The sequence below is a fragment of the Helicoverpa armigera genome, chromosome 29 (genome assembly GCF_030705265.1).
Source record: "Helicoverpa armigera isolate CAAS_96S chromosome 29, ASM3070526v1, whole genome shotgun sequence".
NCBI classification, from domain to species: Eukaryota; Metazoa; Arthropoda; class Insecta; order Lepidoptera; family Noctuidae; genus Helicoverpa; species Helicoverpa armigera.
Window position 1 is genome coordinate 5,527,758 of NC_087148.1, and position 267,649 is coordinate 5,795,406.

Below are 267,649 nucleotides of genomic sequence, written 5' to 3' on the forward strand. Positions count from 1 at the left end.
TGAATATCAATACCTTGAATTATTTACGATATCTATTTTTGTAAGATAACAACATAAACAACAAAAGATTAGTAATAATGCACTCACGTCCCATTGACCCCAATTTTCGGCATAGCCGATAGACGTCTGCTGGATAAAGGCTGTTTTTGTTGATGGGAAATCATCAGGTAATCCCTCGCGCTGCAGCGTGAGGGAGTGTCGGAATATTACTGACTAAAACCCCACAAGTTCCTTCTTAAGTCCTTTATGCAATGCGCCGCGGTAACTCGCGCGAACAAACCCGCAGTCTCGGACTGGATAAAGTCCTCCCCCAAGGATCGTCACTTTGCTCGATCTTCAGCAACCTGCATCCACTGCTTTCTGGCGACCTTGGTCAGATCGTCCGTCCATCCAAATTTTTAGCATCAGCACCACTTTTGGAATTTTGCACAGGACTAATCACCTAAGTGCAAACGTATGTATCCCTTTACATACCATCATAGTTTTCAATGATGGCCTGAGGTTAAGGCTGGTTAAGACAGTATTATAGACGTGCCTATGCCTATATTGTGAAATTTCTAGAAGCTAAATGCCGTTGCAAATATTGGTAGGTTGAATATGATCTATTCAACAAATACTAGTAGTAGATAATGTCTACTTAAAACAAAGTAGCAATGTAACTACAATATTTCTCCCATCACACTATATTGTAAAAGACACTGAATGGACATTACTATGGAAAATTTGCTACATTATTGAATCAAGACCTTGCTCAACAATACTTTTGTTCAAGATAATCTCTTCTAGACTGAAGAAATAAACATTTAGTCTTGAATGAAAGAACAATGGTTAGAAAAGTAGTCATTTATACAGTGTTTGAAACAACTTTGACACCTCGCGATACCTAGTTTTACTTATCTAGATATAGATACGTATGGCGCCTGGACACTTACAGCCGTTCAAAATATTTCTCTATCTGTTGATACGCTTATTAAAAATAGAATTTTGACATCAGCCCCATACAAATTACATCAAATTTCTATCTCTTGTAAGCAAAACCAGTAATAGATCGAATATTGCGGAGAGATCATTAAATAATTTAATCAACTGGGGATACCATTAGTTAAAGGCATTTATTCAAAGTAGGCTGATAACCATCACTTCTTGAAGGTCAAGTTTACAAAAGCCAACTCTTAAAGCGCCCGCCCTTCACCCCTTCATGCGTTTGCCAACCAGTCTAACCAATGTGTATCGAGTTGCCCAAATCACTGCGTAGTCGCTCCACATACATTGTATCTGGTGAGACTGGAAGCCAATCCCAACATAGTTGGGAAAAGGCTAGGCAGATGAGATGATGATGACCGAAGTTACCACCATATAGGTAAGTCAAAATAAATAAACAATACATAGGTACCTAATCTCAGGTGTTTTCGTTTGATAGTTAATGGAACAACATTAATTTGGTCACACGCAATGTTTGTTCAATATCCGTTGCTAACAGTTACGCGTACATTCTAGAACTTTTAGGAACAAGGTTAAAAGAACTAACGATCTTGAACTTATGCCCTTTTTCACAAAAGGCAGGTGCCCGTTGTGGGTGCAGCGTGAGGGAGTTTCAGACTCTTACTTACTAGACCCCACCATGTTCATTCTTAAGCCCTTTATTTTACCAGGGCCGCGGTAAAACTTTCAAACAATTCCGCAGCCCCGTCAGGTTTTGGCCCTGGTGGGCTCCACAATGAGCAGGAACCTACTTCAGATTTATCTCAAGTTTGCGACTAAGTACAGAAAATGTAACAAAAAAAACAGCTAAGTAGCTAACCCAGTTTCCATACATACCTACCTATAAAGAGCAAGACAAAGAAATCTCTTTACACACAAACATTTTAACCTAAGTTATCGCTTAAAAAACTTACTAAAACCAGTTCCAAGACCACAATACAGGTAAAACGTAGCCATGCTTACTTCCATCAATAAAAAATGTAATGTTATTGTGTCCAATGTTGGCCTGGTGCCCAAAAAACTCGCTTCTGACGATCCCCTTATAAAGGACAAAAGATACGCATTTCTTGACTGGTGACATACTTACGTAGGTAGCTTGTTTTGATCGAAAAAAGTACGATAAAAGTAGGTCCCGGCTGTCTTTTGAACATCTTTGGTAGTCGTTACGGGTAATCAGAAGCCAGTAAGTCTGACAACCAGTCTTACCTAGGGGTATTGGTTTGTCCGGGTAACTGGATTGAGGAGGTCAGATAGGCAGTCGCTCCTTGTAAAAAAACTGGTAGGTAATTTGTTGTATCCGGTTAGACTGACAGCTTACCCTAGGTAATGTAGGTATTTGGGGAAAAGGCTAGGCTGATGATGGTTGCTGTTTCCTTCCAAAGTATTTGTAAACAAGTGTACCGCTCTGATTTTTGCCCGATATCGCACATAAACACACACTAGGCTTTGTGTGCAGGATAACGTAGTGAGAGAATTGTCAAAATCAATAGGTAGGAAGTTCATACATAAACTTGCATTTTTACCTTTTAGTGTCTGTATAGGTAATTTCCAGTAGCTTATCATTTGTTTAACCAGTCATTAAAATAAAACAACTCTCATTATTTTTGTTCCTTTGTGATCTTTAACTTACCGTGTCTTTTATCTTTTATGTTACCAAAATACAAATACGATAACAGAAAACAAACATACAGCTACCCATTACCGTTTCCGTTCATTTTTATGTGAAATATGACTCAAATGTGTAGTTGTTGTACGCAAAATGTAAATATTTTGATACCAAATGCAACTTACGGACCAAAACAATGCATAAGACACCTAGTATCTAAGTAAGTTTCATAACAAACACGACCGAACGTTTTACTAGAAGAATTTACCTTAAAAACTCCACTATACATCGACCTGCACTCTATAACTAAGTAACAATAAATATTTGATCAGCTGTATACGATAATCGCTTGAATTAAACACATTTTCGACGTCACACGGAACGAATAAAATGAGTGATTTCTACATTCGGGCGCCTTATCGTGACGATTCCACAGACACGTAACAAGGATAGCGATTCGGGTAACTTCGGTAAACATCGGCTGTTTTCGAGCCTTTCTCGGTCTCTTTCCCACTCGTGGACACGCCAATCACGTCAGACTATCGAATTTCCGTGCTCTTCATTTTATGTTGGCTCCGTCAGTACATATTTTTAGATTGTGAAGTGCAGACGTTCACGAATATAAGAAACTGCGGTGATTTTTAAAACGAAATTAAAGAATTAAACCTTTTTATATTGTATAGGAGGTGTTTACCGTGTTGTAATGGCGAAGGTAAATATTTAATTTGTATTTTGTGTCATGTTAATAAATTAGGTTTGATACGGTTACAAAAAATCTGTAATTCTGTTTTTTTTTTTGCATCAAACGTCGCACCACCGGTGACGTATTGTCTCGGATGATAACTCGTACCTTATTTCGTTATTAACTCATTTTTATATAACTAATAACTTACTTTAATCACATAACATTAATATAATTACAATTTATACGCTTTGGCTGTACGTAAACAATGCTATAATAAAAAAACCTATTGTTTTTAATCATGCACAGCAAATTGGCCGCGAATTCCAATGCGTATTGCACAAATGCATTGTTTTTATACCTTTTATTAACTGATAATGTGTTTCGGTTCGGAAAATACAAAAAAACAATGCAATTTTTTTTCACACCGCAGGTAACATTATTGTGCTGTCAAAATCAATAATATTTGAAAAAAAAAGTATGTCATAACTTTATTGCCAGATCGAACGCTTCCCGTTTTTAATGTTAATCAATTCATAAGAGAACTAAAGTGAATGGTAACTCAAATATTTGCTCGCTTGCGACGTATGTTAGCAAAACTTTCCTAAATATTCATGTCAGACATCACATTATTATTTATTATGTAGATTAAAATTTATCAAAAGCCCAACAGTAGTATTTGCTTATACATTTTAATATTAAATTGTTCTACGTATTTATGACCATTGAGATAAGGACTCAAACAAACAGACGGTTGTTTTATGATATCCCGTAAGTCAAATGAGTTCAATGTTAGGTATTGCTATAAAAGTTATTGTCCGTGAACAGTTACTAAGCATGAAGTGTTTATTCTGAGTCATGCTATCTTAGTTCCTTAGACAAGTTACAATACTTGTTTTGAGTCGTTGATGTTATCTACTTTGTATTTAAAGTGCTGTAATTATCTATTTAGGTATATATCAAGTAAAAAAGTATGTTTTAGCTATCAATACGCTTACATAACAAGATAAAATTTGTATTTTCGTGTTATGCGTTCTGAATTTTGACAACGTCTCGGGTATACGAAATTGTAACCTGGCAACTCCATCTGTCATATGCCTGACCGGTCGGGAATATTTTTTCCGCGAGAGCGATCGATTTTAAATCCATTATTAATGTCTAACAATCAAAAATCTATTAATGCAAGCTAGAAATAGCTACAGGAGATTCATAGATATGAATAAGAGCAGCTATTGGGTGAGTATTCATTAATTATTCTGTGAAATATCACATTCATCCTTATCGGTGTAAATAGGCGTAGTATCTTCGCGAAAAATTAGGAAAATAACCACTAATTAGCGTTAATTTACGCTTTTGTTACGTAAAAAGTGCTTCAAATGTGATTAAAGATCAATAAAAGTAAGATTTGTTGTTAATAACTGGGGTTTTTCTAGGTTATATGCTACATTCTTGTATTACGTTATATGACTTACTATATCTTGGAATTTATTGACGGTTTAACCGCTTTATCGTCACAGACGATTAGATGTGCACGTAAACATTCCATTTGTAGGTAAATCGCGTTGAGTTTTTATCTAAAATGCTGAATTTATTGCCTGAATATTGCAAGGAGTTTCAACAACAATTTATTGGGTGCTAGTCTATGTTACATGAAGTAAAGACTATAGATAATGTAGCATTCCTCTTTATAGATATCTAGAAAATATTTTATGGCGTTTAAGTCATTACTTTGGTGGCGGTTTGTGTTTTGGAAAGCACTGCGTAAACTGTAAGTCCCAGATGTCATTTGAATATCTTTGGCAGCCATTACGGGTAGCTAGAAGCTAGCCAGTCTGACAACCAGTCTTACCAAGGGATATTGGGTTTATGTAAATGGTTAAATAAATAAATAAAAAATACTTGGGAAAAGGCTGACTATAAACATTAGACATTTATAACAGGAAAGTTATGAAAAAATATGATTGTTTTTTCCTGTCCTCATTAATTATGTAATTTGTGACATGAATCACTGCGTGAAACTTTCTGAATACATTAAAAATTTATATTATTACTTCTAATTAAAAACTAGTAAATATTAATACCTTTTATAAAGCTAAAAAGTTGGTTTAACCCGCTAAGCTCCAGGATTACTGATCTGATTTGAAAAACTGTTTCATTGTAATAGGCCATTTATTTAGGAAGGTCATAGGCTAGATTTTATCCAGGACTACAAATTAGTTTCTACTTAACATAAAAAAACTTCTATCAGAACCTTATTTTATAATCAATTTTCCTTTCACAAGTTTAATTGCTTAATCAATCAATCATAATCAGTATTTTGCAAAGTCCATTATTAAGAAATTGAATTAATTGATAATACTCAAAATAGATATAGAAAAATTCCATGTTACCTTGATAGTAAATGTGTCAGATTTTAATCTCATTATGTTCTGATAAGTTTTTAAAACATAAACAAATATTTGTAAGTCTTTGTATGACAATATGAATTGCTGGGTATACCCAAATAATAAAACATGATATCGTCTGCCTAGCTTTTCCCAACTATGTTGGTGTCGGCTTCCAGTCTAACTGGATGCAGCTGAGTACCAGTGTGCCACAAGGAGCGACTGCCTATCTGACCTCCTCAACCCAGTTACCTGGGCTACCTGAAACCTTCTGCAAAGATTGGTTGTCATAGGTGCTCTGACTTACATGTAACAACTACCAAAGATCTTCAAATGACAGCCGGGATCCAGTAATTTAACATGCCTTCCAAAACATGACATGATTTTTGTAAATAAAACTAATAAATTACGTTGAAGGACAACCTCTACTCGTATTCGAGTGAATACTAGCCTTTGCTCAGGCTCTCGGCTATCCCTTATTTAATTTGGTTCAGTAGTTTTGGAGTACAAGCGAGACAGTGACTTACGCATTTAAAATATTACTAAAAATTTCAATTATTTTTTATTTAACCACAAAGCTACACCTGTCATGACCAGACAGTCGTAATCTCTCTACATACGACTTGATATAAAATTCTCTTATCTTCAGTAAAATCCTGGTACACATTGGTAAATAATCTATGCTTATGGTGTAATCCGATGAGATATGATTTTTTATCGCGAGATTAGTGTCAATGTGTGACGGAGTTTAAAATGGCCATGAAATTGCCCCCCAGTGGTTTGTTGAATCCGGTCAAGTGTGAGTCGGGCTCATGTGCTTAGAGTTCCGTAGTGCAAAAATTACAGCTAACTGCATAGGTACCGAACTACCTAAAACACATACATATGGCTCTTTTCAAATAATATGCTGTTCGATGTTTATTATTTATTGCAAAATCAAGTCGAATAGTTCCGTATCCCATACCTAACAGACTTATTAATATTTATTATATGAATTTAGAAGAAAAATTGTGCGCGTAAAAAATCCTTTATGATGCGATATATCCGTAAAAAATCAGCTCAGTGCCATAATGAATGTTTACTCATTCTCTATATTATTAAAGTTTATGCAATAATTCATAATTAATTACACAGATTAACTGGTCTTATCAGAACAAATAATAATACGTAATAATTATCTTGAAATTATAAACATCGAGGGTCAATCTTCGCCAAGTAACAGCCACACAGGTCTACCGATCATAAGGTTAAGCAACGCTTGGCTCGGTCAGTCCGTGGATAGGTGATCATTTCGACACGTTCAATTGGTGGGTCCCGGCTGTCATTTATACAGCTTTGGAAGTCAAAAGCCCGAAAGTCTGACGATCAGTTTTACCAAAGGCTAGCGGGATGCCAAGGTAACTGGGTTGAGGAGCTCCATGTGCTCAACATGCACTCAGCCCAAGCCGATCCCAACATAGTTGGGCAAAGGCTCGGAAGATGATATAGAAAGAAGAAGAAGAAGATGCTTGCACACAGAAATAAAGAAATAATAATAGAAGGGGAAAATATGCGTTGTATATGGTTTCGTCTACGTAACTACGGATCTCTAAAAAAATTGTTGCTGATTTCAACCTCATAAACGCCTGATTTTAAATGCATTTTAATGATGAATTATGATTTAAATCAGTGCAATAATGTGGCAATTAAAAACAATTGTGGGACAAACAGACAGACTGACTTTTAATTGATATTAATTTACTTGTTATTTTCTTGTCTTGATGCAAATAGAGAGTAATTAACAAAACTCGGGTTTTAATTAGGGCTGATTTTTCAATCATCAGTTAGCTTCTATCTGAGGAATAAATATGGCGGTTTGACATATTTTCTATATAAAAGCTGTCAAAACGTCAAACATATTCTTCAGATAAACGTTATCTGGCGATTGAGAAATCGGCTCTAAGACGTGTCGTCCTATTGTTGTTTCAAGGCTTTTTTTGAAAAGATACAAGATTTTTAGCCTTGCTTTTTGACGATGGGGAAAAAACGTGTGCAAAAATGTCTATAGAAATCCTTGCTTAATATGCTAATATTGCCTACAAAAAAATAACTCGGTCTTTAATGTTTATCTGGCTAAACACATGAATAGATTTTGTGATGAAATTGGTAGTGTGTTATGTGCAATGTAAGTAGTTCCTAACTTAGTAAAATTTAATCAAAGTTTAGCTGTACTGTGTATTCCGCGCACCTGGATAAAAACTAAAAGAATCTTTCAAATCGGATCAGTAGTTCCTGAGATTAGCGATTTTAAACAAACTTTTCAGCTTTATAATATACTAGCTTCCGCCCGCGGCTTCGCCCGCGTCGAGTTCGGTTATATCGCGTTTCCAAAAGAATTCTTCAAAAGTCCGGGATAAAAGCTATCCTATGTTCTTTCTCAAGGTCAACTCTATCTCTGTACCAAATTGTATTAAAATCACTGCAGTGGTTTAGACGTGAAAGCGTAACAGACATACAGAGTTACTTTCGCATTTATAATATTAGTAGGGATTTCTTATAAGGATGATAGCTAATTTTTCGCTAAGCTTTCGGATTACTAGGCCTTTGCCCTGTAGTAAAAATGATTAAGCTAGAATTACAATAATCTTTATACCCATTCAGTGTTTATCTTATCCAATAAAAATTATAGGCACAACGCAGACTTATCGTCAATATAATGCAAGGTTATTGTCAGATAGTAAAGGTTTATATAGATAAGATAGGATATGTCGAACAACTGTAATCTATCTGTTTCTATAGTATACAAGTAGCTTTATTTTGTTCAGTGTTACTACGCATCGAAAAATATAATGGCGTTCACGGCCGATTTTGGCCACGGTGGCTGTTCTCATTTTAAGGAGATCAGCCAGCTGCGCAGGACAAATTATAGAGCACGAGCATTTGCTTGGACACAGGTGCACTCACTATTCCTTCACTCTCATAGCGCGATGCGACGACAATCCGATACCACCGGAGAGAGATCAGGCGAAAAAAAAATGGTATTTATTTTTATGAAGGAAGTTCATACATAGACTACATAGCAATGAAATCAATTGTAAATATTTACCTTTCAAGAAGTGTATCGTCATTTGGCAAGCTGCCTAACCTAATGATTAATGGCGTAAATATATTTAATTGTCTTAATCATAAACAACTTTATATTTGTCCCTGTCTCTATTAATTAATCATCAAAATTTTACATTTGGCTCTATGATACTTCCCGGAAAATTATTACACTTGTGAACTATTCATTAAACTTCAAATATCAAGTAGCCTTTTCCCAACTATGTTGGGGTCGGCTTCCAGTCTAACCGGATGCCGCTGAGTACCAGTGTGCCACATGGAGCTTCTGCCTATCTGACCTTCTAAACCTAGTTACCCGGGCAACATGATTTCTCTTGGTAAGACTGATTGTCAGACTTCCTGGCTTCGGACTACCTGTAACGACTGCCAAAGATGTTCAAATGACTGGTTGGTTTTCAGGGGCCAAAATTTAACAAATCTTGACCTACACCATTTTACTAGATAAGTAGTAAAGTTGCTATCAGCTAATTTGCCTATTGAAGATAGGAAAAATAAACAATATTGATTTGTCTAGTATTATGTCTAGTTGTGTATCTATTTCTCCTAATCTCGTGAAATCTCTGATCATTTCTTTTAAACATACTTTAATACTAGATAATAAAGATAAATAGTAAGCACTTTTTAAGATATGATGAATTAGAATTACTAAAGAAGTACAAAAATCCGAATCGATAACCCCTTTTTTTTTGGGAAGTCGGTTAAAAAACCCTTAATACATATTATGTAAGAAAATTCGTCATAGGAAAAAAGATATTATCGATTTTACTCTAGTTTATAGTTATCGGCACGAATCTTGAGCTCTGACCTACATCTGCGCAGAAGTGATTTATTAGCAAAGAACCAATCCCGAGTGACGGCTATGACGCGATGCACTGCGGGCCAATCACCGCTTCAGCCCGCCCCCGCGCCTCACTTCATACCTCAAAAGGGACCCAATAAATTACTTCTGCGCAGGTGAAGGTCAGAGCTCAAGATTCGTGCTGATAACAATACCAACACCAAAATATTGTTACATCAAAATTCATCCAAAAGTGCAAAAAAATTATGTGTATCAGATTTGCTTAATCTAAATATAACCTTGATACTAAATAAACTACTTAGCATGATTATGAATGTTAATGTACGTGTAATAATATGTGCAAATATTCATATGAGATATGTCCTGTATCGTGAGTTTGAAAAGATAGGTACATATAACATTCAAAAAAACAGATCCGGCAAAATATATTCAACCGTAAGACAATTAAACTGTGAATTATTTAAGGCTCTATTTCTAATGACAAAATAGAAAAGAAAAACATTTCATTTAGTTAAAATTTGACAAAAGGTGGTTTTGTAAATTAATTTCTACGTAAAGGTAAACTGTTTATGCCGTTTTGTTCTTTTAAGGAACGGCTAGTCTAATTTCGGTGGGGCTTTCAACGGCTAATAGTTATGGATATTAAGAGTAATTAAGACTAAAGACTTAAGTGCCTACATATTTTAGCACTAGTCGTCTACCGCATCTATTTGCCTTTTCGCTCAACTCGAAAACTACTAAACAGCTATCCATGCAGTATACACCAATATATAGATGCATAAAGATTTAATTTTTTCACCAATCTATGTAGAGGTTTATTCGGAAAGTTTCAGCTACCTATGCCTTTAATCCTCGTGCCAAACTTCAAAAAATCCATCCATAGGATGTTTTTCAAGATTTCCTCTTCTCATCTTTTCAGAAACTACAAATGTGCGGCACTGAGGAGGAGATGCGAGAGGTGGCTGGCAGGATCTGCAGGAACTACCTGCACGGAGCCTGGAAGACGGTAGACCCTAAGGAGCTGGACTTTAAGAGGATCAGGTACATATGTCTTGTAGTTTATGCTGATTTAGCAGCTTTAAATATCTCCTTGATTGACTTTGCCGTGGATAAATACGACATTAGAGATTAGATTTAAAAAAAATCTCAATTGTTCTCTTTGCTCGTGCTTATGTAATCTATAACTAAATTACTGGGATTAGTAATTTGATAGAGGATAGAATACCTGAGGGTTGACTACGATTCCTACTAATATTACAAATGCAAAAGTAACTCTGTCTATCCGCCTTTCACATCAAAACTACTGAACTTATATTAAAATAAAAGGTAACCTACTCATATAGTGAAAAGCCTAAGAAAGAACATAATCTACTTTTTATCCAAATGCCGTAACTAGTTCCCTCGTCTACATAAAATCAATGAAATGTAAAAACTTGACAAGCACCAGGGGCGTATGTCAAAATTCCTATCTCTAGCAAGCAAAACAAAAGATAGATAGCTTATTGAAATGCGTTATTTCTAAAGGTTAGCTCCGATCCGCACGCTATCCAATTCACCTTAAGCTGTCTTTCTAATCATTTCTTTAACATTGTCGAGGTTAACTTGTCAGGTTACAGAAAATAAATCAATAGCTTTTAATGGCAGAATTATAAGAAAATCCTTTGTTATACATATTGTAACGTGAGGGTTGCCTGTAACTGGGTTGAAAAGGTCAGATAGGCAGTCGCTCCTTGTGGCACACTGGTACTCAGCTGCATTCAGTTAGACTGGAAGCCGACCCCAATATAGTTGGGTAAAGGCTCGGGAGATGAAGTCTAGTTTTATTTTCATGGTAATTTTACTGAATATATTAGCTATATTTCAAACTGGCCTTTTCTCGCGGCTTTATCATCTTCCTGTAAGGAAACTACTTCCCGTATGTGGGTAAAATATAGCATTTGTCACTCGGCATAGCAAAACTCGTTAAATATAACCCTGGTTTACGATAAAAATACTATAAAAGAAGTTGCTACTGCTCGTTTTCTTGGTTTAATCATTGACAATAAATTAAATTGGAAGGAGCACATTAATGTACTGTGCAAAAGAGTCAGTAGTTTATCATATGCCTTGTATAAACTAGCCCCAACTGCGTTGAGTCCATTCTTAGGTACGGTATTATTTTTTGGGCCAACTCAACTAACAAAGAAATGGCATTTAAGGCTCAAAAGCGATGCATCCGTGCTATGTTTAGAGCCCTGCCTCATTAGGACGCCAATGGCGACGTCGCCGGCTACGTATCCAAGCAGTTAGTATTGAAATGTATGGAACCTAACTCACTTGGCGACGGTTTGGCAACGTCGCCAAATTGGAAGCGTGGCCACAAGCTACAGTTCCCTACGTGGCTTCTGGCTACTCCGGCAGCTTGGCGACGTTACCATGGTTGCCACTATAGGTAATGTACACGGTAAAGCGCACCTCCCTCACTCAATCGCCAATGTGGTCGCCTGTCAGCCGTCATTTTATGACGCTCACTAGAAACGTAGTACCTATTGGATTTAAACACTTGACTGTGGAGACGCCATGGTCACACGATTTGGCGACCTGCGGATGCCAAAAGTAGCCAGACCTGCGCCGCTGGCGACGTCACCATGGCGTCTCAGTGAGGCAGACCTCTAAGCCAAATAATTTCAGAATTGGTGAAGCCGTTTACCGTCTTAAGTAAAAGACTTGTAAATCCTGTTCATTATATTAAAACGTTTAATATTTTTAAAACGATATTATCTTTCAGTTCACGACCTCCTTTTTCAATGTTGGTTTGTAATAAAAACTGGTTCGAACCGCCCCCTTTCCGGTTCGTAACCGGTTTTGCACATTGTTTATGATAAGGACTTTAATATACATGTCATTGATAAGAAATACCTATGATTATAATATATCTTATATGAGATATATCAGAAGTTATATAAAAATATTTATTAGAAATTAAAATGATTACCTGTAGATACAAAACAACAACATTTTGTAAAGTTAAAAAAAAGCCGTTTCTCATGAAAATGACCCTGTTTTTTACCTGACTGCAAGAGAGTGATGTATCTTTCATTTATGTACTTTGATACGTCCACTAGTATACATTTTTAAAGTTATATTAAGGTATATTAAGAAATCTTAACCTGCAAATCGGCGCACAAACATTGCCAAAAATAACTGACCCCAAAATCCCTTTTACCACTTTCTATATTTCTACTGAAAAAGAAACGCGTAACTATTGAAATTCTACCATACACATAAAGGTCCTGCTCCTTGTGGCACACTGGTTCTCAGCTGCATCCAGTTAGACTGGGAGCCGACCCCAACATAGTTGGGAAAGAGGGTCAAGAGATAATCTTCTTCCTCCTGCCCTGTTCCCAATTTTATTTGTAGTCGGCGCAATATGTCATCCTCTTCCATTTTTCCCTGTCACTCGTCATACTGACACTCACTCCCTTCCTATTCATGTCATCTTTCAGGCAATCCATCCATCTTTTCTTAGGTCTTCCTCTTCCTCTCCATTCATCTACATTCGTACTTAGCACACCAGTGGCGAGGCGTCCTAATAAGCCGATTCCCATCGGCTTCCCTTTCGAATTTCAGGAAAGAAGCATAGGTATAAGTTATAATATATTTATAGGTATAATTAATATAATCATTTAAACCACACAATTTAAATATGTAGGTATAACAAAACGCCTACCACCGTAAAAAAAATTGTCTATAAATTACTTGAAACATTTTGCTCCTACTAAACAAGCCGCGGCTTCCTCCTCCATACAAAACTACGCTTGCGTGACGTCATCCACGCCGCGCCGCGCGATGTTCGCAAAATAAGGGCGAGCGGTAAGCCGGCTCACGGAGCGGGTTCCACCAATCAAAACTCGCGAGTGAACGAGAAAGAACGCGTCAAGAGTAGAGTAGCTATATCTGTCTACGCGCGAGTGATAGCGCTTAGAGCTCTCAAATATGTAAACAAACAAATCAGACAAATTCACTCTCATTGTTCTTATTTTGTTTTAGATAATACCATTAACAATTTTTTCTTTGTATTACTTAATTGAATTTATTGGTGTGTGTATCATTTAGAAATAACATAGTTCGTGTGTGTACAATATTTTATGTTAGTTTAAGTGTTTTAGTTACATTACGTCAACATAGATGGCGTTGTGCATTTTTAAGCAAATCCTGAATCGCGGTGTTAAGATTCTCCGCGATTTAATGACCCTACTTGAGGATTTATAATTTTTTGTGTTCATAGTAGTTGGTGGCAGTATCATTACTCCCTACTAATCCTCGCGATCGCACTGTGACCTGGTACTCAGTACAATGTGTGTGCGTAGTGAAAATAGAGATACCTGATACCTACGTTGAATTGAGTTATTTTGATACGTAGACAGTTTGCATCAGGTTTCTTTTTAGTGTAGCTACCTACTTTTAAAACTTGACTAGGATAGCATTTATCGCATTAGACTGTTTTCCGACAGATTATTTACTTTAGGAAGGAACCTATTTTTCAAAGTTAAGTTTTGAGAATAAAAGCTCGGGCACGCCGCACGGGTGAATTACCTACCTATATTACGTCAATATTAAAATTACTAACGTCCTGACGGATTTATGAAACATATACCTACGATAAATATCAATGGCTAACAGGCCGTTGTAAATTAAATACGTAAAATGTATTGTTTCTAGTGCCAACTTTTCTCAGATTCTAGTAGTTAATATTAGGGCTTTCAAATACCGGATTTTTTCAATTCCGGTATCAATACCGGTATTAGAAATTTCAATACCGTGATCACGTGATCACGGTATTGTCGGTCATGCAAATATTGCAATACTCCAGATATTAAAAGTCGTCGCTCCTTTATGCGTCTTCGAAGTACTTTTGCAAGATTTTATCTTAAGTCATTAGCTTGACCATCTAACTTCGTCAACATAAATTTTAGCGCAATATCTGCTTTTAGTAAATTGGCATCCCGTTTACAAATTTCTAATACAGTTACTTTGACTACAGAAAGGCTGTTGTAAATATTTTTTAATATTGTCAAATGGAATTCGTCCAATTCGAAATCGGAGTTTAATTTTAAATCGATTAAAACTTTTAAAACACAATCCTTTAGTTTCAAAAAGCGTCCAATCATAACACCGACCCTATGACTAAAAATGAGATTGACTTCATCATGACGAACAAGAAGCACATACTCAGAGAAGTCTCCGTGATCAATAGGTTTAATACCGGTAGCGATCACCGACTTGTGCGAAGCTCTCTGAATATCAACTTCAAGCCCGAACGTTTCCGTCTGATGAAGGCCAGGCTCCGACCAACACTGCTCCAAACCATTTCAGGATCTGAAAAGTTCCAGTCAAATTTGGAGAACCGATTTGCCGCCCTGGAAACCACAACGTTAACAAGAACCACGAATATGTGGTTCGGATCCTCAGGGAGGAACGTTCGAGATTCTGTAACATGCAGAGTTATGGCAAGAAATCAAAGCTTTCGGAAGAAACATTGGGGCTTATGAAGAAACGACGTGAAAACCCGCCTGTCACTTCGTCAGCTAAGCGGGCTCTAAACCAAGAGATCAACAAGCACGTACGACGTGACCTCCGGTGCTCCAATACTCTTGAAATTGAAAGAGCAATTGAGCTGAATCGGGGTTCAAAAGTGTTCGTACAATCTCTTGGAAGAAGCCACTTGACGAAGCTGACCACAACAAGTGGAGAAGTCATTTCTTCGGTGCCGGGAGTGCTTTCGGAAGTGGAAAACTTCTATGACCGGTTATACGCATCGCATGCATCTCGACCTGATCCCGGAAATAAGGATTCTAGAGCCACATTAACACGCCATTTCACCGAAGACCTGCTAGAAGTCAGCAGTGGCGAAATCGAGATCGCTCTGAGACAGCTCAAAAATGGAAAAACCCCTAGCGAGGATGGCATTACAACAGAGCTATTAAAAGCCGGTGGTAAGCCCGTACTGGGGGAGCTCCAGAAGCTTTTTAACGCCGTCCTGTTTGAAGGGAGAACTCCAGAGGCGTGGAGTAGGAGTGTTGTCGTCCTGTTCTTCAAAAAGGAAGACAAAACCCAGCTGAAGAACTATCGACCCATTTCCCTCCTAAGCCACGTATATAGGCTGTACTCAAGAGTGATCACGAACCTACTTACGCGAAGACTCGACGAATTCCAACCACCGGAGCGGGCTGGGTTTCGGAGCGGATACGGCACCATAGACCACATCCACACAGTGCGACAGATTATACAGAAGACCGAAGAGTATAATCAGCCCCTGTGTCTAGCATTTGTGGACTATGAGAAGGCCTTCGACTCGGTTGAAATCTGGTCTATTCTGGAGTCTCTGCAGCGTTGCCAAGTCGATTGGCGACACATCCTAGTGATGAGATGTCTCTTTACTAAGTACTGACTAACAAAACAATAACGCCGTTTAGCTCGCTGGACCGACTAAACCGATCGTTTAAGAAAGGTGCGGGCGGGTATGCTGGAGATAAAAGTTGGCGCTTAATACACAAGTGTGAAGTGTGAGACTAATATTACGAGTACATACATCTTACGAGTATGTAGTTACTTATTTTATTTAATACAACTTCCTGGTACTTATTACAACAAACCACAATAATCAAAATTATAAAAAGATTGTAATACCGTAATCACGGTATTGGCTCGTCAATACCGGTATTGAAAAAAGACCAAAATATATCCGTGATCACGGTATTACGGGATCCCGTAATACCGGTATTGAAAGCCCTAGTTAATATACCTAACTAAAGATAATAAAGTTTTTTAGATATTAATAATCTGCCGAATCCAAAGTCAGTGCTAAAAGGTGGACTGAGAAATTACCTCCATTACCTCTCCCCCCCCATCCCTGAGTACTCCCCCCCCCAGTTTTTTTTTTGCTGCGGCTTCCCTATTTCATTAAACCACCCTTCGCCACTGTAGCACACACTTTGTTGCGTATCATCCCTCCTCATTACATGCCCATACCATGACAATCTTCTACTTCTAATATTTTCTGTAACTGGCGTTACTTTCGGGAGATAATGAACTACTGAAAATCTGTTCTTATCAGAATTTCTACAAATCAGTTTATTGACAATTCCTAAGCATTGTTTCTATTGATTATTTTTTACGAAACCTTGTTTTTATGACGTCTTAACCTTCGAAAAACCGTCTTGAACGTAATCCGTGATATCGCAGAAATGCGTTTTATTTCCATGAAGGTAATGTTATAAAACCACGCTTTGTTTACACTAATGTAATATAGAGGAAACATATTTGTTTTGTTTGTACCCGAAAGTAGGGCTGCCATTTCGAATTTCGCCAAACCCGGACAAATATTTTAAAAAACCCGGACATTTGGCGTAAATCGCATTTTTTCCCCGGACGAGTCCGATTTTTTTTGTTTAACAAAACAAGACCTAATTTTTAATATTACTACCATATTACTTAAATTCAATGAGGTCCTTCCTTACATGAAAAGTCAGGGCCGTCTCTAGCTCATGTAGTACCTAGTATTGAAAGATTGTGACTTAATGTATTTCGAAGGTCATAATTAAGAAAGCTCATATGGAAACTAGGAGTTACCTTCTTGATAGGTTAGACAAAAAAATGTTGAAAAATACAAACAACTGTAGATTGAAGTCGCCGCGAGCGCGAAAATTTTGGAGTTTTGGGACACTAAAGCACCTAAACTTGTATAATAAAAAAAACCGCAAAGTGAAGAAGCCGCAAGCGAAGCGAGCGCAAAATTTTTTGAATATTGGGATATTAAAGTAGCTAAACGTAAAAAAAGATGTGTTAAGAAAAGAAGCCGCGAGCGAAGCGAGCGCGAAAATTTTGGAGTTTTGGGACACTTCGACTTCTGCATTATTAGGCGCCCGGGTTATTCGCATACCCAGGCACCATAGGTTAAGATGGCCCTATGAAAAACTTTATTTATGTATCGGTAAGAAGTATATTAAACAAGCTTTGTGAGTCGCAAAAAAATGTAAATAAATACGAAAGACCTTGAATCGGCAGGACAAGTTTGTTTTTTTCTTTGGAGCGAGTCATAAGCGGTAGCGGGGTTGTCCGCCTTTTCCCAACTATGTTGGGGTCGGCTACCAGTCTAACTGGAAGCAGCTGAGTACCAGTATGCCACAAGGAGCGACTGCCTGCCTATCTAACCTCCTCAACCCAATATTTTGCTAAGACTGGTTGGCAGACTAACTGGCTTCTGACTGACTGTGTAGGTATTCTACCGGCAATCTAGGATATTTTTATTTAAAAAATTGGACCAAGTTCACAAAGATCTAAAAAAAATCTTACACTTATTTATGATGATTAGCGGTAGTTAGCAAGCAGTTCTAACACCTGGATAAAAAGTAGCCTATAGTCTCGATAAATGGGCTATCTAACATTGAAAGATTTTTTCAAATAAGTAGGTACAGTAGTGCCTGAAATTAGCGCATACAAACAAACTATTCAACTTAACAATAGGTATTAGTTTAGATATCCATATTTAGAATCAAAGGAACTTTCTAGAAAACAGCCAATCCATAAAAAAACGTCCTTGAAGCAAAAATACAACAGTTTATAACTTGGACCAATCAGACGCGAGTGTTGCAAAAACGTACCATTGTAGTAGAATTTTATAAGTAAGTTTAATTCTTTTGTAAACGAAATGAAATTACGTTTTTTAGTCGAAACCTTTCTTAGAAGAAACTGCGAGATTTTTAGTTTTTTTAGTCAAAAAACGTACGTTTTAGTTTTTGTACTAACTGGGGGCATTTTCTTGTGTAGTGGCTTTAATACACTTTACTTGTCTTTGTTATTAGAATTTTTTATTGAAACTTGGCTTGTAGTTTTATCTGTTGGATTGATTAGCAAGCTTTTATGTAGCCTATTCATTAAGTCCAGTGTCAATAAACTAGTCAGTCATTGGACAACTAGCTGAAATACCCTTTCAATCAAATAGACCCTTTAAGACTTTTTACTAAATTACACCAATCATAACATTGCAAAGTGTCAAAATATGGTAAAAAAATGTGTCAAAAAAACTGGTTTTCGAGCAATATAAAGATTCATAATGTATAATTACCAATATTCAGTATGAAATTGATGTTTTTATTTTATTTTTAAACGTAGTTCACTTTTAATTGTTATTTAAGGGTCCAAAAATTTATATTTTTACTTGGAAAAGAGTTTAATCAAAGATTATCAACAAATCATCCTCATCATCCTCCGAGCCCTTTTCCCAACTATGTTGGTGTCGGCTTCCAGTCTAACCGGATGCAACTGAGTACCAGTGTGCCACAAGGAGCGACTGCCCTATCTGACCTCCTCAACCCAGTTACCTGGGCAACCCAATACCCCTTAGAAAGATTATGAACAAATATACACAAAAAAACAGTCAGACAAATTAAAGGTTTTTTCCCTGTGTACAAGTACTAAAAGCACTTGAAACTCAACTAATACGTATTGACAATGAATTTAGTGGGACATAGGAAAATTACTGCCAGATAACGCACGCATTGTTTAACTGATAACGTATAGTAATGCGTATACTAAAGTTTTTTGAGCTGTCTGAGCCTTGACGAGGTGAAGATAAAAATGTTGTTAAGAAAAATGTTTAAGAAGTTTGGTTTTGAAGTGATTTGGTAGTAATTTTATAATGTCTTCATTATGTACAGCAATTGAAATTACAACAAGCACAAGTAAATATTTAGATGTTTATCATCACGTTTAAATTATGAAAAAAAAAATATTTTGGGAAATATAATTATGTAATAAGGAAAATTTTGTCCTAGATGTCCGCGGTTTTACCTACTTCTTAAAAATAGCCTATTCTGCGTTATTATATTGTACAGCGTTATTCTGTTGTATCATTCGTTATGTATTGGGAAAAAGGCTCGAAGGCTGGACGTTATTCTCTTATATAATTATAAGCTACATTTTTGCCTGAATGAAAGAGTAACAAAAATATATGCCCACGTAATTACATACATATTTTCGCATTTATAATAGGCATTTGAAGGATTTGTAGAATAGTAGGATTGCACTCATTTAGAAGCAATTAAATTACAGCCTTATTTATAAACGTGAATTAAATAATGAGTAATACTTAAGGGTTGTTTAAGAATATTCTTACTTATAAACGTTGCTTAAGCATGTCTTCACTAACATTTAATCACTACTTAAGGCTTTAAGTAGTGATTAGTTAAAACGTTGCTTAGAAGGTGATTAGAGATTTTTATAAGTAAGGGGGTTAATCTTTATCTTTTCAATAATTTAACCTTACCTACCTCTTTCACAGTGGAGGCCTATCAAACTTCCTCTACTACGTGGCTCTCCCCGACGACACCTCAAAATGGGGGACCTATCAGAAACGCGAGAGCTCCCCGGATGATACAGACCCCGATAGCCTGGAGAACAGGGCTGCCAGGAAGTCCAGCCAGGTGGTGAAGTGTAGCTCGTTCTCTTCACTTGAGGAACCTAGGAAGGTAAGGATATTATATGTAACTAGCTTCTTCCCGAGGGAACTACTTTCCGTCGTCGTCTTCGGAGCCTTTTCTTTCAACTATGTTGGGGTCGACTTCCAGTCTAACTGGATGCAGCTGACTACCAGTGTGCCACATGGAGCGACTGCCTATCTGACCTGCTCAATCTAAGACTGTTGTCAGACTATCTGGCTTCTGCTGACTACCTGTAACGACTGCTGAAGATGTTCACTGACAGCCGGGACCCACCAATTTAACGTGCCTTCCAAAATTCGTGGGAACTCGTCATAACAAGATGGTCACCCTTCCACGCACTGACAGCGCCAAGCGTTGCTTAACCTCTTGATCGATCGATCTGCGGTTTCTTATTTAATTTAAGAATCAGACCTGTTGCTGGGGAGTTTGTTGCGCCACTTCTTCTTCCCAGCAATAACACATAGGAAGTGGTGAAGGGTGGGCGTTTTGGGGGCTGTCTTTTGTAATTTTTTTACGAAAGCTGCTGTTTTGCAGCCAAGTTTAATTGAATGAATTTGAATTGACATAAAATGCTTCTTTTCTCAGGTGCTACTAAGAATCTACGGCCAAGTACACGGCGAGCGAGCAATGGACGCTATAGTGACAGAATCAGTAATATTTACCCTACTGTCGGAAAGGAGGCTCGGGCCGCGTCTACACGGCGTCTTCTCCGGGGGAAGAATTGAAGAATATATACCTGTAAGTATATTTTCAGTTATAGTATAGAAAGAGAAAAATAATAGACTATGTAAAGTCTATTTTTGAGAAAAAAAAATTGATCTATATTTTTTTTGGGTATTGTCTGCAAAAATACAGTGTGATTAAAAGTAGCATTTTTTGGTAATTTATTCGGTGTTTTGAATTGATAGTAAAGGTTGAAATTGTAACCGGTTTTGTACCGGTTTTTTGAGTGTTGACTTAAAAACGTAAATACGTATTTTTGGTATAGAAAGTTTAATAAATTGTTAAGTTTTTTTTTTGACAGCCAGAACTTGATGGTTATATTTAATACAATTCCTGTCAATTTTGGCTGTACTAATAAATAATTATTTAAAGATAAGATTTTGCAAAATCGAAAAATTTTTTTAACATAACATTTTTTGTAATGGTAATTTTTTTTCCTTGGTAAAATATTTTTTCTTTTCGGCAATTTTTTTGCCGGTAATCGCGTATTTCTGTTAGGACTTGTTAGTTGCAGCGCAGGTTTGTCGCGTACCCGGGGCGTAAAACCGGATGAACGGACCGGATGCCGGATCAAAAGGCGTGGTATGTAATTTCACATCTAGTGTTTAGGTGTTAAGGTTGAATTTTGTTTGTAGTTTTTTGCAGGTGTATTTTTTATAAGTGTGCAAAATATTGCAAGAAAAAAAAATATATGAAATGAAGACTTAAAAATGTATTTGGTTATCTCAAATCAAGGGTCTTATGGGTAGGACTTTAAAATGTCAAATTATTTATTTCACTCAGGCCCTTATAAGCAGTTACGAAAATTAAGAAAGTAAAAATAATATAACAATGAATTTAGTTGCTCATTCCAAAATTACACTGGTCAACAAATTATAATTTTTTTTTTGGTGCAAAGGTGAAATATACAATTTCTTGTAGGATATTAGATACGTAATCGAAGTCCAGAACATAAAGTTGCACTAGCACGCAGGGATTTAGAGATATACCCCTCCTAAAGTACCAAAAACGCGTTTTTTTATGAAATTTGATGTCATTTTTTGGGGACAGCAGAATTTTATAGGAATTTCTAACTAAAGCATCATATAGTACTACTTTCCCCGCATTAACCCCATTTTAATTTATATTTTTGCGAGTTTTATTTCCCGATATATACCATTTTATAACTAAAGTGGAGTTTTTTCATACTAACAGGCCAAATGAAATATAGGGAAGATCGAACTATCGTAGCTGTATACATATTTCATGAAAATTTAAACTCTTAACGTTGGAAATAAAAATGAATTTCAATCGGGAAGAGTGGTACTATATAATGCTATAGATAGAAACAAAAAAAACTATTTTGCTGTACTTCAAAAAAATCGTCAAATATCGTTAAAATCGCGTTTTTGGTACTTTAGGAGGGGTATATCTCTAAATCCCTACGTGCTAGTGCAACTCTATGTTCTGGACTTCGATTACGTATCTAATATCCTACAAGAAATTGTATATTTCACCTTTGCACCAAAAATGCTGTTGACCTGTGTTATCTTTCTATAGACAGAAATGGGCAAGAAACTTCATGTTTATTATTTTTAAAATAGTTTTGACAACTATACAATATATTTATGTACATTTATGTCATGTTGTAAAACCATTTTACTTATTTGTAGGAAATCAAATAGGACATTCAATTTATAAAACTGTAGCAATACGACTACTAATACCCCCAAAAAAATCACTCAGCACCTCTTAAAAATTCCTTCTGACCCCCCGAAAATCTAACCCCCCACTAAATCACCCCCCTATCTTCACAGGCCCGGCCCCTCCTAACGAAAGAACTGGCAGACCCCTCGCTGTCCATGAAGATTGCTGAGAAGATGGCAGCCATCCACTCCATGGAAGTACCTCTGAACAAGGAACCCAACTACCTATGGAAGACCATGTATAAATGGCTGAAGACGGTGAAGGAGGAACGGCTTGCTGGCACCATTCAGGGGAAGGTAAGAAATCATCATCTCTCGAGCCTTTTCGCAACTATGTTGGGGTCGGCTTCCAGTCTAACTGGATGTAGCTGAGTACCAGTGTGCTACAAGGAGCGACTGCCTGTCTGACCTCCTCAATCTAGTTACTCGGGCAACCCAATACCCTTTAGTTGGTTGTCAGACATTCTGGTGGAACTACCAGAGATGTTCAAATGACACAAGACAACTTCGTCACTAGCCAACTTAGCCACGTGCCATCTTATCCACAAGTTTAATTAGACAAGGGCCAACAAAGCCACGAGCCCACTCACGGCCAGTTTCTTCATCAAAAGTAAAAGACAAAGTAATGTCTAAAGTAAAAGTAACGGTCAAAATCATTTTTCCTATTAGTTTTGCTGTCATTTTAGCCTTGAAAAAAGGAATTTGACCGTTACTTTTACTTTAGACATTACTTTGTCTTTTACTTTTGATGAAGAAACTGGCCGTAAGTCACTAGCCAACTTAACCATGAGCCACACATTTACCCAACTAATACTCAAATCATATTCTTCTCCATTCCAGAACGAGGAAGAAGAGCGCATTATCAAGCAGCTGAAGAACACGGACTTGGAGAAGGAGTTGGAGTGGTTGAAGAAGTTCCTCGCGACCGTCGAGTCGCCTGTCGTGTTCTGTCATAATGATTTACAGGAAGGTGAGAAATATATTAAATATAAATTAGAATAGCGTTTATTTTCAGGATGGATGGTCCCGATAACAATATAACAGTCAGATAACAATATAAATGAAATTATTACATACAGAATAGTAAAAACAGAGTTATTTGTATATCTAAAGCTAGTCTTGAATTTCACTAAAATCTTAAAGTTTGACATATTTTACTGTCAGGCTTTTTCTCTCTCTTGTATCGGTTGTCCTTTATTGTTGTGATTGTAAAAGAAAAACAAAAAAAAAATACTAAAAAACTCGATTTTTTTTAGTGTATACCCCCAAAAATCTTCTCAATATGGCAGCACCAAACCCTCTAATATTAACAATATTTCCCACAGGCAACATCCTCCTAGCCGAAGACAGTCCCCCCCTGACCAGCGAGGAGGACGTGTCAGCTATCTACGTCAGGAGCTTCGAGTCTGACGACACCTCATCCAAGGTCAGATATCACATACAAGGTCACCTGTCATATACAAATTCACTTAGCAAATCCAAGGTCATATGTCAAATCCAAGGTCACCTGTCATATCCAAGGTCGGACAGTTAACAAGTTGCCGTTATTAAACCGCTTTTGTAAAAATAGTTCTAAATCCAAAACAGTCAGTTCGCCATCTTTGGGAGGCCGCCATATTGTATACCGAAACGTATTAAGTCGCTACCCTTAAATAAGTTTTAATTATTGCCAATTTTTTTAACGGTTAAATAGTGATGCTTTTATTAAAATAAGCATATTATGTACACTATATATACAAACTTACACTACTTTACTAACATTGATTAGGCAATTGGCAAATGTTTTCTTATAATCTCTATAAATATTTAAACGTTTCGCTTTAAATATTCGCTATTTGTAAAAAAAATACACCAATTGTAGACAAAACATGTATTGGTCTGATTTTATTTTACCACCTTATGTATCAAGAATACTTCTGTTTTTGTAAACATATACCCGTGTTTTAACCAAATAAATTATCTTTATCTTTCAGGTTAACAGCGCCAATAAGGATAACTTCGAAATCGCATACGAGGATGCTAATACCTCTGATACAGGTAAGTTTCAATTTTTGAAAATAGTTACTAGCTCCGCCCTCAACGCCTTTTTTGAAACCCGCCCATTTTTTGTAAAACTAAAAATCTTCGACATATTTATGTTTCATCTCCCGAGCCTTTTCCCAACTATGTTGGGGTCGGCTTCCAGTCTAACTGGATGCAGCTGAGTACCAGTGTGCCACAAGCAGCGACTGCCTATCTGACCTCCTCAACCCAGTTACCCATACAACCGAATACCCCTTGGTAAGACTGGTTGTCAGACTTACTGGCTTCTGACTACCCGTAGCGACTGCCAAGGATGTTCAATGACAGCCGGGACCTACAGTTTAACGTGCCATCCGAAACACAGTCATTGGTGTCTAAGATATAATTAGAAAGTACATACAAACTTAGAAAAGTTGCATTGGTACTTGCCTGACCTGGATTCGAACCCTCGGTTCTTTCTGGTTCTTTACCCACTAGGCCAAAACGACTTGATATATTTTAATTTAATAAATTTTAAATATTTTTTTTCACAGTTTTAAGCCACATATCCGACTGGGGTGAACCGAAACTAGTTTTAATAGATTTCGAGTATTGTGCTTACAATCATAGAGGATTCGATATCGCCAATCATTTTCAAGAATGGGCATTTGACTATACCAACCCGGAACATCCGTTTTATTATGAAAATCAAGATTTTACGCCCAGTTTGGAGCAGAAGGTGAGTTTTCTTTATATATTTTTTTAATTTGGTGGAAATACGATTCAAATTTAAAGGTTGATGGAGCAAAGTGATGATAAAATGATGATGCCTTTCTATTAGTTCCTTAATTATATTTACTTATACATAATATAATTTTATAACTATTTCTCTATACAAGTTCATATACTAGATATTAGCATTTCCCTGTGGTTCTATGTGCTTTTCGAGGGAACAACTTCCAGAACCTGGATAAACTATATCCTATACACTTGGGTAATAATCATATCAATTATCTAAAAAGCTATAAAGCTATAAGCAATAAGCAAAGCAATAAGCTATAAGCAATAAGCAAAGCAATAAGCTATAAGCTATAAAGCTTTTTAGATAATTTAGCAGATCGATGGAAATATGATGGTGAATTTGTTTTTTTTTTGTATGTTGGTTAATATTATGACAGCTTAGTGATTTTCGTTAATAATTAATTGACTACCTTGATAGATTAGAGTTTCTGAGCAAGTTTGTCGGCAGTTTTTCAGTTGTTAAATTTCATCGTTATCGTTTCAGCCTTTATGACCGATTTCTGAGCGAAAGATACTGAGCCACCGTTTTTTTTTTTGCTGGTAATTTTTTCCTGTCGGTAATTTTTTTTTATCACGGTAATTTCTTTTGTTTGCTACAGGAAATATTCATTCGCGAGTATCTGAAGCACTACCAGGCCGGCAGTCCGGACAAGTCGGAGGCCACGTTGGACGATGTGAACAAGCTGTTAGACGAGGTCGAGGCGTTCGCTTGTGCCTCGCATCTGTTCACGCAACACTTATACATACTCATCATCATCATCATCTCAGGCATAGCACGTCCACTGCTGAACATAGGCCTCCCCCTTAGATCTCCACAGATACCTGTTGGAGGCGACCTGCATCCAGCGTCTTCCGGACATACTCATACTAATATCTATTGTGTCTTTCAATCGCGAGATGTAGGATGGATAGGTTATGGAAATCGGTTGTTGTGTCGAGTGTTGTAATTAGGAAAAAATTTGGGTGAATTTGGAATTCATTTTTTTTGGAAGTCGGTTAATAATATGATAGATGTGACAGCGTTGTTTTTTCAGTGATATTCGTTGCACAATTCGATCTTTCTCAATGCAGCGTTTTTACCTTGATAGATTAGTTTCTGAGCGAGTTTTTCGGCAGTGTTTCGTTCATCTGGGTTTTTTTTTGTGGTAATTTTTCCGCCGGTAATTTTTTTTTCACGGTAATTTTTTTTGTTTGCTATAGGAAATATTTATCCGCGAATATCTGAAGCACTACCAGGCCGGCAGTCCGGACAAGTCGGAGGCCACGCTAGACGATGTGAACAAGCTGTTAGACGAGGTCGAGGCGTTCGCTTGTGCCTCGCATCTGTTCTGGGCGCTCTGGTCTATCGTTAATGCCTCGAAGAGTCAAATACCTTTTGGTTATTGGGTGAGTTTTAAATACGATCACATTAATTTTAAGTTTGTCTGTAGTGACTGGTAATTATTTAGTGATCGATACTTGTGATTTTACCCATGATTATAAACAACTTTCCTAAAGATTCTGTATTCCAAGTATAAAAGATTCCAATATGGACAGAGAGAGATATTCAAATATAGTCCATATTTGGCTTTAAGGCTGTTTATAATCATGGATAAAATCTCTTGTTCAAATACCGGTTCAAATCAAATATGGACTATATTTGAATATATCTATTCTTTATCCATACTTATGTTTTTTGCCGGAATCTTTTAAGTATTGGTTTTTTAGATATACTTTTACTGAGCAATACTGAGCAATAATATTCATCAAAATGGTTGAGATAATTACACATCAAAAAATTTTTGATTCAGGTCACACAAAAATATGTACATTGTTCATAGACTGTTATAGATAGTTTAACTCAGATTTGCGCGCGGCCCTATGTGTGCGTCGGCTTGTAAATATACAACTTTCATTCGTGTGACAGTGACGTCGTCCGAGCATGACGTGTTCTTATCGCTTTTTGTTATGGGTACAGTCGTTTACGAAAATGTCTAGTTCTTCACGGAGAAAATGTTTCAAAGGAGTCAGGTAGCGTTTCAAAAAATGAAACATTCAAAGCTTTTTATTATAACATTTTACAGTTTTTCATTATTTTCTCATACGTCTTTTCAAATTGACATTGACAGTGTCTAAGAAATAAATGACGTGAAATATCTAAGATGAATTTTATTAAATACTCCTTACATATTTTCTAGCTCGGGGTACGCGGACAATAAATAAAAGTGTGGACTAATGTAAACAAAATGTGTGGGGAATTTTAAAAAATTATATTACTTCGCATAATGTCGACCAAAATAAGACGGAAATAATGAAACTCATAAATGAACGTTTAAATCAAATTGATTAAGGGATGTGGGGTAATACTTGTCGACATGTACAAAAGAATAAAGAAGAATACTATAGACATTTGGACATGGAGTCAGAATTTATAATTCACCTTGGAAAGTAACGAATCAAAAAATTCATCATTTGATTTTTCAAGTAGCGATTCAGAATCGTTATAAAAAGATTAACACTAAATTACGTTATAACTATTTTTCTTAAACACCTGTATACAACCCCGAAATAACTGTATTTGTACCTGACTGTACCTCTTGTCACGCACACAAAGTCACTGTATATGTACAAGGATTACCCACACAAAAGGCCGCGCGCACGACTGAGTTGAACTTACTATAACGTCATAGGTGCCTTTCTAAAAGTTAGGGGTTTTTTTCCACCAATTCTTTTTACCAGTGAAAATGAGTGTGGAATCTTCTAAAAGCGCTGATTTTCAGCTTACTTTCAATAAATAACTTTTGATTTTTGTGTATCTATTTTCTTACTGTTCTATTTATAAAAAATTGCTTTTTCCCAGGAATACGCGCTATCAAGACTAGACAACTACCTAAGACTAAAACAGGAGGTTATCAAGAAGGATAAATACGGCCTCCCACAAAAAAGGAAAATTTGCGAAGTCGACATATGAGAGGGAACCCAAAAACTCGCGCTGTAGACCTCACACCGTGAGGTCTCACGACGAGAGATCAGACCTTTACGAGGTCCAATCGACCCCCTAAAGGTCCTAAGGTAAGACTCAGGATTAACGAGTTTTTTCTTCTAAGTGATGATGGACTTTCGAAGTCCGATGGACTTTGAATTTTTGGACCTCAAGAGGTCTTGTGTTGGAAGTCGGTTTTTCTATGGACTTTTTAAGAGACTGATCATGGATTTGTGTTTAAAAGATGGCGGTTTGTAAGGGTCTAGATTGGATTTTTAGAGGTCCGAAATTTGACTGTTTTTGTCTGTATAAATAATGGGATGAACTCTAGAGTTCCAAGCTGGACTTTTACAAGTTCAAGACCCAAGGAATTTTGGTGTAAATATGGTGAAAAAGTTAACAATTGGTTCCTTAAGATCCAGTATTCTTAACTCATATTAGATTTTACATTTAGATGTCAACTTTACTGTAAAAAACCTCAGTCCAAAAAAATGTTAAAACTACCCGCTTTTTGAAAATTTCCAAGTACCCAAATAACTTATTCCGTTAGTTCTAGACACTTGAGATCTGCATATCCTAGAGATAGAGTAGCTTTATCGAAAACGGTTTAGCAATTTCGGATAATCTCGAATTTTAAGTACAAAAATGTGTTTGCATGTTGTTTATCGACTCCGGAATTTGCGAAATTTGACTGAATTTGTAAGAATTGGCGCTTAATAGACAATATTTAAGATTTTTTAAGCTATTATAAATTATAAGTAATTATAACTTATAAATACACTAGCTGTACCGGGATGAAATATAGCCTATGTTACTCGGGAAGAGTGTAGCTTTCCAACAGTGAAAGAATTTTTCAAATCATTTCAGTAGTTTTGCAGCATTTAGGGTACCTCTTTCTTATAATAGTATAGATAAGCGTATGTTGTTACAATATAATTTGTATTAACAATAATTATGACAAAACTTTCAATCAGTATGTGACATTTAAACTACTAAACGCATAGACCGATTTCAATATAATTTTTACACAAAGATAGCAGCCATTTTCTGTCAATGTTGCCTATTTTACGCCTCTTCTTAAATGGATATGTTACTTAAATTTAAGGATCTCTAAAAATGAGTGCGTTCTTAATAAAAATTACCAAAAAATATGAAAAAAAAAATCACAAGAAAAAACCTCTCTTGTACGTAATATTAAGTCAATGTAAAATATATTACAAAATATTACTTAAAATTAATGTTTATTATTGTAAAATGTTTAAATTGTTTGAGATTCAAAATGCAACTTTAGGTTTATAAATATGAAATAAAAATTATTGCGTTATTTAATATGTCCCGACTTTTGTAATTTCGCTCTTAATGTACCAAAAATATTACTTTTTATTCTAACTACTTTAAACAAAAATTATTTTAGCCGTAATACATTGCAAATTGATTTCCTACATTTTTTAAAACATCATTTTTTTCGATCAAATTTATATGAAAGTAAGTAAAGCTGAAAATTTTTAAAAATGGCTGAATCAATATGGGTGATTTTTCTTAATAAGATACTAGCTTCTGCCCGCGGTTTCACCCGCATCCCGGATGGTAACAAAAACTATCCTATGTTTTTCTCCCGGGTCTAATTTTCAGCTTTAATTAAACGGTTCACCCATCCTTGCAGTACATAAGTTGTGTAACTAACACGACTTTCTTTATTATGATAAAAAAATCAAAACTCAAAGTAATATTTTTGGTATTTAAAATCGAAATTATAGTAGCTGTATCAAGCTCAAATTGTTAGTCAGCTCAACTTTGTACATAATTATAATAAGGCTATTTAGAGTCGGGAAGCAAACATATGTTATGAATACAAAACTTAATATAAAAGTTATATTATAACACAATAGTAAGTCTGACACCAGTCTAACCAAGGTGTCGGGTTGCCCGGGTAACTGGGTTGAGGAGGTCAGACAGGCAGTCGCTCCTTGTGGCACACTGGTACTCAGCTGCATCCGGTTAGACTGGAAGCCGACCCCAGCATAGTTTGGAAAAAGGCTCGTCATAACTCGTCACACATGGTGTCATAATGTAACTTTTTATACTAAATTAAATTTAAAATATTACAAGTAAAAAAAAGTGTAAATTGCCTAGTTCATAAGTGATGTGATTTTAGATTATAAGTAAGCATCTGCGATGCGGTTGGAACGAATGAATTTCTTGTAGAAAAAAAAAACAATAAAATTACATTCCTATCCATATATTTAGTGTGTATGAAATTATTGACATTTGTGTGTATTTTACCTGACTATTGAAATATCCTGAAAATTGTAAGTGTCCCCTGATATTGACCTATAGTATAGCAAAACGTTTTCCAAATATAAGATAATACTTGAATAGACTCTACTGAGAAATAATACCAAATTGACGAAAATATGCGAAATTAGTACTTGAACTAATTTGCCCAAAAAATATTAAGAATAACTGCATATTTATTGCAAAGTACGAACACAGAATTGACGACGAAAATTGCGCAACACTGCGCTAAGTTTGCGCAACTTAGCGCAAAATTTGCGCAACTTTGCGCAAAGTTTGCGCAACTAACAAAGGCACAGCATATCCTAATATTTGCTAAATTAGTGTAAAATTATTGTGCCTTTGAATTGTGAAGCTTATCTATTGAGATAAACAGTGTTTTACATAACACTGACTGATTAGAAATTTGCTAAAATGTGTACTTAAAAATTACTATTAATTTTGGTATATTTTGAGTGTAATCTTGTGATAAAAAAACACAATTTCTCAAAAAAATATTGAGGATTTTGTAAGTACGTCTAAATTTCTGCAAAAATGATGAATTTGTACTTATATAAAAGGCATATGACATTACTTAAAAAGCGGACTGAAATAATAATAATAAATGTATGACAAAAAAGCGAAAAAATATTTCGACAAAAATGCAAAAATAACTGTAAAAATGTTGTCAAGCAAATCAGATGTAATATTCATATCTGACCTGAATATTTGTACGTAAATAATACATAAACCTTTCCCGTCGTACCACAAGAACTTTTAAACGTCTGTTGAACACTTGTCTAGAAAAATGGCAGATTAAGACATTGAAATAAGGTCCGTTTTGAAGCCACACTTTTTTTAGACAAGTGTTCAACAGATGTTTAAGTTTTTGTAGTAAGGCTGTTCATGTTTTGTAATGAAGGACAAAAACGAGTGAATAATACATATTAATATGGACATTTAGAGTAATCTGCAGACTAAACGGTCGGCCGATGGTTGGCAAACATTTTTTTTTTACGAAAATCTTGATTCCAATCAAAGTTTTCAGTCGGTCTGATACCGGCTAAACACCTGATCTTTGTAATGTGCGTACTACCATTCATCTTCATACTGATTTATGAGCCCAAACAAACTATCGGCCGACTAAAAGTTTGTAGTATTACTTGGCGCGAAATAATATCCTGGATTTGACTATCTTATACAATCTTCAAATTATTATATTATCGAAATAAAGATAGGATTTTAATGTATAAAAAAAACTAGATATTTCCGGTTTCACCGACATCCCGTGGGAACTACTGCCCGTACCGGGATAAAATATAGCCTATGTTTCTTGGGAAGAGTGTAGCTTTCCAACAGTGGAAGAATTTTTCAAATCCGTTCAGTAGTTTCGGATCCTTTGGGTGAACTTTTTCCTCTAATTTAATCCTATGTTTATTTCGATAATATAATACTTAACAGTACGTAAAAAACTGAAATTGAAAAAATAAAAAAAAAATTAAAATTCTTTTGATTTTTTAATAAACAATTTCAGTTGAAAAAAATATGTAAAAATATGGCATGTGTACAAAAAAAATGGTTTATTTAATACTTTGGAAATACTGTAAATAGTCACTATCTTGTGATAAAAAATGATTTTATGTATATTTTTTTTATTTTATTTTTTATCTATACATATTTTTAAAGATTGTTTTTTTTTTGTAATAATAATTATGGATAATACAATAAAAATAAAAAACATTGTTTCGAATTTATGGGTTTTTATTTTTCTAAAACATTCTTAATTTATTTTTGAAGTACAACAATTTTATTTGGTGAAGATTTTTACAATTGCCTTGAACATATGAAATGTATTGATTACATTTTTAAAACATAATGCTCTATAATTTTTCCCATTATTTAATGAAAATAGATACCCACTGATCCTTTCTATCTTCATACAGACTAGATTACATTATTTAAATATAGTTAACATTTTAAGCAAGTTTATAATATACATTTAATATTTTAATAATTATCTTACAAACAGTAGGTACATAAGACATAACATTTATAATCCATTTCTATAGACTCTTAACTATACCCAATCTTGATACTTACGACTTTCTTCAAAAATACATATTAAACAAATAAACTTCTGCTTGAAAGGATAAATCAATTGATGGAGTAATTTGTTTTTCGTTTATTCCTTTTAAAACATATTGTTTACATTTTAAATATTCAATATAAAAATATAAAACAATAGAAAAAATATTATTATTGATTTTAGACGCTTTTTGAACTGAAATATTAAATAAAATATGTAGTAATATTGAGATTTTTTGTCCGGGTAACTGGGTTGAGTAGATCAGATAGGCAGTCGCTCCTTGTGGCACACTGGTACTCAGCTGCATCCAGTTAGACTGGAAGCCGACCACAACATAGTTGGGAAAAGGCTCAGGAGATGATCAAGATGGTTTACTATAGTGAAGTTCCTACTTAAATAGAGTAATACAAACAAACATATAATTAATAATAATTAAGTAAATGTATTAAATATGATACATAGTTAACAAACATTGACTTATAACTCTCATATATCGCTCCCAAACGCTTTTTAAGTCTGCTTCCCTGAAAAAAACATATAAAAAACGTAAGTAAATAAATAAGCCTTTAAATCTTCAGAATATATTATTTATCCCTGCAAAATTTCATCTCAATCGGTTAAGCCATTTTTACTGTGGCAGCACGAGACAGACAAAATGAAAGCAGCTACCTGCTGCATATGTAAGTGATATGAGACTCAGAATTATGGGAAAGTGGCTATATCGATTTGGATAAAATTTGGTAATCATAGTTTTGAAAAGGGACAAGTTTTTGGATGAAACTGTGGGAAATAGTGAGTATTTTAACACCAAATCGCACGGGAAACAGCTTCCCGCAGCTGTATAAAAAGTAAGTATAGCCTTGAATCCAACATTCAAGATTTTTTTTAATCGGATCATTTTGATATTTCCTAAAGCTTTCTTAATTTAAAACAAAGATTTTCGGTTCACTCGCAACTCAAAAGTTTTATTTCAAATAGGCCTATAAAAGCTCTTCCGAAACGTCAAGCTAGTTGTAATTTGTTGATAATAATTAATATTATTTATATAGATAAAAAGGTCTATATTTACCTCAACACATCCATCTGTAGAGCACACTGTTCGTAGGCGCATAAAAATTGCGCTAGATCCGTCTTTGGCCATGAGCCCAATCTTAGAGGCTCTACACATCTGAAAATATACAAAGAACAATCAATATATTTTATATTAAACTTTGTTGGAGTAGCCATTTGATATGACTGTTTGTTTGAAAATTGATTGATTTGATCAAAGCGCGAGCGAGAAAAATCGTTCATATGAAATAGAATGTGTAATAATCCTAATCCTAATTAATATTATAAATGTGAAAGTACTTCTGTCTGTCTGTCTGTCTGTCTGTCTTTTCTTCACGCCTAAACTACTGAACCGATTTGTGTGAAACTTGGTACGGACATAGTGGAACTTGAGAAAGGACATATGATAGTCTGTTTTTATTACAAAAAAAATATAAAAATAAAATTTATTCCGGACATATAGCGCCATCTATTGGTCAAACCAAAAATCTGCCGGAAGTCACTATTCCACGCGAACGAAGTCGCGGGCAAAACCTAGTAGGTTATAAAGTATTAAAAGTTAAGAGTAAAGGTGTTGTTTATTGCGAGTAAATTCCGAACAAGCGAAGAATTCCGTTTGAATCTCGAACAAATCGAGTGATTCTAGAGGAGAATCCTAAGCGAGTCGAGGGATTCAAAGTTACGAGATGCAAAAAACTTTAACAAACGCATAACTTTTCACTTGAGCAGCAAGAAAAACAATATTCTAGCCGTACGTCTTATTCTGTTTTTCCTCTAGTCTACCAATGAGCCAAAAATATGGCCATACCTAGTCTCACTTACGAGTAATAATCGATTTTGCTCACAGTTTTAAGCAGCAAAATCTACATATTTGAGCCAATCGTGAAAAACCTATTTAAATGTTTTGCTTACTATTTACATATATGACATGTTTAAGCAATTAAAGTGAAATAGTTACATATTTACCTTTCAAGTAGATCTATGAAGAGGGATCGTAACTCTCTCCCGCGATGCAGGTTACATGCCAAGCCGACCAGCGCTCGAGTGTATAGTCTGAAACATATTATTTATTTATTTAATAGTTCATGTACACAGATACACACACAGAATACAGAAAAGAAGAAAGATAGAACACATAGTACATAGACACAGCTTATTTCAAGATACATATTATGATACATACATTTATTTACTGAATAAAATATATTTTTAAATTTTGTGCAAAATTTTACAATATTTTAGTCTTTTTTTTTCTAGAATTTTTTATTACCTAAAATTGAGTTCCAATTCTTGATAGGACTTCTCCAATAATTTTGGTCTGAGACGCATGCAGATTAAACTGAAATAAAAAAATACAATTAAGTATGTAATTGCTTATAGATATTTTAGTGCACTCGAAGAAGACAACCAATATGGTTGAGAAAAGGCTAGGTAAATGATGATTAACACATAATCTTTAAAATATCGACTAGTAGAATCTTTACATAAATTTTCAGGCATTTCAAACTGATCACTCATTTGAAAAAAAGTAAAAAATTTCTAAGATCTCAGGTAATACGTAACTATGAAAATGCTTATATTTTTATATATATTTTTTTGTAATATTCAAAAATGTAAATAAAAGAACGTTAACGTAATAATAATTATGTAACCGCATACAGTATTTTTAAAGTTTTTTTTTTTATCTATAAATACTCAACTGTTTATGCTCCTTCTCCTTATCCAGCAAGATCCTGAGTTCTCTGAGCTCCAACAGGAACTCTCTATCCATCTCCGTATCATAGTACTCCGGGCCCGTGCAGCTATATGTCCAACTACCCATTATTGCCTGCAATATAGTGTAATCACTACATAGTATAAAACAAAGTCGCTTTTTCTGTCCCTACCTCCCTTTGTACGCTAAAATCTTCAAAACTACGCAACGGATTTTCATGCATTTTTTTTTTATCAGATAGAGTGTTTCAATAGTGGGGAAATACTGTTATCCCGTGCGAAGCAGCGGCGGGTCGCTAGTTACTAATAGTTACAGTTACAGCCTTTGTATCGTCCCACTGCTGGGCTGCGGCCTCCTCGCACACAGAGACGTATTGAGCATTCATCACCACGCTTGCTCAAATAAAAGATAAATGGTAAAAATAATATTTTTTAAATGTATTGTTTCATGTTTTTTAGGGTTCCGTACCCAAAGGGTAAAACGGGACCCTATTGTTTTCGCTCCTCTGTCCGTCCGTCTGTCATCAGGCTGTATGTCAGGAACCGTGATAGTTAGAGAGTTGAAATTTTCACAGATGTTTTCTGTTGCCGTTATAACAACAAATAGTACAAATAATCTGAAAACTAGAATATAATGAATATTTTTGGGGGCTCCCAAACAACAAACGTGTTTTTAAATAATGGTACGGAACCCTTCGTGCGCGAGTTCGACTCAACAATCAAACGAGTATTTATTAATTTACTAATAAAATCTCATGTGGTGATAAATATTAACATTTAAAATATGTAATAGATTTGCGCTTATAGCCTATAGCTATTTGCTTGCTTTGCTATTTTATATACGGTTTTATTCATTGTTAATACGACAGAATTCTAAAACTTAACTAATTGAAATAATACAAAAATATATATAATAAATAATTACCTGAGCACAATGATAGAAGTCATTGAAGGACAGATACTGTAACTTCCTCTTGGTTGTCTCAAACCGCATGCACGCTATAAACACTACTGCTCCATACTTTCTGTAACAACAACAAAATATATTATAGATAGTTCAACTCAGATTTGCGCGCGGCCCTATGTGTGCGTCGGCTTGTAAATATACAACTTTCATTCGTGTGACAGTGACGTCGTCCGAGCATGACGTGTTCTTATCACTTTTTGTTATGGGTACAGTCGTTTACGAAAATACTAGTTATTCATGGAGAAATTATTAAGGAGTCAGATAAAGCGTTTCAAAAAATAAAACAACATTCAAAGCTTTTTATTATTAAATATAGTTTTTCATTATTTTCTCATACGTCTTTTCAAATTGACATTGATAGTATCTAAGAATTAAATACTCCTTAAGTACATAGTTTCTAGCTCGGGGTACGCGGACAATAAATAAAAGTGTGGACTAAGAATGTAAAAAGAGGTACCATCTAGTATAATAATGTAAACAAAATGTGTGGGGAATTTTAAAAAATTATATTGCTTCGCATAATGTCGACCAACATAACAAAATAATGAAACTCATAAATGAACGTTTAAGTCAAATTGATGAAGGGATGTGGCGTAATGCTTGTCGACATGTAAAAAAGAAAAAAGAAGAATACTATAGACATTTTGACATGGAAACAGAATTTATAATTCACCTTGGAGAGTAGCAAATCCGAAATTTTATCATTTGATTTTTCAAACAGCGATTCATAATCATTAAAAATAAATAAACATTAAATTACGTAGTAACCGTTTTTCTTTAAACACCCGTATATAACCCCTAAATAACTGTATTGTCCCCGACTGTACCTCTTGTCACGCACACAAAGTCACTGTATATGTACAAGGGTTACCCACACATAAGGCCGCGCGCACGACTGAGATGAACTTACTGTAATTTAGAAGCTTGTATTAGTTATAATTACAAGTTTTGACTCAAGAACGGCTGAACGGATTCGGCTGAAAATTGGCGGGGAAGAAGCTTAGAACTGGGAGTCAAAAGACACTTTCTGTCCGAGTTCGGCTTACAGAAGTAGGTCTTTCGAAACGCGGGTGGAAATATGGTATATACGCCTTACTTTTGTACATGTATTTAGTTATAATTTATTTATTGTTAAAAAACTATGTTCACTTACCTGCACCTTCACATACATGAACGTTCAGTAACAAGAAAATATTTATAATAATGTTCAGCTACATGGACCAAGATACACTCTCCCGCATCCGACAAGATGCTTATTTTGTTTTAACGATGTAAAAATCATCAAATGAACCCCTCCCGCTGTGGGTTAGCAGCGGTGAGGGAGTGTCAGACTCTTACTGACTAAAAGCCGTCGTGTTCCGTCGTAGACCTTTTATAGGTAACTCGCGCGAACAATCCCGCAGCCACGGAGATACAAGATAGAATCATCGGCACGAATCTTGAGCGCTGACCTGCACAGAAGTGATTTATTAGCAAAGAACCAATCCCGAGTGACGGCTATGACGCGATGCACTGCGGGCCAATCACCGCTTTAGCCCCCGCGCCTCACTTCATACCACAAAAAGGACCCAATAAATTACTTCTGCGCAGGTGAAGGTCAGAGCTCAAGATTCGTGCCGATGATTAAACCTGCAGTGCACTCACTTGGCCAGCGGCTCTTGCAGCAGAAAGGTGGTGCGTATATTGGCGACGACGTTCCCGGGCATCTCCTCGACCGCCTTGAACACGCGCCGCACGTTGTCGAACTGCCGCCGGCAGCACCGCAGCGGGGCTCCTGAGCGTTCAGCTACCTGGACGGTGAGAAAAATACGTAGAAAATTTTTTAAAAAGTAAATAAAAAATGGGTTCAATAGGTAATAGGCTTAAAAACTCATAAGTCTGACTAATACTGTGATGTAAACCGCGTCAAACCGATTCAGTTATACGCGCGGTAGTGAAACGTACATGCTTACATGTCAAACTAAGAACCTTCTTTTTTCAAGTCTGTTAAAAATAGGAATTATTGGCGCATTTGAGTGCTAAGCTAATTTTTAGTTTTTTTGTATATGTATAGTAAATAATTGAATTAATACATACCTCATCTAAATCTTTCCTATGACGCGAAGACAATTTTCTTCCAAGTAGCTCTCTAATAACTGCATCATCTAAGTCATAATATCTGAAAAGATATACCAGAATCTTTGCTGAAATTCTTATCTACATATAAAGTTAAAAGTTGTTTGTAAGTTTGCTTGAATGCAAAAATTTTAAGTATTACTAGACCAATTTGGAAAATCTTTCAGTGTTACATATTCCATTTATCGAGGAGCGCCGCGTCCCGTAGGAATTACCTCGCACACTAGGATAAAAAGAAGCCTATGTCCTTTCTCCTTTATTCTAGTTGAATAAAGGCTATTTTTATTTTATTATGTCTTTTCTCACGCTGTCCACACTATCTGTGAACCACAATTTATTTACGAGAAAGCGCGAAAAACAGTCGTTTACTTTCGCATTTATATTCGATTTTTATTTTATTGTGCCCATGTGTTGCCGCTAATTTTGCATCGCGGAAAATGTCTTAGTCTTCGTCACATCGCCATTAAAAATGTGCAGCAAAAATGTGATTCTATGTAATTGAAGCCTTTGACTTACTTCTCAATGAGCATCTGTTTGGACGCCTCGTCGATTTGAAATATCATCTGCTCTGACAACTTCGACGGCACCGTGAGCAACCGCTCCAAGAGAGCAAATGTCCTGCACAATAAAAAGACATATGAACAATGTATACGGGCTATCAATTATAAATACTAGGTTACTTTTGATTAATTTATTGACCACAGTTGATAGATCCTTCTCCGTGTGAGAGGAGGCCTGAGCCCAGCACTGGGACGGTAAAAAGGCTGGAACAGTAACAACAGCAGTAACAGTTGGTAGGTGGTAGACAGAAGAAACCTCATAATACGCGCCGTTTTAAGGAGTACGACACACTAAGTCAAGATATTTTTTTTTTTTTCTCTTTCTCAGCTTTTACGAATTTTTCCTCACGCGGAGCGGCGATATCGACTATCATCGAGTGGCGGGCTATTCGATTAACCACATCTTTTTAGGTTACTTGTTTTTAACGACAACTTCATTCAAAAAGTCGTGGTGGCCTAGTGGGTAAAGGACCAACCTCAAGTACGAGGGCGCGGGTTCGATCCCAGGTCAGGCAAGTACCAATGCAACTTTTCTAAGTTTGTATGTACTTTCTAAGTATATCTTAGACACCATTAGCTGTGTTTCGGAGGGCACGTTAAACTGTAGGTCCCGGCTGTCATTGAACATCCTTGGCAGTCGTTACGGGTAGTCAGAAGCCAGTAAGTCTGACACCAGTCTAACCAAGGGGTATCGGGTTGCCCGGGTAACTGGGTTGAGGAGGTCAGATAGGCAGTCGCTTCTTGTAAAGCACTGGTACTCAGCTGAATCCGGTTAGACTGGAAGCCGACCCCAACATGATTGGGAAAAGGCTCGGAGGATGATGATGTTTTTAACGACAACTTCATAAAAGTGTATCTATAGTAAACATAGTAGGTATTCACCTGTAATGATCCAGCACATCGCTAGCAATAAGTTCGACTGTAGCTCCGTGCTGCTTGGCAAAGCCTCTCTGATGTAACGTGGAAACTGCCTCACTCGCTGAAAATACAACTCATTCATTACTTATTTAATAGTAAAACTTGTTCAGACTGAAGTAATATAATAAAGTTAAATAAATATGTAAAAATATATAAATAAAGATGATGGCCTAATAGTCAATTGTCAGCCACAATGGCTGTTCTCATATCAGGAAATCAGCCAGCTGCGCAAGAATATTATAGTGCACAAGCATTTGTGCAGACACAGGTACACTTTGACCAACTTCTAGACTCTCGACTGTTTATGCAAACACTTTAAGATGACAATATATTACAATAAGTATAGTAGCCATCAATATGGTAAGAAAGAATGTTACTTGTGAGATGACGGCAGATAGAAGAGTATGGAAGAAGAAAACATGCTGCGCCGTCCACAAATAAAATTGGGATAAGGGCAGGAGGATGATGATGATGAGTAGCCATCAATAGCTTTTATAATTATTTCTCTTAATAATGGAGTCCCCATTTATTTGTTGGTGTTCATCCTGATGGACACCCTGGTCCAAAATTTTTATTCGTATTTTTGATTGATTTTGAATTGAAAAGGATATAAATATGAAAAAATACATAATGCTAGTTAAATATGTACAGAATCTTAGCAATCATCTCAGTAAGTTTATTTCAATCTAAAGATATATTTTTCTATTATAATATTTTAATTGCTTTTCCAGAAATAGCTCATGTTATTATGAATGGCAGACACCATGTGTTGTATTGTGTATAAACTAAATCTTGGTATAATGCCAACATTATAATCAATTGTCTAGTGAATTAAGACTAGTGTTTTCTTGTGGCTTCACCTAAGTAAGTTTGAGGCAAGTGGGAATTCTAGGAATAAAAAGAGTCTGGTCAATTTATACTACAATCATAAAGAGGATTTAAAAAAAATATTATTAACTTTAACTTATTTGAAATATTCTTTCACTGCTGGGAAGCTACTGCAATCCCTGTGTAAAATAGTATTATTTGGGATTATATATTGGGATTTTATGGGAAGTAGTATTCAGAAGATGCAGTTTAGAAGACACCTAGTGTAGAATAGTCTATATGTTAGTGTCTTAGTGAGTTAAATCAAATCAACTCAAATCAGACAGTTTTGTATTTTATCTGAACTTATTTTAATACAAATTCAAATATATCTTTTGAAATAGAGACTAATTCATACTGTTCATTATTGGGAAATCAAACAATCTAAAGATGAATTTTTTTTTTGTTTATACAATATTCTGATTATAAATAATAGTGCAGGTATCTGTGACTCAGGATTTAGAACATGATAACATCTTCCGATGACAAAAAATAACCATGGAAGTGTATTCTTTATATTAATCCATAATAATATCGCGTAAAATATAGCGGCCTTCGATAGAACTTAGGTTCACACTATGTCAAAAAATACATACTTAATTCTGCCTCTGCGCGTCATGCAATAAGATAACTTGTAATAGAAGATAGGAATCATACACTTAATATCCTTCTTACATAAAACAGAGCCTAAATATAGCATTCCTATTAGATTTTATAACGATAAATTAATGATAACAACATTTGCATTATTATGGTGAATACTTACAAGAACAGCCCTCAATCCACAATTGATATATCTCCGGATCAATTAAAGTGTAATTACTGACAAATACATCCACTTCTGTGTACATTTTTGTTTATTTTTATTAATTTTTCGTAACCCAAAATACGATCAAATTCACCCAAAGATTCACGATTTTGACACTGTCAAACAAATTGACAGTTCCAGTTCATGTCGTTTCATTACTCGGTGGTTTTTGGGATGTAAAACTAAAATAAATTATTTAAGTTTTATTAAAAATATTAATTATTCAAGAAAAGCCTATTTTTATGTTCCAAAATGATATTATATTGAAATATATTTGTAGAGTAATGAATATCAATAAAAAAGTTGAACATTTAAAATGCGTTCTGAACATTGAACTAGCTTTGAAAATAACTCATCATTCTTCTATGCGAATTTCAATTAAAGCGTAGTTATTTTTCTATAAAATAGGTATATTAAACATAATTCAGGTGATAAATAACACAGTTTTCTAAAAATGATACTTAAAAAATATTTACACAATATTCAAACAAACTAATACAGTCGTAATCACAAAAGCAATACAAGAAATCCAGTTTCTGAACATCTATCAATATCAATAATGAGGTCTCTAGGGGGTTTGTGATTGATTTTCTTTCCTGCGAAATTCACTGAAAAAGTAATATTACAGCCATTGGAGTTCCTTGAAAAACCTAGTAATCTGCAGAATAAATGTGTAAGTATATAAATCTGTGAAGAGTATAACAGCTTTTCCCTAAAACAAGTGCGTTGAGAGCGTTTCCATTTTTGGATATAAAGCGTCAAGTTTTTTTGTAGATTTGCTAAAAATAGACGTCGCCCGCATTTAAATCACTGATAAACTAGTGTTTTACGAGGCAAAACCTTTTCATTTACTACTGATAACTCTCTATACTTACACCTATTATGTATATTGCATATAAAATCAGTTACTACGCCTACAATTCGTTTCCGCCGGCCAAACCCAGTTGTTTTCTTTTTTTTTTTTGCATCTTATGTCGTACCGATTAGCACACTAACATTTTATTAGACAGAGTTATCTTTAAAAGGAGTTAGGATAGGCTGCCCTTGAATTTTAATGTTGTTATAAATTATACACTTTTCAAATTAGACTTTCCTTGGGGTGTATAATTGTTATTTTGAGTTTGTATGTTTTTCTGGCAATAAGTAGTCCATATAAGATATATGTAACTTATATATGCGTCCATATATAATTTATATGATATAAGTAAACTCTGTGTTAAGTTGCAATTCTCTTTAGCTGTCTTGAGTCTGAGAGTGGCACCAAGTCTTATTGGTACCATCCAAGACTCCCTCTGATATACCTACTCACCTGATCCATCCTATCCTATCGTCTACCCAGCTTTGTCCCAGCTATGCATCATCATTTATGTCCCAATCCGTCCCTCTTTTCTTCAGTCTTCCTCTTCCTCTTCATCCTCCTACCATTCATACCTACTAAAAGATCATTCTTTAAATGGATATGAACTATAATCTAGTTTTTCGTTATGCCCATCTCAAGAATTTGTGATAGACTTATTATGATTTTCTTATATCACGACACAAAATTTTATTCAACTTCCTTCTAGTCCTCAATTTGCAAGTTTCTTTTTTGTGTTTTCGCTCACTTAGGTTTGCTTAGGAGAATTTATTCAATTTTCTATAATCTGCACAAAGATTCAGTACTGTTACCACTTACCTTAAATAATACTTTTTTACCAAAATACTCAACCATTCTCTTCTGTCATTCCAGTGCACGATGTCAGACCCAGAACCAGATCAGAATGAGCGAGAGATGCTGAGCATGTTCGCCAGCGTCTGGGTGAAGGTGGAGGTTAATGATGAAGGTCAGGAGAGCAGCAGTGAGCATCCACCTGGTGATGGAGATGGGGAGGTTCAGTAAGTATTTTTATGTTATACTAGGTTCTGACAGCGGTTTTAGCCATGTCCGGTTTCAACTTTTGCGCATACAGGGATAACATATAGCCTAATAGCCCTTCTCCCGCGTTTTCACTCGAGTCCCATGGGAAGTACTTCCCGCTCCCCAATAAAACATAATCTACGATACTAAGGAAAAGTGTATCTTTTCAACAACGAAATAATTTTTCAATTCAGTTCAATAGTTTAAGCCTTTAGGGCTGGTACGAACAAGCAAAAAATATTTTCCTAGTTATTATATAAGGTCCGTTTAATGCCTAAAAGGCTACGTTCCATTGCCCTTTGGCAAACCCTGAGCCTGGACTTCTGACACTCGGTGAGAGACCAAGTTTGCGCACCGTAGGTTAGGACGGGCAAGATACACATGTCGACTAACTTTCGCTTGAGTGAAAGGGGAAGGTCCCCTTTCATGTATTGTTTCATGGACCAGTAGCTTTTCCAGGCATTCTCGAGTCGGCGATCTATTTCCTTCTCTTGCCTGTTATCGAAAGAAACTAACTGGCCCAAGTAGATGTACTCGTCGACATAGTGTAGAGCTTGCCCATCTACCTCGACCCTACGTTTCGTGCTGTTGGTCATTGTGTGTGTCTTGCTCATGTTCATTTGAAGTCCAACCTCCAGGCTTGCCCTGCTCAGATCTTGGAGCATTTGTTGGAGCTCTGCTGATGTAGACGCAAAAAGAACGATGTCGTCAGCAAAACGCAAGTTGGTCAGTCTTTTGCTACCGATGACGATGCCTTTAGATGTCCACGGCACAGTGAGTTTTCTGACGAACGTAGCCTTAGAACGTAACGTCTGATGAACGTAGCCTTTTAGGCATTAAACGGACCGATCGCATACGGAATACCGTGATACGTTCTAGAACAGGAGTCGCTGATGTAGGCCAAAAGGCGGCGACATTAAAATGGAACTGGGCCGGACACGTCAGCCGAATGCATCCGGAGAGATGGGCCACTATTATCACCCAGTGGACACCTCAGGATGGACACCGCAGGCGGGGTAGGCCCCGGAAGAGATGGCGTGACGAACTAGACGCCTATCGTCCGGATTGGTGGACACGGTCGAAGGATCGGGAAGAGTGGAAGCGAGATGGGGAGGCCTTTGCCCAGCAGTGGGACACTACAGGCTAGATATAATAATATAATATTATATAAGGATGGACTTCCTGAGAGCTGTTTCATCCTTATTCAATGGCAATTACTTTTGATAGAAAGTAAATAACTCATTTTCGATAAGTCTGCTAGTTATACTACTCACTATAGATACTCACTGAAACATTCAAATCAGAGTAATAGGTCCTGTACTGTGTCTAGCAAAAAAACTCTTCAGCTTTACATACAATACATAGTAGTAATACTACTATAGATTGGCTTCCGCCCGCATCCGGGAAATCTATTCCCATAGGTCATAACCTAGATAAAAAGTAATCTATGGCGGTTCCCAATAGCGAAACTTGTCGATAGATAACGCGCTCTGCGACGGAAGTAGGTGCCTTCCCGCGTTTACCGTGTCGCCAGTTTGTAGTCTAATTGAGATTCTTATATAAGATACTAAAATTGCTTAAGGGTAATCTATCCTTATATTATAGACGGGAAAAAAATTGTATTTCTGATAGTTTTTTTGTTGTTAATGGATAAAATCAAAAACTACTGGACCAATTTAAAAAATTATTTCACCGTTGGAATGCTACATTCTCTCCAACTAATATAGGCTATAATTTATCCTGGTACGGGCAGTAGTTAAAACTGGGAAACCGCGGGAAATCGGCTTGTCGCCTATTAAGATTGTCACTAGAGTCTGTGAGTTTCATCTCAATCGCCGTTTTAGCGTACATTCAAACATACAATTTGTCTTTTTTATTACAATTTGTCTTTTTTATTACAATTTGTCTTTTTTACATTACAGAGAAGTCAAAAAGAAAAAAAAGAAGAAGAAATCAGAATCCCCTTCAAAGAAACCTATACTAAGCTGTGATCTCTGCGAATATAAAACTGTCTACAAAAACTGCATGGATTTCCACGTTATGGGGCATAATAAGCTAAAACCATATGCTTGTGAAATTTGTGACTACTGCACTAAGTACCCTACCTCATTGCAAAGACATATGACGATACAACACAATTTAAAAATCAAGGCGTCCGGAGGAAAATTAGAAGAGCATTTCTGCGATGATTGTACGTACAAAACATATTTCAAATGGAATCTCAAAGCACATAAGCGTAAACATAAAGAAGAAAAACAATACAAATGCGAACACTGTGAGTATGAGACAGCTTACAGACATAATTTCATGAAACATAGACGAGTACATAATAAGCAAGAAGTAATTTTCAAATGTGACAAATGTCCGTTCGTGACCAAATTTGAAGGACACATATCCAGGCATTTGGCTAAAATTCATAATGAGGTGTCCGAGAAAGCGAATAAGTGTGATGTTTGTGATTTTTCCACTAAAGTTAAATGGAGATTGAACGTACATAAACGGAGAAGTATGCAAACTAACAAATTGAAGTGTACGTACTGTGAATTTGAAACGATATACATGTGTGAGTCTAAAAAGCATAAATTGAAACATTATTCTGAAGTTCAGACTGACAGAAAAAGTGAAAGTAATTCTGAACAGAGTAAAAAAACTGAAAATAAGCCGGATGTTACTGAAATACCGGACAACGATGATGCAAGTCAATCGGATGGGAATACACAAGTGTTTGATAAAAATCTCTACTTAGTTGACACTAAGAATGAAGTCGAATGGCATACAATAAAAGTCATAGAGTCAAAATCTAAAGAACGTCCGTTCCAGTGCACGAGTTGTAAATACACATCCAGATTTAAAGCGTCCGTACAGAGGCACTTTCAAAGACACCACACGGGCAGTCAGAACCGGCCATACAAATGCTGCAATTGTGACTTCTCAACCAAAACTAAAGATCAAATCGGTTTGCACAACAAACGCAGTCAGTCCGAACAAGCGTTGCAATGTACGGAGTGTACCTTTAAAACTTATTTCAAATGCCAATTTGTAATGCATCAGAAAAATCATTATGCACACAAGTGTACGGAGTGCAATTATACTTGCAGGCATAAGTATGAGATACAGAAACATATTTATACAATACATATGGGTAATGGTCTAAAATGTCGATTCTGTGATTATAAAGCTACGAGAAAAGAAAGTTTGCTTTGCCACGAAACTATTCATACTGGTAATAAGCCCTTTAAATGTGAATATTGTGATTATAAATCAGTCAGAAAAACTTTGCTTGATAATCATATGAAGAGGTATCATAATGAAATAAGAAAAGCACCCGTAATAGTCGATGAGAGTAAAATTCAGTCTTTAAAAATTAATGTTGGTGATCGGCTAAGTGATGATTTAATACAAACTATTAGGGAACAAAATCTTACTATTGATGATCTTTTGCAAGCGCAGACGTTGCAAGAATTCACTTCAGTCATCAATCCTAATAATGAACTCGTTTAGAAATTATCTCTTATAATAGGTGTGATGATGTAAAAAAATAGTGATCCTAATTATTCTGTCTTTTAGGTTACCAAAAAATATTGGATACGTATTTATTTATTTATTTCTTATTACAGGTACATTGTATGTTCTAAAAGGTACAAAGCGTCCCACAAAACTGTATACAACAGTTTGTCTGTTGGATCAGAATTTTTTAAACTATTGACTTAGGTACATTGGTATTAACTATAGCGTATTTTTTATTTTTTAAAAACATGTACAGCTTTACTATAAAAACTTAAACATCTGTTGAACACTTGTCTAAAAAAAATGTGGCTGCAAAAGGCCTGACCTTATTTCAATGGCATAATTTGTCATTTTTTTAGACAAGTGTTCAACAGATGTTTACGTTTTTGTAGTAAGGCTGTAAAAATTCACTAAGATATAAGGCATTAAAGGTTAGGAGTGGGTGCCTATGACGTCGTGTTGTATCTTCTTTGTTATTGGTCTGTGAGAGTTCTCTAAAAGACGGACTAATGAGAATCTACATTTTCAGTCGTCATGCCTATTTTTAAATAACTGCCCATCTATTAGTTACAACATCTCAGAAATATGTAACTATAGAAAAACTTTTAGTAGGACCTAAAATATATATAAGAGTGAATCTCAGAAATTGCTAGCTAAGATCAATGCTCAATCCTTCTCTGTATGAGAAGAGTTAATTCTTTCAGAAGACTTCTTGGCTAGTTCTGATGAAAGAACGAAAGAAATAATGTCTTATATAAATTAAATTATTATCCAAAATTACATTATGTAAAAAAGATGCGAGATAATCTTCCTATAGGCCCAAATATACCGATAAAATAAAAGTCCGTTTTCCTAAAACAACTGTTTACTTTGAAAACTGAATGGAAATTCATATTAAACAGAGGATCAATTCTGATAATTTAATCATATAATGTGTCAATTGGATATCAATTGAATCTCAGTAGCAGCTTTAACCTTAGTGCTACTTATATCAGACCAATCGTTTTCCAATGGCATTCCATTGGTATTTAGGTTAGTCTGCTCTACAATCACATTGCAATCGTAAATCATTTGCAGACAAAATGATTCATTATTGAATCGCAGGACATGATAAAAACGTCTATTTAAAAGAAAAAATAGCGGAATGCCACATAAGCTTCAATCATAATTAGTCGTGATTGAATCTTAGTTGGATATCAATCGTATGTCGCTTGAGTAAAATTAGCAGAATCAAGGCCCAATTGTTTTAAGAAAACTGACGTTTATGTTGTCTATGGACTTGGGCCAAAACTTTCTCTTACTCGCATTATTTGGATTGCTATAATATTATATAGTTCTTGTTTATTTTATGTTACTAGTTTTAATGATAGAATTGCTATGTTTTAATTAATTATTATATATTAACTATATAAGTCGATATGTAATAAATATTCCTTTCTTTATATCGATATGGTTGTTTTATTTCTTTAGGGTAGCTGATCGAAAATATTTTTGGCAATGATGGCGTTCTTACCGATTATCGGCTACGGCGGCTGCTCTCATATAAGGAGATCAGCCAGCTGCGCAGGACATATTATAGTGCACGCACATTTGCTTGGACTGCGGTGCACTCACTATTCCTTCACGCTCATAGCGCGATGGGACGACAATCCGACACCACCGGAGAGATATCACAAGCAGGACCGACAGCAACGTGCGATACGATGCACGGGCGTATCAATCACCAACTTCCAGATTCCGGGCTGCTTTGGGAAAGGTTCTAAAACTCACAAAATGATTTTGGCCCGATCCCTGAATCACAGTCGCACTATGCGACAACCACCTAGCTAGAGCAACGAAGGCATTATACAGGGGGTGATCAAAGATGGAATTGTAAGTGATTTTTATGTGCATTAGTAAAGCATGTTTGTTTATTACATTATTAGTAAAAATATCTCTTTGTCAGTCGTTTCGGGTCAGTCAGAAGCCAGTAAGTAAGTCTGACAACCAGTCTTCCTTGGTCAGATAGGCAGTCGCTCCTTGTGGCACACTGGTACCTACTCAGCTGCAACCGATTATACTGGAAGCCGACACCAACATAGTTGGGTAACGGCTCGGGAGATGGTGATGAATATCTCTCTGTTAAAAATAAAAAAAAATATGTATTAAAAACCATTTAACTATTTCTGAAACGAAGGAGTACCTATGTTAAGTAAAGCTTGCCCTCCTTTGTGTTACGTTTTGACGCGCGTCACCGCGCGTTCACACTTTTTGACAAAAATTTTATTGTTTACTACTCTATTATATAAGGAAAACAAAAATATTTTGGAAGATTATATTATTAAAATCATTTTATATGAATTTCATCACAAAGTTACTTAAGCACACTATGGGCACAGTTCACGCGAAGGTAAAGTATAAAATTATACATATTATGTAACTTACGTATTGTACTCAGATTTTTATGTACTGGTGAGTCATATTAAAAGTTTTTTTTTAACCTGTAGAGCACTCTCTTCAAGTCATCTTACTTGCCTCTGCCTTGCCTTTTCCCAACTATGTTGGGGTCGTCTTCCGGTCTAACCGAATTCAGCTGAGAACCAGTGTTTCAAGAAGCAACTGCCTGTCTGATCTTCTCAACCCAGTTACGTACACCGGTAACCCGATACCCCTTGGTAAGACTGGTCGTCAGACTTACTACTAAGTTTTGAAAAGAAATATGCCCTTAGCCCTATGTACTACACTAGTACTCAGTTGCATGGGGTGAGACTTGAAGACGACCCCAACATACTTACTTGAGGAAAGGCTCGGCAGACGATGATGCAAAAAAGTTCGTGTTATAGACAATCTTCCTATTTCTTTTCAATAAGTTATATAGAGATGCATCTTGTATTTGCGTGTGATGGTAGAACTATACTGTTAGTACCATCATGGTACTGACGTCTGTTTGTGTGTGTGTCAGGTGTCACATCGAACTCCTTACTTCGCGGAGGACGAGGCTCCACTCTTCGAGTTTGACGACCTAGAAGAAGACCCGCCCCCGCGCTCCTCCATCGCGCTCAACGGGATCAAGGTACCAAACTGCACCGTACTTACAGACATAACAGTGCAATAGATCCACTTCACCCTCGGCCGTTCAAGGAGGCCGCTTGCTTATTGCCTAGAATTGATTAGCCTAGCGGGTAACGAACCATGCTCTGAAATATGAGCGTGGCTTCGATTCCAAGTCAGGTAGGTACCAATGCAACTTTTCTAAGTTGTATGTACTTTCTGAGTACCTACCTACATCTTGGACATCAAGGGCTGATTAAAAGATGAAGAAAAACATCTTGGGGAAACCTTGACTACTTAAAATGTCTGAAATCAGCAACCCGCATTGGTTAAGCTTGGTGATTAATGCTCAATCCTTCTCTAGATATGTGAGAGGCAGCCGCAGCACAGCAGTGGGACGATAAAAAGTGTTACAGTTCCTACAGTACAGGCGAAGCGGCTAGCTAGGCGCCAAGCACGCAATGCGGTTAGGAAGTTCAATTTTAGTAAGCTATTTGCTTCGCAAGGTGAATCGCTAGGCTCTAGACCCTAAGCCAGCCGCCTGCCTGTGCGGACGTGGCCTTACAACTTCATTATTCATTATTATAAAGAACTACATTAGGTAATATAGACTGCCTCGTTGAGCAAGTGGTCGCGAGCGCGACTGGCATGCATGACAACCCGAGAAGGTTCGATTCCCGGGTCGAGCTGAAAGCTTTGTGGGTTTTAGAAACTTTCGCAGCTGCGCAGCTGGCTGCTCCATATATACGAACAGTCGCCGTCACCGAAATCGGCCTTTGACGCCATTAACTTATAGAAGTAATCGGATTTCGGAGCCAAACTTAACCAGCTATGCCATACAGGCTCGAGTGGATCGCGTGAACGTGGATGGACTAGACCGCACTCAGGATGACGTCATCCGAGGCACCGTCGATGATCTCTTCAAGGCACAGGACTTCGAAGACGTTATTGTACGCGCACACAAGGTGACACAGTTTAGGACATTTATTTATTTTATATATGTGCACATAGGATAGAGAAATACAACAGAAAAGTCAGGTTTGAAAGAATTTTCAAAAGTAATGCTTATTTCTTAAGAAAGCTTTTCCAGCTCCTTATACGAATAAAAGAGATGTAGGTAGACAGTATGTAAATAGAAATTAAAATGGAATTAAATAAGTATTACCTATGCTAACATAAACAATACACACAGATTATAAATTAGATGGCAGGTATGAATTAGCTCAGTATTCGCTATGATCTGGGATGACATTAAAAAATTATGATTGTTGTCCATTTTTTTATATAAGTACCTATTATTCAAATTTCCCACTGCACCCAAAACGAGGGTAGGCATCGCAACCCTTTCGAACAATTTAACAACAGAAAATGAAAATTTTCATTTTCATTTTCATTTTCTGTTTGAACAACCAAACACACAAACTCTCAACAACATTGTGTTCCAGGTGAGGCAGGCACTAGACAACCTTGGATGCTTCCGAAATATTTGCGTATACATCGACGTCTCATCAGGACCCGACGCCACGCCCGACGGACTCGAGGTACATGACCCCTCCCGCTGTGTGTGCAGCGTGAGGGAGTGTCAGACTCTTACTTACTAAACCCCACCATGTTCCTTCTTAAGCCCTTTGTGTACCAGCGCCGCGGTAACTCGCGCGAACAATCTCGCTGCCCCGGCAGACACCTATGGAGAACAAATGACTAGCGAGCTGAGATGTCATAACGCAAAATCTTCTAAGAAAGTAGCGCGTCAACATGCGGGTGTTCGGGGGTTACTGGCTCTGCCTTCATAAGCCTTCTATATATGTAACTTGCCCAATCATAAACTAAATCAATTAAGACTGATCTTTGACTGATGTGTCATGGCACCTGAACGCCTCGTTAGTTCAGCCGTAACCAAACAAAATGACTAACGGAGGTGCCATAACGGAAAATCTCCTAAGCAATTCGCTCTCCAAAATGCACACCCTGCAGGGGACGAGGAACGTTGCTGTCTACGCCCTTATACGCCGGGAACCGACCATTTTTTTGTAGTACCAAAAATCTTAAAAGGAGCTGCCAGACTGCCTTTTGGCTCATCTTTCCTTCATCCGTGGTAGATAACTATAGTACTAAAGTAATATTGTTCTTCAGGTAACGTTCCAAGTGCGTGAAATGTCTCGAGTGACGGGCGGTGTGAACGCATCGGTCGGTGAAAATGAAGGCAGCGTCGTGTTCGGTAACATTAACAGCCCTTTTTCACAACTATGTATGTTTTGGTCGACTCCCAGTCTAACTGGATGCAGCTGAGTACCAGTGTGCCACATTTTCAAAATACGTTCTGCTTTTAAGGTTTTTAAGGTTGCTGCTTCTAACTTCTTTTAGCCCTGTAGAAATAATAAATAGTATTGTTTTAAACACCGTTATAGACTACGGACTGCTTTGAGAAAGTTTTTAAAAGTCACAAAGCGATTTCGACTTGATGTTTTCAACAAGTACATATCCTATTTTTTATAGGTATATAAAAAATTAAATCCCTATATCCGCCGTCACAGATCAATCACTGTTTAGACTAAGGGCTGCTTTGAGAATGTTTCTAAAAGTCACAAAGCGATTTTGACCTGACCCTTTCAACAAGTACATCTATCCTAATTAAATTTATAGGTACCTATATAAAAAATAGGGTTGTTGCCTAGTATTCAGTCAATTAAAAATTTGTATATGCACGGAAGGTTCACAAAACTAGAAACACGTTAAGCTATATTATATTAATAATAACTGACCACATAATTTTTAAAAAATTAATGAAATTTAAATTTATCGTCTAGTACGTCATGCCCTTGAAAACGGCGAATCGAGTCCGATGTCGTCACTTTACATTGACAATGACAAGTATTTGACAGTGACAGTCTATGACAGGTATAAACTGAGAATTGATGTGATGTTTTCTTTAGTTTTTATTTGTATTTAAGCGAAAGAAAGTTAGAAAATAATTATGGAGAAAGGATTTATGAAAGCTGATAGTTTTTTTGTCTCTCAATTCTTTGCTAATAACCAAGATGACACAAATATAACCTCAATAACAAACACAAACTTTACGTTCCTTTGCACAGTTTTATTTTATCGCGTACACAACTCAAAACATTACAGGTATTTTCTTTTGTGCCCAATGTTTAAAAATAATGTAAATGTTTAAAATATTTGTTTTTGTATCTATATTATAAGAATACATTGTTAGAATTTAAAAATCAATGACTTCTTTCTAATTAGTTTCTTCTCTTTAGATGTGGAAAGTGTAAAGGAACACATAGTATACTGTGACGTCACAGTCACGTGATCGAGCGTTTTCTGGACAATGTTTTAAGAAAAATAGAAAAAAATCTAATACATAAAAAGTAAAGAGATTTAAGTCGCAAAATCCTAGGAGGGGTGATCTTTAAATTATTTAGAAGCTATTTAAATAGATTTTCGAAAATTGGAAACAACCCTATTCAATCTCTATATCCCTTGGTCAGGTTTGTTCCCACTAGTTCTACTGCTTAGTTCTACCGTAGAACTAATGGGAACTTTTTTTCCCACTAGTTCTACTATATGAGATGTAACAAAATAGTAGAACTAGTGGGAATTATGGTTTTTATTGGTATTCCCACTAGTTCCACTGAACATTGACAGTAGAACTAATGGGACATTTTGTTCTACTAGACAGAAGAAGTACAGTCGACGGCCTGGGTGACATCTCGCCGTCTCCGGTAATCTGTAGTTGTGATTTTTTTCAGAGCTCAAAATCGATAGCAGTCAGAAAAACTTAGATTTTTTCATAACTTTCAGCAAAAATCAAATGTTTTTCTTTATAAAAGTACTAGGGCAGCAGAAATAAAGAGGAGGTCCTTTCCTTTCCTCCTTTTCCTTCCTTTTGTTCATCTAATTTTATAACACCTCTGTGGTGTTGTTTAAAAATCAGATATTGATATTCATTTTCAATACTACATTAAATTATACAAAATTCATGTAGTATTGAAATTATTTAAAAATACTTGCTGATTGACTGTTTGAATTGCAGCCCTATGAATAAGACAAAAAAAAAAAACAAATAAAAATAATAGTTTAAAAACACGCTTTAAAAAATTACAAAAAAAAAAAATATACATCTGTTGAACACTTGTCATTTTTTTTACAAATTATGACGTTGAACTAAAGTCCCTTTTGTAGCCACACTTTACTTAGACAAGTGTTCAACAGATGTTTAACTTTTTGAAAAAGACTGTTAGTTTCCAACACAACACTCACATTAAACTAACTTTTTAAAGCGTGTTTTTTTATCAATGTCTAATTTTTAAACACCACCACAGAGGTGTTATAAAATTAGATGAACAAAAAAGATTTACTAGCTTCTCTTCATTTCTGCTGTCCTAGTACTTTTCTAAAGAAAAACATTAGATTTTTGTTGAAATTCATGAAAAAAATCTAAGTTATTCTGACTGCTATCGATATTGAGCTCTGAAAAAAATCACAACTATCGGCCGTCGACTGTACTTCTTCTGTCTAGTAGAACAAAATTATGTCCCATTAGTTCTACTGCCAATGTTCAGTGGAACTAGTGGGAATACCAATAAAAACCATAATTCCCACTAGTTCTACTATTTTGTTACATCTCATATAGTAGAACTAGTGGGAAAAAAAGTTCCCATTAGTTCTACGGTAGAACTAAGCAGTAGAACTAGTGGGAACAAACCCTTGGTCACGCCATCACGTGTGAACGGCTGGACCGATAATAACCTGATAATTGAGGGGAGGTAGCTTAGACCCAGGTCAAGGTTTCAGAATAGTTTTTGTCACAATTCGGGCTACGGGACGCGGGTGCTAGGTCAAAAGTTTGTTCTTTATATAACAAAATCCAGGGTCCGAACTGTTAGAACGCTTTTGGCAGTCGTTACGGGTAATCATAAGCGAGTAAGTCTGACAACCAGTCTTACCAAGGGGTATCGGGTTGGGCACGCCACCATAGTCGCGGTAAGTCCCCTCTTTGAGGAGTGGCTCGGGAGGAGTCACGGCGCCCTCACGTACCGCATGACGCAGGTCTTCACCGGATACGGTTGTTTCGGGAGGTACCTGCATCGAATCGGGTGTGAGGACACGGCAGAGCGCATAGTCTACGTGTACTCTGCGTGGGGGAAAAAAGCGCTATCGGGTGGCTCGGATAACTGGGTTGAGAAAATCAGATAGGCAGTCGCTCTTGGCACACTGGTACTCAGCTGCATCCAGTTAGACTGGAAGCCGACCCCCACATAGTTGGGAAGAGGCTAGGCATGTGATTCTTGCAGGTCTTCGTCTCCCGAACCTGTTCGGCCGTGGCGAGCGTGCACAAGCTGCCTATAGCCATGGATATCGTAACACCGCTAGTTTTAATGTCACGGTTTCCAAACCACTTCACCTCAAACCTTATTCACCTGTGTGAGTTTAAAGTTTCCTTATTTTTAACTGACTTCCTAAAAAGGAAGTTTTTAGTTTGACCTGTATGTTTGTGCGCGATTTCCCGCATTATTTTTAACAGGCGCTGGTGGAGGGGTCTGCCGGGTTCTTACCGGCTTAAAACAATACGCTAAACTAAATGCTACGGAAAATCGGATGTACCCTTCAGGTGGCACGTTCACATCAAACTATTTGAAAGACAGTAGTCGGGCCTATTTTTGTGGGACAGATAATCGGACCGATTTTTTGTAGGACGTTCTGTAGGATTTTCTAACCAACTTTTTATAGGACGTGCGCGTTGCACTAATGCTGCCTATTTTACGTTTTTATCTATATATTTTCTCCTAATAAAAATCTGTTACCGATATTCCGATGTGGTGGATCCATTAACGATGTAGATAAATAAAATACCTAACATAAAAATTAAAGATGTGTGGTATTATAGAGACAATATGGATGTGCTATAATATTATGATCTTGCAGGGTCTCCGGGTCGATATACCAGCACAGTCAAGACTATCCCTGGTCAGGATACCATCTCCTCGACCGCGGCGTGCTCTTCGACGTCGCGTTCAAAACCTCACCCACGGTAGCACACTTTACTAACGGCTGCTCCCAATATTCTATCTATCTCTTATTTTGAATACTAGAGATAGGTACTTGACATTACTTGTATAGGAGGGGCTATTGTCAAAATAATAATTCTTGCTCTCCAAAGAGCGTGGCTAAGTTAAAGTTGCGCGGATCAATCGATATTATATCTTGTTATCGGTACATGAGGTTAAGCAACTCTTGGCGCAGTCGGTTCATGGATGGGTGGATCGTCTTGTCATGATGAGTTCTTCCGTGTTTCGTAAGACACGATAAATTGCTGGGTCCCGGCTGTCATTTGAACATCTTTGGCAGTCGTTACGGGTAGTCAGAAGCCACATAGTTAGTTATTTGGTATAACTAACTATGTGGGGTATTGGGTTGCTTGAGTAACTGCCAACTGGGAAGCAAGTCCCAAGTCCAAATAGTTGGGTAAAGCCTAGGTAGATAATGATATTAGATTATGCTTGTATTATATCTACTGGTGCTTTTATGCTTATAGACAAAACACACCGTGCAGTGGGAGGGTCTCGTGCGTGACGTCACAGTGCTAAACAAGACCAGCTTCAAAATACGGGAGAGCAGTGGTGAGTGATGAATGATATCTGCCAACTAATGCAACTTACAAAGTGCATTAGAATCCAAATAACTTAAACAAATCGAGGCAGTGGTTATCTAGCAGTTTAGTTTCAAAGTTTATTGACGCGTGTTTCTTGTGGCAACTTACATAATACCTATAAATTTTGTATTTTTGTTGAAGATAAATCTTTTCTGTTCTGGTTGTTTGGTTGTGGAATGCATTGCATTGCCGGTTATGATAGTACCTATTAAAATGTTTGTAGAGGTCCAGGGAAGGTTTAAACGATACGAAGTTTGCGGGATTAGCTAGTTATTAATAAATAAGTATGTTAGCGAATTGCAAGAGCATGCTTAGATATACTTTGCCTAACTGCTCCCGTACAGTCATTTCCTTCTTGTCTCAATCTATCCTAAGGATATCTGGAAGAAGCTCTTAGCAATAAGACCGCCCATCATGTCATCTAGTTAATTAGTTCTAAGATCAAAACTATTCTAATAAGCGATCTATATTTATCAGGTCCACACTTAAAATCAGTGCTCCGCCACACTATCAGCGTGGACCACCGCGATGAAGAAGTATTCCCGACACAAGGGGTCTTCGTACAACTTAGCCACGAGCTGGCCGGGCTGGGGGGCAGCGTGGCTCACGTAAGGGCTGAGCTGCGAGCTCAGGCGAGCCACACGCTCAATGCGGAAGCTGGCGTGGTGTTACAGGCGAGTGTTACTTATTTAGGGGTCTTCGTATAACTTAGCCACGAGCTGGCCGGGCTGGGGGGCAGCGTGGCTCACGTGAGAGCTGAGCTGCGAGCTCAGGCGAGCCACACGCTCAATGCTGAAGCTGGCGTGGTGTTACAGGTGACTGTAACTTATTTAGGGGTCTTCGTACAACTTAGCCACGAGCTGGCCGAGCTGGGGGGCAGCGTGGCTCACGTGAGGGCTGAGCTGCGAGCTCAGGCGAGCCACACGCTCAATGCTGAAGCTGGCGTGGTATTACAGGTTGGTATCTATTTAATAAATAAATAACAGAAAATCGTGTAAGATACACTTCTTATAACTCAAGAAAGACTGAACGGTTTAAGCTGAAAATTAGAGGACTTAGATGGGAAGTAGCTTACTTTCTGTCACCATCCAGCTAAGCAAGCAGTTCTCTCGTTACGCGGGTGAAAGCTAGATTATTATAATGATATCCCCGTTGCCCACTTGTTGCAATTTAGACTGATTCGCGGGGGTCCGGTAAGTGAGCTGACGAGTCTCCACCTGACATTGTTACATATGTATGCTTTGTTATCGGCAGGTGCCATAGTTCCCATAGTTTCCCATATTCTAATCTACTAATATCCATCACAATAGCCCAAGTGGTTTTCCTCCACAGCTAGCAGTAGTTTAGTACAAAACCAGGGATTGTCCTTGGGTATCTACATTTCTGTAGCGTATACAGAAATAATAAATTGTCGGTTAACCTCATTAGATCTAAGTGTACAAATGATATATTATTATGCAAATAAATATTGTTCTTTACCACTACAGGCTTGCGCGGCGGCCGGCGTCCTACACGACGTGTATGGCACGGCGCCGCCTGATCACTTCTTCCTCGGAGGACCCACCAGTGTGCGCGGCTTTCAACAGAGAGGGTTAGGCCCACATTGTGATGGACAGGCCGTTGGTGGGAGGGTAAGTACATTGACCTGCAGTTGCACAAAGCTTCATTAAAGATAGAGCATCTTTAAATCTATTGCTAACTTTTTCTTTGTCAACAAGTTAAAAAGTGTGAACAATATAATTTAATGAAGTTTTATATGGAGCTTTGTGCAACTGACGGTGAGATCCATCTTTTCCGATATCGATAGGATTCACGAAGGAAGGAAAGATGAGCGCAGATTCTATTAAGCAGGTAGGTCAGGCGCCTTCTTGTAGGTCTTGTAACGCACGGCACGCGTGACTAAAACTATCAGTTACTTTTAAACTAGCGAGGCGTTCAGGTCCTTGAGACATTTGGCAATGATTAATGTTGATTGGGCGTCTCCAAAGAAAGCGTTTGAGGGCGAAAGTGGTAATATTGCTAGTCCTCCGCAATCCGCATGCTGTCGCGCTACTTTCTTAGGAGATTTTGCGTTATGATATCTCCACTAGTCATTTTGTTCTTCATGGCTATTATAAGTAGGTAACTGATCGCTTTGGTGATGACTATGGTCCGTTATTTGAAGGCTCATCTTCCCTTACTCCGTGCTATAATTATTTCGATAGCGCCACGGAGTATTATGTAAACAGCTACATAGTTGCCAGTTGCTGCAATAGTTGTTTCAAAGTGCCATACCTCCACTATATTCATTCATACTATATTATCCAGGCATACTGGGCCAGTGGCGTCCACCTATTCGCACCGCTCCCAGTACCAGGCGGTCGCACAGGGCTGGGCGCTTTATTCCGCTCCCACTTGTTCTTGAACGCCGGCTGCCTCGCCTTTCCAGGTCAGAGACTCATCTTACGCATAGGTACTAGCCTCTCGTATTAGGATAATATTTTACGAGTATCATTAGCCTAGCCTTTTCCGGGGTCTAACCGGGTGCAGCTGAGTACCAGTGCGCCACATGGAGCGAATAACCGTCTGATCTCAACCCAGTTACCGCTGAAACCCAATAGTCTTTAGAAAAACTGGTTGTCAGACTTTCTGGCTTCTGACTCCCCGTAACGACTGCCAAAGATAATCAAATGACAGCCGGGGTCTAGTACTTTATTAAATAGAGAACTTAATTAGCACTCTCATAGTCCGATGAGAGGGCAATCCGACACCATCGGAAAGAGATTAAGCGCAGGACCGCCATTTACGTGCGACACGATACAAGGGTATTTCAATCACCAACTTTCAGACTTCGGGCTGTTTTGCGAAAATTTCTAAAACTCACAAAGCAAATTCAGCCCGTCCCGGCGATTGGACCTGAGACCTCGTGCTCAGTAGCCGCGTTTGGGACAGCTAGACCAACGAAGCAGCTAGTCCAAGCATATGCTTGTGCACTACATGTCCTGCGCAGCTGGCTGATCTCCTTACATGAGAACAGCCGCCGTAGCCGATAATCGGCTAGGAGGACATCATCATCATCAGCTATTTCAGAGCACCGCGGCCAGTGGTCGGGGGCGCAGCTCCAGGCTCTCTCCCTGGCGCGGGTATCCCTGGGCTTGGGGCTTTGCGTGCGGCTCGGGAGGGCGGCCCGGTTGGAGCTCAACTACGTGCTGCCGCTCAGGGCTCTGCCCCCGGATAGACCGTATTCAGGCCTTCAGTTGGGACTCGGCGCTAGTTTCTTATAGGTATGTGTCTGTGTCTGCTCCATTTGTGTAATATTCTGTGGTCTATTAGGACGATAGTAACGCCATCTTGAATTCGCAACATGACAATAAATGTAGTATTTCATACCATACCTAGCATAGAACATTACATAGATCTTCAATCGAGTGATTTTTTGCGAATCCACAAATAAAATACATCAATTGAGTTAGTAAACTTTACTTTAAAATCGCCATTAGCCTGTTCTTTTTCATTTTAAGAACATTAAAAAAAAAAATAAGTTACCCCAGTTTTACGGGGCCGCTACGGGCCTTATTTTTAGCTGACACGAATCGCTGATTTACCAAAACGGTACTTGAATCCTATCTAAATAATTTGAAGACTGACACTTTTCTCTTTGATAACATTTACTTCACATGAAATTATATACCGACCGATTTACCTGTATTTAGCAGTAAATTCCTTATTTAGGTACTAAGCTTACTGTACATTTTCAGGAATTCATACAGTGAATATAAGATGAAAAAGTTTGCCGAGCGTTTTACCAAGTTTCGTGCTGTGCCCGTTTTGTGCTGTCCATCACTACCGTCCGTCGTGTCCGTCACGTAATGTCTCTGATTGTCAAGAATTTACTATTGCGGTTCAAATTATATACCAACCATTTATTTGTGTTGTTTCATTTTTGTCCCCACATTCATCATCATCATCATCTCAGCCATAGGACGTCCACTGCTGAACATAGGCCTCCGCCTTAGATCTCCACAGATACCTGTTGGAGGCGACCTGCATCCAGTCCCCACGTTGTTTTAAGAGAAATAAAACCACGTGTATGCCATAATAAAAAATAATAATTTATTCTTCATAATATAACAACAACTATTGTCTAATATTTACAAAATTGACTAACTTATAACGAGCTTAAGTATCGCCATTGCACAGTGATTCACTCTAAGGCCATAAATCGAAAAATGTCATTGGCTTATCCCCATTAGATCTACTTACTAAGTGATTAACAAGTAAAGAAGCTTTCGAAAACTCTAAATACCAGTGTCATAAGGTCAACTTATTATTCACTTTTGTGCATCGGAAGTTAGCGCATCTCGAGTCTAATTATCGCAACGTGTGAGTCATCAAAACTTAACACTTTGTTTTTGAGTGTCACTATTCCAAATCAAGTGTTTACGTATGGTGATAGTATGGAGGTCCAAGACCAAGGTATGTACTTCTATTATTAACTACTTTTTTATTTTTTTTAATGCGTTTAATATTTTATTTTATTTTTTTATTGAAGGTAGCGTTTTTGTAGATTTGTTTGGTATACTTTGATTTCATTTGGACTTATAACTTTTTGCTGCTCAGTGCTGCACTTGAGGCAAATGTTTTTCGAATAAAGAGGATGTTCTTATAAAACCATATAAGTTTCATCTGCATCTTTCTGCCCCTTCTTGGGTTAAAGGAGTGTCAAAGTATGCATGTCCATAGTAAAGAAAAAACTTTATATTTTAAGTTCTGCTTTCATGTTGTTTTGAGGTAAAGTTTTCAAATGTTCTGTTTCGAAGACGACTATTTTTGACATCTGGCACTCTAAAGAGGGTAGTCCAAATGAAAAATGCAACATGTCCTGAATACTTTGACAGAAACATCGTGCCTTTCAGATGACATCGAAAATATCAAACTAGAGACTTTAACTAATAAAATTATGAATGTATGTAAACGAATTTCTCATTATTGGGCAAAATCAAATCGTAGGAGATCTAAGTTTATAGATAAATATTCAGATTGGCTGAATGCAGTTGAAAATATTGATGTAGAGCGAATTGAGTTACATGTATCTCAGAATGCTGACAAAGTTGAACCATCAACTTCTTCATTCCGATCCCTTCCTAACAGATTTACGAAAGTTACCTGTCAAAAACAAAACATGTACTATCAAAATATGTTCTAGATTTGTTATCTGTTTGTAGTAAATACTTTTGAGCTTGAATGTATTCTGGTATATTTTGTGTTTTGTGTGTATTTGCAAAAAAAGGTTGTTCATGTATTTTTGTTGTTTTATTTTATTTCTTTATGGTTGTTTTTAATATAAATAACCATTATTTATATAGATTTTTCATTAAAAGTCGCAGTATGACATGTTCTAGGTTTATCGTCTAAAACAAAATTACTGCGAGACATTTTTACACCTAAATAGTAATGATATTTTTTTTAAATAAATGTGGTTATGTTATAATTTTAATAATTTACACTTATCTTAACATATTTCAACGTGTAAAATAAATTAATTAAAAGTATTTGTGAGTTTCGTATTTATGGCCGCCTTTGTATGGAGCGTGAATCACTGTGCATTGTGGGCGCAAATCACGGAGGAAGGAATGAACGGAGATGCCATAAGGCAGGTAGGTCAGGGGCCTTCTTGTAGGTCAAATAACCAAAACGATCATTCACTATAAAGCTGTGTCTACGCTAGACGAACCGACCACGAGCGGAGCACGAGCCGAACACAAAATTGATCTAGTGTGGACCAACTTACAAGCCTCTAACGAGCGCGCTGTGAGCATTTCGTTCGTGCTCGGCTGCGTTCCGCCTGTTGTCGGTTTTGCCCTTGTAAAAATTACGACGCCCTTTATAAAAAGGGCTTGGTTGGCTGCAACAGCAGCGGCTACTGCAATATTATTAATATCGTCCATATTCACCAAGATCCGCGAACTGACTGCGGAAAACTACGTTCGAGAACAGTGATCGTTGTAGGTTCGTTGTACGTGCACACTTGACGCCGCGAACGACGCCTCCGCTTGTGCTTCGCTCGTGCTCGGTTCGTCTAGCGTAGACCCGCCTTTAACCTACCGACGCGTTCGAAATCCTTGAGATCGTCAAAGATAGCTTTGGTTTTTAAAAAGTGGTAGTTTCCAAAGAGGGTGGAGCTAGTAACGTTCCTCGTCCCCCTAACACCCGCATGTTGTCGCGCTATTTTCACAGTAAGAGTTGGCTCGGACCGAGTGCACTCGGATGTTACTCGTATCATGTAAACACGTAATCCGAGCGCACTCGGATGCCAACGTCTAATCCGAGTAGACTCGGACTCCGCTCTATTTTTCGAGCTCACTCGGATCATTTGAATGTACTCTGTGGACATCTTGATGTTTCAAGAAGACAAATGACCATAATCGATCCGAGCCCACTCTTACTGTGATAACCCGGATTAAGAGATTTTGCGTTATGACATCTCTGCTATACATTTCGTTCTCTGTGGTGCAAGATGGTGGGCTCAAGTAGTGTTTAGTCCGGTTACAGGAGCGGCTTGTTAAAAACATCGTGGTAGTGTAGTTTGGTGTGTAGCATATCGTCTTCGGAGATGCGAGCTATGTTCGTAGGTGGTATCAGGGCTGCTGCCACCGACCTGTATAATGAAACATATTTTTTTAAATATCTATACTAATATTATACCTAAAGAGGAAAGATTTGATTCATTGTTTGTTAGAAATTAATAAGCTCAGAAATTCTTGACCGATATGACAAAATTATTTCACTGTTGGAAAGCTATACTCTTCCCGAGTAACATAGGCTATAATTTATCCCGGTGCGGGCAGTAGAGCCCACGGGACACGGGTGAAACTGCGTGAAAACATATTGTATTTGTACTTGATTACCTGGTAAAGTAAAATATCGGTCCTGCATCTGATCTCTCTCCGGTGGTGTCGGATTGTCGTTCCATCGCGCTATGAGAGTGAAGGAATAGTGAGTGCACCGCAGTCCAAGCATATGCTCGTGCACTATACTACTATGTCCTGCGCAGCTGACTGATCTCCTTATATGAGAACTGTGGCCGAAAGGAGGCGTCGTACTATTGAAATTTTTTGACTGACCTGCCCTCTGAATTGAGGAAGTTGAAGGTAGAACAAGCATGCTCTGTGGGCAGTACCTCAGCGTTGAGCCCCAGTGATCGCGCCAGCCGCAGCACAGCGTCTTGCAGAGGCCTCTCGTTTGTATCTAAACCTACCACCTGGTCAAAGTCAAACATAGATAAAATAAAAAAATCAAAATCTATAAAACATCGTTGAAAGGTTCTTCTAACCTACAGACAGACATGAGTTACTGGGTAGTATGTTCCACCACTTCTTCTCAGCAATAACAAATAAGAAGTGGTGAAGGGCGGGCGTTTTGGGGGCTTTTGTAATTTCTGACATTCAAGTGCTGTTTTGCAGCGGAGTTTGAATAAACGATTTTTTATTGAAATGTTTGGCAGAAAATATACTAACTAGTAAATCGATGCGAGGCTCCAACAATTTGAAGAGCTTGAGAGACTGCTCCGTCACCTCCTCCGCTGCCGACACCTGCCACGACATGACCGTCCTGTCACACATTAACATTCATTAATACAATCATTTGAGCCTGTAATAATGGGGTCAAAGCCCAATTGTTGGCTATGGAGGCTGTTCTCATATAAGGACATCAGCCAGCTGCGCAGGACATATTATAGTACAGGCACATTAGCTTGGACTGCGGTGCACTCACTATTCCTTCACTCTCATAGCGCGATGGGACGACAATCCAACACCACCATACCACAGACCACTCATTATTTTAAAAGCATATACAAGAATGAGAGAATTATATAACTTTCAAAACAGATTTTCAAAAGAAAGTTGTTGTTATTACAAGCACCTTGGTAAAAATTACAAAAGCATAAATATGTTTAAATTATTCAATGTTATTTATCTAAACTGATGTGGGTTCCTTTTTTATACTGTTTGAATTGCTACAATAGCATAAACTGCATAAAAAAAGAAAGTTATACTAACCTGGGAAATATAGCCATAGGACCCAGCACTGTAAGTCCGTTATTCAGCTTGAAGCCATACTGAAACATACATGTTTATCTACATAATTTAATAACAGACAAATCTGCTGATACTGTTCACAATAAAACAGTGATAATGCAATATATAGAGAAAATATATTAGTGTTAGACAAATTTTATTTTTATTGACAAGGAAAAGGCTGTTTATCTTGGTGTGTGGTGTTCCCATGGGAGGTGAATGAACAGATATTGTAGTGTAATTGTGCAAATTATTTGGTATTTGTAGCATGTAGCCAGCCACAAGCTATCCTTTGCATTGTGGACATATACAGACAAAGGCAGTCTATGTAAAACACTTTTACTCACCTGCATCCGATTATACAACATAGTTTGAAAAGCCTAGCCAGATGATAGTGACAGAATATACTGTGTGTCTTACAGTAAGCCTGTATCAATATAGCAATAGCCAGTGTGCTCACCGTGGCATAGGAGTCGATCATAAGTCCAGCATCATACTCCTGGTTGATGACACGCACCGTTGTCTTGCCTTCACCTTCATATGCTGCCTTCCCACGCACCACACTGGTATTGATATCAAATATTACATATTAGACATACATATTATAACACAAGAGTATAGAAAATGTCAAGGAGCAGCTCGGAATCTGGAAGTTTGTGATTGATACCCCATTACTGTTGGTTGCCTGACCTACCTCTGGTTGAGCTGGATTTCTGTGGCATCAGACTATGAGAGTGAGAGAATAGAGAGTGTACCTATGTCTGCGCAAATGCTTGTGTATTAGAATATGTCCTGGCAGTTGGATGATCTTATAATAATATAACACAGCCATTAAATAATATGGAACTGTCGGACTGATCTGATGATGGAGCCGGAAGATATGAACTAGAACTCCATGATGGAACATCATATCATAGCCGTGTTTGGACAACAAGTCTTGTAACAATGTTAAGTGCGTGTTTTTCTAGTGTTTTCTTTTTAACTAAAGAGTTATGTTAAAATACTAGAAATAGAAAACTAACCTCAATGCGGGAGTCGATGTTCGTAACGTCGCCCGTCGAATCACAGACAACATCTTAATACTTCACTAGTTTTTACTTATAACAATGCAATATTCTAACAAATACTAATTATTCTTCCTTCTACGCAATTTGTTTTTATTTCGCTTCGTTTGTTTGGTTATTTTTAATATTTTGACACTCTTTCACTCACTGACAATTAATAATTGACATCTGATTTGAAAATTGAAAACGGTGTTGCCAATTAAATAAGTGTCCCTACAATTTGGTATTTTTTGCTAGAGACATAAGATTCGTTATAGTGATCAAAATTATATTTTTTCCAATCTGAAATGCGGTCTAAAGAATTACTATTTTTAGTCCTATCTTCACGCGTAGATCTTGATTATACACCTGCTCGACACTCCACAAGCCATTCGGAAGACTCTTGTGATGAGTGGTATGATGATGAGAATGCAATTAAAAACACAAATCCAAAACTCCCCCTTGTGTACACTCCCTTATGTGTTCCCCCTTGTGTAGACTCCTTTATGTACTCCCAGTAGGTACTCCCTTATGTACTTCCTTATGTACTCCCTTATATACTTCCTTATGTACTCCCTTATGTACTACCTTATGTGCTTCCTTATGTACTTCCTTATATACTTCTTTATGTACTTCCTTATATTCTCCCTTAAGTACTCACTTCTCCCTTGTGTACTCATTTATGTACTCCCGTATGTTATCCTTTATGTACCACCCCTTGTTTAACGTGCCATCCGAAACACAGTCATTGGTGTCTAAGATATACTTAGGAAGTGCAATATAAACTTAAAAAAGTTGCATTGGTACTTGCCTGACCTGCCAGTCCCTCTATAATACGCTTTATGTTCTTTTTTACTCTCTATTTTAAAATGTGCTCAGAAAAACTGTAAACTTAAGATTGATAGTTTTATTTGCCTCCTCAGTATTTTTTTTGTTACAATAATATTCTGCTTACAATAACACTATTTTCTAGTTAAACTATAATACTCGTAACATACAGTCTAATGTATGATTGTACATAGAATAATTATAAATAAAAACTTATTACAAAAAAATCTTCTTCTAATTTTAACAAGGAAACTGCATCAAAATCGGTTTATAATACCAACTTAGATATTAGCGCACAAACAAACATACAGATCAAAAGGAGAACCACCATTTTTTTAAGTCGGTTAAAAATATTAAAAATCTAACAAAAATGTTTGTCGCTTACAACATTTTTGTATAAATATATTGACGAAGTGTCGCTTATTTGTAAAATTATAAAAGTAAATAATAAATAGCTTATAATATCATGTAATAAGGCATACATTGTACTTAGGTAATATATCTAGCGCTCTACTGAACACAATACAAATTCATGATATGTACTTATTTTAATTTATTAGGTAAATTACAAATACACATACAATATCTTATTTGAGAATATATCTGTCACCGGAAAATAACAAGATCCGTAAGTTTATCAATTTACTAGGAAGTGTGAAATGTGGACGTAAAATACAATTTATCTCCCGTTTAGAATCTTACGAAAGTTTATTAACTTCCTAGTAAATTGATAAACTTACCGATCTTGTTATTTTAAGGTGACATCTCCACTTCATTTCATGTTCAAACATTGATTCAAAATAATTACTGTTTGTAGATATTCGGTAATAAAAAATGAGTTCTGTATACTTCAATAAGTAGGTAGGTATTTAAATATTTAATAACCCTTTTCACTTATGTACGTTACATCATCATCATCCTCCGAGCCTTTTTCCCAACTATGTAGGGGTCGGCTTCCAGTCTAACCGGATGCAGCTGAGTACCAGTGTGCCACAAGGAGCGACTGCCTATCTGACCTCCTCAACCCAGTTACCCAGGCAACCCAATACCCCTTGGTTAGACTGGTGTCAGATTTACTGGCTTCTGACTACCCGTAACGACTGCCAAGGATGTTCAATGACAGCCGGGACCTACAGTTTAACGTGCCTTGCATTGGTGCTAATTTCGGAGTGAACAAATAATTTTTACTTTATTGGTCGCGAGGGTAAGTACTTTGTAACTTATTCTAACTTAAATAAGTATTCACAGCTGTCATTATACCTACTAGGTACATATTATACTTATATCACAATAAAAAATATCATTAACTTATAGTTATAACTTACTATAGTCTGTTTTTTAATCTCGTAGACTAAACTGACATTACGAGTGTGGTCAGTTTATTGCAAATTCTTAAACAGTGATGTGGCACGACCGAAACTTAGCGTTAATAAAATCAAGTATCGTTTTTTTACAATAACTCATCTTGAAATAATGGGCTTATTCTTGATGATTACCTACGCATGGCGTTGCGTGGTCAGATATCCCTGGCAGTTTGTAGCACGTCGTGCAGCCGTGTGTACGTACGTGAATTGTAAATATGTATAAAACTTTGAATGAATATTAAATTCGTCTATTATAGATAAAAAGTTTCGATTCAACAAACCGGTATCGTAAGTACAACACTGCACAAAAAAGCTAGCTTATTGCGCAAAAAAAATGCTTGAGAGCTATTTGTGGAGTGAGCCCACTTGAATCTTGTAAACCTTTATTTAAGAAACTAAACTTACTGACTTTGACTGGCATGTATATTCTTGAGGTATCAGTATTTGTAAAAAATATAACGAATTTTTTAAATTCAAAGGGGATCATGTTACTAAATACAGACCAAGAGATCCTACCAAAATATTGATTCCTTTTTGCAGAACAACCCTACATAAAAAGAATGTCTACCACATGTGCATTACAATATTTAATAAATTACCTAAAAGCCTAAGAGAACTCCCCCTTAAATATTTCAAACGGAAGCTAAAGAAATGGCTGATACACAAGTGTTTTTATACGCTAGATGAATTTATGCAATGTAAAATTGATGAATATGATTATTTGTAAAACCAAAGGAAATGTAATAGCTATTGTATATTTATATTAATTAATATTAAGTAGATTTTAAGCAACTATAATTTAATTATAATTTAAATAAAAAAAAAATGTAATTATTAATATTAATATTTTCATAAAAAAAATAAAGTATAAATATTTGCATGCCAAGTTAGGCAGAATGTAGCTAGAACTTTTAACCATTGTAAAACCGGGTACCACCTATGTTTTAAGCAAATAAATGTTTCTTTCTTCCTTTCTTTCTTTCTAGCAACATTATTTGTAAGTTTGACATTTTGCAAGTGTCAATTTAGTCTACGAGATTAAAAAACAGACTATAAACATAAATGAGTAGCGTCGATCGGCTCTCAGCTTTACAAAAATGATTATCTAGCCTTATCTATAAGTTTTTCATCAAAGACTAATTTAAAAATCATCTTCAGTACCTACAAATATACTATTTAAAATTCTACTTAGATCACATAAATTAATTAAATATTTTAAAGTTAAAAAACCACCCATGGTGTCAGTCGAGTAGTTTCCGTAACACATTTCACATAGCTACACGCTACCTTACAAGTAAAGCGTTAGGGTGCATCTACACGGTGCATGTAGCTGGAGCAAGTTGACAAGCGCAAGTTACAAGAGAACGCGGGTGTGTAAACGTGCTCTTCTTTGGCACATGCGCGAGTCGCAGCACACACACGTTTTTAAAATGCGTGAGTGCCTCAACATGCGCAAGCTAATTGCACCATGTAGATGCACCCTTTCGTTACAAGGTTCAAGCTGTAGGTATATAACATTACAAGCTACATGTAACGTTATATGCTGTATTCCCCGATACGTTACGTTACAAGTAACGTTACGTGGGTCGTCCATCACCGGCTTGTTGCTGTAACAGCGTCCAGTAGATGCCGCGTCGCTTCACCAATTCGTCGTGTGACCCGCTCTCAGCTACTACGCCTGTGAACAAAATTGCTTATTAGTTTATGAAGTAGTCGAGACATCGGAAAATATCAGCAGATTACCTACCCCTAACGTATAGCGGTACCGAAAGTTTTGAGCGGTTGACAGCTGTCAGTTTTCAAGGAAAAATAACCATTTTTGTTATGACTGACAGCAACTATCAACTGCACGTATATCATATATACGTCATATCGCTCAGTCTTTAGCGTGCATTTTGTCTGCAGCCGATCATCACTCTTTCTTACTAAAAGGCGTCCTAATATATCGGGTGTGTCGTTCACAATCACATTAAATCATATTGCATATACTTTATGATATTCTATGGCGAATTGTAAAAAAAATAACCTAATCCATTCAGTGGTTTAACCACAGGAGTCATTTTTCGTTTTTATAATTTACAACATCATGTGTAAAGCAGAGATAAAGTTAGGAGTATCGTATGTTTTGATCAGTTGACAGCTGTCAGTTTTCAAGGGAGAATTTCAGTTTTTTGTAATGACTGACTTTTATATGGTGTTCTAATTTTTGCACATTTTTATTCCATTTACTTTGTTTGAAAAAATCATTTTTTTATTTTTACGTATTTTTCTTTTATCTTTGTGTTAATCGACATGTATTAACCAGTATATTAACGCATTTAATTTAATGTGATTATGAACGACACACCCGATATATTTACATAATAATTTGAAAACCTGTTTATCTTCCTATCTATCTGTTTAAAACCGTTTAAAGTGAAGATGTTATGTGCCTAAGTAATGACGGATAAACATGTATCATTTTTTCCTATATCATGTAGACATTACCTTTATCGATGACGCAGATGACGTCAGCGTGCCTGACGGTGGCGAGGCGGTGCGCGATGATGATGGTGGTACGGTCTGCTGCAGCCGCCTGTAGTGCTGCTTGTACTACCTGTAGAACATACATTATGTTAGTGACGGCTGTTTCCAATATGCTATCTGTTAATTTGCTTACTGACGATAGAAGTATGAAATTAGCCCCATACAAATAATCTCTAGTAAGCTAGATAACAGACATACAGGACATATTGACAACGGCCGTAAGTAATAATAAAGTTGTACCCAATATTGTACCTTGCGGAACTCCTGTAGAAGTTTAAACTCTGAGTTGTTATACTTGTGGTTGATTAAAATTGAATGTAGTTGATATATAATCACAGATATAATGTAGGCAGAGAGGAGTATGTATTTGGCAATCACATTGAATACTTTGATAAATTTGGCTGTGCTTCACAGTATCAAAGGCCTTTGATGAATCATAAAAAATTATAAACGGCGACGTTGGGATACTCGGTATCTGATTTGTGGAGATTGAGCCGCATTTGACAGGCTTCTGTATAACGGACAGTGTCCAGCACACTGTACATACCTGTTCGCTGGCGGCGTCCAGCGCGGAGGTGGGCTCGTCCAGCAACAAGATGCGCGGGCGACGCAGTAAGGCGCGAGCGATACCAACTCGCTGCTTCTGTCCTCCTGATAAAGAGCATCCACCGCCGCCTAGTACTGTGTCGTAGCCCTGGAGACACATAAACCATTAAACAAATATAGACGAACTGGTTGTTTTTTTTATATAAATAACCAGTTTTTTATTGTTGTCATGTAAGTGACTGTGTTTTTTGAGAATTAATAATCTTTGAAACTAACCTAATTATCTCGTCTACACTTAAAGGAACAAAGACTCAAGACAGAACAATATTCGAAGCTGAGGAGAATATCGAAGAGTTGGCTTTAGATTAAAAAAAGTGCCAAAAGAAACATGGATGAGAGTTTCAATCAGTACCTATTATCTGACATGCTCTAAAGTTTCACCTATAACGCAAATCATTTTGTTTCTTAACCAGCCGTTTTCCTCCGGTTTCACCCACGTCCCGTGGGAACTACTAAGTGTAAGGAGATAACATACAGCCTATGTTAATCGCAGGTAATTGTGCTTTCTAACGGGGATTTTTTTTAAATCGATCCAGTAACAAACAAAGAAAAATACTTTTTCCTCTTTAATATATTTACAGCCTTACTTATAAAAATCAACAAATCATCTTCTAAGCAATGTTTTAAGTAATTACTACTTAAAGCCTTAAGTAGTGATTAAATTATTTTGACCTATAAACGTTGCTTAAGCATGTCTTAAGTAATGAACAGATAATGACATAAAATCATACTAATTTCTCAACACTACCGGAATGTTGGTAGCTTAAAAAAATATTTGTCATCAAAACGTTGTGTAATGGCAACAATGGCATCCGTAAAATATAGAATTAAAAAGTTGAGCTGTCAATAAACCGGAAATGAAAAATCAGCTGGTAAGAATCCAGCCATTTTGATAATTAGCGGGTTAAACAAGGGTGTGAGGCTACTTAATTTGACAGCTCATTTAAGACATTGCTAAGAAAATGATTTATTTCAGCCACGTTTATAGGTAAGATTTTTTCTTAAACATCTCTTAAGTATAACTTATTATTTTATAAGTAAGGCTGTAAGTATATAGTTAAGTACATAATGACATGTCAACTACCAAATCAGAATCAAAATTTGAGAAAATACTCCACAAGTTCACACTAAAACTAAAAAAATATACACTTCTAAACTCACCATAGGCAATCCAGCCACAAATCCATGCACATTAGCCTGCTTAGCTGCCTCGATCACGTCATCGAGCGAAGCGTTCGCACTCGTGGCTCCATACGCGATGTTCTCTCTGATGGTACGCGAGAAGAGAGCCGTTTCTTGCTGTACCAGGCCTAGTTGAGCGCGGAGGGTCGGGAGGGAGATATCTCGGGTGATGTTTTTGTCGTCCAATATCTGTTGGTAATACAATAAAATAAAGAAATTAAATACATACTTTATTTCGAAAAAAATATCACAATGATTATGTACTTGAATAGTCGTGGTGGCCTAGTGGAGTCTTGGTGGTCTAGTGTGAAAAGAACCAACTTCTCATGTATGATTGTGTGTGTTCGATTCCAGGTCAGGCAAGTACCAATGCCACTTTTCTAAGTTTGTATGCACTTTCTAAGTATACTTTACACACCAATGACTGTGTTTCGGATGGCACGCTAAACTGTAGGTCCCGGCTGTCATTGAGCATCCTTGGCAGTCGTTACGGGTAGTCAGAAGCCAGTAAGTCTGACATCAATCTAACCAAGACGTATTGGGTTGCCCTGGTAACTGGGTTGAAGAGGTCAGATAGGGCAGTCGCTCCTTGTGGCACACTGGTACTCAGCTACATCTTGTTAGACTGGAAGCCGACCCCAACATAGTTGGGAACAGGCTCGGAAGATGACATGATGTATACTCACGATTTCCCCACTATCAGGGTCATAGCTCCTCAGTAACAGCTGCAGCAGTGTAGACTTGCCACATCCAGACCTGCCCACCAGGGCTACTGTCTGCCTCGCAGCTACGCGGAGGGAGAGACCTCGGAGCACGGCGCCTGAACGCGTCGGGTAGCCGAATGTTATGTTTGAGAAGTTCACGTCGCCTGTTGCTGACTGTGGAAAGAGAATAAACAATTGAAAACGTATACAGAGGAAAGGATCAGTCTTGAAGACAATGAAAAGTCAGTAAGGTATATGGTTATTAGTTTAGCAATAAGTTTATTAAAGACATCATGATATTTCCTTGCTTGTTCTCTGTAATTATTGAAGTAACAGGCAAGTACCGTTTCGCTTTATGAAAATTTTCACAAAACAGCAACACTTTCAGCTACAAAAAGTCAGAGGATCCAGTGTCGGATCTGCCGTAGTAGTCACTTAGGCCCAAAACACACTTACGTCTTCTTCTTATGAAATTTATATGTTCCTCTAATAAGCAATCCCTTATGTAATTAACGTGTATAGTTTCCCTTAAGGGGAGTACCCCTTTATACTAACTCTATGTTCTTCTTTATATACTTCCACGTTCATGTACTAACTCATGTACTTATATGAATTAAAGGAATGTAATCTTTGTGCTAATTTTCAGCTATATCGGATCGATGTGTCCTTAAGAACGAGGACTGGATTTGCTTATGAGAGTCTTCCTACTTCAATAAAGTCTCTTCTAACCCTCCATCTTCTAAAATGCTTACCCAATCACCCAAGTCCTGTGCACTGCTCAGAGTAACCACAGCAGGCTTTCTGCTCAAAGCCGTGATGATTCTAGCACCGGAGCGCCGCGCGGCCGCGAAGCTTGGCGCGAATGATAATGCTGCTGCCAGCATCCAGGCTCCGTAGATTAGGGCTTCTGATACTCTGGGGAGTGATATTAGAGGATATTAGGATAGACATTATAATATTTCTTCATTGTCTAGCCTTAACTAGCTTTGAGTCGGTTTCCAGTCTTAAACTGATGTAGCTGAGTACCTCCTCAACCCAGTTACCCGAAACCTCTCTGATCTTTAGCAGTCATTACGGGTAGTCAGAAGCCAGAAAGTCTTACCAATGGGTATCAGCTTATCCCTGTAACTGAGTTGAAGAGTCAGACAGGTAGGCGCTCCTTGTAAAACACTGGAACTCATCTGCATCCAGTTAAGACTGAAAGCCGATCCCAACATTATAATCTCCTTAGCCTTTTCCGAGCTATGTTGGGGTCGGCTTCCAGTCTAACCGTCTGCCTATCTGACCTCCTCAACCCATTTACCCGGGCATCCCAATACCCCTTGATCAGACTGGTGTCAGACTTACTGGCTTCTGACTACCCGTAACGACTGCTAAGGATGTTCAATGACAGCCGGGACCTACAGTTTAAGTTAGTAGAAATCTGGGAATACTCACAGTATAGCATACTGATAGGGCAGATCCTCCCTCGCTATCAGATGTCCAGCATAAGCCAGAGACACGGCGTATCCGAGTGTGGGTGCACACACACATACTCCGTACACAGGCCCACGTACGCGACGCGCAGGCGCAGAGCGAGTGTTCGCTTCGGTTAACGCTGCTGTGTAGCGCGAGAGAATAGTTTGTTCGACTCCTAGAAGAGATAACACAAAATATTGAAAACATCATCATCCTCATCCTCCGAGCCTTTTCCCAATCATGTTGGGGTCGGCTTCCAGTCTAACCGGATTCAGCTGAGTACCAGTGCTTTACAAGAAGCGACTGCCTATCTGACCTCCTCAACCTCAACTCAACCCGATACCCCTTGGTTAGACTGGTGTCAGACTTACTGGCTTCTGACTACCCGTAACGACTGCCAAGGATGTTCAATGACAGCCGGGACCTACAGTTTAACGTGCCATCCGAAACACAGCCAATGGTGTCCAAGATATACTTAGAAAGTACATACAAACTTAGAAAAGTTGCATTGGTACTTGCCTGACCTGGGATCGAACCCGCGCCCTCGTACTTGAGGTTGGTCCTTTACCCACTAGGTTTACACAAAATATTGAAAACATAGATCAGTAATTAAAAAAGATGGAGGAGGTTTACAGATTAAATAAATAGGAATAAATAACCAATGATATGATAAGAAAGAATGTTGAGCAATTATATGGTAAGAAAGAATGGTGCTTGCTAGATGGCGGCAGATAGAAGAGTATGGAAGAAGAAGAAATGCTGCGCCGAATACAAATAAAATGAAGATAGGGTCAGGAGGATGACGATGAAATAAATAACCAATAACTGTTCAAAGGTGAAAGGAAACATCTTGAGGAAACCTGGACCATTAAGTTTGAAATCAGCAACCCTCATTGAGCGCACGTGGTGATTAACGCTAGATCCTTTTTTGTGTGAGAGGGACAATAAAAAGGCTTGATAGTGATGATGATGGAATAAATAAAGTAAATAAACATAATGGAACACCAATTTTTGTGGTATCCTTGCAATCACTAAAATCATGACAGACATGAATGCTCCCAGGGCTGCGGGATTGTTCGACTGCGGCTCTGGTACATAAAAGGCCTACGACGGAACACGACGGTTTTTAGTCAGTAAGAGTCTGACACTCCTTCGCCGCTGCTAACCCAAAGCGGGAGGGGTCATTTGATGATTTCTAACGTCGGTAAAAGAAAAAGGTTCTAACTGTCCTACAGTACGTACCAAGCGCGTGCACAGTGCGCACGTGCAGAACAGCTTCCGTCGCCAGGCGTGCTGCGAGCTCCAGCGCTGTGCGCTCCAGGTGAGATGCTCGTTTATTCACGTAGCCTTCTAGGTAGATGCCGCCCATCACCTGCGGGATACGAGGAGAATAGTGGTGGAGTTCAGACATTCAGAAGAAAATGATATCCTGCCTACTGAAGAATATTAGAAGAAATCAGGAAGAGGTCAGCTAAATACTGTTTTATGTACAAATGTGTTATGTACCCTTAATAAAACATAGAATAGAGAAAGCGCAAACCGAGCGATGAACATGACCAGCACATAATCTCAAGATCATTAAAATTAGATTGATTTACGAACATCATAAAAAAAACGCCCACAACGGCACTATCATGCTCATTACAGCAACATTTTTGTACAAGTACCTACAAATCTACTATCTTGTTTAAGTTAAAATACGAAAATGTTATTAGTCTGTAAGCCTTTTCTAAGAACAATAAAAAAAAACTTCAAGGTTGTTCTACAATAGACAACAGTCAAATACTCACACAGGGCACAGACAGAAGACTGACAAGCGTCATCTTCCAAGAGTAGAACATCGCCAGTCCCACGCCCAGCACCATCGTGCTGGCTCCTTGTAACACTGTACCGAGACGAGTACCTAGAAAGATAAAGGATAAATTAAAATCTAGAAAATTTTAAACGATTGATTTTGAATAAAAGTAAATAAAAGATGGTTGATGGAACAGGCAATCCTTCTCTGTGTAAGAGGAGGCCTGTCTCTAGTAGTGGGTCGATATGAAGGTTTATGATGATGACAAAGTGAAACGAGGGCTGTAGGATTCTCAAAAAATGGAAACTGACCACTGAACATTAATGGTTAAAGAATTCAGATTGACGACTTTACATAACTCATTCATTCTAGATTCATTTGTTGATTTACATTAAAAAAAAAACAATAACGGCCCTAAAATGTTTCCTTGAGGAACTCCTTCATAGAAAGTAAATTTAGAATGTAAAATTAATATGGGTTTCATTTTCAAAGACACTTAGGGATTGTATAATGATAGAGGATATCATATTTGGCCCAATTTAACAATGATTATGACTTCTATCTACTTAGAAGAGGTATGTGAACAGTGTCGAAAGCCTTGCTGAGTATAAATAAGTTTAGTTACCGGTAGCTCCCTGCACGGCAGCGCAGTCGGTGGCGAGTCGGGCACACAGAGCTCCTACCGAGTTCTGTGTCAGGTCGAACCAGCCTTGCTCCTGTAATTACAAACACATTACAGACAATGCCTTGTGGTACTGGTATTAAGGTTGATAATTTTTTATGTACTTTGACTTTCTGTTAGATATTAACTTTCTTTTTCTTTCTGTAAGACTCATATATTATTTCAGCTATTTTGGTGTTATCATTAGCCTAGGGCTTCTTATTAGCCTAGTTTTTATATACATACATCTAATGTAGTTTCTGAAAATCTTCACAAACTATTGTATGCTATTTATATATTACGATACTTTGCCACAAAAAATATTCTAAATATTCTATCAGTAGGACTAATATCAAAATTCCATCCTTTGTAGGCAAATCAACAGATGGAATATGGGTATTGATCGTAAAACCAACTCATCCTTACCTGCATAAGAAAGTTCTGGAACGTAAGCCTCCTGAGCCTGTCAGTGAGCCTGGAGCCAGCGAGGTTGAAGAGCCAGGACTGTAGGAAGGTCACCAGCCCGCAAGCCGCCGCTACCCCGGCGAAGAGCAGCGCGTAGCGTTGCGATTGTGAGAGAATTACTGCCTTGTCTGAGAGGCCGAACATCTGGGGAGGAAAGACGGTATGTTATTAACGGTTCTACAAACCATAGAGACAGAATTTTGTTTGCTGCGAAGGTTGCTCCACCACTTCTTTTTCCCAACAAAAACACGTAAGTAGTGGTGAAGGGCGGGCGTTTTGGGATCTGTCTTTTGTAAATTTTGTAACTTCGAAAAGTGCTGATTTTCAGTCGCCTTTCTGGACCGTTAAGTCCATAGTCAGGAGCCAGAAAGTCTGACAACCAAGACTGGTTGTGTTGTGTTTTCCGGGTGAAAGGGGTTTAGGAGATCAGACGAACAGTCACTCTATGTGACACACTGGTACTCTGCTGCATCAGATGAAACTGGAAGCCAGCCCCAGCGTGGGGAAAAGGCAGTTGCTCCACGTGTCACTGGTACTCAGCTGCATCCTGTAGACGCCAACATTTTTAAGAAAAGGCTAGACAAATAAAGACTCACAGCATATAATTCAGCAAACAACAACGCGAAGGCAGGCATGGCAGCTCCCACCAGCAGCGAAGCCAGGGCTCCACCCGTCAGCAGCCTCCACTCAGGACCGTTGAGCTTCAGCAGTGACCAGCTTGATACCGCTGGTTCCTCTTCTTCTGATTGCTCTAGTTCTTCTTCTACGTGCTCCTGGGAAAGGATGGAAGTTGTATTTGGAGTAAAAACGTGAAAGCGAATAGGAAACATAACAAGATGATTAGATATCTGTCAATTTAGATAGCTGCTCTTTTAATGGATTAAAGTGAAAACTGACCAGACTGACAGTTTGATGATAAAGATATCACAACCAATGGACGATTTTTTTTTAAATAAGCAGAAAGAAGTGGAGGATAACATTAAAAATACATATCAAATCAACATTTGAAATCTTCAGAAACATTTCCTTATCATACTACATATTTTATTAACATGATGAAGAACTTTAAGAATGTAAATATAAAGAGTAAGATACTAACGATATGATTGAGCGCGTCGGCGGCGGCGTGTGGCACATGAGCTGAGGACACCGTGCTCATGCGAATACTGCTGCGAGTGAAACGATATGAATCTGCAACGTAAGAACGTGTAATTGATAAATATTTAGGTACATATTGTTGTACTCACTGGTATGTCACACAGAATATGTAAAGGAAAGATTGATGGATTGTGAAAGTTGATATGGCTAAAAATGTTACTAAGGTGATGACGATAGCTTGAAGATTATGGAAGAAGACATGCTGCGCCGACCACAAATATATTTATAATATTGAACTAAAGGCAGGAGAGCGATAAATACGTGAAGACGATTTAGAAATGAAGATTAATAATGTCTTCCAGGGGGATCGAATCGACAGGGCTGTTCTCTCTTAAGAAGATCAGCCAGCTAGCTTAGCAGGCCGTATTATAAGTATACACGCATTTTGGTTAGACACAGGTGCACTCGCTATTCCTTCATTCTCATACCACGATGGAACGACAATTCGACGAGACGAGAGATCAAGCACAAACCGACATTTGCGTCTCCGCTGTATTGGTGCATTAATCACCAAGTTCCAGACCCCGGGCTGCTTTGTGAAAGTTTATAAAACCCACAAAGGGGTGTCTATGTCTATTTGTTCTACTTTTGCTAAGACAACTCACCCCGTGTAGACTGTCGACTGATACACCTCTTGAAGTGCTGAACATCATCAGCAGCCGTGACGTCATCGTCGTCCAGCTCAGGCTCTGAAGATAACGTGGCTGCTATACTCCTGCAATTTCAACAAGGAATTTTTATTTGGTGATTTGTGTTGACACTCCAAAGTGTGCCTCTATTTTTGATGATCTTTCGGGCTCTCTCGGAACTTGGTCATCGGTGTTATATGTACTACTACTCTTATGTTATGTCCCCTATGTACTCCCACATCGACTTTCCCTATGTAATTCCTTATGTATTTTATGAACCCCATTATTTACTTCGTCATATATGCCTTTATTTACTCCCTTTGCCTTACCTTTTGTACTTCCTTCATTTACTCGTTTATGTAATAATCCTGCGTACTTTGCAATTTCCGATTCCTTCCCGAAAACCAGATTCGGAATTTACATTCATATGAAGGCCGGATGGTTATGCCCCGCAACACTCTTTAGGGCTGTTCTAATAAACACCTACGATCGTAGGCAGAAATCTTGGCGATATTTCAAAGTTTAACTCACTTGTTAGTCAAATCATCCTGCGTCAGCTTCCAATACATGCCCTTCTTCTCCATCAGTTCCCTGTGTGATCCTTGCTCCAGTACCGCGCCTTGCTCCACGCAGACTATGCGAGTCGCGTTCACTATAGTGGACAGTCGGTGTGAGACTACCAGCGTTGTTCTGCCGGCGCTTGCTGAGTCTAGTGCTGCTTGTACCTGTGAGAGAACATTAGTTTATTTAAATTCTATTGCGTTCAGTATAGTGGACATTCGGTGGGAAACTACGAGATTGAACATTTGTTTATTTAAATTCTATTGCGTTCACTATAGTCGACAGTCGGTGAGACACTACACTAATGTTGTCTGGCCGGCACTCGCTGAGTCTATGCTGCTTGCTTCCTAAAAAATAACATCATTTTATCTATATAACGAGTCCAAAATTGAGGGTTTATCTACCTCCTCAAAGAGAGTCAGCAAATCATAGCGGGACCCACTAGGACCAATGCTTGAAAGGCTGTTACATAAAGGGCTTAAGAAGGAACATGATGGGTTTTAGTCAGTAAGAGTCTGACACTCCCTCACGCTGCACCCACAGCGGGAGAGGTTATTAGGTAATTTCCCACTGAAAAGCTTCTTCCTGTCTGTCAATTCTGTCCGCCTGACAGTTGAGTGCCTCCTGACGTCAGCATTGTGTAGGGTCACCTACCTGTCTCTCAGCCGCCGGGTCGAGCGCGGAGGTGGGCTCGTCAAGCAGCAGTATGGCAGGTTTGCGCAACACTGCGCGAGCGATCGCTAGACGCTGTTTCTGTCCGCCTGACAGCTGAGTGCCTCCAGACGTCAGCATTGTGTCGTAACCCTGATGAAAGTAATTAGTTTTTAGGTAAAATACACATTTTAAGACAATTCTGACAAAAATTAGCACAGATCCAGGATACAGGTTGCTGAGTAACGAGTTCATGCTGGGTTGCCCAAGTAACCGGGTTGAGGAGGTCAGATAGCCAGTCACTACATGTGGCACACTAGTAATCAATTGCGTCCAGGGAGACTGTGAGCCGATCCCGACATAGTTAGGAAAAGGCTAGGCAGATGCCTATGTCCTTCCATCACGCTATGAGAGTGAAGGAATAGTGAGTGCACCTGTGTACAAGCAAATATGCGTGCACTATACTATGTCCTGTGCAGCTGGCTGATCTCCTTATATGAGAACTGCCGCCATTATTGTTACCTGCCCCTATTCAAGAATATCAGATACTTCTAAAGTCAATATTCAACCTATAGTTTCCAAAAAACTTTCTTCACTCACATTAGCAAGCTTGGTGATGAACTGGTGAGCATGAGCAGTGGTGGCGGCCGCGATGACGTCATCGTCTGTAACGTCACTCAGGCCGAACGCGATGTTCTCGCGGATGGTGCCCGTGAATAGAACTGGTTCTTGGCCTACTACTCCTGGATAAGGGGAAGACGATAGATTAGTGGTTAGCAAATATTAGAATGTGGAGCAAATGATTCTGTTGTTGAATGAGTTATAAAGAACTAATCATAAAGATAAAACTGACAAAACAACGAAGATATTTAAGTTCTATTTGATGCTGTGACCATTGCGATGCTTTATCCAAGTTAAAGCAAACAGTTGTTGGCTGTCAAGTTAACAGTCTTTCCAGTTACACAATTATGGTTAACTCTATCTCATCCCTTAATTATTTATTATGTAAACATTACGACATCGTTAAATAAAACAAAGGGGTTCTCACACATTTATTCCAATTAACACAGTATTAGTCACTACAATTATTTATCACGAATTTGTGGGAGGTGTGCACTCGGCAACGGTCGGCGAACGAATGACCCGAGTCGTGCGCGCGCGCCGCTTTATATAAGGTCCACCGTTGACAGATCGACGGTTGACACATCGACGGTTGACACATCGACGGTTGACACATCGACGGTGGCGCCGTCATGTATGTAAGTATGTTTGCATGGTTTAACCAGAAGAGAACCCATTGAAGCCATCTCAATGGACCACTTGAATTTTTATGGTATTTCTTAAAGACAACAGGCACCGTGATGAAAATGTTTCAGGCGAGACGGGCCTTAAAATTTCTCAACATCTGACAATAAGATCAGGATCAGTCAGGAGCAGAATCTTCAGTAAAACGTTCATTCAACCATATAAAACTTACAACTTAATACCAACTCACCAATACTAGTCCTAAAATGATGTAAATCAAGCGCTTTCAGCGGGTGTCCGTCCACCGTGACTTGACCACTGTCAGGTTCATACAGTCGCTGCAGCAGCTGCAGTAACGTGGACTTGCCGCAGCCGGAGCCTCCTACTAGGGCTACTGTCTCTCCTGCGTGGACGCGGAGAGAGAGGCCTCGAAGCACCTGTGAGGATGGTTGATGAGATGGAAATGATATCATCTTAAAATGTTTTACCTTTTTTGTTTGGTATTTAATAAATAATTGAGCATTATGCCTTTTCATATTAAAGCATAATGAATATGAGGCGATATGGTAAACTACTATAATTGTAAACTATTCTATTCTATGTATGTAGATAGTTAGTGATTTTTTTACGTTTTCATTCCCTCTGTACATAATTTTCACCGTTTTTCATGGTCCATCTTCTGAAGGCCCTAAATGTTGGAATAAGAATTGGAAATCTACTTAAGATCATTTATCGATCAAATGGGGATCCGATGAATTTTGTCCAATGAATAGTATCCTATTATTTGTAATAGAGCACGAAAACAAATGCAAAACATAAATGCATCTTTTTAGATACTTTCCAAATATGTATTACAAATATAGACAAAAAAAAAACAAACCTTAACATCAGGCCTCGACGGATAATTAAAGTACAGATTCTCAAAGGTAATATCTCCTCTGAAGGTCCTAGGTCTGATGCCCTGACCGGCCATGGCGTCTATAGCAGTCTTCCTCCTCAAGAGCCGGTAGATGGAGCGAGCGGCGCCTCGGGCTGAACTGAACATCTCGAGGTGAGGGTGGCACATGGCTACGTTCTGGGCACACATGAAGGTTAGGAAGAGGATCTGAAAATAAAGGAAAGAATTAAGTTGGTTAACATTCAAGAGGTGGTGGACATCACAAAGTAATCAACAGAACTCTCAGAGATGAAAAATAATACTTAAAAACAAAATTGCGAAAAAACACTATTTGCAAAACTGCGAATTTCAATATCCGATCTCTATCCGTAGTTTTGAGATCAGAGATTTAATTTTGACGTTGGCCTCAAATAAATCATGTTAATCATCACAAGTTAATCTCGCGATACCGACTTTTGAAGCAATGTGAAAAGAACGAAATAAAATTGCATTTCCTTTCTTCCACTATATTCACAGTAACCGGCGACTATACTCACAGTAACCATAATCCCAGGGTGATACTCCTGTTCTTCAACCGGCAGATCCATATCTCTCACGCAGAGCTGAGCACCATACGCGAAGACTATAGCATTGAGGGCATACGTCAGCAGCCAGCCGGCGCCTGCACCAGCGCCTGACCATATGCCACGGAGACGCGCGAAGTGGGCAGCGGAGGAGAGAGAGGATGTGTATCTGTGGATGAAGATGAAATAAAGCATTAAACTAACAGAACTGGTTTATTGACTAAAAATAGGTACAATGAAAATTATTTATATAATCTTGTACTTAAAAATGAATTGCTGTTCGGTCCAGCCATTCTCTCATTCTCTGTCTCTCTCTCGATTATGTCAAAAATGATCAAATGACCCCTCCCGATGTGGGTTAGCAGCGGTGAAGGAGTGTCAGGCTTTTACTGACTAAAAATCCATAGGGCCGCGGTAACTCGCGTGAACAATCCCGCAGTCCTTCTCCCTCCTAATTGCGTCGTAATTTCTCAATGCTGAAGTGTTTCATCACCTTCGTAGTGTGGTATTCCATCTGTTACTGACTCTGGCGGTGTGAAGGGCACTGTACACCGTCATGTCAAGACCAGTACGGATCTGGTCGGATCAACGCATGGGGCTGCGACCACGAGGCCTTTACTAGACTACGTATACATATCTATATTTATATTAATGACTGACCTCTCAACCTCCTGTTCTTCAGCCCCGTACGCCCTCACAGTGCGTATAGCAGCAAGTGCTTCTTCCACGATCCTCCCGGCCGTGCCGTATGCCGTCACCTCCTTACTCGAGCACTTTGTTTGATACTGTGAGCAGCACATACATAGATCGTTAGTAAACAGTCATTTTACAGAAATCTTTCTAAGGTTTAGGACCCATGTCCTACAGGTTTGAATTTGGGGCTATTTATTTATTTATATCGAACAACACATACTGTGTTTCAGTGTATTAACATAGGAATATTGGCAGGCTTTGACCTTGACTACTACAATAATTGCATGCATTATCGAAAGTTACATAAACTGTGGTCGGTACGTAACTTTGTATCATATCTATGATAATGATAAAAATCACAGTCTTATGGCAGCAACAGCAGCTTACTTTTCTCTGGCGTTTATTAGCCTCCTGCATTTTATTTGCTAGAAAGATTCGTTAGTTTTGAAGATAAAATAAGCAAATCAATGGTGGTACTCAGCCACGTCCGATTAAACAAGACACCAACTTCATTCCTTTATCAGAATTGGCGGTACAACGTGAAACGTATCTGCACTCAAGTTGTGTCAATAGTCTTTCATATTTTTTTTCTGTTCTAAATATTTCTTCGTCTAGTTTGTCCTTATGCGTCTTTCCCATTTTCCTAAACTGACCTTAGCGACAACAGCAGCTATGGCTAGCGACAGTGGCACCACAGAGAGGCCAGCCAGCGTTAGCTCCCAGCCGTACGCGAGTGCTAGCACCACAGTGCTGTAAGTTAGCTGTTGTTGCTGTGCTATGTACGTAAAACTGACCTTAGCGACAACTGCAGCTATGGCTAGCGACAGTGGCACCACAGAGAGGCCAGCCAGCGTTAGCTCCCAGCCGTACGCGAGTGCTAGCACAGTGCCGAGTAAGTTAGCTGTTGTTGCTGTGCTATGTACGTAAAACTGACCTTAGCGACAACAGCAGCTATGGCTAGCGACAGTGGCACCACAGAGAGGCCAGCCAGCGTCAGCTCCCAGCCGTACGCGAGTGCTAGCGCAGTGCCGAGTAAGTTAGCTGTTGTTGCTGTGCTATGTACGTTAAACTGACCTTAGCGACAACTGCAGCTATTACCAGCGACAGTGGCACCACAGAGAGGCCAGCCAGCATCAGCTCCCAGCCGTACGCGAGTGCTAGCACAGTGCCGAGTAAGTTAGCTGTTGTTGCTGTGCTATGTACGTAAAACTGACCTTAGCGACAACAGCAGCTATGGCTAGCGACAGTGGCACCACAGAGGCCAGCCAGCGTTAGCTCCCAGCCGTACGCGAGTGCTAGCGCAGTGCCGAGTAAGTTAGCTGTTGTTGCTGTGCTATGTACGTAAAACTGACCTTAGCGACAACAGCAGCTATGGCTAGCGACAGCGGCACCACAGAGAGGCCAGCCAGCGTTAGCTCCCAGCCGTACGCGAGTGCTAGCACAGTGCCGAGTAAGTTAGCTGTTGTTGCTGTGCTATGTACGTAAAACTGACCTTAGCGACAACAGCAGCTATGGCTAGCGACAGTGGCACCACAGAGAGGCCAGCCAGCGTCAGCTCCCAGCCGTACGCGAGTGCTAGCGCAGTGCCGAGTAAGTTAGCTGTTGTTGCTGTGCTATGTACGTTAAACTGACCTTAGCGACAACTGCAGCTATTACCAGCGACAGTGGCACCACAGAGAGGCCAGCCAGCATCAGCTCCCAGCCGTACGCGAGTGCTAGCACAGTGCCGAGTAAGTTAGCTGTTGTTGCTGTGCTATGTACGTAAAACTGACCTTAGCGACAACAGCAGCTATGGCTAGCGACAGTGGCACCACAGAGAGGCCAGCCAGCGTTAGCTCCCAGCCGTACGCGAGTGCTAGCGCAGTGCCGAGTAAGTTAGCTGTTGTTGCTGTGCTATGTACGTAAAACTGACCTTAGCGACAACAGCAGCTATGGCTAGCGACAGCGGCACCACAGAGAGGCCAGCCAGCGTTAGCTCCCAGCCGTACGCGAGTGCTAGCGCAGTGCCGAGTAAGTTAGCTGTTGTTGCTGTGCTATGTACGTAAAACTGACCTTAGCGACGACAGCAGCTATGGCTAGCGACAGTGGCACCACAGAGAGGCCAGCCAGCGTTAGCTCCCAGCCGTACGCGAGTGCTAGCGCAGCGCCCAGCACCACAGTGCCCAGTAAGTTAGCTGTCATGGCTACGTGCTCGCCTACACCGCCGCTGAACTTTTCCATGTCTCTGTAACAGAAGATGAAGAAGATTAATATTAATAAATAGCTAGAATCACCTTGAAAAGTCTGCCTCAATAAATTGGCTACCTAATACTAATCGATTCTTTTTCTGAGCTTTGCATTCAAGCGTACATATATAAACAAATTTCCAGCTTTATGATATTACATAGATCCAAAAACAGCTACATATCTTTAGATTTGGCGATGACCAGACTGATAGCTGACAGCAATAACAACTGACGAAGTGACGAATGTAATTCAATAGCAAAAATATCCTTGTGAGACTAATTGATAAACCAACCTTTATAGCATGTAAGACGGTGTATGCAGAACCAACTTACTAACTACATAAAGTTTCAGCTCTGTTAAGTCATAAAACTAAGAAAATGGAAAAGAGATGAAAAAACGTGCTGAAAGCTGTAAATAAACATCAATACAATAATCACAAAATTAAACACTTACTCAGTGAGTGTAGTAGCGAAGTTCATAGTAGTATTTGTGTCAAAGAACGCGATCTCTTGACTGATCACTGATCGCAGCAGTTGCAGCCGCATCCGTGTCACCTGGAATCAGACATTTGTGAAAATTAGCAGTGAGCCTAGGATAGAGCCTTGAGGAACTCCACGAAACGTATTGACGATCCCAATATTTTTACTAAATAAAAATCTTAGTTTAAACTATTATCATTTTGAAATCTATTCATATTAAAGCGGCTTTTAACATGACATAATTATACGTGTCACATTGAAGTCATTTTCAGATTTGAGTATGGAGAAGGAAGTCAAAAGCTTTACATTGATATATATTTTTTGTAAGTGGGCACACCTTTTTAGAGTGCCTGTGTAATTGAATTAATTGAATATTGCACTGAGTACTTTCCACTTTAATCATTTCAATGACCTCAGGCAGATTTGATTCTTACATTTGAACAAACATAAACAAACAACTTTGTTGCTGGGAAGTTTGCACCATACCTTCTTCTCAGCAAAAAAGCACATAGGAAGCGGTTAGTTACAGGCGATTTTAGGACCTGTCACATGTAATTTTCAAGCTCCAAACGGGCTGTTTTCAGCTCATTTTCAATAAATGATTTTTAATACTGAACAGATTGTTAAACATACCATCCTAGCAGCAGCCCACTGCGCAAGCGCGACGGCTGCAGCAGCGGCAGTAAGATGCAGTGCGATGATAGTGACGCTCGCTAACGCGAACGCTATGCTATCCTCTTCTAGCGCGTCCATGTGAAGAGTTCTGTTTCCATCGGGGCTGGAGAAAGAAAAAAATGTAATTTTAAGTTACGTAGTGGTTATGGGTAGTAGTATTTTGATGGAACTTCGTTTTAAGCGTTTCGTCTGTATTCTAGGACTCAGTATTGCAAATCGTTAACTTGTAAAAATCAGTTGTTCCTATTACAACTCTTGGGATAAAAAAAAAACTATATTATCTGATTATGCAATTGCATCTTAGACCTTCCACTTCATATTTAATCCATGATTCGACCCTTCACCTGAAAGTCTTTTGACTTACAAGAGTGCTTTAAAGGGTTAAGTGACAAGTACTAGCTGTGGGGCTGCCGAAGACTTGGATGGTTGACACTGATTTGGGAAAGCCTACGTTCAGTAGTAGGCAATCTTATTTTTATCGAAGCTGCTATTTTTAAAAACCTAACGAGCCTTTATTTCAATTTCGTCCTAGGTGATTCCCAGGGGTATAAATACAGATACCTATTGAAAGTAGGTAGGTAGTAACCTGACACGTTGATTATGTTAAATAAACAAACAAAAGTGAATCTACTCACACAATCCGTCCCCCACCAAAAGCTCTCAACAGATACGCGTCAGGTGCTGCCCGCGCAGCCGTATGTCGCTTCACGAAGAGCGCTGTCAGCTCGCCGTATGCCACCACTGCTGCGAGCGTGCCGAGCGAACTGAGCGCTCCGAGCGAAGCTGCGCAGAGCGAGACTATTCGCTCTAGGAGTGTTGCGTAGCGCCACTGGAATGAGAAAGAATAAGATGGTTAAGATGTGTTATACATATAATAATAAATAGCTTATTCACTTTATTTTTATTAGGGTTCCGTACGCAAAGGATAAAACGGGACCCTATTGTTTTCGCTCCTCTGTCCGTCCGTCCGTCTGTCACCAGGCTGTATCTCATGAACCGTGATAGTTAGAAAGTTGAAATTTTCACAGATGATGTATTTCTGTTACCGCTATAACAACAAATACTGAAAACTAGAATTAAATATATGTCGGAGGCGTCATCAGGATGGTACTATCGTCCGACATCAATTAGGGTAATCAAGCAAAGAGATAACTCAAAGAAACTCAAAATTCAAACAAACTCAAAACTCTAACGTTTATTCAAATTAGTCAGAACAAAAGACAGCCCCCAAAACGCCCGCCCTTCGCCACTTCCTATGTGTTTTGGCTGGGGAGAAGAAGTGGCGGAACAAACTCCCCAGCAACACATGTCTGTCTGTTAGGTTAGAAGAACCATAGTTTTTTTTTTCACAGAAATACCTAACTGTACTTTTCGTTGTAACCCACTTTTGGTTAAATTTATGTACATATTTACATAACGTCTGTCAGCCTTATTTATACATATATACAACTAAAAAATGGCATCAAAAAACTCCTCATCGCTGCCCACCGGGAGTGTACCCAAGAGGCTGGCAGCATTGCCACGTTGGATGGCAATGCTTAATTTTTGACCAAAAGAAGAACCATAAGGTACAATTCAAAAATCACAAGACTCTTTACAATAACACTAGGTACACTACACGTAACGAAAGGCAGTATCGAGATGTGCGCAGCACGACGACTCGACCAAGACTGAGCTCCGCGGACGCCACGCCGACCACCACGACTCTGCCAAGCGCGCCAAAATGTTGTTTCACCGGAAACGCCACCAGAGGGCGCGCTTGCGTGACGTTTAGTGTCCGTACTAATGACAGTCTCCGACATGTATATTTTATTCTCCGACATATATATTATCATATATATTTTTTTGACAAACGTCATTTTTTTGTCCGTTTTATAAAAAATGGTACGGAATTCTTCGTGCGCGAGTCCAACTCGCACTTAGCCGGTTTTTATTAATGTTTATTTATGATGTTCTTATTTTAAGAATAGTTCGAATATTTATGAAAAGCTTTAAAAGATTAAGGTCATTGTTATTCCTTGCTGATATAAAAAAGCGTGATAAAAAGCACTTATACTTAGAGTTATAAAAGTCAAAGTAGTAATATCTTAGTAATTAATAATTTCATCGAAGTAAAAAAAACTGTGATTAAGTAATAAGAAATAAATAATGAAAGTCGTTGACTGTAAAGCTAAAATAATGACTGAATGACTCATCAAACGCCTAATTATTAAAATAAGTATACCCTCCCTGCAAACTTTTAGTCTTGTTTGTTTGTGCTCATAAATCAATGTTCTACTACTTGCGGAAGCCAGTAAAAATAAAAGGAATTTAACGTCTTCAGCTTACAAATAAAATAACATTACATAATGCTAATCACATTTGCCTCACACTAGCACTGTCCTTGCTCTCAGTCAATGTCATGAGACCACTGCAGTTCTGAGCGAGCTCGTGTGAATTACTCTTATGATGAGGTCAAGTGCCATCGACCACACAAGGGTACATTTTGTTTGGTAAGAATGCGGTAGATACGAAGATTGAGGAAGTTATCTAGGAGTACCTACCTATAGTCACGGCCGTTCCCAATATTCTGTCTAGCTGTTATTTTGCTTACCAAAGATAGGAATTTGATAATACTTGTGTGAGGCTAATGTTAAATTACTAGTTAAGTTACAGCCTATTTTATTGTCCCACTGCTGGGCACAGGCCTCCTCTCACATGGAGAAGGATTGAGCGTTAATCAAATTCCTATCTTAGTAAAAACTCCCTACTTTGGAAAACACTGTATGGAGCTAGGGCTGCCATCCGTCCGGGTTTTCCTGGATTCGTCCTCGTTTGGAGACCGTCCGGGGGACGTCCGGGCGGGGTTTGAAGAAGTGTCCGGGGAAATCCCGGACCAAATGAAAATTAGGTCTTGTTTTTTTTGGATATTATTTTCGGACTCGTTCCGGGTTTGAGCGGACAACTATCATCTGCACAGCCTTTTCCTAACTATATTGGGGTCTGCCTCCATTCTCCAGTCTGATCAAATCCAAGAGTGAAACCATTATTTGTAGATATTTAATAAAGGTCATATCAGATGGTAACTCCAAGGGTACACTTACGGGAGATTGCTAAAACCCGATTAGATATAGAATTTGATTTGATAGCTATACCTAATTTTAATGTCTAATAGCAAAACAACGGATGAAAGAAATCCGCAGTTAGTCATACTTAGGATAAACTTGCTCATAATTTCAATGATACCTATAGATTTATTATCTGACCTTAATTAATTGTTCTCAGCGATAGATTCCGCGAATTTTGGCTCAACATTGACCAAGCAAAGGCGACCACAGACAAGGCTGTGAGAGAGTCCACACAATAGGAACAGACTTTGGACTCAAGTAAGGACAGGCTAATCAGACAATACGGATTAAATAGGGACAGGACTGGCCTCGGGTAAGGACATGTTGATTTTGCACTCATGGGAATAACTGTCAAGATGACAAGACATTGTGAGTCTGTTGTATGAAAATGGCCCTGGATGCAATATAATCGGGACACCTTTCACACACGGTCGGTTAGCCCCAAGGTATATTATTTATTATTTGCAAAATGTATACAGTTACAGAAATGCATCCTTATCCTAGGTATACATAACCCTGTCAGGGCGCATTTTTTTATTTGTGTTATGGGTGTTTCTAAATACATATTATAACACCCAGACAACAGCCAACAAGTATGCTCATCACACAAATTTTTATCGTTACCGCGGCCCTGATACATAAAGGGCTTCAGAAGGAACATGGTGGGTTTTAGTCAGTAAGAGTCTAAAACTATCTCATGCTGCAAACACAACGGCAGGGGTCTACTATGAATTATGTTTTATGTACTATGTTTTATTATAATAATTGTTTTCTATGAATTTTCAAGTTCATGTTTCAAAGTAAAGAAGTCTGACGTTCAAAATTGTCAGTGAACTTGAGCCTAACACTGATTTGTTTTTCTCATTAAATGTCATTGTGTTTTTCCCATAATTCTCAGTAAATCCCGTAAAACAAGCGAGCATCGATGACGTCATTGTTCCGCAAAATAATTATAGATTTAGCGCCAAACCCTGTCATCAGGTAGATGTTAATTGCACGTTAATATGTCATATTGCTCATTGACTATGTTCTTTGATAGATTTTCAACTTTATCTTTGAAGGATAAAGTTCAATGTTGATTGGGTTTTACAGATTGGAGTAGCTTGATGTTCTTAAGTACAACTGCTGAGCATCCAGTTTCCCTTCATCTGAAGGTTATGTATGATGTCTATCTGCCTAGCCATTTTCCTGTTAATTTTGGGGTCTTCCAATTAGCGACTGCCTATCTGACCTCTTCAACACTTAGGCAACTCTTCAACCCTTGGTAACATTATCAGATTATTTTTTAAATCAAATCAAAATCAAAAGTATTTATTTAAAGTAGGCTGAAAAACAGCAGTTTTCTAACGTCAAAATTACATGATACAGCCCCCAAAACCCACCCTTTACTTCCTATATGTTAATTAGTTACAGCCTATTTATCGTCCCACTGCTGGGCACAGGCCTCCTCTCACACGGAGAAGGATTGAGCATTAATCACCACGCTTGCTCAATGCGGGTTGGTGATTTCAGACTATATAGCCCAGGTTTCCTCAAGATGTTTTCCTTCACCTTTTTATCAGCCATTAGTGTCTAAGATATACTTAGAAAGTACATACAAACTTAGAAAAGTTGCATTGGTACTTGCCTGACCTGGATTCGAACCCGCGCCCTCATACTCACGAGGTTGGTTCTTTGCCCACTAGGCCACCACGACTTTTTTTTAATTGCTGGGAATAAATAGCGCAACAAACTCCCCAATACAATGAAAGAGTCCAAAAGACAGCAATACATGTATGTCTGTTATTGAAGGATCAGGAGCACTATCTTCATACTGATTTATGAACCCAAACCACCTATCGGTCAACTAAAAGGTTGCTGTATGCTGGCATTCTTAATGATTGACTTTTAAGTCATCCTTGGTCAAGTACACAGTCCCTGTGGTCATTGAACACATGTTACATTACCATATTATGTCAAATTAACATAATATGCGCACTGACTGTTAGGGCAGGCGTGTGTGGGAAACTAAACTATAAATAAATATATAAACTATTCTTTATGCTACGTGATATGAATAGGACACCTTAATGGTGGTTCTTGAGATCATTGTGAAACTGTGGTTGACAATAATTTACATATTTACTCTTGACGGCTTAAAAGAACTCTAAAAACCAAATCATCATCATCAGCCTTTGTATCGTCCCACTGCTGGGCTGCGGCCTCCTCTCACACGGAGAAGGATTGAGCGTTAATCACCACGCTTGCTCAATGCGGGTTGCTGATCTCAGACTTTATAGTCCAGGTTTCCTCGAGATGTTTTCCTTCACCTTTTTATCAGCCATAATTGGTGTCCAAGATAGACTTAGAAAGTTCCTAGAAAAGTTGCATTGGTACTTGCCTGATGGAATCGAACCCACCCTTTCATACTTGAGGGATATGCTTTATCCACTAGCCTTACGTTCGTTTTCAATAGTCTATCAACAAATAAATAGAATATTAAGACCGACAATTAATCAATTCAGGTGCTTTCCCTAACCAGTACCTAGACTGAGGATAATAATTTATGTTGAAACCATCATACTAAATCTAAATAATGCACATTTAGTTGTCACAAGATAGGCAACAGGAAAACCTAGAGTACCTACTGATATGAATCAGGTTTTACCAGAACTTACCTAAAGACATACATGTATACCTAGCTACTGCATAGGCTCGGGACTTCTCCCGGCTTGAACAAGTATAGAAGTAGGCAACTGTCTTTTGTTATCTGTTTGTCATATCAAGAGCTTTATAAGTGCAGGTCAATGACCGTTATGGACTTAATCTATTCGTGCCTACTTCTTAACATTTCCCTATATTAAGGGATAAGTTAGAGAGGTACTCGTTCCTCTGTTAGACAGGCTTACCAGGGACAAGAAAGAGTTACCACTGCCCTGGTACATAAGGGCTTAAGAAGGAACATGGTGGGTTTTAGTCAGTACGAGTCTGTCCCTCACGCTGCAGCCAATTTGATAATTTTTTTAATAAAACAAGTCTTAGCCAACATAACACACATACTAAGCTTTTGAACACTATATAGATCAAGAAAACTGATAATTTGATTATGGTTGGTACCGAAATATCAACATTTGGGATATTTCATGCGTTCATCTTCATTAGAGTTTGACGATAAAAAATTAACTTACGTAAAAACTTGGATAGGAATAGCACGGGATAGTTTATTTAAGTTATATGTAGGTATACATATTTTTAGGGTACTCTGGAACAATCCTGTTTTTTTTATCAATCAACAAAAAACAAGATGATTAATCAGGTAAAGTGCATCCTACCGCAAAGAAACCAACTGACCCAGGTCAACATCCACTGAGTCAAGCAAAATCCCATCAACGTCATCAAAAAGGAAAGTTTAATCTGCGCGTGAGTGCATCCGCAGATGTTTAATACGTCAGACAGAGGTAATTCACCCTTATACCACAGATTACCTTAATAGTTACTTCGCTTATAATCTTAGGTTTTCCTTCCTCATTTATAAGTCCTGCAACCAGTGGACAGGATAGTCTCATATCCTATTCATCATCTGTCCCTTTCCCAACTATGTTGGTGTCGGCTTCCAGTCTAAAAGGATGCAGCTGAGTACCAGTATGCCACAAGGAGCGACGGCCTATCGAAACTACTCTCAAAGAACGTTAGACTTAGGTAATTCAACCTTACACTGTCATAGGTTTTCGTTCCTAAGGTGTAAGTCCTGCAAACTATAAAGTCTTGGTGCCTTCAAGAAAATCTATCCTATTTATCATCTCCCGAGCCTTTTCCCAACTATTGGGGTCGGCTTCCAGTCTAACTGGATGCAGTTGAGTACCAGTGTGCCACAAGGAGCGACTACCTATGTGATTTCCTCAACCCACTACTTATACTGGACAACTTAAAGTAACTATTAAGGATCTGTGCTAATACCCCTTAAGTAAGACTTGTCCCGTAATGCCTGTTTGTGACGTACCTCTCCTCCCTTGTGTCTGATTAATTGTTGAGTCAATCAAAATCCCAATAAGGTCATCAAAAAGGAAAGTTCTCTAACTGTGCATCCGCAGATGTTAAGGCCCCAGTACACGTTGGCCCAAGTGCGGCCAATACACGCCATCACCAATGTGTACACGGGGTATTGGTGCAGGTTGGCGGACATTTGTCAAGGTTGGCGCGCATTCGGCGAGTTGTCGGTTTTTTGGGCACACATCAAAGGAAACTTGGCCCAGCTTGGCGTGTGGTGTTTACACATTCGGCCAATGTTTAGTTCGTCACTGACCGCTGAGGATAGTACACTTTTGTGTTGCGTGTAAAAATAAATATAGTAGTAAATATAGTAGTGTGGTGTAATATAAATATATATAGTAGTGTAGTATACTATAAATATATATTGTATTGTACAAATAAACAGGCGCAGCCGTAACTACCTCGACGTCCATCGCAAGTGGTTTGCCAGGCAGCAATGAGCCATGCGCCAATGTGTAAACACCATTTGATCGTGGCCTACATTTGTGCATTGCACTGCTTGGCCCAACACAGGCCAACGTGTACTGGGGCCTTTAACTACATCAGACAGAGGTAATTCACCCTTACACTGTTGTTGGTTTTCCTTCCTTCCTCCTCATCTGTTATTCTAGATGCCTCATATCCTATTTATCATCTGCCATCAAATGCGTAGCCTTTTATAACCTGTGCATGTTGGGCTCGCAATATTCATCATCTGTCTAGCCTTTGGCAACTATGTTGGTGTCGGCTTCCAGTCTAAACGCGTGCAGCTGAGGACTAGTGTTTCACGAGAAGCGACTGCCTGTCTGATCTTCATAACCCAGTTGGGTAACCTAATAATCCTTGGTAAGATTGGTGGTCAGACTGTCTGGCTTCTGACTACCCGTAACGACTGCCAAAGATGTTCAAATGACAGTCGGGACACACCAATCTAACGTGCCTTCCCAAATACTATAGGAATTCGTTATGACAAGATGGTCACCCAAAAACACGGATGCGAGGAGTAATTCCCACGGGACATGGATGAAACCGCGAGATACGAAAAAGCTTAAAATTCATGTTATGAATCTCTTGCGGGTTTTCCTTCTAACTACTTCCTTTTACCCCATCAATTTGTATTCCAAAATGATTTACATTCACAGTTCTTACAATAGGCAGAATTATAACTAGCTTGGTACTTCGGTTATTCCCGCAAAATACACTATTATTATTTACATAGTAGGTAAGGCTTGATATAATGGACTTTAGATTATTATTCAGGTCATATACATATATTTCCTCTCGATGTTAAGTTCCACACGGATCGCCCTATCATGACGAGTTCCACCGTGTTTCGGAAGGCACGATAAATTGGTGGGTCCCGGCTGTCATTTGAACATCTTTGGCAGTCGTTACGGGTAGTCAGAAGCCAGAAAGTGTAACAACCAGTCAACCTGATACCCTACCAAGGGGGGTCCGGGAACTGCGTTGAGGAGATCAGATAGACAGTCGCTCCTTGTGGCACACTGGTACTCAGCTGCATCTGCTTAGACTGGAAGCCGACCCCAACATAGTTGGGAAAAGGTGAGGCAGATGATGACTTATATGTAAGTATGTATGAACTTCGTTTTATTGCAAACTCGTGGAGTGACATAAACTATTGACAAATAGATTACAGCATTAATAAAACAAAGATTTATCGAATCATTCGGGATAATCACTGTATTTAAATTATGCAACATTGTCATAAGTAACATATATAATATCCTATTATTAAATACTTGTTTGGTTATAAACTAGACGCCATAAAAACATTAAATTATTATAAATAACTAGGTGTTTTCCCGCTGTTACACTCGTACTACTACTGCTCGTACCGGGATAAAATATAGCCTATGTTACTCGGGAAGAGTGTAGCTTTCCAACAGTGAAATTTTTCAAATTGGTTTAGTTTCAAAATTTTTAAGCCTTTCGCACACTACAAAGTTTTAGTCAGCCCATAGTTTGTTTGGACTCATTTAACATGATGAATGATGAATGTATAAGATGAATGGTAGTACGCACATTACAAAGATCAGGTATTTAGCCGGTGTCAGACTTATGAAAACTTTGATTGGAATTGAGTTGCCAACTATTTTAGCGTGAGTAAATAAAACTAATTGTTGATTGTAAGTATCGTAATCACTGTATTTTCGTTTTAAAAGCACTTAATTACAAAACTGTGACCAATTTAGGTGTTACTTTATAACAAAAGAAATAATTATGGACAAATACAAAATTAAACGGAAAAGCAACAGACTAGCGTCTGTACCGTTCGTGACTCTTTCGGTTACTCGACTAAACTTGCGCTCGCGGCCCGGCGGCGGCGGTGGCGCAGACCGAGCGGCCGCCGGCCTTGATGCGGGCGTAGAAGAGTGCGACAAGATACGTAATACATAAATGAGAGAGAGATAGGCAGATGCTACACGGAGCCGTCATGCGTAAAGCGAGCTGGCAACTTGTTTCGCGTGGTGCGATAAGGTAACCTTGATGGCGCCGGCGGTGAACCTGTACGAACCTGTTCCCGTGTTACATCCTCCCCCTCTAAGTCACTAGACCGACCCGGTTGTGACTTAGGCCTACCCCTTGCCTTGGAGACGACCAATTCGGACTCCCCTACGTATGGAGTCAATAGGCCGGTATGGTACCTTCCCTTACCTCGAACCGGGCCGTGTACTATCTCACAGTTAGTAGGAGAAAATACTCGGCTAACCTTAAATGGGCCTAAGCGACGCGGAGTACGTTTCCTTACTTGACCTGGGGAGTGGGTGGTTTCCTGAATATCGTGCTGCTCCTCACGAAGTACATCTGACGTACGATGAGATGTGTCCGCAAAAACAGGTAAAAAATCACGTGATCCCTCTATTTTCGGAACAGGCAGCACAGGAACCAAAGACCCGGCGACGCCGTTCTTCTTCCCCGGTTCGATGCTGGTACGATGCTCTGCACGAACAATTCTTGTGTTCTGTGGAATTAACCTGTACGAGGGGACTGCCCTTGGCGCTCTGCCCCCGTTGTCGATGTGATGCAGCGCCACAGCCGTTGGCGCTCCCCCTTGTGTGAAGCTGTTTCTCGTCGCTGAAGACGAAAGGACTTCTTTCTCGACGCAGATAACTTAGTTCTCTCCTCCTCACGAAGGGCTACAAAGAATAAGTTACAGGAGAAACGCCTTTCTCGAAGTCCAACGGGAAGTACCTATGACCTAAAGAAAACCTATTCCGGCAAAAGTCAAGTACCATCCCAGCGTCTCGGATGAAATTCATGCCTAAGAGAGAGTCAGTGGCACCAGGTAAAACTACAAACATCGTCCGTATGACGACTCCTTGCAGCTCTACATCGACAGATACAGTTTCCACCTTTTCTTACAAACAGAGCCATTAGCTAACTTACAATCTAAAGAAGTGTTAACTAAATTAACATTTTTAGCTACTAAAACCTTTCTTAAGCTATCACTAGCTATAGACAATTGAGCACCAGTGTCTACTATAACACGACCACTACAACCACAAATCTTGACGTCGACTATGGGCCGCGCACGCGCATCAATCGGCGCAGTGCCCACTGCAGAAATCGACTGGAACGGTGTTGTCGTCGATGAATCATCTCCTCTCTTGCAGGTCCCACAATTCGACCTGATGACGCCCGGAGCCCCACAGCCAAAACATACAACAGGCGCTGCCTGCTTAGGTCCAGTCTCTACTCTAGGCCCTGGTGGGGTTGAGTTCTTCATCTGAATTTTCTTACACGACTCCTTGTCGTGGCCAAACTTTTTACAGTACCCACAACGAGGTCTATGCTTCGTAGTAGTGTTGTCTGAGGAACTCGAACTTGTAGGTGTTGAAGACGACATCGGAGGTGAGCGAGTTGTCTCAACTGACTTGGGTGCAGTTGGAGCAGGTATTACCACGGGTCGCCCTTGAGTGGTGGTCTTATGGCCCTCCTCCAGGAGATCCTCTACTGCGCGCGCTTTTTCTAGTAATTCTGAAAAAGAGGAGAAAGATTGCCTGGAGACCTTCTCTCTTATTCGCCGATGCAGTAGGCCATAGACCATGTCCAATTGGACAGGGTTCTCTGGAAGCGTATTAGCTGGCAGCTGAGCTATCAGAGCTCTTGCTTTGCAGACGAATACGTCTGTCTTCTCATTATACTGTTCCACTCGGAACAATTCTCTATAAATCCTATGAGGCGGAAGACGGGGCCCAAATGTCTGACGTAAAATATTAACTGCTTCTGTCCAGGACGTCACAGAATGCTTGACGCCCTGCCACCATGTGCCAGCCAACCCGGTGAGAAGCATGGGAAGGCCTCGTAACGCAATGTTGTCCTCGATGGTGACACATTCTTTATATATTTCAATTGCGTCAATGAACGCAACAACGTCGGAGTTCTGAGCTCCGTCGAAGCGAGCAGTGCATTTTGCGAAGTTAGCATTATTGTTGTGAACTCCCATAGCGTTTGCAGTAGCGGGCGGGGTCGGAACTCGCAGCGCAGCTATCAACTGTTGTAGATGAAAATCCGTCATGGTGATTGTAGACGTAGACGACGGCGAGAACAGCTGTGTGGGTGCCTCATGCACCGAGGGTGACACAGGCTGTTGAGTCGCAGGTGGCGTCACATGGCCACTCTGAGCAGCGTCAGCGCCAGCAGGCGCCGAGTCAGAACGCTGTCCGGGACTATTCGCGCGAGATCTCGTTAGCACCATTTTTACGAAATTAAGCTTACACGCAACACGATATAATATAGTCTAAAATGCACTATCACGGTCCGACTATAGTACACACAATGAATAAATAATGTTCAAAAGTCAATAAAACATAATAATCAAAAGTCTTTAACAAAACGCACTACTACAACGTGTCCATAAAAGTAATTACTTATTGTGATAAAAACTATAAGTCCACAATAATAAAAATAATGTCCAAACACAATTACAACACTAAATAGTCCTGAGTCCGACGGTAATAAAAGGCACAAATAAAAGGTTTACTTCCCTTTACGGCAGCGGTGGCAGCGCGAGGTCTAAGGTGCGCGCAGTCACAATGCAGCGCAGCCGCAGCGCTCCAGCGTCGGTATCTCGACAGCAACCCAACCGCGGGCGCCGTCGATGTGGTACCGCACAACCAACACGGGTTGAACAAAACGGCTACCACACAAGACACCAACCGAACTACCGATATGCTCACTCGTCAATAAGAGTCACGTAAATGTCACAAAACACAGGTCACAGTTATAAAACGAAACACAGTCAATAGTCTATACACAAAACAATGTCTATAATGTCCTAAACTATATTTACAATAACTTACAGTCAACAACAAACTAACGTTAAAAAGTTACAAGGATTTAAAAACACTTATTAGGTCCACACAAATGTATTTACACAGTTTACAAGACCTAAACTCAGCACTAATACTAAATAAAGTCTTACGAACAGCAACAGTCTTAGGCGTTAGGTATCCTAGGTAATATAAAACACTAGAGTGAGAATTCGGCACGCACTCTCGCGAAATAAAGCCTAATACCTACAACGGTACACTTCACTTCTAGGTTCATCTAGGTCCAACACAAATCCTAAGTACCTAATTACGTTCGGCCAGACGTTGGGCAGCCATTTTTAGCGTGAGTAAATAAAACTAATTGTTGATTGTAAGTATCGTAATCACTGTATTTTCGTTTTAAAAGCACTTAATTACAAAACTGTGACCAATTTAGGTGTTACTTTATAACAAAAGAAATAATTATGGACAAATACAAAATTAAACGGAAAAGCAACAGACTAGCGTCTGTACCGTTCGTGACTCTTTCGGTTACTCGACTAAACTTGCGCTCGCGGCCCGGCGGCGGCGGTGGCGCAGACCGAGCGGCCGCCGGCCTTGATGCGGGCGTAGAAGAGTGCGACAAGATACGTAATACATAAATGAGAGAGAGATAGGCAGATGCTACACGGAGCCGTCATGCGTAAAGCGAGCTGGCAACTTGTTTCGCGTGGTGCGATAAGGTAACCTTGATGGCGCCGGCGGTGAACCTGTACGAACCTGTTCCCGTGTTACACTATCGGGGGCCCGATTCTCCTAAGTTAATAATGTCAAAATTGAATAGAAATCGCCATAGCAGTTTTAACCATATCGGGCATTCTGCTCCTAATATAATTAACCCCCGACGCAAAAACGACGGGGTGTTATAAGTTTGACGTGTCTGTGTGTGTATGTGTGTGTGTGTGTGTGTGTGTGTGTGTGTATGTGGCATCGTAGCTCCCAAACGGATGATCCGATTGTAATGCGGTTTTTTTTGTTTAAAAGGTATGTCAGTCGGGAGTGTTCTTAGCTATGTTTGGTGGAAATCGGTTCAGGTCTTCAAGGTCATCAGCTCGTTTGCTAGATGGGATAGGAATGTTACACGCTCAGTTTACTTGCAAGTATATGTGGGATCTGAAATTTGAAACACTAATGTCTTTTGGAACCACTGAGCTGGTCTGCTGTTAGGGCACGAAGGTAGGAGACGTAACCCTGAACTGCCTTTTAGTAAACCCATCGAGTTTGGGCTCGTTGAATTTGTCTTGACGAGTTCTCTTCATGTTTCTGATTGACGAGAACCTGATGCTGGAAATGGGATGTGGCGGATGAAACCCTGGAATACCGGAATGAAACGGCTAAACCGATTTATATTTTTGCTGAAAATCTAGAATGTCCAAAGGTCTTTATTGTTTCTCAATCTGTGCAATTCTCCCAGAGCCAGTTTGTCATGAGGATTATTAAACAGCTTCCTTTGGCCGAGATCGCATATATATAGCTACCCCATCTTAAAATAAATTAAATGAAAGAAGGAAAAATTAAGGAGCTCCTTTAAAAAGCATGAAATAAAATTAAATTATAAATTTAAAAAAACTCCCGACCCAAAAAAAGTACGCAATAATTATGACAAAAGGTTAAAAACGCTAAACCCTATAAAAAGCAAAAAATAACTTTTAACACTACGTTAACTAAATTTTGGCGTGTCGGGGGACCGCTTTTTACCTTCATAAATACTTACATAAATCAAATGATACCTACCTAATTACAACATTCGTTTAAAAAAAAACACGTATCGAAAGTAATGAATTAGAGCGGTCCCCCGACACGACAAAATTTAGTTTACGTAGTGTTAAAAGTTATTTTTTGCTTTTTATAGGGTTTAGCGTTTTTAACCTTTTGTCATAATTATTGCGTACTTTTTTTGGGTCGGGGGTTTTTTTAAATTTATAATTTATATCAATCGTATTCCAATGATATTCGATTGGTTTGCGATTGGTCTTCTATTTTGGTGATTTTGGTCTATGTGGTAGTTTGCTCTACAGTCATATTGCAATCGTAAATCATTTGCAGACAAAATGATGCATTATTGAATGACAGAAAAGGATAAAAATGTTTATTTCAAAGAAAAAATTGCGGAATGCCACATACGCTTAAATCGTATGTGAATTGTTTGTCGCTTAAGTAAAATTAGGAGAATCGGGCCCCCGGTCAACTGTCGGCCGACTGCTAAGTGAGCAGTGTGTTCTTTATTACGATAATTAGTGCAACAATGTGTTTGTTTGTTTGTCCGTCTACAGCTGATCATAACATTCAAACCCATTAATCAGACAAGTATAAATATTATTACACACACGTGGAGACTCGTAAACAATTTACACTTTTATGTAAATGCGTTTTAATTAATGTCATTGAGACCTCATACAAAGTATTTTATTATTACTAAACCATTATGCATTTTCAAAGATTATAAAGATCTCATATATTATGTTGTTTTGCTTCCTTGAGATAGAAATTTGTCATTACTAATATGGTTCTTTTAACGACGTCAAAAATCATCAAATGACCCCTCCCGCTGTGGGTTAGCAGCGGTGAGGGAGTGTCAGACTCTTACTGACTAAAAACCGTCGTGTTCCGTCGTAGGCCTTTTATGTACCAGGGCCGCGGTAACTCGCGCGAACAATCCCGCAGACAGACAGACATGTGTTGCTGGGGAGTTTGTTGCGCCACTTCTTCTTCCCAGCAAAAACACATAGGAAGTGGTGAAGGGTGGGCGTTTTGGGGGCTGTCTCATGTAATTCTAATATTCGAAGTGCTGTTTTTCAGCCTATATCTAATCAACTGAATCAAAGATTTTTGATTGATATTGAGCAAATTAACAGATAGATAAGTTATTGAAATCCACAAGTAAATAAACTATAGTAGTTCCACAACCAGTTCACAATTTATTGTCACGGGCAAAATGCGTGCTTTGATTCTTTATAGTAACACATGTTTTAGGAGTAGGTACATGAAAAGGTACTTAGAAGGCATTTATTCCAATCAGACCATTTACAAGCACCTTAGCACTGGGCCATTACCATAGAAATATCATGGTACATAAGTAATATATTTTGCCTTTATTATAATTGAAATTGTTAGTAGATACTGTATGTGACGGACATTTAAGGCACACCGCATGTATCTTGTGGTGTACTCGCTGAAGCAAACAGTAACACATTGCGCGCGAACACACGCACGCTAGCATATTTTTGCTCTCTAAAAATTGTGGGCGAACAATTTTGGTGGAATTTTACCGTAATAAGACTACTTAGGCTACTTACATCTAATAGTAGAGTTAATTGGTTAATTTCCAAATATCTGACACCAGTCTAACCAAGGGGTATCGGGTTGCCCGGGTAACTGGGTTGATTAGGTCAGAGCCTATCTGACCGATCAGGGCGATCATGTTATGTTGATGTTATGTGAGTAAAATAGATAGAATGTGTACATTATTATGTTCATCATTATTTTATTTTTGTTACTTCTAACCAAGGGGTATCGGGTTGCCCGGGTAACTGGGTTGAAGAGGTCAGATAGGCAGTCGCTTTTTGTAAAGCACTGGTACACAGCTGAATCCGGTTAGACTGGAAGCCGACCCCAACATAGTTGGGAAAAGGCTCGGAGGATGATGGTCAATTTCCATATATTCAGGTACCCATTTGTCAGAACTTCGCACGCGGTTGAATAAACGTATGTGCATTAAATGCAACACAATATGCATGACTTTTTTAAGTTATTCAGACACAACACATGTTGTGAAGAAAGAACAATGTCGCCCATATAAAAATGTTATAATATAATATTATAATAAGTAATTAGACAAGGATTGCAAGTGTATCGGCCGAGGTTCCAGTTTCGTCACGCAAACAAATTTTGTATTTTTTGTTTATAAAATTAATGTTTATAAAGAATATTTTTGAGCTAGAATATTACCGTAATTAGCTTTATAATTTTTACACATAGATAGATAGAATAGGTAAGCAGGCAGGCAGGTATTTTCATACAGTAACCTCTTACTTAATTTTGTCTAGGTATACTAATCTTATATATAAAAATGAAACCCGTTTTCCGTTGTCACGACATAACATGAAAACGGCTTGACCGATTTGGCTGAAAATTAGAGGGGAGGTAACTTAGACCCGGGAGAAGGTTTTAGTAGTAGTTTTTGTCACCATCCGGCTACGGGACGCGGGTGAAACCGCGGGCGAAAGCTAGTATTATAATATTATAGCTAGCTATAACTAAACTATAGCTTACCTGTGATAAAAAATAATTTGCGAGGTTGGTATACAAAAAATAGTTATATGTACATTCGTAACATAGAGACGTATGTCAAGCGCGAATGTGGCTTTGAGCATTTCAACAATTGGAAATGAAATTGGCGTGCCTTCATCTTAGACTAGCCGTTTTCCAGCAGTTCCACCCGCGTCCCGTATGAACGATACTGCCCATATCGGGATAAAATAAAGTGAATTATGTAGTTTCGGAGCCTTCTGGGTATAAACAAACAAAAAGTTTCCTCTCTATTATATTGGTATAGTTTGCAGACTTTTTCGCTGCTTAAGGCGGTTTCAGTTGGTTCAATGCTCTAAGACAAGAGTCATTGATCGCGCGGCAAGGACGAGCCGTGACCGGGCCAATGCGTGAACACGGTCAGTCGTATGGTGTATAGGCCTCCTTATAGTATGTAGGTTTTCACATTGTGTAGTTGCCCTAATTATTATGTCTGATCTGACGGACTGGCTGAATGCTAACGTCCGACTTTTTGTAGGACGTTCTGGGGCCCGATTCTCCTAATTTTACTTAAGCGACATACGATACACGTTCGACTCGATTCGACTGAGATCCAATCCCGACTCGATTACGATTGAAGCGTATGTGGCATTCGGCTATTTTTTCTTTGAAATAAACGTTTTTATCCTTTTCTGTCATTCAATAATGAATGCAAACGACGATGTGTGCATTGCACTATGGTCATCAGTTCGTATCATTTTTTCCTACAAAAAATCGGTCACCAATCATCGGACGTGGGCGGCCTACATACACAGGTGTACGAGATAAGCTCTCAATAAAAAATCCGACTTACAAAAAAGAATAGGTTCTTAAACGGACATCTATATGTAAATTCTTACTGGAACTTGTGTGGTAGGAGAAAATTGTGATAAGAATAAGTAAGGAAAGGAGGGCTGCGGGATTGTTCGCGCGAGTGACCGCGGCCCTGATACATACGCGGCCTACGACGGAACACGACGGTGTTTAGTCAGTAAGAGTCTGACACTCCCTCACCGCTGCTAACCCACAGCGGGAGGGGTCATTTGATTATTTTTGACGTAGTTATAAAAAAGGGCAGGATTATGATGATGAAAACTTGAAAATTCATTCTTATTTCACTGATTTGCAAAATAACTTTTTTATTTGAAAGAATTTTTGCTAAATAATATAAACCAGTGTAACAACTTGATATATCAAACTGGTATACTACTGTCTGAATGTCAAATGATAGCCGGTTTCAATTTGGGTCATTCAAAGAAATGCATTTTGATTTCAATGTCATTCTGTTTGGTCTGTTTACTCGAAGTTTCTTCTTCTCATGGAAGCTAGAAACTCTGCCAACCAGTCTTAGCAAAAAGGGTATTGGGTTGGCCGGGTAACTGGGTTGAGGAGGTCAGATAGGCAGTCGCTACTTGTGGCACACTGGTACTCAGCTGCATCCGGTTAGACTGGAAGCCGACCCCAACATACATAGTTGGGAAAAGGCTCGGGAGATGATGATGATGATGCTGTTTATAAAATATACCACGTATTAATGCAATTGGTAGTAGGTACTTACGAAGCCCCATAACTTTCGTATTCATCTGATCATGGTCATGGAACATTCTAGATAGATATATAAACTGCAGGTTAATTTATATAAACTGTAATTGTCCAACTGCGCAGGAACAGTAATCTCATTAGGGCGATCATGTTATGTTGATGTTATGTGAGTAAAATAGATAGAATGTGTACATTATAATGTACATACATAATTCTTTTATTTTAGTAACTTAATTCAAACTGTAGGTCCCGTCTGTCATTGAACATCCTTGGCAGTCGTTACGGGTAGTCAGAAGCCAGTAAGTCTGACACCATAGGCAGTCGCTCCTTGTGGCATACTGGTACTCAGCTGCATCCGGTTAGACTGGAAGCCGACCCCAACATAGTTGGGAAAAGGTTCAGGAGATGATGATGCTTAATTTAGAGATTTGTGTATTATACATCTGGCTGTTTAGATAACTAACAGACAGACTAAAAGACTAGACGAAAGAATGTCAAAAACCAAGTTAGAGTAGGTACATAACAAGATTTTAGCTAAACTGCTTTTTAGATCCTTAAACGCTCCAAAACTACTGAACCGATTTAAAAAATTCTTTCACCTTTGGAAAGCTACACTCTTCCCGAGTAACATAGGCTATATTTTATCCCGGTATGGGCAGTAGTTCCCACGGGACGCGGGTGAAACCGCGGTAAAACGGCTAGTCTCGAATATGTAGCGTAGCGACCTGGTACAAGGTTTAACCATGTCATGTCAAAGTTATTAGGTACCTACAATAATTTCGTTGAGAAAAAGAGATGAAGCTATACGTTTTTGTCTCCATCTCGCTCGTTCTGATTTGTAGCAAAAACTAGTTATTTATGATGCCATGAGGTGGTCCGATGATAGTAAGAGCATATAACTTGCTGGAAAGTCTACCTGCTCCATTTAAGAAATCACTTAGGTAACTAAAGGTAAACAATCTCGATAGGACCTTTACACAAATATTTAAGTACGTGAGTATGTAAAATATAAACTAATTCCTAAAGTAATGGTTCGATTGATTTAAAAGGCCAAAGTTCACTGTCACAATAAACGTAAATTTTCTTTAAAAAAAACTTTTTCCATGAATTTTCACGTTCAAAGGACAATGGGCGATTCCGGTCCAAATGTCCACCACGAACGAGACCTATATGGCTAGATAGCCCGTTAAATATAGAACATTTTTTGTTATGAAAGTAAAAAAAAATATAATGCCAGAAAAAAGTTATAGCAAAATCAAATAAAACATTTTATAGATTTAATCAATTTCATTTTTTCAATTACTTTTCGTGATGTTCGATTTTCGTACTTTCTGTGACTTCTGACAAAATAGAATGGTTCATATTAGAGAGAAGACACCACCAGTTACATCGAACTTTCTTTCTTAGATCCAGGCACCGCTGAGTATATTCAAGCACTTCTGGTGCCTCAATTGGTTAGTGATTCGTACATCCATCGGGCCAAAACTGGGTTGATTATATGCAAATGTGTCTTACTCATCTTAGTTTTAGATAAAGTTCGGAAATGGAAGTGGAATAAAATAAAAAATAATAATGATAACATACAAAAAGTACCGAAAATTAAGAATACATTTTTGGCTATAACTTTTTTTTGGCATTGTTTTTTTTTTTACTTTCTTAGTAAAAGTTGCTCTAAATTAAGTGGACTATTTAATTATATAGGTCTCGTTCGTGGCGGACATTTGGACCAAACTTCATACATTCTTGCCCAATCTCCTTTCGCAATACTCAGTTGTTTAAAAACTGACGTGAACTTTGGCTTAAGTAACTGTTATTCTTGAATTTTGAGCAATTTTTCAGCAAAGTTATTTCAGTTTTATCAGCGTAATATTTTTACAGATTTTGGGGACAATTTTTATTTCACATAGACAGCTTTTTTGGTAGTTCCAGCAGTTTAAATGATCTAAGCGTAGAGTAACCGCATCGCCGCGCGTCATTAAATATTTAACGATACAAGCTATCATCATCATAAACCGCCGAATTTTACCGTTTGTCGTTATATCATCGTCGCCATTTTAGTTTTAGATACAATATTACAATGTTAGTTATTAATTTTTTGCCGCATAACTTTGTGTATGTCTAAACTTTTTTAGTTAAGTTATGAGTACCCTACGAAATATATAAAGAGTCGTCCGATATTGCAGCCCGATGATTGCAGAAAAAAAAACTAAAATCTTAGTTCCAATCAAAGTTCTCACTCATTCTGGCTAAATACTTGATCTTTGTAATGTGCGTACTACCATTCATCTTCATACTGATTTATGAGCCCAAACAAACTATCGGCCCACTAAAAGTTTGTAGAGTGCAAGTCGCTAGAATTTATGGCAATGTCTAGGTACTAGTGACTTAAAGACTGCCTATCAGACCTGCCTTTGAGTTTAATAGGACCTCTGACTGCTGAGTAGGTTTGAACCAATATTTTATACAGAGCGACTGCCTATCTGACCTCCTTAACCCAGTTACCCAGCCAACCCAATAACTGGATAAGACTATCAGATTTTCTGGCTTCTCACTACCCTCAACGTTCAAATGACAGCCGGGACCCACCAATTTAACGCGCCTTCCGAAACACTGAGGAACTCGTCATGACAAGATGTGAAGCAAATGAATAAAAAAATGAGCATCTTTGTAGAAACCAGTCATAAAGTTAAATGTCATTTATCTCAAAAACCAAAATCAGTTATGTAGGCCGAGTTCACCGATAACATAAACGTCAGTTTTCTTAAAACAACTGTTTAAAATGAAAAACACGCTTTTAAAAATAACAAAATAATTCGGACATTTAATTTGATGAAAGAAAGTGTGGAGCGTTTATGTAGGTAATCTTTAGTCTTTTTATACAAAACAATCATTTTTATTTAGTCCTTTTTTGGATGAAAGTCACGTGAATATATTTTTCGTATTCCTGACAGCAAACCTTTTAATTTGGTACCCATATCATGGGGGTTGATTTGTAACAGCCAGTCCGCCATCTTGGGGCGGCCGCCATATTGGATTTGTAATGACGTTTCTTAGCTAGTCATGTATTGTATTGTGGGAAGTGGGTCAAATTAAGATTCGAAGATTTTCTTACGTACATAGTTATTTACAAGTGAAGTTAATATAAGCGTGTTAAAATTGAAACTCATAGTAAACAGTTGTTTTAAGAAAACTGATGTTTATATTATCAGTGAACTTGGGCCTTATACTATTATCTTATAATTGACCGTGAGAAACAAGATAGTTTTTTTCACTATTACAAAACAATACTGGTTTTCCTAAGTTGCATAATTTTAATCTATACTCATATAATGAAGAGGAAACATTTGTTTCTTTGTACCCTAAAAGCTCCGAAACTACTAAACCGATTTGAAAAATTCTTGCACTGTTGGAAAGCTACACTCTTCCCGAGTAACATAGGCTATATTTTATCCCGGTACGGGCAGTAGTTCCCACGGGACGCGGGTGAAACCGCGGGGAGCAGCTAGTAAGTAATAAAAACATAAAACCTAATATATTTAAATGTATGCTACCTCCACGTGATTATTGCATCACTTAATGAAATGTTTCTCTAATAAACTTCCTTATAGAAACCGCATTATTCCATAATTTGATCCTAATTGATTCACTAGTTTAAGAGCTATGATGACACATAAAATACACACAAATAATTCGAACATGGCGGTCATCTTTTGTTTTTATTTGTATTAGATCTCCGCAGAAAGTCTGACAACCAGTCTTACTAAGAGGTATTGAATTGCCCGGGTAACTGGGTTGAGGAAGTTAGATAGGCAGTCGCTCCTTGTGACACACTGGTACTCAGCTGCATCCGGTTAGACTGGAAGCCGACCCCACATAGTTGGGACAAGACTAGGCAGATGATGATGGAACTCCTATAGCAGTGGTTCCCAAACTTATTTTGTCTAATGCCCACTTTGAGAATAAATATTTTTTTAACGCCCCCATTTTTTAGGGTTCCGTACCCTGGTACCCAACGGGTAAAACGGGATCCTATTGTTTTCGCTCCTCTGTCCGTCGATCTGTCACCAGGCGATATCTCATGAACCGTGATAGTTAGAGAGTTGAAATTTTCACAGATGATGTAATCCAGTGTTTCCCAAAGTGGGCGATAACGCCCCCTTGTGGGCGCTGCAGGTCTCAAGGGGGGCGGTAAGAGACCGTTGTGTAGAGGCCTGGTGGGTCATTTGTGATTTTTTTTACTTTCAACAACAACTTGTGAACATCAACTTATATGAACTAAAAGATTGCTCAAACTCGGAAAGTTGGAGAGCCGAAGAAACAAACACATACAGCTGACTATCAATCCAGTCAGGGTTTCTTTTAATTTGTGTTTAATACCGCGTTAAATTTGAGAACTTCTCGAACAAACACTACTTTTATGTCCCAAAACTTAAAAGTTTTCGCGCTCGCTTTGCTCGCGGTTTCTTTACTTAACACTTGATTTTTTTATCACATAGCTACTTTTAATGTCCCATTACTCAAAAAAATGCGCGCTCCCTTCGCTCGCGGCTTCTTCATTTCACAGTTGCCTTTTATTATATATATTTAGGACTTTTAGTGATCCAAAACTCAAACTCACTTTACACTTGTTTTTACTAAAAAAAAAAATTGTCTACCCTAGCAAAAAGGTCGCGTCGTTTTTAAGTCCTAGTCCTTATTAATAAAAAAGTAAATTCTAGTTTCCATATGAACTTTCTTATTTACGGTACTACTTTAAGTCCCAAAATTTTAATACATAGGCGCCAACACCAACAAAGAGTTTTAATTAATTTTTGTTTTGAGTTCTAAAATATAACGAAAATTTTCACGCTCGCTTCGCTCGCGCAATCAGAACCTGTGTTCTCGTGTTTTTGCATTCACCAACCAGCAACAACTTATGTACGATTGGGCTACATTTTACGAAATTTCTGCTTTGACTTGTTAACTATAAAAAAAAAATTCGCGCTCGCTTCGCTCGCACATTCGGTAACTACATATGTCTCTGCATGGGTTTGAATTGCAGTTGGAGGGCGCCATAGAAATCTTGCCAGGGGCGCTGGTAGAGTTAAAACCGGCACTGATTACATCATCTGTGAAAATTTCAACTCTCTAACTATCACGGTTCATGAGATATCGCCTGGTGACAGATCGACGGACAGAGGAGCGAAAACAATAGGATCCCGTTTTACCCGTTGGGTACCAGGGTACGGAACCCTAAAAAATGGGGGCGTTAAAAAAATATTTATTCTCAAAGTGGGCATTAGACAAAATAAGTTTGGGAACCACTGATGTAATCAGTGCCGGTTTTAACTCTACCAGCGCCCCTGGCAAGATTTCTATGGCGCCCTCCAACTGCAATTCAAACCCATGCAGAGACATATGTAGTTACCGAATGTGCGAGCGAAGCGAGCGCGAATTTTTTTTTTATAGTTAACAAGTCAAAGCAGAAATTTCGTAAAATGTAGCCCAATCGTACATAAGTTGTTGCTGGTTGGTGAATGCAAAAACACGAGAATACAGGTTCTGATTGCGCGAGCGAAGCGAGCGTGAAAATTTTCGTTATATTTTAGAACTCAAAACAAAAATTAATTAAAACTCTTTGTTGGTGTTGGCGCCTATGTATTAAAATTTTGGGACTTAAAGTAGTACCGTAAATAAGAAAGTTCATATGGAAACTAGAATTTACTTTTTTATTAATAAGGACTAGGACTTAAAAACGACGCGACCTTTTTGCTAGGGTAGACAATTTTTTTTTTTAGTAAAAACAAGTGTAAAGTGAGTTTGAGTTTTGGATCACTAAAAGTCCTAAATATATATAATAAAAGGCAACTGTGAAATGAAGAAGCCGCGAGCGAAGGGAGCGCGCATTTTTTTGAGTAATGGGACATTAAAAGTAGCTATGTGATAAAAAAATCAAGTGTTAAGTAAAGAAACCGCGAGCAAAGCGAGCGCGAAAACTTTTAAGTTTTGGGACATAAAAGTAGTGTTTGTTCGAGAAGTTCTCAAATTTAACGCGGTATTAAACACAAATTAAAAGAAACCCTGACTGGATTGATAGTCAGCTGTATGTGTTTGTTTCTTCGGCTCTCCAACTTTCCGAGTTTGAGCAATCTTTTAGTTCATATAAGTTGATGTTCACAAGTTGTTGTTGAAAGTAAAAAAAATCACAAATGACCCACCAGGCCTCTACACAACGCCCCCATTTTCTTTCTGGGTCTCTTACCGCCCCCCTTGAGACCTGCAGCGCCCACAAGGGGGCGTTATCGCCCACTTTGGGAAACACTGTCCTATAGTAATAGAATAGAATTTGACAGTCTGAAGAAATACACAGGAATGTCCTCCTAGCTCATAGTCGGTCACATATTATAGTGCACGCACATTTGCTTGGACACAGGGGCACTCGTTATTCCTGCACTCTCATAGCGCGATGGGACGACAATCCGACACCACTGGAGAGAGATCACAAGCAGGACCGACAACAACGTGCTCTCCGAGGTAATAGCTAGTCCTACAAAGACTAACATTAATCTAATTTAAATATCACAATGGCTGAGTTACATAATATAGTCGTGAACCTAGTATTGAGTGTCAAGGATCGAACTCTTCCTTATTATACTTAATTAACTAACCGTTTTTCCGTGGTTTCACCCGCGTCCCGTGGGAACTACTGCCCGTATTGGGATAAAATATAGCCTATGTTACTCGGGAAGAGTGTAGCTTTCCAACAGTGAAAGAATTTTTCAAATCGGTTCAGTAGTTTCGGAGCCAAGCAAACAAATGCTCCCTCTTTATTATATTAAGACTACTATTGTTAAAGACATCAAAACTATCATAATACTGACAGTTTATCTCAAAACAAATTAAATAAAATTGACGCAGTAGGCACTTAAATTATTATTAACAAGGTTTTTATTATAACAACTTAAAAACCTAGCTTATACAAAAATAATACCACTTTAAAACATTTTAATACAACACTTTAATTTTATTGCAATTTTAAAATGACTGAATCATACTTTGCACGTCAAAAATCTACTTAAAACTTGGAAAAAACTATTCTCATATAAAAAGGCTATTTTGATATAAAAACTGTATGATTATAAAAGGTTGTTTTTACATAATATAAAGTGCATTCGATTCAACTGTACTTCCGTACCTATAGTGACTCAATAGCTTCCATGAATACTGACTATACTTGATACTTATCCTTTGAATGTAGATGGATGGAGAGGAAGAGCTAAGAAAAGATGGATGGATTGCCTGAAAGATGACATGAATAGGTAGGGAGTGTCATTATAACGAGTGACAGGGGAAAATGGAAGAGAATGACATATTGCACCAACCCCAAATAAAATTGGGAACAGGGCAGGAGGAAGAAGACTTAATACTTATACTTATCCTATCTTTGGTAGTGTGAGTGACAAAGTATGTGTGTGTGTAGTACCAAAGAATTAATGAATAAAAAAAAGCTTTACATTTTCTGATTTTAATAAAGATTTAAGCTAGTTGACTAGCGGTTTTACCTACTCCGCCTCCGATTCATAAATACAAAAGTTTGTATGTATATTTATGTATTCCTCTTTAAAGCAAAATCCACTGGATTTCGATGAAACTTTACTATCTATAATAAAGCTTTTGTACTTTTTTCATATTGAGTCGGCATTATAATACAAGACATCATAGTACCAGAATAAGATATTTTTATCCAGGTGCGAGAAGAAGTAACTTTAAGAAGTGGGTGAAACCACTTGCGAGGAGGTAGGTTTTGCTTCCCAACATTTTTGGGTTTCGGATACCAAATTTAAGTTTCAGAGAAACGGCTGATCTTTATAATATTTAAGGAACTCCGTATAGTCATATTTGCAACATAAAATTATATATATACTAACAAACTCCTATTAAAAACAGACCAACATATGTGTCACGTGAAACTATGTCTAAACACAGGGATTCCCCTTGATATTCTAACAACTTTATAATCTTATAAATAAATACGCAATTAATTTCGAAATACTACGAAACTCAAAACGGTCACAAAAAATCCGAAACCCACGGTTTTTGGGGAATTTTGAAGTTTGTCAATCGATATTATTTGAATACAAATATGTCTACGTAGGTATTATTACGACGTAAAAGTGAACCGGTATTGTAAACCGACGTCAGCAAGTTGCGAACTTGTGTGCTATGAGCCACTAACCTTTAGCCACTAATTTAAGTATCTAAGAGCACGCTGCAAACTTTTAGTCGGCCCATAGTTGTTTGGGCTCATAAATCAGTATGTAGATGCATGGTAGAACGCACATTACAAAGATCAAGTATTTAGCCGGTATGAGACCGACTGGAATCTTTGCAAACTTTTATCCTATTTAGTCCGTCTTGTAGATTGTCCAAAATTAAGCGATACGTATTTTTTCTTTTTTAAATTGGATCAGAACTTGTTAAGATATAGCGTGTTAACTCCTCAATCCAATTACCTGGCCAGAGATATACCTAACTTGTCTTTCTGGCTTCTGACTACCCGTAACGACTGCCAAGGATGTTCAATGACACCAATGAGGTAGTTAGAAGTAACTTGTTAGTCATTAATTGATACTGAGAAGGTCCTAGGTCAAGTTTAATTGAAGAATAAATATCAATGAAACCCTCTGTTAACCTTTTGTAAACAATATAGAAATCAATCATCAGCTTGATTCATTTACGACGATATCAGTTACCTATAGATATAGGTAGGTTCTGTTATTTCATTTCCAATCAGGCAGTCTAACCAAGGGGTACTGAGTTGCTCGGGTAACTGGGTTGGGGAGGTCAGATAGGTAGGCGCTCCTTGTGGCACACTGGTTCTCAGCTGCATCCGGTTAGACTGGAAGCCGACCCCAACATAGTTGGGAAAAGGCTCAGGAGATATGATGAAGTTAAGTTTGGGGTAACTGCCTCGTTGGTCTAGTGGTCGCAAGAGCAACTGCTGAGCACGAGGTCTCGGGCCAAAATCGCTTTAGGGGTTTTAGAAACTTTCACAAAGCAGCCCGCAGTCTAGAAGTTGGTGATTGATTCACCCGTCTATCGGAAAGCACGTTAATGTCGGTCCTGCGTCTGATCTCTCTCTCGAGTCGGATTGTCGTCCCATCGCGCTATGAGAATGAAGGAATAGTGAGTGCACCTGTGTCCAAGCAAATGTGCCTGCACTATAATATGTCGCAGCTGACTGATCTCTTTATGAGAACAGTCGCCGTGGCCGACAATCGGCTAGGACGCTATAATTAATGAGGGACAGGGAAAATTATCGTAATATCATTTACAATACCGTTCGTTGATCATGATGACAGATATAATTACAAATAATTGATTCCGTGATGAATTATTAATTGCCAATTATAATTGAATGTCTTAATTGGGCATTTCCTCTTTCATTATTTGCATATTTTTTCTTGAAATTAACTTAATTTGTAGGACAAATCAGTTATCAAGATCATGGCCTTTCTTTTTCAAGTAACTATTTGTTGATTTTTTTAACCTATCTGACCGTCTATCTGCGATTAGAGATTTATTTTTGACATTAGCTCGGTATTAATTATGTCCAATCTCAAATATTTAAACAACACATACACATACATAGATAGATTTATATATATACGAAGTTATATTAAATTCACATTACCAAAAGGCTAGCTACTACCTCGGACAAAGGATAAGCATTGCCATCCAACGAGGTAATGCTACCAGCCTTTTGGGCACGCTCCCAGTCGACAGCGATGGGGAGTATTTTTTGACACTTTTTAGTTTTAGTGTAAATACTACATCTTTTATAATATGCTGTAAAATCTCGTTAGTAACTCTGTACATATTTTTGTTCTAGATATATATACAAGGCTATATTTCGGAGAAACGTCCCAAAAAAACACTCCCACTTGATACGTCACAAACATTATTTTGTTTATACCACAAGAAAAACCCTAAATAAGATGGAGTATAAAGCAATAAATGTAGATCATTGTAGATCTCAGAAAACCATGACTAATGGTACATTTGTTTTACCACAAACTGCTATAAAATAAATAGTAATTTATAACAATTTAGTAGTAAATTATGGACAGTTATGAGTCCTTCTCAGAACGAGTACCTTACAAAGGAAATCCCCGACAGGTATCAATGAATGTGAAAGATTAAACTTATCCTTAATACTGTCCCTTTCCTTATTATTATCCAAAAGACACTGCAAACCTTTTAGTCGGCCGATAGTTTGTTTGTGCTCATAAATCAGTATGAAGATGAATGGTAGTACGCACATTACAAAGATCAGGTGTTTAGCCGGTATCAGACCGACTGCAAACTTTGATCAGAAACTAGACATTTTCAAATGAAGAATGGATAATGAAAGGGGCATTATAGTTATCGGCACGAATCTTGAGCTCTGACCTACATCTGCGCAGATGTGGTTTATTAGCAAGGAACCAATCCCGAGTGACGTCTATGACGCGATGCACTGCGGGCCAATCACCGCTTTATCCCGCCCCGGTGCTTCACTTCATACCACAAAAGGGTCCCAATAAATTACTTCTGCGCAGGTGAAGGTCAGAGCTCAAGATTCGTGCCGATAACTATACCCTAAACTGCAGACTAAATAATCGGGCGACAGTTGACCCTATGGTCTTGAATACCCAAGTATAAGGCGGGTTTTGGTTTGGTCATCATTCTTGAAAACCACCATTGAAATATCATGAACTAATACGTAGAAACTTGTGACAAATCGTACGAATCTTACTTCTTTCTAAACTAGACTTGACTCCTATAGATACTAAGTTCATCCTATCCTACCCTTGCTCATTAAACGGGTTTATCGATTAGAAAGAGACAATGCTCTATACTATCTTCAGACACATATTGCTGACTCTTTCATATCGCGTGCAGAAACATTACAAGTGCAGCCTAGCAAAGAGGTTGTATGCACTAAGTATTGACATAAACTGTTTTGACAAAAGGGTTGAAAATTAATTAAAGTGTTGCTGGGGAGTTTGTTGCGCCACTTCTTCTTCCCAGCAAAAACACATAGGAAGTGGAGAAGGGTGGGCGTTTCGGGGGCTGTCTTTTGTTTTCTGACGTTCGAAGAGTGCTGTTTTGCAGCCAAGTTTGAATAAACGACTTTTGATTTTGATTTTAAAATTATCCGTTGATCGAAGTTATCAAGTCAAGACAAATTTACTTTATCTACTACATCATCATTCTCCTGCCCTTATCACAATTTTATTTGTGATCGGCGCAGCATGTTTTCTCCTTCCATACTCTTCTATCTGCCGTCATCTCCCAAGTAACATTATTTCTTACCATATCGACTTTCACTCAATCCATCCATCCCTTCCACTATATCCGTCCACGTTCATGCTCATCACCTTCCTCACAACATGACTTTCATTCCTCCATATCATGGTTTGTCCCCTTACACTTTTACTAGAAGTAGGTATGTATATGTCACCGGAAAATAACAAGACTCAAAGTTGATCAATTTTCTAGGTAGATGATCAACTCTCGGAAAATAATAAACGGCAGTTGGAATGTACTTTTAACGCATTGAATTTAGTCCCGGGTTCGATTCCCGGTTCGGTCGACATTTGTGTGATGAGCATGCTTGTTGGCTGAGGTCTGGGTGTTAGAATATGTAGGTATTTATAAATATGTATATATGTAGCTATGTGTAGTTTATCAGTTGTGTTAGCACCCAAAACAAGTTAATTAATAACTTACCATGGGGCTAACCGACCGTGTGCGAAAAGGTGTCCCGACATTATTTATTATTTATCTAAACCTACATGGAATTCAACTAATTATTTAATTGATCTGGATTCAGTAATGATAGGTCATTGAACATAATAATAAGATAACGGCTTCCTCGGAAATTAATTGACCAGTTTTCGAAGAACAATTAAATAGCCATTACGATATGTAGTCGGAAAAACCAGAATATAAGTCAGCTGTAGACAATACTTATAACATTAATGTCAATTTTTATACTCAATACTCTCGACTCGACTGACAGACAGACTATTCTTCAAAATTTCCTCGCAATAGCTCCTGAAATTAAACCGATAGACCAAAGTTCTCTTTGCCTCCTTGGATCGCCTATACTGGAAGATTCATTTTCGGATTTTATTGAGAAGAAAATTCAAAATTTTAATGATGTTTCGGAAAGGCTACTCAAAATTAATATGCATGCAGCCATCACCATCATACGGTACTGCTGTTTTGGACCAAAACTTACATATAACTTGCGTGCTTCCCATTTATGGAAGCACACCAACCTTTTGGACAAAATCGACGAAATTATAAGACATACACTATCATCCATTTTAAATGTGGCCTTGGACGACAGAGCTTGGTCTCAAGCGACTCTTCCCATCCGTATGGGAGGACTTGGCGTCCGTAAAATTTCCAGTGTAAGTTTACCAGCCTTTATTTCCTCGGTCCATGGCACTGAGAAATTGATCAGGAAAATATTACCCACCACACTGGTCAATTTTGAGGTGCCAAGCCTGACTGAGGCTTTAAACGCTTGGAAAGTCGCATGCCCGAACACCGACTTACCCGCCAACCTGTCCTCTCAGAGACAGTGGGATGAGCCGCTCTGCAGAGTAATACGGAAAAGTTTAATCGATACGTCAATGACTTCTGCAGAGCGAGCGCGCCTACTGGCTGTGGGTGAATGGGAGTCGGGTCTATGGCTTCTTGCACTTCCGTCCTCAAACACAGGCACCATGTTTGATGACACCACCTTCAGACTCGCCGTTTGCCTCCGACTAGGTGCTCCATGCTGCTCTCCTCATCGCTGCCACTGCGGGGAAGCTGTCAACAGCCTCGGTCACCACGGCCTGTCGTGCAGCCGGAGTGCCGGCCGCATACCACGACATGCCAACATAAACGACGTGATCCGTCGCGCTCTTGTTGCCGTCGGCGTGCCAGCCGTACTCGAACCAAATGGCTTGGCACGCGACGATGGCAAGAGACCAGACGGCATGTCGCTATTTCCGTGGAAGGTGGGTAGGACTTTAGTGTGGGACGCGACATGCGTCGACACTCTTGCGCCATCTCACCTTCCCGGAACTGCATGTCGTGCTGGCTCCGCCGCTGCACAAGCAGAGAACCTCAAGCGGCGCAAATATAGTAACCTTATAGGCAATTACATGTTTGAGCCGTTTGGGGTTGAAACTCTAGGGCCGTGGGGTCCGAGCGCCCACCTTCTTGCCAGGGATATTTCCCAGCGCCTGGTTGACACTTCCCGGGACCCAAAGGCTGGCTTTTATTTCGCACAGAGGTTGAGCATTGCCATCCAACGTGGCAATGCTGCCAGTCTTTTGGGTACATTACCCAGTGACAGCGATGAGGAGCAATTTTTTGATGCCCTATATTAGTTTTAAGTTGTATATATACATAAGTTTATTTTATTCTCAATACTATATTTCGGATGATGTTACATTATTAGAATCAAGGATAGGGGGATATTTATAGTATAAAAAGGACTTTTTTATGGGAACTCATCAAATGACTTCCCCCGCTGTGGGTGCAGCGTGAGGAGTGTCAGACTCTTACTGACTAAACCCACCATGTTCCTTCTTAAGCCCTTTATGTACCAGCGCCGCGGTAACTCGCGCGAACAATCCCGCAGCCCAGTCGCTCTTTAATCTTGAAAGATTTTTCAAATCGACCCGAGAGTAGTTCAAAAATATCTTCAGCGTTTTAATATTATGTAGTATACAAAAATTATATTATACAATAGACAAGTGGATTATAACGGGTTCAAAATAATAGCATGACCTTGGCAACAATCATTGGCTTATTAAATGTCCAAAATTCATCGCAAAAACAGCGAAAATTCTCGTAAATTCCATATTACGACGCAATGCAACTTGGTAAAGCGTCATTACTTCGCTGTTGTCCGTCAACTTGACGCCGCGTCAAGTTCAAGGCGCGCAACCAGTTCTCTGTGATTCACGAGCTGTGTATGTGTTAGTGTATGTATGTATATGTGTGTGAAACAGCTGTGTTTAAGTTAAGCCTGGAGAGCTTTTTAAGGCTAGACTGAACATTCCTATTTAGTGATACGGTTATTGACGTTGAGAATCTTTTGTTTTTATGATCATCAATGAATACTACTTAAGCAACATACAATTCACATTCGACAGCAATCCAATCACGACTCGATTACGATTGAAGCGTATGTGGCATTCCGCTATATTTTGAAATAAACGTATAGACCAAAATCACCAAAATAGCAGACCAATCGCAAACCAATCGAATGTCGTTGGAATACAATTGGTCTTATATTAGTAGCAGAATGCCCGATATGGTGAAAACTGCTATTGCGATCATTTTGCGATTCGATTTCTATTCAATTTTGACATTATTAACTTAGGAGAATCGAGCCCCTGCTTGTGATCTCTCTCCGGTGGTGTCGGATTGTCGTCCCATCGGGCTATAAGAGTGAAGGAATAGAGAGTGCACCTGTTTCAGTGCATAATGTTTTTTTTTAGGTCAATTTATGGACTGAACTCTTAAGATAGAATAGGTTATGACTACATATACCTACGCACTCCAGCGTAAATAACCTTCCTCAAAACATCATCATCTCCCGAGCCTTTTCCCAACTACGTTGGGGTCGGCTTCCAGTCTAACCGGATGCAGCTGAGTACCAGTGTGTCACAAGGAGCGACTGCCTACTGATCTTCTCAACCCAGTTACCCAGGCAACCCGATACCTTCCTCAAAATGTGTAGTGAAATTGCGAGAAGCTTGTAAGTACTGAACTATATAAATAAAGTTAAGTATTTCGGATCAGTTCTATTTTTAAGAAACCAGTAAGTGAAGAGTACACGTCCGGTTATGTGTAGGTACTCGGTTTGTTTAACGACTAGTTTGAGAGTCAATACTTACTTACTTGTGGGTAATAACTTAACTATGACTAGAGGACAGTCGTGGAATAAATTCTCACTATATCTATTAATGCTAATCTTATGAAGAGGAAAAATTTTCTTGTTAGTTTCTTCGTTCGTACCCTTAAGGTCGGAAACTACGGAACCGATTTGAAAAACTATTTCAGTGTTGGGAAGCTACACTCTTCCCGAGTAACATCCCTACTATTATTTTAAATGAGAAAGTAACTCTGCCTATCTGTCTGTCTGTTACGCTTTCACGTCTGAACCACTGAACTGATTTTATAAAATTTGGTACAGAGATAGAGTAGACCTTGAGAAAGAACATAGGATAGTTTTTATCCCGGACTTTTGAAGAATTCTCTTGGAAACGCGATATAAACGAACTCTATGCGGGCGAAGTCGCGGGCGGAAGCTATAGGTTACATTTTACCCCGATACGGGAAGAAATTTCCAAAGAAAGAAAGTGGAATTTTAAATATGATAGAAACATGTACCTATATGTGTATAGTATTTAAATCTTATTTGAAAGCCGACATACTTTCCCGTCAATTTTTGAACATATACCTACAGCTACGGTCCCATTCTAAAAGTGCTAAAACTCGTCCTAAGCTCTCGATAAACACAACATTCATAAAAAAACTCTTAAACTTAAAAACCGCAACATTGTTCAAAAATGACATCGTTTAACACTTATGGTCAGTAACCACAAAGAATTTAAATAAAAACCATTTGAAATTCAACCACGTTCATCAATTAGAGTTGTTAGCATTTTTTTCAATTTTTTCTTTCATAAAATATCTCCTAAACCACTGCACCGATTCTGACTCAACAAATCTCAAATTAAAGCTTATATTTCAGCCTATACCCAAATAAAATTTCATCAAAATCGGATTAGTGGTTTTTACATAAATTGGCAAAATGTTGAGCAATGAACACGTGAATTTGCAAGGTGAATAAGTTAAGAACCTTTTTTGATTTGATCTGTTTGACCTCACAAATGCTGACATAATTCGGATTTATAAGGATTGCATGACAAACAGACGTTTTGACATTAATTTATTATTGTATGTTGGTATGGGTAAACATTATTGTAACATTCAAGAGTGTGTTAAACTCAAGAGGGTTCCGTTACCGTACGAATTAGTTTTTTTGTAATATTTTCCTGTCGATAAGTAAAGACAAAAAATAAGCGGATAATCAATCTTTAAATCTCTTTGCGGATAACGGTGATCTAAGTTTTTTTTTATATAAATGAATCAAAGAGAAAAACTCTCATTCGTACTAAGTCTAGTAGACCGAAAATCAATACCTTTCGAATGCGATCTTATGTCATTACTTACATAAAATCGGAAAACTCATACATAAAAACTTTGATGATTACAAAATGTTCGTCCCTCTTTCTTAAGAACTCTAAATGTTGTCATTCGTTGATGATACAGGAAAAATGTTTAATGCACAATAAAGTGTGTATTATAAAAAAACACGAGTGATACATGACTAACAGATAACTTAAATGTTTAAGTTAAGGGTCTCGTTACCTCAAATGTGCTAGAATTACAAAATTAAATACGTATACAGGACCCGATTATCTGATTAAAATTTGTTTGTTTCTTTCTGCCCTGAAGGCTCCGAAACTAGAGAACCGATTTCAAAAATTCTTACACAGTAGGAAAGCTACACTCTCCCCGAGTAACATAGGCTTTATTGTATCAAAGTACGAATAGTAGTTTCCCCGGGTCGCAGGTGAAACCAGCTAGTCTTTGATAAGTGTATTACCATTTGAAGTCCTAGATGGTAAACGTCTGCCTAGGGCCTAGACTTTTCCCTACTGTGTTGGGGGCTTTCACTCTCACCTCATCGCCCCGGAGGTAGAGGACCGGAGGTGTTTTACAAGGAGCAACTGCCTATCTGACCACCTCAACCCAGTTACCCGGGCAACCCAATACCCCTTGGTTAGACTGGCGGGCGTCAGACGTACTGGCTTCTCACTCACTACCCTTAACGATTGCCAAAAATGTTCAAATGACAACCGGGACCTACAGTTTAACGTGCCATCCGAAACACAATCATTGGTGTCCAAGATATACTTAGAAAGTACATACAAGCTTAGAAAAGTTGCATTGGTACTTGAGCTGAGATCAAAACCACACTCATATTTGAATGATACAAGTTGGAAAACAATTGTAAGTATATGCTTTTGTCCCACGGAAATGACGTGACCAAATAAATAAAAACCTACTAAGTTTTACGAGTCATTAACTTACACATTAGTTTTAATTATTTAACTTAATGTCGAATTAAGTAGTTTCCCTATTGTCGCGGAGAAATTATACATTGCCAACTAAGTATTTGGGAATTCATTAAAATATTTTTATTTTGTTATGTAGTACGTTGTCATGGTTACCAGATTCCTATCAAATTAACACTGGCTTTGGTGAAAACCTTAACTATTAATTGTAGTTAACTTGAAGTTATGATTTCTTGAAATCTTTGGTCAAATCTAATTACTAAATATTGAAAATGCGAAAGTTTGTATGTATGTATGGATAAATATAGATGACTAGCCGATTTCCCGCGGTACTACTGCCCGTACCGGGATAAAATATAAGCCTATGTTACTCGGGAAGAGTGTAGCTTTCCAACAGTGAAAGAATGTTTCAAATCGGTTCAGTAGTTTTGGAACCTTAAGGGTATAATCAAATAAAAATGTTCTTTGTATTATGTTAGTTTATATATAAATACAATTATCACGTTAAAGTCCCAATTCTTTAAAAATAATATCCTCAGTTAGAGTTTTTTTGGGCAGACGTTTACAATAAATAATTATGGACACTTATGGATACTTTATAAACAGTTATAAATTATAATACGTCAATTCTGATACGTCATAAATTAACCACTTAATAATTAAACATAAATTGGTTTAGATATAATCTATTTGGCCATTATTGTAGGTGAGAATTATTTTTTTGTCCATCAAAGTTCTACTATTTTTAAGTTTTTTTTTTGTGTTAAAAATCTACGCAAAGATTTTTTGTGTATTGTGTGTTTATTTGTTTATCTATTGTTTTATATTTTTATATAGATAAAATACGTTATTAAGTGGATAATTATACCTATAGGTCTTAGTTAGTGCTTTAAGTTTTTAGACGTTCAGGCTTCCGACTACATAATTAGCGTGATTTGGCAATATTTTAAGTAGTTACTTACAATAAAGTAAATACCTATTAATTATGTAATACTTATTATTAAGTTAATGAGCTTGAATGCGCTAATCTTAAAAACTATGCAAAAATTGTTTCAGTGTTAGATAATTTATTTTTCAAAGAAGGCTTCTTTTTATCTCACTCTGCGAAGTAGTTCCGACTGCTTTTTTTTTCAAACTCAAAATCATTTATTCAAAATGGCTGCAAAACAAAACATTTTGAACATCAAAATTTACAGAAGACAGCTCCCAAAACGCCCACTCTTCACCACTTCCTATGTGTTTTTGCTGGGAAGAAGAAATGGCGAAACAAACTTCCCAGCATTTTAAATTGGCCTACAGCCTAAAATTTTAACTTGAAAATCTAGGAACACAATATATTTCAGTTTTCAATAGAAAAAATGTTTGCTATAACAAAGTAAGGTCACTAGTTCACTTCCCAGTTGTGACAAATACCACGTATTTAGTGAAAGGCATTAAATATATTTAGATCGAGCGGAACGGCCACAATACTCCATTTTAGATAAATAATACAAAAAACAATTATAACCTCCTTGGAGCGAGATTTTGGCGGGAACCTGACTTGATGTTATCTGTGGTTAACGTCAGAATTAATTTGTTTTGACAAGTTCAAGGTTTCATAAAATTTACGTATAATAGAGAACATGTATATTTTTACTAGTCGTTTTTTGGTAGGGGGAACTACTGTCCGTGCCGGGATAAAATATAGCCTATGTTACTCGGGAAGAGTGTAGCTTTCCAACAGTGAAAGAATTTTAAAAATCGGTTCAGTAGTAATTTCGGAACAAAATTTATATTTTTCTCTTTATAATATTAGTATTCTTAGATGTAAGTTCTGTTTAGTTATTTCGAGGAATTTTACTTTCCATCTCTTTACATAAGTGATTAAGTTAGGCACTTAGCAAGTCGATAATTTAAACAATTTTGACAAGTTACTGACGCAAAAGAACAAAATTGCTTGAACAGATGGCTTAAAGAAACCCTTGGTTTCAGCTGTGTAAGTAAAATGGTCAAACTATTTTCAAATATCGAAGGTCATGTAAGTAATTTTTGCAAATTCCTGAAGGTGAAATATAAATCAATGAAGTCTAATATTTGTAAGCTATAATGTATTATGACACACTAAGCACACAGCACTAAGTAATATACTTCTTTGCTAATAAAATAAAAATCAAACAATTTTTGTTTGTAGCTTGTAGGCTCCGAAGCTACTGAACCGATTTGAAAAATTCTTTCGCTGTTGGAAAGCTACACTCTTCCCGAGTAGCATAGGCTATATTTTATCCCGGTACGGGCAGTAGTTCCCACGGGACGCGGGTGAAACGCAAGTGACCTCATACGGCGTATATATTGTCTCTCAGTTCAAGCTAAACATCTGTCATTTTGTGTACACTTCTCGGGAATCCCAATGTGAAAGGTATTGACGCACTATAGTTCAACTCTTAGAGATCTATAATATTTATCTATGGTTGAACATTATAGGATTGCTTTTAAATGAGAGACCGTTAACTGACATACTCGAGTTAGTTATTACCTAGTTTGGTTTTGAACTAGGTTTTAACAATAATTGGTATTATGCTTCTTTGCCTATATACCACCTACTTTTTCCTTCGGTAAAATGATCAGATTTTTTTCAGATGATTCATTTAATTCAAGTTTGTTTGATTTAGGTACACGACTTCAAAAGTTATTTACATAAATCAGAATAGGTAAATTGCTCACGGAGGAAAGTTCATAAAAATAATTAAAAGAAAAAAAAACATAAAATAAAACTTTAAAGTTACTATTTTTTTTTGTATAAAATTCAGCTAATAAAGTTATTTACTATTATTGCAGCAGTCATGATAATATTCAAATACCTAATTAGGTAATGATTTTTGTGGTCACTTAAGAATTTGCACCGGGATTTTGGCGGTTTTTATAATCGACTCTTTATCACAATATGTTGAATTATTTGCCGGTTTTATTAAAATGTTATTTATTTGTCATACCTATATGAAACTATAAATAGGTTGTCGTCAGTTTTCTTAAAACGACTGTTTTCAATAAATTTTCACGTTCAATTTTCAAAGTAAACAGTTGTTTTAGGAAAAAACAGACGTTTATGTTGTCGATAGAATTTCTTAAAAAACAAAACTTTTATAAATTAAACTCATCACATATTTACATCTATAAAACCACTTTCTATTTCAAAACAACAATCTCCAATTAAAATAAATAAACCTTTGAAAAACTTACCAAATCAAAAAATCCTATATTGTCATCATCCTCTTTGGTTGGCCGAACATCATACGCCTTGCCCTTATGGCTAACAAATCTTTTACATTGGCCCTTCATCACTATGCCTTTAACTTTGACTAAATAATTAAAAAATCAAACTGTCAAAAAGTCCCGCGCAACACCGAAATTTTATTTTACAAATAATAATTGACTTCGACTTTGACTATTTAATTTAAATTAAAAAATCAATCTGTCACAGTGTCCGAGATTTGACAAATAATATCTGACGTTGACTATGGAATTAAAAAATCGAACTGTCACTATTTTCCCGCGCGATACCGAGTAGGTTTTTTAAATGCGCTGTTCGCGGGTCGACCGCGGCGCGAGGCGACACGGACTGAACTGAGCTTGCGAGAAATGAGTCTAGTATAAAAAACCTCATGGTTCATTGTAGCTGGGGAAATACTATGTTCACGGAGTATGGTAATATTAGCAGAGATGCCATAATGCAGGTAGGTCAGGTCTTCTAGGTCAAATACATGCATAATGCATGACCAGTTATGATTGAACGATAACAAGGCGTTTGGGTTCTTAAGACATAAATGTCAACGATTTTTGGTATTACAAAAAATGCTCGGATCCAAAGAACGTGTGTTAAGTATGAATATAGATGGATGGAGAGGAAGAGGAAGACCTAAGAAAAGATGGATGGATTGAATGAAAGATGACATGAATAGGAGGGGAGTGAGTGTCAGTATGACGAGTGACAGGGGAAAATGGAAGAGGATGACATATTGCGCCGACCCCAAATAAAATTGGGAACAGGGCAGGAGGAAGAAGGTCGGGTCCAAAGAAGGTGTATAAGGGCGGAGCCAGTAACGTTCCTCGTCTCCCGAACACCTGTGTTTTGTCGCGCTACTTTCTTAGGAGATTTTCCGTTATGACATCTCCGCTAGTCATTGTGTATTCCATGTTTTTGTATACTTATTATTTGATTTGATTTTGTTTGTTTTTAAATGTTCGTCAGTTGACGGTGGGTTCGTAGAAGTTAAAAGTTTAATTTGCGGTGATATTTTATTGACTTATTTCGGATAATTGCTTGTCATCATTGGAAAACCTTTTTTTGACATTTCCGCTTTAAGTATTAGGTACAGTTAGGTAACTCTCAACGTTTTTTCTGTTTATGCCAGGATTAGAGGAGAAATAAGAGCAAAATCTACCAATAAAAGCCTTTATTTTATTTGGGGTTATTTTCATTAAAATAAGTTATTCATTCAACGCATTTGGATCTGCTGACAAAAAAAAAACAATTTTATTTGAAAATGAATTGTGGGTCTCTTTACCTATTACTTACCCAAACATGTTATCGACTGCTAAAATAATTTCTGCGTTTTAGAAAAATAAGTATTAATCTAGTTTTTAGCCTGTACAGCATTTCACTTCGATTCGTAATGTCATTTCATACTTTAGGGGAGGTAGGGGAGGGATGGGCACTTTTTCACATTTATTGCATAAAAAATCAGATTTTACAGATAATCAACTTTTATTGCCATTTCTTATGTTTGGCTAGATAAAATCAAAGAGCTATCCTAAAAATTACAATCAGTTTCAACATTACGAGATATTTAAACGGTTTAAATAAAACCGTCGACACGTCAAAATTTTGTTTAGTCTGACATGCTTTAGTTGGTACTTACGTAGTGTTTAAAGTTATTTTTTGCTTTTTATAAGGTTTATCGTTTATAACATTTTGTCATAATAATTGCGTACTTTTTTTGGGTCGGGGGTTTTTTTAAATTTATAATTTTATTTTATTTCATGGTTTTTTAAAGGAGCTCCTTAATTTTTCCTTCTTTTTATGATGGGTTCGCTATATTATGCGATCTCAGCCAAAGGAAGCTGTTTAACAACCCTCATGACAAACTGGCTCTGGGAGAATTGCACAGATTGAGAAACAATAAAGATGGACCTTTGTTGATCCAGGGTTATATACCATTCTAGGGTTTCATCCGCCACATCCCATTTCCAGCATTAGGTTCTCGTCAATTAGAAACATGAAGAAAACTAGTCAAGACAAATTAAACGAGCCCAAGCTCGATGGGTTTACTAAAAAGCAGTTCAGGGTTACGTCTCCTATCTTCGTGTCCTAACAGCAGACCAGCTCAGTGGTTCCAGAAGACATTAGTATTTCAAATTTTAGATCCCACATATGCTTGAAAGTAAACTGAGCGTGTAACATTCCTATCACACCTAACAAACGAGCTGATGATCTTGAAGACCTGAACCGATTTCCACCAAACATAGCTAAGAACACTCCCGAATGACATTCCTTTTAAACAAAAAAAACCGCATTACAATCGGATCATCCGTTTGGGAGCTACGATGCCACATACACACACACACACACAGACACGTCAAACTTATAACACCCCGTCGTTTTGCGTCGGGGTTAAAAGAATGGTTTGCGACGGGAAATTCCTAAAGATTTAATATAACGAGCAATACAAGAGGTATCAAAAGGTTAAAAAATAAAATTAACAGCTGATAAATATGGAGTCCCTAGATCAAGTTGGCAACGGTACCTACCTGAAACAAGATTCTATAAAGGATTTTTAGCGCAGATTTATAACCTCACAAATTTTCACTGAAGAAGAAGAACAAAAATTTACAAATTATACATTACATGGTATGTCCAAGCCTCCCTACCATAGGGAGCATTGGACACTTTTGACTTAGTTTATAAAAAAAAAATCGGTAAAAAAACTTAAGTAAAACAGTTTTATCTTATGTGCACTGAAAACTAGAAAATAAAAAATAGTTACTTACCTGTCAACCTACGTAGGTGGTCCCGGTCATATTAGACTAAAATAAAAACGTGGGGCCCATAAACTATTGCTGTAGTACGGTAGACCGCAAGTCAGTGGTAACTGTCATGCACCTTAACTCAATAGTAATAAGTACGATTTTCCTATAAAACTGTTACCACTGACCTGAAGTTGACTGTACCTCTTCTAGAGGTATAATAGGTGTGGATTGCATCGACTTACTATAATCGTAACTGGAGATTTTGACAATCAATCATTAATAATAGAAAATACACATACCTTTCATTAGTTTTCTCTTTATAACGATCCGAAACCGCAACAAAATATTTAAGTACTTTTACGAGTGTTTGTTCTTGACAACTCACAGAAATGACAGATAGTCTATGGATGAACACCGTTACCAGTCGGTAACGTAAACTACCCAATAAAAAAAAAACTATGATCAAATCAGAATAAAAGGGGGGTCCTTTTATTCTGATTTGATCATAGTTTTTTTTTTTTTAATCAGATAAATGATCAAATCAGAATAAAAGGACCCCCCTTTTATTCTGATTTGATCATGTCTAACTGCCCATCTCTCCCTACCTCCCTATAGATAGACAGATTTTGGCAGATCTGTCAAAATCTCGACTTTAATTTAGTTCAACTTGTCAACACGCTCGATAGTGTAGCGCTAGTGTAGTTTGACAATGTCAATCACGAAACTTTAAGGTAGAATTCCGTGGGTCGCGATTGTCGCAGCCGCGCGCTACAAAAGTCAACCTATGAAAATGTATGGCACCGCTGCCGAGGGCCGCGACAGTCGCGCGCGGACGACGAATTTCGTGAGCCGCTCGCGGCCGTACGCTTCTCAACATGGTCTAGCGCTTAATAACATCTATAGAATTTTAGTAAAACCAGAATTAAATTGTTGACAATGCCGCGAGCAGCTTACGAAATTCGTCGGCCGCGCGCGACTGTCACGGGCCTCGGCAACGGTGCCATACATTTTCATAGGTTGACTACTGTCGCGTCCACGGAATTCTACCTTTAGATCGAAGTCGAAGTGAGAGTGATGTCGAAGTGAGTTGTGATATTTTATAGAATCGACATGCAGTTTTGTATAATTTTCCTCCACTGAATAGAATCATAACTTGCAACTAGGTACCCATCTAATTTGCATACATTTTCATGACGTCAATCAAGCGCAAAGGCCTATAGAAGGAAAATTGAGTGATTTCCCTTTTTGTAAATACAGCCTACAAGTAATCGAGATACTTAGTTACTTAGTCAATCATATCTTTCCTGTATGAGTAATATCAAAGAAGCTGCCTCGTTGGTCTAATGGTCGCAAGGGCGGCTGCTGTGCTCTAGGGGTTCGATTCCCGAGTCGTTCGATTCCCGAGTCGGGCCGAAATCGCTTTGAGGATTTTAGAAGACTTTCACAAAAAAAGTAGCCCGGAGCCTGGAAGCTGGTGATTGATACACCCGTGCATCGGAGAGCACTTAAATGTCGGTCCTGCGCCTGCCGTCCCATCGGGTTATGAGAGTGAAGGAATAGTGAGTGCACCTGTGTCTGCACAAATGCTTGTGCACTATAACGTGTCCTGCACAGCTGGCTAATCTCCTTACATGAGAACAGCCGCCGTGGTCGATAATCGGCTAGGAGGACATCATCATCATCATCAGTTATTGGTAATATCGCGGGATTGTTCACGTGAATTACCGCGACGCTGGTGCATAAAGGGCTTAAGAAGGAACATGGTGGGTTTAGTCAGCAAGAGTCTGACACTAATCGCGATAAACTGGTGGGTCCTGGCTGTCATTTGAACCTCTTTGTCCGTGTTTAAGGGTGGTATGAATGATGCCAGAAAGTCTGACAACGGTTATACAGGAAGCCAACCCCAACATGGTTGGGAAGGGCTACCCAGATGAATGACGATGTTAATGATATCATGAAACGTAGGTTATATATACGCACAAGTTGGACTTATTAATGAATACTAATACCTTTTGTTATACTAGGTCAGTGAACTTAATATCTCATTGATGCGGGTCCTTCGATCATCACAATACCTATGTTAAATACGACGATATTCCACCACCGTGACGCACACCGCGTGTATCTCGTGGTGCACTCGCTGTAGCAAACAGTAACACATTGCGAGCGAACATTACTAACATGTTACCATCGACCCCCTTGGTTGATGGTTTCGATTCTCAGTTCGGTCAATATTTGGGTGCCGAGCATGCTTGTTGGCTGTGGTCTGAGTGTTATAATGTGTATTTATAAGTGTATGTAAGTATATACCTGCCATTTAACATCCCCGGCAGTCGTTACGGTTAGTCTCAAGCCAGTAAGTCTGACATCAGTCGAACCAAGGGGTATCGGGTTGCCCGGGTAACTGGGTTGAAGGGGTCAGATAGGGCAGTTGCTCCTTGTGGCACACTGGTACTCAGCTGCATGCGGTTAGACTGGAAGCCGACCCCAAACATAATTGGGAAAAGGCTCGGGAGATGATGACCACCTGGCGTCTATACATATAACAAACAGATGTTACAAGGAAAATAACTAAAAAAAATATTTCACAAGTAGCATTAATGAAAGGATTATAAGCTTAAACAGTGATATATAAACGATATTAATGTTAATAAATAATGTTATTATGTCGTCCAGTTTCTCAAGTTATTGCAAGCTCGCTACAGTCAGCGGCTTAAATATGTGATCACTTTGTTTTACTGTATTAATTCTTTGTGAACTTTGAGCTGAGAGGGTAATTCCTTTTATTGCTCTTATAGTCATATTTTAATAATATTTCTATTGAATATATCCTATACTAGCGGTTTTCCCTCAGTTTATCCCACATCCCGGGTGAACTTCTAACCTCACTTAGACAAAATATAGCCTTAAGCCTATGTTACTCTTGAATAACTTTTCAACACTGAAAGAATCTCTTAAGGGTCCGAACAAATCCACAATTAAAATACCATACTTAACATGCTTTAATTAAGCTTATTGCCATCAATAGAAAACACACCTAGACTAGACTACACGATGTTATTGAAAAAATACGAACAAAGCCTTCCACTCTGACTGTACGTAAACCGCACTTGACCATGTGGTCGCTTTTGTGAATTACAGTTAATGTGATCATGACATAAGTTTATATGAATGAAAAACAAGCTGTTTTGTATTTACTTAATGTTTACATGGAGATATAAGAATATTATAGCACAGAGAGCCGCATGCAGGTTGAAGGAATACTTTCAGCAATCGGACAACAGTAATAATCCGGGTTCCATTAATTTCCACCATTTGCTCAAGTTCATCGACAACATAAAAATAATTTGTTCTTAAAACAACTGTTTACTTTGACACTTGTACGTGAAAATTCATTTTAATTCATTAGTAGACAGTTGTTTTAAGAACACTCTACATTATCATGTGAACTACATTTAATGATGATGATGATGTCCTCCTAGCCGATTTATCATCTACGGCAGCTGTTCTGGTGTAAGGAAATTAGCCAACTGCGCAGGACATATAGTGCACGCACATTTGCTTGGACACATGTGCACTCACTACTCCTTCACTCTCATTGCGCGATGGGACGACAATCCGACACCACCGGAGAGAGATCAGGCGCAGGACCGACATTCACGTGCTCTCCGATACACGGGTGTATCAACCACCAACTTCCAGGCTCCGGGCTGCTTCGTGAAAGATTCGGGATACATACCGTGCAACAATTAGAGCAACAAGACAGTTTCACATTAAGTACGTAGAAGAATTTATAGAGAAACCTCTACATTATCATCTGAACTACATCTGATACTTACTATTAAACACATAATCACGTAATTATACTTACTGTGTTAATACGTTATGCACAGTTACTGCGCTCGGGAATACCCGCGGTGCAAGATTTCTCGCACCAGTGGGCGGTGTTGTATGAGCGAAGTTCCTTGCACTACTTAATTGTATGTTGTTCCTGATGATTGAAAACTGTGGGATTTATTGTAAACTGGCTTTGCATATATGACGTTACAAGAATGTAGACATTACAATTTTTTAGAGTACCCTCGCACTGTAGTACATCCACTATTCTACATCTAGAATGCAATGTACACAGTATTTTTACTGAAGCGCAATTAGTTTGACGCAACGAGCTTGACTTTTGTGCTACGTTTCAAAAGAGCTTTCATATGCATAGTTGAAAAAAAAAATACTTTGACTTTGAAGAGTGCCTGCCTGTCTAAAGTCTTGAAGAATCGTACTTAAGCTACTAAGCTAGTGTTCTTTTCAGAGCTTTCTCTCAAACCACTTTTCATTCATTAATGCATAAATATTAGTTTGGAGCAACATTATTTTCGAGGTCAACTGTAGGTACTTGTACTAAAGTCCAACCAATTCTTATTACCTTCTTATTAATTTCTATGAATTAGTCACAAACAAAAAAATACTCCTACAGCAAACAAAACGCGAAATGACTAATCCGAAAAAATACCTATTCCAAGTTCGGAAGCTCACGAGGTTTGTCACAGCCGCACCGCTACCGAGTACTAGGCGCGCAGACGTCAAAAGAGATGCCATTGAAAAGAAGCCTGTAAAAATAAAACTGTCTATTATGATGAATGTTTATCTGACTACTATTCAATTACATTAGTTCATCTACACTAATATTATAAAAAGAAAACATGTTATTGTCTGTTTTCAAAGGCTCCGAATCTAAACTAAACCAATTTGAAAAATTCTTCCACTGTTGGAAAGCTACACTCTTCCCGAGTAACATAGGCTATATTTTATCCCGGTACGGGCAGTAGTTCCCACGGGACGCGGGTGAAACCGCGGGAAAACGGCTAGTGAATTATCTTAAACGCGGAAATAAATGACTAATCCGAAAAAAAAAGTTATTCCCAGTTAGGAAGCTCACGAGATTTGTCACAGCCACCATTACCAAGTACTAGGCGCTCATACGTCAAAAGAGGTGTCTCGTTGAAGGTTGAATGACTTCGCTCGGACTTCCCCAGAGAAGGGACATTCTGAGAAATGGGCGGAAAGGCACGAGAAATTATTAAATTGCTTCTTTGTCATACTGTTATCTTGTTTCATTTATAAATTACTTAAAGATTGGTTGATGATATTTAAGGGTTTGGAAAGAAAAGGTGAAGAAGACCTATTAATAATAATATTAAGGTGATTGCTTCAATTTTTGACGACCTCGATGGCGCTATGGTCACCATGCCGGACTGCCGAACCTTAGGTCCCGGGTTCGATTCCCGGTTCGGTCGACATTTGTGTGATGAGCATGCTTGTTGGCCGTGGTCTGGGTGTTACAATATGTATATATTATATACAATAAGTATATATGTAGCTATATGTAGTTTATCAGTTGTGTTAGCACTCGTAACACAAGTTAATTAATAACTTAGCATGGGGCTAACCGACCGTTTGTGAAAAAGTGTCCTGACATTACATTATATTTCGTTATAGTTCGTAATGGAAAATATAAAATGTTTTTCTAAGTTGACATTTGATACCTATATGAGGCGGGTTTTTATATTTTGCCTTAAGTATTATGCATTTAAAAGTAAATAGCATTTCATTGTAACAACTTTCCGAGTAAAACAAAGACATCAAAAATTACTTTGTGGTATATTTTATAAACGCATATCAAATGTTACCCTAACCCTATTTCTTTGATCTGAGGTTAACCTATGCAAAACATTAAAATAAAACAGAAAAAGTTTTATTTGGAATTTCCCGCTTCCTTGAAGGTACATAAAACAATATTTTTCCAATCACAGATGTTTATTATCAAATATCGTTACAAAATAATAAGATTTTAATACAAAGTACCTTTAATACGAAGTTAAAGTAATTGTTATGAATTATTGCACTCATTTACCGTAATTAGTTATTATCTTATTTTAATAACTTATTGCTATTAATACAACAAATACAAGCTTCAATTTTCCTTAAAATATACCGAGGGAAAAATGTATCTTTTTAACATTTAGTTAAACTTACCTACTAAATTAACCAAGTTCTGTCTTCCGCTATTAAGATTACTCTAATGAAGCACCATTTATGTATTATTTTATACATTTCATTTATAAATATTATAATTATATCTTAAACCCATATTAAATTAAAGCCGTAAGATTATTTTTTGTATGACAAAATATAATGCTTCCAGTTAGCTATGTATAAGTATATAAAATACGTTTATATTGTTTTAGCATGGATCAAAATGGAATTGTGATCAAAACATTTTAATATTATTCATCACAAAAAAACTTAACTAAACCTTGACAATTTATACCTCAACAATAGTTATCGGCACGGATCATGAGCTCTCAGCGGAAGAGTGGGGATCGCTTTGTGCACTGTACACTTAAGGCAATAAACCAATAAATCACTTCTGCGCAGGTGAAAGTCAGGGCTCAATATCCTTGCCGATGATAAATACATTCTTCGCATCTTCTTTATACAACTATAAAACGTGTACATTTTATTTTATTCTACTTTATAAATTAAAAATCTCTCAACTTTTTAAAATACTCTTTTCACCATAAAATAAATTAGTTTCACGCGCTAAGAGCGACGGTGGCGCCGCGTCGTCTCAACCTTGTTAGTACCGCTACTGCCCGCAAGATGGCGGGAGTGGAACGGTACGCGAGTCGAGCCATCAGTAGAGTTAGGAGTATTTTTGTTAAACTGTGGATCATGTGTAGGCTGTGGATGGAAAATAAGTATTAAATATGGTAAATATTATATTGGTTAAGTAATACCATAGATCTCTAATTTAATATCAATTTTATAGTATTCCAAGGGATATTTATTAGGATAGGTTACATTACACACGAACATAAAGTTACAGGGATCCTGGGGATCCTGGGGATCCCTGTAAGGACGGGAGTTGCTTGTTAAAGGAAAGATGTTTATTGTTCGATAATACGTTTAATACTGTCCTATAATTATTGAGTACATTCCTTATATTAGACTTACCACTACATCACAAAAGTCAATTTAGCTACACGATTTTATAAGTCTTATTTCCGTGCAGCTCAATATGAATAAATCCCACTTATATGCAGGTATCAATTTATAAAATCCCCTATCTTATAAAGTTCTTGCATTTCCCAGTTTTGTAGACAATAAATTGATATTTTTTGCTAAAACGAACGCGCTAACTTCATGAACTACTGAACCGATTTGAAGAAATATTTCATTGTTGGATAGCCCATTTATCGATATGATTATTTATATCCTTGTACGGAAAGTAGTTCAAACAAGATACGAGTTAAGCCAGTAAATTGAGAATCAATAATGTACACTCACACATGCATGCGTCTCCTGGCAGCCTCGATGTCCTGGTCCTTCTCCCGCAGCAGGTACTTGCGCGTGCCCTTCACGAAGTCCTCGCAGTGAGACTCCCAACTGGAAGGGAGGTTCATATATTATATACAGTATGAAAGAAGGTACTTAGTTGAATTACACGGGCATTGGTAAAAGGTTTTAAAACTCTCGCTGGAAGTGATACATAATTGTTAGGTACAGTCTAACTAAACGAATCGACTTTGTCGTTACGGCTCGGAAACCAGAAGGTTGACATTCGTCTTACCAAAAGGCACCCAATTACCTGGGCAACCTATTGGTTGTTGGTAACTGGTTTGAGGAGGTCAGATAGGCAGTCACTCAATGTGGCACACTGATACTCAGCTGCATTCACCAGACTGGAAGCCGATCCCAACAAAGATGAGAAAAGGCTAGGCAGATGATGAAATACTGGCCAAATAGCATTGCCAATGGTTGGCAATAATGGCAATAATTATTTTCATACAAAACAAACCTGTTTTTATTAGTGCTTATACTATACACTCACTCAATAGTCCCCGGGTCGAGGTTATACACAGCGGCATCAGCAGGTGCCAGCCTGTGCATCAGTTGTTGCACGTTGTCGGTATTGAAGTGCCACTCTCGTAATGCGAAGAACTTTAACGCCTCGTTCATCGCGTGCAGGCGTTTGCTTACTGTTGTCAGGCTTGGTCTGAAAGACGTTAGATGGTTATAAAAAGATGCACAAATAATAATTAGACTATTATTGGCATCTTGTTCAGCTGGTCTGCAGTTTTGGAATTTACACAGTCCGAGGTAGAAATTGAATGTAAATGCTAGAGCTTAGCATTTCTTGTTGACTTTGGAATCGAACTGATGCTATGATCCATACCTAGACTTGATCCCGCACAGCTTAGAGATGTAGTGAACGAAGTACAGTGGCACAGTTTGCAGTGTCGTCTCCAGAAACCGTTGCATCAGCCTGCAAACACAAACACATTGCTTGACAATATGCATGTTTGTCGTCACTCAACTTAAAGATGTCCACTGCTGGATTGCTGGCTCCTAGAGCGATGGGGACTTTGTCCATACACAAGGCATGCGTGTTCGTGATCGTGGGTTCTGAGATAAATTTTACGGCAGATGGCCAATAAATGGGGTGTCTTACATATGCAGTGTTTATTTTTTGGAAGTTCAATACAACTAAATAAGTGTTAATGTTTGTAACATTTGTGTTATAATATTTTAAGGCAACAAACATTTCCCTTCTTCAATACATAAAAGCTGTACTCACGTGTTCTCACTAAGCACGCCGAAGGGGTACCACAGCACGCTGTCGAAGGGATGCTCGCGCACACAGCGCATCATGCGCGCTCGGAACTGCCCCCACGACGTGCCGTCCATGCACGAGCTGCAGTTGTACACGCGAGCATAGCCTGGCCTGAGGAGGTGAGATAGGGTTTTAGAATATACACTTATTAAAAAACACACTAAATAAGCTGTGACTTTGTACTTGATTGTACTTGATTATCTTTTCATCTGTGTACTTCGTGTGTAATTGTGTATCCTAACTGTTAATGAATAAATACACAGTCATCAAATTGCTGTCAGTAGTGTCAGTTCAATTTCAATCACATTTAAGAAAAACGCTGACTCCAGGGCTTGTTAGGTGATCAAAAATGAAACAAGAAGATTATCAGTGGTAAGGTTCTAAGTGGAAGTCAATAGTGGATCTATCTCAGTGGGCACTATGGGCATGCCCACAACTTTACTTTGTTCTAACATCACACTCGCCCGTTCATTAGAGATGACCAAATAGAAAGGGGTATTTAAACAAACATGTCTCAATGTATTTCTCTATGAAGTCCATTGATGTACTCCCCTAAACCCCTTCCTTATATCTTACCTAATTTACTCCTTAATTTACTGCCGTTTAAATTGGATTCAAGGGCAAACCAAAAACACTTCCAACACTTGAGCACAAAACCACAGTAGGTACTTACTGATCGTTAGCCGCCTCCCAAGCCACAGCTATGAGGGTATCGATAGCAATATCCACCGGCATCATGTCAGCACGCCGCACGGCGCCGCAGCTCAGCACGTGCAGCAAACCCTTGCCGGCTCCCACCACTACGCCTGACGGACCGTTCAGGTTTTCTATCCAGCCAGGGAATGGGTGGCGGAGGGAGGATATTACTGGGGACAAGCGAAAATAACACTGTTATAAAATACTAGCCGTTTCTAGCCACGTCTCATGGGAACTACTGCTCGTACCTGGATAAAATATAGTCTATGGCTCTCACACTTGATCAATTTGAAGCAAACTCAAAAATCGTTTATGAATATGTCGGCGTCAGGATCCGACATCTTTAAATGAAACAAAGAGGTCTTCACACAATCACTTGGTTTATTCCAATTAACTCAATATTAGTCACTACAATTATTTATCACGAATTTGTGGGAGGTGTGCACGCGGCAACGGTCGGCGAACGAATGACCCGAGTCGTGCGCGCGCGCCGCTTTATATAAGGTCCACCGTTGACAGATCGACGGTTGACACATCGACGGTGGCACCGTCAAATACTTGTTTGCAGAACTGCACTTTTTGAACGTCAACAGAATACAAAAGACAGCCCGATAGCAATTTTAAAAGATTTATTTACAACTTAAAAGATTTATTTATTTAACCATTTATGTACACAGTAAACATAACTATGAAAGACGTTCAGGTAACATAAAATAATACCAGATTTAGTTTTCACATCGATACATAAGTTGTTACAAAAGTTATTTGAGCACCTAGCGCCATCTAGTGTTGAGTAGCAACAATATCACTTCTGCTATTCACTGCTAGATGGCAGTACTAGCATATACGTAACTACCGTTTATTAGAAAGTTTACCATTGTTAAGAAACTAGTACTATAATACCTGTAGAGCACTATAGTATTACCTATAGTTAAGGTATAAGTAGATACTAACCTATAGTAGGCCTAAAGATGGCGACGGCATAGTTGGCAGTGTTAGCTCGCTCGGCCACCACGCTCTCCGCCATCGCTTTTGTGAATGTGTAAGTGTTCGGTTTTGGGGATATCAACCTGCAAAAGACAGCAATTTATCAATATAAGCGTAGGTACATAAAATATCGTTTCGGATGACACGTCAAACTGAAGGTCCCGGCTGTCATTGAACATCCTTGTTAGTCGTTACGGGTAGTCAGAAGCCAGTAAGTCTGACAACCAGTCTTACGTAGGAATATTGGGCTGCCCGGATAACTGGGTTGAGGAGGTCAGATAGGCAGTCGCTCCTTGTGGCACACTGGTACTCAGCTGCATGCGGTTATACTGGAAGCCGACCCCCACATAGTTGGGAAAAGGCTCGGTAGATGATGGCACTCACTGTGGTGTGATTTCAGCGAGTAGACCAGCTGGCGAGGCTTCTACGAGTGCGCTGAGTTGCTCAGCTCCGCATTACCTACTGTAGACTATAGACACGTGGAGGTAACATGAGACCAGGTGACTCTACTCACTGCGGTGTAATCTCAGAGAGTAGACCAGCTGACAAGGCTTCTAGCAGCGCGTCGTTCCTTGTGGCACACTGGTACTCAGCTGCATGCAGTTAGAGTGGAAGATGATGATGTACTCACTGTGGTGTGATTTTAGCGAGTAGACCAGCTGACAACGCGCTCCTTGTGGCACACTGGTACTCAGCTGCATCCGGTTAGAATGGAAGCCAACCCCAACATAGTTGGGCAAAGGCTCGGGAGATGACTCTACTCACTGTGGTGTGATTTCAGCCAGTAGACCAGCAGGTAAGGCTTCTACCAGCGCGCTGAGCTGCTGCAGTTGCGCGGGCGCCGGGTAGACGCGCTCCTCCACGCTGGTCAGTTCTGCGTTGCTGTAGGCTGTTGATACGTGGACTAACACCTGGGGACATAGGTTTGGGTCTTTTAGGAGCTCTTGTAGCAGAATTTGCATTGTGTTCAAATATCCACGTATCATTATCATCATCCTCCCTCTTTATCCCAATATTATGTGTGTTCGGCGTAGCATGTTTAATTTTTACATAGCTGGCACTCCTATTTGCTGTCCTCATCAATTTTCAGACAAATCAGTTCTTAAGTTACCTATAGGTATGTAATGCAAATGCAACTTGTTAATAACATCTAAAAGCTGTGCAAAAGTTGCACTACCTTTGACACAACTTTTTCGCCTTAACCTTACACATCTAACATTTGTCCACATGAACGTTATACTACAGTCAACATCATCATCAATGGCTTCTTAACATAACATATATAAATATATAAGAAGATAACATAAGCTGCATCCGTATCAAGTTGCTTGGTCTTGGCACTTGCGCTGATGGGTAACAAGGCCTATATGGGAGCGAATAGCACCGGTGGTGGTTACGTCCGCAAACGGACTGCGTATATAAATATTACGGTTTACCTGCATATTAGGCAGCTGATCACATATATCCATAAGAGTGACGACAGAGTGAACGTTCTGCTGCAAAGCCACCGGCAGCGGCTCGTCGAACTTCAGCGTGGCTGCCGAGTGGAACACCACTGACACCTGGTGGTATAACAGGAGAAATTATAGGTAAAATCGTCTTCATCATGTCGTTATAGCCTAAAAACGTCTCGGCTCAACTACGGCCATACTCAAGACAAAACACACACACACACACACCGATACTCGCATGTATACTCATTAATATGGTGCTGAGTATAATTATAATATAGTAATAAGCTACTGTCACACTCTGGAACTTCTTTAAGCTGTGCCCTATAGAGTCCATATTGTTTATAAATTATAATGTACCTGTATAACATATGGAATGCTAATAAATAATTGAGTATTGAGTATGGGCACACGTGATGGTGTGATGGCTGATATAAGTCACAAAATGTAAAGAGTGATAAATAATTAATTTGACATGTCAGTTTTGATAAGAATATAAATGGTAGCTAGAAGAATAAAGATGAACTTTGATTACCTAATCCTAATTGCACGTGAATGAAACATAGGCTAGAGAACATATTATTGAATTCTACATCAAATATAGATAGTAAAAGACATAAAAGATATTAAACAAGATTTTGAAAATGCCAATAAAATTGGCAAAATAGTCCTAGTTTTTTTTTAAATTCTAAACTACACTCACATGTTTTTCTAAAACGTTTTTATTTATGAGAATGAATAAATTTATCGTAACACGTTTTTCGAAAATGTTTTAGTACAAAATCCAAAACGTGATCCAAAATCTTAGATTTACCTTGTCACCTTTGAATACCGGTATATTTGCAGGAAAAATTGTAGAAAACCATCTGTTATCAAAATTGATTTTATAATGTTTGAAATTAAAATAATATCGCGATCTGTCATTATTGGATAAAGTTCATCTGCAAGTCGGCATGATTAATATGCTTCTTTGTGTAAAAGCCTAATGATTACAAATAGAAGTACGTACATAGGGGATTAGATAAACGAGTACATAAGGGAGTATAAAGAAAAGTACTTAAAGGTAGTACATAAAGAGTACAAAAAGCTAGCACGTATGTACATAAGGAAGTACATAATAAGAGTAGCATATAAGGGAGTATATAGGCGAAGTCTAAAAGGGTAGCATATAAAGGAGTCCGAAAAGGGTAGTATTACGGGGAGTACACGAGGCAATACTTAGACGTAGTATATAAAGGAGTATTCAGAGGAATAGCTAAGGTAAATAAACGGGCTATACACACAGAAATCTTTTTTTAATCGGAATTATGGAAGCGACCCCTACATAGTTGGGAAAAGGCTCGGGAGATGATGATGATGATGATGGTGCCTGAGATTAGCGCATTGAAACAAACAGACATTACACATATATAATATTAGTATAGATAGAAGAATTGACTACAATATCTGACTAACCTGGTTCAATTGGCTGATGGCGTGATGGTCAAGTCCGAACCGGCGCTTTGTGACGTCACCAGCGAGCATGCTCAGCTTGTCCAGTTGTTTCGGGCAGTGTTGACGGATCACGTCGAACACCTGTACAATACAATACATTCGTGAATAATGAGTATAACAATTATATGGTAGCAGTGGAGAGAGGACTCACCCCGCTATCGTAGGCAAATGAGAACTGGCGCAGACCTGTGGTACTAACTACCCATGATCGCAAGGAGGTATGGCAGAGCAAACAGCTACACGGACGCTTCTTCGGGGCTCTTCATGGCCCCGATGTAGACTTCAATGCGTCTGAAGCTTGGCTACGCTTCGGTGAATATAACAATGGTATGCTTTTACTAAAGGAGTTTTAAGACCTACACATACATTGCTGAATAGTTTTAGAAGTTACTTCATTGATATAATTTCGTCCAGACAAAAAAAAAAACAAGAATAGTGGTGCTAGACTGGAAGCCAACCGCAATATAGTTGGGAAAAGGCTAGGCAGATAATGATAATGACGTCCAGAGCAATTGTCGGCCACGGCGACTGTTCTCATATAAGGAGATCAGCCAGCTGCGCAGGACATATTATAGTGCAGGCACATTTGCTTGGACACAGGTGCACTCCCTATTCCTTCACTCTCATAGCGCGATGGGACGACAATCCGACACCACCGGAGAGCAATGATGTCATGATAAAATTATAATATATGTATGCATAGACATATTTTACAATAAAATAATTTAATATTATTATTAAAAAAGACTAGTTTTCTTTTTCCTTGTTTTGAGTTTTTTGAAATCTAGTTTTGTGGCTATTAATTCATGATTATAATCTTACATTTCCTTACTATAAACATTTTTGGTCGGCCGATATTTTGATAGAATTTTTAATTAAGAAGATGAATGGTAATGTGCATATTACAGTCGTGGTGGCCTAGTGGGCAAAGAACCAACCTCTCAAGTATGAGTACGTGGGTTCGATTCCAGGTCAGGCAAGTACCAATGAAACTTTTCTAAGATTGTATGGACTTTCTAACTATATCTTGGACACCAATGACTGTTTCGGATGGCAAGTTAAACTGTAGGTCCCGGCTGTCATTGAACATCCTTGACAGTCGTTACGGGTAGTCAGAAACCAGTAAGGCTGACACTAGTCTAACCACTTGCATTAGGTTGCCCGGGTAACTGGGTTGAGGAGATCAGATAGGCAGTCGCTCCTTGTAGCACACTGGTACTCAGCTGCATCCGGTTAGACTGGACGCCGGCCCTAACATAGTTGGGAAAGGCTCGGGAGATGATGACATACCTGTGACTGCTTCAACTGGGAGAGTCTCTTCTCTGGTGCGACATCCTTCTTCTCTCGCAGCAGTAAGTGCAGCCGGGAGATGTCGCGACATGTCCAGAGCAGTCTCTCTACCAGGACCTGATGGAGATTGTTGTGGTTTGATTACATTAAAATAAGGACAGTCAGGATTGCTTGTATTTTGATCAAAACTACCTATAGTATCTTTAACTGTGTATCTGCCAAGTTTAATTTCAAAATCCATCTAGTAGTTTTTGCGTGAATGAGGAACAAACGTCTATGAATCTATCACATCTAATGATTTTACAGACAGTTTCCTCATCCACTCCTTGGTAGCATGCAGCTAATTTGGAGTTTAATAATTTTTATATGTCAAACAACACTTTCACACCACCTTTGCTCAGTTTTTTTTTGTTTCCAGTCGCGCGTATATGCGCAATATCGTCGAACGATTTGGTAGCGTGAAAGCGCTGTAATAAAATTGATTTTAAAATTGAAGTGAAGGATTTAAAACGTCATCCACTACAATAGTATTCATTAAGAATACTCACAGAAGAGTTAGCTTATAAATTGCACTAAGTTCATGGCCAATCTTTACACTATGTGAATTTATTAATGTCAAGCTTCGAGCAAAGTTTATTTCCTAATTTCGTTTTTTGACGTAAAAAGATAGCTATTAGGAAGTAATAAGTACATATATGATGACGATATCCTCCTAGCCGATTGTCGGCCACGGCTATTGTTCTCATATATGGAGATCAGCCAGCTGCGCAGGACATATTATAGTGCACGCACATTTGCTTGGACACAGGTGCACACACTATTTCTTCACTCTCATAGCGCGATGCGACGACAATCCGACACCACCGGAGAGAGATCACAAGCAGGAACACAGCGTCTTTATCAGAAACCAGTGAAACTGGCTACTATCCTTTAAGTTTCTGAATTTTTGAATAGCTTTTATATGAATTTGTCGTCGTCATTGCCTTTTTTAATCGTCCCAATGCTGGCCTGCTGCCTCCTCTCACACAGAAAAGGATTGAACGTTAATTACCACGCTTGCTCAATGCGGGTTTCAGACTGTATAGTCCAGGGTTTTCTCTAGATGTTTTCTGTCACCTTTTAATTAACTTACCTTTCCCATAAAGCCAGTAGCTCCAGTGATGAATACCTCCCTCCCCGCGAAGAACTCGGGGATCAGAGGGGGAGTAGACGACTGTGGCGCGGGACGGGGTACCATCTTGATTTACTCTTCTCGTGACTTGAATACTGGTAATAAAGAAAAAAGAAATTTAAAAAAAACCTACCTCAATATTACCTAAAACCTCCCAAGTCTGATAAACAAGGAACTACGTAAAGAAAAACATACCTACTTTTTTTCAAATGCCAGTGATTGTGTAAGGTCGTATGGGTATGTGGGTTCGACTGCAGTTCAGGCAAGTGTCAATGCAACTTTTCTAAGTTTTATATACTTCTAAATATACCTTACTCTGCCCGCGGCTTCGCCCGCGTAGAGTTCAGTTATATCGCGCTTCCAAGAGAATTATTCAAAAGGGATAAAAACTATCCTATATTCTTTCTCAAGGTGAACTCTATGTCTGTACCAAATGTTATTAAAATCAGTTCAGTGGTTTAGACGTGAAAGCGTAGTTCAGACAGACAGACAGAGTTACTTTCGCATTTATAATATTAGTAGGGATAGTTGGACAGATACATGAGTAGTTAAAGTAAATAAGGAAGGAAAGATTTTTGATTAAACAAATGTTGAACGTTATTAACATACTACATACATAATTCATTTATAATTAGCTATTCTAAACACGAAGGTTTTGACGGATGAAAGCATTAATGAACTTTACTAGTAATTGATTGAAACGACAATATAATTTAAGGATTTCATTTAAATATTTGTAAATGATTATGTCTTGTAATCTAATTTAAAAAACAAATTGAATCGACAGTTCCTGAAATTAGCGTTTTAGAAGCAAACTCTTCAGTTTTATGATACTGAAGTACATATAGATATTCCTTTTAAGAGCTTCCATCATCTGAGCCTTTTACCAACTATGTTGGGGTCGGCTTCCAGTCTAACCGGATGCAGCTGAGTACCAGTGTGCCACAAGGAGCGACTGCCTGTCTGACCTTCTCAACTCAGTTACCCGGGCAACCCAATACCCCTTGGTTAGACTGGTGTCAGACTTACTGGTTTCTGACTACCCGTAACGACTGCCAAAGATGTAAAATGACAGCTAGGTAGGACCTACAGCCTTCTGTGAGGACGTCATGTCACAGAAGGAGGCGGCAGAGCGCTTGCGGGAGAACGACCCTCTCGCAGCGCCGCTCCGCAGACGAAGAAGGGGTGGAAGACGGCGAACACAACGTCCGTCCCCATCCGCCCCGGGGGGTGATCAGCGGGCGACAGGCGCGGGGGTGCCACCGCCTGCATTACAAGGATCGCCCCTTGTGCTCCGGCCATAATAGGGACCTCTCCCCACTGGGGAGAGGCATGAGGGGCCTGCCGTGAGGCGGGCAATCGCCGGTGGGGGACTGGATGCCATAGATTCCCAGACCCCCTCCACTCAGGCGAGGTCGGAGTGCCGCTGGGCCTTTTTAGTGGGTATACCGGGAACGTCGTTACCGGGGAGTCCCACATACCCCTCTCCCGTCCCCCGACGGGAAGGGCATGCGTAATAGCATTTTTTACCCAGCGACAACAAAAAAAAAAGGTAGGACCTACAGGATCTAGGTACTTTTTTATATTCCTATTATGAGCTTAATATATCCAAATTATGACCTAACCTAAGGTTACCCAGAAATGACTAAATAAAATAATCTTGGCCTTCAAAGTGCAATATTCTTGTACAGTAGACTGCACATCAGTGGTAACTGTCATGCACCTTAACTCAATAGTAATAAGTACGATTTTGCTATAAAACTTTTACCACTGACCTGAACTTGACTGTACATATATTAGAGGTCAGCGACCGACAGTAGGTAAATGAATTAGCCTTAGGATCGGATCAAAACCAATATTTACAGTTTACAAGTCAACAAGCTAAATATTTGCGTATTTTGGCAAATTGGGTAAAAACACGACAAAAAACCTTATTTTGTAAAGCTACGTATAGGTCCCGGCTGTCATTTGAATTTGTTTCGAGGTTTCCTCTTTACTATTTGTCAAAATGCGTCTTTTAATTTGACCACTCGTTAACTAATCTCTACTTCAACCACGCTTTTTAAAGGAGAATGGGAAAAATGTAAGATCTAATCTCCCTCTAATAATGATTCGTATATAATTCGGAAGGTCTTTTTAAGCGCAACATTTCGTATTAATATACCTTCCATTGATTTTCAATACCTTGCAACTTAGAGCAGATTTTAGACGTAGTTATAAATTCATTTAAAACGTTCTAATTCCCTTAATACTAATAAATAGCCGCACTAGACTAAAATACTCTACCTACATAACACAAGCTTTCTATTGATTGATCACTAAATGCTAGAGGAGAGGTTAATTTTACTTTGACTAAAATTTTACCCATACTTTAACGTAACTAACCGAACTTCGAGCAACCGGACCTAAGTCAGATTTATATGATTACAACTAACTGCAATAAAATGCAATTATAGATTCTAATAATGAATTCATTGAAGTTTTATCAGAATAGTCATAAAGCATTTTAACGTTATTTAATATTTATAGCTACACGGAATACGCGTGACTCCATTGATCGCTTACTTAACTTATTATCAAGTTAGGTACTCGAATCATGTGCGCGCTAACTTTAAAAACAACAAAACATTACCTTATAGAAGGTTCATTCAATTTTGTCAAATATATTTACAATAAAAATAAAAAAAACTGTCCTAGTAAAGCAAAAAAAAAAAACTAAAACTGAAATTATCTACCGAGCCTTTTCCCAACTATGTTGGGGTCGGCTTCCAGTCTAATCGGATGCAGCTGAGTACCGTGTGCCACAAGAAGCGACTGCCCTATCTGACCTCCTCAACCCTGTTACCCGAGCAAACCAATAAGACTGCCAAAGTGCCAAAGATGTTCAAATGACAGCCGGGACTTACAGTTTAACGTGCCCTCCGCCAATACTTAGTAAGTACATACAAACTTAAAAAAAGTTGCATTGGTGCTTGCTTGATCTGGAATCGAACCCACTAGGCCACAAGGGTAATCTCCAAAACACTGACTATTTTGAGATAGGTATGTGTTTTTTACCACGTAGCTAAATGGTAATAGGTACATACAAAGGTACATAATACAGTTTATTAGTACATAATTGTTTCCTTGAAGGGCCAGAGTAACATATCATAGAGTCACGTTTTCCGGACTTTAAAACTAATATTTGTTATTAATTAACACTCCATCGGAGTAAAAACAAACAAATTCACGTACCTAAGTACTTATGAATATATCAGCTACATCATTTTCTAAAGGAGATCAGCCAGCTGCGCAGGACATATTACAGTGCAGGCACATTTGCTTGAACACAGGTGCACTCACTATTCCTTCACTCTAACAGCGCGATGGGCCGGCCTCGACTTCGGTAATGAATCATTTACCTAATACAGACCTATCTTATCAGTAATATGATTCATTCGGTTATCATTTCAATATCTTTGGCAGTCGTTACGAGTAGTAAGAAGCCAGTAAGTCTGATAACAAGTTTTACTAAGTAGGTTACCCGGGTAACTAGGTTGTGCAGTTCAGATAGTGCTGCTCGACGAGGCGGGAAAACTCTTTGAGCGCATCATAGCTGATCGCCTCGTCAGCCACTTGTGCAGAGAGGGGCCGGATCTGGACGACAACCAATTCGGTTTTCGTCGGGGGCGCTCCACCATAGACGCCATCATGCGCGTGAGGGCCCTGGCGGAGGAGACTGTGTCCCGGGGTGGGGTGGTGCTGGCGGTGTCCTTAGACATCTCCAACGCATTTAACACCCTTCCCTGGAGTTGCATTCGGGAGGCTCTCAAATACCATCGAGTTCCTCCCTACCTCCGCCGTATAGTAGGGGCCTACCTGGAGGGCAGATGCGTCAGTTTTCGGGGACGTGACGGTGCCGCCGGTCGGCACCTTATGTCGTGCGGTGTTCCGCAGGGATCGGTCTTGGGACCCCTCCTGTGGAACATCGGCTACGACTGGGTGCTAAGGGGTGAGCTCACACTGGGCGCCGACATGACGTGTTATGCGGACGACACGCTTGTCACTGCCCGGGGGAGCTCGCACAGGGAAGCGACGTTGATAGCCACAGCTGCGGTATCACAGGTGGTGAACCGCATCCGGCGCCTGGGCCTGGAGGTGGCCCTAAACAAGTCGGAGGCCATCGTGTTCCATGGTCCCCGACGTGCGCCGCCGCGCCGCCGGGATCACACATCGTGGTCAGCGGGGCCCGGATCGCTGTCGGCCCCACCATGAAGTACCTGGGCTTGGTGCTCGACAGCCGATGGGAATTCGGGCCTCACTTCCGGCGGCTGACGCCCAAGCTGATGGGCGCTGCGGGCGCGCTATCATCGTTGCTTCCCAACTTGGGGGGACCGAGCGCCGCCTGTAGGCGGTTGTACGTGGGAATCGTGCGGTCCATGGCCCTATATGGGGCCCCCGTGTGGGCGATGGACATGACGGCCGGCACGCTCGCCATCCTGCGCAAACCGCAGAGGGCGATGGCCGTCAGAGTCATCCGAGGGTACCGCACGATTTCCTACGAGGCGGCTTGTGTCCTGGCCGGATCCCCGCCCTGGGACCTAGAGGCGAAAGTACTCGCGTCATTATACCGATGGCGCGAGGAAGAGCGGGTACGGGGCTCGATGCCGGTGCAGCGGGAGATCGAGCTGCGCCGAGAGGAGCTCCGTCAAGTCCTAGTGGCGGAATGGCGGCAAAGGCTGATGCACCCTACCGCCGGCCTTGCTACCGTCGAGGCGATCCGGCCAGTACTCGACGACTGGCTCGAGAGAGGGCACGGCTCCCTGTCATTCAGGGTGACGCAGGTACTGTCGGGGCATGGGTGCTTCGGCAAGTTTCTGTGTCGCTTAGACAGGGAGCCGGACGCTCAGTGTCACCACTGCGTCCATTGCGGGGAGGACACGGCGCAACACACGCTCGCTGAGCGTGTAGCTTGGGAGGAGCAGCGCCGTGTCCTCACAAACGAAATCGGAGACGATCTGTCGCTGCCGGCTGTGGTGCAGAGGATGGTCGGCAGTGCAGAGTCGTGGGACGCGGTGGTTTCCTTCTGCGAGGACGTGATGTCGCAGAAGGAATCTGCGGAACGGGAGAGGGAGATTTTGACTCCCTTCCCCGGTCGCAGAAGGCGCACCGGGCGCAGAAGAAGGGCGGACAACGCCCTCTTCCGCCCCCCATGAATGGGTTCAAGGGCGAGGGACTTGGGGAAGTTCCCGCCCCTACTCAGTGGACCCGAGGCGGTGGCACGCGCGTGTGTCGGCGCGTGCCCCTGAGATGATGCACGGGGTAGGCGAACACCTCACTACCCCGTGCAAGAGACGAGGCCCGTGCGAGGGCCAACACTAGTGTGGGGCTGCGGAAGAATCTGGATTCCCGCGGCCCCGCGCACACGTGCAAGGAGGACACAAGGGGGTTTTAGCCGGTAGGAGTCCGGCATACCCCTCCGCCTTTCCCCAGGCGGAGGAAGTCCATGAGGATTTCCCCCTCCCAAAAAAAAAAGGCAGTCGCTCCTTGTGGCACACTGGTACTCAGCTGCATCCAGTTAGACTGGAAGCCGACCCCGACATAGTTGGGAAAAGGCTAGGCAGTAGTAAGCAGACACAGTTATATAAGCATTTTATAATTCAGTAAAAAATTATTATATACTAGATACGCACGTGTTATATTGACGTATTTCCTTACACTTAATGTTTGATTAAAAAAAAACATATTTTTTGCGAAGAAAATGATTTTTCACGTGTAAACACCGATCCGTATAGACGTCAGTTATCGTTCTATTTTAGGAACAAACAAATTTTTTTGCGTTCACAATCGCTTTAATTGTGTAGGCTTGAGATAATTTGGATTGATATACTTAGATAATAATCTGTTACGTTTTTTTACTTAACTACAAGTATTTTTTTTCGTAGCAAGTTTTTTATTAGGGTTCCGTACCCAAGTTGTAAAACGACCCTATATTGTTTTCGCTCCTCTGTCCGTTGCGTCCGTCCGTCCGTTTGTCACCAGACTGTATCTCATGAACCGTGATAGTTAGAGAGCTGAAATTTTCATAGATGATGTATTTTTGTTGCCACTATAACAACAAATACTGAAACTAGAATTAAATACATATTTTGGGGTGCTCCCGTACAACAAACCTGATTTTTTGCTCATTTTTCGATATCGATAACGGCTGCAGGTAGATGCGGTTTTATAAATAATAGTAAGGAACCCTTCGTGCGCAAGTCCGACACGCACTTGGCCGGTTTTTTTACTTATGTACCTACAAGTTCTTTTCGTAGCGTAGTACCTATGTAATTATACCAAGTATACCTCCCTACAGTCCCTACACGTTATAATTACAAAATACTTCTAAAAAATACGATTATCGTGTTATGAACAACTAGCTTCCGCCCGCGGCTTCGCCCGCGTCGAGTTCGGTTATATCGCGTTTCCAAGAGAATTCTACAAAGTCAGGGATAAAAACTATCCTATGTTCTTTCTCAAGGTCAACTCTATCTCTGAACCAAATTTTATTAATATCAGCTCAGTGGTTTAGACGTGAAAGCGTAACAGACAGACAGAGTTACTTTCGCATTTATAATATTAGTAGGGATTATTAATAGATACTATTAAAGTTAGTTTGATTGCTTGAATATGCTAATATCAGTAACTGCTGGTCCGATTTTAAAAATCCTTCACTGTAGCTTAAACTATTTACGGAGACAATTTTTTTAATTATTGAGAATTTAAAATTACACCAGCTTGTAAAATACCTACATATATACTGTAATACCTATTATTAAAAAAAAGAGTAACCATGGCGCTTCTTGCCCGTTCTTCTCCATTGAAATCTGCTTTTGGAATGGGCAACTAGAATCATAGAAATACTTATGTAAGTACTTGTAAAGGCCTATATTAAATAAATGATTTTTTTAATCCGGATGCGCGGAGTAGTTATATAGTTCTCAAGGAATACGTTTTTTTTTTATCAGGGAGAAAATCCTCATCGTTTATGGAAGCTAGCCTAAGTATGTACTACCTACTTATAGATATACAGTAAGTACATTCATTTTTCAGTAGGTAGGTACTTAGGTAGGTACTTCGTAAAAAAACAACCCAAATAGATTGAGTCGTTTATTATTCGTAATAGTAGGAAATTAGGATATTTTGTCTAAATATAGAAAAATACATACTTATTCACGCTTTATAGAGCGTAAAGAGCACACAACATACGTTTGTCAGTCACAATGTACGTTTGTCACTATTCTCGGAGGTCATGTCACATCACCTGCATGACGTATTTGACTATTTGTTCGTAGATGTGTCTGTATGTTTGTTCATAAAACTTGTAGGTATATAGCCAGTGCATCATTCAATGTAGGTTTACCTAGAGCACACTGCAAACTTTTAGTCGGCCGATAGTTTGTTTGGGCTCATGAATCAGTATGAAGATGAATGGTAGTACGCACATTACAAAGATCAAGTATTTAGCCGGTTTCAGACTCGATATCGGTTTCAGAGCCGGTATTGAATGAAAACTTTGATTGAAATCAAGATATTCTTTTAAAAAATTGGCAACTGTAGTGTCAACTGTTGGCCGACTGTTTAGTTTCCAGTGTGCCACTCTTCGTGCGTATAATTTGTATAAATATTATAAGTTCTAAGTTCATCAAATAAGTCTAGATAAACATATTAATCGTACGTCATTTTGTTTGTCAAATATAAAGATGCATGAATCTATATTTTTTCGTAATTATCCTGTTTAATTTCGTGACGCTTATGTTGTAGGAAGTCTAGGTAAATGCTAACGAAAATGTGTGAAAACTAGAAATTGATAAGATATTCTTTGAAAAATGTTAATTCACACCTGGATTTGTTTATAGATCTAGGAATTTAGGTAGATACCTAATGTGTAGTGATATTCTAATTTCTTATTAGAAAATGTTTATAAATAACTAATAGGACCTACGTATCATCATCCTCCGAGCCTTGTCCCAACTATGTTGGGGTCGGCTTCCAGTCTAACCGGATGCAGCTGAGTACCAGTGCTTTACATCATTGCCTCATAACCTTAAATAAACGATATTATCCTTTCTTAGAAGGTTAATTCGATAAAGGATTCTATTTGAAGAGTGCTGTAGGATTTAAAACGCAAAAATTCACCAATAGTCGGCGGGAAAATCTGCGGTAAGTAGTATTACGGAATGCATAAACTATAAGAACATGAGGTTAGAAATCAGAGCCAGGTGATATATAGTGGAATAATACGACCAAAGTCGTCAAGGCTAGAAAGAATGTTACTAGTGAGATGACGGCAGATACAAGAATGTGGAAGGAGAAAACATGCTGCGCTGACCACTAAACTTGGTGTAACTAAAATTGGTGTCAGGACAGGAGGATGATTTTAAAGAATAAATGTCATATGTAGCAATGAATTTTAGCCATGGAGAACAAAATGACTAGCGGAGATATCAAAATAAAATCAAAAATCAATCAAGACCAATTTTTGATTTGACAGGCAACCCGAACGTCTCGTTAGTTCTAGTAACTGATCACGTCTACCGTACGTTGCTTGAGCTACAAGAAAGCGCCTGACCTACCTTCCTTATGGCATCTCCGCTATATTTCCTTCCTCTGAGATAAAGTCGCACACTGTTACAGCCTTTGTATCGTCCCACTGCTGGGCTGCGGCCTCCTCTCACACGGAGAAGGATTGAGCATTAATCACCACGCTTGCTCAATGCGGGTTGCTGATTTCAGACTATATAAGTCCAGGTTTCCTCAAGACGTTTTTCCTTTACCTTTTTATCAGCCATTGGTGTCTAAGATATACTTAGAAAGTACATACAAACTTAGAAAAGTTGCATTGGTACTTGCCTGACCTGGAATCGAACCCACACCCTCATACTCGAGAGGTTGGTTCTTTACCCACTAGGCCACCACGACATACGACAAAGTCGCACACAATACGTACTTACCTAAGCAAGTAAATGCTATTGACATTTGCAGTCGTCATTCACACAAACAGAGTTAAGTACACAAACTAAGTTATACTGTTTAATCCTACTTACTAAGTTGATATTAAGTAATCTATGCTTTATGGAAACTAGGTTTTCGCGCGGTTTCGACTCCTTTTCGACTATTACTATTTCACTGTTGGGAAGCTTCAACATTACTGAGTAGGTACCTAACATATCTAGAATAGGTATATTTTGTCCGGGTACGGGAAGTTCCTACCCTAGGACGCAGAAGAAATCGTGGGAAACAACTTGTTGAACAAAAAATTAGTAAGCAATGATATAATTAGGCTGCAATAGACTGAAATGCGGTGCTCGTCAAGTTATAGGTATCATGACTGTTCAACCACTTTGCAAGAAGTAGGTAGAATGGTTATACAAAATTACCCTAATGCTTTCATCTCAAACCATTCCGTCTACCAATGATCATCTTAGAACTAATATTTTTTTATAACAAGTTCTGGCTAAAAGAGAGTGAGTTTCCTGCACAAAGGCATACTTTCCAAGAAAATCAAAAATAATTTATATAGGTATTTGATATCAATCAGGTTTGTATCCCATATAAAATGTAGATGCTAACTTTTATTTATTTTTGTTATTAGATACTTACATACATACAGGAAAAAAGATACACTTAAAATGATAAAACCTACTTAGTGGCTTTTAAATAAAAAAAACAACTTACCAAAAAATTATTGCTTCTTTTGACTGGTTTATGATTCACTTCACTTCGGTTTTTTATTGTGTAGTTAATAAAACATTGTTTTTTATATTCCTGAATCAAAATTAAAGATTTTGAGTACAAAGCACATACAAAAAAACTTAAATTACTTGGGTACACGTGATCTGTTAAAAAAATGTAAAGTACCTACTTAAAAAAAATAACATGCTACTTGAGAGGCCGGTTAAAAACAGTGTAAAATTATAAGCTTTAATTATCCTTTATCATAATTGTTACGGTAAGCAAAAATCAGAAGAAAAAATAATAAACACTATTCATTAATATATTTTTTTCCGAATTGACTAGGTATATCATGTACCCTAGTACTAATAATTATAAGTTGTAATTTGGAAACTCCCTTATTACCCTATATTTTTTTGAAAATTAATAAAAAAAAAATTACCTACAAACTCTAAACTTACCTATTAAATCAAATGACCAATAATTTAAAGCACTCAATATATATACTAACTAGATATATAGGTATATATTTTTTCAAACAAGATTTTTAATAGGAAATATTAAAAAAAAATATTTTATATGATTCCGAGTTGTACCTTATAACGTATCTTGTGAACGACTGTACTGTAAGAAGTTCACAAACACACTGAATGTATTATTATTTAAGTATACAAGTTTAGTCTCGTGTTAGAATCTAAATATTATGATTGTTGTTTAGCAAAAAAAACCGGCCAAGTGCGAGTCGGAATCGCACGAAGGGTTCCGGACCATGATTTAGAAAATTAGCAAAAAATCACCTTTGTTGTATGGGAGCCCCCCAAAAATATTTATTTTATTCTAGTTTTCTGTATTTGTTGTTATAGCGGCAACAGAAATACATCATCTGTGAACATTTCAACTCTCTAACTATCACGGTCCATGAGATACAGCCTGGTAACAGACGGACGGACATAGTAGCGAAAACAATAGGATCCCGTTTTACTCTTTGGGTACGGAACCCTAAAAAACTTATTCGGCACGTAGGTAAGGCATAGGTAAAATCAAATGCGGTTTGTGAATGGTAGATCATCTACGTCGCCTGTCGGGGCTGCGGGATTGTTCGCGCGAGTTACCGCGGCCCTGGTACATAAAAGGCCTATGACGGGACACGACGGTTTTTAGTCAGTAAGAGTCTGACACTCCCTCGCCGCTGCTAACCCACAGCGGGGTCATTTGATGATTTTTGACGTCGTTACAAAAAGTGCATCTACGTCATCTCTCTTACCTAGTTTCGGGAGATGTGGGATCACGGTCTGAGTTAAAGCCAGACAGCCTGACAACCAGTCTCACCGAGAGGTAGGTACCTATTGCGTTCTTTTAGTGGATTTTTATGAACTTTGGCAGTAATTTAGGCGGGTAGCTTTGAACATGTCAGGTTAAAAAATATGTAAATGATGATGATGTTCTCGTGTTAGAAGATTAGCCAACTGCGCAGGACATATTATAGTGCACAAGCATTTGCGCAGACACAGGTGCACTCACTATTCCTTCACTCTGATAGCCCGAATAAGCAAAAAGCTACTTTTTTTTGTCTTGACAAGGGAAGTAGTTTCCCTCAAAAAGGATGCCTTAGTGTATAATATTACTTAGGATCTCCTGTAAATAAGGGATTGTATAGAAATAAAAGGCCACAAACTACACAAAATAGGGTTGTATTCCTGCTGGTATATTAGCTACACTGGCTAGCCGTGACCGCGGCTCACTTCACGGCACTCTCTCTGTCATATACTAGCTGTTACACGCGGTGTTACTTGCCTTTTTAACTTAAATAATAAGGCAGTTGATAGCTAGTTAAATTCAATACTTTTGAATTAAACTATTTGTTTAACTATAACGATAACCAGCCGTACCTATACTTGTCGACTATTGGTTACATCAGAGATTTAACAACTGAAAATGATTTTGTTATAATTAACTAATTATGCAATTTATATGAAGACTTCATAGATTTTTCCTATCATGTATTTATCCTATTTTGCTTAAATTGACAGTCAAAAAGTGAAAATATTTTTTTCCATCAAAACGATTAACAGAAGTGACATTATTTATATATATTATTTTAATCTAAAGTAGTTTATTTCCCAGATATCTTTTTTATACCTCCAGGCCCTCGGGCAACAGCTAATATACCACAGACAAGTTGATATCACAAACAAAAACCATAACTAAGAGCAGTATCTAGATTGACCGGTTGATTCGTTAACAAGTGCAATTTACCCGGCCAATCCTCGCACTGCCCAAACAACGGACATTTCACAAAATTCACAATAACTTAGTAAAAAAAAACAAACAAATTTGTTCAAATGTAATAATAATACTGTTTTTCACAATAAAAAATATCCTTCGTTCAAAAATAGCTGCCGAAACTTAAACTCGTGTAAAAATACTTTTCTCGGCGTACAACGCCATCTATTATTACAAAAATAAAACGATTAGTTCCGCTACTCGACACTGGATGGCGTTAGTGTGCCACTTATTAAATAATACTCGTTTGTGACTGTAATTCGGAATATAAGTATTCAAGTGTCACTTGGTACTTTTATGCCCATTTTCACCAACAAATACCTAAATTTAGGGATCCTCTAAGAGCATTTACGGAACACTTAATAAGAATTTCGTTTTCACCAAAGTTTAAGTGTCCCTTATTACCTATATTATTGGGGGAGCCCTTATTCTAAGTGACACTTAGTAAGGGAAACGTTAAGAGATTGTTGGTGAGAACGGGCATTAGTCTACATGTCTACATTGTGTTTAGTGTAACTTGGCACTAAATAGTGCCCTACAAGGTACCACATTCTACAAAGCCTACACGCTTTCAGATACATGTCAGCTTTGCAATATTTCGCGCGATTTTCATTGGACAATCAATTTTTATTTACTAATTAATCAGATTATTACGTTATTCACAATGTCAAAAATAAAATACAGTATATTAATTATTGCACAGATTTTTTTTGTTGAAAAAATTGTCGCGAAATATTGCAACGCCATATTGCCAATCTACAAATCTATTTTTAAGTAAAAATAGTGACATTGTCTAGACATAAAGGCCACATCTATTACATAATTATATAGTACTTATATAATTAATTATGTACATACTTCTCTATGGTACCACAAAAAAAATGAAAAATTGAGAACGTCCTCCATTTTGTAACGTCGGTTATTTATTAAATAAATACTCTTTAACACACTACAGACTAAACTAAACAGTCGGCCTACAGTTGAGAAACTTTTTTAAAGAAAATCTTGCTTCAAATCAAAGTTCTCAGTCGGTCTGATACCGGCTAAATACCTGATCTTTGTAATGTGCGTACTACCATTCATCTTCATACTGATTTATGAACCCAAACAAACTATCGGCCGACTAAACGTTTGCAGTGTTCGGGTACTTTTAAACAGATTTACCGGTACATGTTAAATTAAAATTGGAGTAATTTTACAAATTGTCTTAAAAAATTTGCAAAAAAAAGTTTTTTCAAGAAAATCAGGCAGTCTTCCAATTAGGCCCAATTTAAAACTGAAATGTGGTTGAAAGCACTTTTGTAATCAGTAAAATTATTGTTTTTATCAATACGAGATCTTTTCCTCAATATATTTTAACACAGCTTTAATATAAAAGATCACTTTATGAGATTTTAAAAAGTTAAATTATTTTTACATAAAAAACGTTTGGTTTTCCAAAAGAGTTTGTATAGCATAAAAATTATGAATGCCTTGCCCATTGGTGGGCAAAATTATTTTCGAATTGTTTATTATAATATTACACGGCTACATTATATATTTTATACAAGTAAGTTACTGAGATTCTAAATTCTAATATTCACAGTTTATATTTTTTAGATTAATTATATATCTTACTTATGGCGTAAGTCAGGTGTTATTTTCGTTAATTATTAATGTTCAATACTTAAACCCAAGTTCAACATAAACGTCAGTTTTTCAACAACTAATTATTTAAAAAGTTGTTTTAAGAAAATCAATGCCGAGCCTTTTTCCAACTATGTTGGTGTCGGCTTCCAGTCTAACCAGATGCAGCTGAGTACCAGTGTGCCACAAGGAGCTACTGCCTATCTGACCTCTTCAACCCAGTTAACCGGGCAACCCCTTGGTAAGACTGGTTGTCTGATTTTCTAGCTTCTGACTACTCGTAAAACGTTCAGAGAAAGAGTTCAGTTCGTTTTCAGAAAAACTGACGTTTATGTTGTCGGTTAACTTGGGATTTTCCACCGGAGAAATGTCTTTTTATTTCATTTAAAAAGTTATGGCCACGAAATAGTGTACCTTTAGGGTACACAGATTATACAATACAATACATACATATTTAAGGCCTTCTATCCATGTATACACCTTTACACATTATGGCATACTCGTGTATTTTCTAAGGCATTCACTTCACGTGTTCAATTTTACCTTATACAAGTATTTTTTAAAGTCGTTTCATGTAAAATACTGTAGATTTAGTCACAATGCCGGATTTTCAGTCAAGAAGTAATATTATTTTTGAAAAAACTCGTCATCACTGTTATATATATTTTTTTAACTTCATACATTTGTATAGACTGGAAGCCGACCCCAACATAGTTGGGATAAGGCTTGAGAGACTGTCCCAGTCAAAACATTGTTTACTTGAAAAATGATTAGAATTTTTCTACAGATCTTAGGATACCAATGTCTCAAGTTTACAAAGTTATATACTTGATTTCTTCAGTACTTCGCGGTGGGGTCAACTTTAATATGGGGTCAACCTCACAACGGTATCATGTTAATAATATCACCAACTTCACGACGGGGTAACTTTATGGTGAGGTCCAATTTGAGTTGGGGTCAACTTTGTGTTGGGGTTAACTTTAATTTGGGGTCTACTGCGCGGGGGGGTCTTCGTCGTCTGCCCTGAGGGCTACCATGTCTGGTAGCTTGAAATGCTGCATGTGGAAGGGTGGTTCTGGACTGCTACATGGTCTATTTGGCTGTGGAGAGATATAATTATTATTGTACAGTATTTATGGTCGCCTCCAAACAGGTATCTGTGGAGATCTAAGGGGGAGGCCTATGTTCAGCAGTGGACGTCCTATGACTGAGATGATGATGATGATTGATTATTGATTATTTATAAGTAACTTTACTATTAATCAGAGTGTCCATAACTCAACTGATTTTGATGAAATCAACTCAAGAGACATCCTTAGTTTTCGCTCATCTAAACTTAAGTTCGGCGAAAACTAAGGACGTTTAATAATTATCAAAGAAGTTTTATTATTTTAGTCCAATATGCAGCACTATGCTGAGTAATGCTTACCGCGGTACTACGCCCTCTTCTACGTCGTGGTAGAATGCCTTTCCGCGCCATGAAAAATCTGTAAAAAAAGACAATTAGACAAACTATTGTTTTAGACACTTTCAAAAAGCAGCCTGTAGTCTGGTTGGTGATTGAGTGATTGATACACCCGTGCATCGCAGCACGTTAATATCGGTCCTGCTTGTGATCTCTGTCCGGTGGTGTCGGATTGTCGTCCCATCGCGCTATGAGAGTGAAGGAATAGTGAGTGCACCTGTGTCCAAGCAAATGTGCCTGCACTATAATAATGTCCTGCGCAGCTGACTGATCTCCTTATATGAGAACAGCCGCCGTGATCGACAAAAGGACTTGGCTGCCATTAGAGATATATTACAGGATATGTTCTGATGGATAGAGTAAAGGCTCGGGAGATGACGCTTACCCACTGACCTCTATATTTACCACTGGACAGGCTGTTGTCAACGTGCTTTTGTGCCCGTTTGATAATCGCCATTTTGGCGCTGTTTGACGTAGCGAGTGTTCGTGGTACTAAAATTATTTTACAGTGAACCAATGAACAAACACTTCTCTCACAGCCATTTGAAATTATACGTCAAAATTAGTTCTGTGAACACTCGCTTAGACGATATTGGCGCTTCAAATGGGCACAAAAAAATTGCTGTCAAACGTACGGAACAGCCTGTCCAGTGTATAAATATAGAGGTCAGTGCGCTTACCGTATAGTGGAGATGGGTATGTTGAACTGCTCGGAGACAGTCTGGAAGGTGAGGCCGCGGCTGACGCAGTCGGCGGCCTGCCGGAGCACCACCTCGCTGCGACGGATGCGCTTGTTCATGCTGTACTCCGTCGGTGGGGAGGATATGTTCTGACGAGGTGAAAATGGACATTTTAAGGATCCAGACTTTATAAAACAGCGTAGGTCTAAAAAGATCTCATGAAACGTCTACTCTATACTATATCATTGAACATCTTTAGCAGTCAGAAGCCAGTAAGTTTGACAACTGACAACCAGTTTTATCTAGGGACATTGAGTTGCCCGGGTAACTGGGTTGAGGAGGTCAGAGAGGCAGTCGCTCCTTGTAAAGCGCTGGTACTCAGCTGCATCCTGTCAGACTGGAAGTCGACCCCAACATAGTTCGGAAAAGGCTACGCAGGTGACCAAGTGTGTCATAAGGCAGATACAACATTATGTCGCAGTTTGAAGCGCACATACCCAAATATGTACGTGCACTTACATAGCTACGTATGTGTGTGTCCCTACATCTATACATACTTTCTGCCTTAAGTATTATTATAGCGATTCCATTTTCCTGTAAGGTTCTTGTCCGTTCTCGGACACACTACACACACGAACACTATACTCGGCTGCATCAGGTTAGACTGGAAGCCGACCCCAACGTAGTTGGGAAAAGGCTTGGGAGATGATGATAAATGCTTGTGGCGGTGTAAATGAAGTAATACATACCTGTGCCTGATCGCCGACGTGTATGACATTGACGGAGGCGGACGAGGGTCGCAGGACAGGCCCTATCGTCATGATCTTGGGCCTGATCTCGCGGAAGTGCGGTGGACTTTGTAAGTGTAACGCCTGGAAATATTTTAAAGGGTAATTAGCTAATTTGAGCTTTCTCTTTGGTTGTCTAAAGTATTTTAAACCGATTGAGATGTCCTTTTGGTACGATAAGCGGTTCAAGGGTAAAAATTATGTGGGCAAGCGCAGTAGATGTTTCTCTTGAATTTTTTTTTTAATTCGGTATTCGTCGTATTCGTGAATACATCTAATAGTTACTTTATTAATTCTACCCTTTCTCGGGAAAACCACTCCCCGCAAACGGGTCAAAAGCATATGCTTTTATGAAAGCATATATATGCTTTTATCAAAGCATATATATGCTTTAACAGTTCAGTACTTTTTTACGTGAAAGCGCGACAGACAGACACTTCTTCACTACTTCCGCATTATATTAGGTAAGGCACATTTTCACCGACAACCGACACCGTCAATCTTGAAATATTTTTTTACTTTGCAAAATGCTTGTGAATATTCATAGTAAACAGTTGTTTAAAGAAAACTGACGTTTATTTTGTCAGTGAGTTTGGGTCAGTGAACCTACAATTAAAAATTACTTAAATTACACTTTTTCCGTCATACTTACGTTATTAACATGTCGTATAATAAATGCGGGTGGCTCATCGCGCGTATCGTACGTGTGGTCAGCAGGGGGTCTAGCCACGCCCCCCTCCCCCGGGGTCTGTGGGGGGAGCTCCCCTCCTCCCACCGCACCACCCCGCTCAGGTTCCGTGTCAGATGGGCTGTCGTATTGACACTGGACGTTGGCTATCGGGAACTCTGTGACAATTGTTAAAATACACTTCAAACTACCCGCCGACGTCCGATAAATCGGTGACCGATTTTTTGTAGGAGAAACATAGGACATACAGATAGTAATAGTACAATGTAGTCGACTTACAAAAAGTCAGTCAGAAAGTCCAACAAAAATCGGGCAATTTATCGGTGCTGCAAAAAGTCTGACGTGGGCGAGTAGCCTTAACGTCATTATTTAGTAACACAAAACTAAATTTTAAACATCGGTACCGATAAAGATTATAATTATTTTTGGTATAGAGTTTGTACTTTGGAGATATTTATATGTTAAAAGTTCTGATAAAGCAGAAATGTACAGAATTAAAAAAGAGCGCTTTCAGAAAGGCAGATTTTCTGTTCGCTCGGTTTAGTAATTAAAGAAAATAAATGTGATTACCTTCTTTTTAAATAATAGTCTGCAATATGGCATAGGTTAAGAGTGTATAAGGAAAGAAAAAGACAAAGATACACGACAAAATTCATTATAATTAATTATTATCCGTAGATACAGTCACCCGTAACACATAGCGTTTATATACTGTCACCTTATGTATATTCCCACTGAATACGACAAGTTTCCCGTTACATATGACTACATTCCCAGTGGGTACGACAAAATTCCCATTAAAAACAACATCATTCCCATTAGATTCGACAACTTCCCCATTACATACGTGGTCGTTCCCATTACAAAAGACCACATTCCCAGAGGAATAGAAATTTAAAAAAAAGGCCAGAAAATATAAAATCATGCTGTAAAACTTGCATATAACACAGACAAATATTTTTGGTATCTGCTGTTAAGTCTACATTGCTAACACTGGAGTGATTAAATTCGAATCAGTAAATTAGTTATACATATAACTTTTCTACGAGGTAGATATGAGTTAGGTATAAGAGATAGGAAGAAAGCAAAAATTTATAAGAATTATAATTATAAGAATTACTTATTCATATTTTTTTTTCATTAGAATACTGAGCGTATTTTTTCACTAGAATACTGAGCGTATAGGAAAGTGTATACGTAACAAAAAAAAAACATAAATCGTATCCAATGGGAATATTCCCATTTCAGTTATACAATAATTACCTATCATTATAAATTATTTCCCTTAATATTTAGTTAAGTACAATTATTACACGACTCATATTAATTAATAATTATTTTGGCTTATTGTAAAATAAGTAGGTACACGAAAATTTTACTAGTTACAGTATAAAAAAAAGATTGTAAAAATAAATTATATTTTAGTATTATTTTATAAATTAATTAAGTAACCAATATTGCCGCATGGTCCCGGCTGTTTAAAAGCCATTCCTTGAACGTACATACAGAAAACACATATTTTTATGTAGCTAAAATAAGCTACCTTTCCATATAAAATTCTAAAGGTGCGTTTTATATGCCAGCTGCCGACTGCACTTGCAGTGACTGCATGAAAACTTGATATCTGAGGGCGTTTCGATCCAAAACCATCCTCCGACCCTTTTTCTCAACTATGTTGGGGTCGGCTTCCAGTCTAACCGGATGTAGCTGAGTACCAGTGCGCCACAAGGAGCGACTGCCTATCTGACTTCCTCAACCCAGTTACCCGAGCAACCCAATACCCCTTGGTTAGACTGGTGTCAGACTTATGCTTCGGTTTCATGTAAATACATACAAACCAGTAGTGTAGCTGCGGCCGACTTCATGTAGTCGCGGCATGTGCGATCGGCAGTTGGCATACAAAATGTACCTTAAAAAAATAAACTTAAAGAAAATAAGAGTATAAAATTTGGTTTAAGTAAAGATTTTCAGAGTAATTGAAAAATAAAGAATTCATTTTATCTAGTTCTTATTAGTTGTTTTTTTCGTTATTGCTGTAAAATTCACCATTATAAAAAACCTCATCATTTATCTATACGTTTCGATAAACTAATAGTTTTCTAATCACTTTATCCTATAGTTATATAAATTATCCTATTTAAGTATACGGACTAAAAACGCTATTTATTTTACGACTTAGTTAAATACAAAAATACAATTATTCACTCGATAATAATTAAGTATACAATATGTTACAAATTATGGCCCAAGTTCTCCGACAACATAAACGTCAGTTTTCTTTAAACAACTGTTTACTATGACTTTTTACGTTCAATTTCTAAGTAAATAGATACATACGATTCGCATCCGACTGAGATCCAATCAAGACTCAATTACCATTGAAGTGTTTGTGGTATTTCGTTTTTTTTTCTTTGAAATAAACACTTTTATCCTTTTCTGTGATTCAATAATTAATATTTTTGTCTGCAAATAATTTGCATTTGCAATATGATTGCGAGCTACCGTATAAACCAAAATGGCAGACCAATCGCAAACCAATCAAATGTCATTGGAATACGATTGGTCTCATATTAGTAACAGAATGTCCGATATGGTTGTTTAAACCATATCGGGCAATCTGCTTTTGCGATTCAATTTTGACATTATAACTTAGAAGAATCGGGTCCCAGTTGTTTGCAAAAAGAACGGACGTTTATATTGTTGGTGAACTTAGGCTTAAGTACCACAATTATTTATCTATATTTATATTCAAATTACTCACTATTAGTCGTTGCCAGTGAAAAAAAACTCAACAATTATTATAAATAATCAACAAACAAAAAAAGTTATAATTTACTAAATATTTGGATTGAATTAACACTACTTTGGCGAATTAGGAACTAAAAATAATAATTATTTGACTTATAGTTTATAAATTATTTGACTTATAATTTATAAGTTATATACTGGGTAAAGTACTATAATATTAGTCAGTTTAGTTGATTCTATTCAGCCGAATAGTCGATTAGTCAGTAAAGTAAAAATTTCAGTAAAAAAAAAATCGTATAAAATATTTGGTTAAAACCATGGAGTACAAAATGACTAGAGGAGACGTCATAACGCAAAATCTTCTAACGCGGTGTCCTGCGTGAGCGACGAACGCGACGCGACGCGACGCAACACGACGCGACGTAATGCGACGCGATGCTATACGCGACAGATGTCCTACGTGATTTTGGTCATTACTTCTCAAATCATGGAGAAGTTGTGTTACAATTTTGCTTGAAAGTTCATATTTAAAGTACAGACAGCAACAATCTTCCAACTTGTTTGTACTAATAAACGATTTCTTTAATATTTATGTTTTTTTTGTCCCACAACAATCAACGCTTCTGAATAGTTCGCGGTGTCGCGTCTGGTCGCCCTCAAAACAAGTACGCGTTACGTCGCGTCTCGCCGCAGACTGTCACATAGGCCGCATGTAGGGAATTCCTTTGAGTTGATCGCGTTCGTCGCGTTCGCAGCGTCGCGTCGCGTCGCGTTCGTCGCTCACGCAGGACACCGCGTAAGAAAGTAGCGCGACAACATGCGGGGCGAGGGGGACGAGGAACGTTACTAGCTCCGCCCTTACACGCCTTCTTCTGTCTATTATTTTCAAAATAAAATCACCAATCAATCAAGGACAATCTTTGACAGATTGGTTTTGATTTGACAAGGAACCCGAACGCCTCGTTAGTTCTAGTAACTGATCCCGGCTACCGTACGTTGCTTGAGCTACAAGAAGGCGCCTGACCTACCTTCCTTATGGCATCTCCGCTATATTTACTTCTTCCGTGGTTAAAAAGACAAAGTATAGATTATTCTGACTAACCGATTAATCGGAATAAATCTAGTTTTTGGTCGCGTATAAACTATTGGCACTTAGTAACATTGTAAACGTGTAGTTTTATTATAAACATAATATTTTAATTCACAACAGAATTATTAGCATTGACAAACATTGATGTGAAACTCAAATTGGGTCGCTGTAGCCATTTTACAAATAATATATTATTATCTGTTCCCCGTTATCTTCAGGGAAACACTTCACGCACTAGGATAAAAAGAAGCCTATATCTTTGAATTCTGGTATATCTGTGTACCAAATTCCATTAAATTTGGTTCAATCGTTTTGGCACGAAAGCCAGACCAAACACAAATTGACATATTTTTAGTGACAATTGCAAGGGATACTTTTAAAGGAGGAAATCAATCCGTTTCTTATATTCATGGCATAAACAACCCAAATGAGTTTCATTAGATTTTTCACAAATAATAATTAAAGTATAGTTTTTTTTCTAGCGCCAAAAACGCCTGCACAATTTGTAAAACATTATAAAAAAGTCAATATTCACACATCATCAGATTTTTTCAAATCTATTAATTTATCAAAGCCCAATTTCACCGACAACATAAACGTCAGTTTTCTTAAAACAACTGTTCACTATGAAGTTACACATTCAATTTTCAAAGTAAACGGTTGTTTTATGAAAACCGGACGTTTATGTTGTCGGTGAAAATGGGCTTTAATGAGCGTTGATAAAATCATATAAAGTAGGTACATAAATCGTTAAGTTTAAATTAGACTAGACACATAGATTGGGGCATATCTTTACATAAAAAAAAAAACATAATTGAAAACCTCCCCTTTTTTAGAAGACGGTTAAAAATGCCCAAAATACTGGCAAAAGAGTACATAATAATAATGGCGTCCTAGCCTCTCATAAAAGGAGATCAGTCAGCTGCGCAGGACATATTATAGTGCACGCACTTTTGCTTGGACACAGGTGCACTCACTATTCCTTCACTCTCATAGCGCTATGGGACGACAATCCGACACCACCGCAGAGAGACCGCAAGCAAGGCAAGGTTTATAGACATTACGTTATTTAACTATTGAGCAGACACTGAAGGGATTAACATACATAAATGTGTAATAAAAAATATATTAAAGTGACCCCTTAAATGTTACCATCTTGCTGGAGAGTTTGTTGCGCCACTTTTTCTTCCCAGCAATAACAGACAGGAAGTGGTGAAGGGTGGGCGTTTTGGGGGCCTGTCTCATGTAATTTTGACATTCTAAAAGTGCTGCTTTTCAGCCTACTTTTTAATTAATGCTTTTTGATTTGTTGGTAAAGTAAAGATATGCCCAAAATGAATTCGCTACAATAATCTTACGTCCGACATCTATGCTCGTTGATTCTTATTTCTATTCTCCCTGTAGGTATACATAACTATCAAATATTATTATAATTCAAAATAAAGTCACTCAATAATACTATTTTAGTGACCAGCGTATTCCTTTTCTGACTTACGTCATTTCGCAATCGATAGAAAGAGACATACCGGGTGTCGTACCACAAAAGCTTTTAAACGCCTGTTGAACACGTGTCTAAAAAAATTGACAGATTATGGCGTTGACATAAGGTCACTTTTGCATAACACTTTTTTAGACAAGTGTTCAACAGGTGTTTACGTTTTTGTAGGAAGGCTGTTAGTTATTTTTGGACATGCATAAAACTTTTGAAAATCTAAAACTTAATTTCATTTCTTTTATAATACTTAATTCAATGCGAATTTTATACCACCGATTTAAACTGTATATTAGAATATTTTTTCTCATTGATTTAGGGCCAAGTTCAACGGCAACATAAACGTCAATTTACTTGTAATGAATTTTGAAAGTCATTTTCAAAATAATGGAACTTGGGATTTAGAGTAATATCCCTGTTAGGCAGCTAAAATATTTATTATTGTGTGACTTTAATTTGGTAAACGGCCTCTAATCTTACAGCAGTTTAAGTATATTGATAGCAAAATCTATATTATTTCGTTTCGAAATGAAAATACTTTACGGTTAGATAGTTATGGCGTGTTTTACCATGTTCGGTGTGAATTTGGGGTCTCATTTTACGAAATTTCAAATCTGTTAGTAAGATATAATAAAAAATATCGATAACGCTAGGAAAATACTAAAAGAATCCAGCATGCAATTAGATACTAAACCAGGATTTAGGATTTCAAAATTAAAATCCCTTATATTTTGGCATTTCCTTTGGGAATAGTTTTTTTGCGATTGACTTAACATATAAGAATTATATAAGGACATGTAAAAAAAACAATATACGTAAAACGAGCCCCATTTTCAACCGAGCTACTTACACATAACATTTGGCAAGATAACTTCGAAATACTCAAACATTACTCAACTTCAAGTACCTACTACTTAAATCTGTAGCAGAAATTAACATAATAAGTATGACAGAGATAAACTTAATTTTTCAACAGTTCTTAAAATTGAGTAACCTTTCAGCATCCAGCCGTAACTTACAACGTATCTTCAAACTTAGTAGACCCCCTTTCCACCATTAGATCCAAAGGATCCAAAATCTGGGTCCTCGCACCGCGCCTACCTTTCGAAAACTGACTCTTAATATCATATTTCTCCATCCAATTCCTTAAAGTCTTTCTCGGAACTCCATACTTATTAGACGCGGCATACACACTATATCCTTTTTTCACAGCTATAAGGGCATCACGTAGATGTTGCGACGAGTATTGCTTGTAAGATTTCTCTTGGAAAACGTCTGTTTCTATATTGACGATCTCATTGGGCCTTCGTCCGACCAAACGGGGTCTCGCGTGGATGTTTAGAGGAATGCCGTGGTCCATATCGATAAAATGGCGCGTTACTATCTCAGTGGACGTTCTGACACCTGGAACAAGCAAGGTCAAGAAACCGCCCTTTAGAATGACAATTAAAATTATAAATAAAATAGAATTAAGATGGAGAAATGGGCGTTTCCTTTCCTGGCTTCTTACAGGCAGCTGTAATGGATAAAATATTCTTATTCTTTGACACTTTTGATATCAAAAAAGTCGTAACTTTTCTAAGGAAATGTTACGACTTTTGATGCAAAATGGTGTCTGAAAGAATAAGAGTATTCTATCCATCGATAAGTCTAAAGTACAGCTATAAGATAGTTCACTCTGTTTTATTCTAAATCTACTTAATTAATAAATATTGCTAAGTTTTATAGATCTAAAAGGCCATTTAAGGCTTTAAAATATAAAGGAGTTTTAGGAAAACTACATGGTTTAAAGTAAAGAAAAAAATATATGGGTAACAAAATAATTATTTTATCTTTTGAAAAGAGTGAACTATCTTTATAAAATTATAGGGGATGCATGCGTTTTGTAAAAAGCGAGGAAAAGACGCTCTCTGGGTTTATTTGGGATTTGAATTATTCATATATCTTTTTTTAATAAGTATAAAACGCTTAAAAATATATCAAAGTCTTAACTGTAACGTCAAATTAAATCGGGTAAAAATCATAAGCGGATCGATCAATAAATTCAAATTCCGACTGACAAAAAAAGTCCCATAAAAAAGTCGGGAATTTAAATCAGCCACAAACATTCAAGTGGTCAGAAAGACCAAAAATTATAATATTGAGCGAAAAAAAATCATCATGTTATTATCATTAGTCAACGCAGCATGTTTTCTTCCATTACTCAAATCTGAGTTACGCCCAAATTCATCAACAACATAAACGTCAGTTTTCTTAAAACAACTGTTTACTATGAATTCTCACGTTCAAGTGTCAAAGTAAACAGTTGTTTTAAGGAAAACGAACGTTTATGTTGTCGATGAAATTGGCCCTTACCCCTTACCCCGTACTTACACAATGTAAGTTGCTTCCATAAAAATAATGTTAACATCTTTCGTAATCTGTAATAAATTAAGCGACTAACGAAGCGGTTTTATATTTGTAAATTTCGTAAGCCACGTGTAGAAAAAACTGTAAGTGTAAAGAGGGCGCTAAGTGACAAAAAATATATAAAATATTGTGAAAATAAAACGACCAATAAAGACAGTAAACCTCAATTTAATTGAAACATAAATAATTATACAATCGGTAGAGACACGTTAAGTACAACCGGTGAAATGATTCACAGCGGATTTCAATAACCTATCCATCCTGTTTTTTGCGATTAGAGATTAAAATCATTTTTTAGTGATAAATCATGAAATGACGGCTCCCGCTGTGGGTGCAGCGTGAGGGAGTGTCAGACTCTTACTGACTAAAACCCACCATGTTCCTTCTTAAGCCCTTTATGTACCAGCGCCGCGGTAACTTGCGCGAACAATCCCGCAGCCCCAACAAAACAATTTATACCTATGAAGTTTCAATATCCAATCGCAAAACAGCGATGGATCGGTTATTGGAATCCGCAGTTAATTTGCCAAACGAATGATCGCGACAACATAATACTGCTTACAAACATACAATACAGCTGAAATATAGCTTTCATTGTCAACTGGTTTTATATTATTACTAGATTACCTGTGGTTTTACTCGCGAATCGAGGGAACTACTTCCCGTACTAGGATAAAAAGGAGGCTATATGTTACTGTGATATATAAGCTATGTTAATACAAAGCTTTAGCAAAATCCATTCGGTAGATTTTGCGTGAAAGCCGATCAAATTCATACAAACTATCGCGTTTATAGAAGGGCTGAAAACTATTTTATTCACTTAGGTCTAAAAATATTGATTTCTATTTATACCTATCTATAAGTCAATATATCAGGCTTTATGAAGTCGTTACTACTGGCTTCGGATTTCGCTATCCATTTAATAATAATAATTTGTTTGGTTGAACACGTTAATCTCAGTAACTACTGCTCCCATTTCAAAATCCCTTTCAATATCATATAGCCAATTTATTTAGGAAGGCTACATGCTACTTTTTATCAAAATTCACGGAGTAGTTCTTTGGGGACGCAAGCTTAATTGCAGGAACCTAAAGTCTTCGAAACTACTAAACCGATTTGCAAATCACTTTAGCTGTTGGAAAGCTACACTCTCTCTGAGTAACATAAGCTATATTTTATCCCGGTACGGGCAGTAGTTTCCACGAGACACGGGTGAAACCACAGAAAGTAAATAGTGCATACAAAACCATTTGACAATGACGACCGCAAGGCTTAGCATTAATACAATGTATAGTATATATCTACAGTAGACTTAAAACTATATTATTATGTATAGTATGTATATATTTATATACTAGTAGGCACTTCATGGGTTATAGCGTGTTTTGTATATTTTTGTGGGTAGTTTGAGATTTTAGATTCAATTCAGCCACTTTTTATACAGAAAACCTTTACCGTCGTACCTCAAAAACTTAAACTTCTGTTGAACACTTGTCTAAAAAAAATTCAGATTATGACGTTGAAATAGGGTCCGTTTTGCAACCACAGTTTTTTAGACAAGTGTTCAACATATGTTTAAGTTTTTGTAGTAAGACTATGTGAAGGTCTAAAAAATTAAAAAGGCTTCACAATACAAAAGTGGCATACATCCCGTATTTTCAATTCTTATAAAATAATTCCACAAAAATATACAAAACACGTTTTTTACAAGAGAATAAAAACTAAAACCATTAGAAACAGTATTATTTGATAGGAACGTAGGTAGTATAGGCCATTTAATGTGGCTATTCGCCGGATAGTTAACCGAGGGGATAGTTAGGGATAGTTAACCAAGGGGATAGTTACTTAACCGTTGTGATGGTATGCTATCCGAATAGCTAAGATACGGGTCAATTATTACTAATGCAGTTTACTTATAAAATATTGTATTCTGAGATAGTTAGCCGGAGTGACAGTAAACTTAGGCCTAATTTCACCTAAGTTATGTTGGTAATTGGTCGGTTAAATTAAACAACGACTATCTGTCATGGCGAAGCGGCAGTTTTAGAAAGGATACTTCTTATCTAAGCTTGCTTTGGGAATCAATCTTTTTAAGAATTTAACTTACAAGTAAAATCTTTACTTTGAAGTATTGAAGATTTTCGTTTATGATAAGCAGCCGTTTTTTTTTTAACTGGTGTTTAACCTTGTGGGTAAAAATGGGCCTAAGTCTGTCACCAATTCACACAAATCAGATAGTTTCACTAGCCCCATATGAAAAAATATAACCAGAAGGATAGAAAGACTAGCTTACCTTATCGGGATAGTTGAATTTTATTTTAACCATCGTGACAGTTAACGGTCGGGATAGTCGGTACTTTACTTACTTTCGAAAAATAAGGAACAATAATGCAAATTGTAATTGATTTAACTTTTCTCGTATTTAAGTATTAAGGCCTATAACGTATACTCAGATAATATGGATTCAAATAATTTGGTAATCAAAATGTACGGGCAAGACTGGTTGTCAGGCTTACTGGCTTCTGACTACCCGTAACGACTGCCAAAGATGTTCAAATGACAGCCGGGACCTACAGTTTATCGTGCCTTCCGAAACACGGAGGAACTCGTCATGACAAGATGGGAACGCGTCAAGCGTTGCTTAACCTTATGACCGATCGACCCGTGCGGGTGCCACGCAAAATTTTGATATCCAAATTATTTCGAAAAATCCACAAATACTGAATAAAGTTTAAAAATCTCAATATAATCGATGCCCAAACATAATTACTCCTAATTAAGTACAATTATAAAATACTATATTTATATAATCATATACTTATGTATAATATAAATAAATTAATACAAATATAGGTAATAAATTTATAATAATTGTTAAGCCGTTTTTTTTTAATCATTATTTCGCTGTGGTCATTATTTTTTAACACATGTTTTTTAACCGACTTAAAAAAGGAGAAAATGTTTTTGGTTTTAAAATTTCGTTGCCAATACATGTATAAAATTTTGAAAAATTATGATTTTTTCAAAAACTTGACCACAGCAAAATATAAAAAGCTTAATATAATTTTATAATATTAAACACTAAAAATTTCATTTTAAGTCTTTTCTTTATATATATCTGGACGAAGTCCTACCAAGCACTCAGTTTTTGAATAAAGGCCAATCATTTCATTTTTATATAATAATTATATTTAATTTTACAACTAATTTATTACACGAACATATAACGACAAACTTACTAATAAATAATTGTGGGTTATGTCTCAAAAGTTTAAAAGAATATAACTATTTACCAATTGTAAAAATGTCGTTGGTGTACTTTATTGAATAAATAAATAAAAAGTGGGAGATTTTATTATCATGGCAACACTGCAATAACCATTTTTTATTTGAGTTTAATATAATATTTACCCTTGAAATGGGAGATTTTATTATCCCGACAACACTGCTCAAAAACATTGAATTTGATATATTTTTTTTGAAGTCCCATTTTTTGAATGAATTAATATTTACCCCTTTTTTTTTTATCGACGTAAAATCATCAAATGACCCCTCCCGCTGTGGGTTACGCGCGGTGAGGGAGTGTCAGACTCTTACTGACTAAACACCGTCGTGTTCCGTCGTAGGTCTTTTATGTACCAGGGCCGCGGTATCTCTTTCGAACAACCCGCAGCCCCGGCAGGCCTTGGCCCTGCTGGGCCCCGCTGGGGTAATATTTACCCCTAAAGCGGAAGATTAGATTATTATCCTGGCACACTCTTACCGATAGCAAAAACATGCATTAAAATTGATTTGACTTTTTATCATAAACTTTATTTTTTTATATTTAAATATTTTTGTCTCTTTTTCTGATAATTCATAAGTTTGAAGTTTTTTTTTGATATTCTAGTAAAACTTTTGAGACATTCCCCCACGAAACGATCTAAGGAGACATCAAATCTTTGGGTAAAATATTGCAAAACAAATAGTTTTTATAATAGGAATAATTTGTTACTATTCGTAAGAGCCTACACAGACCGGCTTGCATTTCATAGTAAAATATGTGTGGTGTGTGAAAGAGCTTTATATTTCTCAAAAATACCAAAAGAGATCTTTTTTAGAGTTCCGTATCCAAAGGGTAAAACGGGACCCTATTGTTTTCGCTCCCCTGTCTGTCCACCTGACACCAGGCTGTATCTCATGAACCGTAATAGTAAGAGAGTTGAAATTTTCGCAGATGATGTATTTCTGTTGCCGCTATAACAACAAATACTGAAAAAAATATTTTTGGGGGCTCCCATACAACAAAAGTGATCTTTTTTGCTCATTTTTGGTCGATATTGACAATATTAGTTTGGATGGTACGGAACCCTTCGTGCGTGAGTCCGACTCGCACTTGGCCGGTTTTTTTATATTTTTAGATGTAAGTTAATTTTTCATTGTCTTATTCACACACCACACACAATTTTTTCATTAATAAGTAAAAACAAAAAGAAAAATCTTTGGACAAAATAAATAAAAAAATGATTTCAATTAATAAAAATTACAAATAAATTAAGATTTCTTCCTTTATCTTTGCTTTTCTTTGGCAGTTAAAATTTTTCGTATACTGGCCGTTTCGGGCCCAATTTTTTTTTCAATAAAAAGTCTGTCTTCGTCGCCAATCCTCGAAAACGGCTGGACAGTTTAGGTTGCTCTTAAAAATAGCCATATAATTTAAAAGTACATTCGATCCTAAGTAACAATAAGTCGTTATTATTATAACAGAGAAATAATCTTAACTAGAACGTTGAATTGCATGTAACAAAAAATATTTGCATGTAAGCACCTTTGACAGCTGTCAATGTCAAAATTCTCGCTAGCGGGCAGTCGTGTTGGCGGGAATGTGATGGTTCACTTTCAAATTATTGTTTACGCGATCGCAGTAGTTATCCATGCAAAAAAAAAAAAATATTAAAAATAAATGTACAAGAACAAAAAATACCTTTTTATTTTGTAATTTAAATTAGTTCGCACAACATAAAATTTTACCAATTCATCATTAACCTTCCACTATTGTGATAAGGTTGAAAATCTATTATTCGACAAATTAAGGTAATTTGATGATAAATAATTTCTATTCACATATTATCCCACTTTTTCTTCGATATCACGACAAAATATCGTAATAATTTCAAAATAATCCCCTATAACGTCACACATTCCCCCCCAACACAGACCACCGAAAAAAAAACCCTAAAAAAAATACCTCCTCATTCATGTACCGACATATCAATCGCCGCATTCCCCTCTTCATTCTTCCCTTCCGCATCCCTCAAAACATCCTCATTTGGTTTCATTGCTTCATCCTCGCTGGAAACGTTTGAGTTAGTAAAAGTAAGAAAATGTTTTCCAAAATCTTCGGCATCATAAGCTTCCGTTTCCGTCCCACTTTTCTCGTAATTCTGTGTTTCCGGTACGTTAGTGTAGTCAAAGTTTTTATATTCTTTCTGTTTTTTGCTGTTTTCCACGAATTGTTTGAGCTGTTGAGGCATGGGGAATGAGGATTTAATGTGGCAACGCTTCATCCAGTTGCGAAGGGATTTGCGGGGGACCTTGTGGGTTTGGGCCGCTCTGAAATGAATGGGGAATACTGTATTAATGCTGTTAATATTCAAAATGTTGAGTCATGGTAACCCTAGATATAAATATATCTTTTGCTGTACACACTTGCTGGTTGTAGGCAACTTTATTTTTGTCACTCATTCCCGGTGAAACGCCTGAACCGATTGAGATGATATTTTACAAAGACATTGGTATCCTGAAGACATTACAAAACTATATTTTACCAATGCGGGTAGTAGTTCCCACAGGGCACTGGCATAATCGAGAGAAACAGCTAGTACATAATAATAATGTAATAATGGCGTCCACGGCCGATTTCGGCCACGGCGGCTGTTCTCATTTAAGGAGATCAGCCAGCTGCGCAGGACATATTATCGTGCACGAGTATTTGAACTCACTTAGTACATAAATAGTATAAAAAAGCTCTCACCTGTATATACTTCCTCCTTTCTTCACATCCATGAGGGCTGCCCACATAGCCTCATTAGAGTACCGACGATTCGGATTAAATTTTCCCATCATCACTCTCTCCAAGTCCTTACGCGACAGCCCCGACGAACTAACTTCTTTTCCCTCCAAAAATTGGTCCAAATCAGACTTCAGAACAGTCTCCCCGATATCTATATTCCTATCCTTAAATATTGGCGGTCTACCCCGTCGACGGATCTGAGATTTCTCCACTAATTTGGGGAAAATTTCCTTGTTGGCAACCCCGTCTTTGGTCTTTGGTATCAACTCTACTTCGGACTTCTGGTTTTTGGTATCTATTTTAGGTTTTTTAACTTGGCTAGCTTTTAGTAGGGAGACCTCTAATTCTCCGTTTTGTTCTAACCAGGACTTGTAATAATCATTTTCGGATTTCTCATTTGCTTTTTGTGAATAATCTTCGCTTGTATTAGTATTGAAACCGTATTTCGAAAATTCGTTTCTGATCTCACTGGCGTTCATTTTAGAAAGTCTGTTTATATATTCCGAGTTGACTTTTGCAAGATTTTGCAATTTAGTTTGGAAAAACAGCTCGCTTTCGGGCTTCACTCGCAAGTACGGTCGACCTAAAATAAATAAGAAATAAAATAATGATAACAACACCATTGAACCATGAATGTGGCAACACTGATAAAAATATCGACTTTAAATGTCTGTAAGATAGTCAAAAAAGAACAAAAAAAATTTTTTTTTTCGAAAATTTTGTCAAAAAATATAATCATTCATGGTTCAATTCGCTACAAATTTTTAAATAATTTTCTACCGAAAGTTGATAATAAAGAAAACTGGCCTACCTTACAGACATTTTATATAAATTTGCGTTTTCACAATGTCCATTCACAACATGAATCTTCACTCTAAGCACACTATGGACCGGTTTTTGACGATAAAAACGCGAAAAAATTGTAAATTTTTTACTAATTTTTTTGTAAAAAAATTATAAAACAAAAATTAAAACAAGCAAGTGACGAGAGAGGAGTCACATTGCAAACAAACATTGATTGAAATAAAAAGTAAATAATAGTTAATAATAAATAAATATGTTTTTGTTAATAAATGGGAAACTTACCTGATGCTTGTCCTAAACTGCTGCCTGGTTTCCCGGGTTCGTCGTCCTGAAAAAAATATAAATCACATTATATTTTTGCACCTATACATATAAAAGAAGAGTTAACTAAATCTTTTGGTAATGAAAATCAGACCAGCTGCAGTTTTTGAGTAGTGTCGTTCAAAATTCATAATTCACCCGTGACTGGTTTATATTACACAAAAACACACAGGTCTACATAAGATAAAAATTGCTATGAAATTAACAAAGCCTTCTATATAATACCACATGAAAAATATCAAATAAAAAAATGTATATAACGACTTCATACAAAGAGGTTATAAATTCAGTTGTGGCTGGGTTTACTCCTTATTGACTACTCTCTCTTCCTCCACCGTTTCCTCCTTGATGTCGGCTCTCTCCTCGTCCTCCTCACTATCCACTGTCTCCTACACTCGCTAGTCCTCACCTCGTTAAACTCCATGTTATCGTTGTCCAGCTCGCCGTAGTACAGGCCGTCCTCCTCCACCGTTTCCTCCTTGATGTCGGCTCTTCGTCCTCCTCACTATCCACTGTCTCCTACACTCGTGTCCTCACTTCGTTGTCCAGCTCAGTCCGTCCTCTCCACTGTTTCCTTGATGTCGGTTTCCCTCGTCCTCCTCACTATCCACTGTCTCCTACACTGTCCTCACCTTTAAACTCCATGTTATTTGTCCAGTTTGCCGTAGTCTGTCCTCCTCCACTGTTTCTCCTTGATGTCGGCTTTCTCTCGTCCTCCTCACTATCCACTGTCTCCTACACTCTAGTCTCACCTCGTTAAACTCATGTTATCGTTGTCCAGCTCGCCGTACAGGCCGTCCTCCTCCACCGTTTCCTTTGATGTCGGTTCTCCCTCGTCCTCCTCACTATCCACTGTCTCCTACACTCGCTAGTCCTCACCTCGTTAAACTCCATGTTATCGTTGTCCAGCTCGCCGTAGTACAGTCCGTCCTCCTCCACCGTTTCCTCCTTGATGTCGGCTCTCTCCTCGTCCTCCTCACTATCCACTGTCTCCTACACTCGCTAGTCCTCACCTCGTTAAACTCCATGTTATCGTTGTCCAGCTCGCCGTAATACAGTCCGTCCTCCTCCACCGTTTCCTCCTTGATGTCGGCTCTCTCCTCTGATTTCCTCTTTTTGGTTCCGTTCGTTGTTGTTGCGTGGGTGTTGTTGTTGTTTGTTGGGGGGGATTTCTGGGCGGGGGATGGGCCTGGAATAGATAAGTAAAGGTTGATATGAAAAATAAATCCTCGGACGCTCTACTTCGCGGACTTGTGTCTATTCATGTAACTAATTATGACTGACTCTTATTTGGTGTTCTAGTTCTCGCACATTTTTATTCTATTTCCTTTGTTTGAAAAAATCATTTTCTAATTTTAATTTTTTCTTTATACTAATCGACATAAATATTAACCAGTGTGTGATTAACTACGACACAATCGATATATGCCCATACATTGAGGATTTAGCCAGCAAAATATCAATGTCGGTTTGACAGCTTCAAGCCACAATAATAATATATGAAGGCGTGTACAAAAATTCCGCTAATTTGAAATTATTAAAGATAGAAATACCGAACACGACTGTATTATTATTAACGACAAGAAATGGTTTCTAAATTATCGGACACTGGCTATTCACCCTAAAAACATTATTGATGTAATTTACACTTAAATAGCACTTCAACCACATTTTAAGAGACTTCGAAAAAATTGGTCAAAGAAGTATCTCATATATGGCCTATGGTTTTTGCTACACGTTTATAAAAGGGTGTTTTTTGTGCAACGTCTATGGGTTTCTTATGGGACTCTTAAATGGTTTCCAGATGTGGTGAAACTTGGAGTGGAGCTTGGGAACGTAATATTTAATGTTTTGAAGTGATTTAGATAATTTTGGTATCGGTAAATATGTTTGTTTTAATAACAAGAAATGAATAAAATTCTCCAAACATAGTTAGGCTTTCAGCGGGAAATTCAGATTAACCCTTTGATATAAGACTAAAAACTTGAATTTTTCGCTACCGGTCTCCGCATTATCTTCGGGCCCACTTTCAACACAACATAAACGTCCGTTCCTTTTAAAACAATTTCATAAAAATTGTAGAAACGTACCGAAAGGAGATAAAAGAAGAGGAAGATGTCTTGGATAGCGCGAAGTGGAAGAAGAAGATACGGAAAGCGGACCCTGTCACAAGACGGGATAAACGCTAAGAAGAAGAAGAAGAAACTTACCGTTCTGCTGCTGCGCGTCTCGTTGAGCATGCGCGACGAGCGCGTCGCTGGCGACTGTGTAGTCCTTGCTGTCGGTACGACCCGCCTCGCCCGACACTCCTGATGTGTCGTGAGAGCATAGACCTTTGGGAAAATAACATTTGTATCAATATTTCAATCTAACAAAGCCGAAAAGGCTAGGTTTTTATAAACTAATGTAACATCATTGACATAATACTCTAACGGTAGACAAGAACATCCATACAAATATTTTTTTTCCGCTTATGTCATCTGTTGACATCTTGTTAACGTATTGTGACAGGTAGCCATCCTCATTGATGTTAATCGCAGAAGTGACACAACGTTTTCGCTCGTATTTTACCCACATTGTGTAATAAATTATTACTCATCATCTCCCGAGCCTTTTCCCAACTATGTTGAGGTCGGCTTCCAGTCTAACTGGCTGCAGCTGAGTACCAGTGTGCCACATGGAGCGACTGCCTATCTGACCTCCTCAATCCAGCTATATTAACCGTCATCCCTTAGTAAAGACTGGTTGTTATCTTTTCTGGCTTCTGAATACACATAACAACAGAATTTTTTTTCAAATGGCAGCTGGGACCAACTACTGTTCCATCTTCGGCCAAGCGTTGCTTAACCTTTTGATTAATCGACCCATGCAGCTGTTTTTTAAGCCACAATTTTTTTCTTCGATATCAATATATTTTTAATATTAGGTATAGTTACCGGTACGAATCTTGGGCTCTGACTTACGCATGATTTATTAGCAAAGAACCAATCCCGAGTGACGGCTATGATGCGATGCACTGCGGGCCAATCACCGCTTTAGCCCCCGCGCCTCACTTCATACCACAAAAGGGACCCAATAAATTACTTCTGCGCAGGTGAAGGTCAGAGCTCAAGATTCGTGCCGATAACTATAGTGAAAGGATCCGAAAAGATACACCGAGTATGTGTTGCAAGGTTTTGTTCTGGAGCACTAAAGTGTTGTAGTTTTCTATATTTCTTCTAATAAGCTTTTTGACACTTACCTCTGATCTGCAGAGCCTCAGCAGACTTGAGTAGACTGGGCAGCTCATCCTGGGTGACATTCACCTCGCCCTTGTACATGAAGTCCACTAGAGCTTGCATCTCACTGAACCTGAGGGGAGGGTGAGGTTGTAGATGGGGCAATATAAATGTTTATCAATAAGTATTATAAATCTGATCTCTCCGGTCGTGTCGCTCTATGAGAGTGAAGGAATAGTGAGTGCACCTGTGTCCAAGCAAATGTGCCTGCACTACATGTCTTGTTGGCCAATCTCCTTATGTGAGTCGAGCCGCTGTGCTAGAATCGAATTGGAGGATATCGTAACAAATTGCAAAAAAAAATGAGACTTCTCGTAAAGAATTATAGAATTGTAGCATTATGCTCAGAGGGCTGCTTTGGGTCCTGTCTCTAAGTAATTTGTCTCTTGTGTAGCATTTGTTGTTTTTTTTTTTTTATATGACCAAAGACTGAAAGGAATACTTTTCCTAGATTGAAAAAGAAAAAGCATATTAAAGATAATTCCCGGTCCCACTTAATCATTTCTTGATCTCCCAAACTGTTTCTAGGAAAATATAGATGGTGGCGCATCTTATCGTTTTAAAAGTTTATATCCCCTGCCTGCGGGATTGTTCGCGAGAGTTACTGCAGCCCTGGTTTTAGTCAGTAAGAGTCTGACACTCCCTCACGCTGCACCCACAGCAGGATAATATGATTATTTCCCATACAATAAGGAGGTTTAGAGCCTGTTCTCCTACCTCATTTCCCTCATCAGCACAATGGGATGGTCGCAGGGGTTCTGCAGCAGCAGCCGCTCGAGGTAGGCGGAGCATGCTGACAGCACCAGCTTGTGGCAGGAACACCGCCTGTTCTCTTACCTCATGTCCCTCATCAGCACAATGGGATGGTCGCAGGGGTTCTGCAGCAGCAGCCGCTCGAGGTAGGCGGAGCATGCTGACAGCACCAGCTTGTGGCAGCGCAGCTGACGGGACTCGCAAGCCAGGGTCACGTCCGCAAACTGCTCCGTGAGGAGTAGGCGAGGGAATACCGCCTGGAAATGATATATAATAAGCAGATATTAAAAACTTTTACAAAAAAATAAAACCAACTTCCTGGCAAATATTATACTGAAACCGCATCAAAGTCGCTTCAGCCAAACGTGCACAAACATACATGAATGCATACAGTAACTGCTTTTTCTTGAAATCGTTTAAAAAAGGAAAAATTAACCGTAGAACTACATCCAAAATAGGTTCATCCATTCGCGAGCTGAGATGATATAGATAGACAGACACACGCAGCCGTGTCCGACTTCTAACTCCCACGTTATTTTAGGGAAAATTTAAAAATCTACCTCTATGTATAAAAAATAACTATCTAACTATACTATACTACGGTTATTATACAGGTGATGACTGACAGACGGACGGTTTGATAGACGGACGGCGAAGTCTTTGTAATAGGAACCATTTTTAGGGTTCCGTAGCCAAAATGGCAAAAACGGAACCCTTATAAACTCTTTTGCAAAAAAAGCGGGCACCTAAGCGAAATCTTAGTTTTAAGGACTTTACGTGTATTTCAGAGGATTTTAATAACTATAGCATGTTACTAGCATCAATAGGGTTAGCCAGGCGTGCGTGGGAGTGTATTCTAAATTTGAATTTTGTAAAATTGCTAAGAAATTGGTTAAACCTCGTTTTGGACTAATTGCTGGCAGAAAGGTCGTCGGTGTTTTGAAAAGTTTTTGAAGTGATTTTCATAAAAATGATAGTGCAGTTTTAATTAATGATTAATGCACCTTTATGTTAGATCAAAACATTTTTGGAAAACTATGCGTATTTGATACAATTTTCACCTGCTCTAAATGGGCTATACTGATGATTGATGGCAAGGTTAAGAGTTTCGGTATTTTAGTGTAAAGCGTTCTATTGTTTAGATATTGTACCCACGTGTTCTAAAATATAGCTTTTTCATAAATAAACACTATTTAGAGGAGTATCAGTACTTTGGGCTGCGACAAAACCAATTTAAAGGAAGCAGTGCCGATCACAACTCGTCTCCTATCGGACTGTGACATTTAAAACATTCCAAATTTTGTGATAAATGTTAAAATTGACCACATGAAAAATGATGAGGAGGGTTAAAGCTATCTAAAAAGTTAAATTATTGCCGCGTTGAAGCTCTCGATAACTCCATAGGTATCGGGTTACTAAACGATGATTTAGCTGAAAGGGAGTCAAGAATTCAAAATTATTGGCCAAACGTATGTTTCTTAAGAAATGAGCAGATACCCAATTATTGTTATGATTTAAGCAGGAAAGTGCTGTAGATGCCAGAAAATCTCGGTGCAGGCAAGTTTATTTAATAAAATGTCCGTGGGATGAAAACACGCTATTTGAACGCTCAGACTCATAGATCTTCAGAGGTCTACGGAGTTTCCCAAGAGACGAGGTTGTTTAAAAATCAGTGATTACGAGACCTTAAGACGTCGTGCTCACAGTATATGCGCTATTTTCTGTATTTTGTAGAATTTCAATACTTTTAATAATGTCAAAGTCCGATAGGAGACGAGTTGTGATCGGCACTGATTACTTTAAATTGGTTTTGTCGCAGCCCAAAGTACTGATACTCCTCTAAATAGTGTTTATTTATGAAAAAGCGATATTTTAGAACACGTGGGTACAATATCTAAACAAAAGAACGCTTTACACTAAAATACCGAAACTCTTAACCTTGCCATCAATCATCAGTATAGCCCATTTAGAGCAGGTGAAAATTTTATCAAATACGCATAGTTTTCCAAAAATGTTTTGATCTAACAAAAAGGTACATTATTCATTAATTAAAACTGCATTATCATTTTTCTGAAAATCACTTCAAAAACTTCTCAAAACACCGACGAACTTTCTGCCAGCAATTAGTCCAAAACAAGGTTTAACTAATTTCTTAGCAATTGTACAAAATTCAAATTTAGAATACACTCTCACGCATGCTTGGCTAACCCTTTTGATGCTAAGACATACTACAATCATAAAAACCCTTTGAAATATACGTAAAGTCCTTAAAACTAAGATTTCGCATAAGTGCCCGCTTTTTTTGCAAAAGAGTGTAGTTTCGTCATGTCCGTCTGTCCGTCTGTCCGTCTGTCCGTCTGTCCGTCTGTCCGTCTGTCACAGCCGATTTACTCGGAAACTATAAGTACTACAGTGATGAAATTTGATGGGAATATGTGTTGTATGAACCGCTACAAAAATATGACACTAAATAGTAAAAAAAAGAATTGGGGGTGGGGCCCCCCATACATGTAACTGAGGGATGAAATTTTTTTTTTCGATGTACATACCCGTGTGGGGTATCAATGGAAAGGTCTTTTAAAATGATATAAAGTTTTCTAAAAAACATTTTTCTTAAAGTGAACGGTTTTTGAGATATCAGCTCTCAAAGTCGTAAAAAGTATGTCCCCCCCCCTCTATTTTTATAACTACGGGGTATAAAATTCTAAAAAAAATAGAGATGATGCATGCTAATTAACTCTTTCAACGATTTTTGGTTTGATCAAAGTATCTCTTATAGTTTTTGAGATAGGTTGATTTAACTGTAATTTACGGAACCCTTCGTGCACGAGTCCGACTCGCACTTGGCCGGTTTTTTCCCTTTGGGTTTTCGCATTTTCTAACCTTCTGACTTGTAGCTCTTAAAACAAAATTAATAAATTACCAAAAATGATAAAAAATAAACCATACCTGTAAATTAGTGTGGTAGGAATTCCACCTGACGCAAAACTGTTGCGGAGGTAACGCCATCTTTCGTTCACAAGGCAAACTATCACGAAAACTAGCTTAACATTATCTTTGGCCAATCACTGCACTCCAACTTCAAAAATTCGAAAATTGCACAAAACCGTTACACACTAGAAAAATTGCACAGTTCTCTTTTCAAAAAACTCCCACCAAAAACTTTTGTATCACAGTGTATAAATTCTAACGCTAGGAAGTAAAAATATTTTCTTGTTTTTTTTCTTTTTTATTTTAAAATTTTAAGTACGTTGAATACTTTCGTTTTTTTAATATTTTTAAGTAGAAACTTTTTAGACTAGACTGTATATTTTAAGGTTTGAATACTGGAACTGTATTTATATACCTGGAAAGAGAAAAAAATACAATATTAGAAAAAAAAAACAGTATTACAAACTCTAGAATAGATTTCATACTTTAATATTTTTCCGTGCGATCTCTCAATCGAGCCATTAATAAGAGATTTTTTTTCACCTACAATATTTTGTGATTTATACAAGCAATTCATTAGTTTTGGTGCCTTAAGTATATAAACAAACATTTCCTCTTTATTACATTAGTATAGAAATGTAGAAAAATAGACACCAGACTCAACAAAAATGCATAATTGCAAAACACCAACACACTTCTCCCTACCGAGACCCTAACATCCCCAAAAAAACAAATAAACCAACGAACGAGACAAAAAAACAACTACCGCACGTTTTACCATAAGTGCGAGGGAGACGGCTATAGGTCTCACCGCTCCTGCTCTTAATAAAGTTTGAAACAAAATGTGGGTATACAAAAATCAATATGAGAACACTGACCTTATGGTTATACGCCTATATTTACGGCAAGTTGCACCATTTAACTATAACGATAACCGAATCGTTTGAAGTTGTCAAATTGCTGGTTAGATGGGTGGCAAGTATACGGCTGGTTATAGTTTGGTTAGTAAGATGTAAGAGATATCCCATTTTTACAACGGATAAATTCTCTCCTAGATAATATTAGAAATCTGAAGAGTATATTTGCTTGAACGCGCGATTATTAGAAAGTTGTAGTCCAATTTGAAAAATTCTTTCAGTATTAGATAGCCTATTTATCGAGTATGGCTACATACAAGTCAAGTCACCCGAGTGCGCGTGCTAGTTCCCCGGTCAAGCCGAAGGAAACAGATAGATGAGGTTCAAGTGATATCGCCGTCTATGAAAACTAGCCTGCATTGATAAGATTAGCGTGGGAGTGTTTTCTTATCGATGGAAAGTACGTCTGAGGTACTATCTTTGATAGAGTGGTGCTAGACACTTATAGTAGTACTAGCTGTACATGTGTCCCGAGAGAACTAAATAATTTAATCTAAATAATTTCCTATTATATATTTATACAAATATAAAGAAATATAATATATAATTTTAATTGAAAATTAACTATTCCTATTATACCTAATGTTTAATAACCGCCATAATAATTTTGAATTAGTTTTAAGTATTTTAAATGTACTGGCATCAAATGCCAAATGTTGCTGTGCCCTAACAGGGTCCACAAATGTACTTAGCTGTAAGCTTTTTGTAACACCATGTGAAACTTGTGGAACGCAATAAATGATATGAATATGAACTAATTCCCGCACACGGATAAAAAGCAGCTCCGTCATTCCTCAGGCTGTAGGCTATCTGTATACAACATTTTATTCAAATCGGTTCGGTGGTTACGCAGTCTTTGATATTTTGATTTACAATTTGAATAGCGTGAAGTTTAGATGGTTACTTTTTGACGCTAAAATTAGGTTCTGATCACGAAAATCACCTATTTAAAAGATTTACATAAAAAAAATTATACCTTTACCAAAAACTAGAGCAACATAAAAGATAACTAAAGCCCACGAAATAATACTAGTTACTCAAGAACCGTACGTACTATGTTTACAAAGAGCAGTTATGTTTTGACGCAGATATGAAACCGACGCCCGAGTGACGCACGAAAAACTGCGTGCATCCGAATTGCTAGGTTTTCAGGCGTTTGGAAGGACCAGTCAGACTTCAGCAACGGATCATATCTAGCCTTTTCCCAACTATGTTGGGGTCGGCTTCCAGTCTAACCGCATGCAGCTGAGTACCAGTGTGCCACAAGGAGCGACCGCCTATTTGTCCTCCTCAACCCAGTTACCTGGGCAACCCGATACCTCTTGGTTAGACTGGTGTCAGACTTACTGGCTTCTGACTAACCGTAACGACTTCTAAAGATACTACAATCTACGTCTGCATTCAGTGATCATTTGGGTGGAGTTCGCTACATCGGTTTGTCTCGGAGCCTTTAGAGTACAAAAAAAAATCCACTTTATACTCCTAGTATAGAAGTACCTATAGATCAGTGACTCCTAGATGACAGAATTGCAAAGTGCAGCAGAGAAGGATATGACGATGACTAAACAAATAATGCAGTCTTGAACAACGAAAGGAAATCAGTTAACAGCATAGTCAGTCTTCAGGCTAATATTATAAAGCCAAAAACACTGAGATGTAGGATGTATGTGTAAGACATTTTTCACGCGCAAACGACTGAACTGATTTTGATTTAACTATTGGCAGAAATAGAGCATAAAGGCTCACAATACCATGCAGCTAGGCTATTTATCAGATTTGTGGGAACAAGTTTCCTCAGAAAGCGAGTAAAATAATATGAAATCAGAAAAAAATCGATGTCTATACATCAGACTACGTGAATCCTTATCAATCTTAAAGCACTTCCGTAGCCAAAAAAAAAATGCCAATACTTCACACTCCTTGAATTAAGAGTATACCATTAATTACAAAAGGACCAAAAATCCTTAGTTGCAGTACCCGCAAAATTGGGGGAGTATGTATTAGGGCGCCAAGAAGGGTGGTTTATCTGCCGTTGGGTCCGGGCATCGACCCTAAGGGCGCCCAAAATAGACGCGGCGGGGGTCCGAGGCGCCTCGGGTTAATTCCGTACGGCGTTTTGAGGCCGTCTGGCTTCTTACCGTACTCATTCTTTGTCAGTAACTGATGAGTTCATTTCGTAAGTAATCAGATGCATTTTAAGGCAAGATTGGGATTTTTAACACGCTTATATTAGCTTCACTTGTAACTATGTGTGTGAGAAAATCTTGGAGTCTTAATTTGACCCACTTCCCGATCTTCGATTAGGATGAAATGCACACGCTCTGAGTTCTGATGACAATACATGACTAGCTAAGAAACATCAAAAAAAATCAGTGTGTGCTAAAAGCGTGTTTTGAGTTTTTTTTTAACTATAATTTCGTTCGTATTCTCTGTTCTGCGGTGACACATACATAGTTTCATACAATGATGATTTAATTTTGATTTGATATTGACCCTTTTACTTGGAAAACTTATTTTATTTATTTATTTATTTTCCCCTCTTACAACTATCCTTACAGATTAAATCTAATTCGATAGTGTAACTTAATTCTATATATACATAATATAACTACTGGAATTCCACTTAATAATCATTATAAAAAATGCTCTACTAAAATAGCAATAGTTTCCCGCTGTTCACCCACGTACTTTAGACACTACTTCCCGCACCCGGATTAAAAATACCTTATATCCTTTTACTCTAGAGTCTGGACTATCTTGGGCCCAATATTAAAAAAATTATTCAGTAGTTTTAGTGTGAAAGTGCGACAGATATATGTACTTTCGCACTTAATATTTAAACTAAGGAAGTAAATATATTTTTGCCTATCATGAAAGAACATAAAAATAATGACTTGTACCAATTCTAAACGCCTGAGTAAGGTAAAATCATTGATAACGATAACAAGCAATAATGGGATTAATCAATGATTGCCTACTTATCTTAAATTATGTAGATATGTATACATTAGGGGTCTGGAGAACTATACATAGAATAAAACAAGTCATTCTTATGTACTACATCATCTGTCTAGCGTTTACCCTACTATGTTGGGGTCGGCTTCCAGTCTAAACGGATGTAGATGAGTACCAGTGTGCCATATGGAGCGACTGCCTATCTGATCTCCTTAACCCAGTTACCCGGACAACCCATTACCCCTTGGTAAGACTGGTAGCCTGACTTACTGGCTTCTGACTACCCGTAACGACTGCTGAAGATGTTCAAATGACAATAGGGACCTACAGTTTAACAGGTCCTCCGAGACACGGTCGAAGATATTGTACTTAGAAAGTACATACAAACTTAGAAAAGTTGCACTGGTGCTTGCCTGACCTGGAATAGAACCTGAGAAGTTGGTTCTTTACCCACTAGGCCACTGCGAGTCGTAACCATGGACTTGTCTATATTTAGTAATATTACATAGTTTAGACTTTGCTTTTGAACGCTTTAGTGTCTGATTTGAAGAATTAAGTATTTCAATGTAAAAGGCTGGCAGCAGCTGGATGCGAGAAGCCGAAAATCGATCTCAGTGGCGTGCACTTGGAGAGGCCTATGTCCAGCAGTGGACTGCGATAGGCTGATGATGATGATGATGAAAAAGGCTATCAGCTATTTTTTATCCGAGTAAGCAGATAAGTTCCCAAGGGAAGCAGGTAAAACTGCTTGCGGAAGCTATGTTAGATAAAGTTTATTTGGGTGATTCATCAAAATAACCATTAACTAAAAAAGGAAGGTTAAATACCTGATAGTTAAACAGGAAAAACGCGAAATGTTAAAGATTAGCGATTTGTGAATGGACTAATCTAACGATATGTCGATTACATGAATTAGATAAAATATAGGCTATTGTTCTGATAAGAAAAATACAAGGAAAAAGGTACTAGATATGATTTGAATGGGGTCTGAGTTTGTATGTACTTTCCAAGTACACACCTCGGTACATATCTCGGAAATCAACGACCGTGTTTAGGAGGGCACGTTAAACTGTAGGTCCCGGCTGTCATTGAACATCCTTGACAGTCGTTACGGGTAGTCAGAAGCCAGTAAGTCTGACACCCAGTCTTACTAAGGAGTATTGAGTTGCCCGGTATTGGGTTACCCGAGTAACTTATTTACCGATATTTTTATCTCACGTGACAATTTCTAGATATTTTTGAGGAACTGTTTTCCAATATCAAAACAAAAATACGGATACATGTTGTCAAGTATTAATAGTAAATTATTAATATTTACAAATCAATTGTCTAAGATTCGTAATGATGTAAGCCATTGATGACACAAACCGACAACATGTTAATTTACTATATTATTTGTTATTTACTATACTTACTACGAATGATATCATTGTATACTATTAGTTAACCAACAATAAGAAGACTAAACAACAAACTGTTTAGAAAGAAGTAGGGAAATAGCAAAAACTAAACATTGACAAATCGGAAACAACCAACCAGAAAGAAGCAAATATATATAACAATAATAATGGCATCCAAGACCAATGTCGACGGCTCTTCTCCATATAAGGAGATCAGTCAGCTGCGCAGGACATATTATAGTGCAGGCACATTTGCTTGGACACAGGTGCACTCACTATTCCTTGACTCATAGCGCGATGGGACGGTGAGAGTGAAGATCTCTCTCTGGTCTTGTCGGAACGAACATAAAGGAGATATAATTAATAAGAACCACATATGGAATTCAAGTTTCCATGTATAAAAAAAACATATTCAACTCAGTTCATCCGTTTAAGATCTACGGTGCTACCAAAGACTCTATGTAGCACCTATGTTCTATGCAAAGGTTTCTTTCTTTATATGAGAACATACTTTATGAATGCCACAGAAAGACAGAACCACATCTTTCTTAGGCAGGGAAGCCAACAGCACTAGACTGCCATTAGTATTTTTTAGTCTTGTTGACTTAAGGGGTCCAACAGGACTTGATTTCAAAAAAATATTTTGAGTAGCCGTGTTGTTTATAAAATTCTATCTACCACATGATCCAAAGCTATTTATTTTAAGATCCAAAATAATCTGAGTCCCATACCGTGGTGAGCTACATAATGTTAGCTGTGGTCAAAAATAGCCACAGTGTGGGTCCAAATGCCAACTGGCAAGACCCATGCAAAGATAGATACAGCTCTATTCTTATCATAAGGATACTGATACATACTTTAAGGAGGAAACATGTTCTTGTTTGTGTGTACCCCCTAAAGGCTTCGAAAGTACTGAACCGATATGAAATAACATTGGTGAAGGTAAGTAAAAGCTTGTAAGATGATTTCCCTGTTTTGGAAGCTACACTTCATACCCATACACATGTGAAATAGGCTATATTTTAATACGGTACAGGAAGTAGTTTCAAATAATAGAGAAAGAACTTTCAAAAAAAATGAATTTGGGGGTCTGTTCGTTGTTGGGAAGAATTCGTGGTTTTCTTGAACGTGCTAATATTAGGAACCCATCTAGGGTCTTTTTTGAACGCGTGTCAACGGAGCGTTATCGAGAAAGGCTCCTACAGGCTACTTTTTATCCGGATAGATCCGGATATCTCACAGAGGCGGGCAAAACCGCGGAAAACTATGTTTTAATATTGATAAGAAAGGAATTAAATGTTTATAGATGTATTTAACACGTTTTAATGACGGAGTTAGTAACGAACCGTTTTAGATAACGCAACACTTGGAAGTATTTGATTTATCAATCAATCGATATTGGGCTCCCACCCGGATATTGTTTGTTTACATTAAACCCGGATGTAAGGAATTACCCGTGTAGCTTTTAAGAGCGGATTTTTCGAAAGTTTCACAGACTCACTGAAAAGTCACTGAATTTCAAATTCTTTCACTGTAAGGGTCAATTCACACTGAAAGAGCAGCGGCCGGCAGCGGCAGGCCGCTGCTCTTTCAGTGTGAATTGACCCTAAGGATACTATATCCGGGTGACATAGGTTTTATTCACTCAGTATGATTTATTTCGTTTTGTGACACCAAACCAACAAAAGGATTTTAACTTTTTTGATTTGAAAGTTGAGGATTTTTAAGTTAATTGCTTTTTTGAAATAGATATTAAGGTTTTTCCAGTTTATTGTGTTTTTTGGAAGAGACAGAATTACTTCAACAATCTTTTTATTTGGAACTTAGAGGCCAACGCTTATATTTTATTCGGAAGTTCTTTTTAGTAAAAAGCCAGTGAGTTTGTCAATCACCTACCTACCTACCTAGGGTATTGGATTGCCCTGGTAACTCGGTTGAGGATATCACATAGGCATCGCTTCTTGTGGCACACTGGTACTCAGCTGTATCCGGTTAGACTGGAAGCCGACCCCAACATAGTTGGGAAAGGCAAGGCAGATGATAATGAGTACGAGAAGTTTTTCGGGACGCGAAAATTTTTTGGAAATAATCGGTTAGAAGAAATAAATGGCTGGACCCCAGAGGCAGTTAGAAATATTAAAAATAAACTTTTTAGTAATATTACTAATGCAAACCTGAGTAAAGTTAAATGACTTAAATTGGCAAAGACCCAACAAACTATAAACTAAGAAAACACCACTTATATGAGAACAAACCTATGTAATATTATGAAGCGGAAGAGCCCGTTTGTTTGAACGCGCGAATCTCAGGAACTAATGGTCCGATTTCGGTGCTACATACCCCATTTATGGCGGAAGACTTAATCGGATGCACTGAGTAGGTACGTCCCGATAAGCTCACAAAACATCGAACGATTTTCATTCAATTTTTCCTCAATAGATAAAGTGATTCATGAAGAAGATTTAGGTAGAGACAATTATCATATAATTCATGTAATAACATATCTAAGGCTGATAGGAACCACATAAACTAAAAACAATTAAATCGCAGATTGACGTCATAGGCAGTCTGTACTTTGAACTTTTTTGGCAGTCGTTACGGGTAGTTAGAAGCCAGTAAGTCCGACAACCAGTCTTAGGCTGCCTGTCCACCGGAGCGGAGCTAGGCTGCGGAGGATTGAGGAGCGGAGATTTTGTGCAATCCTATTGGTTAATATTTCTCAGTTTCTCCCCTCCGCAGCCTAGCTCCGCTCCGGTGGACAGGTAGCCTTACCAAGGGACGGGTATCAGGATACCCGAGTAACTGGGTTGAGAAGATCGGATAGGCAATCGCTCCTTGTAAAACACTGGTACTCAGCTGCATCCGGTTAGACTGGAAGCCGACCCCAACATAGTTGGGAAAAGGCTAGAGAAATTATGAAATCGCAGCCTAACTCAGAGCAAAACCTTCAACCCTATGAATTCAAAACTGAATTTTCACGTTCAAGTTTCAAAGTGAACGGTTGTTTTAAGAAAACTGACGTTTATGTTGTCGGTGTAACACTGTTAGACTTCAGTAAATACTAGTTATCAGACAGACTGGTATTGTAAATGTGTGACGTCAGAGCTACGTCATCACGCCTTCTTACAACGTAGACTAGATGTTCAGAATTTAGAAAAACCATTTCTTATAAGATCTTTACACTATTGATCTCAGTGGCGTGCACTTGGAGATGTCCAGCAGTGGACTGCGATAGGCTGATGATGATGCTGACACTATTGATGTTATAAGTAGTTCAGTTTGTTGTCAAATAACTTTGGTATTCATAAGTTAACAAATACTATCTCATGACGAGTTCCTCTGTGTTTCGAAAGTCTTTAGTTGTATTTAGAAAGAATACAAGCAGTCTAACTTAGGCTGCACCCAGACAAGGCTAGACAAGAACCCAGCATAACTGAGGAACGTTAGGCTCACGATCATGATACAGGTTAATATGAAATAACTCATTTGGACTTGGAAACAGTCACACAATGGCAAAAAATAATAAACCGGGAAGTTTGTTGCGGCACTTCTTCCCAATAAAAATACATAGGAAGGTGGGAGTTATCTGTTGTAAAGCTAACGTTTAAAAATATCAGCTTACTTCAATGAATGGCATATTTTTACGTAGGATTAGGGCTGACCGATGACTATAATGATGACTAAATAAAACAGGATAGCGATAAATACGTGCCTACTTCCGCACACGAGAGTTGCAGTAGGAAGGTTAAAACTACTGACAGACGAGGGATTTCAAGCATTCATGTGGGATGAAAAGGGACCCCTACTAATTAATATCATGAATCTGAAAATGTGTTTAATATGATTTCACGTATAACGTTAATTCTGTAAGGAAGCATATAGGACTTTGGGTTATAGGCTACTGCAGAAAGTAGTTGTCTCATCACGCGGGAAAGATATAATATTTAAGGAAATTGTAAATCCTTTTTGGTAAACATAAATTATAAATAGAGGTAATGTGTTCCTTTTTACAATATCTGAAACATGTTTTAGTGAAGACTCAAAGAAATTGTAAACATCTCGAGATTAACAGGAAAATGTCATCAGAAATAGCAGACAGAACCTCTGAAAATAAAAGATACGTAAGAATTCAAAAGATCACGAAATTCAGAAGAAAATTCAGTTCACGAAAGATTCAGACAAAAAATGCTACATTCGGAGGAAGTGAGTCATATTGTAAAGGTCAAAATAATGACTATTTGCAACAGACTTACTGCTAATAAGAACATTTAACGGTCATCTATAAATCTATAGTATTACAATAAAGAGGAAAACATTTTTTGTTTGTTTGTACCCCTAGGGGGTCCGATACTATTGGACCGATTTCCAAAAAATCTTTCACCGTTGGAAAGCTACACTTTTCCCGAGTAACATAGGCTATATTTTATCCCGGTACGGGCAGTAGTTCTCACGGGACTCGGGTGAAACTGCGGAAAAACGGCTTGTATTTTATGTATCCGCAGATTAGCTTACTAAAGATAGAATTTTCCCATTAGCCCCATGCAAGTAAAGTCAAATTCCTATGTCTCAGCAAAAATACAGATACATGGAATATTGGGAACGGCCGTAATACTAAAGACTCTCTATGCCTCGAGAAAGCGGCTCGACAATTTGGCATGAACCTAAATGAAAGAAGAGGTGAATGAGAGTAGGAGTTTCCTAAAACAATGTAATTATTGGCAATAGGCCAGGGCAGAAGAAACAACGTAAATTATAATGTCACCAAACTAGATAGACTTAGGAATTGCATGAAAAGGTCATCTGAATACCCTTTTCACAACTATGTCGGGGTCGGCTTCCAGTTTAAAAGGATGCAGCTGAGTACCAGTGTGCCACAAGGAGCGACACCCTATCTGATCTCCTGGACCCACTTACCCGGGCCGAGTATGATTTAATCAGAAGTCCCAACTATTTTGGGGTCACCTTCCAAAGCATGCACCTGGTAGCCTATAGTAGATATTTTACATAGCTAGCCACCTCCACAAGTCAACAGATTAACCGATATACTTTTATAATATTGGTTGTCACTTTCTGGCTTCTGACTACCCGTTAAGACTGCCAAAGATGTTCAAATGACAGCCGGGACCCACTAATTAAACGTGCCTTCCGAAACACGGAGGAACGCGTCATGACAAGACAGCCACCCTTATGATCGATCGACCCTTGCGGCTGTTACTTAGCCACGAGCTCCTCTGAAGAAAAAATGGTTAATTTGGAACATAACAAAACCCTCCGAATGTCAGTTATGTCACGTTTTACCGTAGGTAAGGATTAAGCTGGCTTCTTCCTGATCAATAATACCCCAATTCTGTAGAGTCGTCATTTTAATTTTTCGATGTTAAAATATGCTACCTAAGTACGATCTTTCTTTAAATAAGTTTTAAAAGAGCTAATACATAATGAATTGCTAAGTTAAATACATTTTTGACGGATGTATGCAAAATGTAAAAAAAATACGGCAACAAACCAAACGCGACGGCAATTGAACAGTTTTGGTACAAAATGCAAGGAATCTTCAATTACCAAAAGTGAGTGTGGATGATACAAGGAGAGGTCATAAAAACATAATTTTAGAAGGTATTATATTACATAGCTAGGTAGGTCAGATAAGCAGTCGCTCTATGTGGCACACTGGTACCCAGCTGCATTGTACTTACTTGGGAAAAGGCTAGGCAGATGATGATAATGAGGTCAGATAAGCAATCGCTCTATGTAAAACACAGGTTCTTAACAGCTAATACATATTTGTAAAAAATGTGATATAGACGGACTAGGGCCAACAAATGTATTCTAACTTCATGGCTTTAGGGACTCAGCAGGGCCCGGCTGGGCCCAGGTCTGTCGGGACAGCGGAATTGTTAGAAAGAGTTACCGCGGCCCTGGTACATAAAAGGCCTACGACGGAACACGACGGTTTTTAGTCAGTAAGATTCTGACACTCCCTCACTGCGGCTACCCACAGCGGGAGCAAAAAAAAGGACTCTATATTGTATGGAAGACTGAATTTTAAAGATTAGAATCATAAGTAACTCAGCTCACGTAATGATCAATGATCATGCTTTTTGTGTGAGAAGCGGCTGGTATGATAATATATGAAATGTTGATAATCCAATTAAATATTATAGGTACATAAATACGAAAGTAACTGTGTGTCGGATTTTCACGCCAAAACAGCTGAACAGATTTTTAAATGTTTGTTAAACAGATGGTCTAGCTAGAACCTGGGAACGGACCCTGGTGCAAGAAAGTAAGTCGTTCTGATAAAACGTGGGTAAATTCGCGGGGAAGAACTAGAGTCGTAAATAAAATGTAGTAAAATGTAAAAGTACGCATCAATAATATTGTCCTACAAGAATTTCTGCGTCAATTTTGGGTATTTTGGATTGTGTTACTATGGCATTAAAATTTTGGAAAATACTGTCTTTCAGACTAATAAAAATTGGGAAAATTCACTTGCAAATGGGGACTTACCTACATAGGTATGTTTATGTTGTATGTATACGTAGGTACATAATAAAGAGTTTGCAATATTATAATATTACAAAGTGGTATACAAAAGAGTCACATTCAAGTAGGTGCGATATCTATTCACTTGTCCGGTACCTACATAAGTAGCGAAATTTCACAACACTTAACCTTATCAGTTTTTCTTATATTTTTCCTGGTTTTACACGCACGGGTCTAAAATTTAATATTTTTTTACACAGAATCTTGATAACACGACGGATATTATCGAATTCTTTACTTATCACCGTTCACTTGGCTGTATGCGAGATGCCTTTGCCAGAAAATGCGAAAAAAATTTCAGGTCACAGATCATAGTCAAATTAGATTCCAGTAATTGTTAGAAATATTCGTGGGAGTCAAAAATAAAAATAAATCAATTTTACATATGTATCACGTTTTTCGAGTGTCACCGCACTTATTTCACTAGTGTTATCATCACTATTTTCCTGTAGTCCTTTTGTGAAAAATATAGGCCTCAAAAACTGTGTTATTTAATATCTTATCGGCATTTCACGTTTAACTGTGCGGCAAACATTAGAACGAGTTATGACCGATAAAACTAAGCGCAAATAATCACAAGGTTTATTTTTCTAACAAGCCACTCACCGAATATCGGGAATTTCAGTCGGTTTCCGCACCTACGGGCTCAAAATGTGATCTACAATGGTGCTCGAGTACAAAGCCAACATTTGGCCGTTCCCAAAATAGTACCATGTAGCAGGCCCCAACTAAAGTTATAAACATTCACGCACACATGCAAATACTCCAAACCAAATAAAAAAAATCAATATTGAAACAATGACGGCGCGACGCCCCGAGCGCTAAATCTACACGGCAATATGGTCGATGAGCATTTTACTGAAAAAATGTGACTTTTCACAACCTTCGTATAAGGGAAAACTACGAAAATAGACATAATACTCACGTTAGTGAGCGCGACCGACGTTCACATCACGCATGCAATTAAGCGACTCGTCTCCTATTTTTTAACGATGAAAATCAATAATTTTTAAGAGCACAAAATTTTGTTCATATTTTTCCGTCCGGGCCCCCGCCGCCCTGCGCGGTCTCGCTCAAACACTTAAAAATGAAAAACCCATTGCAAGAAAACTGTGCTACCGAAAGAGATGCATATACGTCGTCGCCGATTGTAAATAATGATGAGGAACGAACCATAACAAACGAAAGAGACAGTCGATGGAGTCCACTATTAACAATAACAAAATTAGTTACGTAACAACAATAACACTGATTTATCTTTGTACTCACCGTTTGTTAGCGCTAATGTACGTGTTTGAACGATAAATTAATACTTTTTACACGTTTTTGTAACATCGCGAATGCATTTTGACGCGAGCAATCATCCGTCAGACGGACGCCATTTGCAATTTGTGCATCTGACTCGCAATCGGCTCTTTATTATGTTAGGTTGTGAAATATTTTAAGGTGCTTATAAGCGATTTATAAAATGAAAAATAACTATATATTTTTAATGCATAACATACACAGGAAATGCGTAAATATTACAACTATATTTTGTCTGTTTAAAAAATGTGATCAGCTGGTGCGTTATTTTTTATTACGGCAACATTGAGCGCAGCGTTTTGTAACATGCATGATGGCGGGAAGTTTGAAGTAAATCATTGTGAATTCCGCAAAAAAATATGTTTGCTTTATTCAATCGGAAAAAAATTAAAATATTAGCTGTTGAGGAGATGAATACATGAGGTATGTAATACATTCAAACTTATAGCTCTATAAATGATTCTGATAGGACTATTTTCTATAATTCACAGATTACTTTGATAGTGGGTGTATTCGGATAACTTTGGATGTAAATAATTAATTTGGGATTCAAATACAGTTTTCTTCAACATTTCTACGTATATGTAAGTAGGTACAACTATGGGTCCTAGTTTCTTTCTTCTGACCAAATAATTACTGCTCATTAAAATTCCTATTTACGTGGAACAAACTTATAAATACACACGAAGGCGTAAAGCAAAATACAGGGAAATATTAACAGCCTACGTCAGCAGCAATCCTACAATTTCCTTATTATTTCATTCCTAGTTTATCAGCTCCTTTTTACTTTACCCTTACCGCGGAAGTTGGTCTTTTTTACTACATTCTATATCTACCCATGGTCTCACCCTAAAATGACTGAGCCGCTTGTGATTCATTCTTTTAGATAGAAGTGAACCACTAAAGACTGGTTTTTTATTTTTTTCTTCAAAAGGTGGTAAATAGCTATCGAGATGATATTAGTAGGATTGTTAACTTTGCTGCTTTTTTATCCAGTATCTAAATTGGTGTTAAGAAGGAATTTATGCACGGAGGAAGGAAAGATAGGATATGGAAATGCCTATAATATATTTTCTTTATAAGGATGTGGCTGGTTATATCCCAATTTTATGGCAGCTTTATGGCATCCCAGCTTACAAATTAATAGAAATAAAACAACTTGATAATAATTTACTCATTTAAATATATATATTTATATAATAGTAATCTGTTACGTATTTTTACATAAATAGCCGACGCGCGACGATTTTACAATTTATAAATAATATTATTACAATAAATTATTTATTTATCATTAATACAGAAACACTACGATTTAGCAAATCTTTGGTTAAAATTAAGATTCCTGCGAACTTTAAGTTAAAAACAATATAACAATGATAAAATTATACAAAAAAAAAATCAACCACGCTATCAGTCGCGTTTACATCGAGTATGGAGGCCGAATTCGGCGGGCCGAGGCCGAAAGCCGAAGAAGGCAATATTTATATATATTTAGCTATATTTTTACACTAACCATTGACTATTTGTCGGATGTAACCGCGACTTGCAAGCTAACTACCTATGTCCTTTAAATCTATGTTAGAAACTTTGTAAAAATAGATAAACGCTACCACCATTTTCATGTGCGTATCCATAGACAATTCACTAGCTTAACATTCGAGATTTAAACTTTCAAATTGATAACAAAAATTTACATTATCTGTACAATTGAAAAAAAGCTAACTTCATAGATAAAAAATAAAAACATACTGATTTTGTTTCTACAACATAAATAAGGACTAGATTTTCTATGGAAACTAAATAATATTTCGAGAATTATGTAGCAAATTAATACTTTTCGCACTAACCTTAGAGAGGACGGGAAATAAACTTCGAAAGAGGCAAAAGCCAACAGTTTAATATCTAAAAATATTTTTCTAATAATTCACTATTTTATAGGCACATTAAACCACAGCTGGGCTCAGAAAAAAAACTAAATAAAATAATACTTTTGCAATTTCTAAACAAATTAATACTTATTTTTAAAATTTGTCTCTGAATACGCACATAGAACATTTTTAGGGATTCCTATGAAATTACAAAATTACGTTTATTTATTTTTAACGCTAAGTTTTTAGCGCTTCTGTACCGCAGTAAGCATCAACAATTCATATATTATTTATTTATTTATTCATACATATAATTATATATTTATATATATCATTTATTTATTTTATATTTTGAACACACTATTCTAATCCGCCATTACTGATTGGACTGAATCATTGCTTTTTCTTTTTGTTCTAAATTGTGATACAATATTTCAAACGACTGTTTCTTTAATAGACTAATGCACAGCTGAAACTGCCGACTCAAAAAGCGTGAGATTTTGATTGCTCTTTACATAATTAAAAATCTAGTAAGTCATTACAAAGCATAACAGCAGATCATATGATCACCCAACTGCGTCAGAGAGGTCTTTTAAATATCGTATTACAATTATTTAAAAAAAAACAATGAGCCAGCCAACCTTCGCCCCTTCGCATTCAAAAATCGACCTTAATAACATGATTTTTAATTTACTTTTTGTACCATAATTATCATTTTCAATGGTTACTTGATTATTACTAGAGCTTAGTAACGTAAATACCATTAAAACCGCGGTCAAATTATTTCCCATTAATTATTTTAATTAATTACAAAATAAATAAAAACGAAAATGCCATACTTTTTCTATATTCATTGATTTTACTTGAACGGTCGTTGAGGAACTTGTATTAAACTTACGGCCGATCCTAATATTCAATCTATCCATATTTAACCAATCGATAGATAGCATAATGGAAGGCCGTTAGCCGCCTGTCGTACGTATAAAAAATCACGAATTTCAAAGCCACATAGCTAAATAAAAAAACTTAATTTTGGACAAAGTAAAAATGCAGCTGTAATATTAAAAAAAGAAAAACCGTAAACAGGCAACTATTAAGGTACATTTTGGACGCCAGCTGACGACTGCACATGCCGCAAATGCGTGCTGCTGACGCTTCGATCCAAAACGGTTTCATGTAAATACATACGAACCAGTAGTGCAGCCGCGGCCGACTTCATGCAGTCGCGGCATGTGCGGTCGACGGTTGGCATTCAAAACGTACCTTTAGATCAACCGTCAACAAAAACCCGTTATTTAACATCGATAAAATGCATAATATATCTATCTTACAACCACACACAGACTTTCGAAAAAGCGCTATCTATATAAAATTAGACAAAAAAAAAACAATTATTTTTAAGTTATAATAATAAGTATTTTTTTTAGTAAATAAATAAATGAGGGGAGGGCATGACAAAATGGCAACGATTATTATGCAATTTCGTGATTCTAGCCCTATTCAACAATTCTTCCTTTTTTGGGCCATTTCCACTAATATAACGCTATATATTTTTCCTAGCTTTGCAACTTCGGCCCACATACTAAGATCTTCCAACTACGTTGTATTTAGGTGAAATTTCAAAATGTTACTAGTAGGAAAAAACCACGAAACTGCACGGTACAAATATAGTATAATAATAAATTAATAAAATTATTATATTTAATACTAAAACATACATTTTAAGCTATCTAACGACATCTGTAACTACTATTTGCAACTTGAATAATATATCTTGGTGAAAAGACAGTATTTTATATTAATTTTCTATAATAGTTCAACGATTAAGACTTTGACTGGCTACTGATATAGCCAGTATGTCTCCTCACCATTTCCCGAGCCTTTTCCCAACTATGTTGGTGTCGGCTTCCAGTCTAACCGGGTGCAGCTGAGTACCAGTGTGCCACAAGGAGCGACTGTCTATCTAACCTCCTAAACCCAGTTACCCGGGCAACCGAATACCCCTTGGTAAGACTGGCTTCTGACTATACGTAACGACCGCCAAAGATGTTCAATGACAGCCTGTAATTTACTAACCATACTTGGTAATTTGAAAATGAAAATCTATGTAACATATTTTAGAGAATTTTACTAATATTGCCGATTAATTTTTCAAATAATTTAAATGACATGTCCTCTCACCAAAATATACTATCCAAAGCCACATTATTGCATTGACAAAGTTCCAAACACAACAGATTTATATAAACAACAACGCCATCTCGCGACCAGAATCATAATCACAATTTTATTGCAGCGCCATCTAGTTTACAAAGTACACAACAGTAACACCTTCTCATCTCCCGAGCCTTTTCCCAACTATGTTGGTGTCGGCTTCCAGTCTAACCGGACGCAGCTGAGTACCAGTGTGCCACAAGGAGCGACTGCCTATCAGACCTCCTCAACCCAGTTGCCCGGGCAACCCATACCCTTAGGTAGGTAATGCCTTCTCTATACCTACTAACATTATAAAGCTGAAGATTTTGTTTGAACGCATTAATTTAGGAACTGATGATTAGATTTGTAAAATAATTTCGAAAAGAAAGCTTGTGGCTCATTTTTACTGACAATTTAATGTGAATTTTCACAGTAAACAGTTGTTTTGAGAAACCTGACGTTCATATTGGGCTTTAGGCTACTTTTTATCCGGATACTGAAGGTAGCTGCTCCAGCTAAACAGTTAGTATGAGTAAAAAAGCGTAAAGTTGCCACTTTTGTCCACTAGATGGCGCTTCTCAAACAGAAGTAAGAAGACAGTATGTAACACGGTATATAAAGACTACAAGTATGTATCACGGCTTGTATTTGTGTAAAAATAAATACTTTTATGTACTGTTGCTACGGGATTCACATTTGTATTGATATGTTATAGTACATAGTGACTGCCCATCTGACCTCCTCGACCCCACCCACTCCCACCCTTTGACTATCTGACTGTAAGCAAATTCTAATACAAAATCTATGCCATACCAATACAAATACAAAACCGGACTTATTTAAGTTACTATATTACTTTAATTTCTATAATAAACTTGTACAATTCATCATCTTCTTACTTCGTGGGTACTTGTACAAATAGAGGGTAGTTTGTAATCTCTCAGACGTCACAAAGGCATTCGAAATGGCCGGTAACTAAGTATATAAAAAACCCAAGTACACCGACCAAATAAACGTCAGTTTTCTTAAAACAACTGTTTAATATGAATTTTCACGTTCAATTTTCAAAGTGAACTGTTATTTTGAGATAAACGGACGTTTATGTTGTCGGTGTAAATGGGCCTTATTGACGGATTTTTTCTTGTTGGGTACTTGACAACTTCATACAAAATCAATTTTCAAAAAGAAGTTTTTAATTTAAGATTAAGAAAATATAAGTATTAAATTTTGTTTATAGAAAGATGGTCTTTTAAAACGAATGATACCTCTGACAGTAATTTAAAATACTCAAAAGTGATAACAATTGATAGAATTTTGATCTCTCTCCGGTGGTGTCGGATTGTCGTCGCATCGCGCTATGAGAGTGTAGGAATAGTGAGTGCACCGCAGTTCAAGCTAATGTGCCTGCACTGTAATATGTCCTGCGCAGTTGGCTGATCACCTTATCACTGTGCTGAACAGCCGCTGTGACCGAAATGGGCTTTGGACGCCATTATTTACATAACTAATGTTGCCAGTTCAAAAAAATAGTTTTGAAGTGTCAAATACCCAATGCTTATGAATGCGTTCAAATACTGAAAAACAAAAATGCTCTTGGCACGATTTGAGCATATCGAAAGACTAACCTTTTGAAAAAACTTTTACATTTTGGTGAACTGCCAATTTCTATAACGTATCTAACCTTTCTTTACGATTAAAGATTGAATTTCGACATAACCTCCATATAAGTTGACACATCTCAATCTCTAATCGCCAAAACGAAGGATAGATAACTTATAGAAATTGGCTGTAAAACGATGGATTTAAGAAGCCTAATAAAAACGCCTATTTTCTGTACATAAGCTTAGTTAACGGTCTATTTATTGCGATTTGTACTCAGTTCCCGTCTGTCTGTCTGTTTGTATGTATGTTTGTCCGTAGACAGTAAAGCATAGTTTATGTATGGTTTTGGTACATTATGGTCAAAATAACTGTAAATTTTCCTGAAGTTACAAAAATCTTCCAAAACAAAACACTGATTTTTGGACAAATATTTAAAACGGGTACCATTTTTGACAAAAAATTATATACGTCGGTAATTTTTTCAAAAAACTACTGAAACGATTTTGAAACTTGTCAATTGAAATATACATAATTTTACACAGATAGCACTTTTCTCAAAATACGTGGCATTTTACTAACTTCAGAGAAAAATACAGTTATTTGGAACATAATAATGCGACTTTTGAAAAATGATGTAGATCACATTGTGAGAAAAAAGTTTTTATCCGGTTGCGCGGAGTTGCTTTAACAGGACGCAGTAAAAATTGCTGGTGGAATATATAACGTAGTATATTAAAGCCCATTTACAAAAACAACATAAACATCCGTTTTGTCTTAAAAACAAAAATTCACTTTGAAAATTGAACGTGAAAATTCATAGTACAAAAAAACAGTTGTTTTAAGAAAACTGACGTTTATATTGTCTGTGTTTTTGGACCCAAAATATATTTCGGAACAATTCCTAATTTAACTAATGAACACACTCAGAGACATTTAATGGTCACTTAAGCCGTTCCTTAGTGCAGAATTTCTATAAGAATCTGTCACTAAGGATTGACTTAAGTAATCATTAACCGTCTTACCACAAAAACTTTTAAACGTCAGTTTAAGACTTGTCTAAAAATGACAAATTATGACGTTGACATATGGCTCATTTTGCAGCCAATTTTTTTTTAGACAAGTGTAAATCAGGGGTTTAAGTTTTTGTAGTAAGACCATAAATGTCTCTGAGTGCGGGGATTAGATACATTTTAGAATGTAGACAAATGAATACCATAATCTTTGTAACAAAAATTCAAAAATAAATTTTAACTTACCTTACAACATTAAAAATGAGATTTTTTCTATTTCGTTCTAACACAATGTGACCTACACCACGCACTTGTTATTTCAGTATAAAGCTAGTTGTTTGCATGTTGTTGACTTGTTGCTGACGTGTGGACGAGATGTTCGCTACGTGTGGCGCGACAGCTCGTAGAATAAGACGTACGCCTCGGAGGAGACCACGTTCCGACTGCTTATTGGTGTTACTCTGGAAATTTAGGCATTTGTGTTATTTACTTATTATTTATTTTAAATGCTGCGTCGCTGTCAAAACTATTAATATGATTAAAATAGAATTCAGAGCATATATAGCACAGACCAGGGAAGGCGAAACAATGGTTCGCGAGCCTTATGGTGGCATGTATCAAAATGATTAAGACACAACATTATTTTGCATCTAGGGTCGGCTTCCAGTCTAACCGGATTCAGCTGAGTACCAGTGCTTTACAAGAAGCGACTGTACATAGAAATTATAATGTACTACTTTTTTTACGTTTGTACATAATATTATCTTACATAGGTCTTACATTTTAATTAATCCAGGTAAATAACATTACGGTGCCTGTATAGAATTGAATCTGTAACACAGGCGCTACGGTCACTTTCAGTTACTGTTATGCATTCATCCTTTACAATATTTATTTTTAGTTACTAGTTGTTTCTCACGGTAAATAACTGCGTCATGAGTAAACTACTTTTTTACATCTGGATAAAGTGGAACCAGTGTTATCAAAGGGCACGCAATTCTACTTAGTAGAAAATATCGATTTTTTTTTTACTTTCATTTACCCTCAAGGCACGGTACTATCTGGTGTTGTTATATTTTACGATTTTAGAATAAAATTCGGCATCTCTTGTTTTCAGCCTGAGGAAAAGGGCATAGAAGGGCCGGTACGGGCAGTAGTTCCCACGAGATGCAGGTGAAACCGCGGGAACACGTCTAGTTAGTTATAATAATAAAAAGCTCAGTATATATTTACCGTGAATCGTTATACTCGTGCCACTCGCCGTTGTAAGGATGCTTGCAGTAAGCCGTGTAGTGACCCGAGTACGTCGTGCCTGCAATACACAACATTCACTTATTAGCTACCACAAAATATACGTCATTTGCATAAATATTTAACAAGTTTACAAGAGGCTAGATTTCTTTTTTGTTCAATTAGGTATTCAGCCTATTAAAAATTCATGGTCGATTTTTTTTTTCAAATGCCAGCTAATAAATATAGAAAGAGTTGTTATTTTTGGGGCAAAAAGTATAAACCGTTGTGTAGTAGCTGCGGTTTACATGAGTGGTTGCAGTGTTACCCGTGTGGTTGATGTGTGTTACCCGTGTGGTTGCCTCGTGTTACCCGAGTGGTTGGCTCGTGTTACCTGAGTGGTTGCTGACGGCGTAGAGGTTGTAGACGGGTGCGGCGGCGCGGGTGGCGGCGTACGGTGACATGTCCAGGTTGCTGAGAGGGAACTCGACTAGAACGTTTAGCTTGCCCCGGAAACGTTCCGTTGGAGAGAACCTGTGTAACAAAACAACGTCATTTGTGATTGAAACTCAAACTCAAGAAAGTTTATTCAAATTAGGCTGATAAATCAGCAGTTTTTGAACGTCAGAAGTTTACAAAAGACAGCCCCCAAAAGGCCCACCCTTCACCACTTCCTATGTGTTATTGCTGGACAGAAGTGGTGGAACGAACTGCCCAGTAAAATATAACACAATATAGAGCAGATTTAGTCAAATATAATAAAATGTAAGACGTTTTTAAACGTGTGTCTACTTGTCATCCATTTCTTTCTCAGATAATAAATGCACCTTTTTTGAAACCTTTCTCTTAAAATAGCTTATAGTTTTATTTAAAATACCATTTATAACATAACCATAGAGCCGAAAAAAATATTTTGGTCCTACACGCAGTATCTAATTACAAAACTATTGATAACTACTACTGATCCGATTTAGAAAACTCTTTCACTGTTGGAAAGCTACACTCTTCCCAAGTAACAAGGGCTATAAGTAAATATTTGATCCCGGTACGGGCTGTAGTTCCCACTAGACACGCATGAAACCGCGGGAAAATGGATAGTAAGTAATACATAAGGCCACATTTTATCCAGATGCGGTTAGAAGTTCCCAGGGAACTCTGGTAAATATTTATCCAACTACAGGAAATTATTCCTACAGAACAAGGGTTATTAGCTAGTATATAAAAGGCTTACCTCTTGAGATGCAACACGAGTACTTGCGGGAACTTCTGCACGGTGAACCATTTCAGGCACTTCCTGCGTACGCCGCACTTTGAACATGTCTGTAATATTACAATAATATTATTTTATTTTCTTTATCTTAGCTACGATACGAACAAAAGCTTTTTAAATAAACAAAATAAATATTATTTGATTTTCTTCTTTGATCATCAATATTCAACTAAAGTTATCCATAAATTAATTAAAGACTAAATTCCTGTATTTTTTCGAAAAAACAATCTTGAGAGGACTTTTTACACAAATACATGAAAATCAACTACATAAAATAATGGTTTAGTTTATTGAGATTGTTTTTACATTGATTTTAGTAGCATTTTCTTTTTTAACCGAATTTTTAAATAAGAAACTATATAAACTATATATAAATATGTAAGAAAAATCAAAATTGTTTATCATTAGTTAAAAACCTTCTAACGCTCATTTTCACCAAAAGTAAACATTTGTTTTAAAAAAACTGATGTTTATGTTGTTAGTGAAATTGGGCATTAAAGGCTATGGGATTGTACGCGCGAGTTACCGAGACCCTGGTACATATAGGGCTTCAGAACGAACATCGTGAGTTTTGTGTAGAACACAGAAGGAGGGGTCATTTGATGATCTCCCATATTAAAATGGTTCAAAAGCAATAAAAACAAGTCTATATACAATGGACGTACCGGTTTCTCGTCGCCGTCCATCTCCTCCTCCCTGGTGAAGTGCGACAGACACTGCTGCAGCTTCAGGTTGCCCGTGCGGGACGGGATCGGGAGACTGCAACCACGGATATACAGGGTTAGTATTAAATTACAATTGTATACATACTTATTTAGAAGGTTTATATTAGGGATAAATAAGATATTACATATAGAGCGCGTCTTGTGGCACACTGGTAGTCAGCTGAATCCGGTTAGATTTGAAGCCGATACCAACATAGTTGGAAATAGGTTCGGGAGATGATGTAGAGCGCATCTAAACGAGCTACATTATTGTGCAAATGTTGGCAAAAAATGGCCGTTGTGGTGGCCTAGTGTATTAGTTCGATTCCAGGTCAGGCAAGTACCAATGCAACTTTTCTAAGTTTGTATGTACATTCTAAGCATATCTTGGACACCAATGACTGTGTTTTGGATGGCACGTTAAACTGTAGGTCCCGGCTGTCATTGAACATCTTTGGCAGTCGTTACGGGTAGTCAGAAGCCAGTAAGTCTGACAGCCCTTACAAAGGACTATCGGGCCCAGGTAACTATGTTGAGAAGGTCAGACAGGCAGTCGCTCCTTGTGGCACACTGGTACTCAGCTGCATCCAGTAAGACTGGAAGCCGACCTCAACATACATAGTTGGGAAAAGGCTCTGAAGATGATGAGGTGGACACTGCTCCTACCTGAGGTCCCAGAAGGGGTCGAAGGTGACACTATCGTGGTTGCAATGAGTACAGCGGAGGGTGGACTTGAGCTGTCCCACGAAGATGTCCCCCACGCGGCTGTCCTCCATGCGGAGGTAGCGGTTCCACGCCTCCTGGGCTTTGGCTGAGTCGCTGGAAGGTAAATCAAAGATTATAAGAATGCAGAAACAAAAAAAAAAATAGTTTCGTCAGTGAAGATTTTTTTTGAGCAAACGCACACACGGTATATGCATAAAATACACAGAAAAAGAAAAAAATAACGGCATTTTTTACTGTGAAGCTGGAATTTTTGTCAAAACTGCTTTTTGTCTCATTTTGCTTCGAAAATAAATCGCTAATGTTTAACTTCGACTAATTTAACTGAAAGGCCCATTTATACCGACAACATAAAACAACCTTTTTCTTAAAACTGTTTACTTTGAAACATAGACATGTAAAACACAGTAAATAGTGTTTTAAAACAAAACAGCTACATATTTCGTCGGTGAACTTGGGCATAAGTCTTGCAAAGATCATTGAGAAAATATTATATAGATGTCAATTTTAAAATTCATATTCATTTATTTTTTGCAAATATATTGTTCAGGGTTTGTTTCAGATTTCGAGAAGCAGTTCCCTCAAGGCACCAACAAAAACCCCGAGAAACAAGCTAGACAAAATTAAACTGCGCGTATTACCTGAGGTTGTCATCGATCTCGGTGAGTATGGGCTTGGGCTTGACGGTGACACGGTTCACATCCTCGTGCAGACCCTCCAGCAGGTAGCGGAGGAACTCCTGAAGAGAAGACAGTCAGAGATTAGTATGTAATGTAACATAGCTTGCTATTAGCTATGGGGCTCATGTTGAAATGCTATATCAAGTGAGCATCTAGAGATTAAAATAACTCTATTTCTCATCAGAACATGGTTCATTTAGAATGAGTTTATTTATTACTAGCTTTTGCCCGCGGCTTCGCTCCCGTCAACTGACTTCTCTTCTTTACCCTATTTTAAATAATATTCTATTTCATAAGAACCTTCTCCTGACAATAATAAACACAACAAAAAAAGAATTAGCCAAATTGGTCCAGGCGTTGTTGAGTTATGCGCTTACCAACACATTTTGCGATTCATTTTTATGTTATAGATTTATTGCACACATAAACACATTTTGACACACAGATAACAAGATTAGAGATAAGAGATTATGCACAACGGCGAGCTTAACCCAGTGTTGGGTTTAGCTCGCCCCGTTGCGCTGTGTTGTGTAACTAAATATGTAGCGCTTAGCTTAACTATAAGTAAGCAGAGGGTACAACAGCAGTGAGGTCGTATTGAAACCCGTGATTAGCCATCACCATCAGCAGAAATAAAAATGTCTGTTGCGTAGGAATGGAACTTCGGTCAATTGTTATCGTTCGACGTCAAAATAAGTTCTTTATTTAATTTAGTAATAGCTAATAATAATAACGAAGTTTGTTGTTTTTAAACAGTTTTTCATGAGCTTTTGCAAAAATAAATATAGCTCATCCCACATTTTAACCTCATTTTTTTTTTTGGTAGAATTCTCATTGATTACCTTTTCGGTAGTTTTTGTTTTATTGACTTAGGGGCTTCATGGCCCAATCGCAGAGGCAAAACTGGTTTAAAGTATTTGTCGTACAATGACATAATAACTTTTACACACATATCTTACTAGCAAATATTACCCTATCATACCTGTGCATCCTGCTGACTGTAGCCCATAAACCTGGGCGCGAACCGCTGAACCTGGGACTTGAGCGCCGTCGTGTTCACCACGGCATCCTTCTCGCCACTGCGCCATAGTTCCTTTATCACTATGCCGAACGCTGCAACCAAATATTATATTGCTGTTTAAAACCTATACTAATAGTATAAAGAGGTAAAATTTGTAAGTAGGGGGTAATCTTTGGAACCGCTCTGGTCGGATTTGCAAAAATCTTTTACTGATAGATAGCTACAATGTTCCTGAGTGTCATAAGCTATATTTTATCCCGGAACAGCCGCTGTGGCCGAAATCGGCCGTGGACGCCATTATGTACCTTTTATGTATATCTTGGACACCAATGACTGTTTTGGCACGTTAAACTGTAGGTCCCGGCTGTCATTGAACATCCTTGGCAGTCGTTACGGGTAGTCAGTGAGTCTGACGACCAGTCTTTCCAAAGCGTATCGGGTTGCTCGGGTAACTGGGTTGAGGAGATCAGACAGACAGTCGCTCCTTGTGGCACACTGGTACACAGCTGCATCCGATTAGACTGGAAGCCGACACCAACATAGTTGGGAAAGGCTCGGGCGCTGCATACCTTTAATGAGCGCCCCCTTCATACACGACAGCGAGGTGTTGATATCATCAGCGTAGCGTTCGTCGCAGAGGTACTCGAGGAGCGGCCTCGTGTTTGAGAGGCACTGGAGCACGCTGTTCATGAAACATGTGTTGCCTATGTTGCGGAGGCCGTTTAGCCCTGGAACGTAAGAAGTTATATGTTGTTCAGGTGTGAAGAAGTGTTTTTGCAACTAAACGACGTGAACACATGAAAATAGACTACCGCAGTGGGACCGCGCGTAATGTCTTAGATTTTCCCTGAAGACTAGACAAAGGTTTATAAAAGTTAATTAGTGGTCCTACTAGTAAGATCGTTATTAATATTATAAATGCAAAAGTTTTTATGGATTGTATGTATGCTTGTGACTTTTTGCAGTATTAGAGCTGATTATCGCTCAAGAATTTTGGATTGATGACTCTCACGCAAAAACTTCTGCATGGATTTTGACGAAACATGGCATTAAAAGAGCTTTTTGTAACTCAAGAACTTTGAATTGATCGTAGTTGTTATTTGCAATTTCTAGAACACCTACTTTTTTCGTAATATCAGGTACCTAGTATGAAGTAAATAAAGGCCACTCACCACTAGTATGACTGGACTGCTTGTCAGTGCGCGAGTCGGGCAGCGAGTCGGAGCGCTCGCTGCTGCGCCGGAGGCCGCTAGGCCCGCTCTTGCCGCCGGCCAACTCCTGCCAATCACGACCACAAGGCTAAAAACGCGGCTGCGACTTTTTTGTCGCTGCGATTTTTTTGTCGCAACTTTTTTTTCTTCACAAAAATAATACAGTTACTAACAACAATACAATTAATGCTTGAATATTAATGTTTTGTTGAAGAAAAAAGTTACGACAAAAAATCGCAAGTCACCCACAACCACACTATGCACATGCGTTCCACAGAATAAACGAAAACCGGTAGGTACACAATTTACTGCAACATAAAATTAATATACTTAAGTGGAACGGAGGGCATAACCAAGCAAACCGTTATGTGATTAAATAGCATGCTGCACAAAATCAATAAGGAAAAAAACACAAAAAGTGCACTCTATGGATAGCGATTTAAAATAAACAGGATTGACATTGACACTGACATCTGTCAAATTTGACATTGACAGCAACAAAATAAAAATGGTGGTCGATCTTTTTGCGAATAGTTCAATGGATATGGCAATAGAAAGACCGTCAGTATAATTATTTATTTCCGATTACATCAACCCTATAAATATTAAAATCGCTTAGGGGGACAAACTCACCAAAACTAGGATGTACTTACCCAAAAACATTATAAAAAAATGGATTTCTAAAGGAATAAACACCAATCTGAAGATATTGTTGACAAAATACCAATCACCTGCTTTCGAATTAAGTCTAGAACGACATTAATTATGTCCCTACTTACAACAGTAGGTAAGAAGAGTAGTAAGTTCACTTCAAGGGAAAAGAAGATTTTCCTTTTAAACGACGTTGGTCTATCAACTAAAATTGGCTGTTGGTTCAACAAAATTCATCTTATGATGAATCTAAACGTTACCTAAACCTATTGCTTTCGGGTGATGAAAAAAATTTGGAACGACTGGATTTTTGCAAAGGTAAATACATTATATTTCTATATGGTTGTTGTTATATTACCACACATGTTAGTAGGACTAAATAAACTTCAATCCAAATATTTTAATCATTTGGTTAAAACTTATAAGACTACTTCCACACGACACGAAACAATCGCTGCGAATTTAGACGAATTACGATAGGCCGAGTCGAAATTCGGCATACATTATCTCGAAGGAGTAAAGTTAAAACAGGATAAAATATTCGATCTAACTAGCCGCAATTTTGATACGGCCTACCGTGAAATTCATCCCTTATAGTAACTCCTGACGATAGTATATAAGAATAGCCGTACGTCAGTAGCTACTTCTTAGACCAAGTTCACCCACACGATCGTCTGATTATTAAAACAGCAATAGGTGAAATTGGCCCACTATGCCGTACCATTCGCGCGAACGTCACCGCGGCAAGTTGCACGGCGAAGCGGCTGTGCTCGCGGCCGCCGCACGACACGCGGCGCGACATCCGTGCGTTAACGACCCGCCGCGTCTGTGAGCGCTCTTATAGCCGAACCGAACAATTAGACGACGTTCGAAAAAACCACATAGGATTGTTGGCTGTCATTGAACATCATTGACAGTCGTTACGGGTAGTCAAAAGCCAGTAAGACACCAGTCTAACCAAGGGCTATTGGGTTGCCCGTGTAACTGGGTTGAGGAGGTCAGATAAGACAGTCGATCCATGTGGCACACTGGTACTCGGCTGCATCCGGTTAGACTGGAAGCCGACCCCAACATAGTAGGGAAAAAGGCTTGGAGGATGATGATTGTTGAAAATGTTACATTGAAAATTTTGTATGGAAAATTAATAGTTTACAAAAACTTAAAAAAACACGCTAGTCATGTATTGTCATCAGAACTCGGAGCGTGTGCAAAATTTCATCCTAATCGAAGACCGGGAAGTGGCTCTAATTAAGATTCTAAATTTTTTTACTTACATAGTTACAAGTGAATCTAGTATAAACGTGTTAATAAAAAATGATGTAGTAATTGACAACAAACTGTTATCAAAATTACGTTAATTGTTATCTTGGTAGAGATAATCAAATGACAAGAGTTTTTTCTAAGTCCCATAATCTACGAATGAGATTAGACAACTTTTACACCTGTTGTTTGGTATTTGTCATCTATTAGGTAAATTTTGATAAATAAAATACTAAAGAACTCTAAAATAAAAACCAACTCAAATGGACTCAAAACTTTAGTTAAATACCTACTTGAATTTACATGACAAGGGTAACTGGGTTGAGAAGTTCAGATAGGCAGTCGCTCCATGTAAATGTGGTATGCAATAGTTATTAAAATACTAGGCTATGCTGATGACTCAGAAAAAGTGAGATTTTTTTTAAATACTGCCACTTTCTGTATCCAAAAAAAATATTAAAACGTAAACTTCAGGTATCCTGCTAATGAGAAAATATTCCGAAACTACTAAACCGATTTGAAAAAAGTCTTTCACTGTTGGGAAGCTAAATTACCCCGAGTAGCATAGGCTATATTATATCAGGTATTCATTTTATCCGGTGTGGCAGTGAATACCACGGGACGGGGTTGAAGCTAGTATCAAATACAAGTAGCCACCTGGTAGGTATTGACCCCATAGGTTCTGCCCCCCACAACAGGCAGGCGGGGCTGGGAGGGACGCGGGTGTGTCCGGCCTGGGGGCGGCGCGACGCTGCGAGGCCGCGGCTCGAAGCACCGTCGACATCCACACCTTCACCGTTATTATTCATCAATGGTATGCTGCCTATAGTTCTCGTCAACTTAATGGCGGTTCAAAACGCTCGATTCGAGAGAGTAGGTTAGAAACCATCATTAAGTTTGGCGTGAACTACTTCAATGTCTTGGTGTTACTAACGCACATATACTGAGGGACGGTCTTGGCTAAGTAACGGCCCAGTCTCCTGATCAAAGATCGAGCTTGCCTCACTTCATCTATCTATAACATGAAGAGTTCCTTTATGTGTTTCGAAAGGAGCATTAAATTGTGGGTCTAGGTCAGTGGTTCTTAACCTTTTTGACATGAGGGACCACTTTGACTAAAATTTGTCTTGCCGGGGACCACCTCATCGGATAACCTAAATTAGTACTCATTTCTTTATTAATTAAAAAAAAAAACTGAATTTTTGGGTCAGTTCTACTCAAAGCTAAACGCATGTCGGCAGTTGTGTAGGTAAGCAAATGCAAATAAAGAAAAATTTGCTTATGTAGTTTCCAAATGCGCGAGCGAAGCGAGCGCGAAATTTTTATCGGACTTAAACCAAATATTTCGTAAAATGTAGCCCAAACGTACTTAACTTTTATGTTTGTTGACAAATGCAAAAATAAGGGCATACAGTTTTTGAATACGCGAGCGAAGCGAGCGCGAAATTTTTATCGGACTTAAAACAAATATTTCGTAAAATGTAGCCCAAACGTACTTAACTTTTTGTTTGTTGACAAATGCCAAAATAAGGGCATATAGTTTCTGAATAGGCGAGCGTAGCGAGCGCGAAATTTTTATAGGACTTCAACCAATATTACGTAAAATTTAGCCCAAACGTTTAAAACTTTTTGTTTGTTGACAAATGCAAAAGAAGGGCATACAGTTTCTGAATACGCGAGCGACGCGAGCGTGAAATTTTAATTATTTTTTAAGACTCAAAACCAAAATTACGTAAAATGTAGCCCAAACATACATTTTCATGAATGGGGGGGACTAGGTACGACACACCCGATATACGTCCATGCGAAAACCCCCGCTCGCAATTATAAGTCGATAAAAATTAAGTTAGACAACGTATAGCAACGTCGCGAAGCTAATAGCTTCGCGGACCACTTGGAATGCCTCCAGGGACCACCAGTGGTCCGCGGACCACCGGTTAAGAACCACTGGTCTAGGTAAAAGCTCAGACAAAGTGGAAGCCAAAAAGTCTGACAATCATGACTAACAAGAAGTGTCTTGCTGTCTGGGTAACTGATTGAGGAGGACAGATAGGCAGTCGCTCCATGTGGCACACTGATACTCAGCTGCATCTAGTTAGACTGGAAGCTGCTTCCAAAATAGTTGGGCAAAAGTTAAGCAAATAATGGTTAAGAAACTGCTGCATATCAGGGATGATCAATTTTGGTGCAAAATTAGATTTCTTAATTAAATTAGCTAGATTTACAGCTTTATCACCTTAAGTATTTTATTCACTACTTTTTCTTTCCTGATAAAGTAGGTTATGTGCGTTAATAACAGCCAAGTATTAACATAAAACCAGCTACATATTTACCTCATGGCCAAGTGCGATGAGGCCCGTCGTCAAGCATGCTAGAATCACCAGGGCCTCGTAATAAGTGAGCATATAGGACTAGGCGGCAAGAGCACTCCTCCGCGGACTGACGGGAGCTTGGTCAAAGATTGCTCGTTTTTGCTTCAGTACTTAACGTCAGTAGAAATAGAAGTCCGGTTGTAAGGTCGTCGAGGTATCAAAATTGGGGAATTTGTAAATATGTATGTGACAAGTTCAATCGGTACAAAAGATCAAAAAAGGGAAAAGTTTGTCAATTGATACTAAGAATTTTAAAGTTGGATTTTTGTCTAAAACACCACTTAAAGTTTAAAGTATATCAACTAAAACGAAACCGGTCAACTGTATAGTTTACAAAACTGAAGTATTTTGAAAGTCCAGTTGCAGAGTTTGTTGTGTAAAGTTTTTTTAAAGTTTATCTTCTTTGACCACAAACTTTGGACGACACAATTGTCTATGCACAAATAGTTTACATCTCAAACGGTCGATATTACAAAATGTTCTCACACACTGTAAAAAGTCTTCAAACTTTAACGCATCGTAACACTTTAATTTTCAAAGGGCAGAGCCCTGAAAGAGGTCACATAACATTAACACTTCATTGTCTGTGGCGAGAAGAGCTGGTAGCTGTCAAATCTGACAGCGGATCGCGCGGGAAAAATGGCGTTTAGGTTATACCGGCGGGAAATAGCATTTCGACAATTATTTTAATAAGAGATTATTTCGTGCGGGTTGCAATGATTGCGTGTTTCAGACTGCTCAGGCGCCGTTCAAAGAGTGTAAGCCAAAAACCTATGCCAAATTTCACAATCAGTAATACATACGTAACGATTGGTGATAGCACGGAGTGAGCAAAGATGAGCGGAGACGCCATAATGCAGGTAGGTCAGACGCCTTCTTGCAGCTCAAATACATACAGTGAGCATATCCAAAACGAGCATTTACTAGCCAACTAACAAGGCGTTCGGGTCCTTTAGGATATCTGTCAACGATTTTTGGTATGACAATAATGTTCGGGTCCAAAGAAGGCGTATAAGATCGAAGACAGTAACGTTCCTCGTCCTCTCACACCCGCATGTTGTCGCGCTACTTTCTTAGGAGATTTTCCGTTATGGCACCTCCGCTAGTCATTTTTTTCTCCATGGTGGTAGTAAATATATGTTATTCATGGTTGTCACGTGGCTAGGTTGCTATGGGGGTGTGACGGTGACCCCAAAGCGTGACGCCATGCGGGTGAATTAACCAGTTCTGGGTCATGACCGATTAATATGAGCTATGGTATAACTGCAGTGGGATTTCTGTTGCAGTGTGCATTTTAATGATGGCCTATATGGTAATATCTACTATACGATATATTCTGCTAGTTCAAAAGGGCAATGTTATATTTCAGACTAGCTTTTCCGAGCGTTAATGGCACCAATTCGCGCTTGTACCGACAGTTGTCAGATGTCCACTAGCGCTTATACCTACTTTAAGTCAACTCAACGCTAGCATTTTTCAATTTTTAGGTATCAGCGTATGGTGCAAGTGGTAAATATAAATAAATATATCGACACACACAGTCGGTTTGCCCCATGGTAAGCTACTTATATAGCTTGTGTTATGGGTGCTAACACAACTGACAAATTACTATAACTCCCAGACTACAGCCAACAAGCATGCACATCACATAAATGTTGACCGTACCGGGAATCGCACCCGGGACCATCTGTTCGGCTTGGTGACTATTGAGCCAATGAGGACATGCGCGATAGTTAGGTACATACCAGACGCCCCATTGAGTTTAACAAAAACTATACGAGTGGACAAAAGCTACGCACGTATGTAAGCCAGTCTGAAACTCCTCTACCCAATTACACATCTATATTCCATCAATATGGTACAATTAGGAGTAGCGACCCGATTCGATCACTACGCCACATCGTTAAGGATACAAGTGTGTCAAGGACGAACAAATCAAGGTAACTATGTCAGTGTTATAGAGGCTTTATGATCGTAGCTTTTGTGTTCTGGTAATAATTAGTATCTATAGGTAATCTATGCTTATGTAAAAAAGAAGATTTTTTTGTATGTTTCTTTAAGAAATATAGCGTATGTTACTCGAGAAGAGTGTGGCTTACCAATAGTGAAAGAATTTTTCAAATCGATACGTCGTTAGTAGCACCCTAAAGGCTCCGAAACTACAGAACCGATTTGAAAAATTCTTTCACTGTTGGAAAGCTACACTCTTCCCGAGTAACATAGGCTATATTTTATACCGGTACGAGCAGTAGCTCTCACGGGACGCGGGCGGAACCGCTGGAAAACGGCTAGTATTATACAAAGCTGAAGAGTTTGATTGAACGCGCTAATCTCAGAAACTTTTTTTTTAATGTTAGATAGCCCATTTATCGAGGTACATAGTCTACTTTTTTGACCGGGTGCGCGGATTTAATCACGGGTTGTGTATGAAACCAATGGCGGAAGAATATAAGGAACATAAATTCCTTAAATGTATAATTAAGATTTGTTTATAGCGCTTTCAAGATAAACTGTTGATCCAATTGAGATAAGATTCGGTATAAAGATGAATGGAACCTCGGAAACTTGTGTACTTAGGCTTTACATTCATACATCATCATATTGTAACATCTTGTAATACCATACCATGTTTTTAGCTAATAAAATTTCGGATTTATCCTGATGCGCGAAAAAGTGTACTCTATACGTGACGGAAAATGTTACAAAATAACCCCGTTTTCAGGTCATCACTTTAGACAATTGAATTAACCGATTTCTTAAGAAAGCGTAACTAACTAAATTCACCATGATATCAATTAATTTTGGCGCCAAAATACAACTGAACAACATACCAACATAATCTGAGTCCAGAGCAAATTCGTGAGCTCCCATCTATACACGATATCCCTCAGAATCGTCAGTACAGCACTCATTGTGACGTCATCACAGTTCACTGACCTACCAACTTCAAAACGGTCACACTTCGTCCCAATTTTACTTTCGTTAAATCTATCAGTCCATTGGCAGGTGTGCCCTACTCGTCACAGTTTATTTTTAAACACATTTTATTAGTCCAAAAATTTCACAAAAATATCTGTCCAAAAGAAGAAATTTCGCGATAAATCAACACTTCTACAATTCACTCAAGTGAAGTCTTACATAAGCACAATAACTTGAGAAGCGATAACTTAAAACCTTGAACTTAGTTACAAAAACGTCGACACTCGACATGACTGTCGTTTTCACTGTATTTATGACTTCGTGACCTTCAGACCTCTTACTTTGGTAATACGGAAATAACTGGCAAACGTATCACTAACTATATATATATGTATTTTCTGTGTCCCAGATTTGTATATGTTTTGAAACTCGTCACATTCCCGTCTCGTCACAAATTTTAGATTACCAGAGCGTTTCTATGCCCATTTGGTCACGTCTTACGTTTACGGTGGTAACTACAAAACTAATAATACAATGAGTTTATCATATGATATCTATCTGGTAAGTAATATTTATCTTATATATCTTTATAATCCATCACGTTACGTAATATTTGCCATTGTAACTATATGACGCGAATTTGCAAAGTCGCGTGAAAACGTGTTATGTTATCTGAAAAATTTCAATGACACTGAATTTTTGCTATCTGATATGTAGGATATTTTAATATATATCTATGATCAATGAATGGTGAAGGATTTATTACTAACAGTACCTACATATTATACGGGAAAGTGGTTTCACCCGCGGCCCGTAGAAACTACGTTATAAAGAGTAGCCTAGCCTACCTTAATAAATGGGGTACCTATCTAATAATAAAATAATTCTTCAAATCGTCCAAGAAGTTCCTGACAATGACACATTCAAGCAAAATCACAAACTCTTCAGCTTAACAATATTAGTATTGATAAATTTTTCTACCGATTTTGGTTTATCTGTATGCGATAAAGTCAAAAACTACTGAAAGTATTTTCATGCAGTTTTCCACCAAAAGACGGTGTCATCAATTCTATTTCTTACAACTTCTAAGTTAAGCTATATTTATCATGATCATAGTGTCTGAAAGAAAATTCCTGAAAAACAGCTCCTTTTATCATCACACTATTTTCAGAGAGCGTGGGTCTAAGTTTCTGAGTATATCGGTAAGCGATGACGGTATGCCATTTTGAAAACATGAATAATTTCTCCTTAAATCATCTTTGAGTATTTTCTATATTAAGACTGGTTATTTTCGAATTTTGCCTAAAATACACAATGAAGAAAATAGAATTTAAGGGAAACGCTTTCAGGTAAATCGTTTTCTAAGTCGGTCATCACTTTTCTATAACTACACTACACAGGTAGGTACTAAATACATATTATAAAGCTGACGAAAACGTTTGCTTGAACGCATCAATCTCCGGAACTATTTATTGGTCCGAAAAAATATTTCAATGTTAGCCCGTTTATCGTGGAAGACCACATAGGCTACTTTTTTATCCGGGTGCGAAAACTAGTTCCCACTGGAAGCGGGTGAAACTACTGGCAGAATCTAAAGGGTGATTTTTTTGCTGGTATCTTTTTGGCAACACTGTTTTCGACAGATCACGCGTGAATCGTGTCTTGTGTCATTGTTAAACTTGTTCAGTTTGGTCTATAATTTAACCATAAATCGATTTACGAACGAACAACGGCTGCAAATTATTGAATTTTACTATCAAAGACGATAATGGCCGAAACGTTACTGTGAATGGCGAGCGCTACCGTGTGATGATTGGCGATTTTTTTTGCCCAAAATGGAAGAATTGGACATGCCTGATATGTGGTTTCAACAAGACGGTGCCACATGCCACACGGCACGTGAAACAATGGCCCAATTGAGAGCCGCCTTCGGTGAACAGTTTATCTCACGTTTTGGGCCCGTCAATTGGCCGCCTAGATCGTGTGATCTAACGCCTTTGGACTATTTCTTGTGGAGCCATGTTAAGGCTCATATCTACAGGGATAAACCAGCAACGATTGACGCACTGGGAGCCAATATTGAAACATTTATTCGTAATATACCGGCTGATATGTTGGAGAGAGTGTGCCGAAATTGGGCCTTGCGAATGGGCTATCTAAACCGGAGCCGCGGCAGCATTTGCATGAAATCATCTTCAAACATTAAATTATATTGATCGTTCTATCGATTCCAATAAAGATTTCATCAATTTTTTCAATTTTTTTGTGTTTTTTTTGAAAATCAAATCCTATACCTCTTAAAAAATCACCCGTTAGAAGCTAATATTTAAGATAGCCCAAATAATCCCCATATACCTTATAACCTTGTAAAAAACTTAAAAAAACAAGTACAGTATTCAAAATCCATAAATAGGCGGATTGATTACATACGTCGGCTCTATCAGAGATTCTATAACCTATCTATCCAAACAACAACAGATAGCTAACTTATAGAAACGCACAGCACGCGTGATGCGTTCTCCATGAGCGGAGCAATGACGTCGGTATGTACGTCAGCGGGCAAGGTCAGTATGACGTCACTACTCCTCACCTGGTGAGGTCGGAGTTTCAGTATTTGTTTGTTTATGATACTAGCTTTAGGCTGAATTCATTGACAATATGCGGTAAGTTTTCTTGAGCCAACATTTGAATTTAAAAGTTGAAGCGTGATTGAGAATCAAAACCCAATTCAATAATTTCTAAAACACTTTATAGCCAAAAATTTTGCTCTTCATTTTGGAACGACATGATCACGACATGGTTAGTCAAAATATGTAGGCAGGTGCTATTAAAATTCTGTATGCTCAGTACTGAAAAAGCCATGTTAAACTATACAAGTGAATAGAATAACCGCACCGTTCAAATGTTTTGCAATCTTAACATAGCTTAATTAGCTTACACTCTTCAAACCGATACCTTAATCTGTCAAAACTAGGTACTACTTTACACCAGACTCATATTTTTTAATCAAGTGTTCTTGCTGTGATCCCAGATCTTCAAAAAGTAAAGATTTAAAACTTCAAACCTTTAAACCAATTGAGTCATATTAATGCTATTGGTAGAAATTTTACAATACAACGTGGGTTTTATCGAGACAGCGAGGAATAACGATTGTGGCACGCTGCCATCAACTCTTAGCTATGTGGAGTTTCACCCATCATGCGCCAGTGCAAGGGGCATCGCCAATACACTGTGAATGGACATCAAGCAAGAACACACTTTTAAACTGTCCTTTTAATAATAATTAAGTTTATTCAAAGTAGGCTGAAATACAGCACTTTTGGAATGTCAAGTTTATAAAAGACAGCCCCCAAAAACGCCCGCCCTTCACCACTTCGTATGTGTTTTTGCTGGGAAGAAGTGGCGCAACAAACTCCCCAGCAACACAATTCTGTCGGTATAGTTTGAACAACCGCTATTAACTGTAGAAACCGCCATTTCTCCCAAAAAATCGCGTGCAACAAACCAAAATAAATAACCAGCTCCTCTTACCGGATAAAACGAAGATATCACATTTAACATTTAAAAATATCACATAGGTAGAAAAATGATTGCAAAAAATGTTGTATCGAAAATCGCAAATGACATATGCTAAAGTTGACAGACTTTTCTGTTTTGGAACGCTGCGTCAGTCAAAATTACAACCGGCCAGTTTCGAACCATAGACTTTGCAAAAGTTTTGCACACAAAAGAGGTTAAGTTTGTAAACGTCAAAGTTTTAGCGCGCTTTTTGTCAAGATGGCGTCTTGACACGTGGCGTGGAAAAAGTGAGGGCAGTCGTCTGGCGAGATTATTTCCCGCGTTATTTTATTTCTAGACGTTACATTTCGCGCTGTTTATTTTTAGCGAGGAATTAGTATCGGAAAGGGGACGTCGGGTCGTTCGCTAGTTATTGTCGCTTGAATATATTGATGCGAAATGTTTGCTGGCAGCATGCGTACTTCGCGAGGCATACTTAAGCGATGAGTCTTTAGTGAGAATTGGTCGATAATATTCCTTATTAGCATAGCTAGGAAAGAACAGTTCAGACACAAGTCAGAAAACTTGTGTGAGCCTATTGCAGGGAGTTTAAGAACGTACGCCTACACACTAAACAGGCGTGACCAATTTTGGATGAAATATGGTACAACGACTGTTTCAAACGTGGGCACTCAACATGCAAGACTGAACTTTCTCAGCAAAGGCTTATAGATGGCTGATAATGAGTATCATGTGGAACCCTGGAAACTTGGTTCAGGCGTTTAAAACTGTGTTTAGGATCAGCCCGATCCATATACGCTGGAAGCCGATCCCAACACAGCTGGGAAAAGGCTACTTAGATGATGATGTTCTTAGTCATTTCAACATGGAGATCTGGCCTAAATATTTTCCTATTCCCCCAAAAATTCTGGACGCTAGAAAAGTTCATCTCCCCACAGGTGTCTAACTCTCAGTTCATTGGCATTTGTATTGAGGTCATTTATTTGTGTGCGTAACGCCTACGTGTACTGACGTGTCTATGTGTGCGTTTTTAAAACGAACACAATTATCTGTTGGTGTTTATGACTTCCTGGTACTCGGTTTAGCATCTGGGGGGTAAGCTGGATTCTGAATTCCCCTACTTGTATTAATTGCTCAAAACTTGACGATCTCATATTTCTTTTATATATATTCTACATTCATTAAACATTATATATTTACATTTTTTAAATATTGATTATAAAAAATTATGTCCCACCGGACATCGGGAATATGGTGGTCAGGGCTCCATAGAGAGGAACCTCCTGACTCATCATCATCCTCCGAGCCTTTTTCCCAACCATGTTGGGGTCGGCTTCCAGTATAACCGGATTCAGCTGAGTACCAGTGCTTTACAAGAAGCGACTGCCTATTGTTACGTTATAATCGCATATTGGTTATTTTCCACGTATTCTTAGAAAACGCGATTTCATAGAACAGGAAAATAGTAACATGAAGAAGCTTATGAAATATGTAAATAGCATATAGATTATTAAGAATGTATAGCAAAAATCCAGTCGAATCCAGTCCAAAAATTAAGCGTTGAGTAATTTCAGTAATTTGTTTATATGCAGTAGTTGAACCAACAGCCCTACAAATTATACTTTAATCAGATGCGTGTCAGTGGCCGAAGATTTAGATTAGACGATTGTCTGACATCAGAAAAAATCTAGTGGAAAAAACAAATGATCAGACATTTCGGGATCACATGGGTCAAAAGTTGAAAGTCACAAAACGGGAATAGATAATCAGAATTATATGACGTCTGTACAAAAACATTTCTAAGTAAATAAATGCATTATCAACACCGTTGCATAATACACTTTCTATCCAAGATTAAACTGTAAAATTTTCGCTAAAATGGAATTCGCTCTAATTTATCGCTTTCACCTTAAGGTCACCTTTTAGTGAAGGGTGCCAAAACTGCAGACCACAATGCTGACGAAGACAGAACAAATATTCTGCATAATACAAAAATATCTTCCATTGTGAGACATAATGACAGCTAAGGATAAAATGGTCAAACGCCTGAATCAGATGAAAATAACGTAAATCATACTTAACTACCCTTAACTTAACAGTCGAGTAAAATCCGAAGAAACTATTGGAAGAACAAATCGGTAAAAAGTAACTCCAAGAAAATAACCTACGGCAGCTGAAAAGGACACAAGAAAAAACTTAAAAACTAACACACACGAATTTTCAAAATAATTGAGACGAGAACAAACTCAAAAACGTGCAAATATAAGAGCCAATATAAATGAGGTGCAGGCTCGAGGCTGCTTCGATTTCAGAAACATTTTTACCATAAAAGTCTTAGTATATCTAAGTTTATAAGAAGCTAGTAATGACATCAAGAAACCTTAAAAAGTTGAATTCGATTCCATCTCCATTTTAAATAAAATCTATGTTTCAAAGTATCGAAGCAGCCACGACGAAACGAACAAAATGAATACTTACCCCTTTACAATCTTCAAAATCCTTTGTATCCAAGACTTTTCTTCTAGCAGACGGAGTTTCAGGACTTAAATCATCACTGGGCTCGCTAATCGTGCTTTCAGTACTGGTTTCCATAGATTTAGCTTCCTCCGTTTGTTCTTTACCCTCCTCATTCTTTTCCGTTCTTTTCTTCAAATAATTCTCATGTTCAAAAGTCTTGTTCTCAAAACCGGTACCACTAGGAGATTCAATATCATTTTCCAACAGTATCCTATCTTCTTCCGAATCTATGTACTTAAGATTAGCTCTCGCTTTCCTAGGTTCAGATTTAATATCATTTTTAGTTGCATCTTCGTTATTAATGTGGTTTAATTCTACTTGTTTTTTGGGCGTAGTTCCGGATGAAACTGGTTGTGATATCTGTATGTAAGAAGCGAAGTTAGATGTGTGTTTTGGCGCTTTCGTCTGTTTCTCTATATCGCTCTTTATATCTTTAATTTTATTTCCGTCATGTTTCTTATAATCCAAATCGCCATTCTCTACTTGTATGACGGTGGATTTTTCTAGAATCTTGCCTATAGGATTGTTTGGGTCTAGCTGGCTTTTAATGCTGGCTAGACGGTCGGAAGGCAGTTTTGAAGTTAAAGAAGTGGACATGGAACTATTTCTATCGTGTATTGGTTTGGCTAGGCAAACTGGCTCGGATATCGTCTTACTTAGTGACAGATCTGAGTTTGAGTTAGATCGAGAGCTGGATGAACCTACTTCCCAGCGTTGCAAACCGTTCTTTTCGTGAGGCAAATGGACTGGTACCGGCTTGTCGTCTTTCGGGACGAGCTTAGTATACCCTACCGTGCCGTTCTCGCAATCCTTCAGTTGGTTTAGATATTGTTCGGTGTACCGCGAGTCGTTCGCGGGCAGTTTCGTAACAGTCATCTTTTGATCGAATCTCTTTCTGATCTCCGAGACTGGAGGCACTTCGTTGCCATTCGTATCCTTAACACCGTTTAGCATCCCTCTCTTGTAAACCGGCGAGGTTTCCTTATACGATCTTCGTTCTGGTCTCTGGTTTTCAAATATTACGCTTACTTTTTGATCTTGTGATGTAAAAATGCGACATGTGACAAGTGTGTGTTAGTCCAACATTTATATCATGCTTTGCTGTAATACCGAGTGTATCATTCATGGTACCTCGTGATTTAAATATGAAATGGTATGTAGCACAAATGTTACACGTGTGATGGTATTACAAGCAAACTTGCATCTATGTTACTACTTGACACGTTTTGAAAGGTAGCTGAAGTTTAACCTTTCAATCGGTGCAACTACTACTGTTTTTTGAAGCTGTCAATTGAATGGCTCTTTACTTAGTGCGATGTTAACGTACACACACATTCACACGCGCACACAATTTGTGTGCCTGCGAAATCTTACACAGTAGCCGGTCCCAATAATCTATCTATCTATTGATTTGATTACTAAAGATAGGACTTTGCCATAGCTTTTACAACTAACGCAAATTCCTATCTTTAGCAAGCGAAAACCACAGATAGATACAATATTGGGTTCGGCTGAAACTTAATAACCAGTTGTGTATGGTTTTTGGTAATTTTGATAGATGATATAGACTTCGATTTTTGACGAAGTTATGTGATCTCATTTTGATGGGTTTGAATGAAATGTGGAGTAGAAAAACTACTTAAGTTTCTTTAACTCAATTTTTCAATAAAATTTTTGGACATGAGATGATTATGTATTATTATTAAAAAATATAAAACATTATGGAATGCAATTATTATTTTTAATACTTTTATGAAATGCCAGACTCTGTTTTTTACTTAGTTTTAGGAAAACAAATGATATTTTTCACCTACCTTCGTTTAAAGAGAAATGAAGAAAAATCTCAGCCAATATGTTATTTAAAAGGCTTTTTATGAAAAAAAAAAACTTTTGCATGCCTTCTGACTGTGTGACAGAAAACACAAACATAAACCTGTAGTATGAGAGCGTGACTACAATACCTATCTCTTTTACACTTACAAACGAACGTATAAGAGGAAAAGAGTAAGATGTATTTTTGTTGGTAGTATGTACATTCTGTACAGATACCAACATACGGGTGAAATTAATATTTTTTTGTTTGTTTGTACCTTAAAGGCATCAAAACTAATGAACAGATTTGAAAAATTCTTCCAGTGTTGGAAAGCTACACTCTTCCCGAGTAACATAGGCTATATTTTATCCCGGTACGGGCAGTAGTGCCTGAGAGTTACGGGTGAAACCGCAGTAAGAAGATATATGAAAACTTACTAAATATATTTTTTTAACTAACACAGCACTGATGTACATTTTCAACGAATGCCAAAAACTTACAACTTGTAGACTTTTATTGAAATATCTATTAACACGTTTGAAGGCTAAATTCTTAGAAATCATCTTGGTTTTGTTATATTTGACTATTCCTTGCATCTTGCGTGCTAGCAGAGACTTAAAAATATGCTTGTAAAGCCAGGTTTAAGCTGTGCGTTCATGAATCGAGACAGGCTTTCTGTCTGTCAGTCAGTCAGTATCTAATGCCTATGGCCGTGAGTAAATATATATTTAGGCAACCTTAACACAAAAAAGCCAAAGAAATCTGGTAGGGCAATTTTGTAGAGGAAAATATTTGGAGTTACTAGAAGTCTAGAGGTTGTCACTGCATTTATTTTGCCACCGAATTTTAAAGACGTGTCAAAATACGGTCGATTTGAGAAACTCTTTTTTGGGAAGTCGTTCAAAAGGATTATTTTTGATATTGTCACTCTCTCAAGCTACAGGTTTGTATAGTTAATTTGTATTTGTGTAGTGTATTGTATAGTATAAGTGTGTGTAATAGTGTAGTGTAATAAATATTAATTTGTTTCCTTAGATTTAAAATTAATACTTGTGTACTTAAATGTAGTGTATGTGTGATACTTTTTTAATGTCAGTTTATTGAAAATGGTTTTGTTTATATTTCGTTTTATCTATTTTCATTTTATTATTTTTTTTTCTTTTTTTTTAATATTATTCTGTAAATAATATGGATTCATTCTATCAATTTTAATTTTTCTAATTGAATAAAGCTGTTTCTGTATTTTTCGTGTATCTTACAATAATTCGACCAATTTTTTTTGTTGTTCTCCTTATTTTAAAAAAATTACATGAAAATAAATATTGTAGTTTTTAATTAATAATGAATAAAACACCACTTCAGTTGGCTATGGCGTAAGTGATACACGATATATTATTTAAGATGTCTGACTCATAGCTAAACAGTTTCGGGGTCAAGGTCAAATCCTATGTATTTGGAATATTTTTGCATTTTTTATTTAGTAGTTATGTGCTTGGAATGTCTTTTTAACTGGTATTAAAGAGTGAATAATATTTTGTTCATTTTTTTATTATTTAATTTAACTATCTAGTTTTTTCTAATACTTTTTAATGACTCTAAAAATATTCTTGTGTTTGGGTTCATTTTGTGATTGTTTCTTATTTTTGAGATCCAGACAAGATTCACGATTGCTAATTACAAAAAAAATAAATTAGCGTAATATTTTTATGTTATCAGCTCTCTGATTCCACCTAGACCTAGATTTTGTTTTGATTCTAGCAAAAAATCTAAAACCAACCTTGAACAAAAATCGAATGATAGACTTTTACTACCTACAAAGTGCTCACTGGATAAAACCAAAATAATATATTTTTTGAAATTTCGCAGACACTCAAAATCAAAAAATTACTTAGAAAATAAAAGAAAAAGAAATATATTACATTGAAATAGTACAAATTCTGAAAAATTACCTCTGATATGGTGGCAGCTGAATTCCTTGCTTTCCTTGCAAGCCTCGTAGGGTCTGCAGCCGGAGGCCTTCCAATATCATTTGAAATTGACTTTGACCTTGAAATTTCTGCATAATTCTGATTCTGCTGTTGCTGTTGTATCCTTTGTGTCAACGGTATATAATTTGCTGGTGAATACTTATTATACCACTCCGCATGTGACATAGCCAACTCAGTAGAAGTCAGAATAGGTCTCCGACTCCTCGGTAGAGGATCACTGGAGGTCTTGCTACTCTCACTGCGGGTTGTAGAGATATCTCTGGACCTTGACTCACTTCTGTCAGACCGGTATCTGCTAGAGATGCCACTGTCAGAGTCAGCGATGCTCGGTGCTCTAGATGTTCGGGTGCGTTCAGAGATAGTCTTTCTTTCTCTGTTGCCATCAATGTCAGAGAATCTGGACCTATATTCTGACCTCTCATAGCTGCGTATAGTGTCATAATTTCCACTTGTAGACCTGTAGTAAGGTTTCTCTGAGCTTGAAGAAGTCAAAGTGGACCGGTACGAGCCAGAGAGGCTCGATGAAGTGGTATTGTATCGAGAGGGAGATACCACAGGCATTTTGTATGTTTGTCTGTGACAGTCTAACACATATCCTTAACGTACGCTTGTCTTACACTAGGCTAACTTTAATTCTGGACGGCGGTCGTTTTCTTTGCATGTTTTGCTTTTTTTCGCTTGACTCAAGTGCTTTTTGGCTTTGGTTTCTGTAACAAAGAATTATATTGTCAGATATAAGAAAGAAAGTATGACACAAATGTCCTTTTAAAAACCTTCGCAGATCAATTAGCAGAACCGATTTGAAAAATTCTTCCGTTGTTGGTGTCCAGATGATAGGTATGACGAATTTTTAACCAAACCACAGGTATGTTTACAAAAGCACCAAACAGAAAGTAGTTTCTACATGACGAGGATGAAACCGCTAGAAACAGCTAGTATATTTACCCAACTTAAAGAAAGATGAGGTTCTTAGTTTGACCTGTATGTAGGTACCTATATTTGTGCGCAATTATCTTACATTTGGCTTTACCGATTAGCAGACTTACGAGGTTTTAGTAATATTATTGAAGTCGGTTATATTTTCTTGTGAAAATATTTTTTATAAAATCAGATGAAAACGCCTCATACCAAAGTCTAGAATGAGGACATTAACCACAGTTGAATAGTAAGCGTAGACACACCACAATGGGCTCAGTTTGCCAACAAATAGTCATTAATTATTGCGCCTTGCCTTGAAGAATATTGTAAATATTATATACAGAAAATTTTACATGTACACTTCTATGCTAGTACTAGAGAGGGCTGATTTTATTTTATTTATTTATTAAGCAGTGAAAACAACAGTTAGTGTATGCTCTTAAATTAAAGGTAGGCTCAACATTTTATTATATGACTGACTGTTTCATGCAAAATTGCGAAAAAATACTTATTTTGAAAATTCCTTGTATTATATGTCTCAATCCTTGTATGAAAAAAAGAGAGAAATGCAAACTCAAAGATGAATAATAAGCTACATTATATTAAAATGCTTGATAAGACATTGCTTCAATCAGGAATCAAACCGTATCCTACTGTTATATGCTTGTTTGTCTTTCACGCAAAAACTGCTAAATGGATTTTGATGAAACTTGGCAATGAGATAGGAGCCATTTTTTTCCTAAAAAAAAAGTAGGGTAGAAAGTAGTTCCCTCAGGAAGTGGGTGAAAAAGTTGGCGGAAAATAGAACTAAATATTCGAGAAAGAATATTATCTAATTAAAAAAAATGTGAGACAATACACTGATCAATTTATTTGGGGATTCATGGGCAAATCTTTGGTAGAGCATAGCTTATATTGAGCAAACTGTATTTCTGTTAATAAGAAAGAAAAATATACCTTTTCCTCGTTTTTCTAATATCTTTGTAGTACAATTTCAAATCAACAATACTTAGGTAATTATATCAATACAATGACAACAAATCTATATTGTTTATATTGGTCACTATGGCAACCAGATACAATATCTATGTTGATAAAACAATAGATATGTAATTCTTTCCCTGAATTGAGTAATATTATCTATACAAGAGAACAATATTTTTTTTTGTTTGTTTGTTAATACAAAAGGCTCCTTACTATTGAAACAATTTAAAAAGTCTTTTACTGATGAGAAGCTCCACTATCCCTGGGTAACATCCTACTTATATCCTACTTATATTATGTGAATGTTTGTGAGAATGTATGGATGTATGTTTGTTATTCAATCACGCAAAAACGGCTGGACCGATTTGATTGAAATTTGGTATGTAGATAGGTGATACCCTGGATTAACACATAGGCTACTTTTTATCAACACACCACGCGGGCGAAGCCGCTGGCGGAAGCTAGTAGGCTATATTTTATCTGGGTATAGGGAAGAAGCTAGATTCTCAAATAAACTACTATAAGCTTATAGCTGAATAGTTTTCTTGTATTCAATCAGTGTCAGATATGCTATTTATCAAGTAAGGCTATAAGCTACTTTTTATACGGTAGTACAAGGCAAGTGGGTGAAATTGCAGATGGAAGCTAAACAGAGTTAGGGTCATTTCGCCTGTTGGCGACCATTTAGTGCAGTTGGCAAGTTTGACGGCGATAATAAAAATGCTCCAGCACTCATTTCCATGTCAAATTTGTGTAATGTATTCCTTATATACTCTATTTTAAGATTAACTTTCAGTTGTATTAGAAATATCTTACGTTTTCTATTTAAATCGATAAACCTCAAAATTAGGCGTTTTACCCAGTTTGCGTCCACAAAATCCAATTCGCGTCCACCCATGGTCCAGTTCGCGTCCAGTAGCTTAGAAAAGGAATATAGGGGTGATTTTTTTAAGAATTAATAAAGAAAGATTGTATTAGATCAATTTCTTTATTTAACAATAAACTTAATTATTAAAAGTCAACATTATCATCATTTAAAATTCACTTTAAAAAATAAAAATAATTCTTCTCAACATTGGTTTAAGTAACTTAAAATAAGATTAAACAGTAATTTTTTTTATTAAGATATATACGTGGTTATAATTAAATTATAATTATAATTTAAATATTTAATTATAATTTAATTATAACCACGTATATATATATATATATATATATCTTAATAAAAAAATAGAAAAATTATAATTTAATTAGAACCACGTATATATCTTCATAAAAAAAATATAATTTAATTATAACCACGTATATATCTTAATAAAAAAAATGTACTGTTTAATCTTAATATATTAAGTAATTTCATTTAAGATAAGTTCTTCGGATACAGGAAAAAAGAAGGAAAAGACAACATACACAGAAAAAGACTTAAAGAAAGCATTAAATGATATTCGAGAGAAGAATAAATCGATAAAAAAAATATTCAAAGAATATGCCTTGTCTGATAATTTATTGACTCAACAATTCTTTTAGTTGTAGGTATGTTTAGACAAAATTGTTATATTGTTTTGTTAATTTAATATGGCCAAAAACTTACTATAATCAACGCGGGTCTTTCCCTGTGATTTTAGGGTAAAATTAACAGAACTGATTACTGTTTATTTTTCAAGTTGCAAAATTAATTGCCTAATTTTAAGTTACTTAAACCAATGTTGAGAAAAAATATTTTTATTTTTTTAAAGTGAATTTTAAATGATGATAATGTTGATTTTTAATTTAAAATAACAAAAAAAAAATAAAAAATTTACTGTTTAATCTTACTATATTAAACAGTACCCATGTTTTAATTATTTTTTATAAGCAAGTATTTAACGAAAACAGTGGACGCAATTTGGTTTATTAGTATAGAGGATAGTTTTAGTTCGCGTCCATTGTGGACGCAAAGTGGAAGTTTTGTAAAATTCGATGTAGTAATTCGCGTCCACCTTATTTTATTCGTTAAATATAAAAAACATTACCAAATTCATAAAAAACATTATACCTTTATTCATCATTAAACTGTAGAAATAGCTATCTATCCTAAAATTCACATAAAACAATATAAAACTTACCATCAAACACGCCGCTGCACACTAATTTTTATCTAAAATTCAACGTGTTTGCGCTTTCTTGTTGAAGAGCCTAGACTAATTATTTTTTCTAAAAGGGTTGGTTGGACGCACAGAACTTTTGTCTATCTGTGCGTGCCTCTTATACATTAACGTATTAGCGGTAATGATCTTTCGTTTGATTGGTGTGTTAATTATCTTGTTTTCGAAGTTTTTTTAAAGGAGATCGGCAAAATGGACGCGAACTGGGCGATGGTCGCGAACAGGCGAAATGACCCTATTTTATTGATAAATTCTAATTTCTTTGCTTTTATTATAAATGTGAAAGTAATTGTATAACACTTTCACTGCAAACTGAACATATTGAGACGAATTTTGTGGCTCTAAATTTTGATATTGCTAACAGTATGTATTATGAGAAAGTATTTAAACTAAATAAGTTTATGCAGAATTGGATCAAAATCCCAGAAGTCTTTAATACCTGGTTCTATCAATAAAAAGAGGTTTGTTTTGCTTAAGCTGAATTGCACCATAACTAACTCTGGACATTTAGGACCTGTTTACCCTAGAGATATAGGGAGTTTCCTAAAAGGATCTAGGGAGAAGCAGGTAGTTTTCACTATTTCATAAAGACTAAAGGTTTTTATTTCTGTGTATGATTGAAAGGAATAACTGGAAAACTACTCAGCCAATTGACAAATTATTCCTCTGTTTGGAAAGCTACACTATTCCCGAGTAACATAGAGCTATATTTTATGGGGGTATTAGAAGAAATTCCTCTGGGATGTGGGTGATACAGAGGAATATAGCTAGCTTATTATATTTGTATTAGATTAAAATCTTGCAAAGTACATTTTTTACAGTTTTTTTTTTATCATTTTCCTAGTCGCTTTTGTCATAAAGATAACATCTACATACTGTTTACATAGCAAACTCTTGTGCATCTTCAATGACCTATAAAATGTAGTTTTATTATTTGTCTGTACAATAGGTGATGTACTTGATAAGCACAATAACATTGGAAAATGTTGCCAGTGGTAATTTTACCCCTAATTTAGGGAGATTAATTCTAAATTTTAATAAAGTTGGACAATTTTTTGTGGTAAGTATGAGTTAGTTTTCAGCTTTAGGATGCAAAAAATTACTTAAATAGTACTGTGAGCGCGTCAAATTAAATTTTCAGACAAGTAAGGTAAGTACCAGAAAGTGAAAGGTAGACAGTTTTTCTGCCAGTGCAATATGCAAGAATTTTGGTGCATAAAAACTTTTCAATCAAAACTCTTTGGTCCAATATTCTAGTAAGGCATTTTATTTCGCAACTGGTAACACGAAGAAGGTATGTTAAAAAATATTGTCGTGTTCGAAGTAAAACACTGGTTAGCTCGATGCGTATTTTACTCAAGGTCATACACTAAGAATTGATCCAATTAAAACGTTCATGGACATTCCCAACACGAAAGACAGTACATAACATTCTTAAACATTTTTAACACTAAAAAAACGTCACCTTACCGTTGAAAAACGCGTAACCTGATACCACTGCATATAAAATTGATTTAATATATCAAGGCCACTAGTTAAAAAGCTTTTTTGCAGCGTAATTACAAACTTTCACACGTCTTCACCGCCCCGCACTCGCAAAATCGCCAAATATAATTCCAAAAATACATTCCAGTATTATTTTTAGCGACATAGCATGACACAGCCTATGCTGAATAAAACACAAATTTAATCCATTTAACCACGTTACATCACGTGTTTGGTACGGCATAACGTAAATATCGATCGTTAATAACCAGTTTTCGTGTGGAAAATACATTAGATACTCACAAAATATAAAAAAAATCTCCGGTAACTTAGAAACGATATACACGGTTTTAACTTCGACAGTCGTGTTTACAATAATTATTTCATTTAACACTCGCGTCGTACACTTTTATCGACACTTCTGTATATTTAATTGTATTTAAATGGAGCGTATATGTCGGAAAAATATATTTTCTTGTGCTCCTATGTAATTTTAGAAGGCTGGCTCCATGACTCCGATGGCTATGCCGTGACGTCATTAAGATTGTTGGCAATCCTATTTTTATGCCACTTCCTACTCAAACGATAAAATGTCTTACTAACTTTATTTTTCGTGCAATTTTAATCCTTTATGCTATACAATAAAGCATATTTTAGATTTACTTGAAGGATTATAAACCTGTGATGGTGAGATTTAGTGTTGCTATTACAAAAAGTAGTAATATTTTTCAGTTTTTTATGCATGACTCAACACCAGCTGATGGTTTTTGGAAAAATGATTTATAATTATATTTTCAGTATTAGTTAGGCTATTAATTTGTTTAAATTTCATGCCAACAGTACATTTAATTTCAGCTGAGTCACAATAAAATGAAATGTACATACATGGCGTGCAGTATGTCTTGTTGATACAGCCACTTATCAAAAGATAGCGTTAGTAGTCTGGTTTAATATTTCTACTCAACGCTAGATGGCGTTGTACGTTCCACGAACAGATTCACAACTTTTGTTTCTTTTACCGATTACCGGTAAACGTTATAGGCAAACTTTGAAGTTGTAGCAATCCTAAGTTTGACTACTTATTCTTCAGAAAACACTTATTAAAGTCATAGTTAACGTGTTTTTTGTGTTATCACAAGATAGTTTTCGTAAAACCTAGGAGCATTAGATTTGGTTTGGCGAATTAACTCATATCGCAGTTTGACCAAACAAATTACAATTAGATACTGAGTAGAATAACCGGGCTTTTTAGATTTTAGGCTTTTTAGATGCAGTCTTATAGACTGCAGTCTTGTAGACTGCATCTTTACTATTTTCATATCAGCTTTGAAACCTTTATATGTTTATGCCTTAATTAAGAGTTAACAGAATAAAAAGGATTTCATGATACCTATATTTTACCAATTAGTTATTATGTTGTTCTTGACTTTTAAAAATGCTTGTGATTTGCAACATAGGTTTTGTAGAAGCTCTAAATGAACTTACACAACAATTTTACTACATTTTATTTAACCACCTATAAGTCTTCCATGTGTAGTGTTTTTAAAACTCTGACGAAATTTAAGTTTATAAGTAGGTAGGTACCTATTTCTAAAGTACCTAAAAAGCAATATGGAAAAGCTATGTTTAAACCGGCTATCATGATATGGGCATGTAGTACGAAGGAACGAGGATCATGCTATAAGGAAAATTAAGAACCTACGACATAAGTACTTAAACCCAAGAAAAATAGTGTGTATCTTTTTACCTTAATTTTGCTATAATAAGTATCACTTAAGCCCACAGGCAAAGGGGTTTCAGAATCAAAAAGAAGGAGGTATTGACGAATGTATATTTTTTTTGTTTTCAAGCGCATGTTACCTGGTTATATTTATTTATAGGTACTTAAATATACCTATACCTACATAGGTATTGAAAAGTTATAAGTATGTAGGTATCTGTATCCAAACCTCAATATTGAAACTATTTCTATGAAGTTTTACCTGATCATTTATACCTGACCGTAATATTTTTCCAATCCACCATTTCAAATCCAATTCGTCTCGTTTTTAAAGGGGTTGCCCGGGTAACTGGGTTGAAGAGGTCAGATAGGCAGTCGCTCCTTGTGACACACTGGTACTCAGCTGCATCCGGTTAGACTGGAAGCCGACTCCAACATAGTTGGGAAAATGCTCGGTAGATGATGATGAATATTGTTCCAATGTTTTATGCTTTCTAGTTGATTTTAATGGTTAAAAGAGGTTATTAGTAGGCTCGTGAAATAGTGTCACATGCTTTCAGATGATGTCAGCCCTTACTTTATATATAAAATGCGAAAGTAACTCTGACTGTCTGTCACGATTTAGAGCCAAAACTACTGAAACGATGTCAATGTAATTGGTACACAAATATACTAGGTAGAGTCTAATGAGGCTAATAATTTTAGCATTTTTTGTCCATATGCGGGAAATAGTTCCATGGGAATGGCGGAATTCAGAGAAACTTATTTTAGAAAACCTAAGAAGGTACTTATATCGAAAAGGATTTAAAAGAAATCTAAATTATTTTTTCTAAATTCAATATCTAATACTTAACTGAATTCCTAAATATTCTTTAAAACTGAATTAACAAATACGTACGTATCTAAAATCAGTCATGTTTTTGGTCTACAGTGAACCTAAGTATCAACTGAATTTTCAATCATCAATATGATATTTCAATATCCAAAACTAAAATTGCCATTTGCAATGTTGTTAAACCGTATGTGCCCATTTTTTATTATAATTTACAAACTATTAAAACTATTTAAATGAAACTTATACTATTTTAAAGTTACTTATATAAAAAATATACAAATAATGTATATTTTTTACTTACAAACTGTGATATTCTATAAGTTAAAATAATGTTCATCATAAAATATATAAACCTACATATTAATTTCAAATATTAATATTTAATATAATGTTACTTTAAAAACTATAATCCAGTATCCATCATATTTTAGTATTAAATTATTTTATTAATTTTATTTTAAAATACACCTCATTTTATAGCGATTTTAATTTCTATTTTTTCAATTTAGGTACGTATTTTAAAATTATGTGACAGGATCAATAATTTCTCTAAAGTGTTTTTACTATTTTTGTTTTAGAACCATACCATATTGTGCTGATATTGGAAGATACACAAACTTACTATTTTTGTACTTTCCTGCATAGAGACCATTTTGACAGTGGCAAGGGTCTTTTAATGTAAACTTTGACACTGTTAATTTGGCCTAATAATAGAAGGTATACTTACTAATATTTGTGACGGACTTTGGGTAGCGGTAGAAAATCTTAGGGAGACATTTTGTCACATGATCAGCCGTTTTACTGTCCCAATTCAAAATATTATTTCATACTGAGTACCTATACTTTTCCTTGTTCTTTTCAATTTTTTTTGGAAATTTGGTTCCCATTCTCGTGTAAGGTACTGGAAGAATAAGGTATATGAGACGGTCTTCTCTGATACTGGACTTTAGGGAAGACCCGTCTCTCTCAAATACTTCGTTGGATATAAACTCTAGTCCATGACCTGCCTGGCCTTTTCCCAATTCAGATGGGATCGTCTTCCAGTCTAACCTAAATGTTCCAGTGTTCCACATGACATAGATGATCACCCATCCACCTACAAAGCATTACATACAGTGCACCATATAGAAATGGATCTGGAGACATTTTGGAAGAGATCTCAGTCTTTCAGACATTCTAAACAAGGATTTGTATTGACTAACTTAGAGTTCTATCTTCTCTAGTCTCAGGTTGCTATGGAAGGAAAAAGTCATAGGACTATAATGTTTAGGTATTGCGTTTTTTTTATATATTTTTGACGATGAGAAAACATATAATTTTGTCTTTCTTCTACCTTCTCTTCTTGAGTATATCGTTGACTTTGGCAATATTCGCTGTGGCCCTTTTTCAAAAAATTCATAGCCGCCTGAAAACATCATGTCCAACGCTAGAAAGCGATGAACTGATCTAACTATGTAATAGGTACCTAATTATTGCTTTCATATCCACTGTCATTATGTTGAGAGGTTAACAAACCAATCCTTTAATATTATACCTAAATACTTTACACTGTCTGTCTCTCGCGTTTTCTCACTTAACTCTTCATCTCATCAACTTCTCTCAGAACAACTGAACCGATTTAGAATAGCCTACAACCTGAAAAAAGACATAGGCTTGTTCTTGCCTAGATGCTGGAAGTAGTTACATGGGGGTTCAAGTGGAACCGTGGGGAATAGAGTCTTTTACATATAGAGAAGTTGATCCCTTTTCACCTAGGATTAACGGTTTGATATTTGGTTAATAGAAATTCCGTAGATTCTCAAACCTTTAGTCTAAGTAAATCATCATTTTTCCCTTGTTACTAGATGCATTGAAAAGGATATACACTTCTCTAATGACGCCTTAGACTAAATACCTTCTCAGCGTGTAAAAAGCTTAACTTTTCAGGAAGAAATTACAGAATTTCAGGATGCAATTTTGACGTTTCCGAGCTAAAAACGATACCTAATATTATTTAGCAAAAATTACATTTCCAATGTTTTCACTCTAAGACTAGAGTTTGATGGGTATACAACCATATTTGAACACTCAAGATTCGAACTACTAAGGTACTCTATATCCTAATCTAGGACCAGAATCCCGGATCCAGAACCCTTTGAACTAAATATATAAAAATCCAAAAACGAGGGAGATCCAACTAAAACATTTTAGTATTTCATTCATGTGATCAAATACCTATAAATTCACTATCAAGTCAATGATCTAAATTCCTAGATCGGTACAGAAATAGCAGCACATATTTCTAATACTTAGCTATCTATGAGATCTAGACAAATAGACAGACAGACGATTAGTCACAGGATTCGTCATACTTTGTGTGGTACAAACACATTGACCAATTTTATATTTGTATATGTAGTTACAAAAACTCCCTTTACAAAAACTAAAATACGAGAAAGTTAACTATAAAAATTAAGGGGCAATTTCAATTTTAATTTTGGAACACTAAAAAAATAAAATGACTTATAAGATTTAAAATACATTTTTGTAAAACATTCGAAATACGAACTCAAAATATGAAATACTTTTTTTTATAATTAAAGGGGTCCTATAATTTTTTGATAGACCAGTTTATAGTTAGGTAGTTAGCTGTGATATGTATACCTACGGATGTGGATGCCTCTTTTAGGCGTACCTCATACAGCCACAAGGTTAGTGTACCGCACTGCGCGGCGCCCGCCATTTCTGCCAAGCCAGCCGCGCGAGCGCCACATCCCGCCAACGATAAACTCAGCTCCCGGCCCCCCAACCCCAAACACCATCCCCAAAAACCACCAACCACCTCACTAAACGACCCCAAAAAAACCCCTAACTTAAAATTTTCGTACCAAAAATCAGCCCTTTGGTCGATAACAGTCCCTTCGAAGTTTAAAATTTCAAAATAAACCGTGTTTCCTATGATATTTTTCTTGTAATGTCGGGCGCTTGGTTCGCGATTACTACCACGTGTCGTTGACGGGTCTACACAAGTCTTTGACACACGGAATGACTCTTCGGTCCCTTATCAGGGATAGTGATCCTTATTTATCGAATGTTGTATTATCGTTCGAGTGCTAAAAGTGTTTTGGCGTATGTGGCAGAGCGCGCGCAACCAGACGCGGGTGTCTGTAGGCCTAAATTGGCGGCAATCGCGCAGTTCCGCGAAAATTTTGCACAAATAACCAACGTTCGATTCCAATAAGATTCTTGTAGGCCTATTTAGAAAATTGACGTTTTGTGCTCGAAATTCATTCAAGTTTATGATTAAATGACTTTTTTGGTGGATTTTCATGTGTTTCTATGTTTTTTTAACGATTATGTGAAGTGACTGTGCTAGCACGCGCGGACGCGTGTTCAAAAGTTGATGTGACTCTTTAAAATGGATTGTTTGTCGCTGTCCCGGTTGAAAATGTGAGTATTTGTGTTATTTTACCTGTATTGATATTTATTATCAAGAAAACGAATCAAAATAACCCATTATTTGATTGGTTTCTGGCGCGAAAACGCTCGGACGCGCGTGGTCACGAAAAACTCGTTTTAACTGTGTTCTTATAAAATAATTACTTTAAAAACCTCTTAATATAAGATTTTTGATATATTTTCATTGTTAATCATGCAGATTTGATTCGTTTAGTAATAAAATTTTGGTAGAAAAGTGACCTCAAAGTTGGCGTCTCTATCAAAATTAGTTCCGAGCGTTTTACCATTGTTTTAAGGCTTAATATCGCTTAAGATGACTTTAAACTCTGTAAAATGAACATTAAATGTAAATAATAATATTAAATTACATGAATTGTAGACCCCTTTTTGTATGGATGACATTTTGGTGTAATAAAATTGCAAGGAAATGAGAATTCTTAGCTATAGACGACTCTACGGCGGTTTTAGTAATATTCTCAGTTCAAAATGAAGAAAATCATATTATAAACCTTATGAAAATTCCATAAAAATATCTTATCTCAATAAAAACGTTATTATTTTCGTAAAACCATCTTTTTAAAATAGCTAAAAATGCATAATTTTAAGTCTAAAATGCATACTGAGCTGAGTTAGAACCTCATTTGAAAGTAGGCACCTATAGCTTTATAATAGGCATATTGTAAAAAAGCAATTTCGATATATAGGTACCAATTAAAAAACCTTATTTAACTATACAATTATCTGGAAAAAACATGTTAAAAACCATATAAATGCTACAAAAATACTTAACAGAGCAAGAAATAAAGTATAAACGAATAATTCTTGTATCAGATTTTAGGCCTAAAGTTTTAAACCATATTTTATTAATATCAAAGTATATAGCTAACGAAAATCGTATAATCATGTACAAAAATGTCTAAATATCACTTTAGTTTATATAAAAGTATAGCATATAATAGTAAAATATAGTTTATTTGCCAAATCCCGTTTTTGAAAGCCACCGGGATCCACGGGATTAAAACACGTTCATATAAAAGTTGTAAGTACCTATGTACCAAGAATGTAGATTTAGTGAGATATATAAAAAGTACTATGTTAAGAGTCCAGCCTATTTTAAGATATATAAAACTGGTAAATTGTACCTACACATAACTAAAATGTATTTTGGAAAACCAGAGAATGACAATATATACCTACTTGGGAATAAATGCAAGCATCAGGTATGCAGGCAATTTTTATATTTTTCGTGACCAATATGACACGACAATTCTCATTTTACGGTATAATTATTAGGTACCTAAACTTATTTTATATAGATGTAGTTACCTATAATAACGATCAAATAGAGAGAAGTATGCAGTCAAAAGTAACAACTGAAAATCTTATTAAAAATGACTGTCCTTATAAAATGACAGTAATCATATAGATAAAGGTATATTTAAAAAATATGTTATCGTAGGTACCAAATGCACTTTGCTGGTTTTTAAGTTTAGAGAATTTAAATCTGGTTCTTGAAAGGTAAAACAAAATGTAAGTCATGTCTTTATATTATAATGTAAGTATAGGTAATGAGTTTGGAAATGAATACTGTAGGTATGTAAGTTCTAGTAAAAATATATTTTACAATTTATGACTCAATTATTTTAAAATATAAAAAATATGTGTAATTTATAATTGTAATTCTGCTTTCACATAACAGATTATTCCTGTAATCCCTATACGAAATTTTACGTAGACGATATTAAGATAGGTATACATTTTTATAGTAAGTTATTTTTACAAAAATTTCAAATTATTCAAAAAATTTAGTTGAATTAGTAAAAAATCTTTTTCACCAAAGAAGGTAGTTCTTTATAATGAAACTTATACATTTTGACATATTTTACGAAGTATAAAACTAGGTGAGTAGGTACCCATTGCAGTAAGTACCTATATCTACTACACCACTAACAGATTATTTTCATCTACTCAAATAATTAAAAAAAATTGTAAGTAATTAAAATAAGTTATACTATGTCATAGGTATAATCCTTAAAATAAAGGTACCATGAAATACACGTTACAATTAAATACAATTTAGGTTCATTATGCAGGTATATAATTAGGTATGGTTTAGCATATAGGCAAGTAGGTATATTAATTTCCCAAAATTTCGAAATCACTTCGTAATTGAATCTGGAGTGTCAATAAAGTGCACTAGTGCCTAAAAAAATCCTAGCCCAAAATACACATAGATAACTAACTCTGTACTCCTTGGTATTAAGCACTTTCTCATGGAACCTCTTTAGACCCCTTATAAAATTTATCATACCTGATCATACCTATGTTATTTTGTCATACCATCTATAAGCCTGACAAATATTAAAAACCATACATACTGGAGTTTTGCTTTCAACCTACCATGATCATTAACGTAAAGTGAAATGTCATAATTTCATACATACAGAGTTAGGTTATGTTCTTAAATTCTTCATCAAACAATAATTACACTAAAAAATATACGACAAAATGTACAATATAAAAAAACAGGCATTATTTAAAGCCTAAAATAATCTGCTTGAAGTATGAAACAAGTGTAAGACTGAGTCATATTTAGATCTAGACTTTTTGGGGTTATAAGAGCACGTGTAAGTCTAGTATCTAGGCAATATATGTGGCCACTACAGTTATAATAAAGAGAAACTCGACAATTGAGGTTATAACTCAAGAAGCTTAAAAAGTATATTTAAATGTACCTATGTCAATTTTGCTTTAGGAAATGTAATATTTAAAATTATATATTGACGAACAAAAGTATGTAAAAACCAATATTTCATAACAGAATTAAAGTTTAAAAAAAACTTATAAGTTATAATATAAAAACACTTTTTAGCGTATCTTAATTTTAAAATCATAAATAAAAATCAATTGTTAAAATCGAAATACATTTTTTTATAATTATATTTCTCCTAAAGTTAGAGTACAATCTTTTTAAAATCTGTACTTATAAGTATTATAAAGAGTATTTTTTGTTTGTAAGGCTCTGACACTATCGAACTGATTAAAAAAAACTTTCACTGTTGGAAGATACACTATTCCCGAGTAACAAGGCTATAGGTATTTTATCCCGGTACTGAGTGTGTTTTGGATGGCACGTTAAAGTCGTCGGTACGGGTAGTCAGAAGCCAGTAAGTCTGACACCAATCTAACCAAGGGGTATTGGGTTGCCCGGGTAACTGGGTTGAGGATGATGACTGAAAGTAATAGAGAAACCCCGGGAAACAGAGCTATGTAAAATAAAATCCAATTAATATAGGCGTGACTATTCATAGTTTAATAGGTCGTCAGTGACATATTGTCAATTGTACAATAATTTGACACCGTACTTTCTTCGTTATAAGACCTATGTTATGCCAATTTACTATACGGACGTGTAAAACGAAGCCTCAGTCTAAGGTCATTTAAATAGAGTTACATGACCTACGTTACTAAATTAAAGTATAAAAAAACGTGAATAATATGTTATATAATTTTTTATATAGAACTATTGGTACCAAAAGTGAGGTTGATGATTTTAAAGAAGGGAAACCAGCAAAAATATTGAGCTGTGTCATTCACGTCCTGAGTCCCGAGGGACCAATCCCCAGCACCAGGGTAAAAAACTAGCCTATACTTACGATATAAAGATGCAGGTACATTATTGCCAAGTTTCATTAAAATCCATTCAGTAGATTTCACGTGAAAGATTAACGAACATCCAAACTCTCATGTTTATTGGTGTGAACCGTTTGGTGTCTGATTGATTGTATTTAATTTGAATCATTATTAAAGTCCTGATTAAACTTCTCCTGGACTTTAGATGTAAAGAACCAATTAAATTCCCTCCAGAACACAATTTCAGTAAGTCACTTTTTAAGACACTTTTTTCGCTGCCATTCCATCTAACCATATTTTTTGTATCTTATAAGTAAATAACTGTACTTATATTAAAATCAAAATCATTTTCTAACTACTGTTTACTTGGGGATACCTAACAAACGTGCCCAAGCTATTTGAAAAGAGCAAAAGTGCTTTAAAGTTGACCTACCCTGTGCACAACGTCAGTGGTGTTTCACCCTATTTTAGGGAGCTTAGCCACCCCTCGTGTAATGTCTAGATCTACATGGCATTTTTGGTAACATTTGATAGCATACTTAACCTTTTCTACTAATACATAATATGGACATGTATACAGACTTACCGAAGTAAAATAAATAAATAAAAACGTATATTAATATTAGGCAAAAACTATATCAAAATTGGCTCAGTTAAAGTGAGACTTTTATTTGTTGATTAAAAATAGATAAATACCACTAATGATTGTCAAAAAATGGTAACATTGTATCTCTATTTTTTTTTTAAGTATAATTTTAAGTTATATTAAATAGCGAACCAATGAATTCATCTTAAAAAGACATTCTGCTAAACCGCCAAAAAAGAGTCAATAATTGCAATTTTAACATTCGTTAAAATACATTGACACTTTAACGAAAATTGAAATACAATTTTAACCTCTTCAAAATAAAATCCAACCGATTTTCAGTTTACAAAAAATAGGTATTTTTTAACATACTGAAACGACTGTATACCTACTTGCATATATTATATGTAGGTATCTAAATATCATGACGCAAGCTTAAGATTTGGCCTAACTGTAAATATTATATACCTACTTTACTGTAGTATACTTCAGTTATCACTATAGCCGTCTCTTTCTTTACAACCAGTTTATTTCCTTTTAAATTCAGTCACATACTCCGGCATTTGGTTTCACTCACTTCCTAAAGGAACTACTTCCCGGTTCAGGGTAAAAAGTAGCCTTAATATGATTTTGGTATATAGGCTACATTACTACCAAGTTTCGTGAAAATCTAGCTAGTAGTTTTTGCTTGAAAGAGGAACAAACATCTATATATAAAAATGTTCCCGTTATAAAATAGGATTTATATGTATAGACGCCCGGTAGCCAGTCTGACAACCAGTCTAACCAAGGGGTATTGGGATGCCCGGGTAACTGGGTTGAGGGGGTCAGATAGGCAGTCGCTCCTTGTGGCACACTGGTACTCAGCTGCATCCAGTTAGACTGGAAGCCGACCCCAACATAGTTGGGAAAAGGCTAGACAGATGATGATAGACGCCCCACCTAAACTTATAGTCGGGGTAAGTATGTCTTATAGTGATCAAAATAATTCTCAAATTAGCATGGATCTTTAACATCATTTTGCTGAGCATAATTTTGTCATTTTCATACATCCATACTTTATTTTAAATCCAAATCGTCTAAGATCATTGACCTCTGAAATCAAAAAAATAAATAAAAAATCTAAGACAAAAATACTCATCGTAATAATTATGCAGTGTCATTCAAACTTTATTTTTTTAAAACTTTATCAATGGCCCATCTTATTCCTTAAGAGAAATATTTTTTATCATCTGCCTAGCCTTTTCCCAACTGTAAAGAGAAATATATATGTCGAAAAATATATGTATGGAAATATGCATGTGTAGGTATGTCACTCAGCAGAACTGAGTGAGTTTAAATTACACGGAAAAAATAATTATCTATAGTGGTGCCTAGCCCTTTCCCAACTATGTTGGACGCGGCTTCCAGTCTAGCCATCTGTACCAGTGTTTTAAATGGAACGACTCAGTTTACCAATCAATCCAATATTCTAAAAAAACTGATTGTCATGATTTCTGGCTTCTGACTACTCAACCACTTAGCCACGAACAGGGAGTTCAGTAACAGACATCATCATCCTCCGAACCTTTTCCCAACTATGTTGGGGTCGGCTTCCAGTCTAACCGGATTCAGCTGAGTACCAGTGCTTTACAAGAAGCGACTGCCTATCTGACCTCCTCAACCCAGTTACCCGGGCAACCGAATACCCCTTGCTTAGACTGGTGTCAGACTTACTGGCTTCTGACTACCCGTAACAACTGCCAAGGTATTCAATGACAGCCGGGACCTACAGTGAACGGAGAGTTCAGTATCAGACATATGAAATAGGTAAAAATGAGTCACAAAACGCAGACAGTAAAAAAAAAACAGTATTTAGATGCAAAATAAGGAAAAAATATAAAATCAAAATTATATACACTTATACACAAAAAATACATTTTAATCCTATTGAGGGCACACGTGCTCTTTCCAAGCAGAAAAATATGTGAATAAAATTATACAAATTAAGTTTTTAATACAAAGTCTAATTATCATAAATGTCTCGATTCATAGACTTTGTTATTTTTAACCAAAACCACAAAACTCTTTCCCGCCTTTTTTTCACTTGATATATAATCTTTTTAGAAAAGTTGCATGTAATTTCTAAGTATATCTTGGACACCAATGGCTGATAAAAAAGGTGAAGGAAAACATCTTGAGGAAACCTGGACTATATAGTCTGAAATCAGCAACCCGCATCGAGCAAGCGTGGTGATTAATGCTCAATCCTTCTCCGTGTGAGAGGAGGCCGCAGCCCAGCAGTGGGACAATAAAAAAAGGCTGTAACAGTTTATAAACTTTTTTCTAAGTCACGAATTAAAAAAAACATTTTATATGTGAAGTGACGTCAAACCTTCTTGGTACCTCATACAAGTTTGTACATGTCTGTCTATGATAGCATATATGTAAATATATGTATTTTTATAAACTATCTAAATTCATTTTATTTCAAAAATAAATATTTATGAAAAAAAAAAACTAGTGTAAAAAAGTATACAAAAATTGGCTCGTCCTACCCAAAAAAATAGTAAAGTATTAAACATTGAGATACAAACCCATAGTTTAACAACTAGGCACATTTTACCACTACGTATTATAAATAATAATTATAAGTTACAAAATTACTAAAATATTAAAATAAAATTATTTAACAGTATTTAAAATACATCTAAATCATACATAATTAACCCAAGAATTAATTTTGATCATACCAAAGGGTTAAGTATTTAAAATAAAAAAAAAATGCCTTCCTAATATTTTACATGATTGCTACCTACTACTTCTTTTTTCAGAAGGAAAGTTAAACTGTAGGTCCTGACTATCATTGAACATCCTTGGCAGTCGTTACGGGTAGTCAGAAGCCAGTAAGTCTGACACCCGTCTTACCAAGGGGTATTAGGTTGCCCGGATAACTCTGTTGAGGAGATCAGATAGGCAGTCGATTCTTGTGGCACACTGGTACTCAGCTGCATGCAGTTAGACTGGAAGCCGACCCCAACATAGTTGGGAAAAGGCTACTTGTACTAAGGTAGGCAGATGAATACAATGTTCATGGTTTTCTAAGATATTCTCCAAGCCCAACCGTATTCACTAACTAATAAAACAGTTATCTCGAAACACTGTATTTGTTACACCATACGGTACATTGAACCAATGACATCACAGAGACGTCATCATTGGCTAGATTTAATATTTTTTTCTTTTGACACTAGAACATCCGTATATAAGATTTTTTTAGATCAATTTAAATAGTATCTATCACTAATATTATGTTCTGTCTTAATTTTTAGAGTTCCTTAAGACAATGGTTCGCTATAAATGTAAATTATTTCACAATCTACATAAAACATCTGCCTAGTATTTTTTCAAATATATTAGAATCAGCTTCTATTCTAACCTGATGAAGCTGGATCAGCGTTTATATGCCAATTAATAAATAGTTCTTTAATTCTTATTCATATTTATTTTTCTTCCTGCCGTAATCTTAATTTTATTTGGAGACGGTACAAAATGTATTCTGTTTCCATTCCTCTCTATCACTCGTCATAAGAACATTAACTCTCTTCTCATCATCTCTCAGACGACCCACTCATATTTTCTTTGGTCTTCCTCTCCTTCTAATGTGGACACATTCAAACTTTACACACGCTTGATGCCATCCCAAGTTAATTATACTTCTTAGAAGGAATTTTCGACTAAGATATCAGCGTTAGGGAGTGTCAGACTCTTGCTGACTGAAACCCACCATGTTCCTTCTTAAGCTTTTTTATCATCCTCCGAGCCTTTTTCCCGACTATGTTGGGGTCAGCTTCCAGTCTAACCGGGTGTGGGTGAGTACCAGTGTTTACAAGGCGCGACTGCCTATCTGACCTCCTCAACCCAGTTACCCGGGCAACCCAATACCCCTTGGTTAGTCTGGTGTCAGACTTACTGGCTTCTGACTACCCGTAACGACTGCCGAGGATGTTCAATGACAGCCGGGACCTTCAATTCTTAAGCCCTTCATGTACCTTTATTCTTGAGGTGTGATCACATCTACGTTATATTATTTTTATATCTCTATAAAACCATGATAGGTCATTAGCACATAAATAAAAATACTACGGAACCGCTCACTAAGCAACACGACTCGTGTACTACAGAGTTTCACCTTTGACCAGTAATTGAGCGGTGATCAGGAGGCCCCAGGCCCCGGAGGTGCACACAACATTATGCTAAATAGCTCAGGATATATAGGCAGCTGAAACTATAATGTGATGAATTTCAGGACTTTGGTTTAAAAAATATATTTTATGGAATCTTTTTTCCAGTGACCATGGATGTTATAAAGGATCCGAAACGTCGGGATTAAATAATATTAATATAACCGGGATAAAAGTTTTATTGAAATAGGTACTTTTTTTTATAAAATGCTATCTTCTTCTCGTGGTTTCACCCGCGTTTCAATCTGCTACCGGTTCCCTGACAAAATATAGGCTTTATAACACTATCCCATTACGACAAGGTCAATATAGTAAGGCCATTGTGTAGCTTCCAGTGTAGATTCTAAACAGTGAGAGTTATGAAGTTATAGATTTACCTAATTATAACTGTTCGACAGATAGATCATTGCACAACTGTAATAACTACTAGCTAGTTTTGCACAAATGACGTACTTCCCTCATGTGAGTAAGTTTGTCATCACAAGTGACCACTGCCTCTAAATTATTAAAAATAATTACTTTTCCAAGTTTCTTTTCCAAATTCTCAAGGACCCAAGGGAAACCCAAGGCAACTCATAGTATTGCTAAAAATAGTACAGAAAAGTAGGAGTCTACCATAGCATATAACATTAATTCACCCTATGATATAATAGACATGAAATAATTAATTACTTACATATTTAAATCGCCCCTTGATTTTCTATGTACTAGCTAGGGTCACTCTAATATGAGGGTCAATCAACCCTATTTATACATAGCCCTATGTTTCTATTATCTAATAGACGAATAGAAATAGTCTTTAATAGATAACCATGAAAATATAAATTCACCCCAATCAAAAAATATTCAAATGAAATAAAAGTTCACATACTCTTCATTAAAATTCACCCCGTTTTACATTTAAATGTAAATTTTACCTGTTTGCTTGAACAAGTTTCATTAAGAATATGGGATGTGGGAATAACCTTGGATCTGGAGGTCAAGTTTGACCTTAAAGGATTAGGGTCTCGAATCTAAGGTCATCAAGGTTTGATACTTTCTCGAAAGGGTTGAAACGAATATTCTGGTTATTTTTGTTAGAGTTTGTGGCCTAGTAACAGCGGTAAGGGTTGGTCGAACAAAGTTTAACAAAGGAACTTTTGCGGTCGTATCTTAGATGGGTGACCATGACCATGCCATAACGTGTTTAGAAGACATGTCCAAGGCTGTTTTTTGAACATCTTTGGCAGTTACTACGTGTAGTTAGAAGCCAGAAAGTCTGACAACCAGTGTTTCTAAGGAGTATTGAGTTGCCCAAGTAACTGAGTTGAGGAGATCAGATAGATAGTCGCTCCATGTGGCACACTGGTACTCAGCTACATCCAGTTAGTCTGGAAGCCGACCCCAACACAGTTAGAAAAGGCTAGACAGATGATGATGACTTTTAATACTCGTAGAACAGTTTTTTTTTCACAATGACTTAGCAGTTTTGTCCAACTTTTTAGAATTATAGATCTATAATAATATTTCAGATCGTTACGTGACCGTAACTTACAATTTGCGTGAAGTATTCAACCGTGCGTAACGTCTGAAGCGACTGTCTATTAACTAGAAGATGTAGCTTCTAACAGCCTTTCCAATCTGTCTAGAATTTTAGCTAGAACTTTCAGTACTGAAAAATAATAATTGCATATCTTATCTATTATCATTCGCCCAAGTTACGTGATGTAGGTCGCCTCCAACACGTGTCTGTGGAGATCTAAGGGGGAGGCCTATGTTCAGCAGTGGACGTCCTATGCCTGAGATGATGATGATGATGACAGTTGTCTTCAAATATCTTTGCAATTCTGAAGTTAGCCATGTGATTCTTAGTGCATTTGTTCGCATAGATAAGAAGCTTTGCTTGTCCGAAGTTGGCTACTAATGACCTCACAATAGAAAAAAAATATGAATATAACACTACTGCATTTACTGCTTGGAGAATTTCAAAGTAATTTAGCGAGAACTCTTGTAATAGAAGAGTTATTCATACATATTTTAAAATATAAAATTACTGCAGTAGTTCGTAAAATGGCCATGGATGAAAAGTAGCTTTTAGCTTTACGCGATAAATGGGCTTTCTAAAACTGAAAGATGTTTTAAATCAAACAAAATTATGTTTCAGACAAAACAACTCTTCAGCTTTATAACATGAGTACAGATTTGCCTAAATAAAGATACAACATATTAAGTACTACATTATTATTTTCAACTTTTTATTTAAATGTAAAAAAGGGTGAATTATTTAAATTCACCCCATGTGAACGGATTCCTAATTAGCATATAATTTACATTTAACTATGCCCCAATAGAGTGGTACTATTACTATGTTATTTAGTAAATAGTTCATAGATTTAATAGATATAAACTAGTATATGTATAATGTAGCCCCTTTATCACTTGACTAGCTCTTTTGAAATAGGGAACTGATGACCCTTCCTATTGAGAGTAAAGCAAAGGGAGTGTTTGTGTTACTAAGTTCCAGTCGAAATTAAAGAGTATGTTAAAAAACCGGCCAAGTGCGAGTCGGAATCGCGCACGAAGGGTTCCGTACAAAAATCACGTTTGTTTTATGAGAGCCACCCAAAATAGTTATTTAATTCTAGTTTTCAGTATTTGTTGTTATAGCGGCAACAATAATACATCATCTGTGAAAATTTCAGCTCTCTAACTATCACGGTTCATGAGATACAGCCTGGTGACTGACGGACGGACGGACGGACGGACGGACGGACGGACAGAGGAGCGAAAACAATAGGGTCCCGTTTTACCCTTTGGGTACGGAACCCTAAAAAGTAGGTGATACCTGCGTCTCGAAAGAACGTCTTCAAGTACCTGTATAAAATATAGCCTACTAGCTTCCGCCCGCGGCTTCGCCCACGTAGAGTTCGGTTATATCGCATTTCCAAGAGAATTCTTTAAAAGTCCGAGATAAAAATTATCCTATGTTCTTTCTCAAGGTCAACTCTATGTCTGTACCATATTTTATTAAAATCAGTTCAGGGGTTTAGACGTGAAAGCGTAACAGACAGACAGACAGAGTTACTTTCGCATTTATAATATTAGTTGCTACCCGTTGATAGTAATAGTGTAGCTTCCCAATGGTGAAAGAATTTTTACAAATTAGTTCAGTAGTTTAGAAGCCTTTTGGGGCATAACAAATGCTTAATCTTTATTTTATCTATTACTGAAAAACCCTGACTGTCACTGAAATCCACACCAAAATCACAGCACATTTCAAATTTCACAAACACATAATAAGTCACCATTTTTTTCTCTCTCTCATAAAAGATACGTCTATCTAAAACCAGTCAGACGGTTAGAACACGTCAGAACATGTTCTAAGGTAACGAACCGGCAGACGAGCCGGCACCTCGTGTAGCTTGACCTGCGTGGGTTGTAATGACTGACAAATAGACACGTGGATGGCTAGCATTAATTTTGTTGTTTTTTGGTAAAAGAAACTGGGTAATAAAAAGTGGCTTAGTGGGTAAAGAACCAACCTCTCAAGTATGAGGGTGAGGGTTCGATTCCAGGTCAGGCAAGTACCAATGCAACTTTTCTAAGTTTGTGTGTACTTTCTAAGTATATCTTGGACACCAATGATTGTTTCGGAGGGCACGTTAAACTGTAGGTCCCGGCTGTTATTGAACATCCTTGACAGTCAACTTGCGGAGACAACCAGTCTTACCTGGGGGTATTGGGTTGCCCGGGTAACTGGGTTGAGGAGATCAGATAGGCAATCGCTCCTTGTGAAGCACTGGTGCTTAGGCTAACTATACTGCTGTTATTTAGCTTAACTTTTTAATGAAACCGGTTAAAACCAGTGTAATCTAGCTGTCTGATGTTTCATGATAGCGTAAGTTTTCAGTAGGGTGACGCAAAAGCCACGCCCAGCAAATGTTACAAACAAAATTTTGAAAAAAAAAATATTGTTACGTCCATCGTCTGCGTTGTGGGTAGAAGAGAATTTGGGTTTATGGTGAAATGTCTAGGCTTTGCATTAAAGTTGATTTTTGGTTTATTTACTAACTTATTTGTGAACTTTTGAGAAACTTTTATAACTATGATTTTAATATACAAGTAACATTTAATAATTTTTTTAAATATATTTTGAAATATTAAGCAACTTAGGAACTTCTTTTGTTTTTCATAGTAAGGTTCAAACATCTAGTCATTCTTCAACTAAAGCTTCAAGTTTCTATATTACTCTTTTACACAAAACGGCTGACCCAATTATGATACAATTTTTACGGAAACAGGTGACATAGATGATGTGATGATAGGAAGACATAGATAGGCTAGGTGTGGAGCGCAGGTTCGACAAAGTCGTGGGCGATATTAGTATTTAAATTATAAATACTTGCCTACCACCATTTAACAAACATCTATCGATCTAACCAGTTGTCAATAACATATTGCAGTAACAAGATAAATTAATCAACTTAAATTTCCTTTCCTTTTCCTTGTTAAGAGACATTACTCTTTGTAAGACATTTCAATCTATGGTTGAAAGAAGCTTGGAGATGTAATAGATTGGTGGGCAAGCTAGACTTGAATATTCTTGTTAAATGAGGCAATATATTTTATAGGTATAGTACCTACTATTCTACATAATTTCTACAGAATTTGTATCCCTATTCACGCTATATATTTTGCTAGGATTGGAAGTTACTTCTTCAGTCTAAAAATTTTAAGTATTTTTTGTTTCAGCGTGTCTAGATAACACAGGAATTATGTAATGTTTCACTCACACATGTTCTACGATTAAATACTTGTATTCAATTCTTATTAACTCCGATTCAATTTTCAGTTATTATAAAATATACAGTTAAAATTCATCTTTATTTAAAATTAAGCCATTTACAAAATCCATGACATTACATAAGAACTTCAAATTCATAATTCAAATAAAACGCCAAAAATTATTCAAAAACCTAGTCATATCACGAAACGACAAACACGTCCCCTCCACCGCAACATAAGCCCATGTGCACACTGTAAGCAAACAATAAGGCCGGCCGCACACTGCCAGACTGGTTTTTTTGTCGCAGACGCTAAAAAAATCGTCTACAAACGATAATATGGGGCCGGCATTATTATTACTATGATTTACGAGACGTATTATTATTCTGCTCTATGGTAAAGCTGGAATTTTGCGATTCAATATACGTATAAGGTTATATATTGTAATCTTTTTATAAGTATAAATCGATAATTGTGTTGGCTAGTTTGTGTACTTGTTTCGATGGAACTGATGAACCTTTTGAGATGACTTGGTGTGGAGGCATCTTGGAGACAGAGAATGGCTTTTAACCAGGATAAAATATGGCAATGTGTGATTACCTAGGAAATAGTGACTGGATAAAATGTGTCTATAATGTGATCTTGATGTATGAGAAGTCTGATATAAAGGTGAAGGAAAACATCTTGAGGAAACCTGGACTATAAAGTCTGAAGTCACCAACCCGCATTGAGCAAGCGTGGTGATTAACGCTCAATCCTTCTCCGTGTGAGAGGAGGCCTGTACCCAGCAGTGGGACGATAAAAAGGCTGTAACAGTAACAGTAACAGATGTATGATATATATTGAAGTTTTCTTCAAAAGGCTTAAAATCTGGCTAAATGGTGCAAACGTTACAACGATTCGGCCAGAATCAGACTAACTAAAAAGTTTGATTACCATTAAAATTGTCAGCCAAGTACCGCCAACACTTTAGTTTGCAAATCTCCAATTTGCAGGGGATCTTAATTCTGTCACCATATGTATTTATTTTTTAAGCCGATCGAGTAATCCTACCGAGTGTAAAATACAGAATTAAGTAAAGTGTCCAAACGGACACTACATATATTGTAGTATCTATATTTATATAATGCTATGTAATAAGGCCAATGACCTGGGCGTGTGCCAACTATTTATATCTTCTTATGTACATTTTAATACTGTTTTATGCATTTGGCGTTGTCAGAACATACATAATATAGGATATCTTTATTATATGTTGAGTCTCTTCCCAACTATGTTGGGGTCGGCTTCCAGTCTAACCGGATGCAGCTGAGTACCAGTGTGCCACACGGAGCGACTGCCTATCCGATCTCCTCAACCTAGTTACCCGGGCAACCCGATACCCCTCGGTAAGGCTGGTTTGTCAGACTCTCTGGCTTCTGACTACCTGTAACGACTGTCAAAGATGTTCAAATGATAGCCAGGACCCACTCATTTATCGTGCGTGCCTTCCGAAACACGGAGGAACTCGTCATGATAAGATGGTCATCGCGCCAAACGTTGCTTAATCTTAGCCACGAGCTCTTTCACTATGCACACACACTATCCACATCTATTGCCTAACTATCCCTTTTTTTATAGGAAATCATAAATTGACGGCTTCCGCTGTGGGTGCAGCGCTCGAGAGTGTCAGACTCTTACTGACTAAAACCCATCATGTTCCTTCTTAAGCCCTTTATGTACCAGCGCCGCGGTAACTCGCGCGAACAATCCCGCAGCCCCCTGGCTATCCCGTGAGGTTACACGTGTCTATAAGTTCAGGCTCAGTACACCAGCACACAGGCAGTACATTAGCATGTCGGTTCTTATCTCACTGATAAGCTTATCATTTGGGGCGCCGACTAGTCTAAGGATAGAAGTAACAAACCTACAATTATTTTTGTTTGAATGTGTGAAAATATCTTAGTATCCCAACCCATATCTTCACATTTATAGCATAAGTTAGATACCAGGGACTCTATGATTCGGAAGGCACTTTAAATTGGTGGGTCCCGGCTGTCATTTGAACATCTTTGGCAGTCGTTACGGGTAGTCTGAAGCCAGCAAGTCAGACATCCAGTCTTACCAACGGTTATTGGGTTGCCCGGGTGACTGGGTTGAGGAGATCAGATAGGAAATCGCTCCTTGTGGGACACTGGTACTCAGCTGCGTCCGGTTAGACTGGAAGCCGACCCCAACATAGTTGGGAAAATGTTTGGGAGATGATAGCAGGATTACAACAAATCATTTGGACTAACGCCACAAGAGCAAATCTCAATTCCTTTTCACGCCAAATGAGTTGGCACCTCACCTCGTCAACCAATTAAGTGCTGAAACTAAAAAAAACGACTTCAAAAACAATACGACTTTTGAAAGAAGTTGATGCCAAATAATTAAAAGTCGATTTTATTGAAGAGCATTTTTTTTCAAGACATTTTTTATTAACTGCTAGATTTTGCTTGCGGTATCACCCACGTACAGAAGGACTATTTTCCCTAAGTAAAAAGTAGTATAACCCTTACTGAGGCCCTAGGCCTAAACTAAACACAAACTTGACTTTCAGATAGTACTAGTAAATTAGCATAGTATATTAGTACTAGAATATTAGCATAAGTAGCATTTATAATATTAAAGTAACAAATAACCATAAAACTACAAAAATAATAATAAATAGGACAACTTATCAGCTACCAAAAACACCTAAAAAAATTATACCCACTCTTATCTACTAGAGTGCTCTATTCAAATATTGACTCAGTAACATCTTGAATATAAATTATGCTTTCAACCGATTGGTCAAAATTTGTCCCTTCGTTCAACTATCCTAGACTCACGTTGTGACAGTCGGCCCTACTAGAAAAAAAGGGTCGACCAATCAACGTCGACTATTTTTTGGGAACATTTTTATTCGAGTGTTATCTATTTTTCTATCGTCACGGGTTTTTAGTTTATCTATGTAAATGTTGGTTTTGGTATATATGGGAGCTTTGAAAGTGTAGAATGCTGTATCTAATTTATTCATGGTTTTTTGGACTGTAATAGTATTTTTTTTATAGATTTTTCGAGGGACTTCCATTTAAAAACTACTGTATCAACTTAGGTGAGGGAATACATACAGAGAAAAAAAAAAAGATTTTTATTTACATATTTTTTATTTGCATATTTAAACACAGCTCTCAATTCCAAACCAAAAATTCGCGGATAGTCATTCAATACAAAAAACGAAATAGGAAGTTATTGAAAAAGGTTAATCATACAAGGATAGATATACAATAACATTATCTATGTCGTCCCCCTAACACACATAGCATAAAGATTTAGATCTGTTCTCAAAACGTCTATAATCTATACCCAGTATATCTTGAGCTCTCTAAAAAAATCATCATCTGCCGAGCCTTTTCCCAACTATGTTGGGGTCGGCTTCCAGTCTAACCGTATGCAGCTGAGTACCAGTGTGCCACATGGAGCGACTGCCCTATCTGAACTCCCGGCCAACCCAATACCTAGGCAAGATTGGTTGTTAGACTTACTGGCTTCTGACTACCCGTAACGACAGCCAAAGATGTTCAATGACAGCCGGGACCTACAGTTTAACGTGCCAAAGCACAGTCATTGGTGTCCAAGATATACTTAGAAAGCGCATACAAACTTAGAAAAGTTGCATTGGTACTTGCCTGACCTGGAATCGAACACACTCATACTTGAGAGGTTGGTTCTTTACCCACTAAGCCACTACGTCTGGCTAAGAAAATGTATGAAATGATTTTAGTTTGTAGTTTTGTCGCGGGTCTACTTAAGTTGGTCGTGCACTGTCTTATCGGTGATCATATTGCTAACAATTGCTATTGTTGTTATCATTTGCATATTTATGATAAGTTTTAGTGATGGGATGTTGTACTGGAATTTATTTTTAGTCGATTTTTTTTTCAAAAATTATTGGTTCACTGTTGGGTGACCTTGTGTATAATTCTTTAGGATGTGTTACAAAACAGACGTGCTAATGGCTAAATAGATCACTATTCTAGATGCACTGTTCAATCATAAGGTTAAGCGACACTAGGTGCTGTCGGCATTTAGATGGGTGACCCTCTTGTCATGTTAAGTTGCTGTGTATTTCAGAGGACTTTCAGGAGGCACCTTAAATCAGTGGGTCGCGGCGTCAACTATACATATTTGATTAGCTTTGATGAAAGCAGTCAGTCTGACAACAAGTCTTTCCAGGACCCCTGTTGCTGTCTGTTGGAGAGATCAGACATATTTACTGTTACTTTTATTCGACCTAAGCATCTTATAAAACTGGATGAGTCCAAGACTGGAGTCGACTCCAACATAGTTGGGCTCTGCAGATGATGATGTAATTGTTAAAGATGCAATAATTACTAACAATTGATCTATAAAGACCTAACAACTTGCTTCTATTTCAAACTATTACAAACATGTTTGTCAGTTGTACTGTAATTATTTAATCGTGAATCTAACTATTGGTCAAATCAAACAATTGAATTGTAATAGAGAACATCGATTTTCAATCAAAATGTTCAAAAATTACAACGTGGATGGATATAGGAAAGGCAAGATTATAACGTGGATGGACATAGAGGAATAGGACGATCAAAGAAACGATGGATGGATTATGTGAAATTCGATATGGCTGGATGGAATAAATGTTACTTGTGAGAAGACGGCAGATAGAGAAGCATGGAAGAAGTGCACAAATACAATTAGGATAAGGGCAGGATTATAATGATAATGATGTCTTAATAAAAGTGTTCTTAACGTAACCACGAATTTGCCTCAATTGGTAAATAAAAATGTTTTTAAACCTTTCCGTCACAAATTATTGAAGAAGATAGCTAATAAATAGTGAAGCATTCTTAAAAGTCTGACCATCAATCTAATAAAGGGTACTTTCACATGTGAACTTAATGGTCAAACGGTAAAATATGATACTTACTGCATCTGTTAGGACTGAAATGCTAGAAAATATGTAGTTGGGAGTAAGCTAGGCAGAGGATGATAAAGTGATGTGCCTTATCGACGGAAAAGTCTAGTTCATTCTTATCGATTTCCTTATTTCATCGATAAACTATCGGTTATCAAACATTCTTTGTTTTAGCGATTTCTCCTTGTTATCGGATAAAGGAAGAGTTTTTTCAAACAAAGGATTCTCGGTGATAGGTTTTTGAGTTTGTTCTTTCATTTGTTAGGCGTTATAGTGTTGTTATATTTGTGACTGTGCTGAAGCCTGGAAGGAAGCTGGAAGCCGACCCCAACGTAGTTTGGGAAGAAGGCTCGGAGGATGATGATTTGTGACTGTGCTATATGGGCCCATGGGCTCAGTGATTTTTGTCAATAAAAATGTGACTCTCACGGCATGCATTAAAAAAAGATGTGTGTTTGCTATTCTACCTGTTTATAAGTCACTGCGACCATTCAAATATCGTTAGGTAAGTCCAAAGCTTGTATCATCATCATCTGCCTTCCCTCACCTATCTGTAAATAAAATTCCAGTTGCTGGACTACCAACTATTGTGAGGTCTGACTGAATTTTGAAAATGAACGTTGTAACCGAGGGAAATAATAAAAATACAGTTCTGTCCATCTCATCATCTGCCTAGCCTTTCACTAACTATGTACGCTGTAACTGTGTATGTATGTACTATAGACATTGAGTGACTGCCTAGGCGTTATGATGCCACGGCCTCCAGCTGTTAAGTATTTAGCCACGAGCCCCTTTGACTATGTCCTTTTTGTGTGTGCAGCGTGAGGGAGTGTCAGACTCTTACTGACTAAAACCCACCATGTTCCTCCTTAAGCCCTTTATGTACCAGCACCGCGGTAACTCGCGCGAACAATCCCGCATTCTACCCATCTCCTACGCGACAAGTCGTGATGAAATGATAAGACTAATATTATAATCTCGACCTTCTCTCTATCGGTCGTCGGTAAGGCCAGACATACATGTCTATATCTGTGCAGTATATACATATATCTATGACTTTGTGTATTATCTAAATAACTCAAGGACGATTGGTAGATAAGTTTTTCGACCGTGTGGTCAGAACAACACTAGTGTCGATGTTTTGTGTGAAAATGACAAGTTCTGAATATATAGGTCATGGTCTAGCTACGAAAAAGAGTTTATACAAAAAATAAAACTGACTTCATAATTATACCTAATACCTACTTTGCTGAAAACTGCATCAAATTAGGTTCAGCCAAACGTGAGATAATCGTGCACAAACAGACATACATAATTACATAAAGGTCTACTTTTTTGAAGTCAGTTTACAATTCAAAAATATGAGGTCCGCTATCATTTGAACAACTTCAGCAGTCGTTAAGGATATTAAAAAGCCAGAAGGTCGCACAAGCCCCGGTAACTGGGTTGAGGAGGTCAAATTTAGCAGTCGCTCCTTGTGGCACACTGGTACACAGCTGCATCCAGTTAGACTGGAAGCCGACCCCAACATAGTTGGAAAAGGCTCGGGAGATGAGTTTCCCTCAGAGCTGGTGAAACATCTAGTATGAAAATATATCATTAAACTGTTGACATTCCTAAATAGTTGGCATTGATTCAAGAATTCTGTGTTATAGTGTGTTCATTTAAAAGTGTTTATCAGTTTCTTTTGGCTGAAGAGCAATGACCTGTTTTCGTCATCCTCATCAGCGTTTGTATCGTCCCACTGCTGGGCTGCGGCCTCCTCTTACACGGAGAAGGATTGAGCATTAATCACCACGCTTGCTCAATTCAGGTTGGTGATTTCAGACTTTATGTAACAGTCCAGGTTTCTTCGAGATGTTTTCCTTCACCTTTAATCAGTAATTGGTGTCTATGATATACTAAGAAAGTTCATACAAAGATAAAATATAGCCTGTACCAGCCCAGGATAATGTCAATAGCTTAGCTATCTATGTTTTCTTAATTTTACAATTGGATGCAGTTGTTCCGTAGGTACAAAGAAATATATTTTTTCCTATCTATAATTTTAGGTACAGATTACGCACTAAAGATTCCTGCAGTGCCTTGTAACTAACAAAACCATACAAAATTGCAATATTTATTACAGACTGAAAATGCTTACAGCATTGCACCAAAATAACCCAGAAATTGATGAACAAAAGTTAGACTAGCCTCTTTAATAGACAGCAATATTTATAGCTTATTATCTGTCTTTTCCTAACCTTGTTGGGGTCGGCTTTCTGTCCAACCGAAGGCATGCATACTTTTTATCCATGTGCAAGAAAGAGTTCTCTCAGAAATCACGAGCGGAAGCTAGTACATCATAAACAGTAATGGACGAACGAACTCTAGACATAGTCCCAAACATTATTCAAAGCTAGAACTCTAACTAATTTTGTTTCACGTACACAATTATACATAAATGTATATGTATTTTAATCGAACTGCTTTAGGGGGGGCGAGTGCCCCCCCAGCACCCTATTCACCCCACCCTAGACCCCCAATTCACCCCCCTTCACCCCTTTCTGTAACGCGTTTCTGGTTCTATCGATGCCGAATTCCCAAGGTAAACTCTCTCTTGGTGTGCGAGGGAGATAGGCGTAGGCTTGTGCGTGGGAGGGAAAGAGAGGGCTATAGTCCGCAGTCGTATGCGCGTCGGGTTGAGGCGTGGTGCCAGTGGCAGCGAGACTTTTAATTTTAATATTGATTTGTGCGAACTTGAATTTTTTTTACTAACTATGGTTATTCTTTTCTTTTCAGATTTTGGATTACACAACTAAGATGCAAACTTCTTCTGAAACTATTTGTAAGTATTTTTTTAAGTTTACCTTTATTTAAAAAACTTATATTAGTTCGAGTTCAAGAGTGCTTTCATACTAGCGGTTTTTTTGTGCGTAAACGCTCGCCACAAAACCTTTCATCTCGTTCCCCGTCTGAATAACATCAGTGCCATCAGCTAGTTCGAAATCAACGCAAACGCGAATGCGAAGCGATCTCAAGTGAATTGACGGATGTACTCGTCCATAGGTCACGTAGGACACTTGAAAAGAAATCCACAGTTTTGCTATTTTCTCACATAGGACGTACCGTAACAGAAAATATGCTAGACATATTTATAAGGGTTATATACAGTAAGTACATATTTTTTTATAAATTCTGAATAACAGGTTTTTCAATTTATTTTAGTTCTCGGCGCTACAATCAGGTGATTCCAGTAATAAAGCGTTATGTATGAAAACAATCTTCTTCATTCTTTCGATCTTAATACATACATCTCCAACGCCTTATGTTTTTTTGAAATATGAAATATTTACAATATTATTGAGATTAGATTAGAAATATGACAAATGTTAGAAAAAAGTGAATGTCTAAGCTCCAAGTCCAGTCTGCACATCATTTATCACCAAATAAAAAAAGTTAACCGCTCTGAGGTTAGCCAATGGACACCTCGTTTATGCACAGTACAGTTATTTTTTACATCTTTCTTTTACACAGTCTATTTACATTTCTCTAAATGTATACTACTGCGGGTCTGCTGGAAGAGATTTCTTTAGAAATAAGCAGTATTATTTTATGTTACTTCTATTTCTATCATGTGTTTACAATATACATGGTTAAATAAAAAAATCATGAAGTTACTTGTAGCACCATAATTGGTAACAGCAGTATTTTCGCTGTGACCCGAACCCGCTATCACTGCCACCTCACCTCCGCCGCCGGGCCTCGCTCTCAGCCGGGTCATCGCCCCGGCGGCCACTTCCGCGACCCACCTAGCTATCTACCTGCCGCATTGAGCCGACATCTGCACATCATCCTCATCCTCCGAGCCTTGTCCCAACTATGTTGGGGTCGGCTTCCAGTCTAAACGGGTGCAGCTGAGTATCAGTGTGCCACAAGGAGCGACTGCCTATCTGACCTCCTCAACCCAGTTACCCGTGCAACACAATACCCCTTGGTTAGACTGGTGTCAGACTTACTGGCTTCTGACTGCTAAAGATGTTCAATATCTGCTGATGTGGAATATACAGCTAGTTCCTAATAATAGCCCGGGTTAAGGATCGTAAGGTAAGGTGTGGTCACTCCGTGAATGGGTATAGCCATCTATGTTAGAAACAAATAAATGATGAATTTCAGAAGGCATGTTAAATTGGTGGGTGCCGGCTGTCATTTGAATATCTTTGACAGACATTCGGGGTTCAGTCATAGTGTGATAGGCAGTCGCTTCTATGTGGCATACTGGTACTCAGTTGTAATTAGGTTAGACTGGAAGCCGGACCGAAAATACTTTTGGAAAGCCGTTGCAGTTGATTTATTATAAAAGAGGTAAATACATAAATTATATACTGAGTCCCTCAAAACCGATGATAATAGACAGTCGCTCCATGTGACACACTGGAACTGCAATAGATTTTGACTGAATGCTGAACCCGAAATTGGAAAAAACTAGGCAGATACTGCAGATGATGCATGTTAGCAACAAAAGTACGAAAAACCAATTACAAAATATGTAAAACACAAATTGCATTCAAGTAACGAAATGTTGCATTACTGTTTATTTAGCAATTCTTTCACTTATCTAAAATTGTGTATGCAATGACAGCCCTTAATACTTTATTCTTACGCTTTAATTTATTCAATAATTTCAAATACATATATGTACATATAAGAATGAATCTAAGTTGCAGTCAAGGACACATTTCAATTCACAAATCCAACAAAAATACCCTTACCAACGCCCTGAGAAACCACTTCAAGGATTCCCAGAATAAAAAGACGAAAAATTTACATAAATCATTAAATAAACTCATCTATTCATTTCACCATTAAAGCTCATCAGCCCTTGAAAATAACATTTACTTTATATTTCAATTTCAATTGCTAAACTTAAAATTCGGTCATACGTCTCCCGACCCCAAGTTGTACCAAGGACACTGACATACAAAGGGCCGAAGATCGAGCCCTGTGGTACACGCGCAAAAAAGTCCAACAAAAATCAACTTGCTTGCCTCTTATCAATTATTTTTCAACCAGTTTTAGGTTGAGTAAGTGAAATGTTTATACTTTAAGTCAATTCGAACCTTAGAGCTTTAAAAATAAGGTTCGATTTCCATGGAAGGGGTGTCAAAGGCTTGAGTCAAGTTGAAAGTGGTGTTGTTAAAATTTCTGTTGCCATGTCGAAGTACTCGCGATGTACTTGCGAATGTCCTGTTTGGCTTTAATTGGTATTATCTTCGCGCTATTTATGATTTTGGATAAGCTGTATTGTAGTTTTAATTAATGTTGTGGCTACTGAATTAATAAATCGTGTTGGAAACTATAATTACTTCCTTTTTTAATGAAGAAAGTTGTGATTTTAAAATGCTTTCTGTCGTCATATACATAGTTTCCTTGCAATAATAGGTACTAGTTACCTGCCCTATTTAAAATACAATTACATGACTCTATATTATTTAGTAGAACCCCGACAAAAATATAGACATTTAAACTACCAACCGTAGACAGCAAACTTTTAGTCGATCGATAGTTTGTTTGGGCTCATAAATCAGTATGAAGATGAATGGTAGTAACACAATACAATAATCAGATATTTAGCCGGTATCAGACCGACTTTGATTAGAATCAAGATTTTCTTCAAAATATTTTTTTGTTAACCATAGGCCGACTATTTAGTCTGTAATGTGCTATTTATACATCTTTTTCCTAACGTAGACATCACGGCGAGCCTGAAGCCAGAAAGTCTGACAACCAGTCTTACCAAGGGATTTTCCCAGCTGGAGTGTTGGAATGTTCTGATAGGCAGTCGCTCCATATGTCACAGTGGTACTCAACTGCATCCAGTTAGACTGAAAGCCTAGGCCTAATGACAGCATTTTTCATCAAGTACAGAACATTACAATTGGCACTCGCATTCCTCATTTCAAACAATGGTATTAATTGATTTTGGCTGATCGCCAGCCTCCATGGCGTTTCAGATCTGACTTCCATTTAGACTGGATGTTCAATCAGTGGTGATCAGAATTTAGATAATCGTTTATATTTTCCTGTTTACGAAGAGACTGTAGAGCCGGTCAATTTATCGAGTAGTTTAAAAACTACGTTTACGAAAATATACACAAAAAGTTTTTTTCTAGCTAGCCTTAGTTTCCCTACGATTTGACATGCTTTTCGGGGTGTCTGATGGATAGTAAGTAATATATACTCATCCCCAGGTCACCTATATCTGTGCAAAAAAATCTTCCCACTCGGTTCAGCAGGAGATACTTAGATATTTTGTAATGAAAGGCATATATTTTATATCTCGGTTTTATCAGCCTTTTTATCGTCACACTGCTTGGTAAAGGCCTCTTCTCATACAAGGTAGGAATGATCGTTCATTATTTCGGCTTGACCCGGGAATCGAACATTGTTAATTATTCCGTCTCTACCCGGGAATTGAACCCGAGACCTCGTACATAGTCACGCTATGAGAGTACTAGACCAACAAGGCAGACCATAAATATTTGATAAGTATAATAACACCTTCAAAGAAAATGGTTTCTAAGAAAAACGTTATTTTTTGTGTAGTCTATTATATTATCAGAAACCGTATCAAGTTTCAGTCTAGACACACGTAACATAAACATCAACCCCATACAAGGAATATCATATTCCTATCTCTAGTTAGCTAAACGACAGTTAGATAGAATATTGGAAACAGTCATTAGTCGTTATTGATCTACCGTTAGAATAGACCTCTCTTGGTTTTGTAGAATCCATGTTACTACTTATGGATTTAAGTGAATATAAATATCATCATCTGCCTAGTCTTTTCTATTTATGTAGGAGTCGGCTTCCAGTTTTTAAGTAAATCTGTATGGGTGAATAATATCAGTAACAAGCTCCCGCCCGCGGTTTTATCAGCGTCACGAGGGTACTACTTTATGCACATGGATAAAAAGCCTGAGTGTTATTCTGATATTTAAACTACATTCTTAAAAGTAATCCATAGAGTAGTTTTAGTATGAAAGAAGAACAAACATTCATACGTCCATCTATACTTAAAGTACAAATTTCTTATCAAACTAGCTGATCCCACAATTCCACCCCCGTCCCGAGGAAGCTCTTTCCTGCATCCGGATAAAAGGTATACCATGTCCTTTCTCAAGCATTAAACTATCATTGTACCAAAATTTGACTTAAATCGCTTCAATGCTTTTATCGCGAAAGTGCTACAAACAGACAGAGCTACTTTCGCAATATATAATTATTAGTAAAGGATAAGTTACAGCAGTTCGCGAGGTTATCGGTGACAGATAAACGCACAATGAAGGGTTACATCTGGCTGATATGAATGAAGGAACTAGACTTGTTATAATTATTATAGTAGCTAGTATTGGTGTAGTTAAATAAAATACTTAAAGTAGTTTTTACACTGAAACTAAATAATTTGTCTTCTACATATATTGACTCGTATACTATCTGTAAGTACTTCAATACGTATATATAAAAAAACATATACCTACTGTATGCCTACTAATATTAAAAATTCGTGTGTTTGATTGAACCCTTAAGGGTCCAAAACTCATCATCATCCTCCTGCCCATATCCCAATTTTATTCGTGGTCGGCGCAGCATGTTTTCTCCTTCCATACTCTTCTATCTACCGTCATCTCACAAGTAACATTTAAGGGTCCGAAACTACTGAGCCGATTTCAAATATTCATTCACTATTACTATTACGAAGCTACATTATAACCGAGTAACATAGGCTATAATTTATCCTGGTACGGGAAAAAGTTCCCCAGGAAAACATCTAGTAATTTATAAAACTCTACATCCACTGCAATTTGGAGTAAATTTCTTTCAGAGTTGTGTAAGTATGTCAATCTTATGCAATTTTTTGACCAAACTCCTTTACGTTCTGAACATACCAAGTTATGTTAAGTTTCATAATATAAGTATACGGGCGAACCTATTACCATATACATATGTACCTATGTATGTATCATATAATCTATTCCTTCTCGTCTCAATCCATCCTAAGGTTGTCTGGAAGAGATCGCTCTTAGCGATAAGACCGCCCATTATGTCACCTAATTTAACTAGATTAAGATCAAAAATGTAAAATTGGTGTACCTAATAAAGTATAGGTATCTATGTATCTTCCTTTATCAGTTGCAACAAACACACATACTGAAAAACATAAAAAAAAATCATCAGAAAAATCTTTAACACAAATAAATACAAACGAACATTTCTCTATATAAACCTCATATCCATCCCGGGAGACCAGGATATACCAGCACTAAACATTATATACTACCTACCATTTTACATAGACCTCTTATATCTATACATACCAATGACTTTCAGAGCTCAACTTATATAAGCCACCTCGATCCCTGGATTTTACTGTCCAATTTATGAGAGCTCCCGTTTAGTAAGATTCTAATGTGTCTGGGAGGTCATGTTAAAATGGTTTTTGTTTCGTTATATAAACTAATAGTATATTGGTCTAGGTCAGTGTTTGTGTGTTTTGTTATGTTTAAAAGGACTGAAGGAAATACATAGGTAAAAAATTGTAGGTACAAATTTACATATATCCTTATTAACGTGAAAGTAATTGTCTGTCTGTCGCGATTTCTCGGCAAAAATGCTGAACTTATTTCGACGGAATCATAGTCAGAATCTGAGAAAGGGCGTAGACTTTTTAGTCAGGGAAATAGCTCCAGGACTTAGTTTTCAGGTATTTTCCCGAAGTATGTTTAAATAGGCTTCCAATGTAACTGGATGCATCTGAGTACCAGTCTGTCACATGCAGCTACTGCCTATCCGACCTCCTCAATCCAGTTACCTGGACACACCCCTTGGTAAGATTGGTTGTCAGACTTTCTGGCTTTTGACTACCCGTAACGACTGCCAAAGATGTTCCAATGACATCCACCAATTTAATGTGCCTTCTGAAACAGGGCTAGTCGCAAATCCAAGGTCCAACTCTGCCAAGCGTTCCTTTACTTTATAGCTAATCTTCAGTCCTCTGTGTGCTTATGATAAATGCAATTAATAAAACAAAAAAAAAATTAGAACTCGCTTATCTATCATCTTCCTAACCTTATACCAAGTTTAGGCATTTTGTTATTCCATATTTCTCTTAAGTCTTCATTTCTACCCAGATTATCTGTTACACTAACCAACTATTTATCATTTTAACCAAGAAAACCTACATTACAAACTACAACAGAATTATAGATCGAACCACAGAGTAACATTTTCAGTGTTACAACCATGACCTACGAGCGTCGAGTCAGCTAGACTGTGGCTCACTCACACATGCGCAACTATTACTTTATAGTGGCTGAATCATAGCGCGGTAGCTGGGTGTTTTGAACCGACTTTGAAAAGGGCGGTTTTTGAAGAAAAAAGAAAGAAAGAAAGACAGAAAAAAATATATAAAAGAAAGAAACATTTATTTATGTCAGAACATAGTTAAAATAGGTTTGAGTTGTTTTTATGTATGTTTGTGTGAGATTATCTCATGTTTTTAGATGTTAATTTTGAGGCAGTTTTCAGCATACTATTTGTCAGACTTAGGAGATGGTTTAAGGTAGTTTATTGAAGTTAAGATATGAACCTAGTCTAATATTATAAAGCTCAAGAGTTTGTTTGCTTGCTCAGGAAATACTTAACAGATTTTTTTTTTCTGCAAGATAGTCTATTTACCGAGGAAGGCTATATGCTTCTTTTCATCCAGGTGCACCGAATAGTTCCCACGGGACACGAATTATGGGTAAACTAGTAGCTTGGTTTACATCTGTTAACTCCAATTCTTTAGTTAGTCTTTAGTTTGTCATCATCTCCCAGTCCTTGCTTCTAGCTATGTTGGTATCGGCTTCCAGTCTAACCGGATGCAGCTGAGTACCAGTGTGCCACAAGGAGCGACCTCAACCCAGTTACTAAGGCGACGAATACCCCTTGGTTACTTTCAAGTCTTTGTCTATCTTGAATTGAGCAATTAACACTTTGTCTCATATATAATAAACTATTTATAGAATCATAGTTATTTTCCTGAAATGGTATCATGATACGTCATAGTGACGTCATACTTGCTAGTAATCTATTTGTTTAATACTTCATGTTAAGTGTGCTTCATAAACTTGAATAGGTCTTGTTTCTGAAAGCACGTTTAATTGCTGTCATTTGAACATCTTTGGCAGTCGTTACGGGTAGTCAGAAGTAAGTAAGTTTGGCACCAGTCTGATCTATGGGTACTGGGTTGAGCAGGTCAGATAGGCAGTCGCTCTATGGAAAACAGTGGTACTCAGCTGCACCCAGTTAGACTGTAAGCCGGGGCAGGAGGCAGATGACGATATAACTTAAATTGGTTAAAGGAATCAGCAGAATTGTATAAAAGGCTCATTCACACGCTAATTTTAGTACCCAGGTCTGGAAGTTGGTGGTGCTGCACCCGTGCATCGGAGAGCACGTTACTGTCGGTCGTGCTTGTGATCTCTCTCCGGTGGTGTCGGATTGTCGTCCCATCGCGCCATGAGAGTGAAGGAATAGTGAGTGCACCTGTGTCCAAGCAAATGTGCGTGAAAATCTGGACATTTTATTGCTGTTTTTTAATTTTTTATTAAACAGTACAGGGTTCACTTAGGCTATACCACCATTTGTCTTTATCATATTTTAAATTGATCCAGTTTTGCTAACTGGCTCTTCATCTCTCGAGCCCTTTCCCAACTATGTTGGGGTCGGCTTCCAATCTAACCAGATGCAGCTAAGTACGAGTGCTTTGTAAAGCGACTGCCTATCTGACTTTGCTTAGTAC

General features: G+C 37.5%; 10 protein-coding genes across 19 annotated transcripts; 3 read left to right on the plus strand and 7 right to left on the minus strand.

Annotated features, from left to right (window-relative positions):
- The first annotated feature begins 2,916 nt into the window (after positions 1 to 2,916).
- LOC110377830 (choline/ethanolamine kinase) lies at positions 2,917 to 32,231 on the plus strand. 3 transcript variants are annotated; one of them, XM_064042602.1, is made up of 11 exons: positions 4,338 to 4,505; positions 10,474 to 10,595; positions 19,876 to 20,062; positions 20,621 to 20,773; positions 22,555 to 22,740; positions 23,284 to 23,413; positions 23,769 to 23,869; positions 24,417 to 24,480; positions 24,999 to 25,183; positions 26,446 to 26,631; positions 28,085 to 32,231. In XM_064042602.1, the coding sequence occupies exons 1-11, from the start codon at positions 4,449 to 4,451 to the stop codon at positions 28,193 to 28,195; spliced, it is 1,482 nt and encodes a 493-aa protein (XP_063898672.1). In that variant the 5' UTR covers positions 4,338 to 4,448; the 3' UTR covers positions 28,196 to 32,231. The 3 variants fall into 3 exon arrangements, with proteins under 3 accessions (XP_063898671.1, XP_063898670.1, XP_063898672.1); XM_064042601.1 differs by lacking the exons at positions 4,338 to 4,505; positions 26,446 to 26,631; positions 28,085 to 32,231 and adding exons at positions 2,917 to 3,299; positions 25,845 to 26,207; XM_064042600.1 differs by lacking the exons at positions 26,446 to 26,631; positions 28,085 to 32,231 and adding an exon at positions 25,845 to 26,207 and having other exon boundaries at positions 4,323 to 4,505.
- Positions 32,232 to 32,993: 762 nt separating this feature from the next.
- Positions 32,994 to 41,695, minus strand: LOC110377833 (acidic fibroblast growth factor intracellular-binding protein). The gene is made up of 11 exons (XM_064042605.1): positions 41,524 to 41,695; positions 39,855 to 39,951; positions 38,929 to 39,030; positions 38,374 to 38,455; positions 37,942 to 38,087; positions 36,256 to 36,355; positions 35,318 to 35,445; positions 34,888 to 34,956; positions 34,584 to 34,670; positions 33,637 to 33,735; positions 32,994 to 33,091 (listed from the first exon to the last, which is right to left on the minus strand). The coding sequence occupies exons 1-11, from the start codon at positions 41,606 to 41,608 to the stop codon at positions 33,013 to 33,015; spliced, it is 1,074 nt and encodes a 357-aa protein (XP_063898675.1). The 5' UTR covers positions 41,609 to 41,695; the 3' UTR covers positions 32,994 to 33,012.
- A 388-nt stretch (positions 41,696 to 42,083) lies between these two features.
- LOC110377840 (zinc finger protein 761) lies at positions 42,084 to 48,415 on the plus strand. The gene is made up of 3 exons (XM_064042700.1): positions 42,084 to 42,238; positions 43,295 to 43,440; positions 45,385 to 48,415. The coding sequence occupies exons 2-3, from the start codon at positions 43,301 to 43,303 to the stop codon at positions 46,961 to 46,963; spliced, it is 1,719 nt and encodes a 572-aa protein (XP_063898770.1). The 5' UTR covers positions 42,084 to 42,238; positions 43,295 to 43,300; the 3' UTR covers positions 46,964 to 48,415.
- Positions 48,416 to 49,171: 756 nt separating this feature from the next.
- Positions 49,172 to 60,568, plus strand: LOC110377836 (sorting and assembly machinery component 50 homolog B). Its single transcript, XM_064042536.1, has 14 exons — positions 49,172 to 49,358; positions 49,911 to 50,021; positions 50,842 to 50,964; positions 51,445 to 51,540; positions 52,133 to 52,217; positions 55,300 to 55,429; positions 55,931 to 56,036; positions 56,541 to 56,625; positions 57,135 to 57,358; positions 57,473 to 57,613; positions 58,145 to 58,288; positions 58,965 to 59,085; positions 59,727 to 59,920; positions 60,395 to 60,568. Exons 1-13 carry the CDS (start codon positions 49,305 to 49,307, stop codon positions 59,918 to 59,920), a joined length of 1,614 nt encoding a protein of 537 aa, XP_063898606.1. The 5' UTR covers positions 49,172 to 49,304; the 3' UTR covers positions 60,395 to 60,568.
- A 218-nt stretch (positions 60,569 to 60,786) lies between these two features.
- On the minus strand, positions 60,787 to 65,947 carry LOC110377847 (NADH dehydrogenase [ubiquinone] 1 alpha subcomplex assembly factor 3). Its single transcript, XM_064042738.1, has 6 exons — positions 65,737 to 65,947; positions 65,175 to 65,277; positions 64,697 to 64,755; positions 64,154 to 64,247; positions 63,761 to 63,897; positions 60,787 to 63,294 (listed from the first exon to the last, which is right to left on the minus strand). Exons 1-6 carry the CDS (start codon positions 65,787 to 65,789, stop codon positions 63,183 to 63,185), a joined length of 558 nt encoding a protein of 185 aa, XP_063898808.1. The 5' UTR covers positions 65,790 to 65,947; the 3' UTR covers positions 60,787 to 63,182.
- A 3,533-nt stretch (positions 65,948 to 69,480) lies between these two features.
- Positions 69,481 to 126,181, minus strand: LOC110377844 (multidrug resistance protein homolog 49). Its single transcript, XM_064042621.1, has 26 exons — positions 125,801 to 126,181; positions 87,760 to 87,953; positions 87,083 to 87,227; positions 86,424 to 86,524; positions 85,797 to 85,968; positions 83,712 to 83,836; positions 83,025 to 83,220; positions 82,471 to 82,695; positions 81,841 to 82,027; positions 80,946 to 81,088; positions 80,349 to 80,498; positions 79,665 to 79,858; positions 79,110 to 79,219; positions 78,446 to 78,537; positions 77,943 to 78,119; positions 77,308 to 77,490; positions 76,846 to 76,936; positions 76,216 to 76,328; positions 75,668 to 75,797; positions 74,405 to 74,600; positions 73,720 to 73,882; positions 72,950 to 73,141; positions 72,243 to 72,452; positions 71,023 to 71,169; positions 70,437 to 70,545; positions 69,481 to 69,627 (listed from the first exon to the last, which is right to left on the minus strand). Exons 1-26 carry the CDS (start codon positions 125,897 to 125,899, stop codon positions 69,527 to 69,529), a joined length of 3,945 nt encoding a protein of 1,314 aa, XP_063898691.1. The 5' UTR covers positions 125,900 to 126,181; the 3' UTR covers positions 69,481 to 69,526.
- Positions 97,408 to 100,305, minus strand: LOC126056718 (activity-regulated cytoskeleton associated protein 1-like). The gene is made up of 2 exons (XM_049850488.2): positions 99,609 to 100,305; positions 97,408 to 99,576 (listed from the first exon to the last, which is right to left on the minus strand). Exon 2 carries the CDS (start codon positions 98,957 to 98,959, stop codon positions 97,589 to 97,591), a length of 1,371 nt encoding a protein of 456 aa, XP_049706445.2. The 5' UTR covers positions 98,960 to 99,576; positions 99,609 to 100,305; the 3' UTR covers positions 97,408 to 97,588.
- Positions 126,182 to 134,502: 8,321 nt separating the features above from the next.
- On the minus strand, positions 134,503 to 150,037 carry LOC110377849 (putative fatty acyl-CoA reductase CG5065). 2 transcript variants are annotated; one of them, XM_064042714.1, is made up of 13 exons: positions 150,020 to 150,037; positions 144,309 to 144,442; positions 143,177 to 143,293; positions 141,848 to 141,967; positions 140,378 to 140,503; positions 139,707 to 139,852; positions 138,909 to 139,024; positions 137,932 to 138,124; positions 137,223 to 137,369; positions 136,821 to 136,910; positions 136,476 to 136,640; positions 135,932 to 136,030; positions 134,503 to 135,325 (listed from the first exon to the last, which is right to left on the minus strand). In XM_064042714.1, the coding sequence occupies exons 2-13, from the start codon at positions 144,411 to 144,413 to the stop codon at positions 135,178 to 135,180; spliced, it is 1,572 nt and encodes a 523-aa protein (XP_063898784.1). In that variant the 5' UTR covers positions 144,414 to 144,442; positions 150,020 to 150,037; the 3' UTR covers positions 134,503 to 135,177. The 2 variants fall into 2 exon arrangements, with proteins under 2 accessions (XP_063898784.1, XP_063898783.1); XM_064042713.1 differs by lacking the exon at positions 150,020 to 150,037 and adding an exon at positions 147,582 to 147,734 and having other exon boundaries at positions 134,504 to 135,325.
- A 6,397-nt stretch (positions 150,038 to 156,434) lies between these two features.
- On the minus strand, positions 156,435 to 196,687 carry LOC110377829 (protein bric-a-brac 2). Of its 6 annotated transcripts, XM_064042696.1 has the most exons (12): positions 196,195 to 196,413; positions 183,470 to 183,866; positions 180,605 to 180,777; positions 179,731 to 179,840; positions 178,700 to 178,822; positions 177,503 to 177,678; positions 176,451 to 176,496; positions 161,538 to 161,731; positions 160,847 to 160,969; positions 160,098 to 160,246; positions 159,382 to 159,439; positions 156,435 to 159,052 (listed from the first exon to the last, which is right to left on the minus strand). In XM_064042696.1, the coding sequence occupies exons 2-12, from the start codon at positions 183,527 to 183,529 to the stop codon at positions 158,945 to 158,947; spliced, it is 1,320 nt and encodes a 439-aa protein (XP_063898766.1). In that variant the 5' UTR covers positions 183,530 to 183,866; positions 196,195 to 196,413; the 3' UTR covers positions 156,435 to 158,944. The 6 variants fall into 6 exon arrangements, with proteins under 6 accessions (XP_063898766.1, XP_063898767.1, XP_063898763.1 ...); XM_064042693.1 differs by lacking the exons at positions 156,435 to 159,052; positions 159,382 to 159,439; positions 160,098 to 160,246; ... (1 more) ...; positions 161,538 to 161,731; positions 196,195 to 196,413 and adding exons at positions 173,934 to 174,904; positions 175,326 to 175,947; positions 196,539 to 196,687; XM_064042692.1 differs by lacking the exons at positions 156,435 to 159,052; positions 159,382 to 159,439; positions 160,098 to 160,246; positions 160,847 to 160,969; positions 161,538 to 161,731 and adding exons at positions 173,934 to 174,904; positions 175,326 to 175,947 and having other exon boundaries at positions 196,195 to 196,411.
- Positions 196,688 to 203,377: 6,690 nt separating this feature from the next.
- LOC110377831 (uncharacterized) lies at positions 203,378 to 233,226 on the minus strand. 2 transcript variants are annotated; one of them, XM_064042698.1, is made up of 13 exons: positions 232,966 to 233,226; positions 227,093 to 227,838; positions 223,292 to 224,335; positions 210,054 to 210,159; positions 209,451 to 209,609; positions 208,843 to 208,973; positions 207,822 to 207,919; positions 207,124 to 207,276; positions 206,419 to 206,512; positions 205,715 to 205,803; positions 204,878 to 205,017; positions 204,487 to 204,565; positions 203,378 to 203,714 (listed from the first exon to the last, which is right to left on the minus strand). In XM_064042698.1, the coding sequence occupies exons 2-13, from the start codon at positions 227,690 to 227,692 to the stop codon at positions 203,636 to 203,638; spliced, it is 2,772 nt and encodes a 923-aa protein (XP_063898768.1). In that variant the 5' UTR covers positions 227,693 to 227,838; positions 232,966 to 233,226; the 3' UTR covers positions 203,378 to 203,635. The 2 variants fall into 2 exon arrangements, with proteins under 2 accessions (XP_063898768.1, XP_063898769.1); XM_064042699.1 differs by lacking the exon at positions 232,966 to 233,226 and adding an exon at positions 232,648 to 232,933.
- Between the last annotated feature and the right edge of the window lie 34,423 nt (positions 233,227 to 267,649).

What these genes read in the sequence shown, in the direction of transcription:
- LOC110377830 (XM_064042600.1), top strand. Translation starts at nt 4,449, where the DNA reads ATGCAAGCTAGAAATAGCTACAGGAGATTCATAGATATGAATAAGAGC. An exon ending in TGAATAAGAGCAGCTATTGG is followed by an intron (nt 4,506 to 10,473) that starts GTGAGTATTCAT and finishes TCATCTTTTCAG; the next exon opens with AAACTACAAATGTGCGGCAC. An exon ending in TGCTAATACCTCTGATACAG is followed by an intron (nt 24,481 to 24,998) that starts GTAAGTTTCAAT and finishes TTTTTTTCACAG; the next exon opens with TTTTAAGCCACATATCCGAC.
- LOC110377833 (XM_064042605.1), bottom strand. Translation starts at nt 41,608, where the DNA reads ATGTACACAGAAGTGGATGTATTTGTCAGTAATTACACTTTAATTGAT. An exon ending in GATGTGCTGGATCATTACAG is followed by an intron (nt 39,031 to 39,854) that starts GTGAATACCTAC and finishes TTTATTGTGCAG; the next exon opens with GACATTTGCTCTCTTGGAGC. An exon ending in AAGGAGAAGGAGCATAAACA is followed by an intron (nt 34,957 to 35,317) that starts GTTGAGTATTTA and finishes TTTTTATTTCAG; the next exon opens with TTTAATCTGCATGCGTCTCA.
- LOC110377840 (XM_064042700.1), top strand. Translation starts at nt 43,301, where the DNA reads ATGTCAGACCCAGAACCAGATCAGAATGAGCGAGAGATGCTGAGCATG. An exon ending in GATGGAGATGGGGAGGTTCA is followed by an intron (nt 43,441 to 45,384) that starts GTAAGTATTTTT and finishes TTTACATTACAG; the next exon opens with AGAAGTCAAAAAGAAAAAAA.
- LOC110377836 (XM_064042536.1), top strand. Translation starts at nt 49,305, where the DNA reads ATGAATTTCATCACAAAGTTACTTAAGCACACTATGGGCACAGTTCAC. An exon ending in TGGGCACAGTTCACGCGAAG is followed by an intron (nt 49,359 to 49,910) that starts GTAAAGTATAAA and finishes TGTGTGTGTCAG; the next exon opens with GTGTCACATCGAACTCCTTA. An exon ending in CTCAAACCTTATTCACCTGT is followed by an intron (nt 55,430 to 55,930) that starts GTGAGTTTAAAG and finishes ATGATCTTGCAG; the next exon opens with GGTCTCCGGGTCGATATACC.
- LOC110377847 (XM_064042738.1), bottom strand. Translation starts at nt 65,789, where the DNA reads ATGTTGTCTGTGATTCGACGGGCGACGTTACGAACATCGACTCCCGCA. An exon ending in ACATCGACTCCCGCATTGAG is followed by an intron (nt 65,278 to 65,736) that starts GTTAGTTTTCTA and finishes TATCAATACCAG; the next exon opens with TGTGGTGCGTGGGAAGGCAG. An exon ending in TTCCTCAATTCAGAGGGCAG is followed by an intron (nt 63,295 to 63,760) that starts GTCAGTCAAAAA and finishes TTCATTATACAG; the next exon opens with GTCGGTGGCAGCAGCCCTGA.
- LOC126056718 (XM_049850488.2), bottom strand. Translation starts at nt 98,959, where the DNA reads ATGGTGCTAACGAGATCTCGCGCGAATAGTCCCGGACAGCGTTCTGAC.
- LOC110377844 (XM_064042621.1), bottom strand. Translation starts at nt 125,899, where the DNA reads ATGAAGGGCCAATGTAAAAGATTTGTTAGCCATAAGGGCAAGGCGTAT. An exon ending in TCATCACCAAGCTTGCTAAT is followed by an intron (nt 80,499 to 80,945) that starts GTGAGTGAAGAA and finishes TACTTTCATCAG; the next exon opens with GGTTACGACACAATGCTGAC. An exon ending in TGCCGTGCAGGGAGCTACCG is followed by an intron (nt 76,329 to 76,845) that starts GTAACTAAACTT and finishes TTATCTTTCTAG; the next exon opens with GTACTCGTCTCGGTACAGTG.
- LOC110377849 (XM_064042714.1), bottom strand. Translation starts at nt 144,413, where the DNA reads ATGGTACCCCGTCCCGCGCCACAGTCGTCTACTCCCCCTCTGATCCCC. An exon ending in GGCGTGCTTAGTGAGAACAC is followed by an intron (nt 136,911 to 137,222) that starts GTGAGTACAGCT and finishes TTGTGTTTGCAG; the next exon opens with GCTGATGCAACGGTTTCTGG. An exon ending in CTGTGCGGGATCAAGTCTAG is followed by an intron (nt 136,641 to 136,820) that starts GTATGGATCATA and finishes AACGTCTTTCAG; the next exon opens with ACCAAGCCTGACAACAGTAA.
- LOC110377829 (XM_064042693.1), bottom strand. Translation starts at nt 183,529, where the DNA reads ATGGCGTTACCTCCGCAACAGTTTTGCGTCAGGTGGAATTCCTACCAC. An exon ending in ATAACATGGAGTTTAACGAG is followed by an intron (nt 176,497 to 177,502) that starts GTGAGGACTAGC and finishes TATTTTTTTCAG; the next exon opens with GACGACGAACCCGGGAAACC. An exon ending in AAAGGAGGAAGTATATACAG is followed by an intron (nt 174,905 to 175,325) that starts GTGAGAGCTTTT and finishes CATTCATTTCAG; the next exon opens with AGCGGCCCAAACCCACAAGG.
- LOC110377831 (XM_064042698.1), bottom strand. Translation starts at nt 227,692, where the DNA reads ATGCCTGTGGTATCTCCCTCTCGATACAATACCACTTCATCGAGCCTC. An exon ending in GACCCCTTCTGGGACCTCAG is followed by an intron (nt 206,513 to 207,123) that starts GTAGGAGCAGTG and finishes CCGTGGTTGCAG; the next exon opens with TCTCCCGATCCCGTCCCGCA. An exon ending in CGCCGTCAGCAACCACTCAG is followed by an intron (nt 204,566 to 204,877) that starts GTAACACGAGCC and finishes TGTGTATTGCAG; the next exon opens with GCACGACGTACTCGGGTCAC.